Source organism: Cavia porcellus, unplaced genomic scaffold (assembly GCF_034190915.1).
Source record: "Cavia porcellus strain 051 isolate PalLab524CR breed Dunkin Hartley unplaced genomic scaffold, mCavPor4.1 scaffold_40, whole genome shotgun sequence".
NCBI lineage: Eukaryota > Metazoa > Chordata > Mammalia > Rodentia > Caviidae > Cavia > Cavia porcellus.
In genome coordinates, this window is record NW_026947523.1 from 41,524 (window position 1) to 283,786 (window position 242,263).

Below are 242,263 nucleotides of genomic sequence, written 5' to 3' on the forward strand. Positions count from 1 at the left end.
CTTATACAGTGAAAACTATAATACACTGAAAAAGGAAATTGAAGATGATCTCAGAAAATGGAAAGACATCCCTTGCTCATGGATAGGAAGAACAAACATTGTGAAGATGGCCATTCTCCCAAAACTCTTATACAGATTCAATGCAATCCCAATAGAAATACCATCAACATACCTTATAGATCTAGAGAAATCACTCCTAAATTTCATCTGGAACCAGAAGAGACCTAGAATCGCAAAGGCAATTCTAAGCAGCAAAGGCAAAGCAGGAGGCATCACAATCCCTGACTTGAAATTATACTACAAAGCAACAGTAGTAAAATCAACATGGTATTGGAATCAAAACAGAGGCGAAGATCAATGGAATAGATTAGAAGATACAACCACAACTACAAACACACTCAACCACCTTATCTTTGATAAAGGAGCCAAGCAGGTTCACTGGAAGAACGACAGTCTCTTTAATAAATGGTGCTGGAAAAACTGGCTCTCCATTTGCCGAAAACTAAAGCTAGACCCATGTCTATCACCATGTACTAAATTAAAATCTAAATGGGTCAAAGATCTGAATATTAAAACAGAAACACTAAATCTATTGGAAGACAAATTGGGTAGAAACCTTGGAGACATAGAGTAGGTAGAGAATTCATGAACAGGACTCAAACCGCACGGGAAATACTTCCCAGAATCAATAACTGGGACCACTTCTTATTAAAAAGTTTCTGCACATCAAAAGAAATCTCCAGCATAGTGAAAAGAAAACCCACAAACTGGGAAAAGATTTTAGTGAACTCTCTCTCAGACAAGGGACTCTTGTCTAAAACATATAAAGAATTAAAAAAACTCAGACCTCCAAAATTCAAAGATCCAATCCAAAAATGGGCATCTGAGATGAATATGCAATTCTCAGATGAAGAAATGCAAATGGCAAATAAATACATGAAAAAAATGCTCATCATCATTGGTCATTAGAGAAATGCAAATTAAAACCACACTGAGATACCATCTCACTCCTGAAAGAATGGCCAGGATCAAGAAAACCAACAACAACAAATGCTGGAGAGGCTGTGGGGAAAAAGGAACTCTCCTGCACTGTTGGTGGGAGTGTAGACTGGTATAGCCTTTGTGGAGGTCTTCTGGAGGTTTCTCAAAAAGTTGGGATTGGAAATCCCATTTATTCCAGCTATTCCACTTCTAGGCATATTCCCAGAAGAACTGAAAGCATCATACCACAGTGATTTATGTGCACCTATGTTTATAGCAGCACAATTTGTAATCGCCAGATCTTGGAAACAACCCAAGTGTCCATCAACTGAGGAATGGATAAAAAAGTTGTGGTATTTCTATACAGTGGAGTATTATTCAGCTATAAAGAAGGATCACATTGAGATATTTATCAATAAATGGGCACAGCTTGAGACCATACTCATAAGTGAAATAAATCAATCTCGCATGTATGAATACCGAATAGTTTCCCTAATGTAAGTAATGACTCAAATATATAAAAATATGTGGCAATCATGATTCCCCATTATGTGGCCTTGAAGCCTTATAAAATTTTCACTTATTAATTAGAAAGGCTTTATTCTGGGCTTCTTGATATGGAAATATTTGAAGCTATAGTATATGAAGTTTTATCCAAATATTTCAAGGAAAAAGACAGACACTATGGTAACTACTATTCTTTAAAAAAATTATTTAGTTATTTCTTATGTTTATTTTAATTAAGGGAAAAATTTTAAAAATTAGGATATATAATAGTAACTCTTTTCGATTTCCTATTAACTTGTTTTGAAGTCCTGTAATACTCCCACGATCTTGTTTTGACTGATTAGACTCTGTTCCATTCTGTGCGATAGTAGCAAGTCTGAGGGTATAGGCAACTAATTTGAAGGCAATAAGATTCACAAAGATGCCCATTCTGGTTTGACTATTGTCTCCTTTGGAAGTCCTGTAATGTTTACAATGCCTAAGTTTTATTGGTCTTGTTCTCTAATGTTTTGTCCAACTTTATAATATCTAATGAGATAGACAAATCTTTTTAAGGAAACAAGAGACAACGTTGATAACCATTGTTGATAACCTTGTACTCTGTTCTACATCATGTGCTATGTCTATCCTTGGTTTTGACTGACAGCTTTGTTTTGCCATATTTGACTTTATTCTCTCCCCCCCCCCCAAAAAGTAATAAGAACTAAGGAGTAATAAAGTCCAAAATGTGTAAATTTTGTTGTAAAAAAGAGAGGAAGGGAAAAAAAAGAGCTCTAACGGATATAACAGCAAGTGTGTATAGGGCTGTTAAATAGCTGACTATATTAATGTTTTTGGATCATTGAACACAGCTGTTTGAAGTCTCTCTGTTTGAATGTCTACTTTGTATTCTTTGATACTGTGATTTGAGCAACTATTTCCAAGATGATAATATGTAATCTATTAACAGGTGATTTCTTACTGTTATGTTTTTTTTTTGTAGTTCTGTATTATGTGTAACCTTACACTGCTTTGTTTTGTTTTGTGCTTTTCTCTTTCTCCTCTTAAATAAAAAAAAAGAAAATACTTCCTGTGGTAAATGAATCACACTTTTCTGGCTACTAAAATCATAGGTTACATTTCTTGTTTAAAGATGCTAATTAGCACAGAAGCATCAAATAACACTGCTCATTTAAGCCACTGAAATAATGCTGAGACTGACCAGTTTTTAGGCTAAATCTTACTCCTTTTCTTGAGAGACTCTGGATGGTAGCATAAGAAATTAAATATTGGATAATTTATTTTAATTCTTGAAATCTGATTGGTGAAGAACCACAATGCAGTAATCATTCAACTGGTGTTGCTCATAGACTTCTTTCAAAAGTTTACATAGATTACATACAATCAACTCAAGAATGAATTTCTCTGAAGTTTATACTACTGTGCACACTATGATTGGAAATTTATCTCATTGCATATTATTTTACTTGTACTTTTTTAAATGATTATATATTTACTCTTTCCTTTCAAAATTAGGTGGGTCTTATAATTTAGGGTTAAGCTGAGAAATGATGCGATAATTTCCATTTTTAGGTTTGTAGTAAGTTAGAACTCCATTTATAACCACAGCCTTACCAAAGTGAATTGCTTAGAGCTACCCTGGAAATGCATTGCATGGCAGAGTAAAAGGCTCTTTATTTTAAAGAAGCATTTTGAAGTAGTTTATGTAGACAGCAAATCAGAAGGAATACATTCTGTGAAGTAATAATTACTTCTTGGTGTTTAAGATAAAATTTGCTGTTTAGCATGTAAGATGGGACCACTGAATCTATGTTTTTAGTTTTACTTATTTTCTTTTTTGGCCAATAATAGAGAAGTAAATGTTGAAAGTAAGCACACGCTTACTTTGGGAGAAGTTTGGAGTCATATTGATATAGGAGAAATATAACTCCCAACTTGCTAGATGTCAGATGTGCCAAGTTTATGTCTCCTAAAATCGAAGAGTGAATTTCAGGGAACAATGAGGTTAAGAGAAGGAAAGCTTTATTGAGAAAGAGCTCCTGAGAGACAGGAAGGCCCCCACGTGGGTTGCCACCGAGCCCCCTTTCAGGGATAATTTACAGCAAAGTGACAATATGTGTCAAACTACCGTCAATCTATAGGATTACAAGTACAGCCACTTAGCTAATATTGATCTGGTAGGGAGGCAGGTCCCGTAGCAAGGGTGCACAGGAAGAATGGAGGCAATTTGGAAGGGGCCCATGGGTCAGGTGCTCTGGTCACCCACCTGCTGACTGATGCCACTGGACTTCCTTGATCAGGCGGTGCTAATTACAGCATGAGTCCAAGTTACTGCGCACCCCTCAGGAAGTCTGCAGCCCTGGCCACTGCATCTTCAACCTGAGCCCTGGGCTTCTTCAGATGGGCCCCAACCAAGATCCTGATGTCTTCATTTTCCATGGACTTCCTGAGGGCCCCTCACTCTTGAACAGAGTATTTATTTCTATCTAATTTAGCTGCCTATAAAATAATTTCTGTATTCTTTGGCTAATACTGTCCCTGACTGTCTGGGGAAATTAGAAGTGATACTGTCCCTTGTTATCCATCACTACCCAGCAATGTTGATAGAGGATCTTAGGGCATAAAGCAAAAAAGTCCATGAGTATATTTTGGATTTGATAATGTGATCATACAATCAGGATATAAAAATGTATGTGTTGGATATGTGAAGGAATTTAATCTCCTTGAGCCTCATATCTGATATATGTAAAGATACTAGGACTAAAGAAATCAGTCCCGAGGTTAGCAGAAGACACAGTGTTCACTAATAAGCCTTATATGTTAAGGGAGGGATTTCTGGGAAGTTTTGTGAAGAACTTCTTAAAAAGTATGTTTCCGGACATCCTATGGCAGGATGATAAACAGTGGCAGGCCCATACTTTATTTGTGAATTTAAGATCTAAACATCAGCAGTCCCATTAATCAGCAAGAACAACAACAGAAAGAGAGGAAAAATAGTGAGGAAAATGAGTACATTTACCTATGCTAGGCAATAGATAATTTTAAAAGTTTTTACATGAAAATTCAACAAGTTAGACTCAATGACAGTTCAGTTAATGAACAGGCAACCAGGGAAGGATGGGCTAGGATAGAGTTGCTCATGTTCAAAGAAAATAGCCCGTGCACCCAGTTAAGAATGAATTCAAGCCACATGGCTAGTTAGGTTTAGAAATGTAAAAAAAAATACCAGAAAAAGGATAAAGAGGGTAAAATGGACAGAAAAGAATCCTTCTGCTGTTGAAAGAGACTTACACTGAGTATGTTACGTTAGATGACAGCTCTTTCCTGCCTCAAGGCTGGACTTTAATAAACATTAGAACTGCAAAATAACTGTCTTCCTTTGAACTTGGTTGCTTTGAATTTGGCCTGCTGAGTACCGACTGCTCCTCCTACCGCATGCTCTGCATATCCATGAAGCCAGAACAAAGAAATACCCTGGAATTTCTATCTTCAGAATACACCGCCCCCCAGAAATCACAAGCAAGTTTTCTTCTTATTTCTAATAAACGCTCCCCTGATTTCCTCCATTTGTCTGCAAGTTCATTCTTTGACTTAATGAGATGAGCTTGGATTTATGTGGTTTGGACACAGTTCCTTTCAGAATGATGTGGTGTGTTATCCACAGGGACAGGCATACGGTCAAGGGCTTGTCAACATACATAGTTTTTCAAAGTTTCCCAAACTGTCACTTTTTAGGATTTTTAGCTAAGTTTTGTGGAATTGAGACTTAATCAAGTGAATCATACTCTTACCTTTCAGCCACCCCAGAGAACTGTCATAGGATGAAAGAATGCAAGGGGAACAATTGGCCTTTTCTCCGTAGACTACAAAAGCCCAGTAGGAAAGGCACTTAACATTTTTATTTTCTGTGTCGCTGTTCATCTCATAGCATATTGCATGTAAAAGTTAAACATTAATGTCACTTGGGGCTTTTATGGCACATTTAATGGGCTCAGCATGTTTTTGTACCAGTCTCTGGGAGCTGCAATAGCTCAGTGACACATTTCATGGCACATTGTATGACGGAGTGAGGGTGAATGGGAAGAAGCTTAAAAATGGTCATTAGTAGAGGAACTAGGTTAAGGACTTGACTTACAGTTTGATGACTGGTCCAGCAGTTAGATCACAGCTTTTGGTTCAGCATTGATACCTATGATGTTAATAGCTTTATACTACATCATGGATAATGCTCAGTGCTTAATGGTACTTGTATTTCTGATGTGTCCAGAAGTACTGAGTACTTAAAATGTGAAGAAAATTAATCACCGTTGTAATTATCATTACGTACAAACTAACAGTGATAATAGTGGTTTGCATTTGCATAAAGGCTACCTTTTACACTTTGTAATTCAATTATTACTTTAATGCTTAGTTTGGTATTAAACAGAAATAGTATTTCAATAAATATGTGAATCTGTTCAAGGAGCTTTTAAAAGAAATAATGACTTGTGTGATTTTACACAGTGCACTGAGAAAACCTGAGTGGATTTCTGTGAAAATGATGAAGACTAATAAAATAAATACTGTTTTTGCAGCTATCGAAACTTCTGTTACAAGCTTGCGATAACTCTTACCAGGTACGAGATGCTGGGAAAGTCATTTGCACTAACTGAGCTTCAGTTTTCTCAAGAGGAAATTTGGGATGTTAACACAAAATAAAGAGTTATTATTTACAGTGGTAAATAAATGAGACTGCACATGTGCGCCTCTAGCCCAGTGTTACTGACCCTGAATTCAGTAAGTGATGCACGAGATCGCAGCTCAGGTCCCTTGACTTTGAGTCGGTTATGCTTTCCATTAGGTCACACTTAAAGCAATGACTTGCCTGTCATTACACCATGATCTGGGGCAAAAATGCCTGCCAAGGCTTTGAAAATTTGTTACTACTTTGCCTTAAGGAAGTTTAAAAAGTCATGATCTTAAAACAATTAGTATTTCTGCTGATCTAGAAACAATACCAGTTGAGCTGACATGGCTTTCCCTTTCTCCTTTCCTCCCCTTTGGGCTGAGTCTGGTTAAGCTGAGTTTTCTGGGCTGGCCTTTCCCACATATTCTACATCCCTCTTGTGGCTGGAAGTGGCCCGTAGATCCTACACCTTAACTCTGACATATTACCAGAGTGTCATGATGCAAACCAATGCGGCAATATCTCTAACTCAAGAAACTGAGGCTCTGAGCCAGATGCAAGGCAGAACACCTGTTAAGCCACAGATGGCCCAGGATGGCTGAGGCAGGCAGTATGAGATTTTCCTAGCAATGACTGAAGTTACTTCCTTCTGTAAAGTCCAATGGAGATCTTTAAAATCTATTGTGTGACTGTGTGTGAAACCTTCTGAAAGTCCGAAGTGCCAGGCTGCTGGTTTGTAAGTATTAACAGCGGAGAGTGGAGGTCTGCACTGACTTATTTGATTGTGATTGTGCTCTGTCCTTCTTCCACAGTGCCCAGTGGACTGTCTGGAGGGTCAGTTTTGTGCTTCTCTGAAACAGACCCATTCTGTACTGTGAAGGATGGTGTTAAAACAAGGCCCATCGCATAGTTGCTCTGATATGTTGTGTTCCCAGATGGGCCTGATGTATGATGCGCTTATGATTGCGCTGGTTGTACTTTGTGTCCAGTGACTATCAAATGATCCCTTCTCTGAAGTAGGGGGCCCCTGGGCTCCCCTTTCCCCTGAGCACACACCTGAGCATGTATGTCATGCAGAAACCCTCACAAGGCCTTGACAGCAAGTGTGTGTCCCTACACAGACTTCACTTCACCTGTAGTGCTAAGCATTTCACCTCCTGATTTCCAATTTGGGGCCAGGTTGCATCCACTTAAGGACACATTTTCTCTTGAAATTTCATTTCAAGTCACAGTCAAAATCCCACTAGTTCTGGGTTCTTCTGAATCAACCCATGAGTACACTCAGCTTAACAATATCCTACTCAGTCCTGGAAAGCCTGGTGAAGATGCATAGTCACCAAAACCTACCTAGGAGGCAGTGCATTTAAGAAATCACTGAGACTCAAGAGACAGTGCTGACAGCACAGACTGCCTTGAAATGCAGTTTCTTGTGTTGCAGCTGAGAGAAGCCAGCCAGAGAAGCCAGGGAGTGGACTTGTGATTTATGCAACCCCATGAGAGCATCAGTGATCCCCAGAGGCTGTAGGAAACCCTGAATGTCCAATTTCTGTAGCATCCTGGAAAGACTGCATCTGGATTTATCTAGGTATGTACAGTGGTCAAATGGGATCTACGAGTACATCAGCATTCATGTTTGCTTACATGTTACTTAAGAAATTTTAATGAAAACAAACTCAGACCAAGTGAATTGTTTCTAATTTGATTTCACTGCATCAAGCTAAGTTCCTTTCTACAAAGTTAAAGGCTAGGGAATTTATCAAAAAATAAGTAAGTAGTGATCAGTAGCCAGTAAGAAATCTGCAGCCTTCAGGGTCCGTGTCAACTGCTAACTCAGTGGGAGCTCTAGGTGGTCACACTCTCGAGGCTCAGAGCTCAAAGGTCCAGGGGAGGAAAAGTGACTGATGGAGGTTTCTCTCTCCTTAGGTTGAGGGGTAGAGTAGAGTCATACCGAACCTGTCATCTAGAGGTATGAATTTCCCTTTAATCTTTTAGAATAATTTGTCTCTGGATTACTAAATCAAAATTATATGTGTGTGTGCGTGCACATGTGCATTGCTGGGAATGGAAATTTAGAGTTTTGAAAGTGCTAGCAAATGCCCCACAGCTTCACTATAGTTCAACTCCTAACCCTAACTTTATACACATAAATTCAGATCATTTCCACATGACTTAGTCAACTTAAGGTCACAGGCTGTGGTGTCCTCTCCGCTGTTCAGAAATGGAGAAGGATCTGTCATCTATTGTTGTTGTTAATGTTTTATTTGGTTAATATTTTATCAAAGTAACACAAGCCCAAAATAAAAATTTAAGTGGAATGGAAGGACTCAGAATAAAAGATAGCATTTCCTTACACATCCTTCCCACTGTCACGTTCATTTATTAGCAAAAACGGCCTTTTGTGTTATTTTTTATTTTTTGTGACCACATCTCAGATAATTATAATGCTGGGTTTCAGTCAGCTACATTCTGAAATAATCTATTAATTATCTGCTAAGAAAATGCTTAACTTAAGGTACTCTCTCCCAGTATTTCTGCCTATTTGACTTGACCTATTAGACATCACTGCATCATTAAATAACGTTCCTTCACTCTCTGCAGATTCATTTTTACTGCCTGGAGTCCCCTTCGGCTTCCTTCCTGGGGCCTCTGGAGCTCTGTTCCTCCGGGTCTCCTTGAATGACCCGCCCTCCTTTTCTTCTGCGGGCTCATTGCTGTGCTCCTCACTCTCCTCCCGTCTCACCCTGAGCTCTGTGTGTGACTCCAAAGGTAAACTGAAGTCCTTGCTTCCTGTGCCTTTCCTGTCTCTCTCCCTCTGTCTCCCTCTCAGAAATCACGTGGCTCTACCCCAAGCTCTTTGTAGTTGATCCCAACCTGTGTCAGCGTGGACAGCCGTGTCTGGATATCCTCCTTTGGTTCTGATTGCTGAGGATGGAATGGCCCAAAGTGCACTCATCCCTCTCCTGTTCTCTCTGTAATTCTGCACTGGGGTTACGGGGTCCAAAGCCCAGCAGTCATTCCTTGCACCTTTTCGGGTGCTCCTCCTTCAGTGGACTTCGTCGGTCTTCTTCCTGTTGCACATATCTGGTGTTCTTAGTCTTCCTCTCCCGGTCCACTGCTGCTTTACGTTCTTGGTTCCTTCTCTGAGGAAACATTCTATTATTAAGGCCCAATGAAGATACAGGATCTAAACAAACAAAAATTTTCTCTACTCTTTTCCCACTCAACAGTACTTCTGATAACTCAGCTGTGAGAACTCTGCCCCTCACAACCCCAAGTCAGTTGTACAGTAGACACCAGTGGGGCACCCTTTGCTTCAGTTAAATTCTTTTTTGGGGAAGGTGTGAGAGACAAGGTCCCACTACGTAGATCAGGCCGGCCTTGTACCCATGATCCTTCTGCCTCAGCCTCTAGACTGTGCTGCCGTGCCTCACTCAGCTAAATTCTAATACTATCTAGTGAGTGTGCTACATTCCCCTGGTGATGGGCCCAGCCCCACATCACTACTCGTTCCCCCAACTTTAGATGCCAGTTGAAAGCACAGGACAAGTCCAATAGAAGAGTTGCATAGAGTGACGTCCAAAGGAAAGGGTATAGAGTTTCCATTTTTTTTCCAGCAGAGACCCCTCAAAGAACTGCCACATAGACAACCATCCAGAAGCTGTCTAACCTCCGTCCCTTTGGACATATAGGAAGGCTTCAGTATGATCATGTGAATGATTGCAACATTGGCCATTGGATCAAAGCGCCTTGGTCTTTCTAGGGACCATCTCTGTCATGACTCTATTTAGGCACCAGCGCTCTCTCTGGATGGGGAAAACCCTCTTATCTCTCTGGAGATTCCACATGCTTATGGAGTTCTAAACCAAGAAGCAAAATGAAGACCAAATAAATGTTTCAAAGTATCATAAACTAAAAATCCCGTACAGAAAACTGTATGAATTTAGCTGTAACCATTGAGTTTTAATCCCACGATTGCCCCAGAATAACCCCAGTCAATTTTCCCTGTAGAATTAATTTCCCATCTTACTAGAAAGAGCCAAGACCATTAGACAAGTAGGTGAACGTTGACAACCAGTGCCCAGCACCAGGAATGTGCCTATTTGACATTAGCTTGAGGTAAACTGGGTACATTCTAGCTAGGATGATCGATGCCCCTATGTCACACCCAAATAGGGGGGTACAACTGACCTTGCTGTCACCCAGTACTACACTTCTGCTAGAAAACCCCCAATCAATTGTACTATGTGCAATCATGGATCCTTCTCTCTCCTTCGTTCAGTTTCATCTCAGCCTCTGTGTGTTTATACTGGGACCAGATTGTTCTAGAACAAAAGAAATAGCAGAAAGACACGCTATAACATCTTTCAGGAAAAAGAGAGGTGTGTCTTTAGCCATTCCTTTTTGGATTTTTATAGAAACACATTCCCACACTCCTTCCTTAATAAAAGAAAGAACCCTGTGTGTTTCCCCAACTGCCTACTTAACAAACTCTAAACTCAGGAATGAGTGTTCATGTTCATACTTACATTTTACATTCCACATATACGAGTGAGGTTTTTACAAGAGTATAACTGAAATCATTTTTCAGTAGCTCATACAGTTCTCACAGTGTAAGCTACCTAAAGCACACGCTTGCCTGTCTTATTCATTGCTCTATTTCCTGAGCTTAGAACTGAGCCTGGTGCCCAGTGCGCTTTTCAGTATTTGTTGTACAAATGAAGGACTCGGTGGTGGCACTGTCCTCCCCTTGTGCTGCCTGGTTTCCATGTTCTTCCGCACAGCACTGAAATTTTATTGAGGGTTTGCTGTTATGGACTGAACTGGGCACCCTCAGTTTTGTATTTTGGAGCCCTAACTCTCAGAATGACTTTATTTTTAGGGAGGACATCTAAATAAATGATTAAGTTAAAATAAAGGTATTAGATTTGGTCCCAATCCAAACCGCATGAAGTCCTATGAGGAAATTTGGAAAAGGAGAAAGAGGAAATTTGGACATAAAAATAGAAGCAGAGAGATGTGTATACACATGGAAGAAGTCATGTGAAGCCCCGGTGGCCACCTGTGTGCCAGGTGGGTCACAGAAGAAACCAACCATACCATCGCCTTATTCCTGAACTTCTACCCTGTGTAACCAGGAGAATATAAATTCCTATTATTTAAGCCTCCGAGTCTCTAGCATTTTATCAGGACAACCCAAACTGACTAATACAGTTACCCTGTCAGACACTGGGTCAAAACTTTTCCATATAATTCTAGTAAGAAAACTGTGGTGTGTATTTATGATCACTATTTTAAATGTATAAGGAATTGAGGAATTAAGGCATCAGCTACTTTACGGTCCTAGGGCCAGGATTTGGGATGTAGGCAGCTTGGTTTACAGTGTTCCTTCTTTCTAGACTCCTCTTGTTTCATGGCTGAACTTTGAAAGCATCTGTCAAAACAGAATAAATACATTCTATCACCAAACTCCTGCCTTTGGACTCTGAATATACATTTTAATCATTGATTTTTATCTTATTTTTAGCTCCAGTCTTGTTGCAATGACCTGTTTACAAAGCGGCGTATTTCTTGTGGGGTCTTCACATTGATTGTTACCATTTAACGTTAACCCAGACCCATTCTGCTGTGAGAATTGGACCATGTACCTGGGAGTCAGCTACAAGCATCTTGGCAGTGACTCTGCACCAGCTGGCCTAACTAGTATGTATTTAAGAGTTCACTTATATCACAGTTCTTTGTTGCTATTTTTCTTTCTGTGCTTGCCTGGTACCAGTTCCATGCCCAGATCATCACTGTGTGTGTTTCCTTGCAGCTGTCAGATGCTCAGGTCTCTGTACACTCTTCCCCTCAGGACAAGAGGCCAAGGCTCTCTGAAAATCCCAGGTTTTCTAAGCAGTGAATCCATTTCCAAGTTTCTGTTTATCCTCACTATGGCTTCTGCTATCCCACACATGCAGGAGGTGCCATGCTTACCCTCTGATAGATGATCTTCAGATTGTCAACACTTCATTCCTCTTGAGTGAATTCACTTATTTTTTGTTCTTTTATTTATGTAAATAAGAACTTCTTATATGCAATCCATAGTACACAGTCAAGGACAGACTCTGATTCAACACTGACACATCAATATGCTTTTGATGCTATTAACAATCTGCAAGGCATCTCTCCCAAAGAACACTCTACAAAATACAGTTCGAAGACATGTTACTGATGAGATTCAGATGCCTTCTTACATGTCACAGGAGGCTATCTAAAATGAAATCAATGGAAAATAAGTTGCACACTGGAAAAGTGGGGCATGTCATGAAGACATAGTAAATGAAGGAGGCAGATGGGGGGGCGGGGTGGTATAGAGCTAAGGAGTCACTGAAGCCCTGAAGACCAGGAAGGAGTCCTGAAAAGGGACACACTGTCAAAAAGACAGTTTATTTTTAAATTTTATTTAAAGAAAGACTAAATAAAACAGAAAAAGAGTAGAAGTAATACATACTATGGGATCAGCACTGGGTACCATAGTGTCTCTTTTTCTTCAAAGTAGTTGTTCATGTCAATTTTTTCCCAACTTGTGGCTTGTCTTTTCACTGTGTTGGTGACTTTTTTGATGTTCAAAATATTTTTAATAAGCTCATTCCTCTTGTTGATCCTTTGAAGTATTTCCCATGCAGTCTGAATTTTGTTCATGAACATTCTACCTACATTATGTCTTCAATATTTCTATTTACTTTCTCTTTAAATAGATTTAGTGTTTCTGATTTAATATGTAGATCTTTGATCTATTTTGATTTTAGCCTAGTGAATTAGTATAGAGGTGGGTCTAGTTTTAGTCTTCAGCATATAGAGAGCCAGAGGAGATTTTGCAGTGCCATTTATTAAAGAGGCTATGGAGGATGAGGAGTCAATTTGAGGCTCTGGCCCCTTCGTGACCTGCAGTAAACCATAGCCCCCGGTATGCGGGACAGAGACAGGGCAGGAATGCCTGATCCCAGTGGGGAAAATGTTCCCCCCTCTGAACCCATGCTGTGTGACTTGGCTTTGTTTGCAGAGTCATGAGGAAGTGGCCGACCACCATTGTGACACTAAAGAACAAACAGAATTATAAACATTCTTAGGCTAATGGAGTTCCTCCTGGGTTAGTGGGGCAAGAAGAACTGGTTTTGCTTGTTTGCTTAACTTGGATAGTTTAGATAAACATTGTAGTTTGTCGCAAAGCTTGTCACAAAGAATGCTATTTCAAGATAAACGTCGGTGCACTGTGAGTTGACCCGGTTTACTATATAAGAACCCTGGAATAAAGATTTGGCGTGCAGTTGCAATTGCCGTGTCTCTCTGCTGTTTCTTTTCTTCGTGCTGCACCCCCCGTGTCCCGATTTGGTGTGTGTGTGCCTCTTCCCGGGGTCCCGAGTGCACTAGACACTCACGACAAGTGGCGCCCGAACAGGGACCCCGACGGTCGCTTAGGAGAGGTGAGTGTATATTTTTATTATGGGGAAATGGGACAATCTTTCTCTTCTCCTTTCTTAAAAATTCTTAAGCATTTACTTTCTATGTATGGCATATCGCTCAGGTCGGCTGACTTGGATATGTGTGTTCATACAATTAAAGAATATAATCCTTGGTTCCCGGATGAAGGAACTTTGGATGTAGAATTATGGAGGAGGGCAAGAGCTAATATAGAGAAGGCTAAGCGACAGGATGAAAAAATTCCTTTATGTTTTTGGGCTATTTGGTCGGTTGTATACTCTTTATTAAAAGCTATGGAAGATAAACATATTGTAGAAAATTTCCAACAAGAAATTAAACCGGTTATTCAGGAATTACCCCTCACAGAGGAGGAGCAAACTATAGTCCAAAATGATGCTATCGCTTTAACTAGTGAAAAAGCGTCCAAACCGAAAGTAAAACTCGCCGCGGCTGATTCGGCTTTAGCTGCCGCGGCAATGTCAACTTCTGATGATCGCCCACTATTACAGGCTGTACAACGCCTAACACAGGCGGTGGAACAGCTTTCCATTAAGCAGAGCCTTCCTATATGTCCCTCCATGCCTCCTCCATCTAACCCTGACTGGAAGAAGGCTAAACTAGCTTTGGCCGATATGCCAGGAACAGGGGATTCTAAAGACGATGAAATGTCTGTCTTTGCTTTCCCTATTATTAGGCCACAACCTGCGGATGGAGTGGCACTTCCCCCTAGATGGGAAGGATTTAATATAGATGATTTAGCAAAATTAAAAAAGGCCGTGACACTCTATGGCCCTCAAGCTCATTATACTAGAGAGATGTTATTAGCGGTGTCAGATCATTATAGAAATTTTGCTCCTCATGACTGGAAAACGTTGTACTCTAAGAAAATAGCTTCGTTATATGTGTATTATAACAAACCTGTAAAGTGGTTTACTAAATGTGTTTGTTTTACCCTTTTTCCCTAACTGATATGTTAAGTGACCTAATTGATATGTTGAACAACACTCTCCTCTGTAAAGAATTACAAAAATCTCACCTAATTGATATGTTAACCATTGTTGCCCTCTACAAACTACAAAAGCTGTGCTAAAACAAGCTAACAAGGGCTGTTAATCACTGCTAGGCACCTCTGTTCTCCACTAAAGAGCTTAAAAAATAAATAAATAAAAAATTTTTTAAAAACTAAAATGACAATTAATTTACATTTGTTTAAAGTAATCTGGTTGTGTACAGAGAGATTTACGTGTGAGTTTGGCCCTTTACCCTGACCATTCAAAGAGATAAATTATCTACTTTAAATGATTTTCAACGATTACTAGGGGACATTAATTGGCTCCGTCCCACACTAGGTATTCCTACTCATGCATTACAGCATTTGTTTGCTACTTTACAGGGTTCTTCAGACTCATCTAGCCCTCCCACATTAATAGCAGAAAGAGAGCAGAAATTACAATTTGTAGAACAATGAATTAAGGATGCCTTTTTAATTAGGATTGATCCTCAATTGCCTCTAACTTTATATATTATTAATACTTTTCAATATCCCTCTGCAGTTCTGGGTCAAAATGCTATGCCAGTAGAATGGTATTCGCTAAAACTAAACAATCTAAAAATGTTATGCCTTATATTGATATGGTTGCCTCTTTAATTATGAATGGTAGGGCTCGTTCTATAACTTTGATAGGAAAAGATATAAATAATATAGTTATCCCCTTAACTAAGGAACAATGGGAATATTTGTTATCAATTACTGAAGCCTTACAAATTGCCTTAGCAGATTTCATGGGAACCTTTTCATATCATTTTCCTAAAAGTAAATTGTGGGATTTCTTTAAACGTCAACAATTTGTGGTCAATACTCTATTATCTATACAGCCAATCCCTCATGCTTTAACAATCTTTACAGACGGATCAAAAAAAAAGTGCTTATTGAACTCAAAAATCTTATTGGGTATGTCCGACAAATTTTAATTCTGTGCAACAAAATAAACTTTTTGCTATATTGCAAGTGTTTTTAGATTTTCCTGACCAACCTATTAATATTATAGCTGATTCAGCCTATTCTGTTGGAGTAGTACAAATATCTATTCAGCTGTGTTATATTCTAATAAACCTACCTTATTGTCTTTATTTCAAAAATTACAAACACATGTTCAAAAAAAATCATTCTTATTTCATTACTCATTTACGTTCTCATTCTCAGTTACCTGGGCCATTAGTATCAGGTAATAGAACAGTAGATTCTTTAGTTATGTTTACTACACCTGTTGAAGAACATCAATTTAATCATGCTAATGCTGGACATTTACATTTTAAATATAAGATACCCTTTACAAAAGCTAAACAAATTGTAAAAGCCTGCCCTATTTGTAGGCCGTTACATTTAAAAATCATTCCCTCTGGTGTTAATCCCAGAGAAACTCAACCCAATGAGTTATGGCAAATGGATGTTACACATGTGCCCTCTTTTGGCCAGCTTTCTTATGTACATGTAACTATTGATACTTATTCTTCATTTCTATGGGCCACTGCCCAACAGGGAGAATCCACTAAAAATGTTATTATACATTTATTAGAGACTTTTGCAGTTATGGGAATTCCCTCTAAAATCAAAACAGATAATAGACCTGCTTATATTAACAAAACATTTAAACAATTTTGTGATCTCCATAATATCATTCATGTCACAGGGATTAAATATAATCTCCAGGGTCAAGCTATTGTTGAAAGGGCACATGACACTCTTAAATTACAAATTAAAAAATTAAAAAGGAGGAGTCAGAAGAATGTTCAGATACCAATACTGTTTAAATTACAAAACAGTCCAAAAACATTGCTACATCAGGTACTGTTTATTTTAAATTTTCTCAATTTATCACAGGTGAAATATTAACAAGGGCTGAAAGACATTTCGAACAGCAGCAACAACCATATGTGATTAATGAGCCTATTTGGACTAAAACAGCCCCAGAAGCAGAATGGGAGAAGGGTACATTGCTTTATAAGGGGAGAGGTTTTGGTTATATCTCCACAGAACATGGAATTCAACAATGGGTCCCTGGACGATGGATCAAGATCCACACCTCGAGGCCCTATTCGCCAATCCCGGAGGCAACTCCCCGAGGAACCGTATCCTCCGAGGCGAGCTCGAAACCAGCTAGAGGATGAAGATAATGAACCTGTCCCTATTGTTGCCATGGCCAGATCACAGCTAAGAAATTCCCGCCGCCATTCACGGCGACCAAATTTAAACCCTCTCCCTACATGGGGGCAAATAAAGAAATTGACCCAAGAGGGGCAACGGCTTGTCCTTCAAGCAGGGAAGCCTTTAAACCCTGAAAATTTGTTTTTAGCTTTATGTGCCTTGCTCACCGTTGCATCGGGGACTGAGGTACCCCAACATTCTTATTGGGCTTATATTCCAAATCCCCCTTTACTGGAACCTGTAGTATGGGGAACTATTGATATATCACTATATACAACACCAAGGGAAATTTTGTCAGCACCGTGGGCCGATTTAACCCCCCACAATCAGGATGATGGAACATTGTTCAATTTTACTTATTATGGCAATCAACGGCCCATTTGTATTGGGGAACCGCCTTGCATCCCTCTGGGATGGCAGTATTAGATTCAACATGGAATAAAAGCAGGCAGCAAAAGGACAAGGCTTAAAACTTTGGCTGCTCAAACTTTTAATGTTACCTGGAAAAATTTAACAGCGCCTGATAAAAACACATATCCTGTATGCCCTGATTTCACTTATAACAATATTTCTTATAATCCCATAATTTGGCAACAATGTATGGGGAAGTTTGCTAAAAATATTGATAGATATATTATTTGGGGACCATTTGGGAAATTTGTTAATGGATGTGCTAAATGGAATGAGACAAGATGTAATCTCTCTGTTATATATAGTCTTCCAGATCCAAAGAACATAACTGATGGAGCTCCCATCTTCCCTCAAAAGACACATCTCCTGTGGTGGGGAGACGGTGGAATCACCAATCCTGCTGTCGCAGCCGAAGAGTACCCTCATAATCTCCAAAATCACATTTGGAAGATTCCAGCCGCTATGCAACCTGTAACCTTGTACAATGTTTCCTATTCAGGAACTAGTCAATCTGTATCTACTACTTATAATTTTACTAAGTTTATGATATATAATCTTACTGTTTGTGCACCTCTGCCTTATGTCTTTTTAGTGGGAACTTTTAATTTTACACATTTTTCTTGTACTTGTTTAAATTGTCAATTGTTTACCTGTTTAAATAGCACATTAAGTTTCACTAAACTTTATACAGTTATGCTGTTACAACAAAAAACTCATATTTGGTTACCTATAAATCTGACTCGACCATGGTCTCAGGACCCAGTAATCTCTGTTACTACTGAATTTTTTCAACATCTGTTAAAATGTACAAAAAGATTTATTGGAATAGTGGTCGCTGTATTGTTGAGTCTGATAACTGTGGCATCTTTAGCAGCAGTCTCAAAAATAACTTTACAAGCCTCTTTACAAGAAAAACATGTTGTGGAACAATGGCATGAAAATTCTCATGAACTTTGGTTAACCCAATGGCAAATAAATGCTAAACTACAACAGCAAATAGACCTTCTTAAACAAACAGTTGAATAGATGGAAAGAAAAATATTGGCTCTTCAGTATCAAGTGTTTTTAAAATGTGATTGGAATTCAACTACTTTCTGTATAACACAACGACCATATAATCAAACGAAACATAAATGGAAAATGATTAAAATGTATCTAAATAAAAACACTTCTGCCCAGGAGGAAATAAAATCCTTGCATAATCAAATTGACAAAGATTTTGCAAAGCATAATGATGATGAATCCCTGGCACAATTTGCTCAATTGCTTGCTCAATCCTTGGAAGGGCTGGACCCTAAAGAAATTTGACAAAGCTTAACCCACACTTTAAGCGGCATGGGACTTAGCTTGATTTTTATAGCTCTCACATTGCCATAGTTCTTGTGTATTTTTGCTGCATAAGATGAAATGCTACAAATAATCTGGTCTTATGGAAATTGTTCTTAAAAAATAAAAAGGAAGGAAGTGTGGAGGATGAGGAGTCACTTTGAGGCTCTGGCCCCTTCGTGACCTGCAGTAAACCATAGCCCCCGGTATGTGGGACAGAGACGGGGCGGGAATGCCTGATCCCAGTGGGGAAAATGTTCCCCCCTCTGAACCCATGCTGTGTGACTTGGCTTTGTTTGCAGAGTCATGAGGAAGTGGCCGACCACCATTGTGACACTAAAGAACAAACAGAATTATAAACATTCTTGGGCTAATGGAGTTCCTCCTGGGTTAGTGGGGCAAGAAGAACTGGTTTTGCTTGTTTGCTTAACTTGGATAGTTTAGATAAACATTGTAGTTTGTCACAAAGCTTGTCACAAAGAATGCTATTTCAAGTTAAACGTCGGTGCACTGTGAGTTGACCAGGTTTACTATATAAGAACCCTGGAATAAAGACTTGGCGTGCAGTTGCAATTGCCGTGTCTCTCTGCTGTTTCTTTTCTTCATGCTGCACCCCCTGTGTCCCAATTTGGTGTGTGTGTGCCTCTTCCCAGGGTCCCGAGTGCACTAGACACTCGTGACAAGAGGCTATCTTTCTTCAAATGAATATATTTGGACCTTTTGTCAAAGATAAAGTGGCTGAGTGTGTTAACAGTTGTGCTATCAGAGTTTTATTGGATCAATGAACAGAACTGTTTGCAGTATCATTGATGGAATGTCCACTTTACAAGCTTTAATTTTGTGACTTGAACAATTATTTCTAAGATGACAATATGTAATCCATTAACTAGTGATTTCCTACTGTTCGTTTTTTTTTCTGTAAATCTGTACAACTTGTACCCTTTCCCTGCTTTTTTTTTCTTTTCTCCTTAAATAAAATTTAAAAAAAAAACAGTTGTGCTAGCATCTTGTGGTCTTCTCCCCTGGTTGTCAGATCTGTTTTTGGTTTCCAGTAGCATGCAGACTTTATCACAGTAGCTTTTTAATATAATTTCAAATCAGGATTTGTGATGTCTCCCGTCTTATCTTGTTGTCTAGGATTTCCTTTGTTATTCTAGGTCTCTTCTGCTTCCAAATGAATCTGGGGAATGTTTCCTCTAGTGCTATTATGTTAGTATTATTTTGATCAGTGTTGCATTAAATCCATAGAGCAGTTTTGAGGGTACTGCCCTCTCACTATGTTGGTTCTTCTGCCCCATGAGTAAGGGATATTTTTCCATTGCTTCCTATCTCTTGTTGTACATTTCTGCAGAATGTTCAAGAACATGTTAAGGTGAGATCTACATTAATTACAATCAATATCTTGCTGTCTAACAAGATTAGTTACATCTCCTCAGAAATGCCTTGGAACCATGCACAGCACTGCTTAGTACTTCTGTCAGTGTTGGCCATCTGACTGATTCACAGGCATTGCGTAACCAAACTGCTTTCTGTGAAAGCTTGGAAGATTTCTCTCTCCTGATGACTTTCCTTAGGTGCACCACAGACCTGTGAGCACTCTCCTCTCTAGACTTACAATATTCTTGATCAAAATATCAGAGACTCACCAAATATAACACAGCAGAAAATATTTTATGTTCTGGGCCCTCATTGATCTTGGGAGGGTCTAGGGACAAAATGTAGGCTAGCCTCTTCACCCATTTATCTCTCTAATTTTATAAGGCAACTGCTTTCTTATTTACCAGTTGGAATCCCTTTTCATAATCTTCCCCCAACCCAGAGGATTTTTTAAAAAATACATTGACAGTTTCTTGATGGCTTATGAAAACCCAATCACAATATTTAAGATTATTTTTGAATAACAAGTGACTCTCAAATTATAATAAACAACATACATTAAATTATACAACCCACTTTTAGCATCATTTGGACCAGTTGGAAACCGAGGTGGGAGCATATTTTTTAAATCTACTTGATCAAATAATCAAAAAATGCAAAAGGAAAATAGAAAAATTGTTGAGCTCAAATAAAAGGAACAGCTGTTTATGGGGATAACAAAGAATCAAAGGAACAGGTTCACAACTTGTTATCAGTGAGAGCTCTCTAAGTTTCTGGGGGGCTATTTGCATGCCCATTTGCTTAACTAGCTCTCTTTTCATGCCCAGTGTTGTCTGGGCTTGAACACCTGTTCACTTCTAGCACTCTGTATTCTCAGGGCGTTTGACAGGCACTTTGTGTCCTTGGGTACAACACTTTGGGCCCTTAGGCTTTCAGCTCCCCATGTTTAAATGATGACTAGCTCAGCGACTCCCAACAACAACTTCACAGACTGGACAAACAGATAAACAGATACACAAGCAGACTGACAAACATCTTAGAAAATCAGAGTACATTCAATTATATTTTTATAACCAGATTGAATTATAGTAACTTTTCATGATTTTAGAAGTTATAACTATAAACAGACACTTTACAGTTTATTGTAGGTCCATCAACAGAGATCTCTTGCAAGAAGAATTTGGAAGGGAAACAAATCTTATCTATAATTAACATATATTTTTATATTTTATCGAATGAATGCCAGTAACTTTTGTGTCCTCTTGATTCATGAAACTTTCAGTTTGGTTATGTATGTATTCTTATCACTGATGTAGACCTTTGATTTTTGTTTTTGGTTACCATCTCCTGGGCATTGTGTCAAATAAGGTTGGCTTTAGTTGCATGCTTTTCTATCAGTCGTGGTAAGGTCCCTGGGGCATCACTGTTACAGAATTCAACATCAGCTTTTTGAAGGGTAGAATTAACTCTTTCTCTGGGTTTAGGTCCATGATATCCCAAATTAGCGCTGGACTGTGTATTTTTATTGTCTAGTATTAACATTTCCCCAAAGAATTATTTTTTACTTTATTTGATTGCATTGTTTATCTGTCATGGTAGTTTCATCTTTAAAAGGTTAACATTATATACTGCCACGTGAAATCTATTATGAGGTGTAATTTTGTAAGTAAAATTCCCTTTTTTGCAATATGATTAAAAGTTTTTATACTTTGAGGATTATAAGAAATTTTTGTGGTAAGAAACACGTGAAAAGTTTTACAAATTATTTGGAAAGTAGTACTTGTATGGATTGGACCACTATCAATGTAGAAAAAAGATTATCTCATGTTTAGATCTTTAGGGCTCCTGCCCACCACTTTTGTCTCTGGATGTGGCTCCTACCTCATCACCTTGGGAACAGGGGCCAGCTCCTATACCAGAGGCAGCTTGTCAGCCTGAGCGGATAAATGTTTTCCTTAACCTCACCACCCCACACCAACACTTTGCTGATAGTGACTGGAAGGGTTCAGTGTCCACCTCACTGCAGGGGATGGACTCCAGTGCAGCCCCCCACCAGGGAATGTGGCAGTTGTACCTCTGTGGCCATAAATGTCATTTTTATAGGAATGTATAAAAGATTTGTGTTACTCTTTGATCATTTTTGCCTAAATCTTGTAATATGAATAACTACTACTTCCTTAGCTAATTTTGAGGATTAGATTTACTTCTTTTTGCAACATGCCTCCGGGATTCTTTGTGTTTGGATCTGGCTGGTCAGCCTGTGCAAGTGTGGCCAATTTACAGCTTCAGTGGCTCCCAACAGAGGTGAGACGACTAATGTTAGTTGTCATCAAGAATTTATGAAGTATGTGAGGCTCTGAGCTGTTAGAGTGAGAGAGGGGGAAAGTGTTTTTATATCTAACCACGTGTAAATGAATTTTTAAAATGAAAGGATATTACTTAATTTAGGAGAAAATCATGTGTGTATCACATGTATCAGGGAATCCTACGATTTGATGTCAGGAAAAAGAATAAAGAGTAAGGAAAAGAAAATATACAACATATACTTTAGAAGTAGGAATATATATATATATATATATATATATATATATATATATATGAATGTTAAGACTCAATGGCACTTTACCCCCGAACTTCATCTCCAGCCCTGATCTGTTTTTTGTTGTTGTCTTTCATTTGTTTAATTTTGAGGGAAAATCTCGTTCTGTTCCCCATTCCTTCAGCATCACAGCAGGCTGCCATGCACAGATAAACATGTTGTTTATGTGCAGTAGGAGAAAAAGCATGCATTTTGGGGATGGTGGAGAAGAGGGTTTCCTCTGTTTTTCTCAACATTCTGAAACAACACGTGCATTGACTTTGCAGAGGTCAGTCTCCAAGGATTCTGTGGGAAATTGTAACTGACGTGTTTAGAATTATTTAAGACTGGACTTTAATTTTTTATGCTTGGTCAAGTCTGCCTGCTTTGACTCAGGCAGAGGAAGGTGCATGTGGATGAGTTCTTCACAGAGGACTCCCAGAATGAGCATCTCTAGAACGTTTCTGAAAATGACCTGTTGCCAATAGGTGAACAAGTTCCTTCTCTTGACCAGAATCAGCTAACATGGTCGAGATATACTCACAAAACTGTGCTCCTAGAAAGATTCCCCAGAACTCTCTGTTGACTACTGATTAGTATACAGTCAACTTCCTAAAATTTATGCTGATTGGATCTAACTCAAATTAAACATATACTGAATCTTTGCTTTTTCCGCCTGAGACAAGATGTGCTGTGAAAAATACAATTAAATATTTAAGATAATGCAAAGATTATGCTTATATTTGATAAAGAGAAAAGATAAATGAGTGGAAGAGTAGATGATAAATTTCTGGGTAAGATGAAGTTTGTTTTCCACAAATGAATCAGTCAGACAAGGACATAGGGTGAGGGCTTGGCAGGATTTAGCAGGCAACAAGGACAAATATACTTTAGTACATGTAGGCAAAATAGGAAAGTGATTAGGTGTAAAATGGCAAATGAACTAAATTAGAGAGATTAAAATTGAAATTTTTAAAAATTACAATAAAAATTAAAATTCTCCTTGTCCCGATTTTTGTCCACTTCCCCCCATACTTCTATTCACTTATTGATGGACTCTTCTATTGTTTTATTTTATTTTTATTTATTTTATTTAAAGAGAAAAGAAAGAAAAAACCAAGACAAAATAGAAAAAGGAGTAGAAGTAATACATAATTTAAAAGAAAAATATTACTAGTTGCTAAGTTACATATTGTCTTCTTAGAACTAGTTGTTCAAGTTATAAAAATAAAAGCATAAAAAGTAGACAGTAAAACATTGACAGTGCAAACCATTATGTCCAATGTTCTAATGAAAACTTAGTAATATGGTCATCTATCTTACACACTTAAACATACTTACAATTATGTACTTTAGAGATACTTTAAGAAGTATCCTTTTCTTTCATTTTTACAAATCTATTATATATTTTGGATCTTATTACTCTTTCAGAAATTTTTTAACATTTTCACACTAGAGAGACAATGTGATATTTACAAATGAGGCTTATTTATTTCACATAAAAGGATAGTCTCAATTTGCTTCCATTTAGCGATAAAGGCCTGAAGATCATTCTTTTTTATAGCTGAGTAATATTCCATTGTATAAAAATATCACATCTTTTTCATCCACTGACCCCTTAGCCCATCAAGGGAGGAGGGGTCCGCTGGGGCAAAACACCCCCCTCTCACACACACATGTGCACCCTAAAACAGGCAGGATACATATACAGGTACATGGCACCTCAGAGGGTACTGGTGTCCAGCAGCAGCCACCGGAGGTTGGAACCAAGCCTAGTGGCCTCCAGACTCCAACTGAAGCCTCAGCCCCACATTGGAAGCCCTGCACAAAGTATACACTCCTCTATCTGAGCCGACGGATGCTCGTGGTCTGCACCAGCTACCACGCCATGTGGTCATCTGCAAAAGAGAGAGAGCCTCACTACCAGGCCATCGACTTCCCTGAATGCCACTCTTCTGCCTGGACAAGACAGCGCCCCCTGGTGGCTAAAGGGACATGCACATCATCCCCAGAGACACTGCCAGGCAGGATCCAGGTGCTCTGGCAACCCCAAGGAGCCCCTCCCTGCCTGCAGACTCCCAGAGAGCACGACAAATAGCTAGGGAAGGTGGCCTCTGCAGTGGAAGGAGGGCTGTGCTGTGCTGTGCTGTGCCGTGCCGTGCCGTGCCGTGCCGTGCCGTGCTGTCCTGTCCTGTAGGGACAGGCCGGGCAGGTCAGGCCAGGGCTGCCAAGCACTCATGGCTCACTCCTATTTGCAGGGCAGTAGTTAGCATCTCAGGGCACACATTGTTTCATACGGCATCATGAGTCATGAGCACTGGAGGAAACATGGTGTGATCCTTGGGGTAGATGGCATACTGGGCAGCTAGCTCCAGCCTCTTATGGCTGAAAAGAGAGACAGGGAACAAACACTGGACTCAGGTGCAAGGCCACAGGCAACTCCAATAAGATATGGATCCCCAGAAAAGCCGGTGTCAGAGCACCTTCCCTCGCTTCCACAGCCTAAAACCCTAACGCTGTACCTAAGCCTAAGCCTAAGCCTAACCCTCCTAAAGGGGATGCCATCTCCCCTTCTGTGCCCCCCAACCTCCACCCACGTGCAACAGGCCCATACCAGAAAGAATGTGTCGTGTGCCATGTCTTTCTGTGCCTCTCTCTGTCTCCACTGAGTTCTGGATCTTCCAGTGTGGCTGGGTTCGCAGTGGCCAGAAGATGGACTAGGCGGAGGCATCAGAGCAAACTGGAAAGTGACAGAGTTTTTAAAAGAGAGAATCACAAAAGACATCTTTGTTTCAAAAACAAGAGTTGTTTCAAAAAACTCAGAGAGTGGCTGGCCCCAAACCAGGAAAAGAAAAAAATCACAAAGACTTTGAACAGACAGTGAGCCACCACAGGAAAGATGTCCCACCGGAGAAGTTTTAGCTAGAGTCTGACACTGATTTTTGGGTTGGCAAACAGACACACACCCAACTGTCTCCTACTTCCTTCGTGGAACGAGTGGGTTGATTTTTCTCTCCTGCATGTGGTTACAGCTCATTCTGCTTTTCTCACAGGACTTAGACCCTCCCTCCCTCAATGATCTTCCATGTTCCACAAAGCTTTTGAACCCAGAACCGCCATAAAAAGACAGACAGGCATCCTATCAGGAAAGATTGAGAGAGAATCCTGCATGGATATTTGGAGTGGCATGTGTTTCTCAGGGTGAGGAACAGGGCATGTGTTTGTGTGTCTGTTAGGGTGAGGCTGGGGAACAGGCTATGTGTGTGTGCTTCACTGTGAGATCGGGGAATGGTGCATTTGTGTGTTTTGAGGGTAAGGATAGGAAACAGGGCTTGTGTGTGTGTTTTAGTGTAAAGTTGAAGAACAGACATGTGTGTGTTTTTAGGGTGAGCAAGGGAAAAACGGCTTGTTTGTGTGTTTTAGTGTGAAGTTGGGGAACAGGGCACATGTGTGGTGTTTTTTTGGTAAGCCTGGACCCATCCGTCTTCTCAGCACCACAGAACCTCACTCGGCACACGGAAATGTGATGCTGAACCCTAAAACCCTAACCCTAACCCTAACCCTAACCCTAACCCTCGCTAATCGCAGAGGCTCTGCTCACTAATCATCACCCTCTGCTAACCCCAACCCCTGCCACTGGCCACATGTCTGCTCTATGATATCTATGGCAAACTCTTCAAGGTAACCCCCTGTATCAGTGAAATGAGGTTAAACATTTTGGAAATTCAAAGGCACACGATAAACATGACTATTGCAAAAGTTATAAGCCAGGGAATATAAGGCATCAGGAACAAAGCCAGTCCAACACCCAGCGGGGCAAACATTAAGTCTGAGAGCTTTATGTTCAGCATTCGAAGCAATCAGTCCTGTTGTAAGCTCTACAAGGCTTGGGTGATTCCACCCCCACCATAGGAGCTTCCAGGAATTTTGACTCCCATGGCAGCTTTGCTCTTAAAGCCTCTCTGCTCACTGTTTGCAGCTTTCTTTCCTTGGGTGATTTATCTATCAACACGTTTGGCTTTTTTAGACTTTTGGAGTCTCCACTGCCCCTTTGGCTTTACCTTGCTTTATCATTAGAAATTGCCCTCCCAGGAGCACACCGCTTGGCCTAATGCAGGCCCTTTACAATTGGGGTGGAAGCTGTCTTACCCTCAGAATTTGAGCACTCTTCCCGTACCTAAAATCGGCACTGTGGGGATGCCAGCAGCTGCCAGTTCGCTGCCAGCTGGAGTGGTTTCCAGGCTTTCTTTTTCCCTCCCTTGGCTGTAAGAGTGCAGTGCCTGAATTGCTGGGCTCGGTTCACCTGATTATTGTAAGGAAAAGCACCACTGTGTTGCCGCCACTCTGGAACCTCATGTGGCCTCTGTGGCCATTTTGGAATGTGGTGCTCTGAAGCTTTCTCTTCTTCTCTGAGCAAATTCTGTCACTTTTGCCATTTTGACTGAGCTGAGCTGAGCTGAGCTGAGCTGAGCTGAGCTGAGCTGAGCTGGGCAACATCCACTCACATGGACTTCCCGTTTCAGAGTCTCACAGAGTGGCTGGACCCAAAACAGGAACAAAAAAAAATCAGAAAGACTTTGAACAAACAGTGAACCACCAAAAAGAAAGCTGTCCCACTGGGAAAGTTTTAGCTAGAGTCAGACACTGATTTTTGTTTCAGCAGACAGACAGACACCCAGCCGTGTATCTACCACTTCCTTGGTGGAGAGAGTTAGTTGATTTTGCTCTCCTGCATGTGATTAAGCCTCATTCTGCTTTTCTCACGGGACTCACACCCTCCTTTCATGTTTATTAACCTTTCGAACACAGAAATGCCAGAAAAAGACATACATGTATGTGTGTGTTTTTAGGGCGAGCCCAGGATATCAAGCATGTGTGTGCTTTTAGGTTTCAGTAAACATGACCCTGAAGCCTAAAGCCCAAAGCCTTTTCCCTAAACCTAAGCCTAACCCTTTGCCCTAACTCTCTAGCCCTAACCTTCTAACCCTATAACTATAACCCTAATCCTAACCCAGTGAGGCCTGGAGCCGAGATCGAGGAGCTACCTCATGGCCCTTGAGGGCTTGCAGCCAGCACCCTCGGCCTCACCCTGTTCTGACTGTGGCCTAGAGCCTGAGCCTGAGCCTGACCCATGATCCATAACCCATGACCCATGACCCATGACCCTCAGGCTGACCTTGACACTGACTGTAACTTCGCCTCCACCACAATGAAGTTCTCACCTATATTCTCATTTAATTGAATTTTCAGTCAATGAACTTTCCCCATTTCTGAATGAAGTTCTGAATCCCAAATATGGAGCTCCCTACATAGATGTAGTTAGAATGAGGACCCCCTCACAGTACAATGAGGGGCCTCAGTCCCACCAATATACCTGGGTAGGAGGTGGCAGGGTTTATTCACTGAACTCATACATGTGAAGCACCTATTAAGTGCAAGCAGATTTCCCATCAACTCCATCTTATTCAGGGAGAAACACAGACGAACCTCTTGTCCCTTCCATTTCCATTCTCATCGGGGAGGGAGACAGTGCCCCAGATTGCCTGACAGGTAGAGGCACTTAAAGGGGATGCTAACAGGCCACCCTCTCCTGACCTCTTCTAGGTGTGAATTGCTCCATCAACTTGAAAGACAGTGAATAAATACAAGTTAGTGGGCGTAGGCCCAAGAGAAGCCTCCTTTCTCCAGAGTGGGTGATGAACGAGGGAATGAGTTTGAGAAGGCCAAGAAAACCCCACCCCCCAACATGTGGCTGAATGCTACTAGAGGGATGGGGTTTAGGGCTTTGTATACAGGAGGAGGGAGATGGGCAAGCAGGGAGTGCAGACTGGGGGCTCAGAGCAGGTCCCTGTGAAGATTAAACCCCCACTTTGAACTGTCCTGGTCAGACATGCCCGTATGCTCACATATGAAGGCTGCATGAGAGGTGTGTGGTGCACACTGCTCACACAAGCCTCAGATACCTGCCCTCAGTGCCCAGCTGCATGTGAAGTTGGCACTATCAGGAAGACTTTTTGCTCATCCTTAAACCTGGACAAATTACCCAGCTCTGTCCTATGTCTTGACCAGCAGGCTTGGCTCAGAATTCATTCTGCAATTGCAGATTTCTGGCCCAGCTGGAGGACCTGGCCACTGTGCAGATCAGCCTGGAGGTGAGGAGGCCTGGGGTGTGTGTCTGAGCCCGTGGGTGGGTGGTCTTGGCTGAACCCTGATGGGAGGGGTCTCTGACCACTAGATTCTCATCCACTGAAAGAGAACAACTTCCTACAAGGCAGCAGAGGTTACATCTAAGGCACACCAGCAAAGATTGGATTCTACAGAGGTCGACACCCACACCATTCTGACAGCACATCTTCTGACTGGGATGACTCCAGTCAGCTGAGACAAAACTGCCTCCCAGAGTGGCTGCACCATTCCATCAAAGGTAAAACAGGAGCTGGCTGGTATAAAGAAGGCTGAGCCTGATCTCCTTCCACCTCCAGAGGCATGATTACAGTGAAGATGATCTCCAGCTACTAGATTCTCTGCCACCAGGCTAAATGCCTGTCCCTCTGTGGTACTGTCATTGCGCCACATAAGGTAGCACGCACTCAACTGAGTGGCCTTGGCTCGCAGATTCCATGTCCAGGTCAAGAAAAGATGAGGCAGTTGGAGGAGACTTCAAAATGGCATCCAGGGCCTGCACTGCCCTTTGCTGCAGAATGTCCTGAACCTTGACTTGTGATGATGCAGCTCTGAACAGACAGCTGGAAACATGAGACTTTGTTGACCCATGACGGCCGCTCAGGATGAGGGACTAGTAATGTCTGCATGGCGTGGGTAATGGTGAGGAGTGCAAGACCCAGACCCAGAGCTGCTACAGACAGGAACGAGACAAGCCACCAGCCGGTGTGATATCCATCTCCTCTCTCATCTCAGTGACTGTGATCCTGTGAGCCATCATCTTGTTACTGGCCACTTAGGTTTATAAGCTCAGGTTCATTTGTTCTCCAATGAGCAAATCAAAAAAGGCCATTTATTTTGGTAAAAATAAAAAAGGTTTACCCAGAGGTAACTTCAGGGAGATGGGGTGAGGCATTTTCCTCAAACCCTTCTCCCTCCTGCAGGTGCGCTGAGCACTTTACCATCAAGAAAAGCACTGGAATGCAATGCAGGAATAGACAAGTTCCAGCTTCTTCCGTCCTTCCCAGGAGCTAACCTCTCCCTGCCTTGCCCAGAGAATAAACCTGGGCTTGACCTAGATTCCAAGATTGGCATGTTCCATCCATTCATCAAGGCTGAGAGGTGGTGTGGATGGGTGTTTTGCCCTAGGATGGAGGAAGTTTTGTGGGGGGAATACAATTTAAATTTCCCTTTGCAGTATCACTTACTATCTCACTAAATGCTGACACTGAGGACCGACAACTGTGATAGAGTGCTAGAAGGAGACATGCCCAGGTAAACTGAGAATAAGGTGCTTAGCGCCTCAGCCACTAAGGAAATACAAACTACAAACCCAGGAAGATTTCCCTTCATTCCAACGATAGCCCCCGTCACCCACGCACTGAAGGAAATGAGTACTGGTAAGGTTGCAGAGAGACTACAGTAGCCAACACTTGCGGTACAGGATCTGTGTGAAATACTTTGGCATTCTGCAAAAAACTGAATAGATTTGTAATCAACATTTTTGAAACATTATTTTTTTGAAAATGACAAAATATATAGCAGAGCTGACCCTACCCTAACCCTAACCCTATAGTAGTAAAAGAATGTTTACATCCAAATGCCTTCTTCAATTTAACCACAAGACGGCAGCAAAAGCACATAATTATAGTAGTAGACAAAAGCAGTTTATATTTAACTGCATTCTTACATTTCGGCATAAGGTGGCAGCAAAGACCTATAAAAAAAAGTAGGCGTTTACATAAACATGCATTCTCCAATTTAGTCACGAGATGGCGGGAAAATACAGTAATAAGGGGAAAAAATGTTCAAGAGCATTTTTCCATTTTACCACAAGTCGGCAGAAAAGGCCCATGAGTAGAGTAGTAAGGACACGGATAACCAGTTTACATTCAAATGCATTCTTCAATTTAGCCACAGGATGACAGCAAAGCGAGGGCAGAAAAGTGGTTTCTCAGTCCTCATCCAAAACCCTTCTTCCATGTCTCCACAGCATGGCAGCAAAGGCACACCCCACACAAGGTCACAAAGGCCATTTAAAGTAGACTCTCAAACTGAGCTCCACTGTTATTGGTTCAGTTGACTTTTGACATGCTACCTGCACAAATTATTCATGAAGTTCTTATGATTTCTGATAAAATAAATTATGCTTATTGTAAGCTGTGGGGAATAAACACAAATCACTTACTGTATAAACCATTAGATATGGACAATGGCAACCACCTGGCATTCATCTGACTGATTGTAGGTGAATGTTAGAAAAGAAAAACTACCCGTTTATAAATCAAATGGTGTGCTGTTTACAATTGTTTTCAAATCTACACATTGACATCCATGGTCCTTTCCCTGATTACTGTAATTTGGTGCTTTCAAGGTTGCAAGGTGTTTATCTTGAAATTTATTTAAACGTTTTTAGTTTATTTAAATTAGTTGTTTAGGCTCTTTGCTTCAAATTACTCTAAGATACCTCATGTGTGAAATGTTCTAAGAATAATACTGACATCACCTGATAACTTTTCAATGACATATATTAGTGGCTACCACCTATGTTTACCATATTCTGTGGTGTGTGGTACAGGGTATTGAACACAGAGCCTTTGTAGTTAACAACAACCTCAGCCTTACATTTTTGATTTTGAGAAAGATCTCTAAAGCTCAAAGTTTCTTTGGCTGGACCGGAAGTTGGGTCCCTCCTGTCTGAATTTTCTAGGTGACTGGAATAAAATATATTGATACTGCAGTTACCGTGCATCCTTTTTATCTTGGATCTCAGACTTTGACTCCAAAAGTATGTCCCAAAAACAACATAGTATTTCTGCATTTAAAAATTCTACACATAAATACAATGACAAGAAAATTTCTTTACTTCACTTAACTTTTTTAACCCATGTTAGGGTGTAAGTCACTAATTTTAAACATGCAAAACCATTTATTAATATAATTTATAGCATAATTTGTTGATAAATGAGCTATTTTCAATCACTGGGAATCAGAGGACCCTACTTTAATAACAATAGCAAAGTCTCTGCTGCACAAAACCTGCCGTGCACATGACTCCTCCAAGCCCCAAATTCACTCCCACTGCTTTCCCTTTGTCCATCTCTCCCTGTTTCATTCAGTGCTTTCTTTTGTTTTGGTTTGGTTTGGTTTGGGTTTGGGTTTGAGATAAGGTATCCCTATGTAGTTCAGGCTGGCCTTGAAATCACAGCTATATTTAGATTAATTCTAAATTACTTTTAATTTTAGGAAGACTTTCCAAAAGCTATTGTTTCACCTAATAAGAGCTGAGAAGTTTACAGTCTGAAAATTGGTCTTTCTTTCTACTTAATTTTACTTGGTGCATTGAAAAGTACCAAGCTAGTGGTTACGTTTTGTATTTACTGTACAAGCCACCTCAGCCCTTCACTGCAAAACGTTTATATTCCATGAAATGGAATTCTATAGTATGGAATTGCTATTCTTTAGAAGTCAGTTTTCTGTATGACAGTTCGGTGTCTTGTTTGTGATCCTGCTGTTTTTCTGGGATTGACTTTTTAATTTTATATAATTTGTCTCTGTCTCTGTCTCTGCCTCTTTCGTGGGATATTTGTTTTAACTTATAGCTCTCTTTATTTTTTCTTTCTTTTCTACTTAAATCTTTTCCTGGGCAGTTTATTATACAATGGCTTAGCTGTCTTCATTGTTTTACAAAGAAAGGTGATTTTTATTTCTTGACTTCATTACTAAAATCCAATGACTGCATGATATTTATTACTCCAAGAAAATAAAATTATTAACTTGTTGAAGTCATTCATGTAGCTGTTGACTTTTTCCCTTCATTATGTTAATTTTAAGTGTTAAGGGAGACCTGGAAATATGAAATTGTTTTGCAATCACTTATGTGACAGTTGGCTCATTTCTCTTCTTCATTTCATAGAAAATTAGCATTTTAAGGCTTAAATATGAGGTGCAGAACAGGTTCTGGAAGAATCAAGCTGACCTAAAAATTTGTACTATTTCCACCTTGCCTCTTGCTTATTGGTCCCACAAATCAACTCTGATATTCAAGGGAAAAGTTTAAAAGGAGATTCATTTAAAGACAATCATAGATAATTACCAGTGACTGAGACAAAGCAGAAAACCCTGTTTGGCTGTTTGAGGTGCCTCACCTTGATGTCCTAATGTGTATCTTTCTATGACTTCTGCAGCATACCTTCCTTTTGGGAAATTCTCGTTTCTCTACCTGATTTCATAAAAGCCAGCAGGAGTCTTCAGTTTGTAAGTGTGTACCTGACTCAGAATGACCAGCTACAGAAACTTCGGGAAAAGCAGAGCAGGCAAGAGAGACACATACCACGTGGGGCCTCCTAAGTGTTTTGTGTGATATTGAGATTGGGTTGTGGGCTTGTGGCCTCTTACTACTGAAATGGGAGAGGATAACTCCCATCCTGTTAGATGTCAACTATGCTGAATTCATGTCTCCCACAATTAAACAATAAGCACCACCACCAATCCCCCCCCCAAAAAAAAAACCAAGAATGAGTCCCAAAGAACAGTGGGGGTTGAGGGTAGGAAAGGGTCACTGAGAGACAGATCCCAAGAGACAGGAAAGGTCCTAGAAGATTGCCACATTGAGAACTGACAACTGAGACAGCGTTGGAATGGGATGAACTCAGAATGAGATGGCTAACTTTCCAGCCACTAAGGAAATACATCCCACAAACCCAGGGACATTTCCCTCCATTCCGCTGTCGCCCCTATCATCAATGTAACTGAAGGAAATGGGAGCTGGTAGGGGTGTAGGGAAACTGAAGCCAGTGTGTGTGGTTCAGGCTCTGTGTCAAGTACTTTGACATTTCTGCAAAACACTGAACAGATTTGTAATCAGCACTTTAAAAAAAAAAACTTTTTTTTCCTTTAAGGACAACTGACTCTGAGCCTGGGGTATAAACATCTCCCACTAGCCCTCAGCCTAAAAAATGACAAAATATGCAGAAGAGTTGAAGAAGATGGCAGAAAGTGACAAAGCAAGAGCAAAGGTCCATATTCTCTCTCTGTCCTCCCCACTCCTTCCTATAAAAGACCCTTCCCCACCTGGAAACAGGGAGATGGTGATTTGAGGCAAGTGAGCCCTTCCATCTTCTTGGAGTTACCTTTAAATAAACCCTTCTCAACCACATACACACTTTCTTTTGGTTTTGTCAGCGACAAGCACAGAAACCTGTGCCTGGAATATAAGGGGCTGGCAACAGTCTTGGTGACCATAAAGGGACTTTAGTCCATACTCCTGGGGGCTCTGCCTTAGGAAGAGGCATTGCTTAATAGGGGCCAACTCAACCTGCTTTTGGGACTCTAGGGACATTCCAGAAGCTGCCAAGGACACCTTTGTACCCTGAAAACATTCTTTTTTCCCATCTGCTGCATCACTGCCTATGAATACTTTTGTTTTTAAAAAGAAAAGAATCAGGAGCTGTGGTCTGTAAACTTACAAGTTCCAAGTTCCATCTGACTTGGAGCTCATAACCCCTGCCCAGTTTCCCACTGAAAAGTGCATTTTGAGGATATTCTCTGTTGTACCCCAAAAACAAGATGACGTTCAAAAACAAAGAACACTTTATTTAGGCTGATACCCAGTGGCACAATAGTGTTGGAATTTGCAAAACTGTGCAACTAAGTTAGACTTTTGGGAAGCTTATAAAGAAAAACACCTCAGAGCACGGATGGAAGGGGATAAAGGTGAGGAAGGCTTTTGTTCACTTACTTGGCTTGGGGACAGGGTTTCTTGCTTAGTCAGTTGCCTTTATGGAAATTTTTGCAGCTGGTGGTCAGCGAGTTCCTCCTTTAGGGATCTCAGCAACTTGTGGTCAGCTAATTCCAGGAACACAAAGGGAACAAAGGTTAAGACAGAATATGAGGTTACCAGGGTAACAATGCATACAGAACAGGATGGCAACATTTGGGTTACAGCACAACATTCCCCACTGATTTTTGTCCATGAGTCAAATCATTGACTCATGGAAGGGGCTTCAGTCAGGGGTATCTGTTCATAGCCTTGTGTCCTTAGGATCATTAATTTAACAGTTTGAACTTGGTCTTTGACATAGTTTACTAATTTGTTTATAATGTGAGGTCCAATAGTCCACACAGACCAAGAGGATGAACAAAGGCCCTGTGACTGCTGTTATCAAAGCTGTTAACCAAAGGGAAAAAGGAAACCAATGTTCAAACCAGTGTTGTTCAGCCTGCCTGGCTCGTTCTCATTCTTGCAATCTCTTTTTGATGTTAGCCGTGTTCTGCCTGAGACACCAGAATGATTGGCATACAGACAGCAGTTTTCCCCTAAAGCCAGACAGAGACCTCCTTCTTTTAGGAATAGGAGACCTAGTCTCCATCAGTTTTGTAAAACCATCTCATCCAGGGAACTCAAGGAATCTGCCAGTTGGAGACAGAATCACTGAGTGTGGCTAGATCCTGATTGATAAGAGCACTTAAGTGCCTGTAATTCTGGACTCCAATTACTAGGATGGATACTCCTATACTCATTGATCCTGCCACCCCAATATCTACCAAAGTATTCTATCCCTAAGGACTGTGAACACCTCCAGGTATGATAATCTCTAGATACTCCAATATGGGCAAGGTCACTAGCTGGTTGTTATATCTGGGGGCAGAGGTACCAGCCAATGGACTGTAATTTCTTTTGACTATTTAGGGCTTTGCAAGGCTCAGTTTATCTTTTTTCAATCTGCCAAATGTGCTGTATAGCATACTGTCCTATTTCCATCCTCTTTTGTCTAATTTTTACTGGGATCTTATTTAACAGACCACATAAATCTAGTTTAATTATCCCATGGACAGTGGTGTTGGTTGCCAGCATCTCACCAGTACTGTAATCAGTTATCTGTGCCCCTGAAGTCTCCATAAGGGAGTACCAATAGGAGCAAGACTACGAGGTACATTTGGCAATCTTAAGCTTTAAGGGGTCCTTGGAGGGGATAACAGTCCACTTATCTGCAGGTTGATAACTGCACAGGCTGGGACTGGCTTGAAGTGGGAATGATGGATCCAGGCAGGTTTCCCAGTGCCTTTGATGGCAGTTGGAGTGCTGCCCTCACCGTGGGGCCCTCTCACCATGGTTTGACAGATTCTCGGTAATGTCTTCTGATGAGGACTAGTGTCCCAGGTTTCACTACGGGGTGTTCATCCTCACAATGGGCTGCAGGCAGAGTTGTTGTTGTCAGAATGGAAGTCAGAACTGGCTGAAGGGCCTAGAGGGACTTAATAAGATCTTGGTTAGCTAGATCAGCTACTTTTTCTTCAGAAATCTTAGGGATGAGGGAAAGGGGTCTCCCATATAGAGCCTCAAAAGGGGAAATACCAGCAACACAAGGGATACATCACGCACACAAGAGGGCAAAAGGAAAGAGACTCACCCAGTTCTCGCCAGTTTCCAAGGCCATCTTAGTTACTACCATTTTTAAAGTCTAGTTCATCCTTTCTACTTGTCCTGAACTTTGAGGCTGGTAGGCACAATGGAGTTTCCAATCAATCTGCAAGGGTTGGGTCAGTTTTTGAGTTATCTGGGCTACAAAAGTCGGGCCATTGTCGGACCCCATAGATAATGGGAGGCCAAATCAGGGAAACTACTATCAGGGCTGACTCAGTCTTAGTAGGAAAAGCTTTGACCCAGCCAGTGAAAGTATCAAACATTACTAGTAAGTACTTATACCCTAGAAGCCCAGGCTTTCCCATTTCTGTAAAATCTACTTCCCAATGTTCTCCAGCATGGTACCATGGTAATGAGTGGTTTCTATTTGTTGCAGTCACTTTGGGTTCACTAATTGACATTGAGGCATCTGAGGCTCACATACTGGGTAAGCTTTGATAATTGAGGAATAAAGAAATGATCTCAGAAAAGGGAAGTGAGGTTTGGCCCTCCCAGGTGAGTGGACCGATTGGTTTGCTGGATGAGCTCACATCCCAACACCTCGAGGAAGAGGACTCGCTTATCAAACAGTTGGTACCAGCCCCAGGGATATTAGGCTTTGCTTGAAGTTGAGCCACCAGATGCAAGTCTTTTTGAGTGTAAATGGGCTCTGACAGAGTAGGTGGGATCAGCAGTAATGTTGGAGCTATCTCAATTCCCACTGATTTTATGGCCACCTTCCAGGCAGTGGTGTCTGCCAGATTGTTTCCTTGTATAACAGGATCATCTCCCACTTGATGGTATTTACAGTGTATGATAGCCACTTTCCTCAGCATCCAAATAGCAGCCAACAAATCTAAAATTTAGGGAGCATTTTTGATCTTTTGGCCCCCAGAAGTCAAAAGACCCCATTCTTGATAAATGGCCCCATGAACATGGGCAGTAGCAAATGCATATCTGTTATCAGTATAAATGTTTATGTCTTTACCTTCTGACAACCTGAGGACCTCAGTGAGGACAATGAGTTTAGCCCATTGGGCCGCTGTTACTGGCTCCAAGGTTTATTCCCATAGAATCTGAGAGTCTGTGGTAATGGCAGCTCCCATAACCTGCTTACCTTGACAGATGTAACTACTCCCATCAGAGAAGTATGATGGAACTCCAGATACTCATCCATCAAGTCTGGTCAGAGCCCCGTGAGGTGACCAATAACCTCAATACAGTCATGGAGGGGCAAGGAGGGGTTGTCATCAGGCAGGAGAGTAGCAGGATTTAAAGCTGCTCTCTCCTTGAAACTGATAGTAGTCAGATCCAGAAGCAGTGCCTGATAATTTATGACTCGGGAGTTAGGCACCCACTGGTTTGGCAGAGCCTTCATGAGGGTCTCCAGTGAATGAGAGGAGACAATTAAGAGTTTTTGTCCAAAAGTCAATTTTTGAGCCTCCTTTACCAGGAGGGCCACTAAAAAAAAACACCTACAGACAAGGTGGCCATCTGGCTGCCACACTATCAAGCCTCTTGGAAAGATAGGCAACAGGCCTCTGCCATGGTCCCAAACTCTGGGTCAGTACACCTTTTGCTATCCCTCGCCTCTCATTGAAATACAGGGAAAAAGGTTTTTGAAAGTCTGTTAGGGCCAAGGCAGGAGCCTCATTTAAGACCAGTTTCAGCTGTTTAAAATCCTGATCTTGAGAATCTGTCCACTCTAGAGGGTCCTGAGTGGCTCCCCTTAAAGAGTCATAAAGAGGCTGAGCTATCTCAGCAAAATTAATAATCCAAAGCTGGTGATATCCTATGGCCCCTAGAAATTCTCACATTTGCTTTTTAGCCACAGGGACTGGAATCTGTTAGATGGCTTGCACCCACTGGGAGGAAAGAGTCTGTTTTCCTTCATGGATTTGGTAGTCTAAGTAGGTCACATGCTTTTGGCATAGTTGGGTCTTTTTAGCAGAGACCCAGCTCGTTTAAGGCCCACAGAAGAGCTTGGGACAGTCCTTTCACCAATGCTTCTTCTCTTTGCAATAAGCACATTGATTTTTATCTAGGGGCAAATGAGACTTCACATTGAGCTGGGTGACTTTGTCAGCTAGCATTCGCAGCACCTTTGTCTACTTTGGTCTTTAGGGTCCTCCTGGTTGTCAAAGAACTTTTGAACAATCTCTAATAACTGACTGAGGGGCATTCCCTCAAATTCCTCAAGCTTTTGCAATTTTTGCTTAATATCAGGGGCCAACTGGGTTACAACAGCAATATTAATGGCCCTTGCATTTTCAGGTGCTACCAGGTCTATGGGTGTATAATGTGATAGGGATCTTTCAATCTTTCCAGAAACCCCAAGGGAGACTCATTAGCCGATTGTCTCACCTCTGATACCTTGGACAAATTGGTGGGTTTTCTGGTGGCAACGTTAAGGGCTTCCAAAAACAACTGGTGATACTGATCGAGAGCCTCCTTACCTCCAGTCATATTAGGGTTCCAATCAGGCAGGACAAAGGGAAAACACAGTTCTGGCATTCAGGATCAGAGGACGGGTTTCCATCTGGATCATGTACTGCTTTTTTTCCCAGGGTGCAAATTTGCTCTCTCCTACACAGTAAACAGAACCTGTAACAGTTACTAATAGTCATTCCAAGTGGGACATTGAACGAAAAAGACAGATTCCAGTAGAGAAATGAGGCCTTGGGGATCCGTAGAAAAAGGTGGGTTCTGCTGTTTCCAATTGTAGAGGTCAGAGGCAGATAACGGGACAAAGGTAAACAATGGTGCAGAGAGGTAGGACAAGAGGGGAGCTCCGGTTCTGGAGCCAAGGGTGTCAGAGCAGGGGGCCAATAGGGTCGAGGCAAAGGTTTTTTCCTAGTCCTTTGCCTTTTTGATATCCCATTTTAATCATCATTTTCTTAATTTTAGGATTTGAGTCTATTTCTTCAGTGTCCAAATTGGAACTTGTTTATCTTTAAAATCAGAATCACTAGTCAGCACTAATTTCCACTTTTGTAACAAATCTCTTCCCCACAACTTAACTGGAATAGGTGCCACATAAGGTAAAAAGAAACACTTTTTTGGTTGGGTCCTCACGAGACACTCTGTAAAATGTGCTCAGGGGTCCCCAGTCTGATAAGGGATGTAGGGGCCTTTTGTGTCAACCACGTGTCAGGCCATTGTTCTAATGCAATTACAGACACATCTCCACCAGTGTCTATCAGACCTTCAAAGTATTTCCCATTAATTATTATAAAACACATAGGCCTGTTTTTAGTCACTTCCTGTGTAAAATAAATCTCTCTTTTTGTAGTTTTTCTCTGAGAGTTTTGCTCCCTCCTGAGATGTCTGTATTTAACAAAAGAGGGCTTCTCTATAGGTAACTGATCTGGCCCACATATGGGTCCATAGGCCTCGCCTGGAGAGGGGACAGGGATGGAGGGCTGGGCAAGAGAAAATAGAGACGAGGACAAGTTGACCAATTCCAATCCAGTCCCTTTATTCAGGAAGTGAACATGGCTTATATAGAGTCAAAGGTGATGTGGTTTCACAGGATGGGCCGGCTTGGATCTCCTCATACGCCATGGGCCTATCAGACTAGCAGAAAGTCATACATAGGCACATAGGTAAGCGGAAGGGATGTCAACAAGGGGATTATGGGAAATGTAGGCTGACACACAAAATGCCCTCAGGTGGGAGAGGCAGGGCAGCAGCAGCCATTCTGAGCCACTCCCTACAGGTAACAAAATCAACTTCACCACATAATCTCCCTGTTCAAAAAACCCAGATATCCATAGCACATGCAAGAACTTGTATTTCATCTCCACAATCACCATCAATCCACTAGACACAATAGTTGTTCCTTTTAAATTTAGGTCAGTCTTTTCCAGCACAAGAACAACTGTTCCTTCAGGTGGGGGACCCCAAATTCCTATCCCAGAAAGCATTTCCTCATTTATTGCTGGACATGGATTGGGACCCATTCTATTTTATGATCCTGCTCTGAGACAAAAGTTACATCAAAATGCAGCAATTGAGCAGGAAACAGGCACATTTGTGTCAAATGTTTGATATCATAAGGTGTCAGTTGATATGTATCCAAAATATTTTGTAAGAGTACCACAGTAAATGGACTTTGGACTCCATTGTTAACCACATTTTGTTTAAGATTTTTTAGCAGTTGTATTTCAAAAGACTTATGAATAAAATACTCCTGATCATTATCATCTGTTACAATTCCAACTGGGAAGCAAGCAGGGAGGGTATTATTTGCTCCCTTTAAGGCTGCCTCTTCCTGCACTACCTGTAAGTTTCTGGATAGAGCTGTATGAGTTATTTTTTGTAAAGGCTCTGGCTCCTGCTGAGGTAATCCCTCTAAGGATTTTGTTTTGGTGGCAGATGCCTCAGCAGGGAGCTGTCTTCCTTCTGTGTCCAAATCAAAGTCTTTGGACTGTGAGCCCCTTAACATACTTAAAACTGAACAGACAAGATTCCAAGTTGAGAATGTCCCAAGGAAAATGATGTGTCCTGCCCTATGGGCTTTTTAAATATTTTTTTCAGCTCTTTTCCAAATATCTCTATAGTGCCTGTTTGAGGAACCCATGTGTTATATTTGGTTACCTCTTTTAACATAGTATTAAGTCTTTCTTTGGCACATGAGCCCATGAGCATTTAAGCAGGCTTTGGAGCAGTTGTAAATGCCTTTGCTCCTCCACTGAAACCTTTTGCCCCATATTTTACTCCCAGATAAAATAGCTTTTTACAGTGGGAAGACTCATCCTTTTTCTTCCCTCTCGTCTCTCCAGTCTCTTCAAGGGCATGGTTTTTTCCTTGGCAGGCAGCACCTGGCTCAGTGCAGGTTTCAGTTTGGTTTTAATGGCACCAAAAAAGGGGGGTTTCCAAGTTGGTGGTTAGAAGCCTTAAGAAACTTTTAAGCCAGGAGGGGGGTCATGAATGAGGTCAATCCAAACCTGAATGTACACAACTTGATCTGGGTGAATTGGGGGACCAAAGACATATTGTCAGATGGCTTGAGCTGTGGACAAATCAAAACTACCTGCTGGGGCCAGTTAAGAACCCCAGTGGGCCACTCAAATTCACAGAAGATACGGAGTCTCCTAGGATGTACTGGTTCTCCATATCCCTGGGCTGGATCCTTAAAGTCTCCAAAATAATTAAGGATCAGGGTCAAAGGAGACAAAGACACTGATGATGGTACCTGGCCCATAGTTGTTAGTAGCCAGTCAAAGATAAAAACACAAAACAAGGTGCCACAAAAGACAAGGTACACACTGAACACGCACATGAGGGCTTTTCTGTCCACAATCCAGTGACTTAAAGGGAAACAGTATTTATTATAACCTTTGAGTCCAATAAGCCACATGGAGCCTGCAACAGAAACCAAGGACAAGTCCAAATGGATGATGAGCCCCTAAGTTAGTGACAAATTCAACAAGTTCAAATGAGAGAAAAAAAAAAAAAAAACCTCAAAGCTAGTAACAGATACAAATGGGCAGACTACCCTAAAATACAAGAAAACCGAACATAAAGTCAAATGGGCAAAGAAGCCCCAAATTACAAGTGGGTAAAAAGCCCCTGGACGGCATCCCCCTTCTGGTGCAGAAGGAGCACTGGACTCATCTACTGTTACAAATGTGTGCAGCCAAATCAAATGGGCAAAAATCTCCAAGTTACAAATGGAATACTTACAGATGTTAAGCCAATCAGTGAAAAATAATTTGGGGAGGGATCCTCGAGATATCCCAGATGAGCCCCCAAATGTTTTACCCCAAAAATGAGATGATGCCCAAAAAGAAAGAGTACTTTATTTAGGCTGGTACCCAGTGGCATAGTATAGTAATTCCATAGTATTGGAATTTGCAAAACTGGTTAGTTTAGATTTTTGGGAAGCTTATAAAGGAAAAAACCACAAAGCAGGGATGGGAGGGGATAACAGTGAGAAAGTCTTTTCTTCACTTATTTGGCTTGGGGACAGGGTTTCTTGCTTAGTCAGTTGCCTTTATGGAAATTTTTGCAGCTGGTGGTCAGCAAGTTCCTCCTTTATGGGATCTCAGCAACTTGTGGTCAGCTAGTTCCAGGAACAACTGTCTTTTACAATGGGGAACAAAGGTTAAGACAGAATATGAGGTTACCAGATGCATACAGAACAGGGTGGCAGCATTTGGGTTAGAGCACAACATTCTCTGTGCACAATTTGGACCTCTGATAGATCATTCAGTAGTGCCATTTGGGTGAGATAAGTCTCTTCACTATTTAGGGCCATTCAGAACTGTTGCAGGTTATTTGGGGGTGCTGGTTGCTGTAAGATTCAGAGGTAAGAAAATTTCCAGACATTTGTTTTAATTTGGTTTTGTTTGGTTTAGAATACTCCTCTGTTTTAATCTGCCTTGAGATACTTGTTTATTTTATCTTTCTCTCTTTTTTTTTTTTTTTTTTGTCTTTTTCCGTTTTATTGGTACCAGGGATTGAACTCACGACTGCCTGCTCACAAGGCAGGGCACTTATGCCGCTGAGCTAAATCTCCAGCCCCCCATCTTTCTCTTCTTATAACCATATTTATTCTAGGAAGAGTAGCAGAGGTTCATTTGAGTACCATCTAAAATTCTTGTGGGAAATTTCTCAAGTCAAGCCAAGCTAAACCAAACCAAAAGGAAGACTCTGCACCAAAGAAGTAAAGCATCATTTAATCTTTACACCAGTGGACTGTTGCAGAGATAATTCCTTCTGAGCTACTGCCCTGAATCATAAAGTAATCTATATAGAATCAGAAGTGGGAGGTACAAAGCAAGTGACCAAATGTTACATGATTGGTTACATACATTGAGTCATATATTGACAGACAGGCTAGTCTTTTTGGAAGGGGTATGGACTCAGCATTTTTCACTTACCAGGCAAGAGCTTAAGCCACTGAGCTAGATGCCTGGCCCAGACAGGCTAGTCTTGAAACAATAGAAACATTCCAGGAACCAGGGAGGAGGCTCTTGCAGAATGAGTATTACTTAAGGGCATTGCCATTATATAGGAATAGTTCAGGGAGAGAGAGCCTTGACTGAATGAGAGTAATTAAGCATATTACTATAATTTAGGAATGTTTCCCAAAGAGAGCTTTTACTGAATGAGCTTAGGTCAGCCCAAGGTGCCTTAAGGTATAGGTAATTGCTCTGACATTGCCGGGGTCAACTAAATTTACCAGAGACAGCAGAGCAGAAACTTGGTCAAAGTCCTGTAGAAACATCTATAAATTTACCATCTCATGAAAGCACTTCTACATTACAATTGTGCACCAACAAAATTATACAAATCACATGGGCTTCAAGTTATTCCAAGGCTTCTTTGTGAGCCAGTACAGAGTTCCTGGTTCTTGAACCATTTGTCAGCAAGAAAAATGTTAGGGGTTTTTGTCTTGTATTTGGTACCAGTAATCATAATCAGGACCTTGCATTTGCCAGGAAGGCACTTGTGCCAATGCGCTATTTCCTTGGCCCAATAAAAAAATTTTTCAAAAGGTTTTTTAAACTGCTGATGTGCTTAAAAAGCTGTTATGAATTGCTCAAAAGTGAAGGTGCTTGTGTTATTTTGAAGCACCTTAATAAAGTTTTAGTTATATGTTGTTAGAGTTTTTTGGTTCAACAAAGGAGCAGAATATAAGCAAAGTAAAAGTGACCTTTTATTCAAAGGATGTTGAGAGGAGCCCACAACCGACAGAAGTCTGGCTTTTTCCTCTACCTGGATATGGGGATATGGGGTAAACATAGCCTTTGACCAGAGGTGGTACTGGGTCAGGCATTGATGACACATGAAGAGCTGGTTGGAATTTTTTTCACCCACGCTGGAGGATTAAAAAGGCAGTTGTAATGGGGAAAGGAGGAAGTGACCATCTGGCTAAACATGCCCAATTTGGCCTTACACTGCTATAATGTCCTTTAATTTATTCTAGGGCACAACTCTTTCACATGTAACTTAAAAGGGTGATTTTATTTTTATACACCATGGCTGATGTAACTAAAAGCACACTCTGATTTCATAGGGCTGTCCTTAGAAAGATCCATTAAAATAAGATTGGCTAAAGCACAGATGTTTTGCATTTTTGTTTTACTTACTTATTATTTTTTAATCTGGTTTATATTTCATAGTAAATAAGACATAAATTTTTGACCATCTCTAAATTTCAGCACAATAAAAAAGCTCATAAATTAATTTAAGGCAAAAACTAAAAGCTTCAGAAAAATTAAATTCAGTTTAAGTAGGAAAGCAATCTCCTGTTAAAGATATATTTTTGTACCAGTACCAGGGATTGAACTCATGACCACGCACTTACAAGGCAGGCACTTGTGCCGCTGAGCTAAATCCCCAGCCCCCATATTTCCAACTTCATTACAAGCTCAATTCTGCCTCCAGCATAGAGATTAAATATTGCTTGAGACTATTAAAAAATGTGATAGCTCGGACCCCAGAATAAAACCCAAGGAAGCAAGAAATTAAAATTTGGGGAGTAAAAGCTTCATTTTAGGCCATGCCTGGCGTCACAGTCTCCAGGAGCCAATTTAGAGACTGCGTGCCTTACAGCTGGAAAGGTTGGGTTTTAAAGCCAAAAACCACAGGAATGTTGTAATCACTGACACAGTTAGGTAGCATCTGGGCTTTATAGAACTTCCTGTAATTTCCTTGAAGTTAAGCATTTCTTAAAGAACAGCACATTTTATTACAGATAGCCAGATGAGGGGTAGGGGAGGGGGTTACAGGAAACTGATACCTAAGGCTTTTACAGCTTTCTCAGGAAATTGAAACTTAACCTAGATAGATAGGAAGGGGAAGGGGGTGTAAGATGCATACAGAACAGAAAATGAGGCACAATGGTTAAAACTAGGTTACAACAAAAATCATGAAAATAATGTTTTTAAAAGCTAATAAAGTATAACTTTAGGTCTTTGTCCCATTGTATAGGCTTAAATGTATATTTTATATTATACCTATGTGTATCCATGTATTTACATACTGTTGAGATTGTACCAAATTATTGTTTTTTTTAAAGCAAAACAGAAAAAAAGGGTAGAAATGATACAGAATTTCAAAAAAATAACAGTAAGAAATCACTTCAAAATGGGCATCAAAGATGAACACACATTTCTCAGCTAAAGATATACAAATGGCAAATAAGTATATGAAGAAATGCTCACCATCACTGGTCACTCAAGACATGTAAATTAAAACAACATTGAGATTTCACCTCACTCCAGGAAGAATGACTGCCATCAAGAAATCAACTGATAACAAATGCTGGAGGGGCTGTGGAGAAAGAGGAACCCTTCTCCACTGTTGGTGGGAGTGTAGACTGTTGTGGCCACTGTGGAAATCAGTATGAAGATTCCTCAAAAAACTAAGATTGGAAGTCCCATTAAATCCAGCTATTCCCCTCCTGGGCATTTTTCCAGGAAAGCTAAAAATGTCTTGTTGATATAGGGAAATGAAACTCCCAACCTACTATATTCCAGTACAAGTTCATGTTCTCTGAAATCAAAGAATGAATTTTAGGAGCAATAGAGGTTAAGAGTGGAATATATTTATTGAAAGAAAGAAAACTTCCACCTGAAAGAGATAAAGGGGGTCAAAAGTGGGTTGCCAGGGACTCTGTCTTTTCTAGGGGCATTTACAGAGTAAAATCATGAGGTTAGATGGGTCCAAGGTGGAGAAACACGGGAACTTGTAAGGTAGACATAGGGAGGGGCAGAACTGTGGTCAACCAATAAGATTAATTTCTCAGGTAAAATTGATTGAATTAGGATCAAATGGGGGACTGAATCACATAGTGAGCAAGCATGCTTAACAGCAGTGACCCTTCCTGTAGGCATTGGGATGCTGACTCCTGACTTCCTCAGGGTGACAGAGAAGTATTTGGACTGTCTGTCCTTAGGATGTGGTTGTATTTGCTTTGTCTTTTGTCCTGAGATCTGACCCCAGCAAAAGGCAATTGTCTCTTCCAAAACTGCAAGGTATCTGAACTTCTGCTCTGGCTCCCTTCAGGGCTCAGCCCTGTCTGACTGCTCATAATATTTTTAACCCATTCGACTGCCTATAGTAATGTCACAGCAATGTGCATGCACCCATGCTTATAGCAACACAATTTGTAATAACTATGTTAGAATATTCTGGCACAATAGAAAAGTTAAAAGTACAAAATGAACAGGTTTATTGAATTGAGAACATAGAAAGGAGCACACAACCCATGGCAGTTGGGCTTTCTCCTTTGACCAGAACCAGACAGGCTGAGAGTTATGTGACCTCTGATCAGAAGTGCCACATGGGGCAGATATTGATGATGCATGAGGAACCCACTGGAATTCTCTGTGTGTGCAAACAAAAAAGAGAGCTGCAATTAGGGCTGAGGAAGCAGGAAGTGGTAAGCATTCCTGCTTGGCTTTCTGCCACATTAGACCACAGCCACAGTTGTACAGTAATGTATACTAGTGCAAGAACCTTTCATTCTCATCTTTGTATTGTTAGGAAAACAGTGAAGACTGTCTCACGTTATTCTCCTCTGGACAGGGGTGTCATGTTGGGGTCTAGGGATTGACGAGATGATAGTTGATGCCCATGTAGAAGCTGATAGCCAGGACAATTTTATCACTCGTGAACAGTCACATGCTAGATTGGAGAAACAAAAAACACAAGGTTCTATGAGGAGGCAGATCACTATCATAATTAAAGGACCCAGGAAATGTAGAATAAAATGTGCCTTTGATCTAAATATGTCATTCCACCAGGGCCATGGTGAGGAAGAATCTGAAAAATAAGTGTGGGGTTGTGGGGGGTGAAGTTATGAAAGTTAATTATTTTTTATCTGAAAGGGTAAAAGTTAAAAGTGTAGGTAGGTGAGATTTTTCCTTGTTTTAGGAGTTGAGCTGGAAAGAATAAGAAGCATGATAAATATAAGGCCTGACAATTGAATCATGTTTGGGAAATTATACAGTAGGGGTGGGGAAGGTCGTGGCTATGTCACTATAAGAGAGACAAGAGTCTAGACGTACAGGGGTCTTATGTCCAACTAAACAGCTGAGGATAGATAGAACTAAGATAACTGTTATGTAGAACAACGTGAAGACAATTTTACACATGATGAGAGAGTCCTTAGGAAAGATTGCCCAGAGTGCTCCTGTAAGAATAAAATAATTAATAGAATGTAAGGATCAGGAACCAAATAGGATGACAAAACATGATCTAGCCTGAAAATTGTGGCTGTGGGACCTTGTGAGATGGAGACAGGGGATAGATGAGATGACCACTCACAATGTTTAGAGCCAGAAGAGTTATGGTTAGGAGGGCATCACAGAGCCTGAGTGGTGCGGAACCAAGATAGCAGTCCAGCAACCTTGACCACCGTAGAAGTTCTGAGAAAGGCCAGGTAGGGGCCACTCGATTTTAGTTGTAGTCCTGTTGAGAGATCTGAGAACTAAAGGCTAGGCCATATTCTGCCTAGATACTCTGAGGTAGACCAAACCTTGGAATGATTTCTTGTGACAGGACTTTAGTAACTGTATCAGCAGTTTCCCTGGTTGTGGGAGACTCTTTTATTCATCTTGAAAAAATACAGATAAAGGTGAGAAGATATTTGAGAGTTTTTTAGTGAGGCATGTGTGTAAAACCTATCTTCCAGTCCTGGCCAGGAGTGTGTCCATGAAATTGATGAGTAAAAGAAAGGGGTGGTTTGAGTTCCTGAGGAGAAGTTTTAACACAGATATGACAGGTGTGTGTAAGCTGTTGAGACCTGAGAGTGAGTCAGTCTACATAAGTGTAAAGAAATCCTGACAATCAGGGTGTGGGGGCATAGTAAAAAAAAAAAAGGCATCTTTAAAGTCTAGGACTATGAAGTGAGTGGTGGAGGGAGGGATATGAAAGAACATAGTATAAGGATTTGGCACCATTGGATGAATTAGGATAACAGCACCACTGATTACCCTAAGGTCTTGTACCGCATGATAGAATCCATTAGGCTTGAGTATCAGGAGAATGGGAATACTGTAGGGTGAATAGGTAGGTTTAAGAAAACTGTTGTCTAAAAGATGTTTGCCTGGGGGCTGGGGATTTAGGTCAGTGGCATAAGTGCCTGCCTTGCAAGCACACAGCCATGAATTTGATCCCCAGCACCAAAAAAAGAAAAAAAAGATGCCTAATTATTGGTTTAAGTCCCCATAAATGGTTGGGAGCTATAGGATATTGGGGAGCAAAGGAAAAACTGAGGGATCCCTGTGATGAATTAAAACTGGCATGGACAGCATGGGTAGCACTGGTGGGTGTTTTAAACTATGGGATCAGCCAGAGAAGAAGAGAGGAGGCAATGGCTTTGCAGCACATCGTGATGAAGTCTGGAGGATGAGAGCTGTGGGAAGGAAGAAGGTAAAAGTGAAGTTAAGCTTTTAGAGAAGATCCCTACCTAAAATGGATGTGTGACATGTTGGAATTACCAGAAAACTATGGGTGAAGAGGAGAGTTTGGACCTGCATGGAATGGGCCCTGCTTGTAGAGACTGTGTAGGCTGGCTGTCAACACCCACTATAGAGACTGAGGACTTACTATAAAGGCTTGAAAACTCAGGAAGAACACTATACATGGCTTCCTCATCTACAAGTAAGAAAATATCTTACCTGAGACCTCCAGTGAGACTTGAGGCTCTGAAAAGGATACTTTAATGGGGACTGTGGTCCCTGAGCCCCATCAGTCTTTAGCAGCAGGTCCAAGTAGATCAGCCTGGGATGAATGCAGTGGTGAGATCTCCTGTGAGGGCCAGGATTTAGGGAATGGCTTACCCACTCTCTGATGGCTAGGAAAGTCGCTAGGATAGTGGCCCTTGAGATTGCAGAAGGGGCATTCTCTTGCCCAGCATCCTTTTTGTTGCACTTGAAGCATGACCTGGGAGGGGCTCAGGCAGCTCCACCTTGACTCAGTTTACCTGTCTTAGAGTTCTAAGTGTTATTGCTAAAAGATCAGATTTTTTAATTTTTATCTCTGTTGTTGGAAACATGAAAAACCATATTGAGAAAGTCTCCCTGTGGGGTTTGGGGACCAAATTTAGCCTTTTGTCTTGGGATCTGGCCCACAGCAGGAGGTATTGGTCTCCTGTATGGTCACAAGACATCTGGTCCTCTGTGCTGCCTACTTTGAGGCCCTAGTCCTGTCTGACTGCCTATAATATTTTTAACTGACTCAGCTGCCTGTAGCATCTTTTCTCTGAAGAAGTAACCCAAACTGCCATGAGGGATAATGGGCGGGGACTAATCTGACTTCTTCAGGTTAAAGGGGGTTGAAGTTGTAGAACAGCAGTCAGGGATACTTTGCAGAGCTTTTAACTAGTGGCCCTCAGTAAATAGCAGGCATTTTCATCTTGGGTAGGTGTACAGCTTTGAGTCTAGAGGAGACAAAGGCAAAGAATCAATTAAGTATGCAAGAGCCAAATAGTAGAATCAACAGGATATTTATGAGTGTAATTTTAGTAATGGCTTCCCATAAGGAAGATAAGGATAAGGTCTAGGGAATTTTAGAAACTGATGCCATTCATTTATCATACACACATTTAGGTTTTATAAATGTATAAGTGCCTCCTGCGCTGTTAGAATGTCTAATGCCACCTGATTTTGGAGGATGGCCTGTTTTATTAATTTTACCTTTTTATTTAGGAGAGAGATCAGGTTGGTGTCATTTAAGGCCAGTTGAGTTTAGTTAATTATGGCCTAATACACATCATATAACCTTTTTCTGGAAAAGATCTGGTGGATCTCAGTAAAATGAATCTAAAAGGAATTTATAATTATCTCTTACTTTTAGTTGTCGAACTTCCAAAAGAAAAGATTGATAGCAGTGCAGTGCAGTAGAGGCAGTAAGCTTAACACAGAACATTAAATAGGACTGCTATTTTCTATTAACCATGGGTGTTTTAACATTTGAGCGCTGAAGAAATTTGTGACATTGTTTGGATTGCTCAATATTTAAGTATCTCTAAGTATAACATATACATTACATAAATTTTGTTTAAAAAGTGTTATTTGACTGGTGACCTCGTGTTGGTTTGTCTTGACTCTCTTGGCTAGAGCACAAGAAAAAGGAAGATGTCTGGATCTGAAATAAAATATTCATCATCATAAAAAATCCCAATTTTATATTTGAAAGTGTGAATATACCATCAGATCAGCAACAATGAATTGTCTTAGCCATATGAACTTTAGTTGGGGTGTCTCTCATAAGGCTATGGAGATTATTAGGGCCTCTGATTAATAAATAAGAGCTGGTTAAAGTTACCAGGTGACCACCTTCTTATTCCTCAATTGAAGTCTTGTCCAAATTCTCTTTACCTTAAGGGATTTTGTTTAAGCAATTTTAGCAACATTTTGATCAGCTGGCAACCTAGGTGGAAGCGTGTCTTTTAAATCTATAGCCCAAATAAAGCTTGATTAAATTATCTGAAAATGCAAAAGAAAAGGAAAAAAACATCCTTGAGCTCAAATAAGGAACAGCTATCTACAGAGCAGACAAATGGACAAACATGGACAGATGATCTGTACAGTATAAGTGGACTGGACAGACAAACATGAATGAGAGTATACTCAAATATATCTTGGCCAATCTGAACTGTAATAAACAGTCTAGTGTAAAGCTTTCTGTAGGTTAATTAATAGAGGGATTAATTAATTAAGGGAAGGATTTAAGGCCACTAGGGTGAGGAAGGGGGAGAAGATTAAATGGGGCACAGAAACCTCTAGCTGAGAAAGCTGTGGGGTTTTGACTTGGAGATATGGGGGGAGGGAGTAAAGACAGGAGGTGCACCATCTAAGGGGTCCAGGGCGGAGGGAGAGTTTCTGGTGGAGCAGAGCAAGCCAGAAGTGTTTGGTCCATCATACAAAATAAAGTGAGAGAAGGACACATGCCAAAGTGAAAAAGGCCTAAAAATGAGGGGCTTTGCCAACTTGCCACCATTGTGACAAAAATATAAATACAAGATCAGCTTCTTGGTTTTATATAGCCTTCCTGAGGCCCAGAACACCAAGGTTATGAACCAGGCACCTCAGAGGTGCATTTTTTGGGGGACAGGAAATGGTCCCCATGACCGAATTATAAGTGAGCTGAGAGAACAACTTTGCCTCAGGATGTGAGAGCCTTAACTCCCTCCCCAAGGAACGGGGAAGCTGTGCTGGGTCACACTTATCAAAGTAAGTCATCACCTGTTTGGAAAGTGTGACATAAAAGGTCCCAACACTCATTCTCACTGGCCACCACCAATGAGTGCAAGGTAGGGTCCCACAGGACAAGAGAGTCACAGTTTTGTCTTCGGCTGTCTTGCTCAAGTGAAAACTGCTATCTCTGTCCAGGGATGGCAACAGATAGGTTTTTCTGATGCAAGCGTGCGAATTTTAGGAACAGAAACAGAAAGCCCCAGACGGCAGCTCACCTGTGGTGAGTGAGGAGGGTCAGTGTCACATGTGGATTGGTGGCAACAAATAAACAGGACCTGGAGTTTTTTAAAAAAGGTGGTTCATAGGCAGGGAGCTCAAACTGCCATCCGAGTCTCAAGGTATCACAATGTTAGAGATTCTGGTGCAATAAAACAAATAAAAAGTACAAAACAAACAGGTTTACTGAGTTAAAAACATAAAAAGGGTCACACAACTCATGGCAGTTGGGTTGTCTCCTTTGACCAGATATAGAGAAGCAGAGGGTTATATGACCTCTGATCAGAAGTGGCACATGGGCAGATATTGATGACGTGAGAAACTGATCAGAATTCTCGGTGTGTACAAACAGGAAGGGGAGTTATAATTAGGGCTAAAAAAACAGAAAGTGATAAACATTCCCACTTTGCCTTCTGCCACATTAGACCACCACCACAAATGTACAGTAATTTATACTAAGTCAAAAACCTTTCATGCTAAATCTTGGAAACAACCAGAATGCCCATCAACAGAAGATCATTTTTTAAAAAGGCAGTCAATGACTAAAGAAACTTAAACCCAAATATTTTTGCCCACGTGACTTTTTAAAACTGTTTTAAAAGTTACAACAAAGGTATCCTTAACTGTTAACATAAATTTTCCCTACATTAGCCAATCAAATTTATATTTGAAACTTTTTGTTTTGGTTTTTGGTTTTATTTTTAAAGAGGATCTTGCTATGCAGTTCAGGCTGGCCTTGAACTCACTATGTAGCCCAGACTGGACTCAAACTCAAAAGTGATCCTCCTGCCTCAGCCTCCCAAGAGCTGGGATTATAGGCAGGCACCACCACACCTGGCATATATGAGAAGTTTTAACTTTAGCAAAAAGTTTCAGTTTCACAAAAGTTAAAAAAATTAATTGGCAGATGTGGGAACATACATCTGTAATATCAGCACTCCAAAAACTGAGGCTAAACGATTGCTGCAAGGTCAAGACCACCCTGGTCTACACAGTGAGTTCAAGGTCCTCCTAAACTACATAGTGGAAATCTGTCTCAAAAAAAAGAAAGAAAGAAAAATTTGAAAGCGTGAAAATTATAATTATAACTTTTAAGTTTGTTAAAACTTTAAAGACTTAAAAATTAGAGTCAGTTAAACATTAAGAAAATATAAATATATCATTCTTTTGAGGTTTAAATTATTTAGCTTCTCAATGATATGTAGCAATAAATATAAAGGCTGCTTCTTAATTCATACTATGGTGTCCTATTTTTTGCTAGACCTTAAAAGAATAGAGATTATAGTAAAATACAACAATATCTTGCTAGACATTAGTTCAAAAAGTTAGAGTTTATAGCACATGCCCTTTGAATCCCTGATAACAAAATGGAAATCATGCTTTCTAATAACCAGCAGGTAGAAGCCCAGGTCTAGCTATCTCTAGCCTCTCTAGTGGTCTCCATGCCATCCTAAAACTATATGAGTTTCAAGACTAGCTGGTTCTCAAATATTCTCAAAACCGCTTTCTTAATCCAAGATGGCTGACACACTGTTATAGATTAAAAACTGGTGGTCAACTTAATGCCAGTGGAATTAAATCACCACAGTGCTGAGCATAGATGTTCCACCTGAGGAAAGTTGCCAGCATAAATAGAAACATGGAGAAAATGAGCAAGGTGTTGAGGCATTGTGGGTTTCACTAAGTGTTGCTGTTTGAGCCGTTGGCTCTCTTGGAGGAGCTCTGGTCCTTAAATAGAGCATTGCTTCCTGGCTCCAGAGGGGAAGATGTGTACCACTTAACCTCCAGGACAAACTCATCATGCTGGCTTCCGGCATGTACTCAACTACGCTTATCGTCAGAGGAACTTGGAGTCTCCATGTCTCTGAGGATGGCTGTGGTACTCCTCAGGACAGCTCTGGTCTTTGTTTGGGCATGACTTCTAGGCTCCAGCATAGAACCCGCGACTTACCAGCACAGCACCTTCACCCCACTGGCATAGGCTTTCTAGCTTCCACCGCTGACCCTTGGTTCTTCCCGGCAAGGATCCATAAAAGAGACTGTTGTGAGTCCTTCTTGTGGGCTCTGAACTGTCGGGAGTGTCTAGTGCACTCTGGACCCCGGGAAGAGGCACACACACACACACCGAGCCGGGACACGGGGGGTGCAGCGCGAAGAAAGGAAAGAGAAACACGGCAATTGCAACTTCACCGCACTGCACTGCACGCACAGTCTTTATTCTAGGATTCTTATATAGTAAACTGGATCAATTCACAGAGCACAGACAATTAACTAGTGAAAAAGCATTCCTTGTGACAAGCTACAATGTGACAGACTACAATGTTTATCTAAGTTAATCAACATCAATTCTTCTAGCCCCTCTAGCCCAGGAGGAAATTCATTAGCCCAAGAATGTTGTTAATTATGTTTGTTGCTAGTGTCACAAAAGGTGGTTGGCCACTTCCTCATGACTCTGTAAACAAAGCCAGGTCACACAGTATGGTATCAGAGGGTAAGAAGAACTTCACTGAGAACAGGCATTCCTGTCCTGCCTCTGTCTCGCATACCGGGGGCTATTGTTTACTGCAGGTCCGAGGGGGCTAGGGTCTTCAAAGTGACTCCTCATCCCCCACACTGAACCTCCAGTTGGACTTGTGGGAGGCATTGTCCTGAGCTCTGGGTTTTCATCTAGACTCATGCAGGACATTGCTGTGGGATTCCAGTCCTTGGCTGAATATTCTATGTCTTTGGTGTTGTAGATATATTTCCTGCAGTTCCTTGTGTTAACTCTGATGATCATCATAAAATAATATTATAAATTCCATGTCCTGATTGTTTTCCTCACAACCCCTGACTATAACACACACCCTGAAAGCTTCTACTTGGCTATTCTATTCAGCAGAAGTTGAATTACATACCAGATATACCCTATTATTTATTATAATTTTAAAAATAGGAACAATTTTAAAACCTTCTATTTACTGGCATTATCAAATGAAAGTCCATTTGAGAGATTTTTTACAAAGTCTACATTAAAAATAGGCAGTTTCTTCTCATACATCAATTTGAATCTAAAAAAGCATCATCCAGGCATGCTGTACTTCTTCCTAATTTCCTGAAAAAGCTAAGTCCATATTTACTTATGTAGGTAATAACTCTATCAATTCTAAAATGATGAGGCCAGGAGGAGCTGAAGCAAAATAAATATTTCTCCCTGCATTTCTTAGATCTTTCCAAATTTTCTGAGCTTTTTCATTTTCAATGTTCACAATTAATAAAATTCCTTTTATAGTGTTTCAGGTAGATTCATATGGAAATCCTCTTTATATAAATAGTTTGCCTTTGTCTCAAAACTTTGGTAAGAAATTAACCCATTGAGGGTTAATATAAACATGCAACTTCAAAAGCCCCCCAAAAAAACTTCAAAACATTTAAATATTCTGTTAGAGTGTATGCAAATGGAATTTTGACATATTGACATCTTTTGAATATTTTTCTCAACAAAAAGATTTTTTAAGATATTAATTTGGATTTCTCAAATAGTGTACATTTTAGACAATATAACACCATTAAAATTAAATAAAACCTCTAAGTTATTTACAACTGAATTAAAATACTAAAGACATACTAAATATAAATTCATATATTCCTCAATTAAAATATATACATAATAACATAAATACTAAATATATTTTGTAGATTATTGATATATAGGTCATATATATATATATATATATATATCACTAGTTTAAGATCAAATATCTAAAAATAGACTTTTATCAAGCTACAGATTAACTAGTTTAAATGAGCTTAAAAGTAAGTCTCAAACTGACCAAGGGTCATATCTATACATCATTTTAAGACAATATATTTATATAAGCACAATTTACCTAACATTCTAATAACAGTTTTTTCAAATCTTTAAAACTCTATTGTTTCAGAGAGTTAAGGAGCCAAGGATATAGTTTAGTGGAACTGAGTTCCATTCCCAGTATGAAAAAAGAAAAAAGTTAATAACCATAAGTTACCTGGTCTGTTCATGGGTTTGTTTATGCTGCCTCATACTAATAGTTTTCAGAGATACTAAAATGTTTTAGTTTCTTCTCTATAATGAATGAACTGCTATTTTTTATTATCTGTCTAGTCTTTCCTTAAATTAAATACTTAAAATGATTTTTTATTTTTAAATCACTTTGTTTTTACTAAACTCCTTGTAAGATTCAAAAGCAATATTTTTAAATTTCTAATCTCAAATATGTTATATGTGTGTACTTTTTAAAGTAGACAGTGCTTACATCAGTATATGATAGTTTCAGACACAAGAATGAGTTAATAACGTAATTTTAAAGTTCTGATGACCTAGCATGGATGGCATAATTTTATAATAACATAATTATGTTTGCTATAAATTTACTATATATGATAACATATATAACTTTTAAATAAAGCATTTCTAGAGACAGTTTGTTCTAAAAATATTTTTAAATTGTAATATACAAAAATAATGTCAAAATGTTTAAAAGAATAAAATTTAAAATAGTGATCTATTCTTAACAAAATTTAAAACTTTTTTAAAGGTTTTAGATTTGTCAAAAAAATTTCTAGTGTTCTCAAATGTCTTATTAAAATGAATTTTTTTAAGTCTTAAATTCATTTCCCTTAAACATCATTCAAGGCACTTCCCACTTTGTCTTCAAGAAACTTTACAGTAACTGCTGATTTTCTATTTGTTAGATCCCCCATCTGAGAGACAGCACAATCATCCTGGCAATAGTTCAAAGCCGTGCCCTGATAATGCATACCTCCTTCCCAGAAGCACCTAAGGCTTCTCTCTCCCAAAAGTCTGTACCAAAGCTCAGGTATATAAAGGTTTCCCTGATCCTCTGCACTCTCCTGAGTCAACAGAGCCCTACCCTGTCAGAGCTTACATCAGGCAGAACCTGCCCTTTGTTTGCAGAGAACTGCCACAGTCTTCCTTGTGACTCCCTCCGTGGCCTCCTCACTAAACTCTTTCTTACCTAGTTGCCTCCTCTCTGAAAGAATCTTGCCCTAGGCCAGACACTATAGCTGATAAAGCCTTGGAGGTGGAAGGAAGGGGCTCCATCTTCCCGCCCCTAGGAATTTACCTTTGGCAAAAAATGATTACCAATGGGCTACCTGTGCATCACTAGTGCCCCTTAGGCTCCATCCCAAACCTAAGCTATATGTATGCCCCCACTCCACGTGTCTGATGGAGAGATTGCCAGACCCCAGAGAGAATGCCAGCCCCCGTGGAGTATGCCGGACCCCAGAGGGTTGGAGGGTCTCTCCTTGCATTCTTAAAATAAAGGTCATTTAAATGGCTGGGGATTTAGCTCAGTGGCATAAGCGCCTGCCTTGCAAGCAGGGAGTTGTGAGTTCAATCCCCGGTACCAATAAAACGGAAAAAATAAATAAATAAATATATAAAGGTCATTTATATTTCATACTTCTAATTCTATCAGATGATGCCGTGTGACTCGACTCAGCAGGTGAGTGACCTGGAATCCCCATTCTGAGTCCCCTGCTGATTCATGAACCGGACTGCATACTGGATTAATTCCTCACTTCTCAACACTTGGGAGCTGCTAAACTTGTTGCTGCTAGTTTGCAAACAACACTGGTCTAATTCATTTACCACAGGTGAGCAACCCTCGGAAATTACTCAGGCTGCTGGGCCAGGCCCCACTCGGGTTTTCTCCACCTTCCATGGACTCATGACGCTCTCACATCCTTAGACAGCCCAAGGCAGAGTCTTCCTCCATGGGCTGGGCCCCACTCTGGAAAACTCTCACGTCCTTTAGAGCTTTAAGCTCTCACAGGCAGAGCCATTACTAAAATCCACGGAAAATCCACTCATGTATTGGTGACGGCCAATTTTTACAAGCTTTGGAACTAAACTGCCAATTGGCCTATGAAGTACAGTGACAACTTAAACTGAGTAGGCCACGTTCCGTTGTCTCATCTGACTAACTCCATGGGCCAGGCCCCACACCAGATTTTGTCTTGGGGACTACTTCCTGTCCCCCCAAAAAAATATCTATTTATGGCTTATCACACTGACAACAAGTTTACAAAACTCTCTATTTTAAGACTTTACTTTAAGAATGTGTCTTTTCCCCTCCCCACACTGAGGACAGCCTTTCAAAGCTTTCTCAGCGTTGCTTTTCTTTTCTCCCCACCACCACTGCACTGACCCATTCCCCGCCGAGATGGGGGAGGTGCACCCAAAGTGTTGGGAGGTACGTGCGGGCTGCTGTGGGCTCTTATGCCACGCCCCAGCTCCATGCGTGGGGTCCCGGTCTCACACCGCGCCCCAGCTCCACGAGCCGTGTGCCCCTCCTGCCCCACCATCTCCACATGCCTGCTGCCTGGTGCACTCTGCTTATACCACCACCACCACCCCCACGTTTCCAGAGCAGTTCAGGCTCCACCCCATGCGCTGTGCGCCCTGGTGCTCCCCCCACCAACTCACATGCGTGTGCCACCCCCACCCTGGGCACGCTCCACCCATCCTACGAGCTGCATGCTGAAGCGGTCCCAGCCCTCACCTCCAAGCATGGGTGCGGCTCTGACTACAGGCGTGGCTCTGGCTGCCAGCACAGCAGCAAACAATTCATTGTTGCTGATCTGATGGTGTATACATGCTTTCAGATATAAAATTCAGATTGTTTCTGTTGCCTTTTTCTTGTGTTCCAGTCATGGCAAATGTTTTCTTTCAGATCCAGACACAGGCTTAGAGATGTTTCACAAATTTCTTTGGTGTTCAAATGTTAAAATGCTCATGGTTAATAGCCATTTAATGTTTTTATTTTAAGCTTACTGCCTATATTATACTATACTGTTATCAATCTTCTACATGTTTAACAACTAAAATTAAGAGATAATTATAAATTCCTTTTGCTGAAAACCACTAGACGTTAAATGACACCATAACTGATTTCTCTCCTAAATAAAAAGGAAAAATTGATAAAACAGGCCATCCTCCAAAAATCAGATGGCATTAGACATTTTAATAATATAAAGAGATACTTATATATGACATAAATGACATGTCAGTTCCTAAAATTCCCTGGACCTTGTCCTCCTTATGGAAATCCTTTACTAAAATCGTAAATACCCTGTTGATTATATTATTTGACTCCTGCATACTTACTAAATTCTACAGATACCTTCTACTATAGACCAGATTCCAAAACAAAAAGGCAAAACTTGACCCTCAAATCCCATAGAGACCTCCTTAATATGGCTTTTCATATTTTCAACAACAGAGAAAACAGTGACACTTGGAGTTCTGAGACAGGTAAACAGACACAAGGTGGAGCTGCCTGGACCCCCTCATGGACCATGCCTCAAATGCAGCAGAAGGACATTGGGCAAGAGAGTGCCCCATCCTGGCATTCCTTTGGGATCTTACTCCAGGGCTACTGGACTGTCCTAGCCACCAGAGAGTGGGTAAGCCATCCTAACTTCTAGCCCTCACAGGAAATGCCAACACTGCCAGATTCATTGCTGACAGATCTGCTTAAACATGCTGCTGAAGACTGATGGGGCTCAGGGCCAACAATAGCCCCCTTTATGGGTGTCTGTCTCAGAGTCCAAGTCCCACTAAAAGTCTCAGGTAAGACATTCTCTATACTTGTGGACATAGAAGCCATATATACAGAGTTCTTCCTGAATTTTCAGGCCACCAGAGTAAGTCCTCAGTCTCTATAGAGGGTATTGATGGCCAACCTATGCCATTTACATAGGTTGAAACAGGGCCTATTTCATGCAGTTCCCAGACTGCTTCTTTCCAGTCCACCCAGTGGTGCCAGACCTTCGCTCCACCACTCACTTTACAGTCCTAAATCTTAAAAATGCCTTTTTATTACCTTATGTTTATACAGACCAACCTAGACACTCTGAGGTCTCAACAGCTTACATCTGTTATTGCTAGTAAACCTCTCCTCAGAGATATATACCACCCCTTCCTTTCTCATTCACCAGTTTCTCAGACACAACCCTGGTCAAGACTGACAGATAAATTTTATCTTCTCACCTTTGTTTACACTTTTTCAGGATACATAAAAGCCTTTCTCATGACCAGGAGACTGCTAGTATACTTACTAAAGTCCTGTTACAGCAAATCATCCCAAGGACTACAACCAAGTTAAAGCGACCCATACCTGGTCTTCTTGGCAACCTCAACAGTGGTCAAAGTTGCTAGACTGCCATCCTGGCTCCACATCACTCAGGCTAAGTGGTGTCCTTCCAGTCCTAGATCTAACCATCCTTTTGCCCACTCATCTCCATCTCACCAAGGCCTCACAGCCACAACTGTCAGGCTGTCATGTTTTGTTATCCAATTTGGTTCGTAATTGCTTATCCTTTTTACAGCAGGGCTCTCAACAGTATTTCCTCAAGACTCCCACATCATACATACCAGAGACAAGCCTTACCTACCTACCCTCTTAACTTTTACCCTTTCAGATGGGGGAGTAATCACCTCTCATAACTTCACTCCTAACCCCATATTTATTTTTCAGAATTCTACCTTACCATGGCAATGATTCTACCTCACCTAGGTCCTTAAATATGACAGTGCCATGCCTCCTCATAACATCTTATCTCTTTGTTTTTCCAGTCTAACATACATGCATTCACCAGTGATAAACTTGTTCTGGCTAAAACACCTGGCACCAGCTGTCATCTTGTCAACTCCCCTAGACCCCAGTACAGCGCCCCCTAACAGGAAGCAGTAAAAGAAAGAAATCTCCACCCTTTTTCCTAATAATCATAAGATGGGAATGAAAGAACCTTGCTCTAGGCCAGACAACTGTAACCGATAAAGCCTTGGAGGTGGAACCAAGGAGCTCCATCTTCCCCACCCCTAGCAATTTACCTTTGGCACAAAATGAATACCAATGGGCTACCTGTGCATCCCTAATGCCCCTTAGGCTCTACCCCAAACCTAAGGTACATGTATACCCCCACTCCACATGTCCAACAAAGAGATTGCCAGACTGGGAGAGAATGCCAGCCCCCGGGGACTATGCTGGACCCCAGAGCGTCGGAGGGTCTCTCCCTGGGGGGTCAAGTTTTGCCAGTCTTAAAATAAAGGTCATTTATATTTCATACTTCTTTCCAGTTCTGTCACTCTCTTTTAATATTCTGTGCTGCTCTAGATTAAGTACAAATTTTCCACTCAATCACTATCTATACAAAAGGCACATGAAACTGAAATTTAACTTTCCACTTTTATTCAGCTATTATCACATCCTTAAGAGATAAGTTCTCAGGAAAGAATGATGAAATGATGACAAAAAAAAGATGAAGACAGAAATCTGGGGTCATGTGCAGTCCTTCCTCAGATGGGAGGAAGAGACTGCTCAACCACCACCATGCATTTATCTATACACTTGTCACACCATGCCCCTTTGCTTAACCAGCTCACTGCTTAGTAACCCTGCTGTTCTCAGGCTGGAACAGCTGTTCCCCTCCAGCACTCCATGCCCTCAGGGTGTCCCCAGGTGCTCTTGTGCTTTTGGCTCCACAGGTGTCAGCCATCACCGGCTCAGCAGCTCCAACAAGCAGGAGTGATAGCTCACATAACAAACTGAGAACTGAGATAGTAGACATTATTTGTTTAGTAGAGTCATCCTTTTAGCCTGAAAATGTTGACTTTTTCCTTTAAATGTTCTTAGAATTTTCCGTCCGATTTTGCTAGACTGGATTCCATGTAAAAGTTAAATATGAGAACTATGTTCTGTTGTAGTATACAAAATTTGTCTAGTTGCATAGATGAAAAAGTTTGCTAAATAAATGGCACTGAATAAATTCCTGACCCAAGTGGCAGAAAACCCATATGAGCTTAGTACAAATGTTTCTAATTAAAGACAACTATACAACAATATTTATAGGCTAACGAGAGATGGTTGACATGAAATTGTACATTTCACTGGCCAAATATGTGGTCTAAGAGTTTATAAAACAAGCTAATGCATTATTAACTCTAAAGATATCATATACAAGTAAATTCCCCTTAAGTACTGTGACAGCATTTCTGGTGGAAGCAGCCTTACATAGAACAGTAATCCAGCTCTCTGCTGTTAAGTACATAATGTAAAGAAATTCCAGACATTACTTGTCGGGGTCGCTCCTGGCCGGCAGGAAAGACACACGACAAAGTCTGGCGGTGTGCAACCTTGCCTTTATTTGTCTCCGCGTGGGCCCCGCGAGGCCTCCTCTCTGCCACCAGCCCTTTCTCGCTGGTGGACTTTCTCTATCTCTCTCTGTGCTTCCTCTCGTGGCGGGAGAGGCATTCACTTTTATAGGGTAACAGTGGCCAATCAGTTCAAAGCGCGCGATGCGGGCTGACTGGCTAACATCAGCTGTTGCTAGGCAGACTATCTCACAGAGCGGGTTGTTTAAGTCGCCAGCGCAATCAGGGGGCAGGAAGCAGGCGCCAACTTGACTCACTCGATGGGAGGGGCAATCTAGCTCAGGCTCCGCTCCCACCCACAGGCCCTACGTCCGCCAAGTAAGGCGACCGGTGTTGGCCGCGGCTCCCAACATCTCCCCCTAATTTATTTACTTTGAATGAATGTATGCATCGCAGCCCGCCCTGGATCGAGTGCAGAGGCTTATGCCCTGTGTTGAGGCCCACTGTAGGCCCTTGGCTTGGACCCTGGTCGGCCGCCCCGGGTCCGCCAAGGCCTTGAGACCCTCGTCCTTTTTCCAGGGCCAGGAGTGAACTGGACGGAACCTGGATGCACATAGGCATGCACTCATGCCCCTCCGTGTGATCCCCTCGGAGAGGCATCTAGATCTGGTTAGATTCTAGTAATCCAGTGGCTTTCGTGCGCCATGGGGTAGGGCCTGGCTTAGGTCGAGTCGTGCTGGGGAGGCACGCTCTTACCCGTCATTGACTCACCTACCCTGCTGTGTGGTGTCATTAGGGAAGGAATGCGGAAGACCCACCACACCTAGACCCAGTCGTAGGCCAGTCGAGCGAGCCATGCGTAGGCCTGGGGGTCATTGTGCCCATCACGGGCTGCTGCCAGGGCCACATGGGCAACCAGGCGTACTTGACGCCGGGCCGCCGCAAGGCGCCCATTAATAAATGATGTGACCCATTGGAGCAAGCATGGTCCTATAAGCAGGAGCAAGAACAAGGAGCATAGAGGGCCTAACAAGGGTAGCACATAGGGGAGCAAGCCGTTCCAGGCCCCCAAAAAGGGATTGTCCTGCAGTTCTTTTAGGGCTCATCTTGTTGTTGGGTCTGCGGTTGGCCTCTGGTGGAACAGGCCTGATCTTCAGTCGAGGGACTTGTCGCGTCAACCTCTCTGGGACCCACAGTGGTTCTCGTCCCGGTTCCTGCGGAAAAACACAAACCGCGCCTCAGTTCCAGCTAACCACCGGATCCGGGCCCATCCATTGTCATGCCATAGATAACCGCGCCTTTGGAGGCAGGCCTTGGCTTACTCCCCCTTTTTGTTTTTTATTTTTTATTTGTTTTATTTTTGGTCTTTTTCGTTTTTTTTTTGTTTTTTTTTTTTTTTTTTTATCGGTGCCAGGGATCGAACTCGCGATTGCCTGCTTACAAGGCAGGCGCTTATGCCGCTAAGCTAAATCCCCAGCCCCCGTTTCCTCAACCGGCGTTTTTCTCAGCCTGCTCGGCAGAGTAGCCGCCCATGAAAATACCGTCCGCCCCGCGGCGCAACGTCATAGGACAGCGGTCGCGACAGAGTGGAACGGGGCGTCACTTCCTGTGCCGGCTGAGAGAAGGGAGGGTCCCCTGTAGCGGCCTCTCGGCGGGGAGCCGCTTCTGGAGAAGAGCTCCAGGGCGGAGCGGATGGCTCTCTATCTCCTCCCCGCCAGAGAGCGCTTGGGGGTCCTTTTTCCTCTCTCTGCTTTTTTCGAGCGGCGCACGCACACAATTCGCGGCGCAACTCGGCATAGGAGTCAAGGCACGCATGTATCATTTTCCACAGGGGGCGAATAGCCGGCGAAATATCGCCTCCCAATTCCGCCGAGGCGAGGTCCCCGCCTAACTTCTCCCATGACGGCAGGTTTAAATGCCCTGTGGGTAAAAACCAGGGAGCCACCCTATCTACCTCTGCTATGAATAGTTCCAGTGTTTTTTGACCTACCCTGAGGTCTCTAGCTTTTAAAAGCTTCCTAAGGGCCTTTACCAAGGGCCACGCCTCTGCGCTCGGTAAATTACCCATCCTAAACCTCTAAGGGCTGTTACTCACCGCGTGTGACTTAAAGAACCCGTCACCTACGCGTGAGCCTGAGGGGAGTCTAAAAGCCCTGTAGGTGCGCGCCACCCAGAGCCCAGGCTTATCCCCAACTCACCTGTCCGGCAGCACCACGCTGGAGCGTTGCACACCACCGCCGTGTCTCGGGGTTGATCAGTCCCCGTGCGGGTCACCAAATGTCGGGGTCGCTCCCGGCCGGCAGGAAAGACACACGACAAAGTCTGGCGGTGTGCAACCTTGCCTTTATTTGTCTCCGCGTGGGCCCCGCGAGGCCTCCTCTCTGCCACCAGCCCTTTCTCGCCGGTGGACTTTCTCTATCTCTCTCGTGCTTCCTCTCTCGTGGCGGGAGAGGCATTCACTTTTATAGGGTAACAGTGGCCAATCAGTTCAAAGCGCGCGATGCGGGCTGACTGGCTAACATCAGCTGTTGCTAGGCAGACTATCTCACAGAGCGGGTTGTTTAAGTCGCCAGCGCAATCAGGGGGCAGGAAGCAGGCGCCAACTTGACTCACTCGATGGGAGGGGCAATCTAGCTCAGGCTCTGCTCCCACCCACAGGCCCTACGTCCGCCAAGTAAGGCGACCGGTGTTGGCCGCGGCTCCCAACAATTACTGAGACAATCTCAGTTCATTCATGATTGATAGAAAATGCTGACTTGTGGTATTTAAAATGTTTTCTTTCTTAAAAACCCAGAATATAAACCTCTGCACAAACAAAAGTATGAAAATTCTATATGACAATGTTTGATCACTCACATAATTTATAATAGAAAGTCACTGTTTAAAAGTTTTTCTACTTGATTCTACTAATAGCATTTATCTGTGAACTAACATTTATATTTACTTCTGCTGAATTTATAGAACAAGATTTCACTTTCAAAATTGCATAAATTTGCCTTTGCTGTAAGGACTACTTTAAACAGCCTTCATACTTCTAAAAGTTAACAATGTATAGAGCTAATTTGTTAACTACTGTATGCTTTTTCCACTTTGTACTCCCCAGTTGTAATATTTGCAAAAGGCCAATGTCTACGTTGAAAATTCTTCCTTCTTCTAACTCCACATCTTAATCAAAGTTTTCCCTCATCTCTCACCTCACTGGGGAAGTGTGGGAGTTTCAGACAGGGTATGTGCACACTTTAAAAGGAAAATCTGAATTTAAGAGAGTATAAAAACAAGTAAAAGATGAAATGATTCTTAGTTTATAAAGCTAGACCCATGTCTATCACCATGTACTAAATTAAAATCTAAATGGGTCAAAGATCTGAATATTAAAACAGAAACACTAAATCTATTGGAAGACAAATTGGATAGAAACCTTGAAGACATAGGAGTAGGTAGAGAATTCATGAACAGGACTCAAACCGCACGGGAAATACTTCCCAGAATCAATAACTGGGACCACTTATTATTAAAAAGTTTCTGCATGTCAAAAGAAATCTCCAGCATAGTGAAAAGAAAACCCACAATCTGGGAAAAGATTTTAGTGAACTCTCTCTCAGACAAGGGACTCTTGTCTAAAATATATAAAGAATTAAAAAAAACTCAGACCCCCAAAATTCAAAGATCCAATCCAAAAATGGGCATCTGAGATGAATACGCACTTCTCAGATGAAGAAATACAAATGGCAAATAAATACATGAAAAAATGTTCATCATCATTGGCCATTAGAGAAATGCTAATTAAAACCACACTGAGATACCATCTCACTCCTGAAAGACTGGCCAGGATCAAGAAAACCAACAACAACAAATGCTTGCTGGAGAGGTTGTGGAAAAAGGAACTCTCCTACACTGTTGGCAGGAGTGTAGATTGGTACAACCTTTGTGGAGGTCAGTCTGGAGATTTCTCAAAAAGCTGGGATTGGAAGTCCCATTTATTCCAGCTATTCCACTTCTAAGCATATTCCCAGAAGAACTGAATACATCATATCACAGTGATATATGTGCACCTATGTTTATAGCAGCACAATTTGCAATCGCCAGATCTTGGAAACAACCCAAGTGTCCATCAACTGAGGAATGGATAAAAAAGTTGTGGTATTTCTATACAATGGAGTATTACTCAGCTATAAAGAAGGATCACATTGAGATATTTATCAATAAATGGGCGCAGCTTGAGACCATACTCATAAGTGAAATAAATCAATCTCGCATGTGTGAATACCGAATAGTTTCCCTAATGTAAGTAATGATTCAAATATATAAAAATATGTGGTAATCATGATTCCCCATTATGTGGCCTTGGAGCCTTATAAAGTTTTCACTTATTAATTGGAAAGGCTTTATTCTGGGCTTCTTGATATGGAAATATTTGAAGCTATAGTATATGAAGTTTTATTCAAATATTTCAAGGAAAAAGCCAGACAATATGGTAACTACTATTAAGTCGGGTTATTTGGTGGTGAAGCACTAGGTTGCTGAAACAGTCATGCTTTGACCTGTATTGTTATATTGTTATGTCCTCTTTTATCTCAATCTCTCCCTTATTCATTAAAAAAATTATTTAGTTATTTTTTATGGTTTTTTTAATTAAGGGGAAAAATTTTTTAAATTAGCAGGATATATAATAGTAACTTTTTTTGATTTCCTATTAACTTGTTTTGAAGTCCTGTAATACTCCCACTATCTTGTTTTGACTGATTAGACTCTGTTCCATTCTGTATGATAGTATCAAGTTTGAGGGTATAGGCAACTACTTTGAAGGCAATAAGATTCACTAAGATGCCCATTCTGGTTTGACTATTGTCTCCTTTGGAAGTCCTGTAATGTTTACAATGCTTAAGTTTTACTGGTCTTGTTCTCTACTGTTTTGTTCAACTTTATAATACCTAATGAGATAGACAATTCTTTTTAAGGAAACAAGAGACATTATGGTAACCATTGTTGATAACCTTGTACTCTGTTTTTACATCATGTGCTATGTCTATCCTTGGTTTTGACTGACAGCTTTGTTTTGCCATATTTGACTTTATTCTCTCCCCCCCCCCAAAAAAGTAATAAGAACTAAGGAGTAATAAAACCCAAAATGTGTAAATTTTGTTGTAAAAAAGAGAAGGAAAAAAAGTGCTCTAAAAGATACAACAGCAAGTGTGTTTAGGGGTGTTAAATAGCTGACCATATTAATGTTTTTGGTTGGATCACTGAACACAACTGTTTGCAGTCTCACTGTTTGAATGTCCACTTTGTAGCTTTGATACTGTGACTTGAGCAACTATCTCTAAGATGATAATATGTAATCTATTAACTGGTGATTTCTTACTGTTTTTTTTTTGTAGTTCTGTATTACTTGTACCCTTACACTGCTTTGTTTTGTTTTGTTTTTTCTCTTTTTAAATAAAATTATTTTTTAAAAAGAAATAAAATTATTTTTAAAAAAAGAAATGATTCTTAGTTTAGGTAATTCCAGTGCCCCTAATTTTTATGAAAAACAGGACTTGCTGACAATTTAAAAAAAGATGAGACATTCAAAGGTCTAACTATCTTATGCCCATAACAGCTGAACAGCAAGACCATTTTACTCCACGGTTACACAGTCTTCACTGACTGAGGTTGAAGATTTCACACCAGTCCTGGGGCCACTGGTACACAAGAGGTTTAAAGCAAGAATGGTGGTACATACCTGTAATCCCAGCACTCGGGAGGCTGAGGCAGAAGGATTGCCCCAAGTAAAAGGCATGGGCTACATAGTGTGTTCAAGGCCAGCCTGAATTATAGATTAACACTGTCTCAAAAAAAATGAAAATAGAAACAATGCAACAGTGTAACAGAGATCTCATAACATTAAAAAACTGATATTATGTTTTTAACAGCAATTTACACTGGGGGAAATATGGTTCTGAGGCATTGTATGTAAAGAGAGTTTGCAGATAAAAGAATTAGAGCATACTAAATAAATTCCATGAAATAGTTTTCAAGATAAGGTACTACCTGCATTTTTCTAACAGTATTTCCCAAAATATTAGCAACTGTATAGAGTTACATTTCATTTTAAACTACTATTGACTTTTAGGAAAAAAAACTTTATCTGAGTGATGTTACATAATATCAGTTGTAAAAACTCAGACAAATGAGCTGACAAATTTCCAAACAGCTAATTGAAGTTCTTTCTTAAAGCAGAGGACCATACAGAAGTAGCCTGAATGCAATTTATGAATTAAAGTTTTCTTGCAGACAGGGCAGGTGGAGAAAATAAAGTGCTCTAAGAATTGCATTAAGAAGCACCATTGATTTCCCGACAGAGCTAACACCCAATCAACAATAATATGCCACACAGTACTACAAACTCCAACATAAATAATTATTTACAATGCTGAGGTTAATACAAAACTAACCTGAACCTAGTCGACACCCAACACCTACTCTTAGTGACCATTCACCGTAGCACAACCCTAGTGCCTGACTGTGGGGTGCCCTCTCTCCACCAGCCTCCGGGTCGTCTTGGCCCCTCTCCACACATATAGATGGGTCCTTGCCTGCTGCCTTCACACACCTGCTGCTGAGGTCTGAGGGATACCTGGGGTGGGATTTGGTGGAAGGGTGAGGTCTGAAGTTGGTGGGTTGGGGGTAGATTTGGTGTGAAGGTGAGGCCTGGGGTTAGTGAGGCTGAGACAGGTTTGGTGGGAAGATGAGTATAGTGGTTGGTTGATTGTGTCAACTTGAGACATTTAGAAATTTAACTGGGTTTAGCAACTCTACACCCCAGGGTGTAGAAGACCCACTCTAGAGTGGCTCATCACCTGGAGGTATAAAAGGGAAGGAGGAAGGACAAATGCATTCCATTCTTTGGAGAAGCTCCAGTCTTCACCTTTGGTTTGGACGTCATCTCCTGGCTTGCAGTGTACAGTCCTCAGCTCTCGGGCACAGACTCTTCAGCCTTTCATCATAGAGCCTTCAGCCTTCTGTCGAAGACCCATCAGCCTGCTGGTGTGGATTTGCACAAGGCACTAGAGTGAACCCCAAACCTTGGATTGAATCCTTTGGCCTCCAGCATGTAGACACCCTCTGCACACTTCCTCATCCAACTCTGTGGCTGACCATCATAAGCCAATCTTGTCATTTCTTATACATCTATATATCTGGTGTTATATCTGTTTTCTCTAGTAAAATCCTGACTAATACAATGAGGCTTAAGGATGGCCAGGTGGATGGGTACTCATGTCCCAGCTTACCCAGAGACTAAATCCTGAATGAAGGCAGAGGTCCTGGAAGGCGGTTTCTCCCCTGCTAAGGAGAGACAGGAACCAGCACTGTGTGTGGACTCCTCTAGGCAGCTGTCTGGAGAACATGAAGCCAGACAGACCACCGCACAAGGAGGGATGGAGTGGGAAGGATCAGGAGAGGAGGTGGCAGGCCAGGGGCAGAGCCCATTTATGGAATGAGGACAGGTGTGGCCAGGGCACCTCAGCTGTGGGTTTCTTGTGGCTGGGTCATGGGAAGGGTGCAGCCTGATCACAGTAGGGTTCAGGAAAAAGAGGGGCATAGCCCAGAAGCTTCCTGCAGGATTATGGTACCAGAAAGGCGACCTATACCTCCCACCACAAGCACCAAGGTACCCAAAATCCTCTGGGTGCACACACCTGTACTACCGGAATCTTAAGTATCCATGGCTCCCTTCCAGGATTGCCAGAAGATTCCACAGAGCCAAAGGACTGCAGCACCCAGAAGCTCCCTCATCAACTGTAGGACCTAGAGTCCTCTGGGTGCCCCACAAGGACTAGGTACCCAGAATGATCCTCAAGGACTCTGCTACCTAAAATCTTCAATGTAACCCTTACAAGTACTGCAATACCCAGAAATCTCAATGTGATCGTCCCAAGAAATATGATACCATGATACCCAGAATCTTATAGACCATGGGATTGCAGTATACAGAATCCTCAGTGTAGCCCCTCAAGAAGGTAGGTACCCTAAATCCTCAACAGGCTCCCTCACAAACTAATGTACCCAGATTCCTAAGCGAGACATGCCCCAGATTATGGTACCCAAAATTCTTGGTGTTTCTAGTCTCTCCTCCTGCCAATGGAACACAGTATCCTGAAACCTCAGTTTGCTCCCATGGGATTACAATTCCCAGAACTTTTGTAACCTGCCTCCTCTGGACTACATTACCCAGAATCCTCAAGATGGCCCAGCACTACAGAAAACATGATCTTCAGCCAGTCCTTGCAGATTCACCATCCAAGGCCTAAAGGATGGCCATCCATTCCTGTTAATAACACATGTAGGCCTCCATAAGATATGTAGGAAGTCTGAGGTCCCTTGATCTAGTAGGGTGGCCTTTTCCTAGGCCTGGTCTTTATATTTTTAGGAGCATTATAGATTCATTGAGAACATTTGTCATTTCTGGGTAAAAGGTGAAAATTTTTCCCAGTAATTTTGGACCTCAGTCTTACTATTTGTGCTATACAAAATTTGATTTTTAGTCCATGGGGTGATGCATGCCAGTTTTCTGAGCACTTGGGAGGCTGAGGCAAGAGATTTACCATGAGTTCAAATTCTGCCTGAGCTACATAAGTGAGTTCAAGCTCAGCCTGATCTATATAGCAAAACCCACTTTAAAAATAATTTTAAAAATTTTTAGAAAATGATCGTTACATGTATTTTTTATAATTCTGTTCTTTAAATCAGTTTGAAAAACATTTCTCTCAATGCTTTTCTCTGCAGACTTTCTGTCTTTATATCTACATCCCTCGGTGTAGTGATTTTTGTTAGGTTTTATATAATTCCAGTACAAATTCAGTTTTAACTTTTTCTTACTTTTAATACATTTTCTAAGTTTAAAGCACAGTCTTTACCCTCTGGCTTGTGATTTGAACCATCAACTTAAATACAGTGCAATAAAGTATGCAATACACCATTTATATTTATGCGTTCATTTATATTTGTACCTAGGTCGATTTTGAAGACATTTTTGTTTTTGCTTTTGGTTTGGACAGTGTCTCCATATGCTGTTCAGGCTGGTCATAAACTAACTCACCATGTAGTACAAGATGTGCTTCAGCTCACAGCACTCCTCCTGCCTCCTTCTCCTGAGTGCTGGGATTACAGGCAGGTGCCACCATGCCTGGATCTAGGATTTCTTTTAAACTTTAGTTTATCTAATGGTGCACCAACGTAATTTTTTCACTGTGGGGGGTTTATAATATGTTTGGGAGCTAGTTGAACTACACTGATTTTGTATTTCAAAGTTTTGCTAGCTACATTTACTATTTCATTTTTCTATGTTATCTGCTATGGTTTTAATATCTACATCCCAAAATTCATATTGAAATTTAATTTTCTTTGGAAATATTAAATGCTTGGTGGTGAAAATGTGTTTAAGAAGTGACTAAGTCATGACTGGAGTAATTCAGTCATAGATTAATGGTTTACTGACTCATCTGCCAAGTGGAGCTCTTAGAAAAGCCACTTTGTCTCAGTGATTGTACACACCGCGGCCTTCTCAACTCTGCCACAAGGCTCTGCAGAGTATCCCCCCCAGGAAGATGGTGATCTGCTCATGGGATGGGGCCCCTTGACGTTAGACTACCAAAAGCCTAGCCTGAATAAACCTTTATTCATTGCAAATTATCCAGTCTGAGGCTCACTGTTATAGTAATAGAAAATAGATTATCACATGGAGCATATAAATGAAATTCTTTATATCCAGAAAATAATTAAATCTATTGACTTTTGGAATCTCATTAAAATTATTATTTCATGATATGGTATTTTAAATAATTCTATTCTTGTATATGTAAGAACATTTAATGTCATCTCATTCGAATATGTTTGTAAATGTTATGAGTAAAGAAAATATATTTACAAGGATTTTAAACACCAACGGGACAGCAACTGTGGAAAGACATACAATTATCAAGAATATGATCACCTGGATATTCCCAGATACTTAGAACTGTATATAAACAACATGAAATTCATGACCAATGCAAGCCAGGTGTATAATGGGTTCCAAAGTCCCCTGATGATAGTATCCCCAAGCTGAGCTCTGAGAGACTGGTGGGGCCATCAGCTCTGGATGGCTAGAGAAGATATTGTTGCTGCTTAAATAGCATGATGGATGACCATGCCTCCTAAGAATTTTTCTAAGAGTTACTATGTTAAGACTACTGGCCAGACTAGCCTGAGTTGTCCACAGAATAAAAATGAGTATGTGAGGCCGCTCTAGGCAGATGAACCTAAACTCTTTATGTCATCTTTTATGTAAGACAATTTTTTAATAGGCTCTCACTACATAGTTCAGGCTGGTCTTGAACTCACTATGTAATCCAGGCTGCCTAAAATTCAGTGATTGTCCTGCCTCAGTATCCCAATTGCTGAAATTACAGGCACACACCACCATGCTGACATGAGCCAATTTTTTGTATTACATTAAAAAAAGAAATTGTGCATCTGTTCTAATCCGGTTTGACTTGAGTAATTATAAAAGAAACACTATGGTGGACATGTGAAGGGCCATGTGAGAATATGGCCAGGAGTCAGACATCTTCAAGTCAAAGAAAGAGGGCTAAGTTGAAATTCTATAGGCTATTAGAAGCTGATGGGCTACTAATCATCACTCATGCTGCGCAGAAAGCAAAGCATGCCTGAGGAATGCCCCAAGGGCATAAGCACCTAAGGGATGCCCTAAGGGCAGAGAGTGCAGCGGCCAACAGGTGTTCCAGTTCCACAGCAAGGGGCATCAGTGAGCTGGTTAGGCAAAGGAGCGTGGTGTGACAAGTGTATAAATAAACGCATTGTGCTGGTTGAGGAGTCTCTTTCTCCCATCTGGAGGAAGGGCTCCACCTGAGCCAGCTTTCTAGCTCTATGTTTTCTTCATCCTTTCATTGTGCCCCCACCACCACTCCCATGTACTTAGGGAGCTCTTGCAGACGCAACAATAGGCAGCTTTTGCTTGTATTTCATCCCTCGGGCCTATCAGAAAATATTTTTAAGCCAAGTCTTTAAAATATTTGTCAGAATTAGCAAAAGAATACACTACGAATTCTTGGATGCTGTTGTACTATTTCCTTTACAGTTTTACAATGTATATCTTTAATTTATCACAATACACTTGGAATAATATTTAACTGATCAAATACAAGAAAATTTCAGTGTAATTTTTCCAATTATTAACTCTAACTATAACCCCACTTCTATTCAAACTCGGACCCCAAAGCAAAACATAACCCCAACCCAAATTCTCATATTTGCTCACACCATAACCCCTAATCCTCACTCTCAAACTTACTTTAAACCTCAAGCTCTCTTCATAAAAGTAATATATTGACTGGGTGTAGTGATGCATGCCTATAATCCCAGCACTCAGAACCCCAAAGCAAGAAGAATGCTATGTGTTTGAGGCCAACCTGAGCTACATAGTAAGTTCAACACCAGACTAAACTATGCGATGAGGCCCCTGGGAGGTTTTTAGCCGCATAAATCTGCCAGTCATCGTGACAGAGGTCCAACATGGTGAGGAGACTATAAAGACACCTCTTCTCCCTACAGTACTCCAGACCCAAAATAGATTTCTTTTTTTTTTTTTTTTTTTTTTTTTGTCTTTTTCTTTTTTATCGGTACCGGGGATCGAACTCACAACTGCCTGCTTTCAAGGCAGGCGCTTATGCTGCTGAGCTAAACCTCCAGCCCCCCCCAAAATAGATTTCTTGCCTTTCTTCCCACTCATGCCAAAGGCTCTCCTGCTCCACCCCAATGAGAGTTAGTATAAGTGGCCCCCAGCACTCTGTCTAGCGAAAGAGCCATTGTATTCCTTGACAGCCTCTCCTGTGCCCCCTTCCTAAAGGCCTCCTCCTCCTCCTTTGTCTCCTTATCTCTCTCATTTTCTCCACCCAACTCAGATTGAGAGCCCATAGTACTCATCAGCCCCACCTCAAAAAAGTACATGCATCCGTCATGTTGGGTTTATCAAACTAAATTTTCTTCTTGTATCTACAAGAGCCAAATTTGGGGAGGATGATGGGTAAATGAAGAAAATAAAGATAGAAACAAATCTGGGGGCAAGTGGAGCCCTTCCTCTCGGGTGGGAGGAAGAGACCGCTTAACCACAGCAACACATTTATTTATATACTTGTCACACCACACTCCTTTACTAAATTAGCTCACTTCTTTTACCCCCATGTTCCCCTCCAGCACTCCATTCCCTCAGGAGTAAAAGGGTTTTGGCCCAGATAGGACACTGTAGCCAGAACAGACCTCAGCCGGAATCAGGGAGCTCCTATCTCCCCCGCCCCTAGAGATTTACCTGTAACTCTATCTCCCCCACCCTTCGGAATCTGCCCTTGGCGCCAAATGTGTGCCAATGAAATACCTGTGCATCTCTAATGGCCATAGGGCACTACCCTAAGCTTAGGCCACTTATATCCCCCCATGCCACATGTCCAGGGAGAGAGATCATCGGACTTCAGCAGGCGGGGGGGGTGTCAGTCATCTCTCTCCATGTTCTCAGAATAAAGACCTCTTTTTGTCTTATGCTTTTCATCTTTTGGAAATAATCCTATCATTTGGTGCCATGACTCGATCGGCAGGCGATTGACTCCTGGGACACACCCAGTTGAGTCCCCAGACGATTCAAGAACTAGATAACATCCTGGCTTAATTCCGTGCTTTTTCTTCTCCCGAGACACATTTCACTTGTCATCGGCCGCCTCCACGCACCAGATTGATTTCAGATGAGCACACTCTGGGAAACTCGTGGCACTGGCCCCAATGGACTGTTCTCCCCCATTTGCGTGGGTCTCTGGCATTTTCATGTCCTTAGGACAGCCCTGAGCAGGGTTTTTTTCTGGGCTAGCCTGAGTCTACACTCTAAAATCTCTCATGTTCTTTGGGTTCTGATAGCCCAAAGCAGAGATTTTTGGACCTCCCACACTGAAAAAAATCCCTCACTTCCCTTAGAAGCCTCACACTTTCACCGGCAAAACTGCTACTGACCTCACGTAAACTCCACTCATAAATTTCTCAGTGACGACTAGAATACACGAGTTTTTGAAACCTCACTGGCCATGTGGCGCCACAGAATCAGTGACGGCTTATTCTCTGGACCACGTTTTTTTTTTTTTTTTTTTCTTGCCTGAATCAGTCATGGGAAACATATTTTCTAACTCCCAAAAAAATGCCTTTACAATGCTTAATTTCCAATTTACGTACCCTAAAAATTAAAAGTACCATGAAAACTAAACTATTAACTTTTTACTGCCAGAAAGTTTGGCCCACATACCCACTCCTCGGCAAGCATTGGCCCAGGGAAGGAACATTTGATATCTCCATTTTCAAACCCTGTATGATTTTTGCCGAGCCAGTGACAGGGTGATAGAGCTGCCGTACATCGAGGCATTCTTGGTTCTGAGAACACGCCCATCTCTCATTAACTGTAACCCCACGCAAATACTCTTAGCTAGCTCTACTGCAACCCAGTCTGTTTCATCTTGCCCCCAGGATATGCTTGATGATGTCCCTCCGATTTTTTCTCCTCAGCCCTGCCCCCTGCATATCCCCAAATTGATTCCTCATCCTTATCCTGCTCCCCACCGCTATCCCCTTCCCCCACCCCTGGTCCCTCTGCACCAAAATTACCTCTCACTGCGCGATCCTCTCTCCCTCCACCTTCTGTGATACAGGCCTCTCCCAGCAGCTCTGCTCTGCCCTCTGACACTTTCTCACCACCTGTCCACCACACTAGATCACATTCGTTGTGCCCTTCCGGCAAGCAGCGTGATTTTTCCAGCTTGCGCCAGGAACAGTCACCATGCGGCAGCCCTCCACCACGCGACAGGGCACCGCCATGTTCAGGCGGTTGCCATGGTGACAGGGCGCCACTATGTTCAGATGGGTCACCTGGTGACAGGGTGCCGCCATGTTCGGTCAGGCCATGTGGTCAATGGGTGCTGCCATGTTCGTTCAGGTCTCACAGTCAATGGGCACCCCCTTGTGGCTCCTCTTGTGAACAGCAACAGCCACCTTGTTGCAGTCCACATGACAGTTGCCAGCAACAATCCTCTCGCTGCAAGGCACACAGTGCGATGCCATCTGCCTGTGTTTCCTCGTCCCAGGGTGAGCAGCAGCCGCTCTATAACCGCTCTGCAGATAATTGCTCACACACATCTACTGGGCGGATAACTGCCCAATGGCACTCTCCTCCACATTTTTCTCCTCAGGCTCTGCTACTGCTTCGAGAACAAGCTAGCCCAGAGGGGCTGGTCAATATCCATGTACCTTTCTCCCTCTCTGATCTATCCCAGATTACCCATAAATTAGGTAGCTTCTCTGTTGACCCACAGAATTATATCAGGCAATTTGAATTTATTACTAATTGTTATGATTTACATTTTAAAGATGTTTATGTGATTTTAAATACCACCCTCAGCTCACAAGAGCGAAATCAGCTGTGGCAGGCAGCCCAAGAAGAAGCTGATTGCAGGCATAGAGCAAACACCACTGAAAACGACCCTGGGCCTGTAGCTGTGCCAGACCAAGATCCTGACTGGAACTATCAGAATGGACACGGTTCAAAAAAATTACATAAGATGATTGAGTGTCTGATTGTGGGCCTTAATAAGATTGCTCACAAACATACTAACTACAACAAGCTTTTAGAACAGGTCCAGGAGGCTAACGAAAACCCAGCTGTGTTTTTAAATCAGCTTCAGGAAATCTTAATCAAGTATACTAATGTAAACCCAGACTCTCATGAAGGGATGATTGTTGTTAACTCTTATTTCACAGTCTGCTCCTGATATTCATACAAAATTACAAAAGGTTGAAAATAGCCCTCAAACTCCACTAAAATTAGCCTTCCGTATCTTCAACAATAGAGATGAGATTCAAAAAGAGGAAAAGCAAGCTCAAAAATTAAAGTTTGCTAAATATCAGTCTGACCTCTTAGCAGTGGCACTTGGAGCTCCCAAGACAAAAAATCCACAACAAGGTGTGGCTGCCCGAGCCCCACCCGGACCATGCTTCAAATGCAGCAAACAAGAACACTGAGCAAAAGACTGCCCTAACCCTGGCATTCCTTTTGGGCCCTGCCCATACTGCAACATTAAAGGGCATTGGAAGAGCAATTGTCCTAGCTGCCAACGAGCAGCTAGGCCATCCTCTAATCCCTCGCCCTCACAGGAGACTTCATCAATGCCAGATTCATCGCTGACTGACCTTGCTGTAGAAGATTGATGGGCTCAGGGCTCACAGCCCCCACTCTGATAACCTTGTCACAGCCCCAAATCTCACTGGAGGTCTCAGGTAAGATAATATCTCTGCTTGTGGATACAGGGGCGACTTATAGTGTACTTCCTGAATTCTCAGGACCTTGTAGTAAGTCCTTGATTTCTGTTGTGGGCATTGATGGCCAGCTGAATCAACCTTTGCAGACTGGGCCTATCCCATGTAGATTCCAGACTCTTTTCTTTACCCATAGCTTCCTAGTAATCCTAACATGTCCCACACCTCTTTTAGGTAGAGACCTTAATTTTTCCTTCACTTTCTCTCTCCCCACAGCCCTAATCCTCCAAACAGCCTCACAATGCATTGCAAAGCCATTCTCCCCTCTTCCTCCTTCTCTGGTTGACCCCATAGTTTGGGACACATCCAATCCCACTCTGGCTACACATGCCATGCCTGTTTTAATCCGTCTCAAGGATCCCTCAATTTTTCCCTGCGTTCTGCAATACCCCATAGCTCTCCAACATTTAAGGGGACTTAAACCCATAATTAGGGGCTGGGGATTTAGCTCAGCAGCATAAGCGCCTGCCTTGCAAGCAGGCAGTTGTGAGTTTGACCCCTGGTACTGATAAAAAGGAAAAAGACCAAAAAAAAAAGAAAACCCATAATTAAGTGGCTTTTAGACAATGGTTTTCTTTTTTCTTTTCTTTTCTTTTTTTTTTTTTTTTTTTTTTTTTTTTGTCTTTTTCATTTTTATCGGTACCAGGGATCGAACTCACGACTGCCTGCTTGGAAGGCAGACACTTATGCTGCTGAGCTAAATCCCCAGCCCCAGACAATGGTTTTCTTAAACCTATCCATTCACCCCACAATACTCTCATTCTCCCAGTACTCAAGCCTGATGGGTCCTATCATCTGGTATAGGACCTTAGGGTAATTAACAGTGCTGTTACCCCAACTCACCCAGTGGTGCCAAGTCCTTATACCATGCTCTCTCACATCCCTCCCTCCACTACTCATTTTACAGTTATAGATCTTAAAGACACCTTCTTCACTATCCCCCTACACCCTGATTGCCAGAACCTCTTTGTGTTTACATGGACTGACCCAGACACTCTCAAGTCTCAACAACTTACTTGGAAAGTGCTCCCCCAAGGGCTCAGAGATAGTCCCCACTTCTTTAGTCAGGCTCTCACTACTGATCTCACAGAACTTGATCTCAAACCTAGTGTTCTTCTTCAGTACATAGACAACCTTTTATCATGTTCTCCATCCCATATGTTAGCCATACACCACTCAGCCAGTCTTCTTAATTTCCTTGCTAGTCATGGATACAGGGTCTCTCCTGCTAAAGTTCAGATAGCTTCCCCAAAAGTCAAATACCTAGGTCTCACCACTCGTTCCATCACCTCAGATCATAAGGCAATTCTTCGTGATCTCCAGGTGCCCACCACTAAACAACAGGTTACATCTTTCCTAGGTTTAGCTAATTTCTTTTGTCTCTGGGTGTTGGGAGCCGCGTCTGTGATAGTTCGCCTTACTCGGCGGACATGCGGCCTGTGGTAAAGAGCAAAGCCTGAGGTAGATTACCCCTCCCATCGAATATGTTAGTTTCCTGCTTACCGCGTAAACAACCCGCTCAACAATATAGTCTGCCTAGCAACTGATGATGTTAGCCAATCAGCTTGCCTTGCTTACTTTAACATGATTGGACACTGTATCCGTATATATACTGGTGCCACCCCTGGGGGGAAGTAGAAGCCCGGAAGTAGAAGCCCAAAAAGAGCCGCGGAGAGCGGACCGGTAGAGGCTTCGGAGCGAAGCCCGGAAGGAGCCGCGGGGAGCGGACCAGAGGAGGCTTCAGCTGGGAGCGGTCCCAGGGCAGGCTGTACGGAGAAGGAAAATTAAAAAAAAGGTTGTCCACTGCCAGACTTTGTCGTGTGTCCTTCCTGCCGGCCGGGAGTGACATCGACATTTGGTGGCCCGTCCGGGGACTGATCACCCCCGAGACGTGGAAGTGGACAACGCTCCAGTACAGAGCTGCGAGGCAGGTGAGTTGGGGATAAGCCTGGGCTCTGGGTGGCGCACACCTACAGGGCTTTTAGACTCCCCTCAGGCTCACGCGTAAGTGGCGGATTCCTTGGGCCTCACGCGGTGAGTAACATATTAAAAAATGGGAAACATGCTAGGTAGCAACACTAAGAGCGAGGGTGGTTGTGGAGAAAGCTCTCAAGAGCTTACAAAAGTACGCAGGGTATCTGAGCAGGCCCAGTCAGGGAGCTCCCGAGAGGGGCCCGTCAAGGGGAACAAAGATGCTAAGGAGGAGGACGGGGCTCTAGCCTCGGAGTCGTCTGACTCCGAGGACGAGGGAAAGTTGAATGGCAAGGAGGCCAAAGAGACCAGCTGTCAGGAGCCTAAGTCGCTCGATAAGGAGTCGCAGGGTTCTTTCCCAGCGTTGCGCTGCGAATTGCGCTCCGCTCAACTTGGTCTGCGGAGGAGTAGAGAGCTCCTGAGCGCCCCCCGGCGCGAGAGGGAGGCGAAGCCTTCCGCCCCACCTTGGGGGCTGTTCCCGGAGGCGATCCCTCGCCACGAGGCGGCCGCCCGGGAGCTCCCTCCCCTTTCGCCAGAACAGGAAGTGATGCACGGGCCCCCATTTTCCGCCCAATCACGGCCGCCGTCTTATGCTCCGCCGCCGGCAGGTCGGTATTTTTACAGGCGGCTTTGGCAGGGGGGACGCTTGTCTCATGAGGTACATCCACCTGGGATAGATAGTGACCCCTACGGGATATTTCCTGTACAAGTAGCTATGGGTCAGGGACGCAATGTATGGGAGCCTTTTGAGATAAAGCAGATTAGAGAACTTAAAAATGCAGTGACAACCTTTGGGCCGACTGCGCCTTACACCATTGCCATGCTGGAGAATCTGTCTTCTGGGCCCCTCACCCCCGCGGACTGGATTCAGCTGGCAAAGGCGTGTCTGCCCTCGGGTAGTTACCTGGATTGGCGAGCCTGGTACGCAGAGTTCTCTGCAGAGCAGGCTGAGAGAAACGCCAATCGGGGAAACCGGGGGTGGAACAAAGAAATGCTTATGGGAGAAGGTCGGCACGCTGATGATCAGACTCAGTTCCCCGGCGCTGTCTATGAACAAATCAATGCCATAGGGCTCCGCGCCTGGAAGCAAGTAAGTGGTGCCGGAACAGCCTCCTTGTGTCTTTCAAAAATAATTCAGGGTACCACAGAGCCATTTGTTGACTTTGTGGCCCGAATGCAAGATGCTGCCGATAAGATATTTTCTGATCCGGGAGTGGCTCGACCGCTGGTAAGGCAGCTGATTTTCGAGCAATGTACAAAGGAGTGCAAGGCAGCGATAGCTCCTCATAAGAACAAGGACCTCAACGCCTGGATTAGGATATGCAGAGAGATAGGGGGGCCGCTCTCCAACTCGGGAGTGGCTGCTCTCCTGGCCGCGGCTGTACAGCAGAGGGGACCTCGCGGGTCAGGAGGGGAATGTAAGGCTAAAGGGTGTTTTGCCTGCGGGGAGCCAGGACACATTAAACGTCACTGCCCAAACAATGCAGATGCTAGGCCTCATCCTAGAAATGAAAAACCATATGTTTGTGGGCGATGCAAGAAGGGATCACACAAAGCTGAGGAGTGTAGGTCGGTCTTTGATGCTCAGGGCAACCGTATTTGTGGACAAGATGCTAGAGAGCCAAAAAACGGCCAGAGGGGGCCCCCTTCACAGGCGGGCCCCCGCCCCAGAGACAGGACAGCTCAGGGTGGCAGCCTTCAACAAGGGCCACCCCTGGGTCAGCAGGTGTGGACCTCAGTGTCGCCTCAGGACTTATATTAGTGCCTGATATGGGTGTTCAAGTGGTTGAAACCACCTTTAAGGGACCGTTACCCGAAAATTCCGTGGGTCTGGTGATCGGGAGATCCTCCACGGCCCTTCGGGGTCTCACAGTAGTCCCGGGGGTCATAGACTCAGACTACACAGGACATATTAAAATTATGGTTCAATCTCTTGTGGGTACTATGGTAATCAATAAAGGAGACAAGATAGCGCAGCTCTTGCTGCTCCCCAGTCTCCACAAGAGATTTCCCTCAAAGCAGAAAATTAGAGAAAGTCAAGGTTTCGGTTCCTCAGGGGAAGTCTTCGAGGGACTCCATATGACACTTGGTAAAAGGCCCATGCTCTCACTTAAGGTCAATGGCAAGAATATAACAGGGCTCCTAGACACAGGAGCTGACCGTTCCATTATCTCCAGAAAGGATTGGCCTTCCAACTGGCCCACCAACACTGCAGATAACACGCTGCAGGGCCTGGGGATGGTGTCAGCTCCTCAGGTTAGTGCTTCAACCCTGCTCTGGTGCGATGAGGAGGGTCATCAGGGCCATTTCCAACCATTTGTGTTGCAGTTGCCAGTGTCTCTATGGGGAAGGGACATCCTCACTCAGATGGATGTCACGCTTACGTCAAACTGCTCCCCCCAGGCTAAGGATATACTCAGGAACCAGGGATATACCCCCGGCAAAGGCTTGGGCAATGCCCTACAGGGTCGGACATCCCCAATACCAGTAGAGAACAAAAAAGGTAGGCAAGGGCTGGGTTTTTCTTAGGGGCCGCTGAAGAAGCTCTCCTACCCACTTCGATCAAAATCACCTGGAAATCAAATGATCCGGTTTGGGTACCTCAGTGGCCCCTGCCTAAGGAGAAGCTATTAGCCTTGTCAGAAATAGTCAGTATGGTGGAACTGCAGATCGTTAAAATGATTCTTGAACGGTTCTCAGAAGCCATTAACATTGTCTCCGATTCTAGGTATGTGGTCAATGCTATGCAAGTGCTTGAGACTGCCGGTTTAATTAGATCCACTTCCACAGTGGCTGGGCTGTTCCTGTCTATCCAGACATTGCTTCAGAACAGACACCATAAGGTCTTCACCACCCACATAAGAGCACATACATCCCTGCCAGGGCCTATGGCACAGGGGAATGCGGCTGCTGACACTGCCACTCGCCCGTTATGGATTTTTACCTTACTAACACCAATCGAGCGAGCCCGTGCCTTCCATGATAAGTTTCATGTCAATGCCAGGACACTAGCAAACCATTTCCATGTTTCCAGAGCAGATGCACGAGATATCGTGCGACTATGTGACTCCTGTGCCACATACAAACCTGCCATACCGATGGGAGTAAACCCTCGAGGTTTGATCCCTGCTGATGTTTGGCAGATGGACATCACACATATACAGGAGTTTGGGACTCTTAAATATGTTCATGTTTCCACAGACACCTGTTCTCACATCATATTTGCAACAGCAGAAACAGGTGAAAAAGTGTCTAATGTGATCAATCATTGCCTGGAGGCTTGGGCCGCATGGGGCAAACCAAAAATATTAAAAACTGATAATGGACCAGCCTATATAGGCAAAGCTTTCAATGAGTTCTGCAAAATGATGGAGGTTCAATTAAAACATGGTATCCCATACAATCCCCAAGGTCAAGGAATCATTGAGAGGGCTCATAGAAGCCTCAAAGAAATTTTACAAAAACAAAAAGGGGGAGTAGGCCAAGGCCTGGCCCCAAAGGCACGATTATCCATGGCACTATTCACACACAATTTTCTAAATTTAAATAATGATAATCGCTCCCCAGCTGTGGAGCACTGCAACCCTTCCCCCAACCATAAAGGGTGGGTGAAGTGGAAAGATGTCCTGACAGGACAATGGATGGGCCCGGATCCAGTGGTCAGCTGGAACCGAGGCGCGGTTTGTGTTTTCCCACAGGAACCGGGACGAGAACCACTGTGGATACCGGAGAGACTGACACGGGCAACAAAGCCCTTGACTGAAGATCAGACCTGCCCTACCGGAGATCCATCACAGACCAACCAACAAGATGAATAGAAATAGCGGTAGCTCGAAATGGACAAGAAGATCCTCAGGCATATGCATGGCTTGCTCGATTGGCCCACGACCGAGTCTAGATATGGCGGGCATCCCTCATTCTCCTCCATAAGGTGACAATACACAGCAGGGTAGGTGAGTCAATGACGGGTAAGAGCGTGCCTCCCCAGCACGACTCGACCTAAGCCAGGCCCTACCCCATCCTGCACGTAAGCCGCTGGACTGTTAGATGCTGCCCAGGTCTAAATTTCTCTCCGAGGGGATTTCTTTACGGAGAGGAAATGAGTGCAAGCTTGTGTGCATCCAGGTTCCGTCCAGTTTGTGCCTGGCCCTAGAAAAAGGACGAGGGCCTCAGGGCCTTGGCAGACCATGGCACGGCCGACCAGGGTCTAAGCCAAGGACCTACGGTGGGCCTACGCATAGGGCATAAGCCTCTGCACCCAGTCCAGGAAGGGCTACGATGCGCACATTCATAAAAAATAAAATAGGGGGAGATGTTGGGAGCCGCGTCTGTGATAGTTCGCCTTACTCGGCGGACATGCGGCCTGTGGTAAAGAGCAAAGCCTGAGGTAGATTACCCCTCCCATCGAATATGTTAGTTTCCTGCTTACCGCGTAAACAACCCGCTCAACAATATAGTCTGCCTAGCAACTGATGATGTTAGCCAATCAGCTTGCCTTGCTTACTTTAACATGATTGGACACTGTATCCGTATATATACTGGTGCCACCCCTGGGGGGAAGTAGAAGCCCGGAAGTGGAAGCCCAAAAAGAGCCGCGGAGAGCGGACCGGTAGAGGCTTCGGAGCGAAGCCCGGAAGGAGCCGCGGGGAGCGGACCAGAGGAGGCTTCAGCTGGGAGCGGTCCCAGGGCAGGCTGTACGGAGAAGGAAAATAAAAAAAAAGGTTGTCCACTGCCAGACTTTGTCGTGTGTCCTTCCTGCCGGCCGGGAGCGACATCGACATCTGGGTTCCTAACTTTGCAGCCCTAGCTCAACCCCTCTACAAGGCCGCTAAGGGTCCTTATCAGAACCCCTGGACCCTACTAGGCCCATACATAACTCCTTTCAAAAATTAAGAGGCTCTCCTAAAAGCTCCAGCTCTTACCCTTCCTGATCCCACCCAACCTTTCATCCTATACACTACTTCTTAGGGCCACAATGCTATAGGTGTACTAGGACACAAAAAGGGACCTTCTTTTCAAGCAGTAGCTTACTTGTCAAAACAGTTAGATCACACAGTAAAAGGATGGGCTCCTTGACTCCGAGCTCTTGCAGCTGCAGCCCTCCTGATACAGGAAGCTAAGAAGTTTACATTAGGACAATCTATTACAATACACTCACCTCATCACCTACGTGACCTTATCTCACATAAGGTGCTCCCTGCCCTAATGACCCCTTCTCACCTTCAACAGGTACAATTAGCTCTCTCTTAATACCCTTGCATCGCTATTGCAACTAGTGGTCCTCTTAATATAACCACCTTACTTCCCACCTCAGAGGACCATCCTCACCATGACTGTATTGAGTTTTTACAGATGACTCCCACCCCTTTCCCTCACATCAGTAGCACACCTCTCTCTTTGCCCTTTGACACATGGTTCATAGATAGCAGTTCAACAAACACAGACAACCAAAAAAAGGCAGGATACACAATAGTTAACCAGTCAAAAGTTATAGAGGCAAATCCACTGCCATCTGGGACCTCTTCCCAGAAGGCAGAGCTTATTGCCCTTACAAAGGCTCTTACACTAGCAAAAGGCAAGATTATAAATATATACATTGACTGAAAGTATACATTTAGCATTTTACACTCTCATGCCTCTATCTGGCAAGAACAGGGTTTTATTACCACTCAGGGAACCCCCATCATTAATGTTGTACTCTAAGAAAGTAGCTTCATCATTTTGTGTATTATAGCAAACCTGTACCGCGGCTTACTAAATGTTTTCTTTTCTTAACTGATATGTTAAGTGACCCAATTGATATGTTGAGCAATACTCTCCCCTGTAAAGAATTGCAAGAATTTCACTTAATTGAAATGTTAATCACGGAGCGGCCCTCTACAAACAAGAAGAGTGGTGCTAAAACAAGCTAACAAGGGCTGTTAATCACGGGTAGGCGCCTCTAGTCTTCGCTAAAGAACTAAAGAAGACAAGAAGGCCCACTAATTTACACATTGTTTAAAGTAGTGTGTTTATATGCAGGGAGATTTGCCCATGAGTTTAACCTTTTTACCTAACCTTAGTTACTCTTCCCACAAGATAGATACTCGCCGTTTTCCTGTTCTGTAGCGCGCCTTATTGCCTCCCCCCACCCACCTATCTGGGCCATAAAGAATTTGGGTTTCTGGTGACCTCTCCCCGACCTGGTGATGATCTGTCATAAAATGAGCCTGCCCCAATTTTAAGAACTGTTTAGCTTCAAAGAAATTACCGGGAAATACTGTGGCCCAAACCCCGATCGGTGCTTTCCTTTTGTTCTGTATGTACCAATGGGTTAGATATCAGATCTTTGTAAAACTTAAGTTCCAGCATCTCATAACTCGTGACCCCTTCGCACTCACTGGCGAAGACAAGCTGTCCTGGGATAATTAACTCTCCACTTTCTTCCCCAAATATTGCTGCAGATGTGCCACTCTGAGATAATGTCAGTCTGCAGGATGGGAGTAATTTGAGCAACACCAGGAACTCCCGGGACTGTCAGAGCTAAGTGGACAGCAATACAGTTTCCAGATGCGGGTCAACAGGTTTAATGGCCTTACAGGTTTCCTCCCCACTTTCCCTTACTTTTAAAAACCCCTTTCCCCAGTCTTGGGCGTGCAGTCTTTGGTTTGATCCAGGAGAGACTGTGCCGCCAGGACTGGCTCAATAAAGCCTTTGCCACTTAAGTTTTGGACTCTTATTTCTGTGGACTTTATACCGGGGCCCACGTTATAACAATTAATGCTCCCCTTATCCTTAAACTTCTAGAGGCAGCCCAACTTCCAAAGCAGACAGCAGTTATTCATTGTAGAGGACACCAAAACTCTACAGATCCTATTGCTCAAGGCAATGCCTTTGCAGATTCACAAGCCAAGTTAGCTGCACAAGGGCCCTGCCCTTCTCATCTTCTCCCGTTAGTCCCAAACAGTCTACCTCAGCCCAATTATTCACCAGAGCAGTTACAGCTACTTCATAAACCAGGTTACACACAAAACACTCCGGATGGATTTTTCAGGGATCTAAACTTGTTCTCCCACATCAACAGGCCTCAGACATCATCACTGACTTACACAACTGTTTTCATATAGGATCACAGGCCCTATACAAACTCTTAGCCCCAATAATCACACACCCTTCTTTAAAAGCTATCATTCTTAAGATTACTCACATCTGTGATCTCTGTGCCAGGACCTCTCCTCAGAGACGCATGGCACCCCCTTCCTTTCCTACCCATCAGTTTTGGAGACACACCCTTGGTCAGGACTGGCAGATCGATTTTACACACATGCCCTACCTAAAGACTCTCAAATATCTTCTCACCTTTGTTTGTACCTTTTAAGGATGGATAGAAGCCTTTCTCACAACCAGGGAAACTGCTGATGTAGTTACCAAAATCATATTACAAGGAATCATTCCAAGGTTTGGTCTACCTCAGAGTATTCAGTCAGATAATGGTCCCGCCTTTATTTCTCAGATCACTTAACAGGTATCCTTGAGCTTACACATCACCTGGCACCTACACATCCCATACCATCCACAATCCTCAGGGAAAGTAGAAAAGGCAAATGGCCTCATAAAGACACACCTTACAAAACTCACTTTAGAACTATACCAACCTTGGGGCTGGGAATTTAGCTCCACAGCATAAGTGCCTGCCTTGTAAGCAGGCAGTCGTGAGTTCAATCCCCGGTACCGATAAAAAGGAAAAAGACAAAAAAAAAAAGAACTACACCAATCTTGGCCTCAACTTTTGCCCTTAGCCTTAGCCAAGCTCAGGGCACTTCCCTGGGCTCCTACTTTCTTAAGTCCTTTTGAACTTATGTACACAGGCCATTCTTACTCCACAATCTTCCTACTCCCCAAAATCTCCCTCCCCTGGCTGACTATGTCCCAGTCCTCTCCTTCCTCCAATACCTGTTGTGACAACATGCTGATCTCTGCCTTCCACAACCCTCTGGAGAGGCCAAACCAGATCCTCCCATATCCCCAGGAGATCTAATTTATCTCAAATGTTCTAAATCCACAGGACTACAAACAAAGTGGAGTGGCCCCTACCTGGTCTACTTGGCTACCCCTACAGCGGTCAAAGTTGCTGGACTCCCATCCTGGTTTCACATCACTCGGGCTAAGAGGTGCCCTCCCAGTCCTAAATCTGATCATTCTGAGTGGTCATCTCATCTTCTGTTGCCCACCCGTCTCCGTTTCACGAAGGCCTCACAGCCACAGTTAACAGGCTAAGTCATGTTTTGTTATCCAATTTGGTTCCTAATTTCTTATGTTCTATTAATGATCATTTTTACAGCAGGACTCTTGACAGTCTTTCCTAGAGACTCCCACATCATGCATAAAATCATCTTTATAATGTTCTATGTGATAACTGTCATGGTTCTTTCTACCCTCAGCTGTCTGGTTAAACGTGACATCCCTGAAAGCCTAAGCCCTCACCTTCCCTATACTGGTACAGCCACTGCCTCCCCAACTCCCCCTATTTATTCCAGTTCAACTCCTGGACCGGAGACAAGTTTTACACACCTACACTCCTAACTTTTATGCTTTCAGATGGGGGGAGTAATCACCTCTCATAATTTCACTCCTCCTAACCTCACACTTATTTTTCAGAATTCTATCTCACCGTGATAATGATCCTACCTCAACATCATCCTGATAGAATAACATGTCTAAATCAAAGGCACCTTTCCTTCTACCTCACCTGGGTCCTTAAATGTGACAGTGCCATGTCTCCTCATAACCTGATGTCTCTTTGTTTTTCCAGTCTGACATACGTGCATTCACCAGTGAAGTTGTCCTGGCTAAAACACCTGGTGTCAACGTCTACCTGGGCATCAACTGTCATCCCTTGACTCCCCTAGGCTCCAGTACAGTGCCCCCTGCCAGCAGGAAGTAGTTAAAGAGAGAAACCTTTGCCCCTTTTCATAATAATCATAAGATGGGATGTGAAAGGGTTTTGGCCCAGATGGGACACTGTAGCCAGAACAGACCTCAGCCGGAATCAGGGACCTCCTATCTCCCCCACCCCTAGAGATTCACCTGTAACTCTATCTCCCCCCACCCTTCAGAATCTGACCCTGGCGCCAAACGTGTGCCAATGAAATACCTGTGCATCTCTAATGGCCATGGGGCACTACCCTAAGCTTAGGCTACTTATATCCCCCCATACCATGTGTCCAGGGAGAGAGATCGCCGGACTTCAGCAGGCGGGGGGTGTCAGTCATCTCTCTCCATGTTCTCAGAATAAAGGCCTCTTTTTGTTTTATACTTTTCATCTTTTGGAAATAATCCTATCAAGGAGTTTCTCAGGTACTCTGTGCTCTTGGGTACTTGACAGTTGAGGATTGCTAGCTCAGTGGTTCCCAACGATGCTCTTTAGACATCAAAAAGACCAGCCACATACTAGATAGCTTCTCTACAAAACACAAAGCAGTGAACAAATTTTGTATTCAAAGTACACAAATAATCTGTAATGTCAACAGCTAAGAATTCAACCAAAAAGGAGTAAATATCCAAACAGCTACCAGATGAAAGAAAATATAATGATGTGCGGGATACAATTTAATAGTGTTCCTATACACCAATCATGAACTCACTTAGACAGAAATCAAGAATCAGTCTCATTCGTGATAGCACACACATACAAACTCTTAGGAACTGACAAAAGGAAGTAAAAATCCTCTATAAGAAAAAGTATGATGGTTTGGAGGGGAAAAGATACTGAAGAAGAAAGACATCCCTATTAACTGGAAAGACATGCCCTATTTCTGTAGAGGTAGAAATAGTACTCTCAAAATGGTGACACTCCATAAATGATATAGATGTTTAATGCAATTTTAAGTAGCATTCTTCTCAGAACTATAAAGCACATTCTTTTAACTTAAAAAGAATCAGCAGAGGGGCTGGGGATTTAGCTCAGCGGCATAAGCGCCTGCCTTGCAAGCAGGCAGTCATGAGTTCAATCCCTGGTACCGATAAAAAAAAGAAAAAGAAAAAAAAAGAATCAGCAGAGACTAGAGACACAAAAATCACCCTTGAGCAACATGAGCAAAGACTGAAGAATAACAGCCCCAGATTTAAAGTTATATGGCAGGGCCAGAAATTTAGCTCACCAGGATGTGTCTGCTTGGCAAATGTGAGGTCATGAGTTCAATCCCTGGTACCAAAAAATAAAAAATAAAGTTATATGGCAAAGGTACAGTGATAGAAACATCAGGATAAAGAAACAAAACAGACAAGTTGATCAATACAATAGAATGCAGAATCAAGAAACAATCTCAGGTACTTTTTATCTACTTTATTTTGGGAAAAACAGGAAAAAGCAATACACTGGAGAAAAGACAGCCTCCTCAACAAACAGTGCTGGGAAAATTGGTGATCCCCATGCAGAAGGTTAAATCCAGGCCCACATCTCATACCCCTTGTAATAAAATCAAGTGAAAATGGATCAGAGAACTAGCTTTTAGTCAAAAACACTGTATCTGCTAGAAGTTAAAATATGTAAACCTTGTGAAGACACAGGCATAGGCAAGGACTTTCTGAACACAACCCCAATTGCACATGATATAATACTAAGAATCAACAAATGGAATTATATTGACTGAAGGAACTTTTGCACAGAAAAAAGAACAATCAAAAGACTAAATAGACAACCTCCACAGTAGGATATTTTTTGTTAACTTGTCCTCGGACAGAGAACTATTATCTAGAATAAAAAACAACAACAACAAAAATAGACTCTCAAAACTGAAATAATGCAATTTTAAAAATTGTAATGAAGGCGCTGGGGATTTAGCTCAGTGGCATAAGCACCTGCCTTGCAAGCAGGCAGTCATGAGTTCGATCCCCGGTACCGATAAAAAAGAAAAAGACAAAAAAAAATTGTAATGAAGGGGCTGGGGATTTAGCTCAGCGGCATAAGCGCCTGCCTTGCGAGCAAGCAGTTGTGAGTTCAATCCCTGGTACCGATAAAAAGGAAAAAGACAAAAAAAAATTGTAATGAAAACACACTTCTCAAAAAAGAACCACAATAACCAACAGAATACATAAAAAAAAAACCATGTTAACATCTTTGGCCACTAGAGAAATGAAAATCAAAATCACACAAGATTCCATCTCATTCCACTAGGCATGGCTATCATCAAGGGTTCAAAATTAACAAATTTACAAGGCTGTAGAGAAAAGCAAATCCTTCCTCCTACAGTGTTGATGGAAATGAAAATTTGTATCGTCACTCTGGAAATTCCTCCAAAATTATAAACATGATCTCCATTTGACTCAGGTATAACCCATCTTGTTATCTTTCAAGGGACATAAAAACATCATTTTCCCATATTTGTAGCATCACCATTCATAATACCTAAAATTTTGAAATGGCCCAAATACCCATCAGCAGATAAATGGATAAAAGAAATTTGATATATAGAGCACTACACTCCATAAAGAAACACCCTGAAGTTTCTTGTGAGTTTCCCTAGGAAGACTTCATGGGAGAAGGATAACTCAGTGTGCTGAAGGATCCTGTGGTCGTTTGAAAGCCTGGTATCTCATAGAAGCTGGGCTTCCTACTTGCCCATGTGGATGAATGGAAGGAAACACATAACTGCACATACTGAATGTTTCCACAACTCTGACAATTTGGGCATAAGAGTAGCAAAACATACATGCACAGTTAGGGTATGTGTTTCTGTATGTAATGGAGATTCAAAGATTTCATTTCTCAGTTTTTTCTGAGAAATGCATGTTGTATATAAAGGGCTAAAGCCACCTTTAGGAAAAGAAACACTCTACATGTAGTGGTGTGTTTCAGTATTAAGAGCTCCAGTGGAGAAGTGTAACTCAAAGTTCAGAATGATCCTGCTCTAGGTCCAGAGGTGTGGGATTCTACAATAAGTGCTGCTTGATAATTCCCAATAGGAGTGAATAGAAGGAAATATACAAATGTATCATATCATACTAAAAAGCTTCACAGCTGAGATTCCTTAGCTGTTAGTTAAGAGCTGAAATGGTAGCACAAACTTTGGTATGTGTTCCTCTGTAAAGGCCCAGGATGCACACATTGAGTTTCTCAGTTTGCTACGTTAAAGACAGTTTGCATATGTATGGTGATGTAGCCCACATGCAAAGAAACACCCTGAAGTTTCTTGAGAGTTTCCCTAAGGAGACTTCATGGGAGAACTGTAATTCAGTGTCCTGAAAGACCCTGTGGTCAGAATGGAAGCCTGGTATATCATAGAAGCTGGGAGTCCTACTTCCCATCAGCATGAATGGAAGGAAACATACTCTTATCCTAAATCTTGCACATGACAGCCATTTAGGCTCTTGGTTAGTAACAAATGTTCACCAAAGAGTTACAACCTGTAGTGACTTCCTAATCATACTGACACAGTCGTGATATAGTCAGAAAACAGGCAACATCTAGGGCCATCATCTGCTTCATATTAAATGATAATTTGTGTATTCTTCTGGACCTTAAAAGTGTTAAGAATTTTCTGGCCCAATAGAGAAGCAAAATGTATAAAACAAAAAGAACAGGTTTATTGAGGACATGGAAAGGAGCACACAACCCTTGGTGGTTGGGCTGTCTCCTTTGATCAGATACAGAGGCAGAGGGTTCTATGACCTCTGATCAGAAATGGCACATGGGGCAGATATTGATCACGTGTGAGGAACTGGTTGGACTTCTCTGTGCATGCAAACAGGAAGGGGAGCTGCAATTAGGGCTAAAGAAAGAGGAAGTGGTAAGGGTTCCATTTTAGTCTTCCGTCATGTTAGACCACCGCCATAATTGTACAGTAATTTATACTAGGGCAAGAACCTTTCAAAAAGCCAAATTTGTTATGAATCATGACTCTTCACTTGGGCCTACAAATGCCCAATAGCTAACTAAAAGAAGAACAAGGTTTGACTTTAATTCTGAATCCTTCATTAGTGTAAATCTTTGGTCAAATCTTCTCTCAGCTCTGTAAAAGGATATGTTGATCATTTAGGAGCTGACCAGACAGGGTTGATTAGCACTGAATTTACATGTTCTCATCCCCTTCAAGACTGAGGCCACTGTGGGATTTACCGAGACATTCATTTACGCCCAAAAGTCTCCAGCCATTGTGCCAAAACTGTAATCACTTGGATTCCAGGGAAGGCAAATGATGCCAGGGAAGGTGATGTGTGACCAAAACTGATACAGGGGAACAAAATTCCCGACCCACTATGTCTGGTACGAGTTCATGTTCTCTAAAATTGAAGAATGAATGTTAGGAACAGCAGAGGTTAAGAGTAGAATATATTTATTGAAAGAAAGCAAGCTTCTGTCTCTCTCAGACAAAAGGAGTCCTAAGTGGGTTGCCAAGGACTCTGTCTTTTCCAGGAACTGTAAAATCATGGGGTGAAATGGATTTAAGGTGGAGAAAACTTGGAACTCAGAAGGTAGATGGGCATAAGGTGGGACAGAACTATGGTTAGCCAATAAGATTAATAGTTCAGGTAAAATACATTACATTAGGGACAAATGGGGAAACGAGTCACATAGAAAGCAGGCATTCTTAGAGAGCAGTGACTCTTCCCTAGGGGGTTGGAATGCTGACTCCAGACTTCCTCAGGGTCATAGGGTGCTATTTAGAGTATCAGTCCTTAGGGTATGGATGCATTTGTTTGATCTTTTGTCTTGAGGCTTGGCCCACAGCAGGAAGTGTCTGTCTCCCTCATAGTTGCAAGGTATCTGGGCTTCTGCACTGGCTCCTTGGAGGACCTAGCCCTGTCTCACTGCCTATACTATTTCTAACTCAGCGGCCTGCAACGAAACCACAATCCTTTCCTGGACACAAAACTATCTCTCAGCTATAGATTCCAGAACTATGACAACAGGACTAAGATAAAGATGAACTGGACCTCAGCCACTTTACTGCCTGTCAGAAAGCCGGTCTCCCACTTTTGCGCGTGGGCCGGTCTGCACCCATGTATCAGACTGTAGCCCCTTCTGTCACCTAAGCCAGAGTCCTTTCCTATCTTCCCACTTTCCAATTAAGGCCTTTTCCCTATTAATTTGTGCTTCAGTTTTAATTTCCATTTCAACTAACACTAAGACCCCAAATAGCCCGCAACTATACACCCCCCAAAAGGGATTACCCCACCACCACACAAGAACCCCTAACTCTGTCAGGACTCCAACCCAGACGGCTGGGCGGAAGTGGAGGATGTCCCCGCGATCCGCCTGCCAGGCACTGCGCTAGCCAGCCCGCGCCCTGGCGGGGTCCTTCGGGCAGGCAGCAGGACATCCCTCCCGGGGTCCTGCCGCGGTTGCGTAGCAGCTGTGGGGACGCCGGCGGCCAGAAGCAGAGTAGGCCGTGCAGGGAGACCTGTGGGGTGTACCCTGTGTGTGGTGGCATCCCTGGTCTTTCTAGCCCTGAAGCGGGACTGCAAGTGAGGACGAAGCCGCCTGTGGGTCAGCCTGTGGGATCCGCCTTTCCAAGGCTGTCGGTGGGCCCTGGGGGAAAGAGGGCTGGAGCCAGGGAAATTCCTGCTGTGTGGAGCGCGTTGCTAGGGCATGGTGGATGCCTAGAAATGTTTGTCGAATGAAGGAGAGTTTGCTCCCTGGATGGTGAGGACAGCGACAGCCTTTGAAGGTCTTCGATCCTGGAACGATAGGCCAGACTTGGCTTTTGAATGGGTCACATATCAAAGCCCTCACTTTGCCACCTCCTAGGCACTGCACCAGAGTCTGAGGGTACTGCAGTAAGCAAGACTCAGTGCCTGCCTGTACAGAGGCAGTAGCTATGCGGCGCAAGGAACTTTGGAGCCCCGTTGCTATTTTCTGCCCCTCATCCCCCTATACAGTTGTGTCTTAGTCCTCACTGCAGCAGACCAGCTAGTTCGTCATTCTTGGCAATGTTTGCAGAATCTTATTTGGATTAAGGGGAGAGAAAAGGCTAAAGATACTGTTACACATAGGTGTTGACGCTGGGTAGTCGTAATGTATTGTACAACTGGAAATGTGAGGAGCAGCATTTGGTTTGACAGGACTAAAATATTCTATTCCTGTTTAACGTATAATTTATGCCTGTGTCCCTTAGTCTCCTAGTGGGCAATTGCATATCTGAGTCGTACTGAGGGAAGTACATCTCTGTAATTACAGTGTGACATTGTCAGCGTTTAAAGATGTTTAAAACTACTAGAAGTTAAAAATATCACAGGGGTTTTGGAATATTCATGTTGAGGGAGGGAGATGCAACTTGCAGTGTCAGCAAGATAAAAGATGATGGGGAAGTGAGAGAAATGAGAGCAACTGGTAATATATGTGTGTTAAGCATCTTTGGTTCTGTGGTCTGTATCATTTAGTGATGAGCTCAGGCTGTTTTTGCAACATGGACACTTTTCGTTATTGTTTTACAAGAAAGAAAGCTTATATGTTGAACTTGTAAAGTTTCAGCATGTTAGGTGGAAGGCATGATGTAGAGACCACATAGGAGAATCTTGTAAGGACAAGGTTACAACCTCAAAATTCAGCATATGGCAGCCAAATTGGTGATGAGTAGGGAAGAATGATGCCCTAGGGCTTACTCTCTTAAACTTCTGTCCAGGAGGAGAAAGAAGTGATTTCGGGGTCAGGGATTTAGCTCAGTGGCATTAAGTGCCTGCTTGACAAATGCAAGGTCGTGAGTTCAATCCCTGGCATTCAATCCCTGGCACCCAAAAGAAGTGATTTGGTTGAGGGGACTTCTTATCTCTAACAGCAGCCTCTTGTTGACTTTCCTATGCAGTAACAAGACCCAGTGAATGGGCTTCTCTTACAACTAGGAACTGATGGCAGAGGACAGAACCAAGCCCTCTGAGCTGGACCAAGAAAAATACGATGCTGATGACAGCGTGAAGATCATTTGCCTGGGGGACAGCGCAGTGGGCAAATCCAAGTATGTTGGCAGGTTGGGGAAAAATAATCAGATCCAAAATGGATCTGAATTGTTAGAAGAGTCCTCCAGAGGCACAGAGAGGCATGGCTTCCATGGGGTGGTAAGGGAAGAGTCTTGGCTAGAGCCCAGACATGAGCAGAGATCATCACATCAGCATCTGTGTATGTGTGGAGCACATGAATCATAGAGTAAAAAATCTGAGCACTTTCTGTGAATCTTAACAGAAGGTGTGGAGCAAATCATCTTGGAGATTGTTCAAATAGTCTAGAGTGAAAAAGTGAGCACTGTGGTACTCCTATGTGTGGTGATGGGATAACGAATTACAGGGCATGACCCTGTGGAAATGGAGAGAGTAATGGGACGGATTGAACAAAGCTGGTAATAATACCTGTTTGAGGGCCTCACTAAATTGATATGTAGATAGCAATAATGATTAACTGTAATAATTGTAAAAATTGGCTTATTCTTCTGACTTCAGTGTGGAACTCTAGCTGGAGAGGTGAAGAGAGGCTCTGGAGTGCTGGCAGCTTGTCTGTATGAGGCACCCTGCTTCCTCACCTATCTGGGACTGGTGAGAGTGCACGCCCATTTTTGCCTTGACAAGATGAGTGTAGAGTTCCTCTGCCTAGATGGTCCATCCCATTGTCTGCCTTGGAGTTGTATTGCTATGACTAGTGCTCTAGGCCATCTTCATAAATCCACATTCTTTTTCTCTTCCCTACCCACATTCACACATTGTAGAGCTACTTCAGGATTTTCAGATGCTTTGACCACCTCAGCAACATCCTTTACAATAGAAATGAGGGTAGGTATTATAGTCTGAGAAGCTCACACAATAAATAACAACCCCTTTGTCCCCACTTGGAGTCCACAAGCAACAAAGGGAGAACAGGATTGGCAGGCAATTAGGGAGCAGATTGTCAGGGCAGGACCTGCCTACTACATTAGTGCTACCCAACCCCCACATTCAGCTTCAACCTCACTTGAAATAATAACAAAAAATAAGAGTCTAAGTAATTAATAGGTCACCAAAAGATTATCATGGCACTAGCATCTATGACATTTAGAAAACAAGGTGGTTCCAGCCCCTGGCAATATCTCAAGCAAAAATTATCCCATGATGGAAATGATTTACCCTAGGTGACGGTGAGTACATAAGAACCTTGGCTCAGTTCATTGGGCCTCCTGAATTCTATGCCAGTTTTTAGTGTCTCTGACTTACAAGTCTAAACTCAGTTGGGAGAAAACTCCCATGAAAAGGCAAGTTAATCTGTTGCTCTGCAGCCTTGATTCCAGAGGATGGTATTGGGGCCTTCTCTAGTTTAAAAATTTACAGTAGTGACACCACCACCCAGCAGGCTTTCTTTAAGATGGCATTTTTTTCTTACGCAGCACATTCATCCTTCTTGACCCCATTTTCTCCGTGAGTACTCCAGGGCTGCATTAAGAGTGGGCCCTAATGACATAGCTTTCCATCTTTCCTAAGCTGGCATCCGAAGACAAAGCCTTGCCTCCGGTAGAGGGTTCATTCTTGCATGTGCCACTTCTTGCAATGGAAACTGTTGAACAAGGTCCTAACACTATTTGAGCCAGCCAGCTTGGACACTATTAATGAATCCACCACCCAGATGCTGAATAGTATCATAGTCAGACTCTGAAGTATCTAAGAACCCTACCTTTGTCCCCATTTGCAGTCATGCCACCTGACTTCACTTGGTGTAATGCTTTCATTATTGATCCATGTTGTACAATGCACCATGACTTCGATCCTTTTTTGACTGAATGATACCCCATTGTTTATACCAATTTTTGATTATCCACTCATCTGTTGATAGACCACATATGTTGTTTCCACTTTTTGGATATTGTACATAGTGCTGCTCTGAGTGCTGGCATACAGGTATCTGTTAGGGTCTCTATATTTCAGGGTTTTTGGCTGTGTAGTTACAAGTGAAATCATTGGGTCCTATGGTAATCCTATGTTTAATCTTACGAGGAACCAACAAATTGTTCCCCACAGTTGCTGCATCATTTTACAGTCTCACTAATAATGCACAAAGGTTCTAGTTTTTCACTACTTCAACACTTATTTTTCATTTTTATGGTAAAAGCATTCCTAATGGGTGTAAAGTGGTAGCTAAACATACTAAAATCTTAGAAAATATAGAGGAAAATCTTCATGACTTTGGATTTGGAATGGTTTCTTAAATGATGCCAAAGGCACAGGAAACAGTTTCAATTTTGATATTTTGAGCCTTTCCTCTTTTTTCCTAGACAGTATAACTGAATGTTTGTTAATTTTGTTGCTTCCAGAGAACCAACTTTGGATTTCATTGATTTTTTTCTCCGTTGCTTTTTCTATTTGGTTTGCCTCATTTTTTGAGGGGTAGGAAGTACTGGTGAATGAACCCAGGGAGCCAGTGAGCACTGGGTGAGACCCTACCTACCCCCAGCATTTCTTTGTTTGTTTGTTTTGAGATACAGTGTCGCTGAGTTGCCAGGCTGGACTTAAACTCGCAATTCTCCTGTCTTACCCTGTCGGGTAGCCAGGATTATAGGCTTGTGTCACTGCTCCTGCCTTCACTTTGGTGTTTACTGTTTTGTTTTGCTGCTAGCTCTGGGTTTAACTTGTTCTTCGTTGAATGGTGCATTAAGCAGTGCAGGTAGGGCATTGATTTAATAGAGTTCTTCATTTTTAATATTTTTAATGTATACATTCACAGCTGTACCTTACAGCTCCCTTTTAACACCTTTTTTTGTACCGAGACTCAAACTCAGGACCTTGTGCTTGCCAGGAAGGCACTTATGCCACTGAGCTATATCCCTGGCCCCTCAACACTTATTTTACTTCATCCATTAAGTTTTAGTATGTTGTATTTATATTTTTATTCATTTCAAGGTATATTCTAGTTTCCCTTATAATTTCCTTTATGATCTATTGGTTATAATTTTTTTCCTGGTCCATTTGTTATAAATTTTTCCTGATCCATTTCCTGATCCAAAGTGTGTGGTTTAATTTCTACCTATTTGTGAATTTGCAGTTTTCATTCTGGTATTGATTTCCAGTTCCATTCCATGGTCATTGAAAAAGTTAACCTTGAGCTGGGTGGGGTTGTACACACCTATTGTGCCAAGTATGCAGGGGGCCAAAATGAAAGGATTACTTGAGCCCACCAGTTTGAGACCAGCCTGAGCAGCATGGCAAGCTCCTATTGAAAAAAAAATTTTTTTAAGAAAAAGATACTTCTATGTGATCTGAATCTTTTTGGGGAGAAGTGAGACAACTTCTCACTATGTAGTTTGGGCTGGTCTTGAACTCCCTCTGTAGCCTAGCGTGGCCTCAAACTTAGGGTGATCCTCCTACCTCGGCCTCCTGAATGCTGGGATTACAGGCATGCATCACCATGCTCAGCCTAAATCTTTTAATAGGATTTGTTTTATGGCCTAACATGATCTGCTTAGAAATGTTCCATATTCACTTAAAAAGACTATTTTCTAGGGCTGGGGATTTAGCTCAGCGGCATAAGTGCCTGCCTTGCAAGTGTGCAGTTGTGAGTTCAATTCCTGGTACCAAAAAAAAACCGAAAAGACTATTTTCTCTGGCTGTTGGGTAGTGTTCTGTATTGATTAGGTCTAATTGGTTTTTTAGTGTTCAAATCCTGTGTTGGCTGATCACTATAGTCATTCTACCCATTATTGAAAATGAAATACCAACATCTCTAAATATTATAGAACTATTTCTCCCTATATCAGTGTTTGTTTTCTAGATTTGTGTATCTGTTTTTAGATGCTTATGTATATGTAACTTTAGATCTTGACAGATTGAATCTTCTACGAACTTAGTTGTATCTATTGATTTTTTTATCCTTACTGAACTCACTTGTTCTAGGAATCTTTATTTTGTAGATTCCTTGGAATTTCCTATACACAGACTGTTGTGACATCTGCACATAAGGACAGTGGTATTTCTTCTTTTCTGATCTGTATGCCTTTTATTTCCTTTCCTCACCTTAATAGACTGGCGAGCATTCCCAGCAGTTATAGAAGAATGGTGAGCACAGACTACTTAGCCTTCTTTACAGTCTTAGGGGAACACATGTCATCTTTCATTGTGAAGTATGATGTTAGTTATGGAATTTTTTAGAGGCTTTTTATCAAGTTGAAGTTTTCCTGTTTCTTTTTTAAGAGCTGTCATGAAGGAACATTGAATTTTTTTCAGATATGTTTTCTGCATCAATTGATATGATCATGTGAATTTTCTTTTTTAGTTTATTAATATGGTGGTCACTTTGATTTTCAAATATTAAACCATCCTTGGATCCCTGAAACAAGTTATAGTTGGTCATGTCTTAAAACATCTTTTATATATTACTGCATTCTCTTTGGTAATATTTTGTTAATAATTTGTGCAGCTGTATTTACCAACCATTTTTTTCTTTTATTTGTTTATACAGTCTTTATGTGGTCTTCATGTCAAGATTAATTGACTTGAATCAAGAAGTGTCTCCTATTTTATTTTTCTGCAGGAGGCTATGTGAAATGGCTGTTGTTCTTTAAAGGCTTGTTAAAATTCCTAAAACTGGCTGGGCCTGGAGAATTTTCTTTGGAAATCCTTTAAATTATAAAATCAAAGTCCTTAATAATTACACATCAATTCAAATGATCCATTGCTTATCAAATTGAGTTTTGGTAGTTTGTCTTTTTGAGAGATGGCCTATTTTGTCTAATATGTCAAGTTTATGTGTGGAGAGTTGTATATTATGCATAGTTTGTAGAAACCTATGGTATGCCTTAGGAAGCAATGTGTATGTTAGATAAGCTATGTTCAGGCATGAATTATAGTATTATTGGCTATGAGACCAATGTTAGTGAATCAATAATATATAATAAGTGATGCATTTTTAAGGTATTCTACTCTACATTCTTTTTTAATATTTTTTATTAGTACATGTTTGCAATTCATGGAGTTACAGTCATTTTGGGGAGTGGTTACATGCACATACCACAGCTTGTTTTGTTTTGTTAATCTCCCCACACACACATTCCCCTATCATATTTTTCTTTCTCTTTGGGTGTTTTTGTTTTTGTTTGTTGAGTTTGTGTGTCTTTTAGCAACAGCATTTTACTGCGCAGTTCAGGCTGGCCCTGAACTCAGTTTGTAGACCAGGTTAACCTCAAACTCACAGCAATCCTCCTGCCTCAGCACCCAAGTGCTGGGATTACAAATGTGTGCCACCATATCCAGACCTCTTGTTGGAGCTGGGGATTTAGCTCAGCGGCACAAGCGCCTGCCTTGCAAGCAGGCAGTCGTGAGTTCGATCCCTGGTACCGATAAAAAGGAAAAAGACAAAAAAAAAAAAAAAAAAAAAAAAAAAGATCCCAGACCTCTTGTTGATATTATTCATCTTAGCTCTGGAAAATATACCAGACACAAGCTTAAATACTGTGTTGTAGCTCTCATCTGAGTGAGGCAAAATACAAACAAAGAAAATAATGAAGGATGGATAAAAGGGACTAGGAGATTAATCTCTTGCAATAGGAAAGTGGTCCAAGGGGAAAAGCATGAGGGGTAAAGAGGAGGGGAAGGGGAAATGAGCAGAATAAAGATATACTGTGTACAGAACCAAATAACCTCAATTAATCTACTCTACATTCTATATTGGGGAATTTCTTTTGTTCTAAAGTTCAAGGATTCTTTTCTAACAAGTAAGTTACTGATAAATGATGTTATATATCTGATTATCAGTTTTTTTAGATTTTTTTTTTTTTGTCTTTTTCTTTTTCTTTTTTATCGGTACCGGGGATCGAACTCATGGCCACCTGCTTGCAAGGCAGGTGCTTATGCTGCTGAGCTAGATCCCCAGCCCCTTGATTATCAGTTTTAAGATACAGGGGTATTTAAAAAAGATATGGTGGTGTTAAAATGATTTGGTTCTTTTACTTAGACCTCCTGATGAACTTTTTGAGGAAGGCATGGTAAGGCATGTGTTTGGTGTGAGGAACATTGTTTTGGGATTTTTGCTTTTTCAGATTTTTTATATGGCCTAATTGGTGATCACTGTTTTATGAAAGCTAAAAAAGGATTCAGGGGTATCCTTGGGTTTGAGGATATATGCTAAAGTAAGCTTGCTAACCTTGCTCACATTGATGTGTTTATTAATGACTAAGCACCATTGCATCTTTGCACTGCCTATGCTGTGGGGATACAGCAATAAATTACTAATCTGACAGCTACTCTGATTCACAGTTTATTCCAGCAGAGAGACAGTAAAGTTAAATGCTTAATGTTTCAGCTGCTGTTCTGTTCAGGGCAGAGAGAAATGAAGCAGTGTGTGATGAGTAGAACTACTTCCATATCATGGAGTTGTCAAAGACAGTCTCACTGCTAAGGTGACATTGTGGGTTGTTGTTGTTTTGTTTTGTTTTGTTTTGTTTTTTTGTCTTTTTGAGACAGAGTCTCACTATGCAGTTCAGGCTGGCCTTGAGCTCACTTTGTAGCCCAGGCTGGTCTCAAACTCCCAACGATCCTCCTGCCTCAGTCTCCCAAGTGCTGGGATCATAGGCATGAGCCACCATGCCCAGCTAAGGTGACATTTTGAACAAAGACCTAAGGACCTACTGGATGATTTTTGTGTGGAGGGTGCAGATATCCTGGCCCAGGATTCCCCGTGTATAAAACAGAAATAATTGCATGTGTAGCAGTGTGCTGAGATATAAATAATGGATCTAAATGCCTACATGGACTGGTCTGTGTGCTCATAGTGACATAAGTGGTTTTGCTATGAGAGGCTGGTAATGGTGATTTCCAAGTTGCAGACTTGACCTAGAAATTAGTCTGTGACTTCCATATTGTTAGCCAGAGCCTGTTGAAATAGGGGTAGAGAGGAGATAGGGATGCTGCCTGACTCTGTATATTCCCCTTACAGGCTTATGGAGAGATTTCTCATGGACAGATTGTATCCTTTAAGGTTTGAGATGCCCCTTGTTCATGTGGCCCCTCCCATACTTGTATGCTCACAAAATCCCCCACCCTTTGCACCAGCAGCCCCGCAAGGAGCAATGGGTAAATGAATGTACAGGTCCCCTCCACACTGTCTTCTCACCAGTGGACCCACGTGACATCACACAGTTCCTGCTGCTTTGGAGCTTGCTCATATTCTTATGTTAGGAGAGTAATATGAATGACTGAAAAGGCCATGTCTGTCTCAAATGCCTGAATTCAAATCCTCCTTCGTATCACTGAGTTGGGCAAGTCACCCAGTCTCAAAGAACAAGCCTCTTAATGTGACTTTTAAAAGTCTCTTGTATGAATAGACTTTGTAAAATATGAGCCAGCATCTCTCCCTCCTCCCATAACTTATTGTATTATACAAGTTTGAAATGAAGCCCTCCCTGAAACTGAGAACTTTGGGGTTTTTTGTTGTTTGTTTTTATGGTGCTGGGGGTTGAACCCTGGAATTCACACATGTAAATGCTTTACCACTGAGCTAAATCTGTAGCCCTTTTAATTTTATTATGAAAGGATCTCATAAGTTACCCAGGTTAACCTCAAATTTGGTATATTACTGCCTCAGCCTCCCACATAGCTGGGTTCACTGGTGTGCAACAATATGCCCACCAAACTGGGAGACTTTTTAAAAGCTCCCCTGATGGACTACTGAAAACTGCAGGTGAGAAAGCCCATAGAGCCTGCCGCTTCTTGCCCTGACGCTCCATGGCTGAAGTCTGTTACCCTGGGATCTGCGTATATTCTTCTCTACCTCACACCAACTACTCTTGTGCACCCAACCTGTGCACCCCTCTTGGCTTTATTGCTCCCTGGACTTTGAGCTGACATCATTTTATAAACAGCTTATCAGCTACTTGACTCGTAGAAGCTTTTTTCCATGGAACAGTCATGTTGCTGCCTAGCGTTAGGATTTCCTTTTCATCTTACAAGAGCTGCATTCATAAAGGAGCTGAAGCACCACAGCTGCATTTTCCAGTTTCACACTGCCTCTGTGATAGCTTCTCTGTGAAACCCTGTTTCATGTTTACCTCAGGCTTTGATAGCAGTGCTCTGAATCCCTGCTGCTGTTGCGCTTCTCTGAAGCTTATGCCAGCAAGAGGCTGATCCTCATTCTGGAAAATTCATTCAATTTAAATTCTAGGTAACTCCAAAAAGAAAAGGAAGAAGTAGACCCATTCCATCACACGAAACACTGTCTCACCAGGCCTTCCTAACTTGCCTTGCATTCGTCTTACTCCTTAACCTGGGTGCAGTCAGCCACAGCAGCTGTCCACATATGCCCTGAGTCTATATAAGCACACAGCCACCGTGGACGGCAAGACCATCCTCGTAGGTGAGCAGCATGAACACAGGCCACACTGAGCCTCAAAGGGAAGAAATCAGAGAGGAGGAGGTCCTTGGAAGAGAATCAGGAGGGAGGAAATGGAGGAACCAGGGCCAGGGAAGAGGAGGCAGACCCAGTGCTATAGTGAGGACTGGTGCATTGGGCAGGAATCAGAAAGGCAAATTTACTGAATATAGTGGCACATGCCTTAATGCCTGCACTTAGGAGACTCAGATAGGAGGATTGCGAATTTGAGGCCAGCCTTAGCTACACAGCATATTCAAGTCTAGCTTGGATTACATTGTAAGATCATGTCTCAATAAAGAAATGAAGAGCCGGAGATTTAACTCAGTAGCGTAAGCACTTGCCTGGCAAATGTGAGGCCATGAATTCGATCCCTGGTACAAGAAAAAAAGAAAAAGAAAGTAAATATCAAGTGGCTATACTGCCAGGTTTTATTCACAGAATGCTTGGACAAGGTAGTATCTTTTCTCATTCAATCATATAAAGAAATAACAAATGCCACTAGTTCACTGTCTCCCACTCTGGACTTGACCTTGTGTGAGATCACAGCCCCACCTTGGTTAGGCCACACATCTTGCCTGACTGTCCACCATGTGTGGTCACCGTAACAGAAGCCCTGCATCTCGAGTATACAGATGAGGGGACCTCCCTCCCTCCTCCTAAATAAGTCTGCATTGTCCTCCTTACTGGCCCCAACCTTGGGTCCTCCCCTACATACTAGCATAATATAGTTTCTCATAGGACCCCCAGGCACTCTGTCCTGAGGACATGCTCCCCACATAAACTAATACATGTGCTATGGTTTGTGCCACATATGTATCTTGTTTCTATATACAGACACCTGTTCAGAAATTCCTGAGATGTGAGTCTCTGCCCTCCAGCCCAGTCAGGCAATTATAGTTGTGTTCATGTTGCAGACTTTTGGGATACGGCAGGCCAAGAGCGGTTCCAGAGCATGCATGCCTCCTACTACCACAAGGCCCACGCCTGCATCATGGTAAGAGACCACCTGGGAAGTAGAAAAAGGTGCTGGGCAAGTGTGGCTTGAGGGGTGAAGGAGACAAGTGGTTCAGCAGTCCTGGGTCCTCCTAACCAAACTGGGTGCTCTGGGAGAGGGGATGAGGACCACCAGGGATGCTTCACACCCACGTGCTCCTGAGAGCTTCTATATGAGTTCTACAAGCCAAGAAGGGAGGAGCAAAGGAAAGGTGAAGCACTACCTTTCTAGGGGGTGCAGCTCACACATAGTGCTCAAGGGGCAAACTCAGCTGACATAGAGCTATGTCCCCTCTCTAATGGAGCATCTTTCGGAGGGGTTCCCACTGTTGCCTACTGCTTCCTAAGAACCTTTCTCCATCATACCATCCCACACCTCCTTCCTGGTCTCTCACTATGCTATCTAGAGCCACATCAGGACCTCAGCCAGAGGCCAGCAGGTGGGAAGCTACATAACAGGAGTGCCTAGGATGCAACTGTGAGAAATGCTCAAGGAAGGCCACGTCCTCGGAGCTCCCAACCATGAATGCCTGGCTCACTTCTCAGACTTACACTCTTAAGACACTGAAAAGGAGTGTTATTTCTTTTGGTCCACATAAACATTTTCATAAATAGTAGCTGTCTATAACAAGACATAATAATAGATTGGTTTGCATCTTTTCATTTCTTTTTTTGTACCTGGAGTTGAAGCCAGGGCTTGTCCTCAGTCTATCATTGAGAGTACCTCCAATACAATAGACTGGTTTTCCAGATTATAAGCCCTACCAATTGTCCTCAAGTAAAAATCTCAAACTTTTAAACTTTTAGAACAAGTATTCAAAGTCGTGCTGTCACACAAAACTCAAAGCCTAGTGGCACAGAACAGCCATTTTCTGCTGAGTCTTCAATCCACAAGGTCTGATACCTTAACTGAGAAGCACCTCAGGCTGGGTACCAGGTGTCTCCACACATTCAGCTGGATGGGCCATCAGCAGGTCCTGCTCCATGCACCTCTCATGTAGATCCAACCAGTTCCATGCAGCCTCTTCTGATGTTTTGTCATTAGGATTATCCTTTCCTGAGCGCACCCATAGCACTCTGACCACTCCTGGCACATGAGTTCTGCCTGTGGTGTGCATCAGAGCCAGGGTGGAAAGACACAGGTGCTGTTCACAGACACTCACGAGTCTTCCCTCCTGACCCTTCACAGGCTTCTCACCTGACTCTACCTAGTCTCTTAAACCCAGAAGCTCTTGAGAGTTTTCAAAGTTTCAATACTTACAACTAACAGTACTAAATAAAAGAGTGTGATGCAACAAGGCTCAAGGGGACCAAGTGGTGCTAGAGTCTGGCCCCTCGGGAACAAGGAAGTGAATTTGAGCCATTTTCATTTTATTCCTGCATTGGCATTTGAGCTTGCCTCTTTTCTAAGAGTGACCTTTTTCATGATATGTGACCTTATTCATGATATATCCTTTAGTTCCTCTCAAACCCTCTTTCTGAGACTGCTGGGCTAAGTTCTTAACCTGTGTCGTGTGATCAGATTCAACTGGCTAGGTATGTAATTTACCTGGGGGTGGCATGCAGAGACACTGACACACCCAAACTGTCTGCCTTTGCCCTTTGCAGGTCTTCGATGTACAGAGAAAAGTCACCTATAAAAACCTGAGTGCCTGGTATACAGAGCTTCGAGAGTTCAGGCCAGAGATCCCATGCATCGTGGTAGCCAACAAAATTGATGGTGGGGCCAATCCCTGCATCTGGGTGAAGTGATTGTGGGGACCCACTGCATACATTTTCTCCTCCCTTTCTGGCAAGGGCAGCCTTCAGTATTTGTCCTTCTGGACATGCTCCCTCCCCAGTAAAGATTCAGCTGAGCCAACCCATCCTCTTCTCAAGACACAGATCCCTGTTCACTCTTCTGAGGACATATTCCCTAGTTGTCTCTGCTAGTTGTGGCATGGGATCTCCACTAACCCTCCATCCAAACCCCTCTCTTCCCTGGATGGGCAGGCCAGTGTCCTACTTCTCTCTACAGCAGACCTACAGGTGACCCAAAAGAGCTTCAATTTTGCCAGGAAATTCTCCCTGCCCCTATACTTTGTCTCAGCTGCTGATGGTACCAATGTTGTGAAGGTAATGGCCAATTTGAGAGGCAGTCTGTGAGGTGGTACAGTTTCAGAGAGGCTGTGAAGGGAAAGGATGGGAAGGGCAGGAAATGGGTGTGTGTCATGGGAGGGTCTGGGCTTGATGAGGGAGAAGTCCACATGCATGGGGTCAGGTTAATGGGAAGAAGGTAAACTGAAGGGTGAGGTTGCTAGTTTTAGTGGGGCCCAGGGCCCTCTTGCCTGCTGCTCTAATCTCCATCTAACCCCCAGCTCTTCAATGATGCAATTCGATTAGCTGTGTCTTACAAACAGAATTCCCAGGACTTCATGGATGAGGTTTTGGAGGAGCTCAAGGTAGGTGGAGCCCAATTAGGGTGGGATAGAAAAAGTACACATTCACTTCAGAGATGTGGATTATAACCAGATCCAATGGGCTTTGCCACCTCTGAGTGAATCAGAACTACCTTCGGGACTCACCTGTGACCTTGTTCACAGAACTTTAAGTTGGAGCAGAAAAAGGAAGATGCACCAGACCAAGAGCAGAGTGGCGGAATCTAGAGCCTGTCCCTCTTGTGATCAGAGGACAGCCTGTGGTGGCTGATGTGGGGATCTGATTTGGGAATACCCATCAAGCTCTGAATAGAGAACCTCTCCACACCACCCCTGCTCAGCATCCTACAACCCCACTTCCATGCTACAGGAGGAGGTCAGCACCAGCACACTCTGGACAAGCATGAAATCCCACCTGAATAAGGGATAGGTGTCTTTCACACCTCCCTGCCCATCCCGGTCAACAATGGAGAGAATCCAGGAACACTGGGTATCTCCTTAGTAAACAGACTCAGATGATTGGGTTTTTTCCTTCCCAAAACTGACCTCAGGGACTATGCCTTGTACTTCTGCTAAGAGAATGATTGCTTATCCCTAGTTACACCATTTCCCCACTGCAGAATGTGTGAGGCTCTGTTCTATTTCCCCATGGAACTTGTCCCAGGCAACTTTTTAAAAGAGATTTTCAAGAAAACAGATTATAGATCTTTAAGCACCTAGTGTGTTTCAGGAGTTCTTGTAGATCAGACAAACATTACAAGAACAGGATTGCCATTTAAGTTAAAGCGGGTGTCAGGTATTTGATCACACACAGACATTACTGTTGGTAAACATTAGATTGTACAGCCACACCACAAGGAACACCTATTTGGATTACAAGAAAATGATTGTCAGAACAGCTCCCTTAGAACCTGTAAGTATAAGAAGGTTTCCACCATTGTTCTAGGAAGAGATAATCACTGCCTACTGGAGTGATCATGGCTGAAGTGTGGAGGGGAAAGCTGTCTTTCCTTTCCCAGGAGCTGTGATTTGATGATAAGCTCTTACTGTCATCTGATACATTATTTGCATTATCATTATTTTGAGAGTCTTAATTTTAACAGTAAAAATCAAATAACAGTATTTGTGTTCTTTCTGGGTAAATGTGGACTAAGAAAAAAAAAACACAGATCATCAACCACCTTAACAAGGCAGACTGCCTTGATCACAAGCCACCTATGATTTTCTTTTGGTACCAGAGACAGAACTTACAACCTTGCACTTGCCACACAGGTGCTGAGTATATCTCTGGCCCTTTCACCAGCTTCTTGATTGACCATAAAGGAGATCATTTCAGTGGAATTCACTGTTTTAAAAAATGTAGGTATTTTGTTTTTAGACCTCCAGAATATAAATGATTCCACTTTAAATAAGTGATACTCACATGTTCAACCTAGACAGAATATATGTAGCCTCTTGCATTGCCTAAAACTCTACCCATTGAATTTCCCTTTGCTGTCACCTTTCAGTGTCATCCCTCAGTGGGCAGCAGTCCATTTTTGACAGCCATGTACCACGCTAACCCAAATCAATAAATTTCCAATTCTACCAATGTGATAGACTCCAGAATTACTACATTTCATCTTCTGAAGTGCCTGCATCCTATCAAGATATCCAAAGTATTTAGCTCCCTAGGCTACAAGCAGTATAATGTTCTATGGAAAGTCAGGATAGTGCAGTTACCTTCAGAGCTCCCCGGCCAACACACACACAGTAGGAGGATTTATATAGCCTTTGGCAAAACCAAGGATATGTACAGTGATCCTGTGTGAACAGACCAACACATCCTTCTTGATAAACATAGCAGAGGATGTATTTTTTCAAGCAAAAGTTATGTACTGTGTTTCAGTGTTTCTCTTATCCTGCTGCTGAGTTTGATAATATGCTGGACTTGATTTGCTAGTATTTTGTTGAGAATTTTCACATAAATATTAAGAGATTGGCCTATGTTTTCTTGTAGTATCTTTGACTAGCTTTGGTATCAAAATAATAGTGGCCTCGTACAGTGAGTTAAGAAATATTTCCTCCTCCTCTGTTTTTTGCAAAAGTTTTAGAAGGATTGGTGTCAATTTTTTAAATCTTTGGTATATTTCACAAATGATGCTATCTGGTTGAAGTTTTTCTTTTTAGGAGATATTTGATTACTGATTCAATCTCTTCTAGAAAATCTATTGTGATTTTCTTTTTTTGAATCAGTTATGGTACCTTGTGTATTCTATGAAATTCCCCATCTCACCTGGGATATCTCATTTGTTGGCATACAATTGTTCATAATATTCTTACAGCCCTTTTTGTTTCTATAAAATGGTGATAATATCCTTATTCTCACTTTTTATTTTGGTAATTTGAGTCATTTTTTTCTTAGCATAGCAAAGGTTTGTTAATTCGGTTTCTCTTTTTAAAGAACCTGTTTCTGATTTTGGTAGCTATTACTTCTCCAGTTTCTATGTTCCACTTTAATCATTGTTCCCTTTCTTATGCTAGCTTTCAGTTCAGCTTGCTCTTTTTTCTCCAGATCTTTTATTTAAGGCATATAGTTCATACAATTAGATTATGGATTTCAGATACTTCATTTTTAATACAGACATTTACAGTTATAAATTTCCTTCTCAGTGTTCTGCTTTGCTACACATCCCATAGTTTAACATGTGTCTCTATCTTCATTCACCTCAAGGCAATGTCTAATTTCTCCTGTGATTTATTCTTTGGCCTACTGGTTGTTTAAGAAGCATTGTTTAGCCAAGTAGTGTGTTGCATGCCTATAATTCCAGCTACTTGAGAGGCTGAGGCAGGATAATCACAAGTTTGAGGCTAGTTTGGACAATGTAGTGAGACCTTGTCTCAAAATTTTAAAAGGCTGAAATAGCTAAAGGTATAGCTCAGTGATAAAATCATACCTGTTTGATCCCCAGTACCATAATAAAATGAATTAATTTACAAATATTAGTGAGTTTTCCAGTTCTTCTGTTCCTGATTTGTAATTTTATTCTTCTGCATTCAGAAAAGATATTTTGCATAGCATTATTCCTTAAATTCCTTAAGCTTATTAAGATGTTTTGTGATCTAACATATGGTTGGTCCTAGAAAATGATCTATGTACACTTAAGAAAAATATTCTGCTCTTGTTGAGTGAAATGTACTATATGTGTCTATTATTAGTTTATGTTGGTTTTGGAGGGGTATGGTACTGGTGGTTGAGCCCAGGGACATCTCACTGAACTATTTCCCTAGTCTTTTTTTTTTTTTTTTTTTTGAGATTGGGTCTTGCTATGTAGCTCAGGTTGGCCTTGAACTCACAGCAACCTCCAGTCTCAGCTCCTCATGCTGGGATTGCAGGCATTTGCCACCCCCGTCCTGAGACAGGATATTGCTAAATTACTTAATTGCCCAGGATAGGCTCAAACTTAATGATCCTCCTGCTTCAGCCTTCTAGAGTGCTAGGATTACAAGGATACAACAATATATTTTCCTGTATATTTCCATATATTTTTATTAACTTTTTTTCAGTGTTGAGAATTATAGTTCTGTCTTCAATACACTGAAAACTAATTTATGTAATACTAATTTACTTTTGGTAGTATACAAATACTGCTGCTATTCATTACTGTCCTTTTATATTATCGGGTTACATAGTTATACTTTGAGTGCCTTTAACATGGATTTATGGTTATTCTATGTATTTGCCTGTTAAGTTATATAGGAAAGGACAGAAATTATAATATCAGAAGTAGAGAAATACTTGCTTCTGTGTGTAATTATATACAGTTACACCTACCAGTGTTTATTTTTCTTATGGTTTCAGGTTATTCTTTTGTTTTCTTCTATTTCAGCTTGAAGAGCTCCTCTTAGCCACTTGCTTCTAGGACAGGTCTGCTGGTAATGAACCCTCTCACTTCTTTTTTAAACTAAAAAAGTTATACTTGTTCCATTATTGAACAGTAATTTGCTGGATACAGTGTTCCTGGTCCACAGGAAATTTTTCTTCTATAGAACTTTAAATGTGCCGCACCATTGCTTTATCCCTTTAGTCCTGATGAAAAATCAGCTGTTACTCTTTCTGAAGATTGTTTTTCTCTTGCTGTCAAAATCTACTCTTCTTGTATTTTGAGAGTTTGATAATAATGTGTTTTGACATAAGTTCTCTTTAAACTTGTCCTGCTCTGAGTTCTTTGGAATTCTTTGATGTGTGCATTCCTGTATTTCCTCCAATTTGGGAGATTTGAAAAGTTTAGGGGCCATAGTTTCCTCAAATATGTTTTCTTTTTGTTCTTCTTCAAATATGTTTTCTAATCATCTTTTCCCTTTCTCTCTCCTTCCTCCCTCCTCTCTTCCTCCTCTTCTTCCTCCTCCTCCTCCTCCTTCTCTCTCTCTCTCCTCTCCTCTCCTCTCCTCTCCTGTCCTCTCCTCTCCCATAATTTGTATATTAGTGTGTTAGATATGTCCAAAATTTCCTCAAGTTTCGTTCAGTTTTCTTTTAATCCTCTTTTCTTTCTATTCCTCAGGCTAAATTTTTCCAATGATTTCCCCTTAAGATTCATCAGTCCTTTCCTTTGTTTGCTTATTTCTGCTCTTAAGTGCCTCTAGTGAGTTTTCATTTCAATAATCATAACTCTGAGTGCAAAATTTCTATTTGGCCCCTGCTATCATTTGGCTCTGGAATGTTGCTCTCAAACTCCTGCGCTGAAGGCTTGGTCACCAACATATAGCACTATTGGCCAGTAACTCAGTGGTGGACTGCTTGCCTACCATGCAAAAGAGCCTAAGTTTAACCCCCGGTTGATACACACACACACACAGTTTAGAGAATTAAAAAGCAAACTTCTAATGGAAAAAACATTTTACAAATACATGTAACTGATTTCAGATTCAGCACATAAAAAGAACTCTCAATACTGTAAAAAATAATAAAAAAAATTTTTAAATAGGCAAAAGATTTTAAGAGAAACTTGATCAAAGAAGACATTTGGATTGCAACAAGCACATGAAAATTAGGCAAATGGAAACTAAAATCACAATGAAATATTCCCATGCAGCTATCATAAAGACTATAATTTACAAGCCTGACTATACCAAGTGCTATGAAGGATACAGAAAGATAGAACTGTGAGAATCCAAAATGTTACAACTCTGAAGAAATATTTTGGTACTTTTTAAGTTATTTAACATACATTTACCATATAATTTAGCTATTCTTAACATAGGCACTTAGCCAAGAAATATGAAAATATATGCATATTTTGTGTTAAGCAAAAATGTAAAAGGCTTATTTATGAATATTTATAGTTTCTCTGTTGTAGCCCAAACTGAGAACAACCCAATGTTAACAGAAAAACAAATTATGGTATATAATACTTAGCAATACAAAATGAATAAATTACTGATACATACTAAACATAAATGACTCTCAAAAATGATTATCTGAGCAAAAGAAAGTAGTTTTTTTTTTAAGAGTACTTTCTTAAAGGCCAGGGATATAGCTCAGTAGCACTGCACCTGTCTGACAAGTACAAGGTTTGGTTTCCAATACCAAAAAAAAAAGAGTAATTTCTTGAGCCAAATGTGGTGGCATGCTCCTGTAGTTCCAGAGGAGGACTGCTTGGGCCCAAGAATTCAAGACCAGCTTGGCCAATATGATAAGGCCCCATTCTCGAAAGAAAAAGAAAAACAGGATAAATCTATACAAAAATCAACAGCATTTCTGTATATAAGGAAAGAGCAAATATGAAACTTTTGAAATTAATTCTGACAAGATAAAAATACTCAAAACAATAAAATATTACTAAGGAAATAATCATGGCCGCAACTCTTTAGGTCACATGACTATAACGTGGCTCTCTCTTGTGTTTGCTTAATATTTAGAAGACGGCCATTGCTGGGCTCCACGGAGATTATGAAGTTTGGCCTAGACCAGAAATATAGCTCAGTTGCACAGTGCCTGCCTTGCAAGTGTGAGGTCCTGAGTTCAAATTCAGATACCAAAAAAAGAAGGAATTTGACCTAAAGGAGCTGGAGGTACAGCTTAGTGGTAAAGCTTGCATACTATATGTAAGATTCTATATGTATAGATTTTGTAGTGTATGCAGGAGGAAAGAGAGAGAGAGAGGAAAAGGAGGAGTATAAGGGGGAAAGGAGGGGAACAGGAACAGAAGAGGAGAGGGGAGGAGAGGGAAAGGGAGGGGAAGGGAAGGGAGAGCCCAAAAGCCAACAAAATATACTGCACACTCCAATTTTAGTAATGCCAGCTTTTTATCCAAGGTAGAGAGAATTTGGGTTTTATCAAGTGTTGCTATGCTATAGAGGTAAGGGCCATTCAGACCCACATGCAAACCTTCCCATGTGACCAAACCAAGCATTTCAGACTATATGAGGGAAGATTAAGGGCCCCCAACTGACCCTGTGACAAGCATTACTCACCAGAAGCTCCTCACTGATGGGCTCCCATGTGACACTCACACTCACAGGCATTTATAGTGTCAGTCCTGCTCCAAATGTGACCTACCTGTCCCTTATTTCATGGTCACACAACCTTCTGTCACATATTCCCGAGGATACAGAGTTGATGAAATGTGAGGCAGAGGCTTTGTCTGAAACCAGGTAGACAGAGGAATCCCAAATGTGAAGACTCACGGTTGCCTCATCTCTCCATTTCCAAGCCACGCAGGAAATGGTCGGGCCCTCAGGCTTTCTCATCTGAGCCTGATGGACAGCCCTAACCAGAGTCGCCAACTGACCTGAGCCATTAGTACTCCCCTGTAAGCATTTCTGTGGCACTGGCCCTACCTGGGCAGTGTGGGGCAGGTCTGCAAAAAGCATCTTCGGCTGGCTGAAAAAGACAGACTGTGGTCATGCCTCACAAAGCTCCTCATTATCCCTTGTCTGTTTCTGGATTTCCTATTGGTTCTGTGTAGCATCTGTGTATCCTTAGCACTTAAATTGTTTCTATTCTTTGCAATAGATCTTAAATAATGTGGTGGAAGCCATTCAAAACTGTCTCAGCCACTCCAAAATGTATCCCCCCACATATACACATTCACACTGCTGCAAAACAAATAGGGGCTGAGGATTTAGCTCAGCGGCATAAGCACCTGCCTTGCAAGCAGGCAGTCGTGAGTTCAATCCCTGGTACCGATAAAAACGAAAAAGACAAAAAAAAAAAAAAAAAAACTTTAACAAATAATTTTTAAATTCACCAGAAACTAATAAAGTTAGCCATAGACCAGTAATGAACTTGAACCAACAATGTTCAACCAGCCAACCACCAAGATCTGGTGTGGTGGTTTGTTTTGGCCGCTCAAGTAGCTTTGTTAACCCTTGTATGCTGGGGAATCAAGTCTTCCACACAGAAGCCTCTCTGTGGCTTTCAGTGGCATTTAGAGACCATGATCTCCTGGTAAACTACTTTAACACTTGCTCCTTGTTGCCTAGGTGCTCTTTCATGGCCACCTGGCCACTCCTCTGATTTACTTATATAGTCCTTCATTGTTAACTCCTATCAGTTTCACTAAGTGTGAAATACAGATCATGCCACACCTATAGTCCCAGGTCACCTGACTCCAGTAGTAAAATTTAAGATTTAAAAAAAACCAACACCAATGTCTGCACAATTCATACATTCAATCCCTTTAGAGGGCATAGATTTGATGGATGCAGGCTTAGGTTGAGTGGAGGTAGGCAGATAGAAAGAAGGCCAGAAAGCATTTCGTCATGTATATATATTTATAAATATATACATTTATTATTTATATCGTATGAACTGTTCACTGGTCTGTGGAACAGTTTCAGATCAGGACAATGAGATGGGTTCTGAGAGCTCTGGGATCTCCATGCTGTAAGAGCTCTTTGTGCCAGAATTGCCCAGTTCCTTCAGAGCTTCTATGAGCTGTTGGAGGCTTTGGGCAAAAGAAAGTCCTTGGGCTGGTCTGGTGGGAGACAGGGGTGGAAGGGGAGGAGGGGAAGAAAGCGAGGGTGGGGGTGGGGCCTGGGCTGCAGGTGGTTGAGGTTGAGGTGCAAAAGGTTGAAGTGGTCGAGGAGGGCGAGGAGGGCGAGGAGGACGAGCAAGGTTTTGGAAATACCAAGGAGGTTTAGCAGTGGGAGGGCGGGAGGAGGGAGGCCGGGCTGGGGGCAGTGGCCCAGTGGTGGGAGGAGAAGGGGTAGCTGGCTGAATCGCATGGAGAGCACTAGGACCGATCTTGGAAGCAATCCAGTCCAGATAGTCCCAAGTTGCTGTGTAGATTCCAGGACGCTTAGCACGGGCACAGCCTACCCCCCAGCTCGTGATCCCCACGACCACGAAGGGGCTATTCGCGTTGTCTCTGCACATGAGAGGCCCGCCGCTGTCCCCCTGCCCAAAGGACACAGTGGTCACTTACCCTGAGCCACTCTCCCTGTGTGGGGGTCATGGACTCTAGGAGGACAATTTCTGCAGCTACATGCTTTCCTGATGCCAAAAACAGTTGGTTGTGGTAAAGTCTGAGCTGGTGCCACAGCCTCCAGTGAGCTGTGAGAGGGCTGTAGCTAGCATGGGTTTCCCCCAGGGAGGAGATGAGTGGGCCATGGTACAGTCATGTGGCTTTACTGAATACAGGATCATGTGGACTCTGGATATTTTGTGTTCTGGAGAAGAGAGACAGATATTCTCTCCAGGGATCAGGTTCAGGCAATGTATTCTTTGTGCTATCTTGCTAAATGTGGTGATAGATCTCTGTTGGGGCAGCTGGTGTCACCTCCAGTTTTCATTGTGACTAGAGATGACGCTGGGAGAAGGGACCAGGGAAGGAGTCACTAAAATCGAGCCCTTGGCAGAAAGTGGAGGCAGTGATCCAAAAAAGAAGTCCTCAGGATCTGGGGAGCCCTGAAGGGACCCAGGGGTCTGGCACCGAAGGAGGGTTACCTGGCAGGTGTCAATCTTGCCTTCTGGATACCCTGCGCACACGTTGGTTGACATGACACGCCCATTGTACCACTGGGTCGAGTTACACAGGTCAAGGTCGATAAGCTCCACACGGGCCTCCAGCAGCACAGGTGATGGCCTGGGGGCTGCAGCCAGGCCACACAGTGGTTAGTGATCAAGAAATACACAGAGGGAAGCCCTGCCTTTCCCCTCCACCAAATTCCCATCCTCTTAATACTCTTGTTGAACACAGATCTCTCAGCCAACATCCCACCTCTCCTCATATACTCCTGCACAAGAGGTAGGCAGGCTGGAGGTAGAGACTTGTCACCAGGACGAAGGGGCAAGAATGAGTTAGCATATATACTCATGGTGGACAAGGCTGATGGAGGCTAGTTGCTACCAACACTCATTGATTTACGTGGTCCTATTGTTCTCACTTTGGATATGGGGCTGGAATATCATCCAGCCACAGTGAAGCTGTAGGGAGCTTGGACCTGGCCATGATCACCTCTCTTTTTAGAACCAAATCCATTCCCCACAATCTGACAACAAAAATCACCCTCCCTGATTTTTGTTCTTCATCTGGGCTCCTTCCAAGTTATAGACAGAATCCTTTGAAGCAAGGCTATTAGCCTTTCCCCACACGGCTCAGAACTGCTCTGAGGAGGCTTTAAGAAAAAGAGAGCTGAGTCAGTCCCAGACTCTATCATGACCTGGGGGTTAGGAGTAAAGGCCAGCAATGCTACAGTCCACACACCAGTATCCATCTGGCTCCCGGCCCCAGAGCCAGTATAGCTGTGTCTCTTCCTCAAGTGCAGGCAGCAGGTCCCTAAAGAGAAAAGCACTGGTCCCTTCGCACACAGCACCAGAAGAGCCTGACAGGTGAGACTGGACATCTGCAGGACAGATGGAAGCAGCCCCATGTAGGGCAGCTCTGGAGCACACTCATCGCAGGCCTGATGTTAAGCTAGGAGATAGAGTGTGTGTGCAGTGCTGGGTGCTCAGCTGGCATTCGGCAGATCACTGCTGAATGCAGGTTTGCCAGGCTCTTTTCCAATCCCAGGAGCATGGGAGTTTTGAACATATCCTGCCTTTGGGGAAGTAGTGACACTGAGATAAAATGACAATAGTTCTGGCTTATACACCACTAAAATGACTTTTCAAACTTGTAGCAGGACCCATAGGCATGAAAGCTATGGGTCTCATTGTAAAGAATCAGGTATGCTGAAACAGAAGATGGTTTTATTAATCCTGGCCCACTGGCCAAAAAAAAAAAAAGCCTATAAGAATTCAAAACTCAAGGAAAAAACACAGCGTTCTGGGGCAGTTCTTCCAGTCCCAGAGAAGATACATTCAAGGAGGAGGCAGAACAAGGAGAGTTTGAGCAAGTCACAGACTTTGGGGTCTGGCATCTTTCTCGAAGACTTGGGCTTAGGGGTGAGGGATACGTTTGCAAAAACAAAACAAGATTTAAAAGGGAAAAAAAGAGAAAGTGCTCATTACATTTCCAAAGTCTTCTTTGACATCCAAAGGGTAACTGGAAACCTACAATTCTGCTGGGCAACAGGACAGCAAAGGTAAGGGATGGAGTGGAGACCCCGAGACCAGCCTCCCGTGAACTACAAGAATCTCTGAGCTGTGAACATTGCCAGAGGGTGGATAGGAGGTTGGACAAGAATAATGTTGTCCTCACTCTGGGTGCTACGGCAGGGCCACAGCCATCAGCAGCTGGAATGGGGGTAGGAACCCAGGCCAGGAAGCAATAGTCAGATGTCATCAAAAGCCAGAGGGGACAAGACAAAACCACCTTTCTGAGGGGTGGGAATGTGACTAACCTCTCGGGAACTAGATCAACCTCCTTAAGAAGGCAAAATATGAGTAAAGGGAGTAATTCCCAAATTATTAATTTTGTATTAGAAAAAGTCTGAATTTTAAATCTCAAATGACTGAATTGCCTTGAATTAAGGAGCCTGATTTTTCATTCCTAAAGAAAGAGAAGAGAATGATGACTACATTAATTTCAGTCACATTTTTATCCCTAATATGACTGGATGAACATTCACACAACCACCTCTGAGAAGCCAAAACCATCAGTCATGTGCAGAGACCAAGTTCCTGCTTACAACCTTTCTCTCCATGTCTGCCACCTAAAGGAGTGACCTGTTGCTCCTGGGATAAACAGTACCTCTAGACTTCAAGCACGTGGAGAGGGCATCTGGGACTCAGCCCATAACCATGGAGTCTTCTGAGACAGCTGACAACTCCCTGGACCCTCCATAAGCTGCTCTGCTGTGGACAAGAGTCTCCTATTCACTACCCATCTGTGCCATGTGGACCACACAGTATACACTATTTAGGCAGGCAGCGTTACCAAGAACGAAGAGATACAGAGAGGCAGCAGCTCTCATCTTGAAAGGCAAAGGTCCTGTTAGCAGCTGTGAGGGGCCTGGAATACTGGAATAACTATGAACTACAAAAAAAAACACACCCACCACTTGCTTCGCTCTCAGTCTACACAGAAAACTCCAAGTAACACTGATGGAAAAGACAGATGTTAATGCTCTGACTGCCCAAGGATGGGGAGCTCAGGAGTCCACTGCTGATGGTAGATAGAGCCATCCTTGTACTCTCAAGGGCCAGAATGTTCAATCACATGTTAAAGAACCTGTTAAAGTCAGAGGCCATCTAATCTGACTCTTCCATTTACAGATCAGAAAAACTAACCCACTGCCACAAAAACACATTAAACCACTTCTTCAAATGCTTTTTAGGCTATGTTTCCAATTTCTAGAATCTAAGAGTAAGGTGCCAGGTACAGACATAGCCTTGACCTCATTCTGAAAAGTGCCAAAATTCAACTTGTATCTCTGTTCAGCCTTCCTTTAGAAAGCCACCAATTCACCAAATTATGTGACCATGAACAGGGGACTCAGCTTCCCTTGTCTCTCCAGTTATGCAAAGGCACCCTGAGAATATCTGTGGGACCATGGGGACTGAAAATCGCTCAGCCAGTCATCACACACAAACCCTGAACCTCACTAGCTTATTGTTCCTATATTCAGTTTCTTATGCTCCAAAAACCAGAATCCAATCTGACTTTTCTGTAGGTACAAAAGTCATCCTCACAGATGGCTGGACAGAAGTTACTGGTAAGCATAACCCTCAGGACCTCCCTCAGAAGCCTCCCCTCTTGAATGACCAGCAGTGTCCTGCTCAGAACCCCTCCCATACTCACCTTTCTCTCTGATGTACCCCCAGCCAGCCACATAGCAGGTCTGGGGAATTTTGGGAGGGCCTGCCCTAAAAGTAGGCAGGCAACCTGGCCCAATGAACGGCCCACATGAAACAGGAGGGGTGATCTTCAAGAGAGCAATGTCATTTCCTTCATTCACAATGTTGTATTTTTCATGAATGACAATCTTCTCCACATATCTTTCCTGCAAAGGTGCCCTCACTGGCTTATTATTCCCATATTCTATTTCCTCTGCTCCAAAAACCAGTCTCCAGTCATAGACTTTTCTGTGGGGACAAAAGTCATTTTCACAGACTGTCTGGACAGAAGTTCTGGGGACCCCCCTTTGCGTGCCCCACACATACTTTTTGCTGTCGAAGCAGTGAGCAGCTGTGAGCACCCAGTGGGAATTCAACAGGATGCCACCACATGCGTGGTACCTGCGGTTGTTGTGGGCCATGAAGATCTGGAGGCTGACCATCCAGGGCCAGGCCCCGGGCTGTGCCGTCTGCCCTCCAATGATTCGGACGCTCCCTTGTAGGTTCTGCCTGAACCGCAACCCACAGGGGCCACTGAGGAGAACAGGGACACAATTCAAACCCAGCCTGGTCTCTACGCTTGAGGGAGGCAGGAACATAGAGGTAAGAAAGAGCTAGGAGTTAGGTTGAGGCAGCCTGAAGCTCCAGGAAATGGTTTGGGGGGGTTATGCAGGAAGGGGTTGTACAGGCCTAGATGTAAGGGGACCCTGGGCAGAGCAGGTTACAGTTGGAGTGGAAGAACTGGAAATAAAGGAAACTAATATAACAAGCTGGGGTCTTTAGTGCCAATCTTGGCTAAGAGAGCCTGTACAGAGAGAGGTAGGTGGTGAAGGGGTCTTGGGGCTGCAGAGTTGGGTTAGATGGTGACAGGAGGAGAGAGTAACTACAAGCAATACAGAAGCCTATAGGCATGGGCACACTGGGAACAGGGGGGGTCCAGAGGTGGAAGTTCTGAGCCCTGTGCCACAAGCCGAGTAGCAATAGTTTGGGACTTGCTGGCATATGGGCCCCTGGGAAGTGAGAAGGCCTACAGGTCAGTGGAGGTACTAGAGGCCTTTGGAGTCAGGCTAGAGTAGGACATTTCAGCTGCCCATGGAGGGCAGGGAGCATCCCAAAACTCTGAATTCAATGTCTGATTACTGGTGGAGTCAGGTAAGTGGGGGGGGGGGGCGGCACAGATCTAGGATTTGTGGAGTCCCTCTCAGGGGAAACTGTAGACAACTGGGAACTGTAGATGACTGTAGACAAGCTCTGAGCTGCTGATTCTGGGAGCAAGAAGGGTCTGTGTTGGGTCTGTGGGTCATCGGAGCTGTAGGATCCAGGGACTGGTAAGGTTCAAGGGTCCCCAGGACAGAGAGAATCTGGGTGGGACCTGCTGTTTAGAAGACACCCTCCCCCCTCCCCCACCAAGTTCCTCTGACACTTACTCACAAGTGGTGTTATCTCTGGCAATCACAGACACAGCCAGTATCAGTAGAGCGGCAGTTGGCAGCATCTCCACCATACTCCTCCTACTCCTGCCAGACCTGCACGCTGTGACCTCACAGAGCTCTGAGGCTTCCTGGCCAATCAGCATGGTCACCCCACCCCCATCCCCACCCTCACCCCCCAGACAGGCCAGACAGTCTCTGAGGTTTAACTGCTTCCTGCTGAGGTCCTCCTCTACTTCCTGCCTGCCAACTGGTGGGAGTTCATGTACAGATCCATTCTCTCTGTCAGAAGGCCAAGATCTTCTCTGACAATTTTTCTCCCAAGGCATCACTCTGGAGATTCAAGGTCTGCCCCATTTTAACTGTAACCAGCAGACTCAAGACCTGAGGAGCAGTTTGGCCCTCTGTGACAAGACAATGCAACATATCTGTAGTTAAAAGGAGTCCTATTCAACAGCTCAGTGGATCCTCTAACACTTGGCAGAGGAAACTTATCTTTCTGTCTTCCATGGATATGTTATCAGCATGCTTTTTAAAGAGACATTTTAAATTACCTTAATTTATGACCTGTCTTACTTTTCTCTTGTTGCTGAGACAAAATACCCAGCACCCAAAACTAAGGAAGGCAAGGTTTATTTAGCTCACAGTGGATATTTCACTCCATAAGCATCTAGCTCCAAAGCAGGGTGGCATGACACAGGAGCAACAGTTCAAGATAGCAGAAGTCAGCAGAAGCAGCAAGATAAAACTGAGGAGTGTAAGTCATTCCGCTGCCTTACGCTGTAAGCAGGCTCCCTCACGTGACTGCAGCACTTGTACTACCTCAGGGCCCTCCTCGGAGGCCCTTCTGAGCACAGGCTCAGGATATTTTCAGAGTGAGGACCCTGGCCCTCTGCTGAGGGCCTTGGTTAAACTTCTAAACTTCTCAAGTTGACCCAACGTATCAATCATAACATGACCCAAAGCCATCTTCATTGTCCACTGCTGAGAATCACACAGTCTTCTATTCCGTTAATTGTATAGAGCAGCTGAAGCTTAAGGTTGATCACATCAAGCCCAGTCCTGAGAATACAGAGAGCCCAAAGCAAGCCAGGTGAACAAGCTGTCCCAGCTCCAGGAAGGCAAGGGGCCCAGGCCAGCCAGGCAAACAAGTTGCTAGGCAGCAGGGTTGAAATTGACATCATCATCCTGGGTGTATAAATAAATGTGCTACAGTGGTTGAGCCATCCCTTTTCTCCCATCAGAAGAATAAGTGCTCCACCTGACCTCAGCTTTTGTTTATTTTCTCATCCTCTGGCTGTCCTTTCTCCTGGGGATCATCTAGAGCTGCACTGGGTCATGGCAATTAATAGACACTTCTTAGATGAAGTTTAAAAGGCCAATGAAAAAGTACATTAAAAAAAAGCTCAACATTGCTGGGTCATTCAAGAAATGCAAATTAAAAAACTGAGATTCCATCTCATGCCACGAAGAATGGTTATCATCAAGAAATCAATCTATAACAAATGCTGATAAGGGTATGGGGAAAAAAGAACACATCTCCATTGTTGATGGGAGTGTAAATTAGTACAACCACTGTGGAAAACAGTATGGAAATTCCTCAAAAAGCTAAAACTAGAGGTTCCATTTGACCCAACTTGTTCCCTTTATAGGTCTATCTTGTCAAATGAGTTAAAGTCATCATACTACAATGATATATGCATATCCATGTTTTATAGCAGCACAATTTATAACAGCTAAATCTTGGAAACAGTCCATATTGCCCATCAGTGGCTCAATGATGAAATGTGGTATTTAAATAAAATGAAATACTACTTTGCCATAAAGGAAAATAAACTTCAGACATTTTTTTAGGTAAATGGATGCACCTCGAGATCTTAAGTAAAATAAAGCAGACACGTAAGTTTAAAAATCACATTGTTTGTTTTGTATGAGGAATCCCAAGGTTAAATACAGGGCAAAATGGAGGATAGATCTTGAGAAGTAGGAAAAACTTTTTCAAATGGAAAGGGGAACAAGAGCAGGGAGGGGAAGGGGAAGGAAAGGAAAGGGGCTTTAAAGGGAAAAAAGGAAAAATGAACACAGCTTTTGTAAAGGGAGAGAGAAAGACAGGAGAGAGGAGAAGAAAAGGGGACAGAAAGAATTCAGATGTGTTATGTACATGTCCAAATCCCCCATGATGAACATGATCATTGTGTACCACAAACATGTATGAATAAAAATAAAAAATAAATAAAGCAAAACACACATACACAAAATCGAATTCCTAAGTGAAATATCATCAGGTCTTGAGGTAAGAGAGGGGCAAAGTAGTCAAACAACTGAACATTACCTGTTAAAGTCATGAGACTCCGGCCACAGGCACAGAATGCAGAATCCGAGATGATGTTGCAGTTCCTGAACACTGTACTTGAAACCAATCAGAAAAGTATTATTTTCAAGTCTTGGTTTACATTTAATGTGAAACCAAGCAAGTCTGTGATAGGATAGTTTAAATATGGTGCAGATCAAGTTAAGTTTTTTTTAATAGGACAGCTGTCTTATTCGCAAGAGAGAGAAGCCAGTTTTAAAAATTCCAGATACCAAAGATTCCCCTCCATTATCCTTGTGGCCACTGTGACTCTGTTCACTAGCCTGCTCTCACTCTACAAAGCACACTCCTTTTCTGCCTTTAGTAAATGTACATGCCCACTTCTTTTTCTGTGTGTCTGGTCCAATTTTTTGTTCAGGACACCAAGAACCTGGAAAGAATTTTCTTAGAACTCATCAGCTGGTAACAATCTCTTCTTTGGGATCTAAGGACAGCAAGGTATCTCTCCTTTACTTTGATGTTCATTTTCATCACAGCTACCTAAATATCGTGAAATGCCATTCTTCCTATTTGATTATTAGGAGACAGCATCTTGCCTGTAAGGGTATGATTATGCATAGTTAAGATTATTTCTGGATGTCCCCACAAGCGGCTGAAATCTAGAGTTAATGCTAGGATTAAGGGCGTGTGATTACTAAATTAGTTCACTGATGGGTTTAGCACATCCCCTAAACTGGTTAGGATAGACATTATATAAAAGGGGCCAAAAGAAGCTGCTACTGTTACTTTTTGTGTGTTGCATGTTGTTTGCTGCTGCTTGCCTTCTGCTCTTCAATGGCCCCCTGCCATGCCACACTGCCTTGGAGCCCCTCAATTACAGACTCAATCCTCTACCAACTGAGCCAAAATAAACCCTTCCTCTTTAAACTTTTGGTATGGAGCATTTTGTCTCAGCAATGAGAAAGATGATCAAGACAACTGTTCAACATAGTCCCACAGATTATAACTTTTCACCTCTCCTGCAACAGTATCAAAAGTTTCCATCTACTCTACTAAAAGCTCTCATCTGAGAGAGGCAGTCTTACCTACTTTGAGTATAGCTTTCACCAGCCTGTCAGACTGCATCTTTCCTGGGAGTTTCACGCAATCCCATCTCTCCTACCTATCATGACATTTTATCTGCTTTCCCTGAGTAATGAACTTTCACATTATGGGATGATCTTGATTTATCTGCCTGAATATCTTTTCTAACTAAATTTCATACTTTTTATCTCGTATCCAGGAGGTCACAAGAGGCTCAATTGAATGCCTAGTAGATCTCAAATGTCTTACCTGAGTATCAAGGAGTTATCACTGTCTCTTCCTGTGTGTGAAAACATCTCCACATACCACAGGGCCACAGACCTCATCTCCGCCACCCACAGGCTCAGAAGTCACATTCTCAGCGTGTTCCTTCTTTGCATCTTTTCTGCCTGAAAGTCAAAAGGTCTTACATCCTCCAGCGAGTGTAAAAAGGGTGCACCTCATCTGTGTGAGTGTTCCGAAGTCTCAACTGCCAGATGAAGAGTCAGGGCTGTCATTTTTTCATCTGACTGCCGGGAAGTCTGCTTTCCTCAAGTATAGTCTCATCCTCCTACCTGAATGTCAAGAGTTTGCCTCCTCTCCCAGGCTGCCCTATACTGAGTGTCCAAAGTGCTCTCATCTCCCCAGTCTCAAGGTCTTGCCTTCCCTACCTGAGGGTCATGAAATACCATATCTTCTATCTTAGTTGCCAGCCTGAGAATATGGCTCCTGGTTTGCAATGACTGTAGGCCGATCTTGTCTCTGTCTGGCATTTAGGCCTTGCCTCTTCAGCGATATGTCTGGAGCTCCCGTATCTCCTAAAAGGTAGGAGATGCTATACTCCCTGCTGGAGCATAAGCATACTCTACCTTACTTCCCCTACATGAATGATACAAAGTCTTACCTTCCCCGCTTCAGTGCCAGGCATCCATCTCTTCTGCTCATCTGACAGGGTACCTCATTTTCTCCAGGATAACATTCAGAGGTCTATTTCATATACCTTATTCTTGAGCATTATTTTCTTCACATACTCTCCCTGTAAGTCTGATAGTATCTCTTATTATAGGACAAGGACATTTCATTGTTTCTTACAGTTAGCACAGGGTCTGTTTCCCCACATGAGTGGCAGAATTATTTAACTGTCTGCCCAAAAGTCTTACCCTTACCTGAATATGGATAAGTATTACTTTCCTATCTGTTAGCCAAGAGGTTTTGGTTTCCCTCTACAAATGTAAGCAGATCTTAATAATAGTAACTGAATGCCATGAGATTTTTATCTCTGCTTCATGCCTGTCAGGTCTCTTGGACTCTAGATGAATGTAAGGAGGGTGTCTCCTCTATGTCAGATTCTCAAATACTTTATCCAAGTATCAGGATCTTTTATCTAAGTCACAAGGAATTGTTTCTCCTATCAGAAGAATTCTTCTCCCCTTTTAAGTGTGTAATATTTCTCCTTTCAACATTTATGTCAAGTGGACTCACTTTCTAGATTTGAAGGTCAGGAACTCCTATTTAACCAACTTGAGTGTTAAGAAGTTTCAACTGAACTACTGAATGTTAAGAGACCTCACTTATTTTAACTGCGATCAAGGTGTACTTGATAAATAGCCAAAATGATTTGGGAAATGTAGTTCCAGAAATAGAAATAAGAACTCAAGGGATAACACTAAAGTTTGGACTATTAGGGCTGGTTGTACAATTCAGGGTAAGCATTTGTGTAGTGTGTTTAAGGATTTGAGTTTAATACCCAGAACTGCAATAGTAATAATGATAGTAATATAATAGAAGTTTTGATTGTTAAAGAAAATATTACTCAAGTGTTTTTAAAGGATCTTGATAGATATAACATTAGTATAGTATTTAGACCCATGAGAATTGTTTTTTAAAATGGTATTTCATTTTAAACAGTAATAACAACTTAGCAACGTTAAATGTTAACAACTTTCCATACATTAAAATCTTGGTAATTACTGAAATATAGAATGAAAGTGTTGCCTATACACTTTAAAATGAGAGGTAGCACTTAGTTTTATTTATTTTTGTTTCCTTATGTTTCCCCGTTCACAATACAAACAAGTCACAAGGCCTGGGCTGAAGTGTACATAGGACAGCTTTACTCTCTCTCTCCTTTTTCTAAGCACCTAGTTTTAAAACTGTACTTAGATGGTATACAAGCCTGAGACCCACATTTGGGTTCTAGAAGACATCACTGTTTGCCTCTGCAGAACAAGTTCACTCCAGTTCTAGAAATGGGCTACAGACCCAGTACCTGCCTTAGATCACTGTGACAGGTGAGATACATGTGCATTCTGGTGTAAATTTGTCAGTAAGCCTTATGAAGCACAGGCATCTCAATTGAGCATGACTTTGCATCTTCTGTGCTGTTTCAAGAGTGAGGAAGTACAAGACTGTTAGGTTCTGGAAGCAAAGGACAGGAACCCCATGGCCACCTGGGACCTCGCTCAGGCTGAGGCAGAGCTCCCAACACGGGCTTCTGCTCCACTCCTTCCCCACTTCACAGCCTCTGTAGTTTTTCCCAGACTTTGTCTCCCCCAGGACACTCACCTGAACAATTCTCTCCCAGCCCATAGTTTCCCACATGATTTCCAGCTCCTTCCAGCCCCCATCCTTTGTTTCCCCCAGGAAGACCTTTTACAGAGCTAAAACCTTGTCCATGCACTCTTGGCATCCAGGCTCACCTGAACTGTCACAGGATCTTCGATTTGCTAGTGGCATGGGAAGCACAGGGACTACAGACTCCAGAGGGTGCTCATGATTTTTAAAGGGCCCCTGAGAGCAGTGCTGTCAAGGTTTGAGGTCCTGAGGAGCTGCTGGTCCTGAGTGAGAAAGTATCTGCCCCCAGGCCTTTGGGGGAGGCTCTCAGACTCTACCTGTCTGGCAGGTTTCTCTGGTTCAGGTCGTGAAGGTCTGAGATTTTTGTTCTGGGTAATATTCATCTTGTCCTCCAACCCACCCATATCCCTTGGGAGTCAGTGTGAGCAATGCTATTGCCACGGAAGCCAGAGTCTCCACCTTGCACAGAAGAAAGCCAGCCTTTCTTTCCTCAGGGAAAAGCTGTACTACCCCATGTTCTGAGTCCATTAAGAGAGACCCTGGGTTGTACCTGCAGCTCAGCACTCAAGACCCTCTCTAGGCCTTTCTTGCACTTCCTGTGTGGTCCTCCTGTATGATGGACACAGTTTCTAATCCGAAAATGAGAATTACAATTTTAAGTGTAGAACAGTTAGAACTGTTGGGCCTTTTAGACAAAATGCAAGTTGCCATCCTAGCCTCAGGAGTGTCTTTTTCATCTTCTCTGGGCCACTAAACTTTCCTTCCCTTCCCAACAGGACTAGGAGAGGGGGTACATGTTTCCTCTTTTCCAGGCACTTTTCCAGGCTTTGTCCAGCCCCTCAGACTCTTCCTTTTTTTTTTTTTTTTTTTTTTTTGGGTACCAAGAACCGAACCCAGTACCTTACACTTGCCAGGTAGGCACTGTGCCACTGAACCAGCCCTCTTTCTGTTTCTCTTGCTGGCTCTGTAGCCAGCAATGCCTGACTCAGGTTTAAGCCTGTTATGTAATATTCACGATGCCCCTCAGCCCACGTGACCAGGTTTTGCAGCCACTTCCCCTGCAGCACCCCTCTCACCTCGGCCCTTGGCTTACTGGGTGAGAATCTGCCTATCCATTCACCATACCTTCCTTTTTCCAGGGACCTTGGCCCCTCCTGTGAGCAGCCACCCTGAGAGTGCCACATGGGCTGAACCTCTCTTGTCACATTTTGGTTGGTGGTAGTGGGCTACTCACATAACATCTATGCACTCTTGAGGGACATCTATGTCTGTAAGGCCTGGCTCTGGGTAAAAGCAGGAAAAAGAGAAACTCTGATTTCTAGGGAAACACCCAAAGGAGAAGCTCCAGCTCCAGGGCTGGGAAGGCACAGGCTAACATCCAGCTCAGATCCTGGGAAGGGAGGGAAGGGAAGGCTTCTTGAAAGAAAGGAAATGGCTTAGCCAGTAAGTGTGAAGAAAGAGATCTAGGCAGGAGGTAGAAATGAACGGTCAGAGTCTTGAAGCATTGCCATGGACTTAGGGATTGGACTGCAAGATTGTGGCAAGGTTGGGGGCAGCAGGCATTCTAGAGTGCAATAGAGAGGCATGGAAAGGCTCCTATGGGCTCCCCTCTCATGGAGGGACAGCCTGGCATTACTAAGATCAGAACAGGACTAGAGGAGAGAACCACATCAGCTCGGAGTGCAGGGTGAAGGCCCAAAACAACCAACAGTCATAGGGACAAGCTGGGCACCAGGGCAGGGAAGTAACTGCAGAGGCCCAGGGCAGAGAGATGGGGAGTCACCACCCACCAGTCAAGGCTGGGTCTGCGTGACCAATATGAAGTACAAAGGAGAGCCTCTGCTCCCCACATCCTTTAAGGAGGCAACTCAGTCACACCTTCATTTCTTATAAATTTATTACATAATAATATTATAATAATTATTATCAATAATAATAGTATAAGAAACATAGATCTCTGTGGGGTGTATCACAACGTCAGGGTCAGGAGGCCTCAGGACTGGAGCAGGGGGTGAAAGTCCCCGGATGGAACTCCATACAAAAGGAGGGGTGAAGCAGAACTGACCCTGTAAAGTTAAAAACCCAAATTGAACAGAACCAAAAACCCACAGGTGAGTGAGACTGAGTGTGTATGCGGCAGTCTGTTACAGTGACTGCTGTGTGTGACCTGGTCTGTTGGTGAGAGGGTTTGTGGGCTTGAGTATGCCCAGGGAATTGGGCCAGCGGGCTGGGTGGGCACAGACCGGCATGCCAGGCCCCTGGGCTGTGAAAACTTCTGTTTTCTGTCTTTTTTTCTTTTATTAAAAAAAGCTAGAAATATAAACAGAAACTTGTGAGTGAAGTGGATGGAGCTTAGTCCAGACTCCAAACCCTAGGTTTAAAAATGCCCCTGGGCCCCCCACCCCACAGGTCATTGCTGAGTGTGAGGAGTCACAGTAGGGGGGCCAGGGCACTCTGGGGGTCTCCGACTCACCTCAGGACCTGTGGTTGCCTGACTCAAGGAGTACCCCATGATCCCCTCTGAAGCCCAAAGAAGGGCACCGCCTCCAGGTGGCCCTGTGGGGCTCCTCAAGCCGCAGACTCCCAAGGAACCCCGCTGGGCTGGGGAGGCTCTGGAAGGGGAGGTGGGCAAACAGCAGGACCAGGGCAGGACGCCTTTCACTTTCTTTGGAAGAGACAGGGTGTTTCAGACACACCCACGCACATACCCCAGCGTCCATAGCCCCACGAAGTCCAGAACAGCCCCTGGGCCCACATGACCAGGCACACACAGGGCTCCCACGAGCGCGGCTGCACACTGGCTCCACTTGCGCACACAGGCTGTACACATACAGCGCAGGGACAGGAGACTTCAGGTGGAGGCAGGGAGGCTTCTCTGCTGTAGTTGCCCAAGAACTTGGGGAGGCGCTGGAGCACCCCCAGCCGGGGAAAGACCCTGTGAGGAAGATGGCTGGGGGCGAGTGCCAGGGCCCAGCCCTAGCCCCAGGGCGAAGGCCTCCCAGGGCCCCCGGACCCGCTGGCGCCCAGCAGGACAGGCCCCGCTGGCGTCCAGTAGGACGTGAGGTGTGCACCTCCCCGAGCAGCACCTGAAGGGTGGGCGGGGCGCACTGCAGCTCCGCGAGGGAAGAGGCCGAGCCGGGGCCCCAGGTGGGCCACCAGGACCCTGGCCAGCCCCAGACCAGCTGGAGCGTCCCCTGCCCCGTAGGGGGGTGGCAGTGAGGGGCCGGAGATGGAAGACTGGCGGCTGCGGGCGGGACCAGCAGGGGGCCTTGGGGGTGAGGGGTGGGGAACCGTTACAGACAGAGATATTTGTTCCTTTTCTCGTTCCAAATATAGAGTGGATTAAAATATGCAAAGCGGGGCTGCTTGGCCCCCATCGAGAACCCCAATGTCGCCCCCCTCCCCCCGAGTCACCAAGGTGTGTCCTGACCTTGCATGCTGGACCAGGTTCCCTCCGGGGAGGTTGGCCACCAGAAGCCACGAAGGAGGGAGACGGCTAGAGCCCCCCCCAGCCCCTCCCGCCCAGCCTCCCTAGTCCAAGCCCTCCTGACTACTGGGTGGGGCTCGGCAGCGGGGGGTCAGGGGAGGGCACTAAGCAATGTACAGGGCAAGTCTCCGAGCAACAGCAAACAGGACGATTCATGCAACATTCCTGGCCCGGGCGCCGTCCTTGGTGGGGGGCGGGCCGAGCCCGCGGCCCAGGGTGGGTGGGGGCCCTGCCGGCAGGGCGCAGCGGGGCGGGAGCAGGGTGAGGCGTCAGCTGCCGTCCAGCTGCCTGAGCGCACGCTCGATGTTCATGCGGTGGCCCACGCGTGTGACGCCCAGCTCCACGAAGTCGTCCTTGGTGAGCGCGGGCAGATGTGCGCCCTCGATCTCGTGGTCTTCGAAGCGGTCGCGGTGCTCACCCAGATGGATGCTCTCAAGCCAGTCGCCCACGTCGAACTTGCTCCAGAGCTGCAGTGGCTTCTGCTGGAAGGGCCGTCGCGGGCCGGAGGCGCCCGGGCCGGGGCCAGGCGCGGGTGAGGGCAGCGGCGACGGTGAGGGCGAGCGGCTGCGCGCACTCACGCTGCGCACCACGAAGCGCACCTCCTTGGGCTCATGCGGGATGGAGAGGCTGGACGACTTGAGGATGGTGGGAGGCGTGAGGCTGAAGGGCCGCCCCGCGCCCCCCGTGCCCGCCCCCAGCCCCTCCACCCGCTCCAGCGACGCGGGCTTCACTGGGCTCGGGGCGCGTCGCGCCACTGGGTAGCGGCCACCGGGCCGAACCGAGTAGGAGGCCCCGGCGCCCGGGCCCCCAGGGCTGCGCTGCGCTGAGATGGTGCTCAGCTCACTGAGGCTGCTGAAGAGCCTGCGGAGGGAGAGGGGTTCAGGGCCAGGTGAGGGAAGCCAAATAAAGCAGGGTGGGCAGGCAGCGGGGAGCAGGGCAAGGGGCTAGGAAGATGGGGCGGGGAATGGGGAGTGGGAGGGATCTCCTATGTTCACTATGTCCCCTTCCTTTGGCCTCTTGGGTCAAAGCTTGTAGTACCCTGCTCTGGAGACCTTAATACTAGCAGGAACAAAAGGAGGAAGGCTGGTGGTCCACCACTCCATGGCACCAAAAGCAGCCCAGCAGGGGAAAGGTAGCCAGGCCCAAGGGCTGGCTGTGTGGTCCCTGAAGGCTCTAGGTGTGGTCCCATCCACAGCTTCCCTGGATGTCAGACTGGCAGTACCCTCCATGCTCCCCTCCCACACACAGCTGGGCTCTGTGAAGACCCAGAGGCTGGGGCTGGCACGAGGAAGGCTGGGCCATGGGAATAGCCAGCAGTAACACAAGATTTAACAATAATATACCATCAAGAGAAACTAGGAACTTTGCACACCCACATGGGATACAGCACGTGCAAGGGTGAGCATTGCACACCACAGCATGAAGGCAGTCTCTCTGCAGACAATGTATGACACAACAGCAATGTGCCCACATGGGTTGCAGGCATGCAGCAGCAGTGGCAAGGTGACAGCACGCCACAGACACATGGGCACACACAGGAAGATGACACATCTCACTTCCCAGCCTCACCTGCTAGCACCCATAACCTCCAGCCTACCTCAGCCTGGCCATGCCCAAAGGCTGCCTGGAGTGACAGCTCCAGGGGAAACCACACCCACAGCCTCTCATTCCCAACCTACCCCTTACTATGGGCTGTCCGTGGCACCAAACCCCACACAGCCATGCAGAGCAGACCCAGGCAGCCAGGCACAGCACATGGACTGCGAGAGGCATGGGATGGGCATGCTCACTTACACAGCCGGCGCTCAGGACCACCGCGCAGCTAGACAGAGCAGCCACATGCAGATGGGCAGGAGAGAGCAATGAAAAAGAGTGTTAGCAGGCCAGGCCAACACGGCCTACAGTCACAGCCACAAAATGGGCAGCCAGGTGCAGGGACCCTGCCAGGGGCCCAGTGAAGGAAAGAACTCAGGAGGAGCTGCTCTGGTGGAAGAGAAGCACCTGTGTGGTATTTGAAAGTACAGGTAGACACAGCAGACCTGCCTGCACAGCAGCTGCTCAGGGCAGACCTGGCACTTGGTAGTTCAGTAGTTTCTCTCTGCTGTCTAACTGGCCTTTCCCCAACTAATGGCCATCCCTGCTCAGGGTGACCTAAGAATCTCTTCTCCAGGGTCCCTGCCCACCTCTGCACTGTCCTAGACATACAGAATTAGTAGTGCCTGCCCCACATCAGTTTCATCCTTCACTTCCCAGCTATCAAGGACAGCCCCTCTCTGGAGGTCACTCTCCCACTCAGCTGGTTTCCATCCTCTGACTGGCTGCCCCTCCCAACTGTTCAGACTAGAATAGAACTTTCTAAAGGGAGGAGACAGTGCTCCCAGCAGATGTTCCAGCAATATCAGAGGTGGGTATAGGGGACAGGTAAAACCACCAAAAGGAAAAAACCACCAGAAGAAACTCGCTGTTCCCATGGAACCTGGCCTCATGGCACCATCTGCACTTTGAGGGACACTGAGGTGGTGGCAGGAATCACACCTATGGGGCCATGGAGCCAGACTATGCATGCCCACAGAGAACAAGACTACAGCTAGACTAAACCTCCACCCCTAGACTTACATACAGACCTGGCCTAGGAAGCTGCATTACAGGCCAGACACCTGCCCAATACCGATCCCAAGGGGTATATTTCCATGCTGCTGTGACATCAGGTATACCTGAAATCTTGGATGAGACCGAAGCATACAACTGACTGGTCAAGATTAAAGCTGAGCAGAGAAGGCGCAGGGTATAAGCAGCTGTTGGGCCCTACAGTAAGGAATTCTGGCCAGGGGTCCACAGCTGGGTCTGAGTCCATGGTCCAGGAGCTCTGAGCTAGGCATAGCAGGCCTGTGCCTGCACGGGTGGCAATGAACCCTCCTGTAGGAGTAGCCTGCAAGCCTGAACTAAGGTGCCTAGGGACTAGTGGAGAGATCAGTAAGGAGCCATTGGGCCAGGAGCAGAGAGAACCCGCCACCTGCCACACATGCTAGAGATGTCTACAAAAAAGTCTCAGAGTGGATGTACCTTCCAAATCAGAAAGGGCGTAGGCAGGAGTTAACCACCAGGGTGCAAGTACGTGTTTCTCACACTCCTTTTGCAGAACTGTGCTTCCCTCTCACATGCCCCAAAGGCAGAAACCCAGCAGTGTCCAGATCTGACTTCCATGCATTTCCATTTGTCTCTTCATACCATTTCTACACATCACCAATCTTGGCTGTCTGGCCACATCTCTGTTCATCTCATAGTACCTCCGATCTCCCAAAGACCTCTGGGCTCTAAGATGTACTACCTCACCAGGCTGCTGACAGACTCAGCACCCTCTCCAGGGAACAGGATACAGTCACTCACTGAAGCATTTGTGATTCCCATATTTTCCACCAACATCTAGATCTGGTCCTGTCTTACTATCTTGAATGATTTCAATCACATCTGGGTTTCCTCTCTCGCTGGCAGTCACTAAGGCTGCCAGCAAGACCCCGTTGCTTACTTGTCTATCCATTTACCTTGAAGAAATCCTTCCCTTGGCCTCTTTGATGTATTTTTCAATTCCATTCTTTATAGTCAATACTTTCTCCTGGGCCATCTAAAGTGTCTCATCCTTTTTTACAGCTAATGTGCCTAGGAATGCCACAAGTGAGGTCAGACTGATCTCTTCTGAGCCTGAACCCTTTACTGGAGTCTCCTAACATGTCTTTGAACCCTCCGTTGGTGATCAGCACCTCATCTTCCCACAGGGGAAGCCTGAGGGCCACACTTAGCTCCTCTACCTTTTTACAGTTTGAACAGAGGAGTCACCAGCTCCTAACAGCAACAGGCCTCCTAAACTCTGGGTTTAGGCTTTCCATGGTCTCAGGCCCTTTTACTTCACTCCCCCCACCAAAGGGGATCAAAATGAAGGCCTCAGATAAGCAAGAACTCTGCACTGAGCTATACCCTAGCCCCTCACCTCACTTCTTCACAGTTCTCCTTAACTTCTGGGACCAGGCACAAAGCCAAGAATACAATATGCACTGAAAAAATTAGCATCATAGAATAATACAGCATACACACCCTAACCCCATTTGCCCATTTCTCTTGGCCAACTGGTACTAACTGGCAAGGAAAAGTCTGTTCTATGGCTCCACTTCCAGACCCTTACCCTTGCACTCACATGGGGCAGGTTTAGGCCTGTGGCCTTTATGGTTCAGGGCCTCATTAAAAGAAATAATCCTCAGCAGCAGTACAGAACCGGATGGCCTCTCATCACTGCTGTGTTACCTCACAACCTCCCTTGCCAGGCCTGTTCACAGCTCCAGCTTTAATACGCTCCAATATCCTCATGTCCCCTCCTCAGTGACCTCTTCCTGTGCCCCCAGCAGAGTTCGGTGTTCTGGAAATACCTGCATGTGGCCTTCACGGACACTGTGCGATCAGACCACAGTGCCCAGCTGGCCTCCAGGTACCTGCAGTTCTGACTGCCCAAGCACATATGGCTTTATCAAGACCTGCTAGATAGTTTGCAGGCAAGGTCTACAGAAACAAGCCAGGTTTCTTAGCCATCTTGAAGAGAGTAGGTCTCCTGTGAGATCCAGTCAGAACTATAACAGGTCTGGAGAACACAGCACACTGTCCCTGCTGCCATATAAGCTCATCAAAAGAGCTGAGAAGTACTGCAGCAAAGAATCTGTGCCGGACACTGCTGAACATGAACCCAGTATAAGTCATCAAAAAGGTTATTAAGACATAGACTCCAGGTTACTACAGACAGAAAACAAGCCTGCGGTTAGATATGCCACTGCTTACTGGATAGAATGACTCCCTGGAACCTCAGTTTAATTTTCTGACAAATGGAGATTATATTATTTATTATCTGACAGAATGGTTGTGAAGGTGAAATAATATATGTGACATTCTTAGTGCCATATCTAGCATGCTTACTTTCCCATAAAGGACTCTCAAACTTAACCTAGATATCTGAATTCTTGGGTGTTGGTGATGATAAAAATAATGCTGGCTCACACGTGCACAGCTGATGATGTAGGATGCCCTTCTCCTGACAGGCTAAGGTCCATTCATTACACTACCACTTCGCAAGGCAGGGACAGCAGTGATCTAACCAAAAAACAGAACTGAAGTGTGACCCACTTGAAGCAAGCAAAGACAGGCTGTTGAAGCCAGCAAAGGCGCCATCGTAAGGGACATTAGCTGCTTCGGGTTGTCCAGCACCTGGCTTCTCTAGAGAGCACCTCTTGCCACACAATGCTCCCATTTTTCCAGATAGCCTGGTCCCACTCCCAGCTCACACCTGGCCAATGACTCCAAAAACAGGTCTAAAAAGCAAGGTCACAGGAAGCCAAGAAAATGCTGGAATTTGCAGGAACCACAAAGCAAAAGAAGCCCACTTTCCAGTGGCCTGCAGGCAGATAAAGGGTCAGCGTTCTGGTCATGCCCTCCGCACAGAGTACTGATGAAGCACAGAGCTACTACAGGCTAAGAAAACTTCACCCCAACCAAGGTGAACTCCAAAGATCACAGTGGCAAGATGAGTCCAGAGAAGCAGTATGTGAGAGGTTCCAGCTGAGGATCACCGGAATACTGCACTGCAACTGCACAGCTGCTCAATGGGAGCCAGAACCCAATGACAAAAACTGTATTCACCTGAGTGAGCCCAAATGCAGGCGTCCATTCCCACAGATCTGAGCTATAGGATCTGTCGTTCTGTGGAATCTGCCCCAAGCCACCTCCTTGCCTCTCAACTCACAAAAGATAGCACCTGAGTTTAGCTTCATTCTTTCATCCACTTGACAACAAGGCACTGTGCTATGCACTTTAATGGCTTTGACTTTCAAGACCAAGAGGCAGACATGAACAGTAGAGGTAGTGGGAGAGAAGCAGAGAGGAAGGACCGGGGGCCGGTGGAAACCACCCTTCTCAGGGAGCTGGTCCTACAGAGAAGCCTGGGACCCTGGCCTCTTATCCTGACTGGTCCACGCCTGCTGTGCCCACTCTAAGGGTATCTTCCACAATGCACTGATGAGAGGAAGTTTTCAAATCGGTGGGAGTTGGAAGAGGCTAAAACAGAAGCCAGTCCAGGGCAAGCCCTCATGGTAACATGAGCTAGGGGCAGTATTTCTGAACCTCTTAGGAGAGGCACTATGGGCTTTCTCCATTATTTAGCTGTTAGATCCTAAACTGGAAGAAGGCTCTTAGTGACCTGCAGTCTTTAAACCATGCACCGCTCACCTGTGTGAACTCTGCTGACACAGGTGACAACGAAGGGCTCACTAAGATATTCTTCAGGGCAACAAAGAATAGCCAGTAAGTGGTATCCCACCCAAATTGGGGTGGGAGGCAAAAACGGCTTGAGAAAGGCAAACAAGAGATGAGCCAGGCCCAACAGGCTGTTGGCAGCCTCAAGCAGCCCACCGCAGGGCCTTGGGGAGGGGCTCTCCCAGGAAGGACCAGAAAGATCAGCCCAGGGGCTCTGGCAGCTTCTGCCCAGATGGAACAGCAGAGCAGCAACAGCCTCAGCAGCATCCAGCCCCCTGCTCAGCCCTCCCCATGCCAGCACCTCCCTCAGATTCCCAGAGTTTAGGCAGGACAGACAGAGGAATGGAAAAGAGAAAGAGAAATGACAAGACATACAGTGACTTCCACCTATCTTATTCTCCCCCCAGCAGTGGGGATTGCACCCAGAGCCCTGTACATGCCAGCCAACTGCTCCACTGCTGAGCAACATTCCCAGGCCTTTTACTTTGAAATCGTTGAGCTAAATTGCCCAGGTTTCCCTCAAATTTTCAATCTTCCTGCCTTGAACTCCATGGCAGCTGTGATTAGGCATGTGCCACCACACCTGGCTTCCATTTGTCTTAGTCACACATTTTAAAAATCATACACAGGAATGTGTGTTTAAGGGGGTCAAAGAAGTTGCCATGAGATAAATGTTTTGGGGCAAAAATAGCAAAATGAAAAAGAGCCAGTGTACTCTGGACCACAAAATGAAGCAAGACTGGAGGCAGCCCTGGGACAGAATGGGCAGCCACACCATCCACCCCAGAGAGGACAGAAGAGGGATGGGGGAGGGGGGCAGGCACAGTAAAAGCCAGATCACTGGAGGGCAGGAGCTTCAGTTCCAAGGTGGACCATGAAAAGATTCTTAATGGCAGAGGTAGCTTGGATCAGAACTAGTGAGACCCAGCAGAGAACCTAGAACAAGGGTCCTCAGGCAGTGCTCAAGGACCAGCTAGGTCTCATAAGAGCCAGTCCCACCATCAGCACCAACAGGAATAAAAAGAACAACAGTCCTAAGAGCCTTCTATCCCAGACAGCAAAGCAAGACCAAACAGATAGAGAGAAACAGGACAGAATGAAGAACAGAAGGGAGCCCATGGATGAAAGAAGAACAGAAGACAGAGACAGATCCCTCCCCACACTGCCCTGCTCACCGAGCTGCTGCGATGGGTGACTTCTTGGCAGGGTCCAGCAGGCCACCCAGGCCACCAACCGGTTCCTCCCCCAGGGAGCGTGTGTCTTTGTTCAGCTGCTGCAAGCGGGAGCTGAGCTCACTGATCACAGTTGGTTTGTCGTCTTCAGGCCCAGGGAGTCCCCGGCTCTCCACGGGGTCCCCCCATAGCTTGGACCTTCTCTGGAAGAGGTAGCGAGGGCGGGCAGGCCCGGCGGCAGAGGCCAGCCCGGCAGAGGCGGCATGGTGCTGCTGGGCCATGAGCTCACTGTCCGAGGACTGCTTCAGCAGTGGGTCCCTGAAGGTCACCGGCCCCTTCCCCAGCGGGGACTTGAGCTTGGGTTTGGGAGGCACTGGTGGCTTCTCGAGTAGAAAAGTGTGTCCATCGGCGAAGGAGGTGTGGGTGTCAGTGAGTTCCCCACTCTCTGAGCTCAGGGTGGACATGCTGGACACTGTGGAGATGGTGCTTGTGGTCTCCAGATGAGGGTCACTGGAGCTTCGAGTATCAGCCTCCTCTACCCCAGAATCAGCGGCTGACTCGGGGGCAGGGGGTGGCTCACTGCTGGGCTTCCCTGAGGCCGGGCTGGGCACCGTGGTGGGCAAAGGGCCCGGGCCAGGGAGTGGGGTGGCCAGCAGGATCCCATTGGCAAACTCTTCAGGGGGAGGCACCAGCCCAATGCGGGCCAACTCCTCCCTGGTCTCCTCATCACTGGAGGACAGCTGGGCAGGGGGCAAATTCACAGCAAACACCAGCTCTGGCTCCTCCTCTGAGCTGCCCTGGCCTGGCCCTGAGTCTGATGGGGCACTGCCAGGGGGCTGCGCACGGGGGCTGGGCAGGGGCTCTGACACAGCAGCCGTCTGCATGGAGGCTGGGGCCAGCTCCGGAGTACCCGGGCGCTCCTCTTCAGCCCCCAGCCTACTGGGCTCCTGCCCATTGCTGGTGGCATGCACAACAATAAGACCCGCTGGTCGCTGCAGGGATGTGTCCAAGACACTGAGGATCATGGACTTTTTGTCCTCGGGTGACTTCCGCTCCTCTCGGGGGGTCTTCTCTGCTTCCCTGCGAGCTGGCACAGGAATCCAGGCCGGGCTCCGCGGAGAGAAGGCTGGGGAGGCCAAGGCCCCTCGCTCTGAGTCCCGGGCCTGCACATCCACAAACAGGGGTCCGGGACGGTCAGCGTCAGGGCTGTGGACTGGCGTGGGGGACCGTGAGGGCGCCTGTGAGGCCAGGGCCCGTTCTCGGGCTGCCAGTGCGAGGGCTAGTGGAGAGCTGGGGTCCAAGGGCTTGCCGGTGAGTGGGTGGATGAAGGTGGAGCCGGAGGGCCCAAGGCTTGGGCCGCTGACCAATGGCTTCAGAGCAGAGACTGGGGAAGGGAGCAGCAGATCTCGACCAGCAGTGGCGCTGGTCCCTAGAACGCGCTCGTCGATGGAGCGGGACGGCTGCAGGGATGGTAGGTCTGTGCTGGAGGAACTGCCCTCGATGGCGCCCACTGACAGGAACACAGTGGAGCGGCGCCGCTCCTCTAGCCGCCGCTCCTTGCCTGGGCCTGGGCCCCCAAACGCCAGGCCCAGGCCGTCGCCAGCGCCATAATCAAGGCCACCTGGCCGGGGCCCACGGTGCGTCGGGGATGGCTCCCGTGCGAAGCTGCCCCCGCCTGGGCCTGGGCTGCCCACAGCCAAAGCTGCACGCTCCTGCGCATCCTCCACCTGAAGCTGCTTCACCAGCGGGCTCTTACGGCGCTGCGGCTTGGATGGTGCGAAAAGGCTGGCACTGAAGGCGCCCAAATTGGCGTAGGGACTGTCAGGGCCTGGCGGGCGTGGCCGACGCTTGGGTCGCTCGGGTGGCGTGGCCGCAGGCGTGGGCCGGGGGACATCGCTCGCCTCGGGCGCTGAATCCTGCAAGATGATCATGGAGCGCGCACGCTTCTGCCGCTCAGGGTAGGCCAGTGGGCTAAGCGCGCCGGGCTCATACAGGCCAGGGGCGCCGGCTCCCAGGCGGGCCTCCAGGCCTGGCTTGAAGCTGGACCGCACCGTGTCATAAGCGCGGCCGGGTGGAGGCGGCGGTGAGAAGGCAGGCGGCGGCCCGGAGTCGAAGTAGTAGGGCGCAGGAGGGGGCGGTGGTGCGGTCTGTGGAGGAGGTGGGATGCCACGGCCCTCTCGCCCTGAGTCCTGCATAGATGAGCTCCGCGGGAAGCGCCCCTCCAGCAGTGACGCCAGCTTCTCGTCCTCCCCTGTGGATGGACGGAAGGAGGGGCACATGAGCCTGGCCCTCCCAGGTGACAGGCCCTCTCCAAACAGAGTGAGGGCCAGGGAAACCTATGGCAGGTTCAATGACAAGGCCAACCTGGCATCTAGCCCTGTATGGAAGGAAGGGCTGTCGGGGTAAGACCCAGGAGAAAGCCTAGTTCATTCATAGGTGGAGGAGGGCAACCAGGGCAGGCCTCTGAACAGGTCCCAAGTCCCAAGTCTGAGCACACTGAATGAGCTGAGAGAAACATTTCAAGAGATTTGGGGCTGCCCCTCCCCAAGTGTGGGGACAAAACTACTGTGAGGGACTGGGGAGAGGGTTATAGAGCTCCCCCCCCAGACCTCAAAGGGTCAGCTCAGGGGCTGGGGATTTAGCTCGGCGGCATAAGCGCCTGCCTTGCAAGCAGGCAGTCGTGAGTTCGATCCCTGGTAGCGATAAAAAGGAAAAAGACCAAAAAAAAAAAAAAAAAAAAAAAAAGGGCCAGCTCAGAAACATCATAGTCCAGAAGTCAGAAGAAGGAAGATGGCCACAAATGAGGTGACACCACCCCCATGCTGCCCCACAGGACTGAAGGACAACTGCAGATGTGGTACAGCATGACCATGGCAATAGAGCCACACATGTGGCAGAAGGAGAGCTGATGTCCAGGCAGGGGACTGTGAACGCAACCTGGAGATCCCTCCAAGTAACCCTGTCACCAGACCAAAGAGCTGCCAAGCTGTGTACCCAGCCAGTGGCCGAAACTCAGTAAGGCTGGTGAGTGGAAGGGAATTGTGTGCCAACATCTTACTGACTGTGTGACCCAAGACAAGGCCCTCAGCCCTCTCAGCCTGTTCTCTCGGGGAACACAGATTTAAAAGGAACCACCTACTCTCTTTTGCAGACAGCATTAAGATCCAGGATCCTGCTAGAACCTATAAGAACCTATGTCTTTGGCACATAATGTGGACACTTGTGCCACAACAATGGGCTGCCCAATCTGAGGGGCAGAGCTCCAACATGACCTTAGTCTGAGCTTGGTCAACACTGCTGCACTCCAGTGCAAGCGGCCAGTCCTCAAGCCCAGCGTACCTTAGCCTCTCTGACAGTGTGAGCGAGACTCTACACTATACTGTCTGCACCTCTAGATATTACTGCTCTTTGCTACTGCAGATGTAGTGAGAGTGGGCTTTGCTTACATGTAGGCTTGAATTTCAGCTCTACCCTGTCATCTCTAGAATATCAGTCTCATCTAAGGCAAACCCCTCCCCAGTTTGGGGCCATTTAAGGTTTATAGAACAGGGCTGAACAGGCAGCAGCACTATGGGAATGTGGCTGAGGTATATTATTTTTAGGTCTGCCTTCCCTCCCACTGATGGACAGTCTGCCTGCAGGCCCTGGGTCTCTTCCTACCTGCACCCCTGCACAGCACATGAACATGCACTGAACACCCACAAGCTATGTGTTAGCTACACAGGAAGAACTAGTGCACCTCAAGAATACTGAAGGTGGGAGTGATATGTTAAAATGAAAACGGGGAAATTTAATGCTAATGGCATGCCAAATTCTGTCTCAGGGTAAAGAAAAGCTGCCTGCTCGGCATGGATTGGGAATCCCTTTTGATGCCACCTGAGGCAAAAGTGACCCTGTCTGCCAAAACAGTGCCAAGAGTGTTTTCTGAGCACTCACTGTGTACAAGCCTCAAGGTGCAGGACCTGAGCAGTCCATGCACCAGGTAGAGCTCAGCCTGAACCAGCCTCCTAGGTGAGCCTGAGCATGCCTTGGAGGTGGGTACTAGGTGGCCTCCATGGTCACAGGCAGGGTCCTGCAGTTCCCATAGCTGCATCATATCCCCAGGGCCACATGGCTGGCACAGACGAAGAGCACAGGGTGAATGCCAACGATGAGCACCTGTCACCTCACTGTTAACACAGCACAGAGGAACACAGGGGCAAGCCTACCAGCCACCCACGGGCCTGTAGAGTAAGGGCATAGATCTGGACCTACAAGTTAGTTTGTGGACAGGGCAGGGCTGAGGACAGGCTATCCACAGGGTGAGGGCAAGCAAGTAAAGTACTGAAGACCAATCCCCAGATGAAAAGGAGAGGACTGGTGCTGGTCTCTGGGACTCTTAGATGAGGGTCCAGTGGGGCAAGGTAGAGGGATAATGCACTGCAGAAAGCTGCCTTTGCCCGAGAGATGAGATACAGTACAGGACATAAGATCCCGAGAACAAAGCTGTGGCCCAGGTTCAAAACAATGAGGCCTGTCTTGGGCAGAATTTTAAGGCAGCCCACCCCAAATTTGTCCAGGGAGGCAGAGGAAAAGGAAGAAACCATCAGAAAAGTCAGTGAAGAGCACCTTTTGGTCCAAAGTAGCTGCAATCTCACCAACCTTCTTCCCTCCACCTATGAAAATGACCCTGGGCAATCAATGAATGATTATGTGATTTTTAAACACTGACCTATGTCATCAGTGTGCTCCACTGTCCTCTGTAAACTCCCATTTATCCTGATTCTAAACTCAAATGCACCCCTAGAGCAGTGATGGTGAATCTATACATGCATGCGACAGCAGGTATATCTCTAAAACATTTGCCACCACTGACCTAGAATAAGGAGTTCTGAGGTACATGAGCAGCTCATTTGAGGTGGACTGGAGACAAGTAAGACAGGCATGTAACCCTGGGCAAATCATTCTGACTCTCACAGCTTCAGTTAAATAAATGGTGTTGCTCAATATGACTGCTGTATTAAATGAACCACTGTGTGCACACTCAGTGTCCACCTGAGGGCAGTGCTAAGCAAGGTTTGCACAGAGGAGGAGCAGACAGTGAGTGTGGTGGGCATGCATGGACAGATGGACAGTTGCCCAGGTCACAGGCAGGAGAGACTGGAGATTGGCAGGCAGGCAGGACTTGTTAAAAGTCCAAGCCTGGGTTTAAGAAGAGCTAGCCAAGGGTGAAGTGTGACAGACTGGAGGCTGACAAGGCCCTGACTGATAAGATCCAGGAGGGACACGTTGAGAAAACCTCTCACTGGGGAGGTTGGAGTGGGCACTGCACAGGTGCAGCCTAAAAAAGGAGGGGAAACCAGGAAGCACTGCCCAGCAGGAGGAGTTTCAGGAAGGAGGGAGCGAAGGACAAGAGAGTAGGGGGAAGAGGGCTGAGATGTGCCCTCCTAGGGAAGGACACCCTGGCAGTAGCTGCTGAGAGCAATTTCAGTTTGGGATAAGGAGAGTTTATCTGCCACAGGTTTACACCAGGTGAGGGACAGAAGAATGAGCAACAAGTGACCATTTGGGGGAAATTGGCTATGAAGGGGAGAAGATACAGATTGAAGAACAGGGAAGTTTGAGAGTAAGAAACTGAATTTGCAGCCAGGACAGGAGACGGCTAACCTGGGGGACAAGGACGTTGATGATGGTGGGAAGCAAAAGCGGTAAACTGGGACAGTGGTTTACCCAGTGGACAGGAGCAGTTGGGGGCGGGGAGTGGACTGGAATGCTGATCAAGGAATCTTAAGGGTTTCTTCCAGAAGTGCTTTTCTGGGCTGAGGGAGGACTCATCACTTATGTCTACTAAAAAAATGAGTTCTCTGGTCTGAGCAGGGAGAAGTGGAACTTGGGAAACCTGAAGCCCCATCTGGGGACAGGGAGAGGCAAGGTCCTCCAACTGAGTCCTCCTGGCCCAGCCCCATCCCTCCAGACCCCATGCAGCCCCACCCCCAGCCGTACCTACAGACTTGGTCCGTGGAATCCCCTTCCGCAGAGAGCCCGGCAGCTTTTCTGGGCCCGGAAGGCCCTGGCGCTCAAACAATGACTGTAGAGGGGTTGGGGAGGTGGAACATGGAGGTTCCAGGGCACTAGGCCCCCAGTTCTCCGTCCAGCCCCCCTCTTCCTGCTAAGCTGGAGGCTACAGCCTCATGGACCCTCTCCAGTGGCACTGGATACAAGAATTAGCCCCAGATCCTGTGTTCAGGCAGCAAGAGGTGCAGCCAGTCAGACACTGGGGTCATGTGGCAATGTGGATAGTGACACAGTGAAGACAGACCCTGGGCATGGTCTGAGTGGGGGCACAGAAGGGACAAGGGGCCAGAAGGTGCCAAGTTGGGGAAGGGACTGAAACAGGGGCACATTGAGTTGTGGCCCTGGGGGGAGGGAAAGGCTAGAGGGCCCTATGGTTCTGGAGTGACACAGAAGCTACCTGAGGCCAGAGGCACCACAAGCAGCAGCCACAGTGGTGAGAACCACGGGTGCTGAGGTGTCCCAAGGGTCTCTTGAGAGAGGCCATGGGATATTCCACCCCCTAAGGAGAAAGGGTCCAGAAGATGGACTCTCCTCTCAGGAAAGGAAAGCCATGACCATCTGCCCCCAGGCCCCACCGGCCAGCTTACACTGATCTCTGCAGGGGTGATCCGGCGGCTGGTGGGCCGCTGCTTGACAGTGGCTGCCCTGGAGTCAGCGTCCGCAATGTCTGGCCTCAGAGTCGGCTCTGCAGCAGCTGCGAGGATCTCATCCAGCTTCTCTGTACAGCCAAGGAAAGCTACTCTCAGCCCCCAGACCTACTGCTGGACAACACATACACCTTCCCATCCCATTGCCCCATGATGCTGATGGGACTGTGGGACCTACCTGTCCTCAGGCTCCTCATTGCCCAAGGCTGGCAGCCCAGACCCCAAGTAGTCACTGTGATTGACCAGGAGGGATAGGACCAGCTGGGAGACAAAACCATTTACAGCCATATCTCTCTGACTCCCAGCCCACCCCTTACCCCTCCCCACCATTTCATGCCGTTTTTGGCACATGCCCTGGCCCCCACTACACCCCAGGGCAACCTGCTCCTGGGGACCACAGCCTGGGAGACCCAATGTACAAGTAGGAGTCCACAAAATGTCCAAATGGGTGACCAAGTCAATAGTAAATGAACAGGTAAGTAGAGGACATTCTCTGAATACAAAGCTTGGGCCGGGAATCTAAAAATGAATCCATAGAGACAAATGAGAAAGAATCTTCCTCCTCCACCCTGAGAAAAGACAGCTCTAACAGGGATGGTGGGCAAGGCTAGAGAAGACTCTTCTGAAAGGGCTTCCCTCGGGAAACACTGGGCGCCAGAAAAGAGGGCTCGAACAGAGGTCCCATGAGGGCTGATCCCTGAAAAAGTGCCAGTGGGTGGAAAGGCACCAGAGGGCCTCAGGCGTGTTTTTTCAAGTCCATTATAAAAGAATGGCTTTATTTGCTTGTTTTTATTAAAGTAAAATTAACATTTTATTTGAAAATGATGTCTAACTAACATGTCTGAGGGCTGTCAGAGCTGTGCCTGGATGTCTCCCGGGGACATGGACTCAGATCAGCGCTTAGCGCATGGAGCAGTGGTTGGGGATAGTACCTATGTCAGCCAGGCTGCTATACCAGCACTCTCACACAGAGCCTCACCTAGCCCCACTCATCTCTTATGCTCCACATGCCCCCAGACCCCACTCCACCCCAAGAAACACTTGTACTGCTACCCTTTCACTTCCAAAGTGTCCCTGATGGAGATCTGTGAACCATCTAGACATCTGCTCCTTCCAGACCTTACTTGGGCCTGCTCACCAGCACCTGCTGGGTTCCCACGTAATCCACTTGACAACTCCTCTAAGCTGACTCCCTAAGACAGTCTGATATCCAGCGCAGACCCAACCTGCACATTGACCATCCAGACATACACTCTGTGAGTCAGTGTCCTCACCTGATACAAACCCAGCTCCTGCACCCTACAGCTCCAGGGTAAGTCAACACAAAAAAGCCCATAACTGTTGCTCCCATGCACACAGAGAGCACATACCCAAAACAACTGGGTTGTCTCCTTGTCTCCCCAAACAATTAGCAAGTCCTTGAAAGAAGAAAGTACATATTCTGTTGGAGCCTAGTCTGTGCCCTGATAACACAGTTCACCAGCAAAACATGCTAAAGAGCCAGGCGTGGTGGTGCATGCCTGTAATCCCAGAACTTCTGAGATTGAGGCAAGAGGATGGCTGCAAGTTGGAGGTCAGCCTGAGCTACAAAGTGAGCTCAAGGCCAGCCTGCACTGCACAGGAGACCCTGTTTCAAAAAAAAAAAATGCTAAAGAGCAGCTCACATGGCCCATGCATGGCTCCCAATACCACCAGGTGATGGGTCCGCACACAGCCCAGAGATTGCTGGTTTGAGGGGTCTTTTCATTTGTTTTGGTGACAAAATGAATAATTTCCTTTCAGAAGATGAAATCGCCACTGCCATCTAGTGTCGAATCCTTGGTGATGTTCAGCATGTACAGGGCTTTGTGCAAATTCCACAGAAACGTTATGAAGATCCCATTATCAACCTCATTTTGCCCAGGAGCAAATTGAAGCAGAGAGAGACAGAGTTAAATTGTCCCAGATCACAGACCCAATCAGAGGGCACACTTAATTACAAGACACAACACTGGTAGTCTGTCTCCTAACGAATCACACTGTCACTTTAGCTGGGAGTTTAGAAAAGGTGCACCTCTGGGTCCAGCATACCATGCTCAAAGGCCCAAACGAGTGGGCATGCAGTTTAGCAAAACATTTCTTTTGGATCATGAGACAACAGTGGTGGAGCCCTGTTTTCAAAAGGGAAAGAATCAAGCTCTGTAAATGTCAGGTAAGCCCAGCACTCAGAATGCTGAGGCAGGAGGACTGCCATGAGTTCAAGGGTAGCTTAGGCCACATAGTGAGTTTAAAGCCCACCTAAACTACATAGTGAACTCTGTCTCAAAAAAAAAAATCTACAAAAGCTGGGCATGGTGGTGCATGCCTGTAATACTAGAGGCTAAAGCAGGAAAACCACAAACTCAAAAGCCAGCCTGGGCAACACAGTAAGAGGCTGACTCACATTTTTTAAAAAAGATGTGACTATAACTCAATGTTAGGACACATGCCTAGCATGCACAAGACCCTCGGTTCAATCCCAAGTGCACGCGTGTGCCCACACGTACACAATGCAAATGACAAATTGATTTGTCTGACATAAACCCCCAACAAAGCTAGTAAACATAATCCTAAATAAATTATATTTAGATACTTAAAAAAGAAATCAAGGCCCATTATGTGCCACAGCCATGCACTACCACCAGCCTCCCTCATGGGTCATCTGGATATAGGGCAGAATGTGCAAAGACCCAGGCAGAGACGAGGAGCCTGTGGGGGTGACAAATCTCTGCTACTTTTCCTCAGCTGGAAGAGGCACACAGGTCACAGCACAGCCTTGAAATCCCACTAATGCATTGGAAGACAGAAAAAGAATGTCCTACATGCATAGAGAAGGGATGTTTAGAGACCTTGTCCTCTGTTATTAATACCTGGAAAGACAACAGGCAAGCCAGCGGGTAAGGGAGCAGGGCTGCAGGTGGTGGGGAATGCAGCAAGGGCCAGAAGTCTACCCTGGGGAGAAGGGGCACTGGGTGCCTACACAACATGCACACACACACACACACATGCCTGAGACTACCTTAGGTTTCTACCTGGGCCTCATTCCCATCTACCCTAAGGGCAGAAAAGCAGCAGCAGCAGAAAGCCAAGTTCCCAAAACACCAGGCTCCGGACCTTGTAGCAGGCCCAGGCAATTCTGTCCTCAACCCCCACAAAACATACAGACAGAAGGATACAGGGAGGCTGGTCTGAAGACAGGCTGGACAAGTCAGCAGCCTGGGTATGCTAGAGAGCGAAGCTCTGAACTCCTTTCCCAGGATTGTGGGATCCAAATCCCTACTCTCAAGGGACTACAAGTACAGCACAGTAGTGGGGCCCACGACTTAGGCATAGGCAGCCCCAAAAGGGTGGACAGAAAGATGCAGCACAAGCCAGAGCTGCACACCCTAAAACCCACATTCCAACACGGCCCAGTCCCTCGATTCCTCCAAGTTCCTGGAGACCCAATTCTCCCCCTCCCCAGTTCTCGGCCCTGGCACATACAGGACTGCTCACCAGGGGCTTTGCCAGATCTTCCCCAACAGGTTTTTCCCAGCTCACCGAAGCCCTAAGTTCTACAGCTGTGCAACACCCACCCCTCTGAATCCCACATAGTCATATATGGCAACACCCCACCAATCCTTCCTAGGCCATTCAGCACACCACTGTCAGACTCCCACGGTGAAGGTGGACAACAGGTATGCCCAAGACTCCAGACCACCATCCTCAAACACCTCTTCCCAGACAGGGACCAAGAAGAACTAGACCTATGGATACAAGCAGATGACTTACCCCCTTTTCTTCTCCGAATCGAGGCTTGGAATCGAGAAACAGAGCAAAGCGAGTAAGAGGCAGGCTTCATCCCATGGCACCCAGGCCCATTTTCCATACTCATTTACCCATTCCATTCAATCCCTGATGCTAACCCCGCCACCTTCCACTTCCCCAACAACCAGGACCTCAGTGACCTGCCCAACCTATACTTCCTTATTCGACTGCAAGCACAAATCTATCCAAATGCTGTGCTATTTGGTACATACACTTAAGTGTATGTACACACACATGTACATGGCCACTCACATATATACATGCATGCACATAGATGTGAGCACACAACACACACAAGTAAATCATAGTCCAGTCAAATGTTCATTCAGAAAAAGGGAAAAAAATGTATAAAAATCAAGTTCATAGGCCACTGAAAAAGATGGTCAGTCATCCGTAAACATTGTGTGCAAGATAAGTTGGGCAGGATGTGTTTTTATTTCTTGTGGAATTTTTTTGGAGGGGGGACTACTGCTCAGGATCAAACCCAGGGCTGAGCATGCTAAACAAGCCCTCTACCACCAAAATAGATCCCCTAACCCCCAAAGCAGGTTTTTAACAAAAAGCAGGGCAAGTGTATTTTCAAGAGAAATCTTTCCCACACTGATGCCAGTAACAGGCACAAAGGCATGTCATCGACTTCTCATCACACAGCAAAAGGGATCAGTTATTACAGAGAAATTATTTCACGTAAGAAAGTGAATGAACCGGGGATTTAGTCAGTGGCATAAGTGCCTGCCTGGCAAACGCGAGGTCATGAGTTTGATCCTTGGTACCAAAAAAAAGTAGTGAACTAACAAGGGAACTGGATTGGCAGGGCCCTCATAGTGCAGGTCTCCACTGGCCTCTGCTCCAGCACATCTTTGATTCAAGCTCAGCAGATGTGCACATGGTGACAGTGAAGGGAACAGGGAGCCCTGCACTGCCTCCTTCCACCACCTCTCAGGAGGGTCCTCTCTCGGCCCCCACAACCTGAGTTTTCCGCAACAGCCTTTGCTCACAGGAGCCCTCCCTCCTGTCCCTTGACACAGCACAAGCCACCTAGCTATAAGCCTTCACCCCTACCACCTGCTCTCCATCATCTCATACTTTCTTCTTTCCTGTAGGGCTCCACAGCTTCTGATAGTGTGACTGGCAGGATGGACATATTTGTGTTGGGGGTGACCCAATATATATCATTCCTAACTTTCAAAAGCACAGCACTGGATTGTGTGGTGGTCCCTCAGGCACCTGGGGAGCCTTGTTTCCTCAGCCTAACATTTCCAGAGGAGCGTGGTCAATTAGTGGGTAAGTGGGCTGGTCTCCTGGGACAGATGTGGGTACAGGGTGGCTCTCCAAGCCCCTGGCCACACAGCCCCTCTTTGAACACAGTACACTGGGCCCAGAAGTTTGGACTTTGTGCTGAGTTGTTCCCTCCTCCTCCCCCAGACTTGGCTTAGGGAAAAGCCTGACATCACGGCTGAGCTCCTCTGGACTACTAGGTCTGAAGTGACTCAAAGCAGTCTACTCCTATGACTTATAGAGTAGAGGGAAAGAGTTATTTCACTGCTTGCTGTAAGGAGCACTTCCACTTAAAAGACAGAGACCATGGGTCTCTGGATCACAGCACTCAGGCTGCCCAAAACCTCTGTGTAAACCACGAAGGTCTCTTCTGAACATGCAGCCAAACATGGCTCTGTGGCAGGTGACTCCAGAGACCATCCACCAGTCTTGCCTGGTCTCCAACAAGACACAGGTGCAAACTGGTGTTGCTTACTGGTCAGTGTGATGGACAGGTCAACTTTTTGTGACTGACCTGAACCCTTAAAACCCTGGAGCCAGAAGTCTGTAGGCATCTCTTGCTCCTTTAAGGAATAGGTTTTGCGGGGTGTAGAAGCTAGCTGAGAGGGCTTCCCATACCATTCCATCGTCTTCTGCCTTCTACTGCCGACAAGAAGTCTGCTGTCAGGTATTCTGCTCCCCGCCACACACACACACACACACACACAGTTTTTAAGATTTTTGCTTCTCAGTTATATTAAAGCTTTACTCTGATCTATTCCCTTCTTTAGAACGTACACATCACAGTTGAGTCTCACATCTTTGTTCATTTTGGGGAAATTCTTAGCTATTTACTCTTTAAGTACATCTTTCTTTTTACCATTGCCAGGAGGATTTCCACAGGTAGGTTCTGGACCTGCTCACTGGTGCTCACGGACTCGTATCCCACCACTGTCCTCTGGTGGCTCCTCCTCCTCCTCTGGGCTGATCCCACTTAACCACCTTAGACGCACATTCTCACTCCCTGCTTTTTTCAGCTCAATCTACTATATTATTTATTCCAGCCACAGACTTTTGAATCTATACTTTTTGTTTCAATCATAGTTATGTAGGGATAGTTTTTAAATGTTTATTCTTCTTTATAGTTATAGTTCTAGCTTACTCTCATTTGTTAGCACTTTTAGTTCTCTTAACCTCTATAATAACTTCAAAATTTTACTTTACTCTATCTACTTTTCCCTGATATCCAGTTCTTAGGCTGTTCTAGTCCCGTCTCCCAACCTTGTGCCAATCCCTGCCATGGGCTGAGGAAGTGTCAGTCTTCTCTGCTTTCCTAGCTCTGATTTTTGTATTTAGTTTTGAGACCTAAGGATTCTTCTTCCCTTACTTTGAACTGACTGCATGTTGAACATTGATGGCAAGGAAAATCCTGACCTTCATACCAGTCAGTCTATCTTGGTAGCCGTTTTCCACAATGAACTGAACTATAGTCAGGAGAACTTGGTGGGAATAGGGCAGCTCGGTCAGTGGCCAGGATAGGGTCAGACTCGGGCCATGTGCAAGGTCAGAGATAGTTCTGGGAATCAGACTAAGCCACAGCAACAGCAAACTCTGGAACTGGGATAGGGCTCAGACTATGAAAGAAAAGAATGTGTCACTTATAACATGTACTGGCAATGAGCTGCTGATGGCTAGAATACACCCACAAGGCTCTTAATGGTCACATGCACTAGCGCATGTCCACCAAAAAATGGACATATCCATATCGCACATATCAATGTCAAGGCAGTCATCTGTCACATTGTCAGGACATGCCACATACATTAAGACATAGCCAGGATGAGGCTGTTAATAGGACATGGTCATGTCCATATGGACATGCCCATGATGACGGTGTTAGCCGTCACATGTAGGTGGTCACACAGGGATGGGCCCATGAGAAGGCTGTTAACTGTCATATGTCAGGAAGAATCATGTTCATAGGACATGCCAATGTTGATACTGTCAGTGGTCACCTTGAAATTGTTCCTCAATTTGCCCACCAGCACCCACATCTTCTTCCTCTCCTGCAGTTCACAAGGCCCATCCCATCCTCATACTAGAAGTGCTTACAGAGGCCCCAGAAGTTACCAGGCACACTTAGGCAATAAGTATACAGGCACCAGAGTAAAAGAAACATAAAAATGACCCAGCTGGTGCTTGGCAAAATCAGAAACAGACCCCAAGCGGCCCACCCATTATTGATTCCTCACTTGGACAAAATGCAGCAGTAAAATCAGACTGGAGAGTAGAGAGTCAGTAGCAGCACACACACATACACATGCACACGCATGCAAACTTGCTGTTGGACCAGGCCTTGCTCCCCAGCTGTCTGTTCTGGTGGTCCCACCGCTCACCTCCAGCCCTCAGCCCTTGCCCTTCCACATGCTCGCTCCCCTCTCACTTCACAGGCACTGAATTCCTGCTACCTCTTAAGCACCTGCCACCCTCTGATATGCACTTGCACCTGTCTCCTCCCTGCAGCCTGCATGGCCTCAGCCCAGCTCAGGCCCTAGCCTCCCACCCTGGCCTGCCCATCCCAGGCCATCTGCTTGCTGCCTGCCTCTACAGCCCCCACAGTGCTCACCAAGTTCCTCCAGTTCTGCCGTCATGGATTTAGAGCGCAGGGTCAGTGTGGTACTAGGAGCCCTCTTCGGGGGCGGTGGGGCTGCAAAGAAGAGGGAGGCCTTGGACCTCCTGTCCAGCAGCAGGCGGCGCGGTGTGGCCAGGTGCAGATGCCACTTGCGCTCTACCGCCTGGATCTCCTCGTACTCCCGCGAGGACGAGTCACACTGTGCCAGGATCTTGTTCAGGCTGCGGCTAGATGCAAACTTCTTCATGGCGTGGGGAGATCAGGAAGCACTGGAGCTGGGGCAGTGGGGGCCTCTGGGGCCCTTAGGACCCCTGAGACCACCAGAACCTGGGCCTCAGAGGGTAGTTAACTGGTACTGGTAGGGATCAGAGTGCTGACTAGCTCTAGACTTAGTGCCCACCCTGTAGGCTTTAAGGGCCTGGCAAGGGGGCACCGGAGCCATGGGTTGGGGGCTGGGAGGATCTCCTGCCAGGTCAGCTGCTGCTGCTCCAGGATCCCCACCCCCCAGGGAGCTGAATGACTACTGCCCCTAGGGGGACCAGGGTGTGGCCTGCCAAGCCACAGGCCTGGCTGGGCTGGGCCAGCGGCAAAGCCTCCTGGGCCCAGGCTGTTGGCGGCGCGGGGAGAAGACGCTTTTCCTCTTCCCTCAGGTGCCGCCTCCCCCTTCCCTCCGACAATAAGCAGCAGCATCAACCTCACAGTTGCCATGGCAACCCCGGCCTCCAGGCAGCTGCTGGTGGTGTCGGGAAGGACTCTGCCATGCCAGGGGCTGGGGGGACAGAGATGGAGGGGGTGGGAATCTGAGGAAGGATACCTGAGGTCAGGGATCACAGGCCTGGCAAGGGGCCAAGTGGGTCTAATACCAGGGACCAGAACTATCCTAGGCTGGGAATTTACACATTTTGTCTAAGTTAGGAAGCTGATGTCAGCAGTGTGGGTCAGGGATGGGGACAGAATGTGGCTCTGAGTTTAAAAGGTCACGAGCAAAGGGGAGAGTCAGCAAAACCCCAAAGCCTGAACCCTCACCTCTGCGCCGAGCCCCATCCTCCTCTGGCTTCCTTGTTACAGACACGACTTTCATGACCAGGCGGTTCCCACCCTGGCGGATCAGAGCTACCACCTGCTTGTGTCCAACCTTCACCACATTCACCCCATTCACCTGAGACAGAGAAGCAGTTGGGAGGGGCACCCAGGTACATTCCCCAGGAGTTGGGGTCAGCACCCTGCTAGGCCACAAAGGTCAGGATGGGCCTCACCTCAATAAGGAAGTCTCCAGTCCGAAGCCCGGCCCTCCAGGCCACCCCTTCCACATCCACAGACTCAAGGTACTGGAGTGCAGGGAAGGCCGGTGTGGGTGTGAACTCCTCGATGGGGGTCTCTGCTGCAGAGGCAAGCAGGAGGGTTCCTCAGCAGTGTGTGTGGGGCTCAAGTCAGGATGTGACCCAGGCTGGGTGGATGGCAGGTGGAACACCAGCCAGCCAGGAGCCCAGCACTCATCCCTCGCCCCCACCAGGAAGGTCCCAATTCTGCCAGGCTCCCCACGGCAGGGAGGGGAAACAGAAGGGAGGGACTTGCTGCCTTGAGCTGGGACTCCAAACCTAGACAGTGACAGCAGCAGAGAGCAGGGCCAGAAGGGGCAGCACAGTGGTAGGGCACAAAAGACACTCCAGCATGCACTTCGCCCCCACAGCATCACACCATTACCTTTGGCACCCCGGAGCACAAAGCCAAAGCCCTCATGGTCTCGTTTCTGCAGGACAGCCACCTTGTCATCGATGACATAATCACTGATGGAGGAAAGCAGGGAGGATAAGACCAGCCCTGTAGGGAGTGTGGCAGGTTGACCCCGCAGGGTCCCACAGCACGGGCCACCCCAGTAACAGCAGAAGGTAGAAGTGGCTGACACCCTCTCCTCACCCTCCTCTAACCTCTTCACACCCTAGCCTCCCTCTTCGGACCTCCACTCCATACCCACACACCCAACTCATGCCCCAGTGAGTCCACACCCTGTCCCACCTGCCAGTACCTGTGTGAAGTGAGGCTGTCATAGGAGCCCACTGTGTAGTGGCGGAAAAGCCGCTTCGTCCGGTCCTCCCGGGTTTCTAGAGGGAGTATCAGAAGCTGAGGAATGGCCATAACCTCCAGCTTGCTACACTGTTCCAAATCGTGCTGGTTTCACACAGATCCTAAGGCAGGAAGGCTGGGGGACCATGCAGCAAAACCTACCCTCTGAAAGTCAGGCCCCAGGAGGGGCAGCGGCCATGGCTCACCTCTCCTGAGCAGCATGCAGCTGAACACAGGAGACTAGATGGGGCTAGCACCACCCAGCCAGCAAACCATAAAGCCATGTGAAAGAGAGTACACACACTTGTGTGTGCGTGAAATCCACAGTCCACGTTCAACACTGTCTATACTGCATGTGTCTGTGACATGCAGTGCATCAATGTGCTGTCCTCACGCTCGTGAGTTTCCTATATGTGTGACCCTCGATGATGCACAGCACAATACTCTCTGTCATGCAGAACACTATCTTTACTGACATGTACTGAGGCCCCTGACTTCACTGCATCCCACAGAATTTGTCCTGTCCCTTGGCCTCAAAGTCCCTTGGGGCCACTACAAAGCTGGCCCAGGTCTGTCTGCTGCCCCACTTCAGCCTTGCTGTCCCACGCTGAGTCATGACCCAAGTGGCTAGGTCCTGCCCTTCAGGCTCTGCATGACCCACTCTGCTCCCCGAAGGTGCACTCTGACTGTAGCACTTCTCAGAATTTGTTTTTATTTCCACAGGTATTTATTGTGCTCCTACTATGCACCAGGCTTTGTTTGTTTTAGGTTTTGAAAACGTAGTAGAGAACAAAGTCTCTGCCTCATGGAGTTAATAAACTATGCTGGGAGATACAATACAGAGACAATAAACATATAACATGCCAAATGCTGGCAAGCACCTAACAGATAAAATTAGAACAAGTGTGCAGGAAAAGTGCAGTTCTAGGGGATCACACGAAGGTTTCACCAGCACGGGGAGATAAGCAAAGGCCTGTGAGGGACAGGCCTATGGATAAAGGGTAAAGGGGTGTTCGGGAGCAGGGCGGTCAGGGTGAAGCCCACATGGTGAGCTCTGGCCTGGGGTGTTTGGGAGATAGTGTGGCACCCATGCAAGTGGAGCAAAAGGAGCCAGCAGAGCAGGAACAAAAGATATCAGAGAAACTATTATTTTTTATGATCTGTCCCTCACCTGTGAGCTCCTTAAAAAAAAAAGACTACATCTTATTATCTCTGTAGTCTCAGGCCCAGCAAAGTACCAGGTATAGTAACAGGCAGGGAAGACAGTGTACAATTGGTCAGGTGCGTGGGTGGACTTCTGTTGTGTGGACAAAAGGATGGGCGGGCTGAGAGATGGAAAGAATATCAAAAGGTAAATGGAAGCTAGGCATGGTTGTGCACACCTGTAAATCCAGCACTCAGAAGGCTGAGGTAGGAAGATCGCCTGAGTTCAAGGCCAGAGACAGTAAGACTCTATCTCAAAAAAACGTTACATGGATGGACCAAAGTGTTGACAGATATATGAGTGGATGAGTACAGGATGGATGGATGAATGGATGGATGGATAATACAGACCAATACACAGACCGTGTTGGTAGATGCATGGATCAATACATCACAAGATGAAATGGGTGGGTGGTAGGACGATAGATGGGTAGACGAATGAATGCATGGGATGAGTGAACTGAGTGGGCTGCCAGATGAGTAGAGGGCGGTGGGATGAGTAAGTGTGTCAAAGGACAGAGAGATACAGACAGAGAGAGCAGTGGCTGGAAGGAGGGAGGAAAAGCTCCTAATTACACCAGAAGACACAGACATCAAGAGAAGCAGGCCCTGCCATGAAACTGTATAATTCTCAGAGAGGCAAACAACTGGTCCCTTTTAGCCTCTCCTTCCAGAACAGGAAGAGTGCCCTGGCAGGGTCCCTAGATTCTGGTAGCTTATCTTCTCATCATCCTGGCCCTTGTAAGTGAACATGAGCTGGCTGGGGCTGGGGCTCTTGGTGACACCCCTACCCTCACCTTCCTGCTGTTCCAAAGCTAGCACAGACTAGGCAGCATCACCATGACGGGGTTTCAACTCCCATAGCCTCTTCAGGTCAGCCCAGTCACACAAACGCTCACATTTCCTGCCTGCAGAACCTCAGATTTGCATTTATTAGCCTCTTGTTTTTAGACTTGTCAACCAAATAAATATATTTATTACATAACACAAATTAATTTGCTAGTTTTATTAATCAGACACTAAGAGCCAGCTGAAGGGAAAATGCCCAGCACCAGCCCTCAAGCAAGGACCGACTGGGAGGAAGGAATAGGGGGAATGAGGGACAGGAAGGACCCTGGCACACAGGGCTGTGGGGTCCCTGCAAAAACTGCCCCCTATTTCCTCCCATCACAGCTCAACTCCGTCCTGTTCTCTTAGTGCCCATGACTGTGCCCTGGTCCTACATAGGTACTGACCCTGGACACCAGCCTGGTCCATGCACCTTAGCACAGTATGCCCTCCTTAGCCTTTAAGTCCTTCTATATTGCCATTCCAGTCCCTGGCTCAGATCTTTTTTTGATCTGTACCTGCTGGATGCGGGTTCCTACTGCTCGGCTACCCTCTAACCTCAGGTAAAGCTTAGGCTAAATCCCAAGTGGGAGATTCTGCTTCGAGTGCTAACCAGGCATGCAGCTCATGTCAGAAGGCCAAGACTGCTCCTCCTGGCCCCTATGCAGGCAGCCTCCTCAAACCCCTTTCCCTCTGCCCACTCACAGAGCCCCCATCTGTCCAGGAGCCTCTGATGCCTACTCCCTTGGATCACATGCTCTAGCTCTACCTAGGAGCCCTCCAACTGCCTGGAGGCCTCCAGTTCTACCACCACTCCCAGCATGGTTACTGTGCCCCTCTCTCTTCCATGGCCTCAGCCTATCCTACCTACCTCTCTGCTCTGCTTTGCCCAGATTTTGACCCTGAACTTAAAAGATCTTCAGAATAAAGCAGCCCCAGCCAAGTCAGCTCCTGCCACAACGCCACCCTTTCCCTTCACTCTGTGGATACCTGCCCAGCCCCACATATACAACTCCAGCCTCACTGCCTCTCACAAAGCTGAATGCCAACTTAACAAGATCCTGCCCCGCAGGGCCTAGAAATGAACTATCAGCAAACATCCCTGGCTCCCAGGTCCGCTGGGCTATGTCAATCACTTAAAATGGCTGAGACATGAGAGGTACTGACATGCATAGCTCTAGAACACTGTGCTGGACAACCCCAAACATGGTCACCCCCAGTCAGAAATAGTGGCACACATGCATAATCCTAGCACTCTGGGAGGCTGAGGCAGGAAAATGGCAAGTCTGAGCCCAGCCCAGACAATTTAGTGACTTACTGAGATTCTGTATAATAAAATAAAAAATAAAAAAGAGGGTTGGGTGCAAAGTGTGAAAGCTGAGTTTAATCCCTGGTTCCATGAAAGGAAAAAACAACCAAGATGGGCACCCCATCTTCAGACCACCCAGAGGACTCAGCCCAAATGATGCCTCTACTTCAAAACTGACTACTATAGGCCAGCCCAGGACACTTCACTGCACACAACCTCTACACAGCAGAACTCAGCACACCCACTGCAGCCACCAGGCTGCTTGTTCCCTTTCAGCTTCCAAGCCAGGCCTCAGTAAAGCCAGCCAAAGGCCTGGCACGGGACAAATACAACAAGCATCTGCTCCGGTCCAAACTCTGTCCCTTCCTCATCCACAGTTCCAGAACCACAATCTTTGTTAACCAGGCTGTGGAGAAGCAAGCTGGCTCCTATTCAACAGGTTGCATCAGCCCCCTCTCCTTCCTAGGACCCAAATCTCTGAAACCGATTTCCTCCTGGACCCAATTCCATCTACATCCACAGGAACAAGAGAGCCTGTCCCTTCCACCTCCAAGCCACCAGGGGAGCCATCTGAGTGGGGCAGAGAACAAGAGAGTGTCAGCAGCTCCTGCCAGCCTAGACCACTCAAGGTCAGCACAGGTCAAGAGTCATGGCCAGGGGTTGGGCTCCACTGAGAGGTTCACAACCCAGGGAAGGAACACAGCAACACTGACCCAAGACTTCCACATGCAAATGGAGGAACACAAGTTCCTCAATGCAGACTCACCACCAATGACCTCAGTGACTACTACTCGGGAGGTATTCAACTGACTCCTCAGTTCTCCAGCACAGAAGTAACACTCATAGGTATAAGACCTTCTAGAACCCCCAAGGGCTCACTGCAGATATCCACCCAAGACCAACCAACTCATCCTGCAGACTCTAAAGGACCAACCCGTTTCTACCAGCAGGACCCCTCAGACCCCAGCATCCAGGGAAGTCCTTCCTAAAAGACCAAGTTGTCCACCTTTGGAGTTAAGGCCTTCAGCTTCAAGTCCCCCTGCTGGCTAAGAAGCAGGGACATATCTAGCGGCTGCCCTCAGACCACCCCAGCCCTAGAGTACCCACAACCGCCCCTTAGGGCCCAACTGGCCTCATTTCCTCTTGGCTGGGCCAGGCCTCCTGCTCTGCCCACTTGGACAATCTGTCCACTTTGGAAAAACGCCTCTTTTCTCACATTGACCTCCTTACTGGTCTGCCAACCACACTTGCAAGCTCCAAACACCTGGTATTTCTGTGAAGGTGCAGTTACAATCACTAGAAGTCACATGTGGGACTGCTGACCAGCATGTACCTCCTGTGGGCCTACTGTGGGTGCGGCTACAGCATGTGAAAGTTAGGTGTATTTGTGTTCCTAAGCACATATGCACACATCATACCTTTACTGCATACACAAGTTTGCATCTACTTTGGTTGTGTTTGAGTTTCCCCATCTTTTCTCTGTGAACAACCAGATTTATCACCAAGGGGACACCAAGGGGTAGCACCCTCAGAAGCTGCTGCTGAGGGGCCTATGGTCACTCACCATGCCGGGTGTCATACTGTCGCATCTGCACCTCTTCTACACAGTCGGCGGGGAACCAGCCCGTGCGGCCCTTCACGGTCCCCTCCCAGAATCCGCCTTCCCCAATGCTGAGCACTAGAGGGACAGAAGCCAGGCAGGCTATCAGGAGAGGACAGAGCTGGGGGCCCTTGCCTCCCCACCACTGTAGGCTCAGGTTCTACCCATGCAGAACCCTTCGCCCTTGCTTCCCTTCTCTTCCCACAGCCTCCCGGTTTTTCCTCTGGGGAGATTTTGGGATCCACACAGGAGACAGGAACAAACAGAAGGGCTCGGCACAAGATGGGAATGTGGGGGGTCAGGCATGCAGATGGACACACTTGAGAAGGACAGAAGATAGGGGCCACTCCTGTGATTCTGCCCCAGTGACCACTGTCCCTCTACCTTCTTGGCTCTGCTACCCACCCAGAGTCACTACCAAGAGCTCAGGGTCACTGTGCTACAGCCAGCCAGCGGACTGAGCTACATGATGTACCAAGAGTGCTGATCCTCAGGGCTGCTGCTACCTTAGGCCCCTATGAACACAGGGCAGAGGAGGACAGGATCCCGCACTCAGGGAAAGAGACTTGTGCCGCACAAAATAAGCGGACCCCCAACAGGAATGTGCAGAGCACACAGACACCCACAATCCATAGCCCCCTCCAACGATGGCAAACACCCCACACATCTCAAGGATTTCCAGAGAAGACGCCCCAAAAGTAACACAGGAACCCCACAGCCAAAGAAACGCTGCAGTGAGATGGGATTCTTCCACCAAGACGCCCGGGACTCGGTCCCCGTCGTGACACAGAACCGACCCAGCGCGACACCCCAGCTGCCGCTCCGCCCCCCGGCCCCGCCCCCCGCGCCCCTCACCCTTCACGGCCTCGCCGCGGTGCAGCGGGATCTCGCCCTCGCCCTGCGGGCTGTGCGCCTTCACCGCGATGAACTTGCGGCCGGGGACAGCGCTGTAAAGTTTCCGCTTCGGGCCCCGGGGCGGCGGCGCGGGGGGCGCGGGGGACGCGGGGCCGGGGCCAGGCGCGGGGCCGGGGCCGCCCGGCCCGCTCGGGCTGTAGACGAATACGTAGGTGACGGACGCAATGCCAGGGGGCAGCGGGCACGCGAAGCCGGCGCCCGGGGCCTCCATGGCGCGCGGCCCGGGCCCGCCGCCCGCCTCACCGCAGCCGCGGCCGCAGCGCCCGCCACCCGCCGCCCGCCGCCCGCCCGCCCGCCGGGGGCCCGGCCCGGGGCCGCTCCATGGGCCGCGCCGCCGCGCCCGGCCCGCTCCCGCCAGCACGCGCTGCGCCCGCTCAGGGCTCCGGGGCCGCGGGGCTGCGCTCCCGGGCGCGCCGGGCTCGCTCCATGCCGCGGCCACCGGCCCCGCCTCCGCGCCGGCTCCTCCCTCTGCGGGCGGCGGGCGGCGGGCGGCGCGGACCCCGGGCTGCGGCCGCGGGGGCGGGGCGAGGCGCCTCGGGGACCCGGCGCCAGGAGGGTCGGGGTGCGGTGGGCTCCGGGCCGGCCCGGCCCGCCCCCAGTGACTGCCACCCCGTCCCTTCGCCTGGACCCCTGCTCCTGCTGCCCGTACCCTTCCGCAGACTGCCCTCTGCTCGGACCTGGGCACGCGCTGGCTCCCTGGACCCAGGCCGGCTAAATTCTCATGCTCAGCCGATGGCCAGACTCCTGGGACGCGACTTTTGCCACATTCCAGTCGCCTGGGTGGGCTCCTTCCCACCCTGCTCTAGACCTCCACGCTGTTGCCCAAAACTAAACTACTTCAATCGTGGCCATCCCGCCAAGGATTAGGTAACGGACTCTCCTATCGTGTGGCCCTAGGGTCCAGGCTTGGGGATGCTGTGGCGATTCTGCAGACCCCATGTCTAGCCCTTCAGGAGCCAGGTCGGGCTCGGCCAACAGGGGGCACCAATGAGCCACCCTGCTCCACACCACACACACAGGCCACGGACTGTCCTTTGACCATGTACGACCACTGTGCACTGGCAGGACAGCCCCCAATACAGGTCATTATTCCCCTAAATGCTGCTTTACCATGGGTTTAACTATCCATGTCCTGGCATTATCGTCACATCTGGGATACCAAGCACCTAAATTGTGGGGAAAACAATTCTGCCAACCCCACTGAGCAGATGAACTAAAGTCCATAATACTGCAGGTCTTTGCAGTCTGCTCACAGGACATTCAGACAAATGCAGAGACCTGTGGTTCTGACTCAGGAGCACCTTGTAGGAAACAGCGACATCCTAGGATGTTTTCTTTCAGCCACAGGGTCACTCAACCCTTAGAAAGTCTAGAAGCAAATGCTTCCAGGAACTTCAACTTGAGGAAAGACAGCCTCAGAGACCAGCAAGAATAGGCAGAGACGCCAGTGCTGAAGACAGCACAGGGCAGGGTACAGGTACAGAAAGAGCCTTTCACAAGCCCCAACAGCCAGGCCCAGGTGAGCTGACCTGGCTTTGTGTCTGGACAGGTGGTTAATCTGGCCTGGGCAACAGGGCCCCACCCATAACATAGTGTCACCAAGGCACAGCCCTGTGAGTCACTGAAGACAACAGAGACAACCTGCCCAGCCCAATGGCATAGTGAGTGATCGGACTGTAAAAGCAGCTGCCATTGAAAAACAACACACTTTATGTAACACCACCCAACGGTACCTCCCAGCCTCTCCTGCTATAAACAGAAGAAAGCAAGAAAAAGACAGCCCCTGCTCTCAAGGAACAGGGAGCAGGTACCACCACCAGCACCTCCTATGTGCAGACACCAGGGGCCCAGCAACAACTGCACAGACACCAAGACGACCCCAGGAAATGCCTGGACTGGGTTAGCTCCACCGCACAGTGGCCATCTGAGACAGGACCACCCCAGCCTCACTCCACAGCCTACAGAGGCCAGCAGGCTCCAGGCTACACTCTAAGTGGGTCCCTCAAATATCCCTGGTTTCTCAGGGTCCCAGCACTCAGGGTTAAAAGTGAAGAATCCTATAGGCAGGTGTACGGAATGAGGGGGAAAGGGAAGGCTGCATCAACTATAAGTTTTAACTCCTCTTTATTTATTTTTTTTTTTGTCTTTTTCGTTTTCGTGGAAAGGCATCCCTGACCCTGTCACCTACCCTGGAGCCACAGTGGACTTTTCAAACACATTCTAGATCATACTCTCTCTGCCCAAAACACTTCCTCAATGGCATCTTCAGCATGTCCAGGGCCGGCCAGAGGCCAGCGTGGGTAAGCCTGCCCAACCCAAAGACTCTGACCTCATCCCTCTTTCATCAAGGGAGGTCTGACTCTTGCCAGCACACCTCTCCCTGCTGGCCAGGGCTACACCCTGGCCTCTAGGAGTTCCCAGCCCTCCTACCTGATCTTGCTTTGGCTTCCCCTGCCTGCTGAAGGGCCAACGGCACTCTCCTGGTCACCATCCCGGTCACGATCCTTCTCTTCCTGCAGCCGCTGGAGCAACAGCTGGTGGGGAAGACTTCGCAGCGAGGGCCCAGGAGAGGCTGCTGGCTGTGCCTCACCCTTCAGGTTGATGTCGCTGGCTGAGCGCTGCAGGGGCCGAGGGGATGCCAATCCACTGGGGCCAGCCAGACGACGCCGCTTTGCGTAGCTTGGAGTTTCCCTGAATGGTACTGGGATAGAGGGGGAAAAGGGAGACTCACCAGCCTGCTGGGTGACTAGCTGTCCTAGTCTACCCAGGCTTTCCAGATTTTATAACTAAAATTCTATGTTCCAGGACCTGCCTCAGCCCCAGGAGACCAGTTCAGCTGGCCATTCTGTGACTGGAGCCGCCATCAAGGGACAATCTTCTCAGTCGCCTGGTCTCTAACACTAGCTTTAGGGGCAGATACTGCCCCTACCCCAACCAAACGAGGCTGCAGGGGCACCCATATCTGACATCAGAATTGCCCAATTCCCCAGCTTCAGGAGACACAAAATAGGCTACATGTGGTAAATTTTGCCAGACTACTGTTATGCAAGGCCATTTACAGCTAATGATAATTAGGGAAACTAAAAAAGACCTGGGAGTCAGCAAACTTTCCTGTAAAGAATCACAGGCAACATTTCAAGCTTTGCTATCATACAGTCTCTACTGCAATGACTCAACTCTGCCACATGAAAACTCTGCAGCATGAAAACAGCCAGAGACAACATATAAGTACATGTGTCTGTGCTACAAAAAACTTCATTTAAAAAGCAGATGGTAAGCCAAAAAATATGATCCAAACTATGCATATACTATTTACAAGAAAATCATTTGTGATTCAGAGACATAAATGGCTTAAGAAGTAAAAGACTTTTTAAAAACCTATCTCATAGCCAGGCATGGTGGTACCCTCCCCCCAGTAATCCTCGCACTCAGGAGGCTGAGGCAGGAGGATCACTATAAGTTCAAGGCCAGCCTGAATTACACAGTGAGACTCTGTCTAAAACAAAAAAAATGTAAGCAGTAACCCAAAGAAAGCTGCTGATTATGTTACTATCAGACAAAATAAACCTTAAAATAAACAAATAACTAGAAACAAAGGACATATACATTAATGAGGCAACTCATCAAGATTAACAATTATTAACATGTATCTACCAAACAGAATACAAAAACAGGTAAAACATCAGCATCTTTTAAGACAGAGAGGTAGTTCCAACAACAGCTGGAGACATCAGTATTCCATTTTCAATAATGGAAAAGATCAACAAGGACACAGGAGGCTAAAATCCATCAGACTTAACAGACACAAACAACATTCACCTAACAATAGCAGAATATACTTGAGAATCCTCCTAAAGTACACATGAACATTCTCCACCTAGACCATAAGTCTGACCATCAAAACAAGTCTCAATGAATTTGAAAGTACTAAAATCATACAAAGTATCTTCTTTAACACAATCTAATGAAACACAGTAATTAAACACCACACTATTACTCAATGTGTCAAAAAAATCTAATGGAAAATAAGAAAATGTTTTCAGGCACCTGAAAGTGAAAACTCAGGCTAATAAAAGTTACAAGGTACAGCAAAAGCAGTCCTAAGAGGTAAATTTATAGTGGTAAACACCTACATTTAAGAAACAGGAGGGGCTGTAGTTCAGCAGCACAGCAGATACTGAGCATGAATGAAGTTCTGGAATCAATCTCCAGCACCAAAGAAAAATACAAAAAAGTATAAATGTATTATATATGCCCTATATTTTTATAGGGGAGCGTGGAACAGAGAGAAAAGAAAAGGAGGAAGAAGGAGAGGGAGAGGGAGAGGGAGAGGGAGAGGGAGAGAGAGAGAGAGAGAGAGAGAGAAAGAAAGAGAAAGACAGAAAGAGAGAGAGGAAGAGAAAGAGAAAGAGAAAGAGAAAGAGAAAGAGAAAGAGAAAGAGAAAGAGAAAGAGAAAGAGAAAGAGAAAGAGAAAGATCTCTTTGGTCAATAACCAAAGCTGAGCATGGTGGTACACAGCTGCAATCCCAGAGCTCTCTGCAAGGTTGAGATAGAAGGATGGCAAGCTCTAGGCCAACAACTTAGTGATGTAATGAGACTCTGCTTTTAAAAAAATGTTTTTGTCAGTACCAGGTATCGAACTCACAACCGCCTGCTTGCAAGGCAGGTACTTATGCCGCTGAGCTAAATCCCCAGTCCCTCTGCTTAAAATTTTTAAAAAAAGACTGTGATGGCTGTGAAGGCCCTAAATTCAGTCCTCAGTAGTGAGGGAAAAAATGAATTTTTAAACACTTTAAAGAACCAAAAAAAGAACAAACCCAAATAGTAAAAGGAAGGCCAATTAGCACAGCAAGAGTAGAGCAGAGGCAAAATAGAAAGCAGGAAAGCCCAACCGATATGACAATAAGTTTTTCAAATGTCAACAAAATGATTAAATCTTTTCCTAAACTAAAGAAAATGAGCAAGAAAACTAAAATCAGAAATTATTTTGGGGGCATTACTAACGATCTTCCCCAAAAAATAAATAAATAAAAGTTCAGTTTTAGGTTTTTTTCTTCTTCCTTTTCTCCTTGAAATAAAATGGATTTGGGAAAATAAAATTAAATAAATAATTTTAAAAGGATTATTAGATAATGCTATAAACAACTGTGCGACAACAAACTGGCTGGGGATTTAGCTACGCGACATAAGCACCTGCCTTGCAAATGCATGGTCGCATGAGTTCGATCTCTAGTACCGATTTAAAAAACAAAAAAAGGATGACAACAAATTAGATAAGCTAGATGACGTGAACATAATTCTAGAAAAACTCAAATTACCAAAACTGACTTAAGAAAAAACAGAAAATCTAAACTCACCTATGACAAGCAGAAAAACTGGTTAGGAAATCACAAACCTCACAAGAAAAATCCACCACCAGATGGCATCATTGTGAATTTTACTAACATTTAAAGAATTAGCACCAAGTAACTTCCAAAACACAGATAGGAAGGAACACTTCCTAACTCATTTTATGAGTAAAATATTACTCTGATGCCAAATCCAGATAAAGACATTACTAGGAAGGAAATGTACAGACCACTAAATCAATGAAAAACATCACAGCAAGAAAGAACAGTTGCTTACAATCCAACATCCTTTCATGATTTAAAAATTTTATAAATACTTTCAGACAACTAGGAATAGAGGGAAGCTTCCTCCACATAAGGACTATCTGTTAAACACTCATAGATAACATTACACTCAATAGTGAAAGACTAGAGCCAGGGATTTAGCCCAGCAGCTAAGTGCCTGCCTTGTCAGCACAAGTTCATGAGTTTGATCCCTGGTACAAAAAAAATAGTGAAACACTAAAACTTTTCCCCTAAGATCAAGAGCAAGACAAAGATTCCACTTTCACTACTGTGATTCAGTATTGTACTAGAAGTTCTAGCCAGAGAAATTTGGTAAGAAAAACAAAAGAAAGCACCCAGATTGGAAGGAAGAAGCAAAGCTATATCTATTTGCCAATGGCGTGATCCTATATATAGCAAATCACAAAAAAAATTACCAAGAAAACAAAATGAACAAACACCAGGCATAATGGTGCATATCTGTAATGCTAGCAGAAGGGAGACTGAGGCAAGAGGACTGTCAAAAGTTTGAGGCCAATTTGGGCTTAACAGTGAGTTTAAGGCCAACCTGGGCTACACAAGGATACCCTGTCTTTTTTTTTTTTTTTTTTTTTTTTTTTTTTTTTTTGTCTTTTTCGTTTTTATCGGTACCAGGGATCAAACTCAGGACTGCCTGCAAGGCAGGCGCTTATGCCGCTGAGCTAAATCCCCAGCCCCAGGATACCCTGTCTTAAATAAATCATTTAAAATGAATCAATTGAGCCAAGGGTATAGCTTAGTGGGATAGTACCTGCCTGGCAAGCATGAGGTCCTGAGTTCGATTCCCATACAAAAATAAATAAATAAAGGATCAACAACCTAAATATAAAAGCTAAACCCATAAAACTCTGAAAAGATAAAGTAAGACAGTAGGAAAAATTCTAATTGGGAAGACATTCAATGGCACTTGAAATTTCTCTATGTAGCAGAAAATTCCCCCACCCTGGGTCGGTACACTTCAGTTTCTTAGTTGCCCAGGTGACGGTTCCTGTTCCCGTCCCAGCTACTCCTGTCTCTTACAAACAGCTGGTCACTGTGGTGCACGGCTGGTCACCACAATGCACACTGTATAAACCAGTCCCCAGTGGACCAGCCATTCTGCCTCCACACTTCCTGCTTGCTTATCCCGTATGAGCCGCAGACCACCAGGGACCAGGCCTGATGCTCTGGGAGCGATCCCATCAATGACCACTGATGTAAAACAATCTGCCTCCAAATCCTGGGTGTTATTTCAGTATTTCTGCTCGCTGTTGCACTACCGAACAAACCAAAGCCTAATGTGAACAGTAAGCTGAAACTAGAAGCTGTACCACTAACCAATACAGAGTATTATCTTTCTCTTATTTCTACAAATACTTGACAAAAATGTCCCCTTTCCTCTCCTGACAGAGTGATACCATCCCTTGTTTGATATTCACATTCTATAATTTAAATATGCTTATGTTTCTATTTTATCAGATGTGGTATTAGAAATGAAGAGCTGCACGAGGCCTGGTAGCTCAGTAGTGAAGCTTTAGTGTGAAGCTCAATCCCTAGCACCAAAAACTTTTTTTAGGGGACTGGGGATTTAGCTCAGTGGCTTAAGCGCCTGTCTGGCAAGTGTGAGGTCATAGGTTCAATCCCCAGCACCAAAAAAAAAAAACTTTTTTTAAAGCTTGACTCAATATAACAACAAAAAGTATCCCTGGTCACTGAAAAAATGCTTCGTGGGTCTTACTCATGGGTCCCCCAGAGCTCATGTGTAATAGAGGACATGGGGCACCACCGTGAGGATAGAACCCATGGATTGCCTGCTGAAAGCCATTGCTGTTGCTTTCCACCCACACTGACTGGTCAATCACACATGCAGACAGAAGATAAAATCTGTTACTGAGTTCAGAACCCTTTGGGAGGTTTTGTTCATCTTATGGGAGTCCAGTAAATCTAGCCTATTCCAGCTGCTTTTTATTTTCTCCAGTCCTGGTATTGAACCCAGGTCCTTGTGCATATAATAAACCAGTCCTCTGCCACTGGGCCACACCCCTCATGCATGTATTTAATGGATATTTCTGTATAAATGTTATGAGTTTGTAATTTTTTGGGATGGTGTAACTAAATTGATTAAAATCCTATAGGCTAGTTTTATTCAAATTGGCGTAGGGGTAAATAAGCACTCCAAAATTATTTCTATAACTCAGAAATATAAAAACTGACCAATGTTTTTTTCCTAATTTCACATTTAGGTTTACATAGATCTGGTAAATAAAAGTACTAAATTGTTATTTAAAAAGAATAGGAGGGTCAGAAATATAATTCAGCAGCACAAGCACCTGCCTGGCAAGTGCAAGGTCCTGAATTCAACTCCTGGTACCAAAACAAAAGGAATATGAGCCGGACATGGTGGTACAAGCCTGTAATCCCAGCACTTGGAAGACTGAAGCAGGAGCATCATTGTGATTTCCAGGTCAGCCTGGGCTACACAGTGAACTCAAGCCCAGCCAGAACTGCATAGCAAGACCTGGTCTCACAAAAAAAGAAAAGAAAACAAAACAAAACAAAAAAGGAATATTTTCACTATTGTTAGTTTTTCCTGGGCTACCGGTGAGACAAATCTGTGTACTCGCTAAGGTTTAATATCATAAACTCATGAGTTATAAAAGCAAATTGTACAGTAAAAATGAATTGCTTCATATAAGGAAGTCAGAAAAAAATTTGAGAAAAGAATCATGCTAAACTTTTCAGCTTCTCAGCTTCTGAGACATTTTTGAATCTTGCCTGATTTGTGAACAGAAGCACAGCAGCATGACATATGAGGTAAGGGAGGAACTGAGGACAGTGGAGCCTTGGGAGCATCTGCCTTGGGCCACAGAGGGGATCCACAGAAAGCCTCTCCGTGTGTCGCTAACTTCCAAGGGCACTCATCTCAGAACAATTACTGTGCCACAGCAGCATATCATAGGACAGCATTTCACAAGCTCCTTCAATGGCAGGCTTTGCTTAGTGTCCTATGGAATTTTTCATGAGAAATTCAAGAATAATTGTTAAGAACATGTAAATTAGGGCTGGAGACATAACTCAGTGGTAGAGTATGTGTTTAGCATGCACAAAGCCCTACATTCAACCCCCAACACCATTTTTTAAAAAGTTAGGTAAATGTAAATGAAATTAAAAGTTAGGTAAATGCAAATAAAATAAAAGTTTTTTTATTTTTCAAGAACTGCCAAATTTTTCAAGAATAATTAGGCTCTATAGACTACATGTACTTATAAATAGTTTCAAAATTCTTCCTTTTGATGACTTAAAATCTTAAAGTTATGTTAAATTAAAACTATTTATTAAATGTCTGAGTTTTTCTAGGTTAAGTTAAAATAACTAAAACATAACTTTGAAGTATGCATAGCTGACATTGTGTCGTGTGTGTGTGTGTGTGTGTGTGTGTGTGTGTGTGTGTGTGTGGTACTGGGGCTTGACAATGAACTACACCCTCAATCTTTTTTGTATCTTGTACTTTGAGGCAGGGTCACTCAGTTTTTATATTGCTCAGGCTGGGATCAAATTTGAAATCCTACTGCCTCAGCCTCCCAGAGTGCTGGCACCACTGGAATGCACCACACACTAGCTGGCAGACTGTCTTTATGTGAGAATCCAAATATATTCGGGTCTGTTAATGAAAGACACTAATTATGAAATTGCATTCATCTACAAGATACTGATACAGTTCACGGTGCTCATTTTTCTCTAGACATTGTTACTAAGTGTTGAAAGTTCTAGTTAATTATATACAACTAAAACTTCTAAAAATAAACAGGCGTGGTAGTGCATGCCTGTAATTCCAGCACTCAGGAGGTTTAGGTAGAACTGTGGTAAGTTCGAGACCAGCCTGGGCTACAAAGTGAGCTCAAGCCAGACTGAACTGCACAGCGAGACCCTGTCTCAAAAAGATAAGAAAAAAATTCTAAACTCTGTGGTATGAGAGAAGGTATGTATTATACAGAAGTTCTAAATAAAAAGATGTGGTTCAGTTAAGGAAGAGAAATAACTTTTGAAATGCAATGAACAATTGCTCCACATGAACAAGGAAAGTAAGGGCAAACTAAATGGTTCTACGAAATTTGTAAGAAGTTTATAAAAGAAAATTTGAAAAAGGAGTTTCATGTGTAGCCACATCAGCTAAAATTGAATGAATTTATTATAAAGTTATTTCTGAGGACCAGGGATAGAGCTCAGCGGCATAGTGCCTGCCTGGCAAGTGCAAGGTCATGCATTCAATCCCTGGTACAAAAAGTAATTAATTAATCAAATAAAAATAAAGTTATTTTTAGAAGTAGCTTTAATTTCAAAAGGGCACTGGCTTGAAGTAAGAGCTGTTTTCCTCTAATTAAAGAATAAAGTTTATTTGGAGAAAAGTTTTATTATTCTTATTACTGGGGGGGGGACACAGTCTTTGCTATGTAATTGCAGCTGGCCTTGAATTCACTATGTAGCCCAATGCTGGGTTCAAACTTAGAGCAATCCTCCTGCCTCAGCCTCCCCAACACTGCTGAGATTATAGACTTATGCCATCGTGCCAGGTACTCCTTACCTTTTATGTTGGTCACCTAAGCAAAAAAGATTTGTGTTTTATCAAGTTAATTTCCTATGCTTTGTGTAGTCTTTATTAGGTTTTCATTCATTTAAGAAAACCCAGCCTTCTCTATTAAAAGACCCAAAGGTTTGTTTTATACTTAATTTTCTGTATTTGCCTTTGAAACTTTTTAATTATCACTTTAGTTAAATGAATGGCTGTTAGTTCAGTAATTTGGGTTTTGATCAAATGTTTTAAACCTCTGACTTTGACAGATTTCCCTCAAACCAAATTCTAAATCATTTTTTAAGTAGAAAAAAAATTTTTTTTAATTTTTTATTATTTTATGAAAAAAAGGATAAATCTAGATTATTTTTTATTTCAAACTGGAGGACATTCCAGAAGGGCCCTTGAACATCCAAGCGATATTAATTAGGCCTGTCTGACATATTAAATTGTATAGGAAATAATGCTAAATTTCCATTAAGCTATATATGCAGTTATGTTACTGACATTCATATTCAAAAACTGTATGAAATTCCTAGAAATCTGATGTTTTGTTATAATGCTATCAGTCATAATCAGGGTTTTTATATTAAATGCTGTATGCCACATAAAAAACAAAATTCCCTTGTCAACTGAATCATTATTTATAACAAATCCTCATCAGAATTTAGGTCTTGTTATCCATAGTCAGGTGCTGCTGTCATGTTCTAAAAGCATCTGAAATCAGCTACAGTCCAAAACTGTTTCATCTTGACAGTTAATGATAGTGCACACCTGTAATCCTAGTTACTCAGAAACTAAGGTAAAATGACCACCCAGACAATTTAGTGAAACTTTATCTCAAAATTCTAAAAAGAGCTACAGATCTAGCTTAGGTTAGGGTTAGAGTTAGGGTTAGCATGTACAAGTTCCGGGAGTCAATCCCCAATCCCAAAGACAAAATGTATTCTTTTTTTTTTTCAAAATGTATTCTTCTTCAGAGTGATTCATGGAAAGAATTTTGATGAATAGGATGTAATTCAGGTTTCTGATAATTTTAAGATTATACATCTCAGAACTCTAATGAACAAACAGAAACCAATTTTAAGATACATCTCAGAACTCTAATGAACAAACAGAAACCAAGCACAGCTATAATCCCAGCAAGTCAAGAGGTTGAGGCAGAGGATCACTTGAGCCCAGAAGTTCAGGGCTAGTCTGGACAACATAGCAAGATTCCATCCCTTAAGAAGAAAAGAAAAGGAGCTGGGGATTTAGCTCAGCAGCATAAGCGTCTACCTTGCAAGCAGGCAGTCATAATTCGATCCCTGGTACCGATAAAAAGGAAAAAGACCAAAAAAGAAAGAAGAAGAAGAAAAGAAAAAACTGATGGTTTAGTGAAATTATGTGTCAAAATCAAGTGGAACAAAATTCACGACATAACACTGAGAAATTCATAAGGACAATGTGTGTGTGTGTGTGTGTGTGTGTGTGTGTGTGTGTGTGTGTGTGTGTCTTTTTGCGACAGGGTCTGTCTTGCAGTTCAAGCAGGCCTTGAGCTCAATTTGTAACCCAGGCTGGTCTTGAACTTGCAACGATCCTCCTGCCTCAGCTGGGATTATAGGTATGAGCCACCATTCCTGGCTAATGAGGACGATTTTTTGGGGGGAGGTCTTTTTCCTTTTTATCGGTACCAGGGATCGAACTCACGACTGCCTGCTTGCAAGGCAGGCGCTTATGCCACTGAGCTAAATCCCCAGTCGCTAATGAGGACAATTTTATGATTTTAAAAATGTAGGGGTTTTTTATTCTAATGATTTATTTTCGAGATTTCATGACACTTTTTCTATTTCTTTTAACTTACTTACAGCTTGAAATAATTTGTTAAATTATACTTTTGTAAATAAAATTAAAATATGAGGCCAGGGGTGGTGGTGCATACCAGTAACCCCAGCACTTGAGAGGCTGAGGCAAGAGGATCTCGTCATGAGTTCAAGGCCAGCCTGGGCTACATGGTGAGTTCAAGGCCATCTTGAACTACAAAGCGAAACTGTCTCAAAAAAAAAAAAAAAGAGAGAGAAAGAAAGAAATATGATTTCCCAAAATCTGTAAAGCTGATCATGTCTATTTTTATTATGTGGCCATACAGTTATCTGCACAAGTTCAATAAGGTGTTCTCTCTTTTATGACAGGACAAGAATGGAAGTCCTGTTTACATTACCAGGCTCTGAATGGAGTATACTCACCTAGGCATGTGCTAGAAAGTTGCTGCCCAGGGTTCCCAGCCCTACAATGAGGAAACACAAACTAGCACTTTCTGCCAGGTTCAGAAACATTTGGGGTACCTCAAGGAAACAGGAATTCAACTAAGTCTATAGGGAAGGCAGGTAAAGTGTGACGTTTTCTTTGATCTGAATTCCTAGCTTTGAAAGATTTTTTAAAAACCCAATCTGATTTTCCTTATCAAAAGTTCTGGGAGGTCGAAGCAGGAAGATCACAAGTTTGAAACTGTTCTGTCTCTTTAAAAAAGAGAAGTGGCTGGGTCATGGATTCAATGCCCATGTTTAAAAAAAAGAAAAAGAAAAGAGGGAACTGGAAAGATCTAGCAAAACAAATTTAAAAAGCCCCATGTTGTCAATTGCTCTCCTTGCTACATTTATATAAATAGTTGAGCTGAGTTTCATAAGACCAAATTATTTTGCAATCAAATCAGTCTTAACTCTGATTATCTCAGTTAAAAACTAGCACAACTATAGAAAGAAAAAGTATACTTCAGAAGAAAATACAGCCAGGTGTGGTGGCGCACCTTGTAACCCAGCATTTGGGAGGCTGAGGAAGGAGAATCACTGTGAGTTGGAATCCAGCCTAGACTGCGCAGTGAGTTCAAGGCCAGCCTGAAGTACACAATGAAACCCTGTCTCAAAAAAAAGGAGGAGGAGGAGGAGGACGAGGAAGAGGAAAGAACCATAGTACACCTGTTGTTAGATTGCAGCCCTGTACATTGTTTTCAAGTTTTATTATCTAAATATATATTAGACTGGATCCTAAATTCTTCTGGTTTCCTCCGATCTAATTGTCTCCCAATTTTCCAACTTGGAAATCACAAGAACAAGAACTGCTCAGTTCCTAAAACCTCAAGGTGGAGAGAACACCATGATGCAATTTCAGGATCAATACCCACACCTTAGTGTGGACCACAGGTGAGTTTAGTAGAACATCCAGGGCCTCATCCAAAGACAACTCCAACCTCAACCAGGAACTACGTTTTCAGCTTGAATCCAAAAATCTTCTGGACTAACTTCCCTCTGGACTCAAGAGATTGGATTTTTAGTTCTAGTCACTGACCTTTGGTTTTCTTTTGCTCCGTGGAAATATTAGCTGGTTTGGTTTGTGAAGCCCTTGGCTAAGGAGCATGGTCCAGTCTCAGGTGTTATCCTGACAGTCACCACTCTAATCTCCTCAAAGGCCAAATCTGTATTCATAGCCATGAGCAGTGTGCCAAATAGTCTCACAGTGACTACAGGAAGAAAAATGGATGATCAACAAAAGGAATCCTCTCTTCACCAATCCTGATAGTGTGAAGCAAAGACAGCCAGCCAGGATGGTGAAGTTTTTGGTCAATCTGTTGTAAACGAGAGACAGACAATAAAGAAGAATTTGTTTTGTTTTTCTAATTGGGAAACCACTCCATGGGGGTAACTCTGGCCACTTAAATTCCTACTGAACAAACAAAACCAATGTGAACAATAAGCCTAAACTAGAAATGAAACTAATCAGAAACCACCAACCAATTTCTGGTCAAAAGGATTTTGTCCTGCTTCTGTAAATACTTCACCAAAGTTTCTCCTCGTATCCTTTCAGGCATAGTAATATCCCTAATCTGAATTCCAAACCCCTCACATATGCTCTAAAATTTAAATACACTTAAGTTTTCCTCTACTATTGAGCTACATCCCTATTCCTTATTTTTTATTTTGAGATAAAGTCTCACTAAGCTGTCCAGGCTGGCCTTGAAATTATGAGCAACTAGGCATGCACCCACACACTCAACTACGCTTTCCTTTAACAAGAGTAAACCTTCATGACCTTAGAATTAGCAACAGATTCTTAGGACATCAAACACATAAGTAATTTTTAAAAATAGCTGGGCACCGTAGTGCAAGCCTGCAGTAACAACTACTTAGGAGGCTAAGCGGGGAAGATCAACTGGGCCCAGGAGTTTAAGACCAGCCTGGGTAACACAGCTAGACACCACTCCCCACCCCACAAAGTCTAAAACAAACTGAGCGTGGATAGATACTGGATTTCATACAATTAGAAACTCATGTACACCAAAGGACACAATCAGAAAATGACCGACAGAGAACGTAGCTTTAGCATGCACAAGGCCCTGGTTCAATTCCACCAAAAACACACACAAAAAAAAGAAATGAAAGAAAAAGAAAATGATAGAAGGAAAGGAAGTGACAAGACAGCATACTGAACAGGAAACAATTACAAGTCATGTACCTCACAAAAAGTTAATATTCGAAAAACATAAAGAACTATTACAACTGAACGATAATTCAATTGAAAAACAGGCAATGACTTGACATTTATCCAAAGACCCATAAGTAGCCAATAAACTCATAAAAAGATGTTCCACACCACATAAGGGATTAGGAGACCGTAAATCAAAATCACAAAAAGCAGGGAGCAGTGTTGTAGGCCAGTAAAGCTGTGATTTAAGAGGCTGAGGCAGGAGGATGGCAAGTTTGAAGCCAGCCCAGGCAATTTAGTAAACTCCTGTCTCAAAATTTTGAAAGAAAACATTTGAAGGTGTAGGTATGTGGCTCAGTGCACAGCTCGTAGAACATCCCTGAGCTCGATCCCCAGTACCACGAAAGGAAGGAAAGAAAGAAGACAGAAAGAAAGAAGGAAGGAAGGAGGAGAAAAAGAGAGTAAGAAAGAAAAGTAACAGATAATAATGGGCTGGGTTCAGCAGAAAGCTTGCCTACATGCATGAGGCCCTCCGTTCACTCCCAGCATAAAAGACAAATAAATAAGTAATAATCACTGGAGATAATGTGAAATTTGAAATTCATACATGGCTTTTGAAATTTGAAATTCAACAGTCTGGTAGGTTCTCAGAAAGCTAACCATGGTCGTATTCCCTCACAGTTCTCCTCTGGGCACATACCGAAAGAATGAAAACAGATACTCTCATAAATACATGTACAAATAGTTCAAGGCAGCAACACACACAATGGTCAAAGAGTAGAAATAACGCATATATGTGTTGGTAAGTAAATAGACAAAACATCATGGAAACAGTGGAACATTAAAAAAGGGAATATTAACCATAAACAGGAATGAGGTAGTGATGCCGCCTACAAAACAGATGAGGCTAAAAGGCATGCTGAGGAAAAGACGCTTAACCCAAAGGGTCACAACTGTGTGATTCCCTTATAGGAAATAGCTAGAAAAGATAAATTCACAGAGACAGAAGATACGTTCACAACTAATAACTTATAAGACAAGGCAAAGCAGAATGACTGTTTCATGTACACAAGGTTTTATGTTTGGGGATTTAACAGAACTGATAGCACAATATTGTGAATGCAGACGGCACTGAGGTGTTCAATTAAAATAGGTAATTTTATTACATCTATTTTACCTCAATCTAAAAACAACAGAAGCTGGACGCAGTGGTGCACACCTGTACCCAGCACTCAGAAAGCTGAGGCAAGAGGATTACTCCAAGTTTGAGACCAGCCTGGGCAACATAGTGATTAAAAGGCTAGCACGATAAGAAATCGCTAGTTAATAGGAAAAAAAAAAAAAAGGCTAGCACGAACTATATACAGAGATTCTATCCCCCCCAAACAAACAAACGCACATAGCTTTGGGCTGCACCTGGCCATAGGCCTCATCTGTCCAGCCCTGCCCAGACCCTGGTGGGGTTAGAACCAGAAGCACTCCTCTTCCTTGGAGCTGATTTTTAGGGCAGAACCTCTGGCCCCACCCTGCCCTTTGAAAAGTACTTCCCATGGATACTCTTTAAAAGCGCTATGGGATGGCAATCCACAAGAACATGCAGGTGCCTGGAGCTTGTGCCTGAGAGATCATAAGGCTCAGGACGCAGTCCGTGTGACAGACACAGGAAGCACAGGGGCCACTACTGGATTTGTATCCCCACCCAAGGTGTCTTTCCTGAGGAAAAAGGCAGCTGGACCAGTGCAGCCCCTCCCACACCTCCTGTATTCAGGCCCCAAGCCCAGAACTCCCAGGAGCAGCCCACCACTGCCACTCTGGGAGTGCACTTGGAGGGTGTGCCAAGGGAGGGAATAATAACTGCCTTGCAGTCCTAGGTCTGTGGGCACTGCCACAAACCCAGAGCCTTTTTTCCCTTCTCTGTAACAGATAAAGAGATCAAGAGGCTTAGAGTAAATCGCTGGAATGCCTCAGCCTCTTCCTGAGTTTGTGAGCTAAGAGCAGGTAAGGGGGTGACCAGGCAGGACCAGCAGGGACAGTGTGCCCAACCTCAACCAAGCAGGCACTCTGTGCCAGACCAGGAGTAGGCCCCAACGGTGATCCCTAGCTAGAGGAAGGGCAGTGGATCTTCCTGCCACTCAGCCAGGATTACAAACAAGTTCCTTTCCTCCAATTAGATAGACAAAGGCCATCTCCCCAAGTCCAACTCCACATAAATTGGAGGTTGGAAGGGAACACAAATATTCATCACAGATCCTACTCCATTTAAGAGAAAATGAAGCATGATGTCCCTGAGACACTTCCCTTTGACAGGAAAAAAAAAAAAAAAAAAAAAAAAAAGCCCCAGAGAGCCACAAACCAAAGCTGCCCAGACTAACAGCCCCTCCCGCACACTGGTCAGCCTCAGTCCCTATTTCCTGATCCTGTATCCTGACCTTAACTCAAACTCCAGATCTCCTCATGGTTCTCTCCCAACCTGAACCTGCACCCAGCCCTACACCACTCCACTGGCTCAGTAAGGTACGCCATATAGCTGCCACATTCTGTGAAATGTCCACCCACACCCTAGGCCAATCATCATGACCCTCACTTTGCTGGGACTCAAAGAATAAAACATCCTTATTAGGGCAAGTGGTTAGGGCAACTTCCACGAGGAAGGGTCCCTAAACATGAGACTGACCTTAACCTTAACCACTATGTAAAGTTAACTCTCACCTGAATCTCACGTTAGAAACTGACTGGAATTCTCACTGTTACACCAGCCTCAGACCTTTGCTGCCCGTTATCACTTCAAATTTACAAACAAAAGATGGTGCACCCCAAATAAACACACATGATAGGAAGGGAAGCCTGGGGTTCATGTGCTACTAAGAGCCAGAGGCAGAAAGCCTTGGTTCACCCAGAACATGGAAGATCCAGATGCTGGAAAGCCCATCTGAGATGATCTTTACTGCAGGAGAGGCCCAGTCTCTACCCAGCAGCATGTGCCTCAGAGGTACAGAGCTGCCTCCTGCCTGTCCTTCAAGGGCCATGAGCCATGGACACATCAGGCCTCGCTGCATCCCTGTCCTCCAAAAGCTCTGGCTTAACAGCCACTGTCCTCCTCCAGTGTGCTTGGGTTTGGGGGAGTGGGGTGGTTTTTCATTTTGTTTCCTACACTTACATTCCTGGGACCCTGACGTAGAAAACATGTCATGGCCACCTAAACACAACCCTATTTTCAGACTGTCCCACCACCCCCATTCTCAGGTATCCCTCACACAGGACCTAATGAGAATGCCAACCCCAACCCTTAGCCCAAATCGCTCTTGGCCCTGACTGAAAGCTCTGTGCAGCCAGTACAGCTCCTTCCTCTAACAACACTCGACCCTTCATTCCAGAGTTAGACCCTTGTTATGCCACACTGCCCTGATCAACATAAATCCACATCCAGCAGTGACCCACGGATGGGCAGAACTCACCAACATCTGAGTCTTTATGGGTCTTGATGATCTCGGCCAGCTCAAAGTTGCCTGCGATGATGGCCACCTAAAAGCAAAGGAGACCAAAGATGGGGATTTAGCTCAGTGGCATAAGCGTCTGCCGGGCAAGCATGTAGTCATGAGTTCAATCCTTGACACCAAAAAAGAAAAGAAAAGAAGACCAAGACTGAAGGCATAGAGGGAAAGCCACATGCATGCACCCTAATCCCCAGGTGCTCCTTCCTTCTTGCCCCTAGTGTGAGGGTCTTCCTTTCTGGGCTGCCCTTCCTCCCAAGTTACCACACTGCTGTCTACTTACCTACCTAGGGCACAACTACTTATAGACAGGAGCTAAAAGGTGCCACACAGACCTTTTAACAGGCCAGTGTGCTCAGGACTAACGGGCCTCCTGGACATGAGACTCTCAAAAGCTGAAACCACATAGTCCCAAGCATCCTGGGACACAGTATCACCATACCACCATGTCTGCTGTCTCAGCCACGGCCCCACAGCTGACCAACCTCTCATCTTCATGTTTCCTTCCCTGGATCTTGCACTCAGCCATCCAACAGCCTATCACTTCCAGATATGCCCTACTACACAACCGCAGCAGCCTGTCTCCACCTCTCTCAGAGACCTGTTCTACTGAGAACAGCCCTCTCCGGGCCCCCTCCAATTACCTCAAAATTCTAGGCCACTTGGAGATTCATCTACCTGATTATCAAGTGAGCAAAGGACTCAGAGATATGGCCTAGAGTAAGTCAGGGACTGGTATCACAACCTTTTCAGGTCTATTCTCCCATTTCATCTGCACTTAGCCCTGTCCAGGCACTTCCTCTCTCCCTGGGTGGGGGCTGAAAAGAACAGGTCATCAAACACCCCCTCATGTAGTGGGCACAGCATTGGCCCACCCAAACTCCATCTCCTCCTGCAGGAATCCTGGAACGGAGTGTTCCCTTCTCATATTCCAAAGAAGAAAAAAGATTCAGAAAACCCAAACTGAACAGAGGCAAGCAACTCAGCAACTCTGGAAGCTGCCATGTTTCTGAAAACAGACCTGGAAGGCTGTCTGGCTGTTGTAATTGCGGACATCCTTGTTAGCTCCTCGGAAAAGCAGGACGCGAGCACAGCTCTCCTGTAGGGAGGCAGCAGGGGTCACACAGGTGGCTGAAGAGATGGAAGGGGCAGGATCCAATGGCAGGCACACACATGAAGATACTAAGGTCATACCCAAGTGTGCAGGACACAGGAACATACACATAGACTCACATCCACATGTTTAACACGTGATCTGGGACAAGTAGGTTTTTACAGCAGCTTGCACCTACCCAGAGAGCCTGGATGTACATATTGTATATGTATTTGTTCAGAACTTATGTGGGTGCAGGGAACAGATGTGCAGAACACATAAAACCACAAAAACACCCTAGAATCACAATCACTACAAGGCACAGGATACACATGTGGAATAGTACACAGGCTGGGATGTTGTCGCTGTGTGCAGGGACAAATGCAGCCAAGAACATGCAGTCCACCTCTACCACATGTGGCATACAGTGTAACACACAACCGCACCTGGTTGTAGAGGGCACAGATGTGCAAGGCCGTGTTCCCCGACGCATTCTGGGCACCCATGTTTGCTCCATAGAACAGCAGGTGTTCCAGGTGCTGCACATGCCCAAAGCGGCAGGCCTAGGGAAAGGGGTAGAGTCAGGGCAGAAGCAAGGCCCCACCCAGACAGAGCTGGACCCAGCCCCAAGCTCCCTGCCCACCTGGTGGATCTCCTGCCAGCCATTCTCGTCAGTGGTCCCTAGCTGTGCATGGTCATGAAGCAACAGTTCACAGCACAAGGCATCCCCGCCCCCCAGGGCACTGTGGTATAGAGGTGTCAGGCCTCGGCTATCCTTGTAGTCAGGCGAAGCACCCAGGTCCAGCAGGGTCTAGAGGTAAGAATCATTAATACCTGCACCACTGTCCACTTCCTCCCCTACCAGGCCACTCACCCTATCAGGTCAGGGTCCTGCCCTCACTAACCGTCAAGGCCGCTGCGTTCCGCTGCCGGGTAGCACAGTGCACCGCAGTCAGCCCATCACGGGTGCGGAAGTCCAAGTGGGCGCCACCATTCCTCAGCACTTTCAGCAGGTCGGAGGCATTGTCTAGCTGGGCCGCAAGGCTCAGAGGGCACTCTGGGTGTAAGGGACAGGTAAAATTAGTCTCAGTCACCCAAAGGACATCCCCTCCTGGCTCTGCTCCTCACCTCCTGAGTCAGGGTCATGGAAATTGGGGTCCAGCCCCTTGTCCAGCAGGCGGGCCACCTTGTCCGTGCTGTGCAACTGGACATAGTCCATGAACTTCTTCAGGTTTGCCTGTAACATGGGCCATCCCTATGAGTTGGGGCCATGGCCCCACCTTCTGACCATTGCTCCCTCCCTCCATAAAGCCTCAGGCCACCTGGTGGGCCCACTGCCACTGCCCCCAGTCTGACCTGTTACTTTCCTGAGTCCTCATCTTCAAATCCACTACAGCTATCTGCCTAAGCCCAGCCACCTTCACAATAGCCAAGTTGCTCTTGGCACACTGCACCACAAGTGTAGGCTTCAACCTTCACTGGTGCCCTGGTTCTGCCTTCTGACCTGATGCCTCAGCCTAGAAAAGCCCTTGGTCCATGAGGGCAGGAACCAGCCTTGTGGTATCCAAGGCCCTCTTCTGGGCCACCCTCCTCACCAGCTCACCCAAGGGTAGACTCCTGAGCCCCTGAGACAGGATCGTCCCTACAACTTGTTCACACAGTTATATACCAGTTCACCTTCCCAAGCCTCATTGGTCACATGGACACCGCACACCAAGACAAGGGACCTAACCAGGGCCTCTAGATACTTGGTATGCAGCACAAGTAAGAACATGTCATAAAGACCACTGCCACAAGCTGGGACCATGAAACCAGAAGAAGTTTGCTCATAACCAAATGAAGGGTGGTGCAAAGACCCTGGGGGAAAGATTTCAGCAGCCCAGAGGTACAGGGCAGAGGACAACACTGGCTACAACCCAGGCAGCAGGAGCACTGAGCCTTGGTAAGAAGGACAGACTCACTGACAGTACCTTACTGTGTCCTCTTGGCCACTGGAGAAAGATTCAAAGGCAGAGATAGCCATGGGGCAAGGACCCAGGGTGACAGGGACATGAAATGGTCAGTGGAGGGAAGCAAAAACCTTCTGACAGGGTCTCTACCTAACCACAGAGCCACCACAGCTCACAGCCACGTGCCCCAGGGCAACAGAATAGTATGGGGCAGAAGCTTGAGGAGCCAAGGTCACAGAAAGGGTCTTGGAGAAAGTGACCCTCTCCTAGGCTTCATAGACCAGCCAGAAAGTGTCCCACAGAGCTGATATGTCACCTCAAAGAGTCTGCCCATGGGGAAGGGCTGTGGCACCCAGCTTGCCCCCTCCCCACATGTTTAGAGGAGCCAGTGAGGTGTCCCCCACAGAATTCATGCGATCAGGCCCACAGGGTGTGGTACCCAGCAGTAAAGACACCTCACAGGAATGCCAGGACACAACTGGGCCAGCACCACTATCTGCCAAAATCACAAACTGGTGACTTGAGCCCTCTGAAACCCCATTTCCTTGCTTGTGAAATGGGTAATGATGGTCCCTCCCAGAAGACAGTTAGCAAGGTGCCTACTTACAAGTGTCCCCAAAAGCCAATGCAGCAGATGCTTGTCTATTCCTCCCCCAACCCCTAGCCCCACTCAGCATACTCTGGCCCCTAGGCCAGTAGTCAGCAAGAGTCTGTTCTGGCTGCAGTTGGTGATGCACCAGTCACAAGTCTGGAAAATACACCCAGCCTTCCAGCCACCCTCAGCCCCACTCTACACCCAGTGCCACTCTGCCAACAGAATCTAGCACACTTGGCCAGTATTGGTGGGAGGGACATGATCAGGCCAAGCTGGAATGAACGGGGAGGAGGAGGTCAACACAAGGCATCTCCTCCTTGTGACTGTCTCTTTACCTTTGTGTGCAGCTTTGCAAACTGCTTGTCATCAATGAGGTTCTGGGCATAAACTCGCCGCTTGTATCGGAACTGCTCAGATAAAGAAAAGGTGGAAACAAGGCACACACGTGGGTGGAGTGAGCAAGTGGTCACCAGTACCACTTGTTCATGCACATGGCTCTCCACCCTCGACACACACGTGTCTCCTGTACACCTCCCTGTGTAGCAAAACTGGCAGTCACACAAGCCAAGACACACCACTGCCACAGTGGACAGAACTGACAGCAGTTATCTGCCCATTGAACTTGGACATCATGTGTGGTACCAGAAAGACAGTGGTAGCTGTCCCACATCCTGTGTCATCCCTGAGGTTCCCCGGAAAAACCCACTCTGACAGCAGGTGTCCTAGATACCCCTTCTCTGAACCGAAATGACCTTACTCCCCTCTGTGGATCTCAAGTCACTGTGGCTCTGTCACTCACATCCTACTTGCAGCTGTCATCCTCGCCCTCCCCAAATCACAAGACCGCCTGTCGAGGCTCAGTCCACTCTCATCACACGTGGAAGGGGAGTAGGTACAGAGGATTTAGGCCCACTGTGGAAGACTTGCAGTGGGGAACGGCGCCAGATGCGCTTTTTACTCTCCTCCGCAGGAGAGTGCTCAGGCTCCTGCACACCCGAACACGCTGCCTGCGTGCTCTGCACACTTACGCACACACCGCTGGCTGCAAGCAGAGAATACACGGCCTGCACTATTCTCGCTGCCCAAACTGCAACTTTATACCCGCTGCTAGCCACATACGCCGCTTGCATGCCAGGTTCCCGCGCCCCAGACCCCTTGCTCGGCGCCCAGTACCCTGCCCCAGCCCGGGAATACTCGAACCTCTAGGTAGGGCAGGGGCGTGTCCAGGTTGGGCGGGTAGTCCTGCAGCAGCCGCTCTTCGTCCAGGAACTTGCCAGCGCGGCCCCGCGAAGGCGGCTGGAAGAGCCCGTAGTTGAGCGCGTCCTGCAGGCTGTGGTTGAGGGCGCAAAGCACGCGCTGCTTGGCGGCCCACACGGGCGCGGTCGGGTCCAGGCGCAGGCACTTCTGCAGCGGAGCGGGATCGTGAGGCGGCGCCCAGGCAAGAAGGCGGCGGGAAGCGGGACCCCCGAGCAGCCCGCCAGCTCCAGGCTCCGCCCCGGGGCTGGGTTTTCCAGCCCCGCCCGCGCGGGGGGAGGGTCCCGCGGAGGTGGCGGGGGAGGGGTGAGCGGCCCCCGGCGGGGGTCTGGGTGCGGGGTGCAAGGCGCGGGCGCGGGTCGCAGGGGTCTCACCGTCTGCTGCAGGTCCGGGATGCCGACGCGCACGACCACGGCGGCGGCCCCGGGGCCATCCATACCCGCGCCGGCGCCAGGGCCCTGGCTGCTCCCGGTCGGCAGCGGGGCGCACGGGGATTCCACTCGGCGCCCCGGCCCCCCCCGGTCCCCCGCCGGAGCCCCGTCGACCGCGCTGCGCGGGAGGGGACCGGGGGGGGCCGGAGCCGGGGCCGGCGCGGGGGACAGCGGCTCCGGAGGCTCCGCGGGCGCGGCGGCGGCGGCGGCGGCGCGGCTCAGCTGCATCGGCCCGGGCTCGCGCGGCGCTGCCTTCCCGGGGGCGGGGGCGGCGGGGGGAGGGGGCCGCGCCGGAGCGGCGGGGGCGGGGGCCGCGCGGGGCGGGGGCCGGTGGCCGCGGGCGCCGGGGTCCCGGCGGGCAGGCGCGCTGACTCGGGGCGCGGGGACGGGGGGCTGCGCGGGGGCGCGGGGCAGCAGGGGGAGTGGCCGCACCCTGGGCCACGCCGCCTTCGGCTGCGGGCGAGGTCGCGGACCACCGGCTGGGGCGGCGGCGGCGGCGGCGGATCTTGGAGCTGGGGAGGGGGCCGCGTTGGGGCGTTGGGGCGCTGGGGCGGCTGGCAGGCGGGGCAGAGACAAACAGGACGGTTAATTTTTCCGGGTGGTGGCCACGTTCCCGCGCTGGGGACCCCCGCCCCAGGCTCGAGGGAGACGATGGAGTCGACCCCCTGCCCCACCCTAGGGTCCGAGGGCGCGGACTCCAGACTGGACTAAATCGGGCCCGGGCCCACAGCGAAAGCGCCCCCAAATGGGCTCCTCCAGCCGCTCCCGGCAGGGCCCCGTGCGCCCACCGCGGCCAAGTTTGGGGAGTTGGCTCTGGACAGTAGTCTGCTCCCTCGGCATCCCTAGGACCCCTGTCAGCGAGACCCCACCACGGTCACCCCCTCCCCAATCACCCTGGCGACAGCAAGGTGGGGGCGCGACCTTCGAGGAAGGGTTTGGGGAGGGGGCGCCACTAGTCTCCACCTGCAACGGGGAAGTGAATTTTAGTTTCACGCGTTGTCGTGGCAACGCGGAGGGGGTGATGAGTGGGCGGAGAAGGGGAGCGCGAGGCGAGGAAACCAGCACAGCGGTGCCGCCCGCCAGTGTGGAGCGTGCAGCCACGGCAGAATCCACTCGCTGCCCTCAACGTGCCCTGGCGCCCCAAAGAGCCCCGCTGCACCCTAGGTCACCCTCAAGAGCGGGCTGAGCCCTGCAAATCTGGTGATTCCTGAGCCTCCCTGGAATAACCTTGAACTGCCTGTGCCCCATACTCATAGAAAGCCTCCCTAGACCACCTGACCACACACAGAACAGTAAAGAACCACCTCACACCCCACAGGTCCACTTGATGGGCCCCTTTTCCCAGTGCCACAGCAGGGTCCCTTCCAGAGGCCCTCCACCACCAGCTCATTCCTCCTCTGCCTATGTGGCCCATCTCTGTGCCCCTGGACTCGATATGACCTGAGACACCACTGACCTGCTGGAGCTGCCTCTCAGGCCACGCTGTCTGTGGGTCTGGTCCAGCCTGGCCTCGGCCTCAGGACTGTGTACCCTCCCACCGGGAAGTTAAGCCCCTTCAACCCCCTCCCAAGGCCACAGGTCCAGCCTGAGGTTCAGCTGAGAGTCCCCTAGGGGCTGAAGGCGGGGAGGGCAGGGAACAGGAAGGGGCCATCAAGGCTGCCTTATCTGCAGGATGCAGCTTGGGAAGGGCTGGGTTTCCAGCAGTCCAGCATAGAGGAAACGGGTGCTTCCTATCCTGGTCTCCACGGGCTTCCTGCCCCAGCTTTTTCCATCCTTCGTCCTTCACCCAGGACCCACCACACCCTCTATCCGATGGCCCTGAGGGAGGGGTCCTCCACAGAGAGGGCTGCCCACCAGCCCCAGCCTCCGCTCCTCTCTGGGCACTACCGGGGACCTGGACGGACCCGGGGCCCTCGAACTGGGCCCTCATGGGTGCCTTCAGCCTTGCAGGCAACCAGCCAACTGGTGACACTGCCACCCCCTCTGGCCTGCCTCCTTCGTTGATGAGCCTTTGGGGAGAAAATGTCAAATCACCATCAGCCAACAGATTGGTGGTCTCTGGTCTCAGCTGGTGACAACAAGCCAGTGTGCTGTACAGTGCCTGGCACATGTGAATTATACACAGACCTCTGCAGTCCTCCAGTTCCACCACCTCTTAGCAGACAACAAAATAATACATGGGAACTCTCACACAAAGATACTCTCTGGCAGAGGAAGAAGCCAAAGAGCAGAGAGTGTCTGTGCCCCTTATATTGTTGGAAACAGCCCCAGACATCTCCTGCCCAAACTTCTCTCCCTCATACCCACCAGCCCCTGGGAGGCAGGGTCACTATGGCCTGGGGCACCCTCAAAAGCTGTCCTTCCTGCTCACCCACCCCCTGCACCTTCCATTAGGACAAAGAATCTTGTAAAGATCCAAGTGTTTGGCTTGGCATGGTGGTACATGCCTATAATCCCAGCACAGCACTCATGAGGCTGAGGCAGGAGGATAGCTGCAAGTTCAAGACCAGCCTGGCCTACAAAGTGGGTTCAAGGTCAGCCTGAAAGGCATAGGGAAACCCTGTCTCAAAAAAAAAAAAAAGAAAGAAAGAAAAATCCAAGTGTTCACCATTCCCATTTATCCTGGCACCAACACTTCCAGACACAGGCCTCTTGAGGTCTGGGGAACACATGGATGAAGCACTCAGAGCTGTGCCTAGCAGAGGCAAACCCACATTGACAGATCCCAGCCCATCACCCTTAGCTGCCCTTAAAGGCCATTGCCAAGGCCTCCTAACCTGTGACTTCTGTCTCTACATCAGCATCCACTCCAAGGCACCCCAAAACTCAAGCAAGGGATCCCTGCTGGTCTCAGGCTACCTCCAGTTACTATCTCCCACTCACAGGCCCACCCTCAGGCCTTCTGATTGGCTCCATGGCTCCCAGCCCTGCCCTTCTGCTCTTCACCCCACAGAGGCCTGTCCCCTGGGCCAGCATGGCCCTGTATTACCTACTCTTTGAGCCCTCTTGTCCCCCATTTTCCATGAAAATGGAGTCCTGTGCCCAGACCTGCCCCTAACTGCTTTCCTCCTAGTCTACACCTCTCCCACTGTGGACCCCCTACCCCTTACCGTGACCTTCATTCTCTCTTCTGACTCCACTGTTAGCTTCTGATATACTCTGAGATTCATGTATTTGACTTTTTGCTTAACCTCTGCCTTCCTCTGCCAGAAGGTAGACTGCTTGTGGGGATGATTCTTCCTGTCTGGTTCTGCTGTGTCCAAGCCCCACAGAACAATCTGTGTTCAGTTGATTTGCTAGACGATTAAGTCAGTGCTGAAACTTAAACCTTAACCCCCAGTTCACACTCTCAGCTGTGTGTGTGTGTGTGTGTGTGTGTGTGTGTGTGTGTGTGTGTGTGTGTGTGTGTTGAGACAGCATCTCATTTTGTAGTCTACACTGGCTCCCTGTGTATCTCAGGATGGCCTGAGCCTCTCAGCTGCTGACACTGCAGGTGTGTGCACCCCACCAGCACACACCCAGGTTTCCCTCTTCAGACCTCCAAGATGTCAGAGCAGACTGTAACGCAGGAAACTAGAATGCTTGGTTAACTGTGAAACTGTCTGCATCTGGTAGATTTTTTGTGAGTTTTTTTATTGTTTCTAGTTCTGTAATATTAAAAGATACATTCAGATTCTATTTCATCTTGAATCTAAATTTTCTTTTTCTAGGAATACAGATCTATTTCATTGTATTCTATTATGTTTATTTTTCTACTTTTGGGTTTGGATAGGTTCTTTTTCTAACTATTTATTTTTAGTGTTTCTCCTTTTAAATTCTTTTCCACATGCATTCAAGGCTACACATTTCCAAGTGCCACTTGAGTTATGTTCCTTAAGTGTTAATGAGTAGTATTTTAAATTTAATTTGTTCTGATTCTCTAATATCAATTACATATTTGTGCTTGGGAATTTCTAAAGAGTGTATTGATTTTTTAAGTTTTTTGTAGGCTATTCATTACTGATTTTTTATTTTATTGTATTATGGTCATGAAAGACAGTCTGAGCAATAGTACTATTTTGGGGATTTTTTTGAAGACTGTCCTTGTACCCGGCCTATTTTTTAAGATCTCATTACATAATTATTTAGATGTGGATATGTATCCTTGCATCGAGCAATTTAGATATATATGATATATATTCTCATATACAGTTTCTGCTAGATAAGCTTATTATGTTGATCAAATAAATATTCTGTACCTTACATTTTATCTGCTTGATTTACAAATTACTAAGATAAGAAAGTTAAATTTTCTGATGCAGACTGCAGTCTCAAACTACTCAGATGGCTGAAGCAACAGGATCTCTTGAGCCCAAGAGTTTCAAAGCAAGACCCTATCACAAAACAAAGCTTATGGCACACAGGTAATCTTAGCATTCAGGAGACTGAGGCAGGAGGATCACTGTGAGTTCAAGGCCAGCCTGAGCTACATAGTGACATTGTGTTTCAAGAAAGAAAACAAAAAATTTTTGTTATGGTAGTGGCTTTATAACTTTCTCCTTAGAATTTTTCCAGTTTTGGTTTTATATATTTTGAATCTTTATAATAAAAACTAATAGCTTTAGGAGGGAAAGTTAATGTAGTTTTTTTTCTTGTCAACGTTAAATTTTTATAAGTTTTATTTTTATTAGTATGTGTTTGCAGGATATAATGATTTCATTCATCATGGGGAGTTGGTACATGTACATATGTACATAACACACTTTAATTCTCTTTTAATTTTGAAAAGAATAAAATCAAACATTAAAACAATAAGGCCAATCAAAACAAAACAGTGAAAGTGATACAGCACTTCAAAACAAGATAATAGGAAATCAACAATGGCTACCATAATGCCTCTTGTCAACATAGCTGCCAAACCATTAGACATAATAAAATCAAACAGAACAGAAAACCAATAAAAAAAGTGATACAGGACTTCAAAACAAGATAATAGGAAATCAACAATGACTACCATAATATATCTTGTTATCTTTAAAATAGCTGCCCATGCCATCAGATATAATGAAATCAAATAAAACCAAATAGAATAAAACAAAACAATGAAAACAATACAGAACTTTAAAACAAGATAATAGAGAGTTGGGGCTGGGGATTTAACTCAGCAGCTAAAGCACCTGCCTTGCAAGGAGACGGTCGTGAGTTCGATCCCTGGTACCGATAAAAAAAAAGAAGATAATAGAGAATTAACAATGGCTACCACCTTCAGAAGAAGATTCCCCCATAGTTGCTATACTGCATATTGTTTTTTGGTTTTGGGAGTTTTGTTTTTGTTTTTGTTTTTTTGTGTCAGGGATTGAGCTCATGAACTTGTGCTTTCCAGGCAGGCACTTATGCCACTGAGCTAAATACCCTATACTGCATATTGTTATCCTCTAAATATATGCTTAGACTACAAGACTTAGGGCTTCAAAGTCAATCAGATGCCAACCACTGCAAGCACTAAGTTTTTATTTATTTTTTCTACCTCAGTAGCTATCATCCCAGCCTGTGTTTCTCCAGATCAGTTGGTTGCTTACAGGATGGAAAGTTCTTGTCTCCCAGCCTGCAACTGCTACCCGCTCACAGAAAGGGGTGCACTCCTTGTATCTCCTCCCCATGGTGTGTGACTGCCACGACTCACAGGAAGGGGTCGGCTTCTTGTTTCTCTTCCCGGTAGTCCACATGGCTGCCACTAGCTAGCTCACACTTTCTTTGTAAGTTCCCTTAATAGCTATTTGCATAAGTATTATCCCCATATATCTCTTTCATTTTCCTTTTATCTCTTCTGCTTTTTCAGTCTTTGCTGTGTTAATAAACAGTAGACAAGGCAAGATTATGTAAAAAACTCAGTCTGACCATTTCCTACTGTAATAGTGTGTTTATTGTGATTAATCATACATGCTTTGGGGTTATGTTTTGTTTTTTGAGGGTTTTTGTTTTTGTTTTTGTTTTGTCTTTTTGAGACAGAGTTGCACTATTCAGTTCAGGCTGGCCTTGAACTCGTTTTGTAGCCAAGGCCAACCTCAAACTGGCAGCAATCCTCCTGCCTTAGCCTTCCAAGTGCTGTGATGACAAGCCTGAGCCACCACACCCAATGATGATTAATGATAGATCTTAACAATTTTTTGTACAAAAACCACTTACTACCCCCTCTTACAAAATTGGGTGTTGTATATTACAAAAATAAAGCCAGAATAAAGACACAAAAACAAAAAGCATTGAATTCAGATATTTTGTAGATCACCAGCATAGTAAAAATATTTCCACTGGGATCTTTTTAAATTTGAAAGTGATCACGTTAAAGACCTGAGGTTACAAGGGACTCCAGTCTGAGCCAGAATTCTATTTTCTTTCTAGGACTTCAGAGCAAAAAAAGTATTTGGAATGAGTTTCCTTTGGGACAGACTGGAGGGAAGTAAGAAAAACCCTGCCTGCCCATTGTCAAAAGGCCCTGGAGCCACCTACTAGATAATCATTTCCCATTCCCTTTCCTCTACCCTCTTATGACCACTGTTCTACTTTCTGTCTCTATGTATCTGACTATTCTAGGCACTTCTCGGCACAATTTTTGAAAACACTTTCCTTTGACACCAAAATGCCTTTGCGCCTTTGTTGAAAATCAGTTGACCACATATGTATGGTCTATTTCTGGGCTCTCTCTCTCTCTCTCTCTCTCTCTCTCTCTCTCTCTCTCTTTCTCTCTCTCTCTCTCTCTCTCTCTCTCTCTCTCTCTCTCTCTCCCTCTCTCTCCTTTTCTGTTATTCTATATTTATAGATATTCTTCAATATCACCCTATTTAATTTCTGAGACTTTATAGTACTTTTTTAAATTAGATAGTACTGTATGAACTCAATATGTTCTTTTTAAAGCTATTGCTCAGGCTGGGTTATTTTCATTTCCCTGTAAATTTTAGAATGACCTTGTAAATTTCTACCAAAAAATACTATCTGTGAACTTGATTGATATTGGTTTTAAATGTATAAAAACATGCAGAATGTACATCTTAACAATACTGAACCTCCTAATTTATGAATGTTGTATTCTCTCATTTATTCTGGTCTTCTTTATCTCAGAATACCTTAGTTGTTTTCACTGTAGAGTTCTTATATATCTTGATAAACTTATTTCTAAAATTTATGATGAATTTATTTTATTTTATTTTATTTTATTTTATTTTTGCTACTGGAGATTGAATTTAGATCTTTAGCACTGAGCTATATTCTTAGCCCTTTCTATATTTTATTTTGAGACAGTCTTACTAAATCACTAAGTAGCCCAGGCTGGGTTCAAATTCTAGAGTTCTGGAAGATCACAGATATGCACTACCATGCCTGGCTTGAGCTTTTAAATTGTGTTTAATTTTTTTTATTTTAGTTTTTGTTTTTCTGAGACAAATTCTCCCTCTGTAGTCCAGGGAGGTCTTGAACTCCCTGTGCGGTTAGGCTGGCCTCAAACTTGCCATCCTCCTGCCTTAGTCCCTTGAGTGCTGAGATTACAGGTCTGTACCACCATACCCAGCCTTATTTTTTAATTTAATTTTTCTAATTGTTGCTAGCAGAGAGGTACAGCTGATTTTATACACAAATTTTGTGTCCTGTGACTTTTTAAAAATTGCTGGCCAGGTGTTGTGGCACACACCTGTAATCCCAGCATTCAGGAGGCTGAGGCAAAATGATCACCACATGCTTGCCAGCCTAGGGGCTATATAGTAAGCTCAAGGTCAGCCTGGACTGTACAGCAAAACATGTCTCAAAAAAAAAAGCTGAGTTCCTTTACTTTTTATAGAATCCTTAGGATTTTCTATGTAAACAATCACATCATCAGCAAATAAAGTTATGCTACCTCCTTTTGTTTTTGTTTTGTTTTTTTGAGACAAGTTCTCACTAAGCACTTTAGGCTGACCTTAAACTTTGTAGCTGAGGTTAGCCTCAAACTCATGATGACCCTCCTGTCTCAGCCTCTCAGGTTCCGGGACTACAGGTGTGTGTGCTACCATGCCCAGCAAAGCTACCTTCTTTCAAATTTTCATGCTTATTTCTTTTTGTTGCCTTATTTCAATGGCTAGACTTCCAGTGTCATGTCGTACAGAAGTGGTATAGGCAGGTGTCCTTGCTTTGCTGTCATAAGGAAGAAATGTTTAATATTTCACTTTTTGGTATGATATTAACTGAAGTGTTTTCTTTTTTAAGAAGACTCCTGTTATCAGGTTCACAAGGCTCCCTTCCAGTCCTAGCTATAGTTTTTAACCATGAATGCATTCTATCTCTGTTAAGGAACTTTTTTGAAACCCTACCTAGTGACTCTGCATTTGTCTCATTGGACGGATCTGGCTGGGTCTGACTGCAAGTGAGGCCAGACATTTAGTTCTTAGCTTGCACGTGATACCCTCTGCAAAATCAGGGTCCTGTTAATAAGGAAGACAGACGGATATCGGAATAAGCAGCTAGCGATCTGCCACACTCCATATACAATTCTGAATTAAGTTGTTTGCCCTCCACATTTTTAATTTGCTAATATACTATTCTGTTGTCATCTTGAGTCTAACTTTGCCACACACACACACAATCATTATTTTTCTGTACTACAGATGACATTCTTTCAGACTGTTTTCAACCCTAGGTGTCAGACTTGCACATGCTACACAAGTGCTCTACCACTGAGTTACATCCCTGCAGACTGCTGCTGGAGTTTTAAAGCCAAAGCCCCAGCTTAGGAAGTCCCAACAGACCAGGTGTGGCTACCATTCGTCATACTAGCAAAGAGATGAATAGTGGTGAAGGGCAGGACAGTAACTTTGATCAGCATGGCCATGCTGGGAAACACAGATAGAGGTTCAACATTTGTCTTTCAGGGGCTGAGGAGCGCTTTAGTGTTTTACAGAAAATGGAAACAAAGAAAAGTTTTGGGGATTTGCAGAGCTGAGGGCTTGCATACCTGGCAGTATCAGAAATCCTAGTCAAATCATAGTCTGATTGATCAGTATCTCATGGTTAGTTCTAGGAGAGTCATCATGGCTTGTGGACTCTCCTTTGGGGGGCAGCCTGAGTTCCCATCATGTGGTAATTGCTCCCACTTAGGGCCACCTAATACTGGACTGCTCCTTGAGACACCACTTTTCCTAGAATCCAAGGTAGCTACAGGTTTAGGATAATGACTGGAGACTGCCAGATGTCACCCTGGGGGGTCTAGAACTAGATGTTATGAAAGCTGGCAATTGGATGGCCCTCCAAATCCCAAAGGTTATTTTTGTTGCTCATCTCAGTGCCCTGGATCTTGAAGGCAGGTGAGATAGACTGGGTAAATTTAAAGCTAATAAACCTGGTAACAGATACTCCTTCATTAACATATCTCTAGAAAGACTGAGCAGGGATCTGACCTGAGTTTTTAATTAATAAGGAAGATACATGAAATGAATGCAAAAATACTACACTTTATTATTCTGCTTTTAGTTAACCATCTGTGGACCCAGTTTCTAGGTCTCTATTATAAAATGAATTTCTTTTAAACGCTGAATATGGTAGCCTATGCCTGTGATCTCCGCATTTGGGAGACTAAAACAGGAGGATCACCAATAGTTGAAGGCCACCCTGGCCTACATAGTAAGATCCTATCTCAAAAATTTAAGTAAATGCATGCATGCTGGACCTAGAGCTGGGTGTAGAAGCACGTAAACATGGTCCCAGTTACTCAGCAGGAGGATCATCGGACTCTAGCAGTTCAAGACCAGAATGGGCAACAGAGAAGGACTGTGCTTCAGGAAAAGAACATTGCCTGACCTCATGGATGAATTTTGAAAACATTGTGTAAAGTGAAATAAAACCAAATATTATATAATCCCATTTATGTGAAGTATCTAGAACAGGCAAATTCATAGAGACAGCCTACTAAGGGGACGATGGAGCTAAGAGAACAAGAAGTTATGTTTAGTGGGTTCAGTTTAATCGGTAATGACGAAAAAGTTCTAGAAATGGATAGTGATGATGGCTCCATACCATTACGGATGTTCTTAATGAAATATTGAAAGTGTGAAGTTAAAAAATTACTTTAAAAATTTTAAACAAATAGACCTTGGGGAGGGCACTAGGGATCAAACTCAGGACCTCATGTTTGCCAAGCAGGCATTTATGCTGCCGAGCTAAATCCCCAGCCCCTCCTCTTTCATTTTAACTTCTGTAACATGATCTTATTTCCTGGTCTGTCTTTATATATTCTGAATATTCTGTCTGAATATATATTCAGCATTACTTCTTCAGAACCCTTTGCTACTTTTATAATTTTTTAGGGGTTTTTTTTTTTTGTAGTCTTGTTTTGTTTTGTTTTGAGACAAGGTCTTGCTGTGTAATTCAGGCTGGCCTTGAACTCATAGTGATCCTCATGCCTCAGCCTCCCAAATGCTAGGATTATAGGTGTGCACCACCACACCCAGTTTAATAATTTTTTTTAGCTGTGTCTAATATGCTATGGAGAGGCTGGGGATTTAGCTCAGCAGCATAAGCACCTGCCTTGAAAGCAGGTGGTCGTGAGTTCGATCCCCGGTACCGATTAAAATTAAAAAAAAAAAAGTAATATGCTATTGAAGCTATCCATTGAAATTTCAATTTTTCTGCCGGGCATGTGGTGGCTCATGCCTGTAATCCCAGCACTCGGGAGGCTGAGGCAGGAGGATCTTTGCCAGTTGGAGACCAGCCTGGGCTACAAAGTGAGCTCAAGGCCAGCCTGAACTGCTTAGCGAGACCCTGTCTCAAAAAGACAAAAATAAAAATAAAAATAAATAAATTTCAATTTTTCATGATTGCCACTAGCCAAGATATGGCTAAGTGAATCAACCTAAGTGTCCACCAGCAAACAGATGAATAAAGAAAATGTGGTGTATATATACAAAATAGAATACTATTCAGCCCGTAAAAAGAAGGAAATTTATCATGGACCTATTAACTTAGGTAAAATAAGCCAGGCACAAAAGAGCAAATACCACATGGTCTCACTTATTACTATAATCTTAAAAAGCTGAACTCATAGAAGTAGAGAGTAAAACCGTGATTACCAGGGGCTGGATCAGGAGGATTTGGAGAGATGTTAGTCAAAGGTTATAAAGTTTTAGTTATATAGGAATTTCAGTTACATAAATAACTAAATCCAAGAGCTCTGTCATGCTGTATACTGATACAGGCAATGACAACAAATTACACACTTGAAAATTGCTGAGAGTAGGTTAGCACTCTCACCACAAAGTGAGGGACAATGCATATGCTGACTAGCTTCATTTAACCATTCCACATGAATATATACTTCAAAACATGTTTTACAAGATAAATATTTAAAACTTTCACTTGTCAATTTAAAAACAGTCAAGCTGGGCATGGTGGCCATGCCTGTGATCCTAGCACTCAGGAGGTTGAGGCAGAAGCATCACAAGTTGGAGGCCACTGTGGGCAACCTGTGTTAAAAAATAAAAAGTTGGGGATGTAGCTTAGTGGTAGAGTGCCCCTGGGATCAATGCCCCATAGTGAAGCAGAAAAAAGAACAAAGGAAAAAGAAGAGAGAGAGAAGGGGAAGGAGGAGGAAAAGTTAAATATTTCCCAAAGAAATAATTAGACCAAGAACAACAGTGAAGGTCCAGAGTTAAAAATAACCATTAATTCAGAATTACAGTCCTTATTTACTCAAGAATAAGACTGATGAAAAAATATTTTCTAGAGCAGAAAAGGGAAAAAATCAATTCTATTTTTTTTACTTTTAAAGTTAATTTAAAATCTTATCATTTTCCTTTTATTATTTTTTGATAGTTTCTCAATTTCTGTTCATTTGTGTATATACCATGTGCATTAGGGCCTTGCTATTAGCCCAAACTGCTCTCAAATTTGCAATTCGCTTGCCTCAGCCTCTCAAGTATCTGGGATTACAGGTGTACACCACAACTCTCAGCATGTTTCTGTTTTCAATTGCATCATTTATCACACTGTGAGCATTTTAAGTATACCTCCATGTTTTGTGGTTTTAAAACTGTGATCTTATGTATGGCTTATTGTCATCTGTTGAGCCAGGAGGAGGTGAGTTAAACGTGCACTTCTCCAGAGGTGATTAGCACTTTTGCTCCTGCCAAGTGCTCCCATGTTGCATCCCACTACCTCAGCTCATGTTCAAACAACCAGGTAGTTTACATTTCAGCTCCACATCCACTTGAAGGTAAGTTGATATCTATACATCTTCAGGGAAGATTTGACTACCATCGGACTGTGAAGTCATTACAAAATCATTGCTGTCCTGAAAAGTGACTTTTTTTCCTAGTCTTTCATTCTAATTATGGGTCTTCAAAAGTATTGATTTTACATGAAGTTCTTATTTCCAGCTTCTTATATGGCACATTCCTAAGCCCTTACCTCTTGCCTCCTAATGCAGCATTAAAACCCAAGGCATTGGGGCTGGGGATTTAGCTCAGTGGCATAAGCGCCTGCCTTGCAAGCAGGTAGTCATGAGTTCAATCCCCGGTACCAAGTTCAAGACTAGCCTGGGCTACAAAGTGAGCTCAAGGCCAGCCTGAACTGCATAGTGAGACCCTGTCTCAAAAAGACAAAAAAAAATTTCCAAGTACTAAGAATGTTCCAGATTTCATATTCATTTACTGCTTCAATTTCTTCTTTATTTTGTGTCTCTGGGGATATATGCTCTTGTTTTCTTTCATGCTTAGCTATGCATATGAAAGAATATTCGTAGTATTTTAATCAGCATTTCTAGACATTATACAATAGGTTTTTTATATTGTTGGAAATCTGCTTTCTTATTCAGTCATACCACTTAGCACATGTCAATTCTTAATGATTATTCACTGAAAGGATAATAAATTAATGCATAAACAGAAGGACAAGTGTGCTTATTTATATTTTTGAGACACAATCTCATTGTGTAGCCCAGGCTACACTTGTGATCCTCTTTTCTGTGCTTTCTAGGACACAGCTCTGACCAAATGGGTCCCACTTTGTCAGCCATGTCCAATCATGGCATCTGGATCACAGGTTGCCTTCTTACCCCCAAGGTTCTTTGTTTGGTTGGTTGTTTTCGGTTTTTTATTGTTGGGTTTTTTTTTTTTTTTTTTGCGGGGAGGGAGTTGTTTGGTTTTGAGACAGGGTCTCACTATGTAGTTTGGGCTAGCCACAAACTCACAAGTCTCCTGCCCCTACCTGCCAAGTGCTGTGAGAGTCCAGGCATGTGCTACCTACCACTCCTGGCCAAAGAAAGTTTGTTTCTTTTCTTTTCAGTGCTAAGGATTGAACTCAGAGCTCCCCACATGCTGCCTTAAGCACTCTACCACCGTGCTACATTCTCAGCCCCTTTTCAAACAGTATTTTGTTAAATTGCCAGGCCTGGCCTTGAACTTGTGATCCTCCTGCCTTAGTCCCCCAAGTAGCTGGGGGTAAAGGCCTGAACACCATGCTCATCCATCTGTTTCCCAAGTGATCCCTCTTATCCTGGCTTCTCAGTGCCTCCATGCCTTACCATTGTAAAAAACAAGGGTTCTGGTATACATTACAGACCCACATGTGACTAGTTTGAACAGCAAAGGATGCACACACAATATGAGTACCTACCGACTTACTGGAAGAACTGAAGATGAGTGTGCACTTTGACCTTCTAGAAATACATTCTTCCCAAAACAACACCTAAAACTGGCTGCCTGGGGAGTTACTCTGTGTCAAAGTCAGAAAACAGAAGAATCAGAAAGCAGATCTGCAGATGGAGCATAACACTTGACCAAGGACTAGCTATCCCAGCCTTCTGCATCTAGGCAGGAGTTCATTGGGGTAGGGGTGATATACCCTGTTTCTAAAACAGCCCCCCTTTGGATGTAAAGGTCTTGGCAAAAAAAGAAAAAAAATAATAAAACAGCTCCCCAGAAATGTGCTGCTCATTCCTACATATTCCCTCTTCATCTTTCTACTGGCCAGCTATGGAGCTCTAAGAAGCCATTAAATCTTCATGTTAAAATGGCAATGGTCTCTTTAGCCTAGGTTTTTAAATAACTATATAAAGTGGCGGGAACTCCCCACCCCACTCACACACCCATCCCTACCCATGTGCAAACTGGATTTGTTAAGCCACTTAGATTTGGGAATTTTATCCATCAAAGTAGCTGGTGTTTCTGCAGCTGGTACAGGAGGGGAGTTCCAGAGATCTCTGTTGACTTCTCCCACATCCTAAACCCTTGCCTGAGTCAGCAGACACTATGCCAGCAGCTTGAAATTATCTATTCAAACAATATGCTAAAGAACCAGAAAGCTAACCCAGGAGCCACATGCCCACTGTGTTCACTGGGAGAGGGATTGTGCGGCGGGGCCATCCTAGGGTCTGGCAGGTGGCAACAGTTCGGTATCAGTGCCCCACCACCACTGAGCCTGAGGTGGCCCCTCCCCAGGTAACAGGATCCTGGCAAAGGCCACGTGTTCCCTCAGGAGAGGCTGAAAGAAGAGTTGGTGTGGCCCTGGATGTTTCCTCTAGGTCTGTCCTTCAGTAGAAGTCTCCGGATCTGAGGATGAATGACTCACATCCAGGAATTGCAAGAACTTCAATTCCCCCGTGCTGTGACCAAGTCCAGGACATGTTTCTGAGGCTCGGGGGTTTTCCACCACTCCCACCCACCCCTTTGCTGCCCTCTGCTTTGTCCTACAGCATGAGCATATGGCCAGTAAATCAGAGCTCTCTGAGGCCACACTGCTCTACTGCCCATTGCAGTGGCCTCATTACTGGCTGCTCATGTGGCCTCTGGTCCCAGACTCTTTTTTACCCTGCTTCCTGGTGGCATGGCCCCTTTATCCCTGGCCCCCCACTTCCCCAGGTTCTGTTGCATGGTATTGCTGCCCTCTGCTTCCAGAGTATATCCCTGTAGGTAGTGGTGAGGGGATCTTCTGGCCCTATCTTGAATAGCTATGTGACAGCAGAGCAGATGAAACACAATATCCTCTTGTTTCATCAGGCTTTGGATGCTTTTTCTCCATTAACCAAAGTATTTCTAATATTTCATCTTTGTTCCCATGAGCTTTATAAACCCGCTTTAATTACCACAGCACAAACAGCCTCTTTCCAGGTATTCCACTTGCCCTCCAGCCCAAAACCTGTGGATCAATCTACCCGATTTAGGAACATCTTACTAAATCCAGTGACCATTCATCAGGACTTTGCTAAGGAAGATTTTTCTTTGCTAAGAAAAATTAGTGCAATTCTTTTGGTGAACAAGATGTCTCTTCCCAGACTTATTTTAAATTGCCCTTGTCCTATCTTGGAAGACTGGACTGTGACATAGACATGGGTTCAGCTTATAGCCACTGCATTCCTCAGGCCCTTGAGCCTGTCCAGTGGTAGCTGACTCTCAGCTCACTTTAGCCAGACCTACACTGGGCTCTATTCTAGGGGTTCCTGGCTGCTGTGGATGCCAAATCTAATGTCTGTTGCCCACAGCAACTTTGGGGCCTGGGTTTGCTTCAGGTGGTCCTCCTCCTCAGCTGTCTAGCACTAAAAGCACTAGAAAGGAACCTGATTGGTGAACACCTGATAAACTATGAGCATTTTCTGTAATTTTGTGAATGGTATGACTTAGTCTTGTCACCTGCCCAGATCATTGTAATTTACAGGTAAAATGATCTCTAACCAGAGGTTATTTCTGTTTCTGGTCTGACAGCAATTTTTTGTTTTTAAACTGGAGAGTGAACCCAGGGCCTTTGCATTGAGCTACATCCCCAGTTCTTTACTGTGTAGCTTGAAATAGGGTCTTGCTAAAATGCTAAACTGATCAAACTGGCCTCAAATTTGGAAGCCTGCTTCAGCCTCCCACAGTACTAGGATTATAGGTGTGTACTTGGACCTGACAGGTGTGTTCCTGGATCCTTCCCTGAGTAAATCTTTGAAAGGATCTCTCACAAACTTTCCTTTTGAGTTGTAACAAAACTTGACCTCTGCAAAACAGGTGCTTTCAGTGGCTCCACAGTCTAATCATCTCTCCACCTTGTCAGCATGGGATAATCCTCACCACACCTCAGCCTTCAGTTTTCAGAATAAATGCTCCCTCCTTTAGGAGAACAGCCCTGTTGGCCCTGCCCAGCACCACCCATCACAGCACCTACACATTGACGACAATGTTGTGGAGCAGGCCCAGGAAAGTGGGAGGAAGTCATCTGGCTCCAGGCAGCTGCTGCAGAATTCCTTCACCAAGGCAAATGTTCCCAGTGATGCAGCTCAACCGCTTCAACCTCCCCATGCAGAAGCCTTTCCTATCCCTTGTCCAAGGTGCAGAAAGAAGAGACCTGGCGCTCATTGCAAAGCCCCTCTTCCTACTGTGGGCGTTTGTCCCAAATTAGCATCCTTCAGGAATCCAAAGCCACTTCCTGAACCCCAGCGGGCTGCCTCCGTTTGGGGCTCTGTCGATGCAGAAAAAGAACTCACATCTCCAGAATAAAGCACAGCCTGCAGAGTTTGGCTTTGAACACACCTAGCTAGCAGCACAGGCACACTCAGCTCCCTTCTCCCGCCCAGGACTGAGGTCAGGGATGGGCCGAGGTTACCATCACATTAGCACACACCTGAGCTGCCTCCAGAACTTGGGTTAAGTGCCACCATTTGCACAACTTCACAAACCAGGGCTCTCCCAAGAATAATAGGCAGGTACTGGGGTTCCCAATTTGCAGTTGAAAAAGAAAATGCTTTTCGTTGATTCCTTTTAAACTCCAATTCACAGCGCCGACCAGCTGTGAGAGCTCCAATTACAGGTTCAAAGATTTTGGGACCATAGAGCTCTGGGACCTGGTTCGATAGAAGAACCAGCAGGACCCAACGCCTACACAGGCCCAGGAACACTGGAACGTGACAGCAAGAGGACTGCAGCCTGGTGACTGGCCCTACACCCTTAGAGCAGGAGGTCACCAACAGCCTCGGTATAGCGTTTTTCCCATTCCCTCCCGAGCATCCCTGATCTTCAAACTTTCTCCCCCACCGCTACCAGACTCGAACCTTTCACGTTTCATCTGGAACATGCTGGCTCTTCAGCCAGACACGGCCTCAGTAAGAATTGAGTACTAGTCCCTATCCCGGTCCCAACGCCGTCCCAGGGACCTGTCCACCTTCCCCAGCACGAGAGTTGACTAGAGAAAAATCCTCCTCTCGCGGGTACTCGGATCTCGCTCATTGAGGTCCAGAGGAGATGCCTGGAGGACGGCCACCCTAGGGTGACGTGTCCTGGGGGAGCTACCCAAGGCAGGAGCACTTTGCTATCTCGTGTTTCACAAAAAGCACCTGCAGCTGGAGACCCCATGGCTCTCCCCTCCTTTTACTCGCTCTCGGGACACTGTAACACTCTCAGCACCCAGGCCTCTTCAAGGCCCCAGAGCCCAAACTGCCCCTCTCGCGGGAAGGTCGAGCCCAAGGGGACCCTACACGCCCCCTGGGCAAGGAACACGAACTGCGGCGTGCACTGCCACCGACAGGCGACTTTCGCCCGCGTTGCAGCTGTGGTGAAGGTATCCGAAGTCCGCCAGAGCAGGAAAAGACGCAGAGCTGACGTAATAGTCCATCCCGCCTTGCCGCGCCCCGATTCGCTCACAGCGACGGGCCCCGCCTCCACGTTCGCCCGCCAGGCTCCGCCCTCCCGCAGACCCCGCCCCCTCCCCGCCCCGCCCCCCAGCCGGTCTCGAGCAGCTGAGCGTTTGCGGCGGTGTACTTACCGCCTGACCGAACCGGAAGGGCCTGTGGGCCACCGCTGCCTACGTCCGCGCCTGCCCTCGTCGCCTCAGACCGCCCTAGTTCCGCTGCGCCCGAGCCCACGGGTCAGTGTCTTGTGACTGCCCAGACCCCGAGAGTGAACCACACACCAGGGCGACTGCGGCCAGATCCCCGCGCGGGAACCTTCAGGGTCCTGGTCCTTTTAGGTGTCTGACACAGCGGGCCTCGGTGCTTGCAGGCTCGTTGTGGCGCTTCGAGAAGCAGCCGTCGGACTCAGAGGAGTGCTGGGGCCCAGGGGTCTCGGGAAGGGAGGGCCAGGGTCCGAGGTCTCCGGAGTGGGGAGGGGAGGGGATAGGTTCTCAGGGGAGGGAAGGATCAGGGTCAGAGATTTAGGCTCTGGGTCTCTGAAGAAGGGAGAGCCTGACGGAGCCAGTTTATCTTCCTCCCTAAGGTTCTCTGGAAGCAGGCCTGTCTGTTCTGTTCCATGGAGGCACTCTGGGCCCTCTGTCTAGCCTGGGCTGCAGGCCTGGCCACTACCAGCCCACCGAACATTGTGCTGATCTTTGCTGATGACCTGGGCTATGGGGACCTGGGTTCCTATGGGCACCCCAGTTCTACCACCCCCAACCTGGACCAGCTGGCTGCAGGGGGCCTGCGGTTCACAGACTTCTATGTGCCTGTGTCTCTTTGCACGCCCTCCCGGTAAGAGGGGAACCCTCACTCACATCCTCAACCCTGCCTATCCACTTCCTCTCACTCAGGACTGTAGTGTGGGAGAAGGGCGCTACCTCTTTGGGGAAGTCCCTGATTCTCCTTCCCCTTTCTCCTTTTCCATGCTCATTTTCTTTGGATTCATAACCTGACTTGTCCCTACAGGGCTGCCCTCCTGACTGGCCGGCTTCCTGTGCGGATGGGCATGTACCCTGGAGTTCTGGGACCCAAATCTAAGGGAGGGCTGCCCCTGGAGGAGGTGACCCTGGCTGAGGTCCTAGCTTCCCATGGATACCTTACAGGGATGGCTGGCAAGTGGCATCTTGGGGTGGGGCCAGGGGGGGCCTTTTTGCCCCCCCACCATGGCTTCCATCGATTCCTGGGTATCCCGTATTCCCACGACCAGGTATGAGCCAAAAGTGCCATCAGTCCCCCACAGACCACCCCACAGCCCAAACCCCTCACTAAAGGTGTTCCTCCAGGGCCCCTGCCAGAACCTGACATGCTTCCCACCAGCCACCTCCTGTGATGGCACCTGTGACCAGGATGAGGTTCCCATCCCATTGTTGGCCAATCTAACCATAGAGGCCCAGCCTCCCTGGCTGCCTGGACTAGAGGCTCGATATGTGGCTTTTGCCCGAGACCTCATGACTGATGCCCAGCGCCAGGGTCGTCCATTCTTCCTGTACTATGCCTCCCACGTGAGTAGCCACAGTTCTGCCCTCCCCACTGGCCCCCTCCTACTTCCCTGTGACTGCTCCCCAAGGCTGACTCCTGTTTTTGCCTCCAGCACACCCACTACCCTCAGTTCAGTGGGCAGAGCTTCGTGGGGCGCTCCGGCCGAGGGCCATTTGGGGACTCCCTGATGGAGCTGGATGCAGCCGTGGGGGCCTTGATGCTTGCCCTGAGGGACCTGGGGCTGCTTAGAGACACACTGGTCATCTTCACTTCTGATAACGGGTATGCTAACCAGGCAGGGTACACTCATTGCCTAGACAGAGGCTAGCTCCCTCATGGTGCGGAATGAAGGAGTCTGCGGAGATTCTGTCCCTAAGTAATCTCTAGATCTCGGGGCCACAAGTGCACAGAAGGGGTGGTCTTGGTAAGCCAAAGGGAACAGGCATGCACTGGCCATTTCAGGGCAAGTAACTCAGATGTATATAGCTTTGATTCACCAAAAGGGAATCGAGGGCCCTGGGCTTTGTTGCTGATGACTTTCTTGTATGTCCCAGACCCGAGACTATGCGTATGTCCCGTGGCGGCAACTCTGGCCTCCTGAGATGTGGGAAAGGGACGACCTTTGAGGGTGGTGTCCGAGAACCTGCTGTGGCCTTCTGGCCAGGCCACATCACTCCAGGTCAGTCTCAAGAACTCCTGGCTCTGCCTCTTCAACTTCGCTGGCAAAGCGGTGTAACAAACAGTCCTTTGGCCCCAGGTGTAACTCATGAGCTGGCTAGCTCCCTGGACCTGCTTCCCACTCTGGCAGCCCTGAGCGGGGCCTCCTTGCCCAATGTCACCTTGGATGGTATGGACATCAGTTCTGTGCTGATGTCCTCAGGCAAGGTAGGGCTAGTGACTCCTCAGTCCAAATTGTCCTTCTGGGGTGAAGGCGGCAGTGCCTGAGGTGTCTGTGTCTCACATCTCCTTTGATGAATGACATTCAGGGTGTGCCTGGGTGGGCCAAAGAAAGTACAGCCAAGGCCCTTCCCATCCCATGACCCTGATTCTGCCCTTAGAGCCCTCGAGAGTCTCTCTTCTTCTACCCGGCCTTCCCAGATGAGATCCATGGGGTCTTTGCTGTGCGGAGTGGGAAGTATAAGGCTCACTTCTTCACCCAGGGTAATTTCCTCTTCCTGGCTGCCCCACCCTAGCCCCGCTGACCCTCAGTAGCTCCCAGACCCTATCCTCAGCTCTTGCCTTGTGCACACACCTGACCCCTCCCCAGGCTCTACGCTCAGTGATACCACCCCAGACCCTGCCTGCCATGCTGCCAACCCTCTGACTGCTCATGATCCCCCACTGCTCTATGACCTATCTGAGGACCCTGGTGAGAACTACAACCTTCTGGAGAGAGAGGCTGAGGTCACCCCAGAGGCTCTAAGAGCAATGAAGCACCTTCAGCTACTAAAGGTCCAGTTTGATGCAGCCATGACCTTCGGCCCCAGCCAAATGGCCCTGGGTGATGACCCTGGCCTGCAAATCTGCTGTAAGCCCAGCTGTACCCCTTACCCAGCCTGCTGCCACTGCCCAGATGCTCTTGTCTGAATGCCACATCCAGGGGGGATTTTCCAAGGCCCCGGCCCTGGGCAGATCAAGGTTGGGCACTGTGAAGGGTGGGGTACAGATGTATAGAGATAGTTTGTACTGATACTGTAATTACACCAGTTGAGACTTGTAAAGGTGTGGTAATTCATGTAGTCCTTGCTGTGTGTTTGAGGTCAGTGCTGCACCTCTGTGTTACAAGTGAAGAAAACAAGGCACTGGGGGAGTTCAGGGACTTGTCAGAGGCCATTCAGCCAGGAGGAAGTTTGAGTCCAGGGGTCCTGCCTCCTGGCTGCCCCAAACTGATGATCCATGTCAGTTCGTGCACGTTTGCCTGAAGTCTGGAAAGATCCACACAGGATCAGTAAGTGCAGGAGCAAGGGGAAGGAAAGCATAGTGACCAGAGGCCAATGAAGATGCTGAGCTCCTGGGAAGGTTGTCTTGGAAGAAGCATTCCCTGAGGCACAGGAACTGGCCTTACCAGTAGCCTGTCTGGATCAGGTAATGAGCCACCCATTTCAGGGGGTGGGAAGGAGGGAAAGGGGGTCCCTGCTGTCTCCTAAGCGAATTAGCAAGCCTGAATCAGGTCCTTGAGGCCCCTTTCCCTCTCAAGCTCTACATTTTGTCTATGCACACACATCCTGTCTGCTGGTTTTACCTTTGATCTAGGACTAGCCATTTTCTGCCCAGCAGACAAAATGATGCCTTATGGACATCTGGTTAGGGTCTGTCATGATCAGACTAAAACCCAAACTCTCTTTAGTGCCCTGCCCTACTCTCAGAGCCTCATGGCACCTCATTTCCCTTCAGTTTTGGCAGACTGACTGACCCCCCTCAATGTTCTGCCTCCATCATTGGCTTCCTCTGCAGAGAAGGTTCTTCTGACCACCTGCCTGTGATTGCACAGCTTAACATGCAGGTGTCAGTACATGACCAGATGGCATGTCACACACCTGGTGACCCTCAGCACTGGCCATTTGGGTGCAGTGTCATCTGGCTGTGCTGATAACGTCCACATGGTGAACTCTCCATTGTCTTCCTTACTAATGGATCCTTACATTTTTCAATGGTGGGTAGAGGTACTTTACCTCCAACATACAGCTTGTCCCTGATTCAGGAGGGAAGTGACCAGACTAAGCCAGTCACAACCCCATGTTTGGTCCTGGTAGTGAAAGGGTTGGGGCTTTCCTCCCTATGAAAGCCTGGCTATGGCCAAGTCACTGGCCCTGGATGGACATTGTACAGCTGCTAATCCAGGATCTCTAGCTGCCTGCTGCAGAACACCAAGTGTGATGAAGTAAATCCTGCCTGTCTGAGCCACTGGGTGGTGTCCTTTGCTTGCTGCTAAAAGTAGCCTTGCTAGAATGAGACTTGAATAGGGTATGTGGTGGGTGCATGATGTGTGTAACTGTAAGACATACACTGAGTCACTACTCCTCTGAGCACTGTGGTGACCACACTCCCAAGTCCTGCTGCATCTTGATGGCCCTACCAGCCAGCAATGCTGGCCCAGAGAGGACCCACATGCCTTGGTGAATTCTTCTGTTTCTGATTAGCACAGAGAGGAACTGAAGCAAATGCATGATCCAGGTATCACATCAAGACTAAATCCTCCAGCAAAACTATGAATATGATTACTCAGTCAAAATCTGCAGGGCCCTGCTCCAGCCTCCTTCACTGGTTGGTGTGACTGCAGTGCTGATCGCTACTCATTCATCATCCATGCAGTACTAGGGCAAAGTGGCATTTGAGGAGGCCCCTTCCCTTCCACAGTGTTTCCAGTCCAGCAGAAGAGGTCAGATGATGTACATAGGAGTCCAGTGCCACAGAAGTCACTACTATTGTAGGGAGGGACACCCAGATATCTATATTACAGGTGGTGACATGGGGCACACATCAGAGTAAAATGATCAAGCTTCATACTTAGGGATTGCATACTTGCATATTGATGATGTGTATTTTACTCGTCAATAAAAATTTGGTAAGTTTCAAAGAAGAGTGTGCCTGGTTATATGAAGGGGGCAGGTAGGCAACTGACCCAGGCAGGTTAGTTTGACAGGGTGCTCAAACCCACTTTTGCCACCCAAGGTTGCAGAAAGAGGTGAATCCTCCCAGCCTCCTGTTCCTTTTTCAGTTTTGCTTTGAGTTATTTACATGCAAAAATGTGTGTTTCTCATCATTACAGCTGTTTTAACCCAAAGCACTCTCATAGTAGATAGACGACTGATAGGTAGAAGATATTGATAGATACAGATAGATGTGATGTACTTGGATATATACATGCATGCACACACACACGCACACACGCACACTCATAGACCTTATTATTGTGGCCCCAAATGCTGTCCACAACTGCACTCTCCTTTTCTTCTCTGCTGTTGATTTAGGAAACAAAAACGGACTGAGGATATAGCTCAGTAGCACAGTACCTATCTGGCAAGCATAAGGTCCTGAGTTTGATTCTGGGTTCCAAAAACACAAACTCCATATGAGCATCAGTAACTCATTGACCAATTGTCATTTTCATTTCCTCAAGAGACTTCTGGAGGGGCACTTGGAATAGACAGAGTGACAATGTCATGTCCTGTGTGAAAGGAAGGGGAGGCCCTCTGGGACCTAGGTGACTGGCAGAGCAGGGTCAGCACCTGCCCAGGGTCTCTCACCCTTTCCTTGGCTCCCCCTTCCACTTGCATCCATCCCCTAAGTGACCAGAAAAGAGAGCAAAGGAGTATTTCATGGAATGTATAGTGTTGACATTTACCTCCTCTTGGTTTTTTATCGCAGTCTAGGGATTTGAACCCAGGGCCTTCCCACTGAGTTAAATCCCCAGGCTTTAAAATAAATACATAAATAAGCATGAAGACAGTCTCACTAAGTTGCTAAATTGCCCATACTTTGGGGTAAACAAGCAGCAGTGACTCCCAGCTACTCCAAACATGCACAAATGAAAACAGAAGGAAAAGCAAAGTCATCGTGCTGTCATCAGCTCAACAGTCAGTCGGCTTTGGGGGCTGGCCTGTGTTTTTGTTTTTTTTTAAGTTTCTTTGTAGTACTGGGGGGGGGGGTTGGACCCAGGGCCTTCACACTGAGTTACATCTCCAGCTTTGTTTTTTGTTTTTTTGAGACAAGGTCTCAGTAAGTCAATATGTTGCTCATCCTGAGCTCTGACTTGTGATCTTCCTGCCTCAGCCTCCCAGAGTGCTGGGTTGATAGGCATGCCTCACTGTACCTTTAAGTCTGCATTGTTTCATTTTCGTTTCTGTAAAGCTCTTTATGTGGGAGGGCATTTCTGCTTACCCTATTAGGAATCATCAGGCTCAGATAGGCTGACTTTGGAGTCGCAGGAACCAGGAAGGGTGGCCTACCCAGGGCTGAATGCTGAGTTTCACACCAATTCTGTAAGATGGAACTCAGCTTCTGGAAGAAGCTCTGTGTTTCATGCTGATTCCCCCACCCCCACTTTTTTTTTTAACACAGGTCAGAACAGAACAATTTAAGAACATAGTGTTTCACCACAAGATAACCCGACATAACAGTAGCTACCATAGTGTCTTTTTCCTTGAAATATTTGAGTATAACTTTGTATATTATAGCATCAAACACAACATGACAGTGTAAAACCATTCAAGAGAATGAAAGTATTACAGAAACTAACATAAAATGAACAATAGTTTCTATATTATCTCCTTGTCTATAAAAAATTTTGTTGGGGCTGGGGATTTAGCTCAGCGGCATAAGCACCTGCCTTGCAAGCAGGTGGTTGTGAGTTTGATCCCCAGTACTGAAAAAAAGGGAAAAAATGTAAAAAAAATTTTTTTGTTTATACTATCACATATAATAAAATCCAATAAGATACAACATGATAAACCAATGGAGACAAGAACAAAAGCTTCATGGGACTTCAAAACAAGATGATATTATATCAGCACTAGCTATTGTCTTGTTTTCTTCAAAATAACTGTTCATACCATCACAGACAATAAAATCAACCCAGAATAAACCATACCAATTAATGAATGAGAACATTATAAGGCTTCAAAGCAATATAATGGGGAATCATATTTACCACATACTTTTATGTATTCTTACCATTTCTTACACTAGGGAAACTATTCGGTATTTATACTTGTGAGTTGGATTTATTTCACTTATGAGTATGGTCTCAAGCTGCACCCATTTATTTATAAATATCTCAATGTGATCCTTCTTTATAGCTGAGTAGCACTGCATTGTACTGATTCCCTTTCCACATACACCTCCCCTGCACATGTGCTTATCGTACCTATGAGGAGGAGACTTAGGGCATGACAAAGCTGCTGGGGAGGTGGGCATGCCCCATTATTACAAAATCCCAGGACACATTCGTAGAACAGTTCCCAAAGCTCTGTAGAAGAACCTCTCATAAGAACTAGAGCAGGTTTTCCACAGGATGGCCAACACCTGATGTCAGCCTGAGGCAGGGGTGACACGAAAAGGACAGTCAATCTGGAGTTCTTTGCTACTGTGTTTTTTCACAGTAGTCATTCTTATGCTGTAGAGTGCATCTTTTCCCCTACTTTTCCTTAACTTAAGCTCACTCTACAGAGCCTTTTTCTTTTCCTATCTTTAAAAAAAATGTAAACCTTTGCTACCTTTTGTGCTTGTCTTGACCAAAACCCAATAAACCTGTGTCCACACCTCCTCCTCAGGTGTACTTTGCTCAGCACTAAGGCAACATTCCCCAACATCTTGTCCTCTCTTCAGGGGATGCCATTTACTTCTGAATCAACCTCACCCTTGCGTGGAGGACTTTTGACTCCCTGCTTGTTGTGCAGAGGATCTTCTCCCAAGTTTTGTGGTTAAGGAATTTTCCTCTCTGTGCCTCCCTTCTCCTGGCTTTTTTCTCCTTCTCTCCCTTCCTTTTTGCCTTCTTCTCCTGTTTGTGTCTAGATGTCTCCTCAAAACCTCATGCAGTCATAGTGGGGCTTGTTCAGACGTGGCTGGATCTAGTGTGTGACACTGGAATTGATTCAAGGGCACTAGGATAGGGTGTGAATGCTACCCACCCTGGTAACCTGGATAAAATATAAAATAGAAGGGACAGAAAGAACTGTAGTCGTCCCTGGCCTGCTTGCTTGCTTGGCTACCTTTGCTCCTCCTCCAGGAACTGTTCTCTACCATACCACTCTTTCTTGCAGCCAGCTGATTATAGACTGAAACCTCTACAAACTGTGAAACAAATTTTTCTCCCTTTAACTTTGGGTGTTGGGTATTTTGTCATAGCAATGAGAAAGCAACTAACATATTTCCCTTCTTCTCTCTGTTTCTCTCTCCTTCTTCTTCTCCCCAGCCCTCTTCTCCTCCTCCTTTGTGCAGTCCTGGAGACTAAACCCAGCACCATTCTACTGCTTAGCTACATCTCCAGCCTTTTCAGGACAGGCTTTGTTAAGCTACCCATGCTGGCATTGTAGGGTACACCAATGCAGGACATAAGCAAATTTATTAGGCAGTTAGAAAGCAAGAGAAAATGGGACAGAACCACAGTTTGAGGAGCTAAATGGGGCACAAATCTGAAGAGATTACATTGGTCCATGAACAAAGGTGAGGTTGTTTGTTTCTTTGAGACAGGGTCTTGCTATTGGAGTTTATGCTGATCTCAAATTCATAGCAGTTCTCATGCCTCAGGCTCCTGGTGCTGGGATTACAGGCATGAAAAACGACCCAGTTTGGTGAGCTTTAATGGTCCATCTCAGTTCTGATTTTGCAAAATGACTGTAGAGAAGTCATTATCACTCAAGGAGGTGCTCAGTCTTCATGAGATGATTGTATCTGCTTGGGGAAGTTTTGGGTTTTAAGAGGATCTGCTGAAATTCAAGGTGAGCATAGGTTTAGGGCAATGACCTTAGACTTCAGGATGCCCACTGATGTCCTCAGTCTTAAAGGGGATGAAATCATATACAGTTAGGGCTACTCAACCTTGTACTGGCAGCTTTTAAACAGACAGTCCCTAAATGATTAATGTGCCTGTGTGCAGAGCTGAGGAAAGATCCGACCCTAAGTCTTAAGGTAATAAAGGAGACAGAAATGAAAGTCAAGTTTTGTTCTGCTTTCAGTGACCCATGGGGCACTTAAGATCCATGTTAACAATCTCTGCTCTTTAGCAAAACCATCTGTTATGTCCCTGAACCTCAAAACAAGACACACATCTTGCTGAGTGTGGTGGCGCACTCTTGTAATCCTAGCATTCAGAAGGCTGAGGCAGGAGGATTGTTGTGAATTCGAGACCAGCCTGGGCTACAAAGTGAGCTCAAGGCCAGTCTCAGCTGCATAGTGAGACCCTTCTCAAAAAGACAAAAAAAAAAAAAATACAAATCTTGCATTTAATGAGTATTGTTAAAGACCAGGGTATTTTTTTGTTGTTGTTGTTGTTATCTTTATGGTAGTCTCAGATGGTTTCAAAAGGCCTGTCTGTACTGCTTTCATAACCTGCAGGTGAAGCATTTGGAGGGCTCCCCGCCTTGAGGAGGGTACCTGCCTGCCTTCCCACCTTCCCTTGCTCTGGCCCACTGCTCGCTCCGTGTCTGGTGAGGCTTCTGGAAAGGCAGAAGCTGCCTCTCTGCGCTTGGTCCAAAGTGTGAGAAAGTGAAGGAGCTGTGAAAAGGTGAAGGAGCTGGTATCTAAGTCATCACACATTCGGGGCACTTTGCAGGGCGCATGTTCAGAACATCCACCATGATCTGAGGGTTTCCTGCTCTTTGACAGCAAAAACTAGTGAGCACCCATCAGACATTTTCACAGGCCAAGTGAAGGGCCAGTGGTTTCAGCTCTTAATGTTTTTCATGTTTCAATAATTTTCAATACTAACACTAGCATATTATAATTCTGCATATTATATTTTCTTGTGTGTTGTACTGAGGATCACATACTAGACAATTGCTCTACCCCTATGCTACATCCCGAACCCTTTGTATTTTATTTATTTTTTTTTTTACTCTTCTTTTTTTTTTTGTCTTTTTCCTTTTTATTGGTACCGAGGATTGAACTCACGACTGCCTGCTTGCAAGGCAGGCGCTTATGCCGCTGAGCTAAATCCTCAGCCCCTGTATTTTATTTTGAGATAACGTCTCACCAAGTTGTCCAGGCTGGCCTTTAATTTGCATTCCTTCTGCCTCAGCCTTCCACAATGCTAGGATAATAGGCCTGTGCCACAAACCTGATATTTCAAATAGGTGAACATATTTAATTTATTGAACTCTATCAGTCAACATTTAAATACTTAAAATACATAAAAGCTTTCATTATTTTTACTGATTTTTGTGGCGCTGCAGAGTAAATCTACTAGGCACATACTCTACCACTGAGCTCCAACTCCAGCCCACTTTCATTATTTTAAACAGGAATACAATGAACACTTTTATACAGAAAGTTTTGTGCAGTGCACCATTGCAGCTCTCAAAGTTCCTGGGTGGAAGGATGACCAGAGGATGGGGAAATAAAAGAGATCAGCCAGGGATTTAACTCATCGGCATAAGTGCCTGACTGGCAAGCACAAAGTCATGAGTTCAATCCCTGGTACCAAAATAAATAAGTTAATTAATTAATAAAAGAGATGAAAGCTGAGGTCAGATGGAGCCCTCTCTCCTTATGGGAAAAAAGGAACTGCTCAACCACCTGAGCTCATTTATACACTCATGAGAACGATGTCAATTTCAGCCCCACTGCCTAGCAACTTATTTACCTGGCTGGCCTGGTCTTTTCAGAGTTGGAATAGCTTGTTTATGTGGCATGTGCTCGATCTCCAACTTCAGCTTCTCTTTACAGCTTTGTATTTAGAATGCTGTCTTTCAGTTAGATTTCCATAAGCCAGAGTAGTGTAGTTAGAAGCATCACATAGAACTGTGAAACCTAAGATGACAATATGTAATCTATTAACTAATGATTTCCTACTGTTTATTTTTTCTGAAATTCTGTATAACTTGTACCCTTTTCTGTTTTTTTTTTTTTTCCTTTTTTCTCCTTAAATAAAATTTAAAGAAAAAAAAGAACTGTGAAACCTGCCTGGGCCAGGATCACAACACAGGCGAGGAGACAGCTCTGATAGCTCTGGACCTCCAGCACCCAGCAGGATGTTACCAAGCAACACTCAGGGAAGGGTGGCAAGAGAAACTCAGGCAGAAGCGGACAGAGGTGTGGGGCTGGGGTGGGCCAGGCTGACAGGGAGCAGCTGCAAAGTGTGAAAGACGGGCACAGTTGCAGGAGTGTTTGCAAGTGCTGGTTAAGGCAGGGAGCCTCAAGAAGGCTGTTTGTGGCACAAAGATCCAGGAGGAAACTCAAGGTGGTTTGATCCAGAAAGGGATAGGGAATGGAGTGAGTTACAGACTTTAGGATGACAGTGTGCAGGGAGGAGGATGAGGTAGCCCCAGGCCTGAAGGTTAGGTGACTGGGAAAAAACAAACACAGACAGGGAGAATAGAGTAGGTAGAGAAAAAGTTAAGTCACCTTACAGGTGAGCACCAGCCCCTTGCCTGCATAGCCTCAGCAGTTGGCTGCTAGAAGTTAATACATAGCATGGGCACTGCACACCTGATCAGGCCCACAGGATCGATGCAGGACACAGCCTGAGAACATGCAAGGAGCTAAGCTCCAGGAGATTCAAAAGCTGCCGGGGGACCATGGTGGTATGGACAGAAGGGAAGGGCCTAAGCATGTCTAACAATGCCCCAAGGGCAGCCAGGAAAGGTTGCCCACATGAACATGCTGGAAGAACAGGTTGGGCCCCAGGGAGGACACAGGGCAGCCAGGCACAGAGAAGTGCTGCCTGACCAGGGTAGAAGAGCAGAGGTGATAGTGTCCACTTGCAGCTAACCCAGCCTGAGGTTTGGTACTAGGCCTCATTCCAAGCACAACCCAAGGGCCATCCAGTTCTGTACATCACCTGAGCAGCAGAAGCGTTCACAGAAATGTGTCCTCCCTTGTCTTCTTGCATACATAGGATGCTTCAACATGGAGAATAAGAAGCTGTGAATCCACTATGCACAGCACTCCTGCTCTGTCCTCCAACATTGGTGCATTCATTCAGATCAACCTGGGCTGTCATATCCTAAAGTCTGCTTGTTGGTTCAATGAGACATTTGAATAGAGATGTATGATTTTAGATACTTTTTAAATATTTTGGTATAGAAAACTGTTGGCATTTCCATCTTGATTACTCTTTTGTTCCCGACCTTCCTCTGTTGTCTTGCTAACCCTGGTCAGACAAAGGACACAGGCCCACGGGGCACCTCGGCCGTACAGACCCCTCTGCAGAAGTGGGGATCAATGGTGCTCCAGGAGAGTCAGGGCAGGGCACCTATAATCATCTATAGGCACAATAAAAAAGTCACTTATTGATTTCTATCTTTTTTGGGCAGAACTTTATAAATAACAGTTTTAAGACCTAAATACTGTATGTTGTTTTTCAACCCAACCATCACACGTGAAGGACTTGGTGCTGTGGCCCCTGCCTTCTCTCTGGCCTCAGCGTTCTCACAGGAATCAAGTACAAGTGGGGAGCTCTGTGGAACCTCTAGACCTAAGGGGCATCACTTAGTCTCCTCTGAAACATGACTTCCAGAGATTCTGTGTGTTGTTTGTTTGTTTGGTACCAGGAATTGAATTCAGGACCTTGATTCTGAAGGGTTGTCTCCATTCCCACTGCCTCTCCCGTCATAGGTGGCACCCCACAGAAACAGCCAAGCTCACACCAAGCAGAGTTTATTGAGGCCACACGAAGGGCCCATGTACACAGCGTGCCCACATGGGCAGATTTTCCTGTACTGCGGGGGTGTTAGCGGCAAAGCAGATGATGCTGGGTGGCACCCAGTGGGACTCCTTCCTCCTAGAAGCATGGGGGTTTTGATGGACATCAAGAACCACTCCTAATCACCCCAAGGCTCTCAGGAATTGCTCCCTGTTTCCCCCAGCTCCCTGTAGGGTTGGTTCCTCTCTATTCCTGTGGTCAAGGATGGGATGATCCCTTGAGATTCACTATAAAAATTAAAATTCCTTTATAAATTACAGGGAAAGGATACAGGGGGGGTTACTGGGGAGCTTGCATAATGGGTCACCTCGAGCCTCACCTTCCTCCACACCCCCCCAAGTTCTGACCCCAAGATAGAGAGCAAAGGGTGAGGTCTGCAGGCACAGAAAAGGGCAAAGACAGAGGAAGGAAAGGGAAAGTTGAAGGTCAGGATAGAGGACACAGAAAGGATGCACTGAGGAGAAGTGGGAGGCACCAGGGGCTCCACCCTCTGTGGCCCCCACAGCCATGCTCTGGGGATTGAAGATGAGATTTCTCAGCTTGGAGACGCCCACAGATGTGGGGCCCCACATGTCCCCAGTCCAGTCCTTGCCAAGCCATGGTGGCCTCAAGACACCGCAGCTGCAGCTGCCCTGGAGCAGTGAGGGGGGAGCTGAGGATGCAGGTGGCTACTCCAGGTAGATGTCCTCTGTGGGGCAAGCGTATGCCAGGTGCTCCTGGTAGTACTCCAGGAAGGCACGGCTGCAAGAGAGGTGCTGGCCTCAGTCCCCAATCCACAGCCCTGCCCACTAGCCCAGCAATCTTGTGCACACCACTGTGCCCTTTGAGACCCCACATCCTCCCCCAGTCCCCCCCCCATCTCCACAGACATCACTCACCCCACGCTCTGCGCCACCGGCCTCATGGACTCCTGAGACACGAAGACATGGCAGGCGAAGCGGCTCAGCAGAGGATGTTTGGTAATGAAGCCGAAGTAGCTGTGGGGAAGGCAGGTTGAGGGGCATCAGAGCACTGACCCCCTAAAAGATCTGAAGACAACAGGCAGGGACAAGGGGCTTGGGAGGGGAACGGAGTTCATGATCTGAAAGTGCTTTCTTTGGGTCCCAGTTCAGGCACAGTGCCAGGCATCCAGGAGGAGCCAGTGCTCTAATTCCTGGGAGACCAGGACTGTCCTGTGATTAACAGCTGGCTCTGTCGGGCCCAAGGCCATCTCTGTGCCCAACCTCTCTCCTCCAAGCCTGCAAACATTTGCACCCTGTCTCTCCATTCCTCATTCACACCGCAGCAGCACCGGTCACCTTAGCTTTCTGAATCTGCTGATCCTCTTCTCCCAGACATTAATGTCTGTTGTGTCCAGCATAAGGGGCAGCCAGTTCTGCTGTGCAGGATGTCAGACCCCACCCAAAACTGTGGCTGATCTCAGCTACTTTTTCAGGGCTTTGTGCTTTTGTGGCCCCACCAGACATGAAGCACACAATAGTATCACCGCCAGGACACTGTGGTCTGCAACCCACAAATAAATCACAAGACCAGTCTCAAATAATAGTAACTGGTAACCCTGGATGTTGCTTACTATTATGAAGGCACAATCCCAAGTGCTTTCCAGTATCAGCTCACATAAGCTTCTGTGTCCTGACAGAGAGCTAAGCACAGGGAAGGTCAGTTTTTTAAGTCCACAGGACAGTCTGAGATCTTTACACCATATATCCCTGCTTCATCCAAACCCAGATGCCTAGCATATTCCTTATCTACCACTAACTTCACGAGGGAGCAAGTTAAACACTGTCCACATCCCTAGTGCTCCTTATGGAGGAGGGCTGAGCTGGCATCTGAAGCCACAGATATCAGGAAGGTCTTCAGGGGCTGCACTTAGCTTGCCCATCTGACCCCACATCTGACCACACAACCTTTGCATGGCCATGTTTTTCTCTCCTGGAATTACAGCCAGGCAGAGTTCAACCTGAAGATCTGAGCCTGGGGGTTCAGTTTCCTCTAAAGAGAAACAAGTAGCTCTTTTTCATCTCCTGGCAGTGGCTCCAGGGTGACCTGAGTTTGGTCTAAGCCTGGCACTCATGCCTCTGAGAAGCACTTGGACAACAGGTCCCAGCAACTATCTTCTTCCTCAGTAGAGAAGACCAAAGAGAGGTGGCCCACACCACCTCTCTTAACACAGAGAAGGCTGTGAGAGACCATCTTCCAGCCAGCAAACAGCCCTCTTCACAGACTCCAAGTGACCCCAACACTATCCTATCTGTTTCAATCCCAGCCTAGCAGCATCCTGTCTCCTGTTTCCCTGCTGAAGACTTGTCTCAAGCTCCTCCCTGCCCCATAAGCTTGTGCTTGATGCTGTTGATTCTATTTCCTCTCTCCTTTATCTAGAATACTGGGACCTCTTGAGTAGGAGTCTGTACCTCAGGAGGAAGCTGCATGCACACACAACTACACACACACACACACACTAACTGCTCCCTGCATCTCCTTCTGCATGGGTCACTGTCTACCCATTACACAGATGATTGGCACCCTCAATCCTGCTAGGCCAGCTCTGTAGCCACCTATCTCCTCATTTGTACCTGGTCAAGCCACACTATTCAACAGCCAGAGCCAGCTGGTCAGCCTTCCTGGGCCACCCTCCCACGAGGACCCTCTGTGGCTCCATCACCAATGGAATAAAGTATAAGCTCCCCACGTAGTCAAAAGGTCTCCGCAGACACGGGGTTGCTCTCTAGCACCCCTGTGGGAGCACAGGGCCTGGGGTTCTCACCAGAGCATCCCCACAGCCTAATCCAGCTGGCCCCAAACAGGATGATCTACTTTTCCACCCATCTCTGGCCCATCTTCTGAGCTCTACCTTCCCAAGTCCTAGGAGAACTCGCCTCCTTCTATCTAGATGTCCTCCAGATCATCCACTGATGCTGCCAGCACTTCCACATCTGTATACCTGTGCTTCTGTGTCCCCACCCTGTCTGATGCTGAAACTCTAAGTCCAAACAGGCGCCTGCATGGGGAGCTCTTAACATAGAGGGGACCCGGAGCACAGGAAGCCCTGAGGTTTGTGGGGACCTTGGGAAAGGATAGGCCCTTACCAGCTGTTGCGAGGGTGACAGCCACAGAAGGAAATGTTCTTCATCTGGAAGAAGTGGCTACAGCGCTGGAACTGGAACAGAGATAGGCAGAGACAACTAGGTTGGACAAAAGAGGCCACCCTGTGCCTTATCCCACATCTCAGCCTCCGTCAGGACTCCGCACCCCTACCTCAGGCCCTCCACTCAGACTCAGCTTGACACCTCGAAGAGAGATTTCAAGGTCACAGGAGGCAGGAGGGCGCAGGTGGACAGTCAGTTTCCGGGCAGTGGCAATCTGAGGAATAAGTTGGGGGAGAAAGAGGTTTTGGGGGTCTACAAGGGCTTCGACATCCCTTGGGGAGCTATGCCTTGTCTTTTCAGAGCCTAAAGACTTGGCATTGAACACTGTGAGACATGATGCTCAAAGACGAGAAGTGGCTTTGGCCACTGGGGCTTCACTCTACGCTAGCAGTCTGTCCCCTTCTGTTCCTCCACTAGGCTGTTCCTCTTACCTCAGGTGACAGGAACCTGCCCAGTCCCTGAACCTCCTCAATGCCTAGTCCCCATAAACTCCTGGGCTGGTCCAGCCTGTTTCCTGTTGGCCCCCAGTGTCAGCCCCAGGACTGGAAAAGGGGCAGGCATCACTAAGTATCTGCCATGTGAAGAGTGATTGAGCGAATGGCTCCCAGGAAGAGACCATGACAGTTGGTCTCAATTTCAGTAGGAGGAGGCTGAGGGGCAAGAGGGACTGTCAGAAAGACGAAGTCGCTACTAAACTGGCCCAGAGGATGGAGGAGACAGGGACAGTAGGTCTGTCTCAGGTCTGTCTGCTCAGGATTCTCATCAGGGCAGTGAGCTTACCCAAGCTGCCCTGTTCCCTGGGGGAAGCCAGGGGCTTTGGAAACACCCTTCAGCCTATGCCCACACCACCTCCACACTGACCTTCTGCATGGCTGCACACAAGATGCCATTGCCCTGGTGACAGGGTACTTCCACAGAGCCCAGGAACTGCACATCAAATCGTTCTACCCAGCAGGGGCTCCGCTTGCTCCCTGGGGGTCACACAGGCTCAGGTCAGGGAGGCATGCAGGAAGTATCTGGAGTGAAAAGCTGTCCTTTAGGGACGGGATCTCACCTAGCAGATCCTTGGCAGGGCCAGGCACTGCGTGGGCATAGAAGGCTGGGAACACACCACGCTCCCCAGTGCGCATGTTGAAGCCACGAAACCAGAAGTCATCCTCTTCAGCTTCCACCAGCACTGGATCATCCACATCTAGCTCTAGCTCATCTGGATGTCGAGGGATGAACCTGAGATTGGGCAAGAGTCATCAAGAGGCTGCGGCAGGCCTGTCTGGCAGTGTCATGCAATGTCTAGGGACAGACACTGGGATTACCAGGGCACAGGACAGCTGTACCTGAAGACTGCCCGGTGGGTCTGCTCTCTCTCCTCCCCATTGACCAGACAGGAAAAAAGACCAAAGGATTCTGTGCCTGAGGGTCAGAAATGAGAAGAGACAGGGGCTCAGCTGTGGGTGGAGAGGGCTGGACAGGGGAGGAAAGTACTTGAAGGCCTGGTCTGGGGCTGCAGCCAAGTTCTCTCCTCCCAAAAGCCATTGAGGGGTACAGTCCATGAGGGGCAGAAGCAGAGTAGATGGCCCCACTCTCTGCCCAAAGGAGGTTAAGGGAGGCCAAGCCCCACCTCCTGGACAGGGGGTGCTACCCAGCTCTGGCCATACCAGACTGTTGGTATGCTGTACACTTTGGAGGCCATGTGGGACCCAGGACCCTTTTTGTCCCCACCTCCCACTTACTGGAGGATCGGGAGGTGCTGTTGACAAACACATTGAGAAACTTCTTGGAGAAGGTGAGGTCAGGGCTGTCGGGAGATGCATCTGCTGGGCCCTGTTCACTGCCCAGCATTCCGACGCCACCTTCCTCCTCGCTGGCCTCCCCGCTGCTGTCCTCACTGTCCTCTCCCAGGCCGGCACACCGTCGCAGGCTCACCAGCTCCAGCTGTGTGTGCTCGTCCACCACCAGTGTATACTTGACTGCATCATACACCAAGGAAGCATCCAGGGGCACAGTGGAGCCCGGGCCCCGGCCCCCTGGGGGACCCACACTGTCCTCCACCTCATCCTCTTCCTCCTCATCCTCCTCCTCCGAGCAGGCAGCCGAGCAGGCACGGCCAGGGTGCGTGGGGCGGCCAGGGGCTGCCCACAGTGGCGTGATGGTGTCGCAGGTGGGGTTGCTAAGGAATAGGCATGGCCCAGGCTGTGCAGGCCCAGGCCGCGGGGTGGCGGGTGCAGGCGGTGGTGGCGCACACAACGTCTCCATGTCCACCAGCTCCACGCCAGGCCCTGTGGGTGCCTCAGGGTCCTGTGAGTGTGTGGCTGGTGGCGACTCCGGGTCTGGAGGCAGGCGTGGGGCCGGGGACAGGCACTGGCCGGGGCAGCGGATGGGCGAGGAGCCCTCGGAGATCATGCGGCTCACCAGGTTGCTGAGCAGCCAGGGTGAGTCAGCGTCCTCGCTGAGGTCGGGCTCAGACTCCGACCCGGACTCGTACTCACTGTTGGTATCATCGGGGCCCACAGGCAGGAAGGCTGGGCGGCGTGGGGGCTCAGGCTCAGGCTCAGGCTCAGGTTCAGAGGCAGGCGATGAGGCCTCCTCGATGGAGTTGGTGAGGTGCGAGGAGCGGCCGCTGCTGCTGCTGCCACCATCGCTACTCAGCTCCAGCTCAGTCTCCGAGATGGACGAGATCATGCGACCCAGGCGTGCGCCTGCGTCCTCTGAATCTGAGCCTGGAGATGACAGCTCCTGGCTGCTTCGCCTGCCACTGGGGCCTCCACTGGAGCGGCTCCTCAAGTCGGCCTCGATCCCGGGATCTGAGGTCGGGGAGGCCCCGCCGGGCACAGGTGCAGAGTTCCCCTCACAGTCACAACCCAGGGGCAGGGCCTGTGCCTCAGGGACTGCCTCTTCCACGGGCAGGAGGGGACCAGGGTGCTCTGTGGGGAGGGAAACAGTCACCTTGGGGCTGGATCGCCTTCTACCTGCCCTCCTGGTTTCCCCTTACCTCTGCGGGGCTCCAAGCCCGGTGAGCAAAGTGCAGTCTGGGGCCAGGAGGCTCCGGGTGCAGGGGCAAAGCCTCCATTGTTGTTCAGGGAGTCCTGGGGCAGGGAAGTAAACAGAAGCACTGAGGGCTCCAGGGTCCCTGCTCCCACGGAGTGCCAGGTCCTCCGTGCTGGACTTAGGCTCAGCTCTAACCTGTTGCCAATGAGGACCCACCTGGGTACCCAAAGTAGTCAGGTGGAGTGTGGTGGGTCGGTGCTTGTGGGGCTCCTCCAGGGAAGGAGAGGGAATAAGGGGCTCCCCTGCAAGTATCTCTGAATCAGGGCCTCCTCCCTCCTTGCCCTCCCCATCTCCCTCCTCTTCTTCCTCTTCCTCCTCGTCCTCTTCCTCGTCTTCCTCTTCGTCCTCCTCTTCTTCTTCATTGTCATCAATCATCTCAAACTCCTGGAAGTCATCTTGGAAGGAGCAGATGGGGTGCGGCTGCTCTGAGCGTCCCAAGGAAAGGCTGTCCTGCAGGAAGGAAGGAGATGGCAGGGCCGTGCCAGAGTGCAACCATGACCCAGGGTCTAAGGCGCAAGGAGGTGGAGAGCAGGAAGCAGACGTCATTCCCATCCATTCTGCCCTCCACAAACACCTTGATGTTTTTAAAAGTCTCCTCAACAGTTGGTATTACAGCTGTGTGCCTCCAGGATTTTAATATACAATTCACCATTGTTGTACTTGGTTCTTGGCTGTCTCCTTTACCAGTCTTCATTCTCCACCATTCCATGCTGTGCACTGATGCACTCACCCCTGGGAGCAGCATCCAGGGCTCAGTGGATGCTCAGTAAGGGATGGATAAATGCACATATGGAGAGACAGACTGACTCACTAACCTTGCACCAACCCTAGGGCCTTGGGCACAGTCAATCCATCTGCTGGCAATTCTATGCTCGCAACTCTATCTTCCTGGCTCAGCTGACCTCAGGGCATGGCTGACATTTCCTCCACGAAGTATCCCTGATTCCCCCAGTCTGGGTTCCCTTCCCCCTTGTCATACCTTGTGTGACAATAGGAATCTAGTCCATGACCGCTGGGCAGTCACTGTTACATGCCCCCTCCCTCCAGGCTCCCAAGCTCCCAGGGGAAGCTGTTCTGTTCCACTCCAAGCACCTGAATGCCCCAGCACTTGTCCAGGGAAGTTGTTCAAAATGATTGAAAACAAGTATGGAAAGACAGAAAGAGAAAAACCAGGGAGACAAGGGAGGAAAAAGTTCAGGGGCAGAGACTTGAGACAGACAGAGACTGCAGAAGTGGGGACAGGCCTGGAAGGCTCAGGGTTGAGATGGCAGCTGGAGGGACTAGATTTCTGTGGGAAGTGATTCAAGGAAAAGAGCACCAAACAAAGGCACCCTTCCCTCCACAGAGTAGGCTGAGGCTACTACTATGTGTGTCAGGTTGAGGATGGAGGCCTCGGAAGCCCCAGTGCAAAGAGGCCGATGGGCAATCAGAGGATTTCCAGTGCCACTTAGTGAGTTCAGACTCACCTTCAAAGCCCAAGGGAACACTAGGCAGAACCTAGAGATGCAGCCACCACCTCCTTCTGCCTGCATAAGGTTCTGTGCACCGAGCCATTTCCTTACCTTCTCACAGTGGTCCGAGTCATAGCTGAGGCCCAGGCCACAGTCATCAGTGATCTCAGACAAGTCTTCATCATCAAATTCTTCCAGGCTTATGTCCTGGGGAGGCCTGGAGAGACCAGGGTCAAAGAGCCACCAACCCTGTACTCCCTGCCTTAGGAGCTGGTTCTGGGGACTGCCTGGAGATTTCTAGATCTAGGCCTCAACTCCCCTATACTCCATCATCATTTCCACCCCAATTCGGCTTTCCAGTGGAGACCCTTCCCCATTCCCCATCAAGCCAGCCTAGAGGAGCTACCCCTCCCGGCTTCAGCCCTAGGCCCCTGTGGGTCCCAGTCTCAACCTCAGGGGAGCCAGCTGGAGCCAGCATCAGCAATGGGAGGGGGAGCTGAAGCTGCAGCAGTGTGTGTGTGTGTGTGTGTGTGTGTGTGTGTGTGTGTGTGTGGAGGGGCACCCTGCTCTTGCATGTGAACCCCTGTTCTGGCCTATATGGAGAGGTCCAACTCCTTCCGACCCCCATTCCCTACATCTCCGGGGTCTTTCAACTCCCTCCTTGCCTGGCCCTGATGGGCTGGGCCTGACCTCCACCAGGGAGAGAAGGCCCAGCAAGGCCAAAAGGACAGTCGGAGGTACAGCCGTGTGCCCAGCATCCTGCCAGCCAGCTGCCCCTTTGGAGGGTCAGTGCAGGGACCCACCCTGGACAGGTCAGCTGCCTGGGCTGGGTGCTGCTCCATTCCAGCGGGGAGGAGGGAGGGGGTGTCTCCAGATCTGGACGGCAGGGGCAAACCCAGGGGGGTGGCTGGGCGGCAGCACTCAGCGGCCTCCGGACTAGAGAATGGCCTGGGTCTGGGCCTGCAGAGGCGGCAGGGCGCGGCGGCCGGCCGGCCAGAGGACCCGGCCCCGGGCTCTGGGGCTGCAGAAGGCGAGGGGCCATGCGAGCGCCTACCTGCAGCCGGGCGGCGACAGCGAGTGGAAGGTGGAGAGAGAGAACATCTCGGCGCGATCCGCCATCTTCCCGGGAAAGGCTGGCGGCTGCGGGGGGAGGGGTGAGCCCGCGGCCCGCGCCGCCCCGCCCCCCGGACACGCCCTGCGACACGCGCCGTCCGCCCCGCGCGACTCACCTCGCCGCCCGCCCGCCGGGGCACCGCAGCGGGGGAGGGGGCGGAGCCTGCGCGGGCCGGGGGCGCGGGCGGTCCGGGGCGAGGGGCAGGCGAGCAGGGCAGACGGAGGGCGCGGGGAGTCGGGGTGGGGCCCGGGAAGGCCACGGGGGCCTGCGCACCTCGAGGAGGCGCGGCGCGGCTTGTGGGGGAGTCTGGCTGAGGGGGTGCGGGCCCAGGAGCCGCGAGACCGCCCGGGAAGCCGACCGGCAGGGCTGGGGTCTGCGGACCCCGGAAACAGGCGTCCAGTCGCGGTCTGGAGTAGCGGGAGCTGTCCGCCTTTCGGTGCTGATCGGGCCGAGCTGAGTGTTCCCTGTGCAGAGTTGGAGCTGTCCGCTCCCAGTGCTGATCGGGGCCGGTCGGGACTATCTGCTCAAGGGTGCTGATGGGGGCACGCTAGAGCCGTCCCCAATAGGCGTGCTGATCGTGCCAGCGAAGGCGCCTCCCTGAAACAGGCTGAACCCAACAGATGACAAGTGCTGAACAGGACATCTGTCCAAAGGGTGCTGATCGTGTCTTAGTTCAGCGTAGACCTGTTCGAGGCTAGAACTGAACTTCCAGTGCATGATACCATCTAGATTCTGGAAGATGGAAGTGCTGATAGACAACAGAAGAACTTGTAAAACTGAGGCTATGCTCATTCCATGGAAACAATTTTTCGAGACTATGTTACTGGCTCTGTTTAGGGTATGGACATGTTCTGGTCTGGTGAGGACCTCTGTGGGGAGAGTGATGGTTGATTGATGATCGGGACAAATGGGAGGGCAAGAACTGGGGAGGCTTTGGCTGAGTTTGAGCAACAAAAGTGTGATGAAAATTTCCCCCTTTCCCTAAAATGGAAATTGTATGCCCTGAAATGTGTCTAAATTTCTTATGGAAATGTATTTCGGAGGGAAGAATGAGGCACTTGCTGATGACTAGAAACCACAGGGCAGACGGAGCTCACGTAGTCAGAACACCGTCATTCTTGGGTGACAATCTTTCTAACTCAGAGAGGGCTATGGCTGGGATCCCATAGGCCTTGCCACCGTTTGTGCCCCAGTCATGGCTTATCTTTTATCTCAATTAAAGCATTTTTAAAGAATGGCACTGTTAGCTTGTGTCCTTCCATGATGAGGAGGAGCTGCTAGGGGCAGAGGTGCCTGCCGTCTTTTCTCTTTAAACCTCCAAAGTTCAAGGGCAGAGCCTGCATATGATATGGGCTCAGCAGATATGTGGGTAATTTAACAAATACGTGAATGGGAGGGCTTATGGGCTCCAGTGAGTCTGGAACATCAGATGTTTATCATCGTACTTTTTTTAATTTGAGGAACACCACAAATATTCTCTATGTTTGAGGCTCAAAGAGTCTGAAGATCTATTAACTACTCTCTGGTTTTCTCTATAAGATGCCTGAAATCTTCACAGAATATATAATGGGTTTGAATGCTAATTTCCCAGGTTTCCTTTTGATCCTGAGGCTCATTATCAGGCTGGTAACTTGTACCTAAATGATCCATCCAACACCCCTGGTCAGTCATACCTTAATTCCTGATTGGTGAATAACTGGTGACTCATTCAACTCTAATGACTTCTTCAAACAGAGCCCCCATCTAGAGCTGCATTGAGCTCAGAAGTCACCGTAGAGCATACCTCTCAAGTGCTCTGCAAACATTATCAGATGATCACCCCTTGACTTTAGCAGGAATAAAAACAGCATAAGATGAGGCCGTGGAAGGTCCCATCTTTCCCCAGAGCACAGATGGAGGATCACCAGCCTTGGGGTCTTAGAGACTATAGTACCAGTCTTTATTTTGCCACCAGATTTCTGACTATGAGCTAATTGTTTCATCCATCAGGACCTTCATCCCTCCATCAGCACAACAGTGATATTAGGGTACATGACCCTGAGATATGACACATATCCTAAGACAAACCCTAAGGAAGACAAATCCTAAGGAAAGCCCCAGGGCTAAGACCCAGGCACAGGACCTGGTCAATGTTCATACTTCTTCTGGGCCTCATCCTAAGCCCACTTTCTCCAAATCTCTCAAGATCACTCTATCTCAGGGATGTAGTAATGAGAAGTACTCTCTTTTCTGAGCGAATTTATGTTCCTTACATCCTGCACATTTTATTAAATCGAAAGTCACCTTGAGAGCACCTTGCACAGATAGCACCGGAACCTGAGATCCCTTCCAGAAGTTCTTTCCTCCCTTCATTTGTGGGCTACAGGCACTGCTAGTTTTCCTGCTTCCTGACTACCCACTGTCTGTCCTTCCAGACTCTTTCCTTTCCCTTAAGTGTGTGTGTGTGTGTGTGTGTGTGCATGCACACACACATGTATGTGTATTTTTCTAGGGAATTTTGGAGGCAGTACTGGACATTGAAGGGTGTACTGTTGTAATATTTATTTTCTCTCTCTCTCTGGACTGTTGTGTGAAGCTTTAGTACAAAGCACAAAATTGATTTCACTTAAAAGGAAGAGTTGGGATAGCAACACATCTTCAAAGTCCTGATCACAGCAATCCTAAGGAAGACATAAGATACAATTTTCTCATGGCTTACAAAACAAATAATTGCAAACTGATATCTTTTATTTTACTCATATTTCACAGAAATCAAAAACAATAAAATGCCAGTGGCTAAATGTGCACACAGAAATACTAAAGATGAAAAATTGGGCTGTGGATATACCTCTAAGGTGGGGTAGTTGCCTAATATGCAAAAAGAATTTGGTTTCGATAACCAACATCACAAAGCAAAATAGAGTCCCTTTTGGAGATGCTGTTATGAGCAATAACTTCACTAACTTCTGAATCGTTAAGTATTTGATTCTCTCTGATCATGATCTATTTTCTTGCTTTCTTGTTGTATTACAATACCCATAATTCTTTACTCCACAAGAAATGTGTGCCATAGTGTGTAACGAATTACCTCAACTTTAGTGAGCTAAAAAGCTCAACTCACCTAGTTTGCAGTTTGGGATCAGAGACTTTGGAATGATTCTTGTGAGAATTCTTGCCAGGGTCTCTCCTTGGAGATAGTCATGAGTGAGCTGGACTGGGTATCACAATGGCTTGTCCAAAAGATGCCTTCTGGGAGCAATACCTGCAGTGGCTTTTCCAGATGGTGGGCTCAGGATAGTCCAGGGCCAGGTAGAAGCTGCATGGCTTCTTCTGACCTAGCCTTCAAAGTTACGTGGCATCATTTCTGCCATATCTATTGGTCACAGGGTTCGCAAGCCTGTGCAGGTTCAAGAGAGGAGTCCGAGGCCCGTCTTTCACTGGGTATCAAACAATTTGGTAGCTGTGTTATGGAACTACCCGTAATCTCCAGAACATGATCCTCCTGCCTTTTTGCTTGCCCACTCAAGTCCTTTGTTGCAATTAACTCTCTCTCGCATCACCAAAAGATTCTGGATTCCCTCCAGCCAATGAGCATAATCTGATGTCAAAGTAAATAGTATATTCTTATCTCTCTGTGCATAAGGACTTCAAAGTCATGGGTAAAAGTACTGTTCTGGCACAAATAAAATGGCATTTAAAAGATAATTCTTATGGTTTAAGAAATAAAACTCTCAAATAATTATACTTTTCAGAAAGCAGATTTAAAAGGAAAAGCAGATTTCTGCCAGTGCAGAAGACTATTATGGTAATCAATCAGAGTTGAATATTTTAAGGACTCGCTATCAGGGGCAAATTGTCTTTGGAATCCACATGTCTCAATAGACTCCATCATATAAAACAGATGCCCAAAGAGTTTTGTTGGATATAGAATAGAATTAAACATGTTGACACAATCTGCACACTGTACCAGAGGACTTGTTTTGGCTCTCAGAATTATAGTCTCAGAGAATCTCTTGCTTACTGTTATAAGTGTAAAGCATTTCAATAGATACCAAGCTAGACTATTTGGTGAGCATGGCTTCTCAAGTCACCTAAATTCCTCTCAGTGATGTAGCGAAGTTGAAAGCGATTCACTTGTTCTGCCTGCCTGGGAGAGTCCCCAGTAGATTGTAGATCATGAGTGAAGATTTATCACAATTGTCTACCCACAAATTTGTCATCCTGGAACTTCAGCATAATTACTTTATTCGTAACAAAATTGTCCTTATTAAGCTGTAACCCCTGGATTAATATCTAGGTTCTAGGTATAGTCCTGCTGTGTAGACCACAGGTCAGATAATAATGACCACGGAGCTGTCAAGCTGGCTCCTTCCCTCCTTACCTCAGCTCATCTACCTGCTTGAGTTTCCTGCATCTCTGAAAAAACTACTTACAATCCAATCCTTGTCCCAGATTCTTCTGAAAGAATCCAGCCAAAGGTGGCCTCTTCACTCACACTCAATTTTTCAAAGCCTAAAGTAAACCAGCATTTTACTCTTCTTAGATAGCACAAAGAACCTAAAACACTTTAACTTTGTTTACTTCACTCTCACTTACTTCCTCCCTGTACTCTCATTCCGTTTTCACATCAGACTTTCTTGCGACACTATTTTCTTCTCATCTGAAGAATACCTATCAGAATTTTCTATGATGAGGATCTTTGAGTGGTAAACTCTCACTTTGTCTTAAATGTCCTTATTTTGCTTTGGTTCATGAGACATTTTTACTGATACAGAGCTCCAGGTCTCACCACCACAGCACTCTGGCTCTGGCTTCTCATACAGGCCGGGCAGGTTTTCAGCACAGGGCCTTTGCACTGGCTCTTCCCTCCCTAGACCTCTCTTCCCCTGCCTTGCAGTCTCTCTTCAGACTTCTCCTCTTCCCTGTGTTTTTCACCATCTGATGTGCAGCTCCATGCATCTTGCCAGTATATCCTATTTGTTGTCTGTCTGTCCTCCAGTAGAGCAAAAGAGGACATGTGGTCACAGACACGCACACACAGAGGGATGACCCTTTGAAGACACAGAGAAAGACACCCCTCTGCTGGATACAGATAGAGGCCTCAGCAGAAGTCAGTCCCGCGACCTTTCATCTCAGACTTCTGGCTTAAGGTGAGACTGTATGACAAAACATTTCTGATGCGTGAGCTACCCTAAGGTGCCAGTAGATTCAGTGTCTGGTGAGGGGCCATTCCTCACAGATGGCATGTTCTCCTTGTACACTCACCAAGTGGAAAGGAGAAACAGTCCCCCTGGAAGCACTTTTTATGACAGCATTAATCCTACTCATGATGGTGGAATCCTAATAATGTAATCACCTCCTAAAGGCCTTACCTCTTAATTGTTTTGGGGGCCAGAGTTCAGTGCACAAATGTGGAGGGAGGCACTAAACTGATCATAGCAGTGAGGACCTGCAGAGAGGATTTGTATTTGCTTTCACTAGATAACTTGAGGCCATCTAGTAAAACCTGTGATCACTTTTTAATTTTTAATTGAATAATTGGTTGATTTTTGCAGTGCTAAGGATTGAACCCAGGGTCTCACAAATGTTAGTGTTCTACCACTGAGCTATATCCCCTGCACTTTTTAAAATATTATTTTGAGACAGGCTCTTGCTATGTTGCCCAGGCTGAATTTGTGATCTTGTCACCTCAGCAGCAATCCCCGAATGCTGAGATTACAGGCATGTTCTCCCCTGCCTGGCAAGCCTATGCGGTAGTTTCCTGGGGCTGTTATACCAAGTATTAATCTTAGTCATATGGGTTCTGCTCTCCTGCCTCACTTACTTCCCAAAGGTCCAGCATCTAATAACACCCATTGGAAGTTAGGATTTCTATTTTCTTTCTTTTTCCTTTTTTTCAAGACTGGGTCTCACTCTGAGTTCAGGCTGGCCTTGAACTCACTGTGTAGCATAAGTTGGCCTCGTGTTTACAATGATCCTCTTCCTCAGCCTCTTTAAGTACTAATAGTGTAGGCATGTGCCACCATCCTTGGGTCACAGCAACTCTTTATTTTTTATTTTGAAATGAAAAAAGAATACAAATGGTGATACAGAATTTCAAAACAAACTAATAGGATATTAACAATGGTAATATATTGCATACCATTATCATAAAGTAGTTACTCAGATTACAAGATACAGGCATGAAAAAAGGATCAAACAATGAAAACAAAAACTGTTCTTTTTGATGAACAAAAGATCAGTAGACTGTATTGAAGTTATATTTACTTCTAAACACAATTAGTAGCATATCATCTTTTATGATAGCTATGTGTTTATTCCTTAATCATTTCAAAAAGCTGACCAATAAGCCAATTAGAGCTAAATTCCAACTTGCCAGGAAATTGCACTGGATTATAATATGCCATAAATTCTTAAATGTTAATTGGTTACAACTTGTCTTATTTCCAACTTGTTATTTTACATCAGTTTAAGGAACTAATATGTTCCTGAAAACTTTTTCAGTAGGTCTGAATTACTTTTGCTTCTATTTTTACCTTGAGATTTTAAAAAACTTTAATCACTAGTTATAGGTTATCAAACATTTTAGTTGTTTTGATAGGTTTAAAATCCACCCAACAACACTTTACTATATTTAAAACATCAATATTAATACTAAACCATGACTTTTCTACTTTCAATAAGCTATTACTTAAATCAGTTGATGATCAGTTTCAATAAACTATTACTTAAATCAGTTTGATGATAACAGCGTGTAATATATTACCATTATTAATATCACATTAGTTTGCTCTTTCCTCATACCCCGAAGAGCAGGAAAGGAAAAGAATGTATCTTAGCATATTTACAATTTTTGGTAACACAATCTTCAGATTTACATATTACCAAAGAACATTATTTTGTTAAAACTTCGTCAAATACCCTTTAAGATTCACAGCTCTAAATGTACATTTACTATTTCTTGGATTCTATAATATGCTATAGAATTCGCACCTGTCTACTTTTGTTCCCTAACAATGAGATTCTGATTTTCTCAGGCACTTTTACTTCTCTTATAGTAACTATACTTTTCTAACAGTGAACATTCATGAAAAGACAAAAGACTTAGGGATCATGAAAGACAAGGTTAGATTCCAATCACAGCAACTCTTTAAGTGACAGTAACAAAATTCAGGCACTCAACAATGTAACAGGCACAACATCCTGCCTTAAAAAAAAAAAAAGTGTTTTCTAGACCTGCAATGAAACAGTAAGAACTTAGAGGAAAAATCAGTCAAAATAGATTTTAAAAGGACAGAAATGATGGAATAAATAGACAGGAACTCTAGAATAGGTGTTATAAATATACTCAAGAGTCTTAGTTACTTTGCTTGTTGCTGGGACAAAATGCTCAACACCTAAAGTTAAAGGAGGAACAATTTATTTAGCAGTTTGTAGAGGTTTCAGTCCATAATTGCCTGGCTCCAAGGCAGGATGGCATAACACACAGGCATCATTAACAGTTCGAGGTGGGCAGAGGTAACAAAAAAAAAGTTGGGGGAGAAGATAGCAGAGCAACGTGGGAATCACAGCTCTTTCTGTCTGCTGTATCTTATCCAGGGCAGGTAGCACTCACACCCTTAGTACTAGTGCCCTTGATCCTAGGATTGCACCCTGAAATGATCCCAGGGCCACACACTCTAGATCTGGCCACCTCGGAAAAAGCCCCACCTACAACCACATGATGCTTTGGGGGACATCTGGACACAAGCTGTAACACTGTGAATTTAAAGAAAACATGAAAATAAGTAAAGAAAAAGAAGAAACAAGTGGAACTGAAAGAAATAAAAATGCAGTAGATGAAATGAAAATTTTACTGGGTGGAATTAATAAACGCTAAGAAAGATCAGTGAACTTGAAAACAATTTGGGACAATCCAAATTGATGAGGAGAAAAAATGATCAAAAAATTAAAGTGAAAGCAACATGCCCTGCTTCCCGGTAAGCAGCCACAGCACAAACGGCAGGTAAGCCAGGAAGAGAACACTCAGCATCTCCTGTAAGCCTACGGCACTCGGGCTGAGAATCAAACATCCCCTGCACCATTAGCAACTGGAGGCCAGAGGTCTGAACATCTCTTGGGAGGATTACAGTATGCAATATAGCAAACATGCGGGATTTCCTTCTATCTTCTCTTTGAAGGCAAATATTGTTTTCACTGTTTTGCTTTGTTCTGATTGTTTTGCTCTATTCAATATTCTGTTTTGATAGGTTTTATAGTGTTCTGGTTTTGGTTTGATTTTGCTACACTTGATTGAATGGACAACTACTGTGAAGATAACAAGATACACTATGGTACCTATTACAGTTATCCCAGTGTCCTGCTGCGACGTTCTGTCCAGGTTTCACTGCATTGTCTCGATTGGCTTTGTTCTGTCTTGTTCAGTTTTATTTTACTACCTGCAAAAAAAAATTAAAGCCTTTTGAACAATATCAAGCAGTCTAATAACTGTATATTTGTAAACACAAAGAGGTAGCCAAAAAAGATGGGGAAGGAAGAGGGAGAGGAGGAAGAGGAGGAGGAAAAAGGAGGAGAGAGGAGGTACAGGAAAACACAGAAGTTTTGAAGAAATACTGAGGTTGGGGACACAACTCAGAGGCATAAGCACCTGACTGGCAAGTTTGAGGTCCTGAATTCAATTCCTGGTATGAGAGAGAGGGAGAGAGAGAAATGGTTACAATTTTTTGAGTACTAAGAATCAAACCCAGATTCTGGGGGTGTACTGAGCTACATCCATTATTTCTTCTTTTTTTTTTTTTTTTTTTTTTTTTTTTTTTTTTTTTTGAGACAAGGTTTTGCTATGCAGTTCAGGCTGGTCTTCAGCTCACTTTGTAGCCCAGGCTGGTCTTGAATTTGTGATGATCCTCCTGCCTCAGCCTCCTGAGTGCTGGGATTACAGGCATGAACTACCATGCCTAGCTCTATTTCTCTCCCAAAACAACATTTCTGTAAATTTGCCAGGCTGGTCTTGAAATTTCAACCCTCCAATCCATGCCCAACATTTTGTTGTTGTCTTAAGGCAAGGTCTTACTATGTTGTCAAGTGGCTGGGAACTCATTTCCTCCTGCTTCAGCCTCCAAACTGCCTGGGCTGACAAGCATGTGCCCGTGCCTGACCTTTAAAAATGGAACCCTTAGTTGCTAAAAGAAGCAAAACTGCTTATAGCTCCAGTTGCTTGCAGCTCCAGATGTTCCTGGGGGGGAAGGATGGAGAGAGGATGAGAAAATAAAGAAATAAGATTTTTAAAAAGCTGAGGTTGGGTGAAGCATTCTCTCCAGATGGTAGCAAAGGGGCTGCTCAATTACTGTAGTTTCTTTAAACATTTGGCCAAATGGTGTCATGTGACACCACATTTGCCTAGCAACTGATTGCTTGGATTGCCTTGGGGCTGGGTGTTCTCTGGTCAGAAGCAGCTTGCCGCTCGTGCTCTTTGTTTTCAGCTCTGCCTTGGTCACACATGTGACCAATTTCCAGCTTCAGCTGCTCCCTACAACCCCTTTCAACCCAGTGTTCTACCTGCAATGAAAATGTCCACCAACAATGAAGATTAAATCAAGATAATGCCATATACGTAAAATCTGAGAGAATTTTGACTAGCGTATCTACATCACAGGAGACACTAAAGTCTTCAGGGTACCTGCTCTATTCAAAATAATACATTGGGCTCAGGGCAATCCTAAAATCCTTCATAGAACTGTTACAGTTGGGTTCTGAAATGTTCCCCTGAAGCCCAGGTTTGGTTCCCAGTGAGGCAGTGCATGGAGCTGGGGCCTCTGAGAGGTAACAATCATGAGAGATCTGCTCTTGTTGATGGATCTTGATTTGATGTCCTTACTGGCGGGTCCTGGAGCCTTTAGAGTGGGGCCTTTTGAAGGAAGCAGGTCACCAGGGCTGCCCTGAAAGGGTGTGTCTGGCCCCAGCCCTTTTCCCTCTCTCTTGGCTGCTTGGTATAAGGGGAGCAGCTTTGCTCTGCCACGATGTCTCCCCAGCAAGGCCCCAAGAGACAGGAGAGCCACAGAACACTGACTGAAACCTCTGCAACTGAGCTAGAATAACTTTTCCTCCTGCAAATTGTTTCTCACTGTCTTTGGTCACAGCAATAGAAAGTCAACTAACACAACTGCCTAAATTTTTAAAAATGTAGGGCCGGGGGTTTAGCTCAGTAGCATGTCTTCCATCCCCAGTACAAAATAAAAACATAAAATGTATTGTAGGGTTTAAAATATGTATAAAAATTTTAAAACAAAAAATGTATAAGTAAAACATGTAATAATAAAAAGATTGGAGGGAGAAATGGAAATATACTACAATGTTCTTACTCTGTTTTTGAGATAGCATAATATTATTTGAAGGCACATTATGATAAATTAAAGTGAATACCATAAATTCTAAAGGAAACACTTTAAAAATTAGAGAGGTAGGTTGAGGATTTAGCTCAGCGGCATAAGCACCTGCTTGGCAAGCACAAGGTCGTGAGTTCGATCTCCAGTGCCACAAAAAAAAAAAAAAAAAATTAGAGATGCAGTGAATAAGGTGAAAATGGACATAAATGGTGTGCTAAAATATACTTAATAATAAAAAACAAGAAAAAAATGGAAATAAGACAAAGATGGGACAAATATAAAACAAACCAGACAGCAGATTTAATCCCAAAAATGTCAATAACTACATCAAATGGAAGTACTCTAAACAGTCAAATTAAAAGACTGTATTAAAAAGCAAGATACAACTAAACTGCTTTTAAAATGAACTTCAAATATAAAAACAAAGACAAATTCTCTCACAAATGTCTCTTGGCACTAGACTACCTGATTGGAATTGCAAGTGAGCATCAATATTTTATGCTCATGGGCCCAGGATTTTTCTCAGCAGCATAAGAGTCTGGCTAGCAAGCACGAGGTCATGTGTTCCATCTTTATTAGAGATTATAACCAACCTTCTCTGCCTCATTTCTGTTATGCTTTTTTTTTTTTGCCATCAGTTGTCTGCTTATCTTCTTCATTCTGTTTTCTGCTCTATTCATTGAGGCCTCTCTGCCACTGTTCCTGGAATCCTAGTACTTTTCTCTCTCTCTAGAATGCCCTGCAGTATTCTCTGTATACTTGGATTGGTGGTCACGAATTTCCCAAGTTCTTCTTTGTCTTGGAAACATCTTGTTTCTCTATTAATTTCTAGTGATGCATTTTCAGGGTATATCAATCTGGGCTGATTTCTTTCAGAGCTTGGAATATTTCACTCCAGGCTCTTCTTGACTTGATGGTTTATGTCAAGAAGTCTGCTATGATTCTGATGGGCCTTCCTTTAGTTTAGCTGAGTTTCTTATCTCTAACAGCTTTTAATATTCTGTTCTTATATTAAATTTCTGGGATCTTATTATATGCCTGGGTGTGGCTCTCCTTTGGTTGTAGGTGGCTGGAGTTCTGTATGCCTCATACATCTGCATATCATTTCCTTTTCCTATGTTTGGGAAGTTTTCCTTAATTATTTCTGCGAATAGCCTTTGTAGTTCCTTTGTTTATACCCCTGCTTCTTCATTCACATTCTTTATTCTCAAGTTATAGATCCTCTTGTCATCTTCTAGCCTTTGTATTGTTACTGCTTGTTTCCTTGTTATTTTTAAAAAGTTTTCCCTTTCATACTCCCACATTGCAAACCTGTCTTCCAGTTTGGATAATCTATCCTTAGTTTCTTTCAAGCAGTTTTGCCATCTTTCCATAGAGTTTTTAATTTCCTGGTAATCTCTTTGAATCTGCTTCATGTATTCTATATTTTCTTTATATTCTTCATCAAATGGTTCTCTCCTTTGTTTGAGTTCCTCCATTCTTCTGTTTGTGTCTTCTTGAGGGGTACTTAGCATATCTTTTATTAATCTTCTTATATCTTGCTTTAATTGACTAAATATTTCCCTTTTGAACTCATCTATGAGGTCCCGAAGATATCTCTTTATGTCCACTGGTGCCGTGTCTGATATTGCATGATTGCTGTCCTCATTCTCCTTTGTATTTACCTGTCCTGGGTCAATGTTCTCAGGGTTGGACCTGGGGACTTTTTCTTGTTGCTTCCTCTTCCCATCTTTTTTGTTTCTTCCAGGAGGCCCCAGTTTCTTTTTTTCTTGGTTACCATTCTTCTGAAGCATGCTGGTTAGATGACTCTTCCCACTGTGGTGTGCCAATGAGTTGCAAACAGGAGCAGGATATGCTGGCCCCTCCCCTCCGGATCAGTCAAACTGCTGAGGCCTTCACCACATTAGTGTGCTCTGCCGCCGCAGGGAATTGATTTTGGATAACCTGTTGGGTCTCAGCCAGGTCGCATGAGCCAGGCCAAGCTCACTCCACCAATCCCGTTCGGGAAGGGAACAAATGACTGAAGTCACTGCTGCCCCTTGTTCCTACCAGTCCTGTCCAGTCCCAGAATGTCATCTGTTGAAGCCCCCTTCTCTGTGGAATGGTTTTATTCCCATCACTCACCACAGGTGGATGTAGATTCCCTGCTAGCTCAGCTCTCTATTAGGCTCGCTGATCCCCAACCTCAGTGTGACTGCATTTCCAGTGAGTCGAATTGGCAGGATTTCGGATGGCTCAGTACGTCACTGTTGCTTGGATTCGGGCACTGCAGTGGGAGCACTGAGCCTTCAGCTGTTCCAATAGTAGCACCAGGACTGTATGTTTGATTGGTTCTTCTCACCTTAGTTTCTTCTTAGGACAAGAGAATTCATCTCCCTCTGTTCATAACTCCCCACGCTGTACTATGTTGAATTCTAAGTTGACTATCTCAGGGAGTCTCTGAAGCCTGCTGTTATCTATCTGCCATCTTTGCTCCTCCTCCCCAGCTAATGTTTTTAAGTACAATTTGTCATTATTGAAAATTGTTAAACAGTAACTACTATATTACCTCCAGAGCTAGTATGTAATTTCATTCTTACTAACAGTGTAAAAAAGGCACTTCTTTTCCACACCCTACCAACACTTGTAATATCACTTGTCTTTTTGAAAAAGCTACCCTGTATCAAAAAGGTATCTTATTGTGTACTGACTTGCATTTCCTTGGTGATGGGTGATATTGAGCACAACTCCAGTTGGACATTTCAATGTTTTCTTTGGAGAAATGTCGATTCAATTCATTAGCTCATTTTATTTTATTTTTAAAAATTCTTTAAATTTTTTTTGGTACTGGGAATTGAATTCAGGGCTTAGTGCTTGCCAGGAAGGCACTGTGCCATTGAGCTACACCCTTAACCCCTAGTTCATTTTTAAAATTGTGTTATTTGGGTTTTTCTTATTAAGGAACATTCTTATACATTTGGGTATTAACCCCATATCAGATACATAATTTGAAAATACATATTCCCATTTTGTAGACTGCCTTTTCCTTTTGTTGACTGTATCCCTTCACCATCTTGAAAATAACTTATAATTTAACCTTAGCTATTTTTTAAATGTTATTTTAAAGAGAATAAAACAAAACAAAATAAAAAAGAATAAATCCAATCAACACAGTGAAAGTGATACAGGACTTCAACGGGACAATAGGAAATCAGCAATTGCTACCATATGCCTTTTGTTATCTTTAAAATTGCTGCCCACACTATCAGACATAATAAAGTCAAACAAAACAAAACAGAATAAAACCAATCAAAACAGAACATTGAATAAAACAAAACAATAAAATGGAGCAAAATAAAACAGTGAGAACAGTATTGGATTTCAAAACCAAGTCAGAAGAAAATCTACCCTAGTTGCTATATTGCATATAGTTACCCGACTACTAGCTTTAGGCTTGCAAAGTCAATCAAACAGTTCAAGCATTAAGTTGTTCTTGTACTTCAGTTGCTATCAACTCAGTCTGTGTTCCTTTAAATCAGCCAGTTGCTTACAGGGGTCAAGGGTTGGTTGGCTCTTTTTGTCTCCTAGCCCGTGGCTACCACTAGCTCAAGGGAAGGGTAAATTGGTTTCCTTTCTCCTCCTCGCCCATGACTGCCCGTCTATTTTTAAAATTGAATATAATAGCCTAATAAATAGGAAACAGAGGACCATGGTGAACAAGTCACACACTTTACAAATTCACCCTGGTACATCATCATCTGTTGATCATTGTAAGTTGCCAAAGACTCAAATAGACAGTTACAACTACTCCCAGTGTTTGAGCCAAAATGCCAAGTCTAGATTCTCTTTGAGATCCACCCAACCTGGTAAATTTTAACAAACCTAGGGTTAGTTATTGGCATTGTGTCCCCGTAATCTATTACTGCACACAGCCTCCAGTTTTTCCTCATATAAATTGGAAAAAATATTTTTAATGTCATTTTGGCTTCCTCTGAAAGTACAGCCTGAGACAAAGCCCTGAGTACAAGTAATTTGTTCAAGAATTGATCCCATGAAACACAAGTAGGGAATGGCAAAGGAAACAGGGTTCATAATGTAAGAATGTGTTACTGAGTCTACTGCTTTGGGCAGCAGCCCCCAGACCCATTTTAACCTGGACCTCTGAAAAATGCACAGAGCACCTCCCAGGACTGTCAACTACTTATCTGCCACCACCCAATGCAGCTCCTGAGGTTTTCCAGGTTAAGGACCAGAAGAAGATGAGAAAAATAAAGAAAATACAAAGCTGGAGTCAGGTGGAGCCCTTAGCTTCCTGATGGGAAGAAAGGACCTGCTCAGCTAGTGCAGGTTGTTTATTTATACCCTACAAAGAAGAATGTTGATTTCTTTTTTTTTGTTGTTGTTTTTGGTACCAGGGATGGAACTCACAATTGAACACTTGCAAGGCAGGTGCTTATGCCGCTGAGCTAAATGCCCAGCCCAAGAATGTCAATTTCAACCCCACTGCCTAGCAACTTGTTTGCCTCACAGCCCTGGGCCCCTTGTCTTCTTAGTGTTGGGACAACTTGTTTACATAGTTTTTTTGGTCTGTTTTTTCTGGGCTGGCCTTGCTTTAGCCACACACATATGATCAGTCTCCAACTTCAACTGCTCTCTACACTTATCTAGGGACATCTGTCTCCGGGGGGCTCTGTAGTACCAGAGGAGGCTTGGTGCAAAAAATATAGACACTTCTGTGTCTGGGATGCAGCTTTGTAAATCCACTGGCTTAAGGGAGGACTGGGCATCAGTCATCACATGGTCTTGTACCCCTCAGGTCTACATGGAGTCTTCTCTGGATTCTTCAAGGTAAAAGTTGGCTGCAGCCTCTGCAAAACATTTACGTGAGAGTCAGTGGAATACAGTCCCTACTACTGTAGCTGCTCCAGGGTTTTGACTGACCTCCATATCCCCCTGCCTGCCTCACCCTAAGTCAGCATTTCAGTGACTAACATTGCTTGCCCATGTTGCCCCCCAGACCTTCATCCATGAGGGGTCTGAGCCCCTAGTTGCTAAAGCTGCCTTTCATTGTTATGATGGAGGAGGGAAACACCCTGACATGTGAATCCTCCAAGGACCAGCCAGACTCCTGCTCACTTCCTACATCCTCATAAATCTATTATTTATGTTTTGGTAAATTTTTTTGTTGCTGAAACAAAATACCTGACACCAAAAGTTAAAGGAGGAAAGATTTATTTACTCACGGTCTGCAGAGGTTTCAGTTCAAAATTGGCTAGCTCCAAACCAGAATGGCATAGCACAGTGCTTTGAAGAGGAGAAATGATTCATGGTAGATAAAAGGCACAAGGCAGCAGGCAGCAGGTAGCAAGCAACAAAATCTTTTTGTACCTAAGGGCAGGTAGCACTTATACCCAGAGTGAGACACTCAATCCTACTTAGAACTGTGGCAAATAAACCAATTGACTAATTTAGTAATCACACACCCTTGTTCCCAGAATCATACACCCTAGATCCAGCCACCTTGGAGAAGCCCTACCTATGACTGCATGAAGTTTTGAGAGGACATCTAGATACAAGCCAGAACAGTCTCCTCTTGCCTACTGGCCTGTCTGCAGAAGGGACTCAGGGACATGATGGTGTTTCCAGATTCTGATAGAGAGACTGTATTGTTTGCTGTCACTAGTGGGCCACCCCTCAAGTAACTGTTTCATGTGTGGAAACCAGGCTGTACTCTAGAGGATCCTGCAGCTGTATATTCTAAATGCATGTTGCTGGGGATGATGGTAAGAAATAACTAATCCCAACCTATAGATTCCTGGACCTGTATCTTGGCTCCCAAATATTCATATTCTATCTCTTGAAGGCACTTTTGGGAGCTGCTGAAGCTGGAAATTGACCACACATGCAAGGGCATCCCAAGAACAAAGAGTGCCCGGGGCAAGCCATCTGAAGAAGCTGCTTCAGCCCACAGAACACGTACCCCCATGACAATCTGAACAGTGGGTTGCTAGGACAATGTGGTATCATGTGACAGTAAGTTGCCAAAAGGTATAAATAAAGGTTCCTACTGCAGTAGGGTTTTCTTTTTGTTTGCTATTTGTTTTTAGAGATTGATCTTAGGGCTCTACACCCACTAGGTACACACTTACCATTGAACTATATCCCAGCTACTTTTTTTTTTTTGTACAGGGATCGAACTCATGACCTCATGCTTGCAAAGCAGCACTTATGCCTGCAGAGCTAAATCCCCGGCCTGAGGCTCCTACTGTGAAGGGGCAGTTTTTTTCCTCCCATCAGGAGGGTAAGGACTCCACCTGATCCCAGCTTTTTTTCATCCTCTCATGGTCCTTCATCCCAAGAACTTCAAGAGCCACATGAATCACTGCAGGGCACAGCACCCACATATGAAGCTTTGATTCACCACATATACCCCCTCAGAATACTGTCCTAAAACTGGGACCTTTGCTAAGTCTTTAAGGTATCATCCCATCTTTCTATTCATTTGGCTGCTTGAGGATAATGCAAGACATCAGAGAAGCAATATATCATATGACAAATCCACACAATGTCAAACCTCTTTCATTATAAAATGAGGTTTTTAGCCTAAAGTAATGTTACACATGATCACATGTTGGTAAGTCAAGCATTCTCGAAATTTTTAGATAGTGATGTTAGCCTAAGGCACTGAGGATGAAGAAGGCCAACCCTTATGCAAACCAGGGATCAATTCCAGAAAGGATGAATGAGTAGGGTATAAAAAATGGGCTGTACTAGTTTTCCACTGAGTGACTAGTTGGTTTCCTCTAGGGATAGTAGGGAGTAAGCTTGATCTCAGATGCTAACTGGTCAGATATTCAACAGCAATAAAACTGGCTAAGCTGTGATAAGTGAGAGCCCGTGTTGGTAAGCAAAACCTGCACTCCTATTACCATGGCAACCTTACCCATGGTCCACTGTGCATGCACTGGGTAGCCAAAGGCAAAGCTACCTGATTTTATCCATCTTATTGCTCAGTGACTCCTTACAACAGATGTCAGCATGACACACAGAGATACACATTTTGTGACACGCCCTGGGCCAACTGCCTCCCCAGATCTTCCTGTTTCTAATCTTATCCTTTCCTGATCTTTCCTGATCAACAAGAAAGACATCACAACCCAAGAAGTTCATATGTACTCTGCCTGTGGGCTCCATCTAAAAATTAGTGAGTGGTCTCCAATGTGGATCTTCAGCAGAGATAGCCCTCTTTTTTCCTGGGCCACACTTCAAAGCTGGTACTCTTTCTAGCTACTCAAAAACTGTGTCAAATGATGTGGTGGGTTGACAACTGCTGTTTAAAAGAAAAAACATAACTGGTAGTCAACTTGTAATAACAGCTGAACTGAAGCAGTGTGGTGCTGAGCGTGGATGGCCCACCTGAGGATTGTTACCAAGATAAAAAGGAGAACTGGGAAGGAAGAGGTAGTGTTGTTGATTCTTCTGGGTGTTGTAGTTCCCCTGGGTATTGTTGGTTCTGTTGGGTGTTGTTGATTCTCCTGTTGCCATTTGTTGCTCCTGGAGAGCTTATTGAGCCTCTTTCCTGATGTGAACTTGGATGTTCTTTTCAATAGAGGAACTTGGGTCCTTGTTGGCACTGACAATGGCTGTGATTCACTTTGGGGGAGTTCTAGTCCTTTGAGCATCACTTCCTAGCTCTGGAGGGGAAGATGGTATGCTGTTTAATTTTCTGGAGAAGCTTGTCATGCTGGCTTCCTGACATGAATTCAGCTGTTCTCGTCGCTGGAGGAGCTGGGGACCTCATTGTCACTGAGGATGGCTGGGGGCAGGAGAGCTCTGGTCCTTATTTTGATTGTTGATTCCTGGTTCCAGTACATAATCCTCAGCCTGCTGGCAGACTTTCTAGCTTCCACTGATGACCTTTGAACCTCCCTAGAGCACATATGTGAAACAAACTTTCATGAGTGTTGTTGTGGGCCCTAGGCCTCCAGCTGGACTTGCAGGAGGGGCATTCGCATGACCTCTAGGTCTTCAGTGGGACTCATGCAGTATATTTCTATGGGATTCAGGCCCTCTGCTGGATTCTTTGGGGTCTTTTAACACGTGGATAGATTTCTTGCACTTTTTGTGTTTGACTCTTTGGATGACTATTATAAATCCATAAATTGTATGTCCTGTATTAAATTGTTTCCCTTACAAACCCTGACTACAACAGATGGTATTCTCATGTATAGTACATGCTAACTCTGAAGCTGATAGGCGCATCAAATGCTATACCTCCTTGATAACGATAATATGTTCTTACCTTACAGGCGATATTGTGGATTTTCCTAGAACACTGCATCCCTAAGAATGTCACTGATGTGACAAGCTTCATACTCTGAGGGTTTTATCTTCTGGCACGTACTATCTTGCCAGCACTTGTGACTTTTTTCTTCACCATGTCCATTTAGTGTGATGGGATCAATTGTATGTGGAATGTCCAGATGACAAAGTCCCCATGGACTACATTGTAATAGAGAACAGTAGAGTTAAACAGCCTTGGAGAAAGATAATGTGTGTGGCTGTCCTTCCTTTATAATTATTAACTGCTCTTGATCTTTCCTGCTGTACACTAGCAAAAAGAGCTTCGTTATGTTTGTGTTATGTCTAAGTTATATGGCTAAAGTACCTGTAACGCCGCATACTATTCTGTATGCATCTTTTTTTTTCTGGGTGAACTAATTAGTATGTTAATCAATGTTCCCCTCTGTAAAAAAATTGTAAGTCCCTGGGAACCTGACCTAATTGATATGTTAACCATTGCTGCCCTCTACAAATAACAGATATTGTGCTAAAATAAGTTGACAAAGGATTGTTAATTCTTGCTAGACTTCTCTGTCCTCTGCCAAGGGAAACAAAGGTCTTTCTCATTCCTTAGCAGATTTCCTGATCTACGCCCATAGCCCCTTACTTTGTAAACTGTGCTTTCTCCAAAAGGTCTGGAAAGCTTTGAGGGAGACACACAGCTTTTGCAAACTCCAACTGCACTGTGTCGGTGGGCTCAGGATAAAATAAATCAGCGCTGCTTTTTTAAAAACATGTCTTGCCCCATTTTTGTACTCGAGGTTGGGGGTTCTGGGGGGCTCATTTGTGGATTACAAGATTTCCTACAACTGGGAATTGGAATGTTCACTATACCAATACTTTCAGTATCATGTCACAGATGTATTAATGAGTTCAGAAAATGCTACCACACTCAGCATGGCTGTTGTAACTGGGAACACGGTCTATAGTCAAACCACCCTGAACATGCTTGGTCTTGTCTGTAACTGGGGATACTACTTGGCTAAGTTTGTGGTAGTCCACTATTACCATTCAGGTGGACAGAAGGTATAAAATGGGGATCATGAAGGTAATATAGTCTGCAACTCCACCTAAAATTCCATATTATTTCTGATTTACTGTTCTAAGCGGGAAGCTGATGTGGATAGTTTGTCCACATTTTGCTGTGCTTACCACACTGTTCACACTTCACAAGTTAGGTATCAATGTATATGTTCTACCAACTACTAGGTACATCCCAGACCAGAGATGAAACCTCAGGGACTTGGGCCAGGATTCCATTTGGCATGATTTCCACAAACCCTCACTCTAACTGGAGGATTAGAGCTC

At 45.4% G+C, this 242,263-nt stretch overlaps 5 protein-coding genes and 1 non-coding gene across 26 annotated transcripts; 2 read left to right on the forward strand and 4 right to left on the reverse strand.

Moving 5' to 3' along the window:
- The first annotated feature begins 93,282 nt into the window (after nt 1-93,282).
- Rabl2b (RAB, member of RAS oncogene family like 2B) lies at nt 93,283-110,911 on the forward strand. Of its 14 annotated transcripts, XR_010045739.1 has the most exons (11): nt 93,283-93,451; nt 94,789-94,938; nt 101,865-101,894; nt 103,201-103,280; nt 104,213-104,292; nt 105,900-106,011; nt 106,309-106,406; nt 106,649-106,732; nt 106,874-107,084; nt 107,981-108,067; nt 110,578-110,911. XR_010045739.1 is itself a non-coding variant. In XM_003461579.5 (9 exons), exons 2-9 carry the CDS (start codon nt 94,832-94,834, stop codon nt 106,934-106,936), a joined length of 654 nt encoding a protein of 217 aa, XP_003461627.1. In that variant the 5' UTR covers nt 93,283-93,451; nt 94,789-94,831; the 3' UTR covers nt 106,937-108,299. The 14 variants fall into 14 exon arrangements, 11 of the variants coding, with proteins under 11 accessions (XP_003461627.1, XP_013009045.1, XP_013009039.1 ...); XR_010045738.1 differs by lacking the exon at nt 107,981-108,067; XR_010045737.1 differs by lacking the exon at nt 110,578-110,911 and having other exon boundaries at nt 107,981-108,299.
- A 3,530-nt stretch (nt 110,912-114,441) lies between these two features.
- Acr (acrosin) lies at nt 114,442-120,492 on the reverse strand. Its single transcript, XM_013153554.3, has 5 exons — nt 120,338-120,492; nt 119,238-119,444; nt 118,876-119,159; nt 115,638-115,783; nt 114,442-115,088 (listed from the first exon to the last, which is right to left on the reverse strand). Exons 1-5 carry the CDS (start codon nt 120,484-120,486, stop codon nt 114,531-114,533), a joined length of 1,344 nt encoding a protein of 447 aa, XP_013009008.3. The 5' UTR covers nt 120,487-120,492; the 3' UTR covers nt 114,442-114,530.
- Nucleotides 120,493-125,760: 5,268 nt separating this feature from the next.
- On the reverse strand, nt 125,761-125,897 carry LOC111757183 (small nucleolar RNA SNORA51). The gene has a single exon (XR_002791548.1). It is a non-coding gene; the product is annotated as a small nucleolar RNA SNORA51 (small nucleolar RNA).
- A 2,269-nt stretch (nt 125,898-128,166) lies between these two features.
- On the reverse strand, nt 128,167-183,292 carry Shank3 (SH3 and multiple ankyrin repeat domains 3). 5 transcript variants are annotated; one of them, XR_010045736.1, is made up of 23 exons: nt 182,984-183,292; nt 182,556-182,759; nt 181,691-181,762; nt 179,940-180,048; nt 179,717-179,868; nt 179,455-179,622; nt 179,258-179,374; nt 178,740-178,817; nt 177,683-177,749; nt 161,999-162,269; nt 159,509-159,702; nt 158,618-158,731; nt 153,676-153,751; nt 153,354-153,436; nt 152,906-153,030; nt 152,676-152,808; nt 151,644-151,724; nt 147,725-147,748; nt 143,876-144,006; nt 143,217-143,301; nt 137,238-139,485; nt 128,761-130,635; nt 128,167-128,353 (listed from the first exon to the last, which is right to left on the reverse strand). XR_010045736.1 is itself a non-coding variant. In XM_063243728.1 (23 exons), the coding sequence occupies exons 1-23, from the start codon at nt 183,266-183,268 to the stop codon at nt 130,615-130,617; spliced, it is 4,866 nt and encodes a 1,621-aa protein (XP_063099798.1). In that variant the 5' UTR covers nt 183,269-183,292; the 3' UTR covers nt 130,480-130,614. The 5 variants fall into 5 exon arrangements, 4 of the variants coding, with proteins under 4 accessions (XP_063099795.1, XP_063099796.1, XP_063099797.1 ...); XM_063243728.1 differs by lacking the exon at nt 128,167-128,353 and adding an exon at nt 131,569-131,596 and having other exon boundaries at nt 130,480-130,635; XM_063243725.1 differs by having other exon boundaries at nt 128,167-130,635.
- A 17,399-nt stretch (nt 183,293-200,691) lies between these two features.
- On the forward strand, nt 200,692-203,875 carry Arsa (arylsulfatase A). Of its 3 annotated transcripts, none has more exons than XM_003461581.5 (9): nt 200,692-200,869; nt 201,217-201,467; nt 201,642-201,882; nt 201,959-202,177; nt 202,267-202,436; nt 202,709-202,833; nt 202,912-203,039; nt 203,213-203,315; nt 203,422-203,875. In XM_003461581.5, the coding sequence occupies exons 2-9, from the start codon at nt 201,250-201,252 to the stop codon at nt 203,739-203,741; spliced, it is 1,524 nt and encodes a 507-aa protein (XP_003461629.1). In that variant the 5' UTR covers nt 200,692-200,869; nt 201,217-201,249; the 3' UTR covers nt 203,742-203,875. The 3 variants fall into 3 exon arrangements, with proteins under 3 accessions (XP_003461629.1, XP_023421254.1, XP_004999763.1); XM_023565486.2 differs by having other exon boundaries at nt 200,723-200,971; XM_004999706.4 differs by lacking the exon at nt 200,692-200,869 and adding an exon at nt 200,888-201,046.
- Nucleotides 203,876-213,454: 9,579 nt separating this feature from the next.
- On the reverse strand, nt 213,455-222,791 carry Mapk8ip2 (mitogen-activated protein kinase 8 interacting protein 2). Of its 2 annotated transcripts, XM_063243894.1 has the most exons (13): nt 222,546-222,791; nt 222,213-222,298; nt 221,270-221,375; nt 219,864-220,157; nt 219,652-219,745; nt 218,393-219,583; nt 217,997-218,072; nt 217,717-217,889; nt 217,524-217,633; nt 216,772-216,876; nt 216,603-216,673; nt 214,395-214,493; nt 213,455-214,257 (listed from the first exon to the last, which is right to left on the reverse strand). In XM_063243894.1, the coding sequence occupies exons 2-13, from the start codon at nt 222,275-222,277 to the stop codon at nt 214,185-214,187; spliced, it is 2,457 nt and encodes an 818-aa protein (XP_063099964.1). In that variant the 5' UTR covers nt 222,278-222,298; nt 222,546-222,791; the 3' UTR covers nt 213,455-214,184. The 2 variants fall into 2 exon arrangements, with proteins under 2 accessions (XP_063099964.1, XP_063099963.1); XM_063243893.1 differs by lacking the exon at nt 222,546-222,791 and having other exon boundaries at nt 222,213-222,354.
- Nucleotides 222,792-242,263: the final 19,472 nt, after the last annotated feature.

Bases quoted from the DNA above. Each gene is read 5' to 3' on its own strand.
- Rabl2b (XM_003461579.5), top strand. From the start codon at position 94,832: ATGGCAGAGGACAGAACCAAGCCCTCTGAGCTGGACCAAGAAAAATAC. The intron at 101,895-103,200 runs GTATCCTTTAAG...ACCTGGGTGCAG, and splicing joins AGATTTCTCATGGACAGATT to TCAGCCACAGCAGCTGTCCA. The intron at 106,733-106,873 runs GTAGGTGGAGCC...CCTTGTTCACAG, and splicing joins AGGTTTTGGAGGAGCTCAAG to AACTTTAAGTTGGAGCAGAA.
- Acr (XM_013153554.3), bottom strand. From the start codon at position 120,486: ATGCTGATTGGCCAGGAAGCCTCAGAGCTCTGTGAGGTCACAGCGTGC. The intron at 119,160-119,237 runs GTATGTGTGGGG...TTGTCCCCACAG, and splicing joins CACTGCTTCGACAGCAAAAA to AAAAGTCTATGACTGGAGAC. The intron at 115,784-118,875 runs GTGAGTATGGGA...GCCTGGCTGCAG, and splicing joins GGGGTACATCAGAGAGAAAG to CCCCCAGGCCATCACCTGTG.
- Shank3 (XM_063243725.1), bottom strand. From the start codon at position 183,268: ATGCAGCTGAGCCGCGCCGCCGCCGCCGCCGCCGCGCCCGCGGAGCCT. The intron at 179,375-179,454 runs GTGGGCAGGGAG...CCCTTTCCCTAG, and splicing joins GCTGGCAGGAGATCCACCAG to GCCTGCCGCTTTGGGCATGT. The intron at 153,031-153,353 runs GTAATGGTGTGA...TTGCCTCTGCAG, and splicing joins TGTGCTCCGGGGTGCCAAAG to CAGAGACCCCCATCGAGGAG.
- Arsa (XM_003461581.5), top strand. From the start codon at position 201,250: ATGGAGGCACTCTGGGCCCTCTGTCTAGCCTGGGCTGCAGGCCTGGCC. The intron at 201,468-201,641 runs GTAAGAGGGGAA...TTGTCCCTACAG, and splicing joins TCTCTTTGCACGCCCTCCCG to GGCTGCCCTCCTGACTGGCC. The intron at 202,834-202,911 runs GTCAGTCTCAAG...CTTTGGCCCCAG, and splicing joins GCCAGGCCACATCACTCCAG to GTGTAACTCATGAGCTGGCT.
- Mapk8ip2 (XM_063243894.1), bottom strand. From the start codon at position 222,277: ATGGCGGATCGCGCCGAGATGTTCTCTCTCTCCACCTTCCACTCGCTG. The intron at 219,746-219,863 runs GTGGGTCCTCAT...TCCCTGCCCCAG, and splicing joins TGACTACTTTGGGTACCCAG to GACTCCCTGAACAACAATGG. The intron at 219,584-219,651 runs GTAAGGGGAAAC...CCCTCCCCACAG, and splicing joins GGGCTTGGAGCCCCGCAGAG to AGCACCCTGGTCCCCTCCTG.